General features: G+C 34.0%; 23 protein-coding genes and 2 pseudogenes across 44 annotated transcripts; 14 read left to right on the plus strand and 11 right to left on the minus strand.

Moving 5' to 3' along the window:
• The first annotated feature begins 18,471 nt into the window (after positions 1-18,471).
• On the plus strand, positions 18,472-20,545 carry LOC123910249 (putative pentatricopeptide repeat-containing protein At1g12700, mitochondrial). The gene has a single exon (XM_045961338.1). The coding sequence runs from the start codon at positions 18,576-18,578 to the stop codon at positions 20,211-20,213; it is 1,638 nt and encodes a 545-aa protein (XP_045817294.1). The 5' UTR covers positions 18,472-18,575; the 3' UTR covers positions 20,214-20,545.
• Positions 20,546-32,846: 12,301 nt separating this feature from the next.
• LOC123910195 lies at positions 32,847-35,140 on the plus strand. Its single transcript, XM_045961277.1, has 3 exons — positions 32,847-33,030; positions 34,063-34,311; positions 34,646-35,140. Exons 2-3 carry the CDS (start codon positions 34,093-34,095, stop codon positions 34,757-34,759), a joined length of 333 nt encoding a protein of 110 aa, XP_045817233.1. The 5' UTR covers positions 32,847-33,030; positions 34,063-34,092; the 3' UTR covers positions 34,760-35,140.
• LOC123910194 lies at positions 34,036-38,711 on the minus strand. Of its 2 annotated transcripts, XM_045961276.1 has the most exons (4): positions 38,439-38,711; positions 37,156-37,695; positions 36,992-37,035; positions 36,585-36,881 (listed from the first exon to the last, which is right to left on the minus strand). In XM_045961276.1, exons 1-4 carry the CDS (start codon positions 38,539-38,541, stop codon positions 36,789-36,791), a joined length of 780 nt encoding a protein of 259 aa, XP_045817232.1. In that variant the 5' UTR covers positions 38,542-38,711; the 3' UTR covers positions 36,585-36,788. The 2 variants fall into 2 exon arrangements, with proteins under 2 accessions (XP_045817231.1, XP_045817232.1); XM_045961275.1 differs by having other exon boundaries at positions 34,036-36,881; positions 36,992-37,695; positions 38,439-38,706.
• Positions 38,712-40,969: 2,258 nt separating this feature from the next.
• On the plus strand, positions 40,970-58,359 carry LOC123911248. Of its 6 annotated transcripts, none has more exons than XM_045962624.1 (8): positions 40,970-41,285; positions 41,998-42,088; positions 42,159-42,213; positions 42,644-42,723; positions 42,976-43,172; positions 43,564-43,741; positions 43,857-43,973; positions 57,644-58,359. In XM_045962624.1, coding segments are annotated over exons 2-7 (555 nt in total). In that variant the 5' UTR covers positions 40,970-41,285; positions 41,998-42,045; the 3' UTR covers positions 43,859-43,973; positions 57,644-58,359. The 6 variants fall into 6 exon arrangements, 4 of the variants coding, with proteins under 4 accessions (XP_045818580.1, XP_045818582.1, XP_045818579.1 ...); XM_045962626.1 differs by lacking the exon at positions 57,644-58,359 and adding an exon at positions 57,036-57,116; XM_045962623.1 differs by lacking the exon at positions 57,644-58,359 and adding an exon at positions 55,001-55,622.
• On the plus strand, positions 56,594-58,064 carry LOC123905101 (UPF0415 protein C7orf25 homolog). The gene is made up of 4 exons (XM_045954742.1): positions 56,594-56,615; positions 56,721-57,130; positions 57,644-57,792; positions 57,857-58,064. The coding sequence occupies exons 1-4, from the start codon at positions 56,594-56,596 to the stop codon at positions 58,062-58,064; spliced, it is 789 nt and encodes a 262-aa protein (XP_045810698.1).
• A 4,047-nt stretch (positions 58,360-62,406) lies between the features above and the next one.
• On the plus strand, positions 62,407-67,934 carry LOC123908860. Its single transcript, XM_045959588.1, has 5 exons — positions 62,407-62,762; positions 63,932-64,889; positions 65,404-65,570; positions 66,188-66,448; positions 67,131-67,934. The coding sequence occupies exons 1-4, from the start codon at positions 62,596-62,598 to the stop codon at positions 66,393-66,395; spliced, it is 1,500 nt and encodes a 499-aa protein (XP_045815544.1). The 5' UTR covers positions 62,407-62,595; the 3' UTR covers positions 66,396-66,448; positions 67,131-67,934.
• Positions 67,935-68,527: 593 nt separating this feature from the next.
• On the minus strand, positions 68,528-73,704 carry LOC123908861 (alcohol dehydrogenase-like 6). Its single transcript, XM_045959589.1, has 10 exons — positions 73,487-73,704; positions 73,244-73,380; positions 72,763-72,800; positions 71,155-71,477; positions 70,547-70,629; positions 70,346-70,421; positions 70,181-70,242; positions 69,859-69,954; positions 69,303-69,464; positions 68,528-68,797 (listed from the first exon to the last, which is right to left on the minus strand). The coding sequence occupies exons 1-10, from the start codon at positions 73,521-73,523 to the stop codon at positions 68,681-68,683; spliced, it is 1,131 nt and encodes a 376-aa protein (XP_045815545.1). The 5' UTR covers positions 73,524-73,704; the 3' UTR covers positions 68,528-68,680.
• A 1,792-nt stretch (positions 73,705-75,496) lies between these two features.
• LOC123911251 (protein N-lysine methyltransferase METTL21A-like) lies at positions 75,497-78,853 on the minus strand. Its single transcript, XM_045962628.1, has 5 exons — positions 78,585-78,853; positions 77,710-77,852; positions 76,380-76,564; positions 75,852-75,965; positions 75,497-75,770 (listed from the first exon to the last, which is right to left on the minus strand). Exons 1-5 carry the CDS (start codon positions 78,819-78,821, stop codon positions 75,643-75,645), a joined length of 807 nt encoding a protein of 268 aa, XP_045818584.1. The 5' UTR covers positions 78,822-78,853; the 3' UTR covers positions 75,497-75,642.
• Positions 78,854-83,397: 4,544 nt separating this feature from the next.
• Positions 83,398-88,334, plus strand: LOC123908374 (centromere protein C-like). Its single transcript, XM_045958997.1, has 11 exons — positions 83,398-83,653; positions 84,620-84,831; positions 84,944-85,032; positions 85,119-85,215; positions 85,320-85,525; positions 85,675-86,954; positions 87,043-87,121; positions 87,262-87,350; positions 87,485-87,593; positions 87,680-87,787; positions 87,927-88,334. Exons 1-11 carry the CDS (start codon positions 83,525-83,527, stop codon positions 88,049-88,051), a joined length of 2,523 nt encoding a protein of 840 aa, XP_045814953.1. The 5' UTR covers positions 83,398-83,524; the 3' UTR covers positions 88,052-88,334.
• Positions 88,335-88,856: 522 nt separating this feature from the next.
• Positions 88,857-92,782, minus strand: LOC123908480 (receptor-like protein kinase HSL1). Its single transcript, XM_045959133.1, has 2 exons — positions 89,883-92,782; positions 88,857-89,646 (listed from the first exon to the last, which is right to left on the minus strand). Exons 1-2 carry the CDS (start codon positions 92,527-92,529, stop codon positions 89,237-89,239), a joined length of 3,057 nt encoding a protein of 1,018 aa, XP_045815089.1. The 5' UTR covers positions 92,530-92,782; the 3' UTR covers positions 88,857-89,236.
• Positions 92,783-92,815: 33 nt separating this feature from the next.
• Positions 92,816-92,954, minus strand: LOC123911933 (annotated as a pseudogene).
• A 7,482-nt stretch (positions 92,955-100,436) lies between these two features.
• On the minus strand, positions 100,437-104,616 carry LOC123909476. Of its 2 annotated transcripts, none has more exons than XM_045960317.1 (6): positions 104,434-104,616; positions 104,235-104,305; positions 102,873-102,921; positions 102,636-102,742; positions 101,209-101,291; positions 100,437-101,102 (listed from the first exon to the last, which is right to left on the minus strand). In XM_045960317.1, the coding sequence occupies exons 1-6, from the start codon at positions 104,480-104,482 to the stop codon at positions 100,826-100,828; spliced, it is 636 nt and encodes a 211-aa protein (XP_045816273.1). In that variant the 5' UTR covers positions 104,483-104,616; the 3' UTR covers positions 100,437-100,825. The 2 variants fall into 2 exon arrangements, with proteins under 2 accessions (XP_045816273.1, XP_045816274.1); XM_045960318.1 differs by having other exon boundaries at positions 102,873-102,960; positions 104,434-104,500.
• Positions 104,617-106,194: 1,578 nt separating this feature from the next.
• LOC123909104 (abietadienol/abietadienal oxidase-like) lies at positions 106,195-111,923 on the minus strand. Of its 2 annotated transcripts, XM_045959879.1 has the most exons (10): positions 111,797-111,923; positions 110,771-110,997; positions 109,907-110,231; positions 109,667-109,816; positions 108,945-109,187; positions 108,415-108,498; positions 108,172-108,250; positions 107,508-107,632; positions 107,292-107,419; positions 106,360-106,643 (listed from the first exon to the last, which is right to left on the minus strand). In XM_045959879.1, exons 2-10 carry the CDS (start codon positions 110,992-110,994, stop codon positions 106,535-106,537), a joined length of 1,467 nt encoding a protein of 488 aa, XP_045815835.1. In that variant the 5' UTR covers positions 110,995-110,997; positions 111,797-111,923; the 3' UTR covers positions 106,360-106,534. The 2 variants fall into 2 exon arrangements, with proteins under 2 accessions (XP_045815836.1, XP_045815835.1); XM_045959880.1 differs by lacking the exon at positions 111,797-111,923 and having other exon boundaries at positions 106,195-106,643; positions 107,508-107,629; positions 110,771-111,033.
• A 3,897-nt stretch (positions 111,924-115,820) lies between these two features.
• On the minus strand, positions 115,821-125,414 carry LOC123908698. 2 transcript variants are annotated; one of them, XM_045959412.1, is made up of 5 exons: positions 125,171-125,414; positions 124,919-125,081; positions 118,550-118,832; positions 116,770-117,107; positions 115,821-116,296 (listed from the first exon to the last, which is right to left on the minus strand). In XM_045959412.1, the coding sequence occupies exons 1-5, from the start codon at positions 125,235-125,237 to the stop codon at positions 116,188-116,190; spliced, it is 960 nt and encodes a 319-aa protein (XP_045815368.1). In that variant the 5' UTR covers positions 125,238-125,414; the 3' UTR covers positions 115,821-116,187. The 2 variants fall into 2 exon arrangements, with proteins under 2 accessions (XP_045815368.1, XP_045815367.1); XM_045959411.1 differs by having other exon boundaries at positions 115,821-116,302; positions 125,171-125,400.
• Positions 125,415-128,311: 2,897 nt separating this feature from the next.
• On the plus strand, positions 128,312-131,977 carry LOC123903733 (probable inactive receptor kinase At2g26730). The gene is made up of 3 exons (XM_045953311.1): positions 128,312-129,228; positions 129,857-130,246; positions 131,138-131,977. The coding sequence occupies exons 1-3, from the start codon at positions 128,352-128,354 to the stop codon at positions 131,743-131,745; spliced, it is 1,875 nt and encodes a 624-aa protein (XP_045809267.1). The 5' UTR covers positions 128,312-128,351; the 3' UTR covers positions 131,746-131,977.
• A 1,971-nt stretch (positions 131,978-133,948) lies between these two features.
• On the plus strand, positions 133,949-136,286 carry LOC123909496 (probable aquaporin TIP-type alpha). The gene is made up of 3 exons (XM_045960339.1): positions 133,949-134,197; positions 134,975-135,225; positions 135,833-136,286. The coding sequence occupies exons 1-3, from the start codon at positions 134,065-134,067 to the stop codon at positions 136,214-136,216; spliced, it is 768 nt and encodes a 255-aa protein (XP_045816295.1). The 5' UTR covers positions 133,949-134,064; the 3' UTR covers positions 136,217-136,286.
• Positions 136,287-137,639: 1,353 nt separating this feature from the next.
• On the minus strand, positions 137,640-145,191 carry LOC123909495 (acyl-carrier-protein phosphodiesterase PptH-like). Of its 2 annotated transcripts, none has more exons than XM_045960338.1 (7): positions 145,016-145,191; positions 144,347-144,776; positions 142,588-142,707; positions 142,415-142,468; positions 139,438-139,601; positions 138,312-138,494; positions 137,640-137,970 (listed from the first exon to the last, which is right to left on the minus strand). In XM_045960338.1, the coding sequence occupies exons 2-7, from the start codon at positions 144,749-144,751 to the stop codon at positions 137,745-137,747; spliced, it is 1,152 nt and encodes a 383-aa protein (XP_045816294.1). In that variant the 5' UTR covers positions 144,752-144,776; positions 145,016-145,191; the 3' UTR covers positions 137,640-137,744. The 2 variants fall into 2 exon arrangements, with proteins under 2 accessions (XP_045816294.1, XP_045816293.1); XM_045960337.1 differs by lacking the exon at positions 145,016-145,191 and adding an exon at positions 144,904-144,961 and having other exon boundaries at positions 144,347-144,774.
• Positions 145,192-156,373: 11,182 nt separating this feature from the next.
• On the plus strand, positions 156,374-165,744 carry LOC123908537 (alpha-galactosidase-like). Of its 3 annotated transcripts, none has more exons than XM_045959204.1 (16): positions 156,374-156,583; positions 156,705-158,273; positions 161,569-161,627; positions 161,728-161,784; positions 161,956-161,990; positions 163,136-163,239; positions 163,327-163,402; positions 163,663-163,721; positions 163,803-163,868; positions 164,016-164,099; positions 164,311-164,375; positions 164,541-164,623; positions 164,739-164,829; positions 164,914-164,963; positions 165,278-165,418; positions 165,533-165,744. In XM_045959204.1, exons 2-16 carry the CDS (start codon positions 158,059-158,061, stop codon positions 165,617-165,619), a joined length of 1,272 nt encoding a protein of 423 aa, XP_045815160.1. In that variant the 5' UTR covers positions 156,374-156,583; positions 156,705-158,058; the 3' UTR covers positions 165,620-165,744. The 3 variants fall into 3 exon arrangements, with proteins under 3 accessions (XP_045815160.1, XP_045815162.1, XP_045815161.1); XM_045959206.1 differs by lacking the exon at positions 156,374-156,583 and having other exon boundaries at positions 157,740-157,857; positions 158,090-158,273; XM_045959205.1 differs by lacking the exon at positions 156,374-156,583 and having other exon boundaries at positions 157,836-157,975; positions 158,090-158,273.
• A 101-nt stretch (positions 165,745-165,845) lies between these two features.
• On the minus strand, positions 165,846-168,621 carry LOC123908535 (pentatricopeptide repeat-containing protein At1g12300, mitochondrial-like). 2 transcript variants are annotated; one of them, XM_045959203.1, is made up of 2 exons: positions 166,872-168,621; positions 165,846-165,974 (listed from the first exon to the last, which is right to left on the minus strand). In XM_045959203.1, the coding sequence occupies exon 1, from the start codon at positions 168,534-168,536 to the stop codon at positions 166,884-166,886; it is 1,653 nt and encodes a 550-aa protein (XP_045815159.1). In that variant the 5' UTR covers positions 168,537-168,621; the 3' UTR covers positions 165,846-165,974; positions 166,872-166,883. The 2 variants fall into 2 exon arrangements, with proteins under 2 accessions (XP_045815159.1, XP_045815158.1); XM_045959202.1 differs by having other exon boundaries at positions 165,867-165,974; positions 166,895-168,621.
• A 5,012-nt stretch (positions 168,622-173,633) lies between these two features.
• LOC123905102 lies at positions 173,634-175,537 on the plus strand (annotated as a pseudogene).
• Positions 175,538-182,383: 6,846 nt separating this feature from the next.
• On the minus strand, positions 182,384-192,994 carry LOC123910013. The gene is made up of 12 exons (XM_045961035.1): positions 192,871-192,994; positions 192,415-192,690; positions 192,249-192,323; positions 191,995-192,053; positions 191,748-191,883; positions 190,033-190,129; positions 189,853-189,919; positions 189,319-189,417; positions 189,087-189,176; positions 188,511-188,665; positions 183,193-183,294; positions 182,384-182,825 (listed from the first exon to the last, which is right to left on the minus strand). Exons 2-12 carry the CDS (start codon positions 192,665-192,667, stop codon positions 182,678-182,680), a joined length of 1,281 nt encoding a protein of 426 aa, XP_045816991.1. The 5' UTR covers positions 192,668-192,690; positions 192,871-192,994; the 3' UTR covers positions 182,384-182,677.
• Positions 192,995-195,515: 2,521 nt separating this feature from the next.
• Positions 195,516-199,384, plus strand: LOC123905729 (CDT1-like protein b). The gene is made up of 8 exons (XM_045955440.1): positions 195,516-195,610; positions 195,693-195,897; positions 196,016-196,135; positions 196,524-196,749; positions 197,492-198,196; positions 198,485-198,656; positions 198,740-198,830; positions 199,088-199,384. Exons 2-8 carry the CDS (start codon positions 195,731-195,733, stop codon positions 199,158-199,160), a joined length of 1,554 nt encoding a protein of 517 aa, XP_045811396.1. The 5' UTR covers positions 195,516-195,610; positions 195,693-195,730; the 3' UTR covers positions 199,161-199,384.
• Positions 199,385-212,063: 12,679 nt separating this feature from the next.
• Positions 212,064-229,641, plus strand: LOC123905727 (TMV resistance protein N-like). 4 transcript variants are annotated; one of them, XM_045955435.1, is made up of 9 exons: positions 212,064-212,629; positions 213,184-214,387; positions 214,564-214,839; positions 214,941-216,542; positions 216,630-217,098; positions 226,849-228,182; positions 228,266-228,356; positions 228,657-228,807; positions 229,138-229,641. In XM_045955435.1, the coding sequence occupies exons 1-5, from the start codon at positions 212,154-212,156 to the stop codon at positions 217,095-217,097; spliced, it is 4,026 nt and encodes a 1,341-aa protein (XP_045811391.1). In that variant the 5' UTR covers positions 212,064-212,153; the 3' UTR covers position 217,098; positions 226,849-228,182; positions 228,266-228,356; positions 228,657-228,807; positions 229,138-229,641. The 4 variants fall into 4 exon arrangements, with proteins under 4 accessions (XP_045811391.1, XP_045811392.1, XP_045811390.1 ...); XM_045955436.1 differs by lacking the exon at positions 229,138-229,641 and having other exon boundaries at positions 226,849-227,454; positions 227,981-228,182; positions 228,657-229,070; XM_045955434.1 differs by lacking the exon at positions 229,138-229,641 and having other exon boundaries at positions 228,657-229,070.
• A 501-nt stretch (positions 229,642-230,142) lies between these two features.
• LOC123905728 (disease resistance protein RUN1-like) lies at positions 230,143-242,572 on the plus strand. 6 transcript variants are annotated; one of them, XR_006808459.1, is made up of 8 exons: positions 230,164-230,961; positions 237,668-238,781; positions 239,126-239,328; positions 239,362-239,431; positions 239,564-240,928; positions 241,016-241,484; positions 241,580-241,623; positions 242,206-242,572. XR_006808459.1 is itself a non-coding variant. In XM_045955438.1 (6 exons), exons 1-5 carry the CDS (start codon positions 230,507-230,509, stop codon positions 241,448-241,450), a joined length of 3,675 nt encoding a protein of 1,224 aa, XP_045811394.1. In that variant the 5' UTR covers positions 230,164-230,506; the 3' UTR covers positions 241,451-241,484; positions 242,206-242,572. The 6 variants fall into 6 exon arrangements, 1 of the variants encoding a protein (XP_045811394.1); XR_006808457.1 differs by having other exon boundaries at positions 230,143-230,961; positions 239,126-239,431; XR_006808458.1 differs by having other exon boundaries at positions 230,163-230,961; positions 239,126-239,413.
• Positions 242,573-253,077: 10,505 nt separating this feature from the next.
• LOC123910246 (post-GPI attachment to proteins factor 3-like) lies at positions 253,078-256,320 on the plus strand. The gene is made up of 5 exons (XM_045961334.1): positions 253,078-253,337; positions 253,983-254,244; positions 254,479-254,675; positions 255,211-255,398; positions 255,904-256,320. The coding sequence occupies exons 1-5, from the start codon at positions 253,243-253,245 to the stop codon at positions 256,188-256,190; spliced, it is 1,029 nt and encodes a 342-aa protein (XP_045817290.1). The 5' UTR covers positions 253,078-253,242; the 3' UTR covers positions 256,191-256,320.
• The last annotated feature ends 15,253 nt before the right edge of the window (positions 256,321-271,573 follow it).

The raw sequence follows: 271,573 nt of genomic DNA on the forward strand, positions 1-271,573 counted from the left end.
TCTGCTCGATTTACTTGGCAGCTAGTTTTGTTATTATTTTAGTCTCAGAATCATGTTTTCGTTAATAAAATTGATTGCTTTTTGTTCATATTAGCTAGTAGGGTTCCTTCTTTTAAAGAAGTGTATTATTGGATACCTCCAAAGTAGTTTTCCGTGTTCTGTCAATCTTATTTTTCTTAAGTATATATAAAACTTCGTGTACAAGTACATAATGTTAAAAATTGTGATCCTTGTATATTCACATATTGTGCTGATTAGGCTCTGGTATCGCACACAATTTGTATTCAAATGGAATACTTTATGAGTTTCATTGATTCTATTTTTTTTCTTCCTCACGTGAATTTCATTGATTCTTCTTTTATTGAGTATGTATGTCTCTTTATATTATATAGATTCCTCTGTTGAAATATTCCTTTTCCTTCTACTATTTGACATAAAGATTGCAAGAAAATCTTGGCCTCATCTCCAGCATTTATATAAGTATCACAAACACTTGGGAAGCCTTAAAGCTAGTTATTATGGAGGAGAACCAAACTAGTTATTAAATAATACACCACAAAGAATTTCGTACTATTTGATGTGGGACTTGGACACCCTACAGTACCCAAGCCCCTATTGAAGCCTTGTTCTTGAGAGATGAGAGACAACGTCTCGGCAGCTGCACTCTACGATGCTTTCTTCAATCTTTCTAATTGATCTCTCCATCGGTAGATCTCTTCAAGTAACCACCAATATAAGCTATTATTCCTATTGCCAGAGGGGTCTTTTGGGGTTGTGCGACATGTGCGACGACATAAGGCCCCATAAAAATAGGGGCTCTAAATTTTTTTTATAGGGTAGTAGTATTAGTAAATGAGAGATATAAAACTAGTAATTGCACTCAAATACTTGAGATTCTCTTTATTCTAAAATGATTGATTTATTAGTTACAAAATGTCCTAAAAGAGATTTTTCTATTGTGAATAAATTTTTTAGACGCTTTATAGCTAATTGTTATACTATAGTTTTATTAAATGAAGAGATGTGTAATAGAGATTTTCTTGTTTCTTAGACGCTTCATAGCTAATTTTGCATTGTTTTTTTTATTATGGCCTATTTTTATTAAAGGGCCACTTTTATATTTTGCACAGAGCCTCCAAAAACTCGGAGACGCCCCTGCCTATTGTTGGAATGGAGAAAACAATATTCATAATTTAGTACTTAATATCAACAGAATAGTAGAATTTTCCTTTGAAACAGTGGAAGGAAAGCTTAAATAGAAACAAAAACAGATGAGGAGTTTCTTGGCAAGAGCAATGCAAAATCCTAATTTTGTTGCAACAATTGCTTCAGCAGAAGGGACGGAGAAAATAGTTAGAGGAAGTTTTTTTCCAAGAAGAGGAGAATTATTAGTCAAGGGCCTAGTAATGTTGAAGTAAATGATGATTTAAGAGATGCTGCTGAAGAGTGCTTAAATTTTGTTACCCCCTCCGTCCCAAATCTTTGGTCATTTAATAAATGCTTTTATTCTTGTAAGGTACAAATGGTAAAATATCATTAATTGTACATTGAATTCTTAAAAGAATCAAAGTTTTGGGATAAAAGTAAAAGGCTAAAAGGACAAAAGTTTTACAAGGGAGGGAGTAAGCTTGAACCACATCAAGATGTTGAAGAGGATACTAATCAAATCAATCAAGTTGAAATTAGAGATAAAGAGATTCATATTGAAGTGTTTTGGCAAGATTTGCTTAATGAATGTAAATATCATGCGAAACTAGGAGACGATTCCCCATAGCCAATCAGATCCAACTGAGCCAGCAAACAGAACAACAGGGTGAGGACCACGTGGTAATTTCTCTAAATACACTCCTATGAGCACATCTAGAGAACGAATCTTGTAGGAGTGTATAAACACGAGTTTGTAGAGTCCGGGGTGAGATTCCCTAGAGAGATTAAGAAATCATCAAGGACAGACATAACGAAGTGCTGCAAATTCTATAAAAGTCATGGACATGAAACGGAAGATCGCATTCAGTTGAAGGGTGTTATTATAACATGACCATGTGACATTACCTGAACTCCACAAATGTGGGAAAAAGGGGTTAGGATTAGAGTTTGCAAACAATACAACTTTTATAAAATATTTCAACAAGTTTTCTAACATGATTTTTTATCCCTACTTTTCAGTCAACTCGTGTACATCATTCGAAATTTTAACTTTTTTTTTCTGTCATTTTAATATACATTATAGGAATTTTTCTTTGCAAATTTTAAATTTATTTATTTTAACAAGAGAAAATTAACTATTCTTTTTGGCGCATAAAAATTCAAGGATAAATGTTTACCCAAAAAAATAAATAATTAAGATAGGAGAGTAATTAATTATATGGTCATTAATACTAGTCGTGTGATATTGATGATAACCTATGAAGCAGGGACACAGATACCGGACACGACACAGACACGTCGACACCGATAAAAAATTGGAAAAGTGACATAATTTAGTGTAATCATAAGTGTCAGTGTCGGTGTCGGACACCGACACGTGCGACACAGACACACCTAATCTGAGGAGTGTCGGTGTTTCCTAGACGACAACCATGTGTCGTGCTATTAAGTGTTTTCCTTAAAAAAATCACTTTTATAAGTTGTATCAAAACAAACTAAGGATTATTTTATTTAAAAAAAGTGATTTTTATTATAATAAACAAACACAATGTAAATTCAACTTTTCTAAAAATCTATAAAAACTAATCTCTAAATTATTTTACATCAAAATCACTATTTTTTTAATCTGTAACAAACGCACCCGTCAAAAGTTTGGTAGATAGGGATCCCATAAAAACTTCTTTCAAGCAATGGGCAAAACTTGGTCATTTCTCAAGAACAATAGCTAAGGGACCCGATACTACTACTTGGATCTGGAACCTACATGCTAATGCTCATGATTTCGATAGCCATACTAGTGATTTAGAGTAGGATTCAATGATTATTCGTTCGCCGGAACCAAAACTACCGAAAAAATTAATAAATTTATAATTTAATCAAAATACAAATTTTAATATATAAATATAAATAATAATAATAATAAAATATTTAAAAAAACAGAGCGATGATAGAGAGAGAGAGAGTTAGCGAGAGAGAGAGAGAGAAGAGCTGCTTCTAGGGCAAGCCTAGGACGGCAGTTTCGGTCATCGCCTTCACCGGAAGTAAGGCAGAAACGGGGGGCGATTCCATTGATAGTGGAGAATGGGCTGAGGTGCGACGGAGAGGGTGGAAAGAGCTTAGACAGGATGAACGAAAATAGGACAGATATAGACGAACCTATGATCACCATTCGCGATCGCGCTCGAAACCTGGACGAGATATTTCTCACGATCGGTGTTGTATTCCCAATCACCAGGTCTGCAATCACTATCGATCTGGAAGAAGCAGGTCACGATATAACAGAGGGCGAAGCATGTTTCATCGGTCAAGGAACTGGCGTGTTGCGCGATCCTTCTCCTTCAATTCTAGAACGTGATCGTTTTCAGCCATGGAAGGGCGGCGGAAAGCTTCCAGTGGCCGGCGATGTAGGCAGGAGGAAAGGGAGGACGGTAGAGGTAGAGATTCCGGCAGAAATCACGATGGAAGGAATGCAGATAGACACCGTTTGGGTTTCAATCATGGAAGGGAGGAAGAAATTCATGATTCTAAGTGTGTTGTTTATAATAACCGTGTTATGCAGGAGGAGAAGAATTCCTTGAAGAAGCAAGAGTATGGCAGAAATCATTTTGGCCAAGGCACGGTTAAGGGCAACAACGGCGGTGCGAGTGCAGAGTTAAATTATGTGAATGGCGATGTTGAGCGTTCACATAATAAGATTGGTGATGGTGGTGCTTCGGGTTGTGCTCTAAAACGGTACATATCTTTTTATTTCACAAATTTTCCAGCACAAATGTCGAACTTTTATTTGAGGAAGGGTTTTGAAGTCTGTGGTATGCTGGAGGACGTGTTTGTTGCAAAAAAAAGAAATAGATACGGTAAACCTCACGGTTTCGTTAAATTTTCTAATGTTAAAAACGTGACAAAATTGTTGAATGCTATCAACAATGTTTGGTTTGGATATTTTCGGGTTAAAGTTAGTGTTGCCATGTTTGAACGCAATGTTTCCGGGGTGGGAAGGAACTCGGAGAGGCAAAGGGGTGGATTAAGAAAAGGAGAAGAAGTGCAGTAGCTGAAAGTGGGGCAGCAAGACTCAGCAAGGAATGTAGAGCCTACAGGATGTGCTGGTAATAATAAGTCGCCGAAGAAAATTAATGATTATGCTGTAGTATTGATATTACTGCGGAGAAGGATAGTAGTGCCCCATGGGAAGGAGTGCAGGTGGGGGAGGTGGTTATCAAGCTAGGGGCTCGGCAGGAGGAGATAGTCAAAAAAGGCAGACTCAACAAAAGGGGTAGTAAAGTCTGCGAATAAGGTTGAGCAGCTAAATGATTCAGTCAAGGACTGCAAAGTCTTTATGCAAAGCTATAAATCGAAGCCTAATGATACGGAGTGGGCTTACAAAGGGGTAGTGGCTATAGTCTTCAATGGTGAATCGCTTTCTGTGGTGCATAACAGAATTATGGACGCGGGTTTTAGTGATCTGATTCTCATTCCAATGGGTGCCGATAAGGTTTTTGTCCATAGCACTGAGAATGGAGATGCTATGTCAGTGATCAACAATGCTAAGGAGTTCTTCCAACTAGTTTTTTGGAATTGGATGCGATGGGATAAGGAGACATCACCTTATCAGAGAGGTGCTTGGGTCCGTTTGTATGGAGTTCCTCTTCATGCTTGGAATGAGCAATTCTTCCAGCTGTGCGTTTTTGAAAGTGGACGGTTCCTTCGAACGGATAGTAGTTCTGTTGAAAAGACCATATTAGACTTCGCGCGAGTCTTAATAGCTACATCGAAACTTGACATAATCAAAAAAAGTGTGTCTGTGCTGGTGGACGAAATCATAGTGGAGATTAAGATCGTGGAGGAATGGGGATACGCTATGGGAGAGGATTCTTGTCTTTTTGACGAGGGGAGTGAGTTTGAGGAATCTCAAGCTGATTACAGTGAAGGTCAGGTGGATCCGGAGGTTAACCGCAGTGTGGACATGTTAATCGATAAATTTAAGGAAGGGCTTGATGAGGAGGATCTCGTTGAAGGCCAAGGCATGCGGGATGACGAATTGTTAGACAAGTCTGAAGCTAAACCAGGTCCTGAGAGAGTCGGGATTTCATATGTTTTGGGGAAGGGTTCTAAGTGTTGGTGTAAGCCCTAGAGGCCAATTATTTATAATTGCATGATACTTGTATTGGATAATTTACTTATTAAATAAAGGCTTTTCTTTATTATGTTTATGTGTTAAATAATAATAGAGTCCCTAGAATAGTAAGTTCATTGAATGGAACGTTAAGTGTGACTTAATCGTGAGAATCCATTACACATGAGAACACTATTCTTAAAACATCCGTAGTCGAGCTTTACTGTGAATTGGGATAACATCAAAACATAGAGACTATTATGTTGGTAGACTGATGATCACATCTCACGGATCATAGATAAAGAGTTATCAAGTCTTCACATAGATATAAATATTAAGAGTAATATTTATATCGGATTGACCCACCATGAGAATACTACATAGTATGTTATGAAATGTCATAAGATATTCTCATAGTGATAAGTGGTGTATTCCACCCATTCGACCTGAAACCACTATGTTCCCCAAATGTAGGAGTGTAGTACTTTGTCGCCATTCAAAGTTATCCGTAACAGGATGACTATAAAGTTGGTTGATGGGTATTCCACGAATCATGCTAAGGGACATGAGTGACCTAGATGGAATTTACCCCTCCTACATAACAGGAGATGATATGTCTATGGGCCCAATATTGAACTTAACAAGGGTGACGTACTATGCCTTGTGTTCAATATAGACATAAGGGTAAAATGGTAATTATACACATGAGTTTTATCACGGAAAGGTTTGTCAGATCACGTGACATTCTTGTGACTTGGGTAGCAGTGATGTGTTGCTAGATACTGCTCACTGTTTATAATATTAAGATTAATATTATTGCCAACGTCATAAGAACCTACAGGGTCACACACATAAGGACAGTCGATATGGAAGAAATAAGTAAGACTTATTTTGAGGGTGCGATTAGTGAAAAACTATTTTGGGCTTAAGAAGACCAAACACCGTTTGACCCAACTGACCACACAAGAAACTCTATAAATAGAAGCTTATGTAGTTCAGTTTGTTTTTGCTTTTTCACAATTCGTTTTCAGAGAAACCCTAAAACTCTGAAACCCTAACCGCACTTCCTAAGCCTTCATCTTGTAGCAGCTAGCACTGAAAGTTGAAGACCTGTTCGTGTGGACTAGCTAGAGGTGCTGCCGTCGTGTGGTGCTTGTGATCAATAAGAGAAGCAAAGAGTTTGCTGTTTCAGTTATACAAAGGTATAACGTTTAACCCTGATCATGCCCATTCGCAAGGATTCAGTGAAGGAAATTTTAATTCCGCTGCGTTTTAATCTCTTTTATACACGCTATTCTCCTTCAGTGGTATCAGAGCCACTTGTGAAACCATGAATCGGTTTTGTTGTTATTTACAGTTTTATTATTATGATCAGAATCGGTATTAATAATAATAATAATAACAAAGATTAATAAAATTTGAATGATCAATCTTAACATATATGTGATATATGGTATAATTCTGATACGACATCAGTGTATGTGATATACTGATAGTATCATTCGTTGAAAGTTTTAAGTGATTGTCGTGAGCATGGATGATTGTGAGCGTGATCTTCGGAACCGATAACTGGTGAAGCATCATATATCCAATCGTCTGTGATGAACAAAATCCTGAAACGTTTTGATGAATGGTCGTTGTATTAGGGTTTATAACAATACAAGGGTTGTGTTGTTATATAAACAGAACATATTGTTCATTGAAAGTTTTAAGTGATTGTCGTGAGCATGGATGATTGTGAGTGTGAGCTTCGGAACCGATAACTGGTGAAGCATCATATATCCAATCGTCTGTGATGAACAAAATCCTGAAACGTTTTGATGAATGATTACTGTATTAGGGTTTGTAACAATGCAAGGGTTGTGTTGTTATACTCTGCGTAAGGTGATCAATCATGGTATTTTATTAATTGGACTAATTTAATAATAATATATTATGTGTTTATTGTTATTAAAGTTGCATGATGAATGGTTATGGCCTTAGTTATTCTTTTCATTTTATTTGGGATTTTAAATACGGCCTACGTGTCGTGCCTCTCTTATATTCTCTTGATGTAATTTCTCTTCTCATCTCACTCCCTCGTATGAACACGAGTTTCTTGTAGTGATGTAATATAAGATTAGCAAATAGGACAGGAAGGACATCAATGAAGATCTATCTTGGAGAAGTATAGGTCGTTCTTAGATATAGCATAGGTTCTCTCATTGGCTTGAGGGAACAATCACGCTAGGGGCCATAACCATGTCACTTTATTATATTATGTATGTTGATGCATGTTATGTATGGAGTGACGTCATTGTATGTAAGCCGTGGTAAGATGAGATCAAATTAATTATAAAAGCCCTCAAAGGAATTAATATTAAGTTTTATCGCTTTCCAACGAATAGCGCCCTTCAAGATCAATATCGATCAATGTAGGTTTTGCCAACGCGAAGTGCATTGTCAATATTGATAAGTTGCGGTGAGGTAATTTGTTTATCCGATCGCTATTTAATGGGTCTAACTTAACTAAAGAAAATATAATAAGATTATATGACTTTAGAAGCAAGTATTGGGTTATTCCATGTGATGGATTAGAATAAGCGTTATTCACCCAATAGAAAGGATATGAGAGTTGTATGAGATACAATTGGAAAGGAGTTTCCTACCTAAATAACTAAATTTTGTGTAATCAGCCCAACGCTGACTTAAAACGAAGTGAAATATGGATCTCATTCTCACTAGAAAATCTTCAAACGGGATTTTCCGAATCAAATGTCGAGGGTCATTTGTTTTGAGTAAAATAGTGGGAGCACATGTTTAATTAAAGGCCTAATTAAATGTGTATTAAAATTGTTCAATACTTATATTTTCACTTTTACAATTGTAGATCACCATGTCAAACACCAATACTTCGAACAACATTTTGCGAAGCATTCTTGACAAAGAGAAATTGTCTGGGACAAATTTTCTTGATTGGCATCGTAACTTGAGGATAGTCCTCATGCACGAGAAAAAGCTGTATGCTATTGAGGAACCCCAACCTAACCCTGAGGATGAACCTGCGGCCAATGCTCCTAAGGCTCAAAGGGATGCTTATCATAAGCGTCTTGATGATGCCATGGATGCAAAGTGCCTCATGCTGGCTACCATGACCTCTGAGCTTCAGAAGCAACATGAGGACATGTATGCGTTCGATATGATCGAACACTTGAAGACGCTCTACCAAGAGCAAGCCAGGATTGAGAGGTTTGAGGTTTCCAAAGCCCTCTTTTCAGCCAAGCTATCTGAGGGATCTCTAGTAAGTCCACATGTGCTCAAGATGATTGGGTACGTGGGGAACTTAGAAAAATTGGGATTTCCACTCGGAAATGAGCTTGCAACTGATCTGATCCTGCAATCGTTGCCGGAGAGTTTTAATCAGTTTATTCTGAACTTCACCATGTCCGACATGGAGAAGACTCTACCACAACTGCTAGGCATGTTGAGGCAAGCTGAGCAGAACATGAAAACAAAAGGGAAGTCCAACCATGTTCTTATGATTGGCAATGGAAACAAAGGGAAGGGCAACAAAGGGAAGGGAGGCAAAGGGAAGGGCAAGGAAGTTGCCAAACCCAAACCTACCCCTCAAGCTTTGAAGCCCACTGGGGGAGTTGCAAAGGAGGGTAGGTGCTTCCACTGTAACAGGACTGGACATTGGAAGAGGAACTGCCCAAAATACCTGGAAGATAAAAAGAATGGAGTAGAGAGCTCCAATTCAGCAGGTATCTTTGTTATTGAAATTAATTTATCTACTTCTTCTACATGGGTATTAGATACCGGATGTGGTTCTCACATTTGTACTAATGTGCAGGGGCTGCAAAGGAGTAGAGGATTGGCTAAAGGTGAAGTCGACCTACGAGTGGGAAATGGAGCAAGAGTTGCCGCATTAGCTGTAGGAGTTTATGCTTTAACTTTACCTAGTGGACTAATAATACAGTTAGAGAACTGTTTTTATGTACCTGCCATTAGCAGGAATATTATTTCTGTTTCTTGTTTGGATAAACTTGGTTTTTCATTCATAATAAAGAACAATTGTTGCTTCATTTATATGAATGATATCTTTTATGCCAATGCACAAATGAGTAATGGATTATATATTCTTGACCTTGAAATGCCAATTTATAACATCGATACTAAAAGGATAAAACGAAATGAGTTAAATCCTACTTACCTTTGGCATTGTCGCTTAGGCCATATAAGCGAGAAACGTATTTCCAAGCTCCATAAAGATGGGCTCTTGGATCCATTTGATTATGAATCATTTGAAGAATGCAGATCTTGCTTAATGGGGAAAATGACAAAGGCCCCATTCATTGGTAAAGGTGAAAGGGCAAATGATCTGTTGGTTCTCATACATACTGATGTGTGTGGACCATTTAACACACCTGCCAGAGGAGGTTTTCAGTACTTCATCACATTTACTGATGACTACAGTAGATATGGGTATGTATACCTAATGAAGCATAAGTCGGAATCCTTTGAAAAGTTCAAAGAATTTAAAAATGAAGTACAAAACCAACTAGGAAAGAAAATCAAAACCCTTCGATCAGATCGAGGAGGTGAGTATTTAAGCCTAGAGTTTGATGACCATCTAAAAGAATGTGGGATCTTATCCCAACTCACTCCTCTTGGAACACCACAATGGAATGGTGTGTCTGAGAGAAGAAACCGAACCTTGTTGGACATGGTGCAGTCTATGATGAGTCACGCTGATCTTCCAAACTCCTTTTGGGGACACGCCCTATTAACAGCAGCTTATACACTTAACCGTGTTCCTTCTAAAACGGTTGAAAAGACACCATATGAGATGTGGAGTGGCAAGAAACCACATATGTCTTACTTAAAGATTTGGGGTTGCGAAGTTTATGTAAGACGCCAAATTTCTACTAAACTTGAACCTAAATCTGACAAGTGTTTCTTTGTGGGATATCCTAAAGAGACAAAAGGATATTACTTCTACAATCCTTCCGAGGGCAAAGTGTTTGTCGCTAGGACAGGAGTATTCCTAGAAAAGGATTTTGTTTCCAAAGGAATCAGTGGGAGGAAAGTAGATCTTGAAGAAATTCATGATCCACAAAGCAATGACACACCAATGGAGGAACAAGAGCAGGATGCACAAGAGGTTGTGACAGAGAGTCCTACTCAAGTAACACAAGAACCGCGTAGGTCTAACAGGATACGTCAAGAACCTGAAAGATATGGATATTTCATATCGGAGCAAGGTGATGTATTACTCATGGATCAAGATGAGCCTGTGACTTACCAAGAGGCTATTACTGGCCCTGAATATGAGAAGTGGCTAGAAGCCATGAAATCTGAAATGGATTCCATGTACACAAATCAAGTTTGGAACTTGGTGGAAGCTCCTGATGGGATCAAACCCATAGGATGCAAGTGGGTCTTCAAGAAGAAGACTGACATGGATGGAAAGGTACAGACCTACAAAGCGCGATTGGTTGCTAAAGGTTTCAAACAAATTCATGGGGCAGGCTATGATGAAACATTTTCACCAGTTGCGATGATCAAATCCATTCGGATCTTACTTGCCATCGCTGCATACTATGATTATGAAATTTGGCAGATGGATGTAAAAACTGCCTTCCTTAACGGGAGTCTCCTTGAGGATGTGTACATGACACAACCTGAAGGCTTTTGCATTCCAGAAGAAGCCAAAAAGATATGCAAATTACATCGATCAATCTACGGATTGAAGCAAGCTTCTAGAAGTTGGAATCTTCGTTTTGATGAAACTGTAAAGCAGTACGGATTCATTCAAAATGAAGATGAGCCTTGTGTTTACAAGAAGGTTAGTGGGAGCATAGTCGCATTCCTAGTATTATATGTAGATGACATATTACTAATAGGAAACGACATCCCTACCTTGCAACAAGTTAAAACTTGGTTAGGGAATTGCTTTTCTATGAAAGATCTGGGTGAAGCAGCCTATATATTAGGAATAAGAATCTATAGAGATAGATCACAGAAACTGCTTGGCCTAAGCCAGAGTACATACATAGATAAAGTGTTAAGACGCTTTAATATGCATGATTCCAAGAAAGGATTCATTCCTATGCAACATGGCCTATGTCTTTCAAAGACACAGTCTCCTTCATCTAAGGAAGAAAGGGACCGCATGAGTAAGATCCCTTATGCATCGGCAATAGGATCTATCATGTATGCCATGATATGTACTCGACCAGATGTTTCATATGCCTTAAGCGCAACAAGCCGTTATCAGTCTGATCCTGGTGAGGCTCATTGGGTGGCTGTCAAGAACATCCTTAAATACTTAAGGAGGACTAAAGACTCATTCCTAATATATGGAGGCCAAGAAGAGCTAAATGTAATTGGTTACACTGATGCTAGCTTCCAAACAGATAGGGATGACTTTAGGTCGCAATCAGGCTATGTGTTTTGCATAAATGGTGGCGCTGTGAGCTGGAAGAGTTCAAAGCAAGATACAGTTGTTGATTCTACAACCGAAGCTGAGTACATTGCTGCATCAAATGCAGCAAAGGAAGCTGTTTGGATAAAGAAGTTCATTACTGAACTTGGCATATTCCCTAGCATTGTGGATCACATTGAATTATTTTGTGACAACAATGGTGCAATCGCACAAGCTAAGGAACCTAGATCTCACCAAAAGTCCAAACACATACTCAGGCGCTATCATCTTATTCGAGAAATAATTGATAGAGGAGATGTGAAGATATGCAGAGTACCAACACTTGACAATGCTGCTGATCCACTTACAAAGCCTCTTGCTCAGCCGAAGCATGAGGGCCACACTAGGGGCATAGGTATTAGGAGTATGCCTGATTGGCTCTAGTGCTAGTGGGAGATTGTTGGTGTAAGACATAGAGGCCAATTATTTATAATTGCATGATACTTGTATTGGATAATTTACTTATTAAATAAAGGCTTTTCTTTATTATGTTTATGTGTTAAATAATAATAGAGTCCCTAGAATAGTAAGTTCATTGAATGGAACGTTAAGTGTGACTTAATCGTGAGAATCCATTACACATGAGAACACTATTCTTAAAACATCCGTAGTCGAGCTTTACTGTGAATTGGGATAACATCAAAACATAGAGACTATTATGTTGGTAGACTGATGATCACATCTCACGGATCATAGATAAAGAGTTATTAAGTCTTCACATAGATATAAATATTAAGAGTAATATTTATATCGGATTGACCCACCATGAGAATACTACATAGTATGTTATGAAATGTCATAAGATATTCTCATAGTGATAAGTGGTGTATTCCACCCTTCGACCTGAAACCACTATGTTCCCCAGATGTAGGAGTGTAGTACTTTGTCGCCATTCAAAGTTATCCGTAACAGGATGACTATAAAGTTGGTTGATGGGTATTCAACGAATCATGCTAAGGGACATGAGTGACCTAGATGGAATTTACCCCTCCTACATAACAGGAGATATGTCTATGGGCCCAATATTGAACTTAACAAGGGTGACGTACTATGCCTTGTGTTCAATATAGACATAAGGGTAAAAAGGTAATTATACACATGAGTTTTATCACGGAAAGGTTTGTCAGATCACGTGACATTCTTGTGACTTGGGTAGCAGTGATGTGTTGCTAGATACTGCTCACTGTTTATAATATTAAGATTAATATTATTGCCATCATAAGAACCTACAGGGTCACACACATAAGGACAGTCGATATGGAAGAAATAAGTAAGACTTAATTTGAGGGTGCGATTAGTGAAAAACAGTTTTGGGCTTAAGAAGACCAAACACAGTTTGACCCAACTGACCACACAAGAAACTCTATAAATAGAAGCTTGTGTAGTTCAGTTTGTTTTTGCTTTTTCACAATTCGTTTTCAGAGAAACCCTAAAACTCTTAAACCCTAACCGCACTTCCTAAGCCTTCATCTTGTAGCAGCTAGCACTGAAAGTTGAAGACCTGTTCGTGTGGACTAGCTAGAGGTGCTTCCGTCGTGTGGTGTTTGTGATCAATAAGAGAAGCAAAGAGTTTGCTGTTTTAGTTCTACAAAGGTATAACGTTTAACCCTGATCATGCCCATTCGCAAGGATTCAGTGAAGGAAATTTTAATTCCGCTGCGTTTTAATCTCTTTTATACACGCTATTTTCCTTCACTAAGGAAGCGCCCGGTGATCAGGATGGTCAGGCAGAGGCGCCTTACCCCTTGGTGGAGGCTCAGGTTAGGCCTACTATTCGACCGGTTATTAGCAAGCGCACAAATTCCTGCTCACCGGAGGCGAGACGATCCATTATTTCAGGGCCTTGGAGCTTGGAATGGCTGCAGGATCAGAATCACGGGGATGCGGGAGTGATCTTTTCAGCTAGTAAGAGGAGCAGAAAGGTGTTTCACCAAGGATCGAAACTTAATATGATCGGGGAGCAGGATCCGAAGAGAAAGAAAGCAAGAGGGATGCTTCGTCATCCTCTCCATAGCATTAAAAATGTGGCTAGGATGTCAAGCAAAGATCGTTGTGAGGTGTTAAAGGCTTTAAAGAAGAGCGTTCGTCGGCGAAGGGGTGGGGACGGGGTTAATCCATCTTGCTCTATGAGTTGTTAAGTCTCGTCAGGAGATTTATCCTCGTCGGGTTCTGCCAATAACGATTGGATAAATTGGGTGGCGGTTCAAGGCAATGACAAAATGGCGGTGGATGATGTGTTGGGGATCGGGAAAGCTATCGGGGTCAAGTTTAAGGGAGACAGTGTGAACATGTTCAATATTCTTTCAAGGGCGAGCAAAGGAAAGAAGTAGTTTACAGGGCAGTTGTTTGGGGCAGGGGGGACCCGGAGGGACAACGAGTGCAAGTGTTGTGGTTTTTGGCTGTGGGGGGGGGGGGGGGATATGTGTTTTTTATGAAGATTATTTCTTGGAATATTAGAGGGCTGGGAGACCCTGAAAAGAGGAAGGAAGTGCGTAAGATGGTGGGGGATCTGAAACCCTTTATTTTTTGTATCCAGGAGACGAAATTGCAAATTCTCGATGAATTTCTTTGTAAAATTCTCCGGGGCAGCTCTCCACACGAGTTCTCTTATCGCCCATCGCTTGGGGCGTCAGGAGGGCTTTTGACTCTGTGGGACACTTCTGAGGTGGAGGTTTAGTCGACTGAAAGTCGTGGGCATGTTTTGTGGTGTCATGGTCGGTTTCTTAGGACAGGGGATGAGTTTCATGTGGCAAATGTCTATGCGCCTTGCGACGACGGGGCTAAGCAAGGGCTATGGGATTATTTTTCGGTGCGGCTTGATTCATTGGTAGAAAAGAAGGTGTGTGTGTGGGGATTTTAACGCTGCCAAGCACATTGATGAAAGACGGTCGGTTAGGGACGGGCATCGATCCTTGGATCATATCCCTTTTAATCGATTTATTGAAGATAATTCTCTGATTGATCTTCCCTTAATTGGACGTAAGTTTACTTGGTTCAAAGGGGACAGTGTTTCGATGAGCCGTCTTGATAGGTTCCTTTTATCTGAGTAGTGGTGCTTGTCTTGGCCCAATTGCAAACAAGTAGCTAAGTTACGGGGGTTGTCTGACCATTGCCCTCTGGTCTTGTCTGCGAACGAGGAAGATTGAGGACCTCGTCCGTCGAGGATGCTTAAGTGTTGGAAGGATATTCCCGGTTACAATGCGTTTGTCCGAGAAAAGTGGAATTCGTTTCAGGTTGATGGTCGGGGTATTTATGTGCTCAAGGAAAAACTCAAGATGATCAAGGTGGCTCTGAGAGATTGGCACTTGGCTCATGCTCAAAATATTCCTAGTCGCATTGATTCTTTGAAGTTTAGGTTGTCTGCTCTTGATGGGAAGGGGGAGGAAGATGATCTTTCTGAGGCGGAGTTAACCGAGCTTCATGGGGTTTCGTATGATATCCATTCGCTGTCTAAGCTACATGCAAGCATCAGTTGGAAACAATCTCGGTCGTTGTGCCTCAAGGAAGGGGACGTTAACTCTAAGTACTTTCATTCGATTTTGGCGAGTCGCCGTCGCAGGAATGCTATATCCGTTATTCAGGTTGATGGTGTTACGTTGGAGGGGGTGATTCCGATTAGGCAGGCGGTGTTTTCGCATTTTGAGTCTCACTTTAAGGCACCTAATGTGGAGAGGCCGGGGGTTGAAGACCTTCAATTTAAGCGGTTGAATCAGGTGGAGGTTGGAGGTTTAATCAAACCCTTTACGGAGGCTGAGGTGAAACAAGCTGTGTGAGATTGTGACAGTTATAAAAGTCCGGGTCCCGACGGAATTAATTTTGGTTTTATCAAAGATTTATGGGTCGAGATGAGAGGTGACGTTATGCGTTTCCTTTTTGACTTTCATCGGAACGGCAGGTTGACTAAAGGTATTAATGCTACGTTCATTGCTTTGATCCCCAAAACGGATAATCCTCAACGGTTGAACGACTTTCGGCCTATTTCGCTTGTGGGAAGCCTATATAAAATTCTGGCGAAGGTTTTAGCTAATAGGTTGCGACAAGTGATTGGCAGTGTAATATCTGAGTCCCAGACTGCGTTTGTGAAGAATAGGCAAATTCTTGATGGTATTCTAATTACAAACGAGATAGTGGATGAGGCGCGTAAGTCTAAAAAGGATCTTATGTTATTTAAGGTAGATTTTGAGAAAGCTTATGATTCGGTGGATTGGGGGTATCTTGATGACGTTATGGGGAGAATGTTGTTTCCAACTTTGTGGAGAAAGTGGATTAGAGAATGTGTTTGCACGGCTACAACTTCTGTGTTAGTTAATGGTAGTTCGACTGATGAATTTCCTCTTCGGCGAGGTCTTCGGCAAGGTGACCCGCTTTCAACTTTCCTTTTTCTTTTGGCGGCTGAGGGTCTCAGTGTGCTTATGGAAGCGATGCTAGCGCGTAATTTGTTTACGGGATATAGTATTGGTGGTCAGGAGTCAATCAGGGTGTCACATCTTCAGTTCGCTGATGATACTCTCATGTTGGGGGTTAAAAGTTGGGCAAATGTTCGAGCTCTTCGGGCTGTTTTAGTGATGTTTGAGACTATGTCGGGGTTGAAGGTAAATTTTAATAAGAGCTTATTGGTTGGCGTTAATATTCCAGATTCCTGGTTAGGCGAAGCTGCGTCTGTCTTGTGTTGTAAAGTGGGAAAGATTCTTTTCCTTTACTTGGGTCTTCAAATTGGGGGTGATCTGCGGCGCTTGGTGTTTTGGGAATCGGTGTTGTCTCGTATAAAGAATAGATTGTCTGGGTGGAAAAGTCGCTTCTTGTCGTTTGATGGTCGTCTGGTTTTGTTAAAGTCTGTCTTGACTTCTTTACCTGTCTATGCTCTTTCTTTCTTTCTTTCTTCAAGGTTCCCTCAGGTATCATTTCCTCTATTGAATCTCTTTTTATTAAATTTTTTTTTGGGGGGGGGGGGTTGTGAGGATTTCTAGGAAAATCTCTTGGGTTAGTTGGAAAGACATTTGTTCGCGTAAGGAGTTTGGAGGTTTGGGGGTTAGACGGTTGCGTGAATTCAACCTGGCGTTGTTGGGTAAGTGGTGTTGGAAGATGCTGGTGGACAGAGAGGGCATGTGGTTTAGAGTTTTGGCAGCTCGGTATGGGGTTGAGGATGGTAGACTTTGCGAGGGAGGTCAGCGAGGCTCGGTGTGGTGGAGGGAGATAGTGCGTATTAGAGAGGGTGAGGGTGAGTTAGGTGGTAGGTGGTTTGGGGAGCATGTTATGAGGAGGGTAGGGGATGGTTTAGATACTCTTTTTTGGACCGATCCTTGGTTGGATGAGATCTCGTTGAGGGAGCGGTTTGGTCGCCTTTTTGCGTTGGCTAAGACCAAATCGCACTCGGTCGCAGAGATGTTTGCTTTAGGGTGGGGGGCAGATGAAGAGGCGTGGGTGTGGCGGAGGCGGTTGAGGGCGTGGGAGGAGGAGTTGTTGAGGGAGTGTCAGTTTTTACTTCTTGACATTTCTTTGCTGGATCAGACTTTGGACAGGTGGCAGTGGCACCCAGATCCTGATGCAGGGTATACGATTGCTGGAGGTTATCAAATTCTGACTCATCAGGCTTATGTTGCTTTACATGATGCGGAAAACCTTATTTGACACCCTCAGGTTCCGTTGAAGGTTTCCATCTTTGCGTGGAGCTTATTGCGGGATAGGTTGCCCACGAGAGCCAATCTGGTCACTCGTGGAGTTTTGTCTTCTACCGTTGATTCTTGTGTGTTTGGTTGTGGTGTGGCTGAGTCGGTCCATCATTTATTTTTATCTTGTAGCATTGCTTGCTCTCTTTGGGATTTAGTTTGTGCGTGGGTTGGCATTCCTCCGATGGATTTTACTACTTTGCGTGATCATTTTGTCCAGTTTACAGCTTCCGCAGGTGTATCTCGAGCGCGACGGTCTTTTCTATAGCTTCTTTGGCTAGTTTGTGTTTGGGTGATATGGACAGAGAGAAATCATCGTTTGTTCAAAGGCTCAACGGGCACACCTCATCTTTTGTTGGATATATAAGATCAAACTTTTCTCCTTTAGGTGGTTGAAGTCGACGAGTATTACGTTAGCTTCGAATTACCATAGCTGGTGGTCTAGTCCATTGTTGTGTTTGGTCTTGTATGATTTGATTGTGTTTGCATCTCTATGACTCTATTGTAAACTTTTTTAGTCTACCTCGGTACGTCTTGTGTTGGGGAGGCTGTTTGTGTTAATATATTACATTTTGGCTTCTTCAAAAAAAAAAAAATTATGCATGTAACTTAAATAGACCGATCTAATAGGCTAAAATGTTTTTTTACTGTACCGCAATCTACTCCCTCCGTCCCGAATTATAAGAGAAAATAAAAAAATCACACTTATTAAGAAAAAGTAAAACATGAGAATTTGAAATATGTTTTTGTGGGTTTTCCTTGGAATAAGTTGCATAGGAAGATGTAAAAACAATTTTTATTAATTGTTGTTTATTGAGAAAAAGGTAGAGAGAGAAAATTAAATGCAATTTGCATTTAATTTTATGAGAATAAGGAAAAAATATTCTTGAAAATGACTTTCTCCCTTATAATTTTGGACAAAAAAAAAGATTTTTTTCCCTTATAATTTGGGACGGAGGGAGTAACTTATTTAATTAAATATACTTATAATTTTTTTTTTGGCCAATTCTATGCAGAGAAATACTTTAGGCCGGGCTTCCCACTTCTACACTTGGATAAGCCTCACCGTGAAAACCCCTACACATTGAGATGAAATTATTATCATTCATTCAAGATTTCAATCACATTGTCATAACATTATTCATTTAAGATTAATCGATTTTCATTTTAAACCAAACAAACAACAATGTCGTATGTTGCTTCTTCTCCTAATTTTCAAAAACTCCAAAACCCTAAATTCATTCGCTTCTTCTCCTCTTCACCTAAAAGCCTATACTCTCAATTCCACAACCAAAATAAAGACGAACAAAATCTCGTTTGCTTATTCAATCAATTGCTCCTTCAGAACAATCCATCCATCTTCCGATTTAACAAAATTTTAGGTTCCTTTGTTAAGCTAAATCAATACTCCAATGTTGTTTCACTTCATCGACAGATGGAATTAAATGGAATTTCCTCAGATTTAGTCACTTCCAACATATTGATCAATTGTTTTTCACAATTAGGTCAAATCTCTCTTTCCTTTTCTGTATTTGCCAACATTCTCAAAAAGGGTTTTCATCCAGATGTCATAACATTGACTACACTCATCAAGGGTCTCTGTCTCAAAGGTCAGATCCATAAAGCATTCAACTTTCATGATAAGGTCGTAGCGCAGGGATTCCGGTTAGATCAAGTTAGTTATGGGACCTTGATCAATGGGTTATGTAAACTTGGACAAACAAGAACAGCACTACAACTGTTCCGACGAGTTGATGGGAAACTGGTTCAACCTACTGTGGTAATGTACAATGCAATTATTGATAGTATGTGCAAGGATAAACTTGTTAATCATGCTTTTCATTTATACTCTGAAATGATTGCTAAGAAACTTTCTCCTGATGTAGTCACTTACAGTACTTTAATTAATGGCTTTTGCATCGTAGGTCGGTTAAAAGAAGCAATTCATCTGTTTAATAAAATGGTATCGGAAAACATCAACCATAATATTTATACCTTTAATATATTGGTTGATGCATTTTGTAAAGAAGGAAAAGTGAAAGAAGCTAAAAATATGTTTGCTATGATGATGAGAAAAGGTGTTAAACCTGATGTTGTTACTTATAACTCTTTAATGGATGGATATTGCTTAGTTAAAGAAATTAACAAGGCCAATGGTATATTCAACACTATGGCTCAGATGGGAGTGGCTCCTGATGTTCATAGCTACAATATCATGATTAATGGATTTTGTAAGATTAAAATGGTAGATGAAGCCATCAATCTCTTCAATGAAATGCATTGCAGAAAAATTATACCTAATGTGGTAACTTACAATTCCCTTATTGATGGTTTGTGCAAATCAGGAAGAATCTCTTATGCTATTGAGCTTGTCGATGAGATGCATGGTAGAGGTCAACCACCTAATATATTTACTTATAATTCTATATTGGATGCTTTGTGCAAAAACCATGATGTTAACAAGGCAATTGCATTATTAACCAAAATTATAGAGAACGATATTCAGCCAGATATGTGCACGTACACTATTCTTATTGGTGGATTGTGTAAAGGTGGAAGGCTGGAGGATGCGAGAAAGGTTTTTGAAGATCTTTTGGTCAAAGGCTACAATCTAGATGTTCATATATATACTGTTATGATCAAAGGATTTTGTAACAAGGGTTTGTTTGATGAAGCATTGACCATGCTGTCAAAAATGAAAGACAATAGTTGCATTCCAAATGCTGCAACGTATGAAATTATTATCCATTCTCTATTTGATAAAGATGAAAATGATAAGGCAGAGAAACTTCTTCGTGAAATGATTTCAAGAGGTCTGTTGTAAGACTAAAACTAGGTATTATGATATTTATGTTTCAACATTGTTTCATCATTTCATTTATTTAGTTGCTTCACTCAATGGAAATAAGGCTTTTGTCATTTCTTTTGGATAAGTGTGTTTAGGGAAATTGGTAGGACTTGAAAATTATTGATGTCATAAGAGTGTTGTTGGGTTCAGTTTGTACTAATTGTATTACACTTGCTCTAGCTGAAATTCCTGGCACGCAGTGGACAAATGCTTTGACAGATGCTACACCAGTTGTCTATATAAATCAAACAGCAGACAAGCAAAATAATAAACTGCAGAATAATAAAGAACACAGTAGGTTTGTTAACCCAGTTCAGTGTAAACACACCTACTATGGGGATACCAATCCAGGAGGAATCCACTATAATAGTACTAGTTCTAAGTTATCAGTAAACGCCCCGTTTACAACTTGTCACCTAGCTACTACCCGTGCTATACTCTACCTAGGAACTCCTAGATATGAGACCGTGTCTCACTCCCGTCACTACCACACAACATATAAAACATATCTTTGTAACAAATAAAACAAACCGCCTTAGGTATCTTGCAGTAGAAGCTGCGTTTTAGCTTGCTGGATAAGTATGAACTTATTTGTAAATCAAATCTTCAAAAAGATATAAAACAAAATTTAGGTGCGCTGCTTCAAGAGACACATGTTGTACGGACATGCTACGACATCTTGGTCCAACATTTGGCTATTGTTGTTTTTGCAAAATTGTATCCAATATTTAAAACCCAACACTAGCCAATGGTTTTCTTAATCAACAATAGCTAATATCTAGATGCTTTATATATATTAAAAAAATCATTTCGATACAAAAGTAGAATACACCAGATATCTTGGGTGAGGGAATGGGATCATGGATACAGGTCTATAGAGACTGAAAGCAAACTTGTTATGGTTTGGGAAATATAATATCCTGTTATTCCTTGCATTATTATGACCAAAGAAGTAACTTGTTATGGCGCGTGAAGTGAGTCAAAATTAAAGGTTTATTCGCCTTTTCCTTGTCTTTTTAACTTTAACAAGCTTTGATTTTTCATTCAAAGCTTATTTATCTAATGTAGTTTTCCATGTTCTGTCATTCTTATCTATCTGAAATGTATATGCACTGAATCGTTGCTGTCACCAAAATTTTTGTTTTGTGGGAGTTCTGTTATCTACGATTTTTGTTTCTGATGTACAACAAAGTATGTATCTAGTATCTTTTATAGCAAGTCTCCTATTTCACCGCCGTCATCGCCTCACCATCCCTCTCAGCCTTCTTCACCACATATTCTGTCTCTTTAGTTTTTTTTTGTTTGGTACAAAAACGCCCCTTTAAATATGAACTGTTGATTACTGTTTTTTCCACGTGTCACTCATCTGTGAGAGGAACCGGAAAACTGAAGCATAAGAGTAGTGGAGTGGATCTGAAGACTGTACTAGAGGAGAGAGAAACGTACACTCGGTTCATTTTTCTTTTTCTTCGGAATTTCGTGCAAAAGCCAGTGACTGGAGTCTGGAGGATATACAACCAGACACCAACCTTTTGTTGAACCCTTACGAGTTACTTCCATCGGCATTGCCGTCGGCAACGGGTTTGAATTGAACTGAGGCGTCGGAGAACGGTGGTTGTGATACGGACGGAGGTTTCGATCTCCTTTCAGCCTACGATAGACAGCAGGAAATAACACACAGGAGAGGATCGGGATCCTCGAATGTGGGGCAGTTTTTTTGGAGAAGATACACAGAGTAACGGTTCTCACATGGAGGTTCCCCTTTACGAAACGCGACGTCACGCTTCCAATAATTATCCTCCTCAACACCAATTTCAACAACAATTATAGATTAATTGCACTAGTGTTGCAAAAGCTCTTAATGAAATCAGATTGATACATAAAAATGTCTCAAGAATGTATATTATATTTGAGATGTCTATTGATAGTTGGACAATGGGTCCAGATGTGAAGAATCACAGAAGCAGCATGCGTTTATCGCTATATCAGTAAGTACAACAACTCTGAATTTCAACAGCAGATGCATCATGTGTCCAGCTTTGGCTATTGTAGTCAACTGATTTAGTTGCCTAATGTCAATGTGTTGTTTTGATCATATTTCTACATGAAACTTTTGTTGCAATTGAAAAATAAATTGAACCTGTTGATGAAAGCATGATGGAATATGCAAAGGTGTTGCCTCTGTATTGCTGCCACTTTCCTGCTATCACTATAAAGCTAAGGTGAAGTCTTAGTGGCCGTTACAAAGGTAGTTATTTGATTTGTAGGAAGCATAATTCTATTTTCTCCATAATTATATATGCAGCAGCCTATACTTAAATGTATTGTTCACTTTTTTGTGCTCGTTGTTAAATTAAATTCTTAATAAAGCATAAATATGATTGAATAGTTCAGGATGGCGACACTTGCACACATCAATATGATTCATGAATATGATTCATGATTCCCGTTTTATATAGATGCTATTGATTTGAAATTCGAGCACTGTCTTCCTTGCACTAGACGCTAGTGATTTGACAGGTTGAACAATTATTGTTTGCTCATTTCATTGAAATTTGTTTGTTCATAACCGATCACTAAATCACCGTCCTTTCGGTTCAAGTTGCTATTTTGATTAAAAGAACTCAATAAGTGATTTAAAAGAGCTGCTCAGATGTTAGTGCAATTGTAGTCTGCTATTATGTTTAAGACCTTAAGCAAGCATCTTAAAAAATGTCTGAAATCTGACAGATACAACCTATTATTTTATGGATTTGTTTTTGTTCAATTCATTCAGCTCTAAATTCTGCTCGATTTACTTGGCAGCTAGTTTTGTTATTATTTTAGTCTCAGAATCATGTTTTCGTTAATAAAATGGATTGCTTTTTGTTCATATTAGCTAGTAGGGTTCCTTCTTTTAAAGAAGTGTATTATTGGATACCTCCAAAGTAGTTTTCCGTGTTCTGTCAATCTTATTTGTCTTAAGTATATATAAAACTTTGTGTATAAGTACATAATGTTAAAAATTGTGATCCTTACTTTAGAAATACATAATTCATAGATCTATACTAAATAGAGGTGTATGGAGTTTTTTTCTTTAGTTTAAGGAACATATGAATATATGAAGAAATTGATGAAGATGATGAATGATGTTCATCAAAATCTGAATTTGTTTAATCTTAATAAAAGAAGTATTTTAAAAAAATAAAATTTCAGCATTTTTTTAATAAAAAAAATATGAAAAAGGGTTTATAAGTGTGTATTATAAAAAATAAATGATCAAAATGGAAAAAGAAAAAGATAAAAAACTAAAATGTTATAAATTTTATTGGTTGATGCATCTTGTAAAGAAGGAAAAGTGAAAGAAGCTAAAACTGTGTTAGCTGTGATGATAAAGAAAGACATTAAACATGATGTTGTTACTTATAACTCTTTAATGCATGGATATTGCTTGGTTATACATGCGAACAAAGCCAAGGATATATTCAACACTATGTCTCAGATGGGAGTGGATCCTGGCGTTCAGAGCTACATATCATGATTAATGGATTTTGTAAGATGAAGCCATCAATCTCTTCAATGAAATGCATGGGAGAAAAATTATTCCTGATGTGGTAACGTACAATACTCTTATTGATGGATTGAGTATGCACTAGAGATTTTCAAAGATCTTTTGGTCAAAGGCTACAATCCAAATTTCTATACATATAATGTTTTGCAACAAGGATTTGGTTGACGAAGCATTGACCATTCTATCAAAAATGGAAGATGCTGGTTGCATTCCGGATGCTAAAACAGTAAAACTTATAAAAGAATTATTTCTTCCCTCCTTAGAAAAGACGAAAAGGATAAAGCAGAGAAGCTTCGTCGTGAAATGATTGCAAGAGGCCTATTGTAAGATTAAATTGAATTGAATGAATGTAATGATACATGAGGTTTGCTTATATACATAGAACTAACTCTAACAAACTTGTAACAAACTTGCCAGCTAAGCAAGTGTCACTACTAACCTACAGTATCCTTACTATAGCTACCATACACCATTAGCTTGTTGAGCAAGTAAACTCCAAGCAACTTGTATGTTTAACAATATGATATCATAAGCTTATGTTAGATGATTTGTTGAATATGAAAATGCATTAGATATTAGTTTGGATTCCCCTATTCTAGAACATTCATTTTGTTGCCCTGCTCCTCCATATACAGCTGTGTCATTCCGAGATGAATGCCTATTTCGCACCCCCATGCATAAAATTCATGTTCATATTGCTGTCATGATTGCATGCACAAACTGCGACGGGATTGGTGACGAACTGCAAGTACAATGTGCCGCCAAGATGTCCGTGTGCGACAAATCTGCGGCCAAGATGAAGATACTATGTTCTGAAATCTGAGTTTGATGTTTGATTATGTGTTCTTCCATTTATTCAACTGAGTCCTTGGAGTTGCTTTGTTATTCTTGCTGTGATTTCATGTTCTGAGTAAGATGGGTGGCCCTAAATTTGAAGGAATGCAGTTGGAGAAAAAGTATATGTAATTATTAGCGCAAAACGTTTCTTTTGAGATTTAGTGTGTTCATAAGGCTAAATTGAATTGCTGCATAATGATGTAGTAACTAAGTTCCATTAGAGTTTCATCTACTCAAATACGACTTGGAGAGTACTATTGACTATTGAGTGCTAGAAAGGTTTTGAAATTGTTTGGTCACCAGATATGCAGTTTAGAATTTAGAACTTGCATGCTTGTAGGATGCATAATTCTATATTCTCAACAACTGTGAATTGATTTGGGTTTTGGTGAGGTGAGCAATGTGCATCATGCCATGAACTGTGATTATCAGAGATTATTGAATCTTGCTTAGGCTTGCCTTTTCTTCCTTTCCAAAGGCCACTTTTTATATCATATATTTTGTTCTACTTTCAACATGTACGAAAATGTTTTGCAAAAAGCCATGTTAAGGTTGTGAACATGTGTGTAGAAAGGCTTACTGGTGCATATTGTTGGACAAAGAGATGATAGAAACAAAGCAAACTGAGAAGAGCCGCCGAGAAACAACCACGTGAATCCAATAAACAATGGTTGGGCAGAGACAATGTGCCCGGAAACTAGTACCCGAGAGCTGGAAATGAACTCAACAACTTTGAGACTAAAATAAAAAAGAGTGCAAACAGACCATGATAGGGTAGCCGGCACATGAGACTTATGTTCCATATAAACCTCACGCCTGACCTTTCAAGCTGAAATTGGCTGGACTATGTAGATTAGAAAATGGCAATCCAAATGAGAGTGGTTTCGACAAAACAAAAACTGACCAGACAAATATTCAGGCAGTAGCTCATGACGAAGCCAACTATATTGCTTGACTAGACATTAATGGTTCTTACTACGACCAAAAATACAAACTTCATTGTTTATTGTATGATCTCGGAAACATGAATAGACTTGAATAAAGGGCCATTTCCCAAACAACGTCTCAAAACTCAGCAAACTTTGCATCCTTCTCGATGTTCTCGTAGATTTTAGGAACCGGTCGGGGATCATAGCCAGCTGATGCCATTAGTAGAAGCCCAATATAATCAGCTTCCATTTCACACCTGCAGATTGTGAATAAATTGGGTTGAAAACAAGCACAAAGGATGTTGAATTAGAGCAGATGAAGAACAATATTTTAATTCCATGCTCCAAAGTAAAGTGCAATTGTATATAAACCAAAGAAGTCGTGTCAAATAATATGGTGATATAGTTACAATAGAAATGTTAAAAAATTGACATTGATGCATCCACACAAAAGTTAAGGTGCCATGAAACAATAAGGAAGAGCATGTAGTATAAATAAATAAAAAACGTAAGAGCATATGATATTAATTAATAATTTAAATACGAATGATTACATGGTATCAGTAGTAATTTAATTATGGGTTTATTTCATTAAGCTCTTTTAGCATCCACTGTGATTTTTCCTTCTCAGGCATTTTCCTTCAATGTGCACTAGTGTTATGCCAGCCGATCCTTTACAGGCATTTTTCTTCAAACGAAGGTTAGGATCCAAACAGAACATTAAACTCAAACGAAGTATTTGTATATAGTTCTATTTAGGAATTATTAATATGAGATATAGATATATGAGGTTAATGCTTAACTGTGTCAACTTAGTTGAAATTTCTATTCAATTTTTTTATTCCTAGATGTTCTTAACTTATTAAGAAAAAGAAGCAACAACAACTCAAAACACAATAAGTGATTTGCCTTTCAAGTATAAAGGGGCGTCGTCGCCGTAATCAGATCGTTATGTTAAAGCAAGGAGAGGCCTGGTTAGAAGGAGTGGCAGCTATTAAAAAAGAAGTGAAGAATCACTTTGTTAAGCATCTTTCGGAAGACTGGAATTCTAGACCTTTTTTTCAAGGTGTTGATTTTAATTCTTTATCAGTCGATGACAATGCTTTTCTTTTAGCTCCTTTCGATGAAGCAGAAGTAAAAGAAACAGTGTGGAGTTGTGACGGTAACAAGAGCCCGGGTCCAGATGGTTTTAATGTTCATTTTTTCAAGGTGTGCTGGCCAATTGTGAAAAAAGATTTGATGAACTTTCTAGCTGAATTTCATGAGAAAGCTGCTTTACCAAAGGTTGTGACTGCTTCTTTTTTGACACTTATTCCGAAGAAGGATCATCCACAGGATCTTTTTGATTACCGCCCTATTTGTTTGATCGGGAGCTTGTATAAAATTCTTTCAAAAATTTTGGCGAATCGTTTGAAAAAGGTGTTGGGAAAATTGATCTCCTCTTGTCAATCGGCTTTTCTACCACAGCGTCAGATTCTAGATGGGGTGTTGGTTCTTAATGAAGTCATCGATCTCGCCAAACGTAGGAAAGATAATTGTCTGTTGTTCAAAGTTGATTTTGAACGCGCTTACGATATTGTCAGCTGGGGATTTTTGGATCGCATGATGTCTAAAATGGGTTTCTCGGAAGGTTGGTTAAAATGGATGCGAGCATGTATCTTCGAAAGTTCAATGTCCATATTGGTTAACGGCAGTCCTACTGAAGATTTTAAAGTGGGAAGAGGTTTACGTCAGGGTGATCCATTATCTCCGTTCTTATTTCTTATTGTCGCAGAAGGCTTGGCAAGTATGATGAAGAAAGCTGTTGATGTAGGCAGGTTTAGGGGCTTTAAGGTAAATGTCAATCTTCACTTCCAATTGTTACAATTCGCGGATGATACCATTATAATGGGAGAAGGCAGTTGGGAGAATTTTTGGACTATTAAGTCTATGCTTAGAGGTTTTGAACTGGTGTCCGGTTTAAAAATTAATTTTGTGAAGAGTAAACTCTACGGTATCAATGTGGGTGCAAGAATTCTTGAAGCTGGGGCCTCTTTTTTAGCTTGTAATACGGCGACAATTCCCTTTAAACTTTTGGGAATACCGGTAGGAGCTAATCCACGAAGAAGAGAGACTTGGAAACCTGTTGTGGAGGCTATGACTAAACGTTTGAATTCTTGGCATAGCCGACATTTGTCCTTCGGTGGTCGCATCACTCTGATCAATTCTGTTTTGGCTAGTATACCTCTTTATTTTTTCTCTTTTTTCAGGGCTCCTTGTTGTGTGCTAAAAAGTATCGAGAAAATTCAGCGGAACTTTTTGTGGGGTGGTGGTGCAGAGGAGAGAAAGGTATGCTGGGTTAAATGGGATCAAATTTGTTTACCTAAGGAGAAAGGTGGTTTAGGGGTAAAAAATCTTGAACTCTTTAATTTGGCTTTGCTTAGCAAGTGGAAGTGACGTTTTTTGAATCACGATAATGCAATTTGGGCTGACTTGCTTCGTTACCGTTATGGTCACCTACCTTCTCTATTGCTGAGTGGTATTGATATTACGCCTAGTGCACACTCTTCTTTGTGGTGGCGTGATATTAGCTCGGGCGCGGGATGAGTGATAGTTGGTTTAAATCCAATATTAGTTGTTGCGTTGGTAACGGTAATAACATTGGGTTTTGGCAATTTAAATGGTACGGAAACCAGGCTTTTTGTGATCTTTTTCCTGATTTGTATGCTAAAGAAGCGATCAAGAATGTTAAGGTTTCTGAACGTCTACGAGGAAATGGTTTAGTGCCATTATGGAGGTGGAATAGGTCTGAATCGTTGAGTGTGAACGAAGCTCAGCAGCTTACTGAATTACAAGGTCTGTTCGATGGTTTTTCCCTTCACGACAATAATCACGATCAGTGGCGCTGGATTCCGGATTCGAATGGGTTGTTCACGGTTAAATCATGTTACACGTATTTATTAGACCTGCGGAAGGTAGAGCTTCAAGATGCTCATGTGCTCGAGGCCATTCAGCGTCTTTGGAAGTCGGATGTTCCTTCGAAAGTAAATGTTTTCGGTTGGAGGTTATTATTAAACAGATTACCAACTAGAGCAGCTCTTCATCACCGTGGTATTTTGACAAATCATCATGAATTATCATGTGTCTTTTGTTTTCAACAAGCTGAGGATGAAAATCATCTTTTCTTTTCATGTCCTTTTAGTAAGGGAGTAAGGAACAAAATTTTATCTTGGTTAGGGACATCGTTACAAACCGGAGTCGGAGGTAGAGATCATTTTCTTTTATTTGGTGATTTGTTCAAAATGAAAGACAAAGGTCGTGTCCGGTACTTGGTATGGTTGGCAACCACTTGGAATATTTGGAATCTTCGCAATAAAGTAATTTTTAAGGGCAATATTCCGGATGTTTCGTCGTTATTGGAGACAATCAAACTTCATTTTTGGTTGTGGTTCACTAGTCGGTATGGGCGTAGGTCTTGTACTCCTTTTCCTTTTTGGTGTTTAAATCTTATGTCTTGTATTATGAGCACTTAGTTTAGTGCTCTTTGTTGTAAGGGTTTGAGTACCCATTTGTACTCCCTTATAATAAAATTTTGATTATCAAAAAAAAAAAAAAAAAGTGATTTGCCTTTCAATTAATTTTTTCAATTACAATGAATACAATAAAATATTATAATATTATAGAAATTATCAAAGAACATATATTTAATATTTAAATTTCCGAATTTAAGTGTCAATATTTTTTTTATTTTTTTTATGTGAAGTGTCAATATTTTTCTTATTTTACTAATTAGTAATTTTATCAAAGAAAAATGCTTAAATATACGACAAATTTGTTGTAAAAATTGCACCACCCGAGTTTAAGGATGCATTTTGATTTATTTTTCTTAATATTTTAACTCAAAATGACCAATTTTGTTTCAAGTTGAGGACCTGTTTATATAGAACTTATCAAAAATAGTTTATGCAAATAAATAAGCTTTTAACTTAATTTATAAGTTTTTACTACCGAAAATTATATTTTTATGAGCTGTTTTTTCATAAATTGTCTTGACACGCTTATAAATAATATATAAAAATTTATTTATTTGCATAAATTATTTTGCATAACCTTAAAAAGAAATTAATGCAAATGTTCACTTATATTCAATGAGAAACGTCCACAAACATTTTTTCACTTGTTGTGGTGTTCTCCAAATCACTTTCATGTGTGACTTAGAATCAGAATACGTTTCTTTGGAGTAATTAAAATATTTAGAGATTTAAAATTTTATGTAACTTAAGTTACTAAAGTTGGTATAATAGTAAGAAATTTGAGTAGTACGTATAAGGTACTAGGTTCGATAATTACCGACGCTTTTGTAGACGAAAAAAAATTATAAGTAATTCAAATGATTGTATTTGAATCACCATTATTGTTAAACTAGTGGCCAAACGGGCACGTTCCGTGCCCGTTTGTGTGATTCGTATTTTTTATTCTGCTAATGTGTATATATTTTGCTATTATGTGTGGAAAAAAATCATTTGAAAAATACACACATTGAGTAGAAATAAGACAAAAAAAATTCAGCACCATAAGTAATACAAAAAACTTAAAAAACAAACATGTTAGCAATAGAAATCAAATAAGAAGCTATTAAACCACTTGAAAAATATAAACATTGTAGCATAAATTGAAAGAGAAAAGAAAACAAAAATTTTATTCTTTTTCCCAAATACTCCAATAGAAAGCACTTGCTCCACGTATATGTTTGTTGATCCCATGATCATACATTAATTTGTGAAGACAAACATTCACATTATCCATACTTGAATGAAACTTTGGATAGAAAATTGCATTATACAAAAATAAACGTTCACATTTACTCCTTTTTTTTTTGTCATCGACAATGCTACTTAACATGAAGGTTGAACATAAATTCAATCAAGAGTTAACAAAACATCACTAAAATGTAAGGACTTGATATTCTTATATACAACTTTAATCATGAGGTAATTCAAGAGATGAATACTCTTATATTTTTCATCAAACCATGACATAAAGGAATGATTTAACATGTCATAAAGGCAAAAAATTACAAATAATATACTACTAAGAAAATGCACTTGTTTGACCCTATAAAAAAATGCACATGTTAATTTAAAATATGCATACTCATAACATTTGTTTGTTCACGCCATTATTTTCTTCACCATCTTCATTGTGAGTGATTTGAGACTGCAATTTCCTATTGAACTTATATTTAAAGAAAACAACAACCTATAGTGTTGATTTGATAAATTATTTCAAAGTTGATTGTTAAAATATTTAAAAGGAAATGGGCTAACATTTTATCAAGTAATCAACTTTCACGTACACAACCTAAAAAAATTCCTCCTATGCATGATAAACTTTATGAAATCAAGAAATATTATACTTTTTGAACATTAGATTTACTCAACAAAAAAAAAAATCAAAAAAATATTTATTGAATAGGAAAAGTAACTAAAAATTGAGTAGTACTAAAAGAAAGACAAACAATAAGACAACATAAGAAACTCATTAAACCAATCGAAAAATACAAAGAAAAACATGTACATCTTTCACATCATTATAGAAGACTACTTTTTTATCTCCCACTCTCGCTCTTTGTCTATATCTTTGTATTTGTTGCCTCCACCCGTCGTCTCCATTCCAACCCTTCAATTGTCTCTCCTGAGTCATCTCTTTTATGGTTGTTAATTATTACTTTTCTCTTTAATTACCTTTGTTTTTCATGCACCATTAGTCTCAAAATTTCCTTTTATAATATCAAAAGAAATTAACATTCTGTCAGGTTTGACTAAAGAAAAAAATATACACATGTCAATCAATTCAACATGAAAATTTAAAATGAAAACTTAACCAATAATAATCTAATATAAATTTCAATGTTTGATACCACATACTCAACTCTCAAACTTTAAATTCGGGAGAAAAAAAATTGTTCACACCAAAACATTTAAAGTAAAATAAAAAGGTCATCCCAAATACGGTTTACATCAAGATTCAAATCAAAATTCAATGAAAAGAATTTGAATAAAAAGAACACTACTGATTTTTATTTTTTGCAAAAGAAAGAAAAGTTATGGTAAGAAAAACAAAATAACAACGTTGAGAAAAACAAATGAATAGTTCAATATAATGAGTTCTTTATAATTAAAAGTAAAAAAATGAATGAAATGATTGCATTATAATTGAAATATCTAATTATATTTTAATATAATTTTCAATTTCTCTTCCCACCATTCCAATGTATACCCGATATAAATATAAACATCACTCATAGACATATATAAATATGAAAGTTTAGAAATAGGATGGTGGAAGATTTAAATTTGAAATTTACTCTAATGAAGAAAATGATTGAATTAGAACAACAATATCACAAAGAAAAAGAAATAATGTCATACATCTTTTCTGTCTACAATTATGACATTTTCTATGTCTTTGTGGAAGTAAATATTTCTTTTGTTAGTCATTTAAAGGAATTGAATTAACAAAAAATAAATAAATGAAATGAGAGACAAATATGGAGAAACCAAAGATAGAAGAAGACACAGAGAGAAGAAATGAGAGAGTGAGGAAAAAAAATAATAGTAAAGTCCTTGCAATTAGTCATGATGAGAGTTGAAAGTCATACCTTTCTTCTATCATTGTGAGATTTCTCTCATAGATATGAGAGCATTGCAAAATAACCAATTCCTCTTCCCCTTTATCTTTTTGAATAACCGAATGTGGGTGTGGTGGTTATACTTCATGTAATTTTTTTTAATAATCAAGTTTACACAATTTACAATTGTCGTTGCCATACATATATACATATACATAAGATGAACATTTCACCATTCTTTGCATTAACTTTCATGTGCATATATGTCTTTCATCATTTGCCAACATCGCCCTAACCTCTCCGAATAGTGGGCACGTAGACATATCATTTTTAATAATCTTGAAGAAAAATAGGAAGAATGAAGATGTGTAAATAAAATGAATGGAATAAATGGATGGTTTGGAAGTTAAAAAGAGTTTAAAAAATAAAAAGTTGGTTTTGGAAGTTATGGTGTGAAAAAAAAAATACTAAGGGAAGGGTATTTATGGTATTTTAAAAAAAGGTTACACCAAAAAAAGTGTTTTCCCTTTATTAATGTTATAGATATGTGTGTTTGAATAGAGTAATAGAAGTTTCCATCCTCATTTTAGGCCACATTTATAAATTTTAAAAACATTTGAAACAAATTTAAAATTTAAAAAATAAGGACCAATTTGCAATTGTTTGCTACATCACCGTCTGTTTCCTTGATAATTTGATAAAATTGTTTAGTTTTTGGACGCAAACGCCAAAATCGCAACCCAAAAGCAGTGTGCCACCACAATCGTTTCAGCCCCGAATCGAAGAATTTCCCAACATAGCAAAACCGTTTCAGCAGCAAGGGTCTACTTAATAACTTATTTCACTTTTCCATCTCTTTCATTTCAGGTGACCATTCTCACTCTTTTTTTTAGTTTTATATATTGCACGTAAACTGTTTGACAAAATGTTCTTCATGGTTGTTTCTCACAAAATGAAAAAATATATATATATATATACTGTTTGACTATTGGGTGTGAAAAGCTTTAATGTGTTCATGATTTCTTTTTTGAAGTCTTAATGTTTCACCAAGGCTATGTTTGGCAAATAATAACCGAAAACTGATAAACTAGCTTATAACAGATGAACTTATAGCAAATAACTTATAAACAAGTTTATAGCTTATGGTAGATAAACTAGTTGATTGAACTTGTAGTGTTTGGTAAAATTAGCAGCGGTTAAACTAGCTTATAAATATGAAATCACATGAAAAATATGTGTAATTAATAGTTTTTTTTTTCAATTAAGATGACAAGAGTAAAATTAAGAGAAAAATGATAAGCTAAAAGCGGGGATCCGGCAGATTGGCTGAGTAATCCAGGAAAGAAGAGGAAGATAGAGAAGGAGTGGAGCTCTGGTTTTCAATTGGAGAAATCGGAGAAGGGAATCGTGAAACTTAAAATAGCGGTGATAAACCAGATCTCAATTTGTGGAGTCCTGACCATCCTATGAATTGGATGGAGAATTTTGTTTTCTTAATCATTACAAGAATCAATGATTACAACTAGTACAACTTATGTAATGAGCTGATTGAATTGCAGTAGTAACTGATTCTGAACTAATTCACCGACTAAACTAACTGATATTAATAGTCGTGGAATCAAATATATAAAGGAATTGATGATCCTTATAGTGTGAAAGTTTCTTTGTCTTTTCTTTGCGTCTTTGCTCCTTTTTGGGAGGAAGGCTGTACACTCCTTTTTTTCGTTGGAATCCTTCTTTGTTCTCTCTAATTGAATTTCTTTCATCCTAGTGTGCATATGTGTGAGAAAGAGAGAGAGGAGGGAACACTCGTCTCCCAATTTTTAGGTTCCTAATTTTCTTTCTTTTGTAACAAAGTTCCTAAATTATGTTCTATTTTAAATATGTCATCCCTTGCAGTAATAGATTGTGGATATTCATAGAAAAAGAATGAGAAGCGAAGTCTTCCAAACAGCTAACATCTATCGCCATCTTCTCAAGGCAGTCAAGAAGCATATTGGGAAAGAAGAGAACAAGAGACATTTTTTAGAATATGTAACCTCCGAATTCCACAAGAACCGAAATCTGTCTGATGGTGTGGCTGTCCAACAGAAAATAAAGCTTGCTCGCGATTATACTTTGCTGCTTAACAGTGTGCACCATCACAAGGTATTACTTTGTTTTTATTGTATTTTCCCTTCAAACAGTCACTTGTATTGTATAAGCCTCTGTACATTGTTCTGATTGGTTAAATGACACAAACTCATTCAGTTTAAGACTTAACGAGATGTCAACGGATTTTGTTGTATGTATATTGCAAAATAAAAGTAAGAGGTGTAGAAGAGGATGTAATGTATTTTTTGCTAGTGATGAGCAATTCAGCATAGCCAAGTTGGATCCAAGTTGACTCATTTTATGTTTGTAGTGTAAATCATTACTAGGAAAAAACTACACTTTATTTGGCTGGCTTTCTGACCATGAATCATTGTCAACAATCTTGCAGGATTTACTTTTCTCGTATAACATTGCAATTGATAGATCAGATGAAGTGAAAAGGACACTTGGAAAATCTGCTGCAAGTGTTGGTCTTCAGCTTCCTGAGGTTTATCGATCATAATGATTGGCTGTATTGATTTTTGCATGTATGAAACTTGGCTTTGTACTACCCCAAAGAAGGGTTTTTTCACGCACACTATTGGTAATCACCAAAGCAGTTGGTTTTGGTTGATTGGAAGTTTCTACATAATGAAAATAGTTTTGTAGCTATTTATTAAGATTGAAAATTTCAAATAAAAAGAGGAGTAAGCATCAAGGAGGATGAAAAAACTATAATATTTATGCCTTACTTCATGTTTTTTTGTAATAACAAGAACTATTGTCATTGTGTAATAGACCTTTGTTTCAGGGTTAATGTATTTCCATGTCTCTTCACAGCAACTATTGTCATTGTGTAATAGACCTTTGTTTTAGGGTTAATGGCTTTCTGAGATAGTTTATAGTTTATTTTAGTATTGTGTAATTTTAACCTTCCGATCTAATCGTGGTCCGAATTTTTATTACATGCCTAATTGGAGTGTTGGCGGGCAAAGACTTATTTGTTCAACACTCACCATCAAGTTTAACTTTGATCAGTTGCTTTAGTAGTCCAATTGTGACTTTGGTTTCATATTTGCCTCGAGTATTTCTTTTCTTCCTTTTTCCGGTTGATTTTTTTTTCATCAATTTTTCCTCGAACTTTTTATGGGTTTTAGACTTTTTCTTTTGCATTTGAGTTAGAGGCTGCTTTATTATCAACTTAACCCTATGGAAGTTGCTCAATTGCTAACAAGTATATCCCTTTGAAAAGTGGGGAAAATTAAGCATAATGCATTTTTAAGATTTTTTTTTAAGCAAAAAAAGATTGATTTTAAAAAAAAGTTCAAATTGTAATTTAATTATTTTGCTTTTGAACTACATATGTTCAGGTTGTTTACTAGTAACGCCGAGCTTATGACAATAAGTTGAAAAATATTAGATTTAAGTTTCAAGTCAATTTTATAACAAAATAAAACTTTGATAAACTTAGATGTCTACTTGAGAAATTAGTCTCTACAATTTTATACGGGTATATAGTTTACGCACACAAAAACAAAATAAGTTATTTAAACTTGGTAAAGCTCAACTTATGTGTCAAGATCTGATGTTTGGAATTGATTCAGTTTCATTCCATTAGTGACTTATAAGTTGAGATCCTCGCCTTATATTTGTGCAGTAAAAGCAGAAAACAGATATTATAAACCATAACATGATTTACACGGTCAAAATGTATAAATTATAAACCATACAGTATAATAATATGGCGATAGACTGCACAGATAATCCCAATAAATACATGATCAGAAAGAATATTGCAACTTAAAAATCAATTGATACAAACAACACATAGGACTAAGAAGTAACATCTTAACTAACCATGTGCATTTGAATATAGGATCATCAAAGTGATTCAAGTACTTCGAGGTGTGTTGGATTGAGAACTAATCCAATGGGCAAATTTGTGCCCTTATTGTATGACTATTGACTAGGCAATATGTACTACTTACAACTAGATATCGAAACCGATGAATGATTTTTCCATTTGTCAAAAGTAAACTCATTTTCATTTTTCGAGTGAACCACAGCAGGAACCAGACCACATTTCTCACAGTTTAGAACAATAAATTTATTATAAGTAAGACCAGAAAAACTGAAAACAAAATAAGATGTGCAACAATTCCAAGAGTGGATGAGAGCAATGTTGTTAAAATGGTGATTTAAATCTAAAGATCGTGCAATTCCACAATTTGACACAGGCCTGGCGATCCAGATTGCATGCAGAATTGTATGAAAATGAAATCTCAAAAAATATCGCAAAAATGGTGAAATCACAACATGAAAGAAATACCACCAACAGTCTCTCTAATAATTTATAATTTATAATTAATTAAATGCCAAGAACAAACCAGTTAGAAATCATGTAACAGGGTAAGTAATTAAGACAACCACAAGTCAGTCTATATAAGAGGTGAGCAATGAGCATATACGTCATCAAACACAACCTTTTAAGTTAAAAGAGCCGCAACAAACCGCTTTACAAGGTAGAATAACTTAAGAGGTCAAACCTGAAATTATCTATCTGAACCCGACAGAACTTCAAATATTCCACAGCAACTCCACCATGAAGTCTTTCGCACCAAATTTGGAGCTGAGCTTACTGAAGGCTGGATATCATATCAACAAAGAAAAATATAACTAAAAGGAATTTTAAACAAAAAAAGACAATCCATACTTATGTAATGAAACATGCATACAACAGAAAAAAATGCAAAACCTGATTTTTGGTGCTTTTTGGGGCCTCAGAATCCTTAGTATGCACTGCACCATTAAATGATGAAGTTAACACTTCACTGTTAGATTCCTTTGACTTAGGTTCCTCCAAACTTGATGTAGCATTCTCATTTGTTAAAGGATACACACTATCCTCATTCATCTTACCAGCAAGATCAGTCACTTCAGGAAGAGGGGCAAGTCCAGTATCACACTTTTCTGCCTCAGACAGAGAAGCCACAGTCTTAACTGAATTAACAGAATCTTTGGCCGCTGAATTGCCACCAGTCTCTTCAAGTTGAACAAGTGAATTTATTTTAACCGCAGTCATATCAGAAGCTGAAGAATCATCCGATTTGACCATTTCGTGACATACGGTTTCCTCTTCAAGGAAATTATAAAGCTCGTCCTTTGAGTTCTTCTCAGCCAAGGATTCACCGTTAGAAATGCCACCGCAGTTCTCACTCTCATAACATGATTCGATAGCAGTTTCAATATGCTCAGGCTTTCCATTTTCTTTCTCATAACTATCCTCAGATTTCAAATCTCTCTTTATCGTAACAAAACTGTCCTCCTTCCCTTCTAACACTTTTTCAATCTTAAAATCGCCACAAACTTCTTCCACAGACTTCACATCAGAAGCATTTGGTCGAACAGCTGACAGGCCTCTCTCTTCCACCTCATTTTGGTACTTCAAATCATCATTTCCTAACATTTTTCACATAATCAATCAAACTATTATCAACTAACTAAAACCAGCCCAAAAAAAAATCCGAATCAAAGTAATACAAGGCAAGAACTATTAACAGATACACCTATCTACCCAAATTGACCTAAAAAACACAACAAAATTGAACAAGAATAATTAACAAACACCCAATGTACCCAAATTAACCAAACAGATAAAAAAAAATATAATTTCAAAAACTTGATAAACATCTGATACAATATATAATTGAAAAGAACCCATGTATGATTAATTGACAGTTAGAATTGCACATGCTTTTAAAAATCCCTAAGGTGTGTTTTTTTAATTGGCTTTCACCACCGGTTTAATCTGGTTCAGGAGTCAGTTCTGGAATCAAGCGGTTTCAGACCCCTCCCAATCGTAGGTGCGGGGATCGAACCGTGGTCCTCACTTAACCAACAATTAATGATTGGTAATCCATAAGGTGTGTTTGTTTCAAATGAAAACTGATTTTGAATGAATTGATTTGTAAAACTGATTTTAGTCAAATTGATTTTGATTAAATTGATCTGAATGAAAATATTTATGTTTTAGATAAAAACAAATTTAAGACTCGAAATGACATTTAAAAGCAAAATCAATTATACTCACTAATAAGTAATAATAACCAAACATGTCAGAATCAAATTTATGTATCTACAATCACTTTTACATCCAACAAACGTAAATCCAAACATAAGAATACATTGGACAAAGTACATACCTTGAAGAGGGTTATTGGTTGATGAAAGGTTGATGTTAATGTTGTTGTTTTCCTTTTCCTTCTTTCTCCTAGCAGCTTTTCTCTTCTTAGGACCTGAAGGCATGATTGAGGTACAAAACACAACCCTTTTGTCTCACTCACACTATTGTCTTACGTTGGAGCCTTAAAAACTGTTAATGGGTCAGTGAAATGAAAAATGAAATTTGGTTCAATTGTGTTTTGAATATATGTAGTGGAGGGAGTAGAGTAGCTAGTAGGAGCGTGAAAAAAGGAACAAGATTTTCTGCTATCCTGTTATGGCTTTGAGTCGTCTGATTAAAATAAATTGTTGAGATTGTTTTATTGCGTGAAAATCAAATTGAAATTAAAATTGGTCAATTTAAAATTAATTAAAGGTTGAGGATTACTAAAATAATTATTATATGAATTATATAGAGTCAAACTTTGTGAAAATATTACGGAAGGAAATTTTCAAATTTCAGAATTATTGGAAATTTAGAAATATAAATATGGATATCAAGATTTTTTTGGTACAGATTGTTAAGATATTTTTACTCTTGAGTAAACTAATTAACTCATTTGTAATGACTAATGAGTAGCTATCTCATTCGATGGATGTAAGATTTTTGGGATAATAAAATAAGATGACTATATTGTCAAGAAAAAATAAAAATAAGATGACTATAAAATGATTATTGCTAAAAAAAATCTTATATATATATATATATATATATATATATATATATATATATATATTATTTTTTATACTGAATTTTATATTTATTTTGTCAAATAACTCTATTTCACATTTTCCATGAAATTTTAATGGAAAGTTGAATAGTGTATGTGCTAAACGAGGTTGGAATTTAAAAAAGAATAATACAATTCACTACTTCGATGGAAGAACTTTATGCTAAAATAACACTTAAAAAGGAATAAAACAATCTACTACATGTCTGCGTGAGCTTAGCTCAATTGGTAGGAAAATCGCACTACATGTGCAGGAGTCCGGCTTCGAACCCGGGACACTTCACTTATTCACATTTAAAGTAGATTTTCTAGTCACTAGGCTACTAAAAAAAAAATTCACTACCTTGGTGGAGAGCATTTTCCATACCCACCTTCTTAGTACTTTTTTTTTTCGCTCCATAAAGGTACCGCTTTTACCCTCTCCTTTCCACTCATTTCCACAGTTACAGGGTTTTGTTTTTGTTCATCGAATTATTATTACTTCTCGTTTTACTCTTAAACAAATCACCCTCTTTGATTTTGAGTTGTGTTTATTTTTTTTTGTGCTAAAACCTTTCGGTGTTTGTTATGTGTACATGTCATTTTCAATGTGCTACTAGTTTCCTTATGATTAGGTTATCATTATGAATTCATTCTTGTTGTTAGAGCGTGCCATTTTTTGTCTAAAGATTTGGCTTTTCTTTGATTAGTAAAGTGATACGGTGGTTATGTAAGTTTTAAATAGCGGTTACGATTATAATTGCAATTAAGTATGTTTTAAATAGGGTTTTAAGAGACGAGGGTGCATATCGGTCTTTGATATTGTAGAAAATTGTGACCGAATGTGATATCTGATATTACATAGAATTGTATAGATTTGCGATCAAATGCAACCGATGTAGCCTAATCGCAGTTACATTGTGGTTTCATCTACCAAAAAACCCATATGTCCCTGGCAAGATCGCAATTTAGTGTTTTAAATAAGATTTAAGTGATGATGGTGTTTCGGCTCCAAAAAATCCCTCATAATCAAAACTAAATTTTTTTCAAGTTCTCCAAAAACTAAATTATTGAATTCTTTTGGAATTCATAATGAAAATATAATTGACTTTTCTAAGTTCTTCGGGTATTAAGGGTCTGTTTGGCCTGACTTTTTTTCCTCTTCTTTTTTACTTAAAAGTAAGAAGCTAGGCCAAACAACAATTTCTAAAAGCTATAGTAAAAAAAAAAAAAAACAGTTTCTATATTTTAGAAAAAATAATAATATATTATCAAATATATCTTTTAACCCTATTATAATAAAAAACAATAACTTTTAACTTTTTTTTATAATTTTTTTTTAAGATTTACCAAACAATTTTAACTTTAGTTAAAAAACTATTATTTCTAACTTTATGATTAAAAGAACTTCTACACCTAAAAAAATTAGGCAAAACGAACCCTAAGTTTATTGAATTAAGTTTTTGGTTTTTTTTTGTCCCTTTCGTTTTTTATTTTAAGTTTGTTTTTTTAATTAAAAACAGAAAAATGTTAACATGTGCACCAATAACACAGGTTAAGAAAACAAAAGTAGAAATAATACGTACATTTAATTTTTTAAAAATTAATTTTTTTTTTCTAAAGCAATTTTCCATATTTAGAAAAATATATCAAAATTCTATAACGCAGACGAAAAAAAAACGAAATTTTGATTTTTTTTTTATTTTTTTTATTAACAGATATTTTTTTTTTTGACAAAACGGTACTTTTGATTTGAAATCTTAATTATTCAACGTTCAAATCACAAACTCATAATTCATAGATCATTCTCCAAACTCAAAATCTCTCAATCCCCAAATTCTCTCTTTCTATCTCTCTCACACTCCATTGAAACACAACATTCCTTTCTTGATTAGGGTTCTTTTTTATCGCTATCGCTACTGCAATCTTTCATTATCACTAACTCTGAATTCAATTTCATAATCGATTCATTCTACCCAATTTGTTTTCTCTTTGCGACACTCTTTCCTTCTCCGTCATTCATCATAACGCAACACGTTCGTGTAACTCGCTCACTCCACTCGCTCCGTAACTCGTTCTCGATTTTTTCATCATGCCGAAGGCTAAACTTGATAACAGGTAAATCTTTTCTATCCATTCTTTTTTTTTCTTGCGATTTTCTGATTTTGATTTTTAGGGTTTAGATGAACAATTTGTAATGAATCGTTCCATCTGGTTTTTATTTCTGATTTTGATTTTTAGGGTTTAGATGAACAATTTGTAATGAATCGTTCCATCTGATTTCGATTTGAATCTTGAATTAATTTGATATATGATTTCTTTTTTTACTTTTTGTCGTATGATATATTATTTGAATCTTGAATTAATTTGATGTCCATATATGATATATCTGCTTATCATTGTGTTGTCTCACTTGTTTTTTTTTTACTTAAAAATCACATTTTTATTGCAATATTTTCTTACTATTGATGATAAGATTCAATTCATGTTTCTGAAAAAAAAGTCTTCTGATTCACAATTTGAATCTTGATCTGATTGATAACCATTGCGCTGAGCACTTAAATCCAGCTATTTAAAAGTGTTTTACTCAATTCTAAGTTTTTTCTTTTCATTCACTTTGCTTATGTTCCTATCATCTGATTTTGGGGATGCTTTAACATTGAATTTACTTAGGATTATGAGATATAATTATAGTTGAAATTTTTTGTCGTGTGAAAGAAAGCAAAACAGCCACATTCATTGTTCATCGTAGCAGTGTAAAGTTTAGCATCTGATCTTGCAAATTCTATTGTTGAAATTAATGAGTTTTTTTGGAATTTTATTATTTCAGGGCACCACAATGGGCTAGTGTGAACTTAGGAATTTTCATTTGCATGCAATGTTCAGGGATTCACCGGAGTCTTGGAGTGCATATATCAAAGGTAAATACATTTTTGTTCCTTCTCATTTTAGAAATTTTATAATGGCCGAACCTTCTGATTTTGTTACAAGGTGAGGTCCACAACTTTGGATACATGGTTGCCAGAACAAGTTTCTTTCATGCAATGTAAGAAACTATATATGGAATCTATTTCTTAATTACTTTCTTTGTGAAATGTACTATTGAGCAAATTATGAGATACAATGAGCAACTCTTGCTTTCTCTCTTATAGGACATTAGGTAATATTGATTTGATTAGCTCTTTCTTTACTCATGGAAGATATCCCTGTTGCCAAATAGCGGCTATAGCACTACAGTGTAGCAGAATGTTAACAAACTACTATTGCTCCACGATACACGATTCAGCACAAAGTGTTTTCAAGTAATGGCTATAGCTGAATTATAAGCCTATAACACTAGCATAGCGAAATTTTAACGAACCGCTGTTTTTTGCAATTGACTGTGCTAGAAGATATGATAATTGTTACAAATGTTGTTTGGCTCTTGCAAGTGTAACTTATATGGTGTGGTTTATGCAAATATGGATAATGTGAAGTCAAATAAGCCCTGGGAAGCTAAACTGCCACCAAATTTTGACAGAAATGGATGTGGAATCCAGAAGTTTATCCGTGCCAAGTAAACTGTCAATATATTCTTATACATGACTATATGGTTCTAAATTGTAGTTGCGGTTGTGACTTGTGGTTACATTGTGACCCTTAATACTATGGCATAATATAGTCACAATTGAAATGCTGTTGCAAAGACTTCTAAAATCTTTATATTGTGTCTACAGACTACAATTTAGAACTATGCTAGAAACATAGAGATGATTTTTCATCTACTTTTCCATTTTTTACTATTGCTAACTAGCTTATGTTCCTTCAGATATGTGGAGAAACGATTTACAAGGTGAACTACAAGCTACAAAGTCAGCTGAAATAAAGTTGAACTTGAACTTCAAAATTTCACCACCTACTGGGGCCAAGAATGGTATTCAACAAACTAGGAGATTGTCTCTTGAGGAAAGCATTCTTGTGAATCACATGGCACAAATTCGGCCTCCAATACCAAAATTTAATGAGGTATTCATGTTATATTTGATGTTTAATCCTCCATAAAGATTTTCCTTTCATATTTTAATTCGTCCGAGTGTTCTGAAATAGCAGATACCACGTTATTGAACAACGGAATTATAACAAACTGCTATTGTTCTGTGACACGTGAGTTGGTGCAAATTGTTGTCAAATAGCTGCTATAGCAGTGCCATCTATAACACTGTAGCAGAGTAGAATTTGAACAAACAAATATTTTCCGCGATCCGTGATTTACAACACTAGTCGGATGCATGTTCGATGTATCATTTGATAAACCAGTCACATCCACAATTGTTTGCTCAGTCAAAAATTTTGTTATCTTCAAATATTTACACCACAAAAACCAAAATACTAATTGAGGTTTATCTGTTGAATTCAGGGTCCCTTAGATTTAAAAATGAAGAATTCACCACCAATAAAGAGGCCATCAGCATCACTTGATTTTGATAAACCCATTGGAAATAGCAACGGTACCGTCGATCTTTTTAACTTGCTTTCCTTCGACGATGATAAAAAGAATATATCAACTACACCTTCTAGCTGGACAACATTTGATTGTAAGATTACATTACTTGTAGCATCACATCTTCAGAATCTTTGTTCTATTTTCTTTGATTCGCATGGTTCTTGTTATGTGCTTGGAAATTATTAAATCAGCATTTATGTTTACAGGAGAAGGTGTGCAAATTGTTTATAGATTTGTTGAGCTAGCTTTTTGGATAGATGTCACAAGATTATGGTTAAATCCGTTCGTGCAATGTTGCACGAACATCAAGCTGTGTTGGTCTGGTGAGTATTTCTCATTGCAATTTAGTAATTCTAATTTGTTGTTTATATCCTTATCTCCATATTTTATTGACCCTTGTCTTCTTCACTCTCTCCTATAATCAAAAGATTTGTTGCATGGCTATCAGTATCTTACGATACATACGAGTCGTATCGTATCGCGATTCAATACTAAATTGAACCTAATCAACACAAATCTCTTGTGTGTATATAATTGGACATGAATCTTATCTTAAATTCTATTTCTTAATTACTTTCTTTGTGAAATGTACAGTTCAGCAAATTATTAGATACATGAGCAACTCTTGCTTTCTCTCTTATAGGACATTACGTAATATCAATTTGATTAGCTCTTTCTTTACTCATGGAAAATATCGGTGTTGCCAAATAACTGCTATAGTTGCACTATAAGCCTATAACACTAGCATAGGGAAATTTTAATGAACCGCTATTTTGCAATTGACAGTGCTAGAAGATATGATAATTGTTACAAATGTTGTTAGGCTAAATTGCAGTTTCGGTTGTGACTTGTGGTTACACTGTGACCCTTAATACTATGGCATAATATAGTCGCAATTGAAATGCTGTCGCGAAGACTTTATATTGTGTCTACAGACTACAATTTAGAACTATGCTAGCAACATCGATGTTCTTATATTGAGGTAATGTGCTGGATGTGTCCCTCGGTGTCCCTAAATTGATCATATGCCCCTCGGTGTCCCTAAATTGAGCTTATGTCCCTCGGTGTCCCTAAATTGAGCTTATGTCCCTCGGTGTCCCTAAATTGAGCTTATGTCCCTCGGTGTCCCTAAATTGAGCTTATGTCCCTCGGTGTCCCTAAATTGAGCTTCTTTATGTCCCTCGATGGCCCTAAATTGAACTTATGTCCCTCGGTGTCCCTAAATTGAGCATATGACCCTCGATGTCCCTAAATTGAGCTTATGTCCCTCGGTGTCCCTAAATTGAGCTTATGTCCATCGGTGTCCCTAAATTGAGCTTATGTCCGTCGATGTCCCTAAATTGAGCTTATGTCCCTTGATGTCCCTAAATTGAGCTTATGTCCCTCGATGTCCCTAAATTGAGCTTATGACCCTCGATATCCCTAAAATGAGCTTATGTCCCTCGATGTCCCAAAATAGAGCTTATGTCCCTCGATGTCCCTACTCGGTGTCCCTAAATTAAGCTTATGTCCCTCGGTGTCCCTAAATTGAGCTTGTGTCCCTCGATGTCCTAAATTGAGCTTATGTCCTTCGATGTCCCTAAATTGAGCTTATGTCCCTCGATGTCCCTAAATTGAGCTTATGACCCTCGATATCCCTAAAATGAGCTTATGTCCCTTTATGTCCCAAAATAGAGCTTATGTCCCTCGATGTCCCTACTCGGTGTCCCTAAATTAAGCTTATGTCCCTCGATGTCCCTACTCGGTGTCCCTAAATTGAGCTTATGTCCCTCGGTGTCCCTAAATTGAGCTTATGTCCCTCGGTGTCCCTAAATTGAGCTTGTGTCCCTCGGTGTCCCTAAATTGAGCTTTTGTCCATCGGTGTCCTTAAATTGAGTTTGTGTCCCTCGATGTCCCTAAATTGAACTTATGTCCCTCGATGTCCCTAAACTGAGCTTATGTCCCTCGATGTGCCTAAATTGAGCTTATGTCCCTCGGTGTCCTTAAATTGAGCTTATGTCCCTCGGTGTCCTTAAATTGAGCTTATGTCCCTCGTTGTCCCTAAATTGAGCTTATGTCCCTCGGTGTCCCTAAATTGAGCTTATGTTCCTCGGTGTCCCTAAATTGAGCTTATGTTCCTCGGTGTCCCTAAATTGAGCTTGTGTCTTTCGGTATCCCTAAATTGAGCTTACGATGTCCATAAATTGAGCTGATGTCCCTTGGTGTCCCTAAATTGAGCTTATGTCCCTCAATGTCCCTAAATTGAGCTTATGTCCCTCGGTGTCCCTAAATTGAGCTTATGTCTCTCGGTGTCCCTAAATTGAGCTCATGTCCCTCGGTGTCCCTAAATTGAGCTCATGTCCCTCGGTGTCCCTAAATTGAGCTTGTGTCCATCGGTGTCCCTAAATTGAGCTTATGTCCCTCGGTGTCCCTAAATTGAGCTTGTGTCCCTCGGTTTCCCTAAATTGAGCTCATGTCCTTCGGTATCCCTAAATTGAGCTTACGATGTCCCTAAATTGAGCTTATGTCCATCGGTGTCCCTAAATTGAGCTTATGTCCCTCGGTGTCCCTAAATTGAGCTTATGTCCCTCGGTGTCCCTAAATTGAGCTTATGTCCCTCGGTGTCCCTAAATTGAGCTTTTGTCCCTCGATGTCCTTAAATTGAGTTTATGACCCTCGATATCCCTAAAATGAGCATATGTCCCTCAATGTCCCAAAATAGAGCTTATGTCCCTCGATGTCCCTACTCGGTGTCCCTAAATTGAGCTTATGTCCCTCGGTGTCCCTAAATTGAGCTTGTGTCCCTCGATGTCCCTAAATTGAGCTTATGTCCCTCGATGTCCCTAAATTGAGCTTATGTCCCTCGATGTCCCTAAATTGATTGAGCTTATGTCCCTCGATGTCCCTAAATTGAGCTTATGTCCCTCGATGTCCCTAAATTGAGCTTATGACCCTCGATATCCCTAAAATGAGCTTATGTCCCTCGATGTCCAAAAATAGAGCTTATGTCCCTCGATGTCCTTACTCGGTGTCCCTAAATTAAGCTTATGTCCCTCGATGTCCCTACTCGGTGTCCCTAAATTGAGCTTATGTCCCTCGGTGTCCCTAAATTGAGCTTATGTCCCTCGGTGTCCCTCGGTGTCCCTAAATTGAGCTTGTGTCCCTCGGTGTCCCTAAATTGAGCTTTTGTCCATCGGTGTCCTTAAATTGAGTTTGTGTCCCTCGATGTCCCTAAATTGAACTTATGTCCCTCGATGTCCCTAAATTGAGCTTATGTCCCTCGATGTCCCTAAATTGAGCTTATGTCCCTCGATGTGCCTAAATTGAGCTTATGTCCCTCGGTGTCCCTAAATTGAGCTTATGTCCCTCAATGTCCCTAAATTGAGCTTATGTCCCTCAATGTCCCTAAATTGAGCTTATGTCCCTCGGTGTCCATAAATTGAGCTTATGTCCCTCGTTTTTCCTAAATTGAGCTTATGTCCTTCGGTGTCCCTAAATTGAGCTTACGATGTCCCTAAATTGAACTTATGTCCCTCGGTGTCCCTAAATTGAGCTTATGTCCCTCGGTGTCCCTAAATTGAGCTTATGTCCCTCGGTGTCCCTAAATTGAGCTTATGTTCATCGGTGTCCCTAAATTGAGCTTATGTTCCTCAATGTCCCTAAATTGAGATTATGTCCCTCGATGTCCCTAAATTGAGTTTGTGTCCCTCGGTGTCCCTAAATTGAGCTTGTGTCCCTCGGTGTCCATAAATTGAGCTTATGTCTCTCGTTTTCCCTAAATTGAGCTTATGTCCTTCGGTGTCCCTAAATTGAGCTTATGTCCCTCGGTGTCCCTGAATTGAGCTTATGTCCCTCGGTGTCCCTAAATTGAGCTTATGCCCTTCGGTATCCCTAAATTGAGCTTACGATGTCCCTAAATTGAACTTATGTCCCTCGGTGTCCCTAAATTGAGCTTATGTCCCTCGGTGTCCCTAAATTGAGCTCATGTCCCTCAATGTCCCTGAATTGAGCTTATGTCGCTCGTTGTCCCTATGTTGAGCTTATGTCCCTCGGTGTCCCTAAATTGAGCTTGTGTCCCTCAATGTCCCTAAATTGAACTTATGTCCCTCGATGTCTCTAAATTGAGCTTATGTCCATCGGTGTCCATAAATTGAGCTTATGTCCCTCGTTTTTCCTAAATTGAGCTTATGTCCTTCGGTGTCCCTAAATTGAGCTTATGTCCTTCGGTGTCCCTAAATTGAGCTTACGTTGTCCCTAAATTGAACTTATGTCCCTCGGTGTCCCTAAATTGAGCTTATGTCCCTCGGTGTCCCTAAATTGAGCTTATGTCCCTCGATGTCCCTAAATTGAGCTTATGTCCCTCGATGTCCCTAAATTGAGCTTATGTCCTTCGGTGTCCCTAAATTGAGCTTATGTCCCTCGGTGTCCCTAAATTGAGCTAATTTCCCTCGGTGTCCCTAAATTGAGCTTATTCCCTCGGTGTCCGTAAATTGAACTAATGTCGCTCGATGTCCAAATTCAGCATATAACCCTCGATGTCCCTAAATTGAGCTTATGTCCCTCGGAGTCCCTAAATTGAGCTTATGTCCATCGGAGTCCCTAAATTGAGCTTATGTCCTTCGGTGTCCCTAAATTGAGCTTACGATGTCCCTAAATTGAGCTTATGTCCTTCAGTATCCCTAAATTGAGCTTACGATGTCCCTAAATTGAGCTTATCTCGGTGTTCCTAAATTGAGCTTATGTCCTTCGGTGTCCCTAAATTGAGCTTATGTCCCACGGTGTCTCTAAATTGAGCTTATGTCCTTCGGTATCCCTGAATTGAGCTTACGATGTCCGTAAATTGAACTTATGTCCCTCGGTGTTCCTAATTTAAGCTTATGTCCCTCGGTGTTCCTAATTTGAGCTTATGTCCCTCGGTGTCTCTAATTTGAGCTTATGTCCCTCGGTATCCCTAAATTGAGCTTATTCCCTCGGTATCCCTAAATTGAGCTTATTCCCTCGGTGTCCCTAAATTGAGCTTATTCCCTCGGTGTCCCTAAACTGAACTTATGTCCCTCGATGTCCAAATTCAGCATATGACCCTCGATCTCCCTAAATTGAGCTTATGTCCCTCGGAGTCCCTAAATTGAGCTTATGTCCATCGGAGTCCCTAAATTGAGCTTACGATGTCCCTAAATTGAGCTTATGTCCTTCGGTATCCCTGAATTGAGCTTACGATGTCCGTAAATTGAACTTATGTCCCTCGGTGTCCCTAAATTGAGGTTATGTCTCTCGGTGTCCCTAATTTGAGCTTATGTCTCTCGATGTCCCTAAATTGAGCTTATTCCCTCGGTGTCCCTAAACTGAACTTATGTCCCTCGATGTCCAAATTCAGCATATGACCCTCAATGTCCCTAAATTGAGCTTATGTCCATCAGAGTCCCTAAATTGAGCTTACGATGTCCCTAAATTGAGCTTATGTCCTTCGGTATCCCTGAATTGAGCTTACGATGTCCGTAAATTGAACTTATGTCCCTCGGTGTCCCTAAATTGAGCTTATGTCTCTCGGTGTCCCTAATTTGAGCTTATGTCCCTCGGTGTCCCTAAATTGAGCTTATGTCCTTCGGTGTCCCTAAATTGAGCTTATTCCCTCGGTGTCCCTAAACTGAACTTATGTCCCTCGATGTCCAAATTCAGCATATGACCTTCAATGTCCCTAAATTGAGCTTATGTCCATCGGAGTCCCTAAATTGAGCTTACGATGTCCCTAAATTGAGCTTATGTCCCTCGGTGTCCCTAAATTGAGCTTATGTCCCTCGGTGTCTCTAAATTGAGCTTATGTCCTTCGGTATCCCTGAATTGAGCTTACGATGTCCATAAATTGAGCTGATGTCCCTTGGTGTCCCTAAATTGAGCTTATGTCCCTCAATGTCCCTAAATTGAGCTTATGTCCCTCGGTGTCCCTAAATTGAGCTTATGTCTCTCGGTGTCCCTAAATTGAGCTCATGTCCCTCGGTGTCCCTAAATTGAGCTCATGTCCCTCGGTGTCCCTAAATTGAGCTTGTGTCCATCGGTGTCCCTAAATTGAGCTTATGTCCCTCGGTGTCCCTAAATTGAGCTTGTGTCCCTCGGTTTCCCTAAATTGAGCTCATGTCCTTCGGTATCCCTAAATTGAGCTTACGATGTCCCTAAATTGAGCTTATGTCCCTCGGTGTCCCTAAATTGAGCTTATGTCCCTCGGTGTCCCTAAATTGAGCTTATGTCCCTCGGTGTCCCTAAATTGAGCTTATGTCCCTCGGTGTCCCTAAATTGAGCTTTTGTCCCTCGATGTCCTTAAATTGAGTTTATGACCCTCGATATCCCTAAAATGAGCATATGTCCCTCAATGTCCCAAAATAGAGCTTATGTCCCTCGATGTCCCTACTCGGTGTCCCTAAATTGAGCTTATGTCCCTCGGTGTCCCTAAATTGAGCTTGTGTCCCTCGATGTCCCTAAATTGAGCTTATGTCCCTCGATGTCCCTAAATTGAGCTTATGTCCCTCGATGTCCCTAAATTGATTGAGCTTATGTCCCTCGATGTCCCTAAATTGAGCTTATGTCCCTCGATGTCCCTAAATTGAGCTTATGACCCTCGATATCCCTAAAATGAGCTTATGTCCCTCGATGTCCAAAAATAGAGCTTATGTCCCTCGATGTCCTTACTCGGTGTCCCTAAATTAAGCTTATGTCCCTCGATGTCCCTACTCGGTGTCCCTAAATTGAGCTTATGTCCCTCGGTGTCCCTAAATTGAGCTTATGTCCCTCGGTGTCCCTCGGTGTCCCTAAATTGAGCTTGTGTCCCTCGGTGTCCCTAAATTGAGCTTTTGTCCATCGGTGTCCTTAAATTGAGTTTGTGTCCCTCGATGTCCCTAAATTGAACTTATGTCCCTCGATGTCCCTAAATTGAGCTTATGTCCCTCGATGTCCCTAAATTGAGCTTATGTCCCTCGATGTGCCTAAATTGAGCTTATGTCCCTCGGTGTCCCTAAATTGAGCTTATGTCCCTCAATGTCCCTAAATTGAGCTTATGTCCCTCAATGTCCCTAAATTGAGCTTATGTCCCTCGGTGTCCATAAATTGAGCTTATGTCCCTCGTTTTTCCTAAATTGAGCTTATGTCCTTCGGTGTCCCTAAATTGAGCTTACGATGTCCCTAAATTGAACTTATGTCCCTCGGTGTCCCTAAATTGAGCTTATGTCCCTCGGTGTCCCTAAATTGAGCTTATGTCCCTCGGTGTCCCTAAATTGAGCTTATGTTCATCGGTGTCCCTAAATTGAGCTTATGTTCCTCAATGTCCCTAAATTGAGATTATGTCCCTCGATGTCCCTAAATTGAGTTTGTGTCCCTCGGTGTCCCTAAATTGAGCTTGTGTCCCTCGGTGTCCATAAATTGAGCTTATGTCTCTCGTTTTCCCTAAATTGAGCTTATGTCCTTCGGTGTCCCTAAATTGAGCTTATGTCCCTCGGTGTCCCTGAATTGAGCTTATGTCCCTCGGTGTCCCTAAATTGAGCTTATGCCCTTCGGTATCCCTAAATTGAGCTTACGATGTCCCTAAATTGAACTTATGTCCCTCGGTGTCCCTAAATTGAGCTTATGTCCCTCGGTGTCCCTAAATTGAGCTCATGTCCCTCAATGTCCCTGAATTGAGCTTATGTCGCTCGTTGTCCCTATGTTGAGCTTATGTCCCTCGGTGTCCCTAAATTGAGCTTGTGTCCCTCAATGTCCCTAAATTGAACTTATGTCCCTCGATGTCTCTAAATTGAGCTTATGTCCATCGGTGTCCATAAATTGAGCTTATGTCCCTCGTTTTTCCTAAATTGAGCTTATGTCATTCGGTGTCCCTAAATTGAGCTTATGTCCTTCGGTGTCCCTAAATTGAGCTTACGTTGTCCCTAAATTGAACTTATGTCCCTCGGTGTCCCTAAATTGAGCTTATGTCCCTCGGTGTCCCTAAATTGAGCTTATGTCCCTCGATGTCCCTAAATTGAGCTTATGTCCCTCGATGTCCCTAAATTGAGCTTATGTCCTTCGGTGTCCCTAAATTGAGCTTATGTCCCTCGGTGTCCCTAAATTGAGCTAATTTCCCTCGGTGTCCCTAAATTGAGCTTATTCCCTCGGTGTCCGTAAATTGAACTAATGTCGCTCGATGTCCAAATTCAGCATATAACCCTCGATGTCCCTAAATTGAGCTTATGTCCCTCGGAGTCCCTAAATTGAGCTTATGTCCATCGGAGTCCCTAAATTGAGCTTATGTCCTTCGGTGTCCCTAAATTGAGCTTACGATGTCCCTAAATTGAGCTTATGTCCTTCAGTATCCCTAAATTGAGCTTACGATGTCCCTAAATTGAGCTTATCTCGGTGTTCCTAAATTGAGCTTATGTCCTTCGGTGTCCCTAAATTGAGCTTATGTCCCACGGTGTCTCTAAATTGAGCTTATGTCCTTCGGTATCCCTGAATTGAGCTTACGATGTCCGTAAATTGAACTTATGTCCCTCGGTGTTCCTAATTTAAGCTTATGTCCCTCGGTGTTCCTAATTTGAGCTTATGTCCCTCGGTGTCTCTAATTTGAGCTTATGTCCCTCGGTATCCCTAAATTGAGCTTATTCCCTCGGTATCCCTAAATTGAGCTTATTCCCTCGGTGTCCCTAAATTGAGCTTATTCCCTCGGTGTCCCTAAACTGAACTTATGTCCCTCGATGTCCAAATTCAGCATATGACCCTCGATCTCCCTAAATTGAGCTTATGTCCCTCGGAGTCCCTAAATTGAGCTTATGTCCATCGGAGTCCCTAAATTGAGCTTACGATGTCCCTAAATTGAGCTTATGTCCTTCGGTATCCCTGAATTGAGCTTACGATGTCCGTAAATTGAACTTATGTCCCTCGGTGTCCCTAAATTGAGGTTATGTCTCTCGGTGTCCCTAATTTGAGCTTATGTCTCTCGATGTCCCTAAATTGAGCTTATTCCCTCGGTGTCCCTAAACTGAACTTATGTCCCTCGATGTCCAAATTCAGCATATGACCCTCAATGTCCCTAAATTGAGCTTATGTCCATCAGAGTCCCTAAATTGAGCTTACGATGTCCCTAAATTGAGCTTATGTCCTTCGGTATCCCTGAATTGAGCTTACGATGTCCGTAAATTGAACTTATGTCCCTCGGTATCCCTAAATTGAGCTTATGTCTCTCGGTGTCCCTAATTTGAGCTTATGTCCCTCGGTGTCCCTAAATTGAGCTTATGTCCTTCGGTGTCCCTAAATTGAGCTTATTCCCTCGGTGTCCCTAAACTGAACTTATGTCCCTCGATGTCCAAATTCAGCATATGACCTTCAATGTCCCTAAATTGAGCTTATGTCCATCGGAGTCCCTAAATTGAGCTTACGATGTCCCTAAATTGAACTTATGTCCCTCGGTGTCCCTAAATTGAGCTTATGTCCCTCGGTGTCTCTAAATTGAGCTTATGTCCTTCGGTATCCCTGAATTGAGCTTACGATGTCCGTAAATTGAACTTATGTCCCTCGGTGTCCCTAAATTGAGCTTATGTCTCTCGGTGTTCCTAATTTGAGCTTATGTCCCTCGGTGTCCTTAAATTGAGCTTATGTCCTTCAGTATCCCTAAATTGAGCTTATTCCCTCGGTGTCCCTAAATTGAGCTTATTCCCTCGGTGTCCCTAAACTGAACTTATGTCCCTCGATGTCCAAATTCAGCATATGACCCTCGATGTCCCTAAATTGAGCTTATGTCCCTCGGAGTCCCTAAATTGAGCTTATGTTCATCGGAGTCCCTAAATTGAGCTTATGTCCATCGGAGTCCCTAAATTGAGCTTATGTCTTTCGGTGTCCCTAAATTGAGCTTACGATGTCCCTAAATTGAGCTTATGTCCCTCGGTGTCCCTAAATTGAGCTTATGTCCTTCGGTATCCCTAAATTGAGCTTACGATGTCCCTAAATTGAACTTATGTCCCTCGGTGTCCCTAAATTGAGCTTATGTCCCTCGGTGTCCCTAAATTGAGCTTATGTCCCTCAATGTCCCTAAATGTCCCTAAATTGAGCTTATGTCCCTCGTTGTCCCTAAATTGAGCTTATGTCACTCGGTGTCCCTAAATTGAGCTTGTGTCCCTCGATGTCCCTAAATTGAACTTATGTCCCTCGATGTCTCTAAATTGAGCTTATGTCCCTCGGTGTCCATAAATTGAGCTTATGTCCCTCGTTTTCCCTAAATTGAGCTTATGTCCTTCGGTGTCCCTAAATTGAGCTTACGATGTCCCTAAATTGAGCTTATGACCCTCGATATCCCTAAAATGAGCTTATGTCCCTCGATGTCCCAAAATAGAGCTTATGTCCCTCGATGTCCTTACTCGGTGTCCCTAAATTAAGCTTATGTCCCTCGATGTCCCTACTCGGTGTCCCTAAATTGAGCTTATGTCCCTCGGTGTCCCTAAATTGAGCTTATGTCCCTCGGTGTCCCTAAATTGAGCTTGTGTCCCTCGGTGTCCCTAAATTGAGTTTGTGTCCCTCGGTGTCCATAAATTGAGCTTATGTCTCTCGTTTTCCCTAAATTGAGCTTATGTCCTTCGGTGTCCCTAAATTGAGCTTATGTCCCTCGGTGTCCCTAAATTGAGCTTATGTCCCTCGGTGTTCCTAAATTCAGCTTATGTCCCTCGGTGTCCCTAAATTGAGCTTATGGCCCTAAATTGAGCTTATGACCCTCGACTTGCATAAATTGAGCTTATGTCCCTCGATGTCCCTAAATTGATTCCAAACCCGCTGATAACAGGTAAATCGCTTCTATAACGGGAAATTGGGAAAATGGTTTAGTATATATAACGGGAATTTGGGAAAATGGTTGAGTATATATCCCTTGATTTTTTCATACTTGAAACACAAGTTGAGGTGACCCTTGATAATGATTTTTTCATAACGGTAAATTGGGCAGATGGTTGTGTGCCTTGGTGCCTTTGATGCAAAATTGAGTGCAGGTCACTCGATGTCCCTAAATTGAGTTTATGTCCGTCGATGTCCTGAAAATTGATGGTCTGAATGCAATCTCAATGTAAATGCTTCATAACTTCAAATGTAAGTTGAGAAGACACTTGGCGCCTTAGATGGAAAATTAAATATATGTCCCTCGATGGCCATAAACTGAATATATGTCGCTCGATGTCCCTAAATTGAATATAATGTCCCGAAATTAAATTTTCATAATTCTGCTTTGTATTGTTGTCTATTATTAAGTTTTTGGGAACAATAAATGGGAACAAGTGCTAGACTCAAGCTTTACTGTTGAAAATTGTGTTCATTAGTTACTTTAATGTTGGAATTTAGCGCAGAGCTTGTGTTCTGTTTCAATCTGATGCAGGCAGAACCTGAACTGCTTCGGGTCTGATGCGGCTGGTGATTTGCAGAATGCTACAATGGCTGAGCCTGCTGCTGCGCACTCATATTTGGCTTCTGTTAATTTTAAAATTCGACTCCTGGGTGATTCAAATGTAATATTGATGCATCCTTTGGGTCACATTTAAATAAAGCTGGGTTTGGAATATGTATCCGTGACAAACGTGGTCAATTTGTGATTTCAAAGAGAGAATGGATTGCCCTTCTTTGTGGAGTGGATGTGGGTGTACCTCTTGGTGAGTATATGTTCCCTAATTAATGGTATGTCCCTCGATGTCCCTAAATTGGGTTTATACCCTCGATGTTCCTATATTGAATTAATGTACTGGATGACCCTAAATTGAACTTATGTCCCTTGATGTCCCTAAATTGAACTTATGTCCCTCGATGTCCCTAAGTTGAACTTATGTCCTTCGATGCCCCTAAATTGAACTTATGTCCCTTGGTGTCCTTATAATTGATTGTCTAAATGCAATTTCAATGTGAATGCTTCATAACTTTACATGTAAGTGGAGAAGACCCTTGGAGCCTTAGATGCAAAATTGAATATATGTCCCTATGTCTCTAAATTGAATAATGTACCTCAATGTCCCCAAATTAGATGTTCATTCTGCAAAGTTTTGTTGTTTATTATGAAGTTTATGGGAACAAGTGCTGACCTGAGCTTTATAGTTGAAAATTGTGTCCATTAGTTACTTTAATTTTGGAATATAGCACAGGGATTGTGTTCTGTTTCAAATCTGATGCAGGCAGAACCTGTGATTGCTTCAGGTCTGATACGATCTGAATGAAACACAAGTTGAGATGACCCTTGATAATGATTTTTTCATAACGGTTAATCGGGAAGATGGTTGTGTGTGCCTTGGTGCCTTCGATGCAAAATTGAGTACATGTCACTTGATGTCCCTAAATTGAGTTTATCCCTCGATGTTCCTAAATTGAATTTATGTCCCTCGATGTCCCTAAATTGAGTTTATGTCCCTCGATGTCCCTAAATTGATTTTATGTCCCTCGATGTCCCTAAATTGATTTTATGTCCATTGATGTCCCGAAAACTGATGGTATGAATGCAATTTCAATGTGAATGCTTTATAACTTAAAATGTAAGTGGAGAATTCTTAAGACAAGTATTGCGACGCTGTATTTGGATGACTCTAATGAGATGAATTTTTTATGCAAAATGTGGTTTACAATATGAATTCATTTTATGGTCTAAATGCAATTTGAATTTGAACGTTTTATTCATAACTTGAAATGCATGTCGAGATAACCCTTGATAATGATTTTTTCATAACGGTAAATTGGGAAGATGGTTGAGTATATGTCCCCTAAATTGAGTTTATATCCCTCGATGTCCCTCAATTGAGTTTATATCCCTTGACGGTCTGAATGCAATTGCAGTGTAAATGCATCATAGCTTTAAATGTAACTGTAGAAGATCCTTGGCGCCTTAGATGCAAAGTTGAATATAGGTGGCTCGATGTCCCTATATTTAATATATGTTATTCGATGTCCCTAAATTAGGTGTTCATAATTCTGCTCTGTTTTGTTGTCTATTATGAAATTTATGGGAACATATGGTAACAAGTGCTAGACTCAAGCTTTATATAGAGATGCATGTGTCCTTGAAATCAACCTTGTTGATGACAAGGATGTTGTTCCGAATTCTTGATGTAATGCTAAAGGTTCGACTGTGGATTCTTCTCGAGTAGAGGTTTCAGTAGAAAAGGCTGAAACACAGCTTCATTCTTTAGAAAAAAATGCCATTAATGTGGGTTCGTTTCAACTTGAGCGTTCTATAGATAAAACTGAAACTAGACCACAGATATCACAAGACGATATTGAAACAAAGTTGGGTGATACGTTCTGTTCTGTTATTACAGGAATGAAACTAAGTTCCCTGGACGATAAAAATTCTGTATCCACTGAGTCTAGGAATCTTTTAGCTGGAAGTGATCTGGTAAATTTTGATACAACAGCTTTGATAGCTTTTGTATCAGGAATTAGTAATGGTGGAACAGAGAAACTTTTGGCTACTCCGGAAAGTGATCTGAGACAGCGGTTTAAGGGAAACTTTGACTTTGTGATTGGTCAAGTGAGTTATTGATATTTTTTGCGCTGCTTTCTATTTTTGACCTTTAGCATGTTTCTATTTGATGATGAAACATTCCAATTATTCAATTAACAGTCGTTAGCTTAAACATCAAAACTTTCAAAATATGAAGACCCGATGATCCAGTTTTGACTTTTGAAATGATTCTTAGTTTAGCATTTTGACTTTAGTGAAATGGTCATTGTCTTTGTCAATTCCAATTTTTTATTTATCAAACTCATCACCCCTTCATTCATATTTTGTTACTGAAGTATATTAAATTGGCGATGATCATGAATTTACTCACATCTTACTCACATCTTCATTCATAGTGATTACTTGTCCTTCGTATTACTAACCTAAAGTTATATGGTGTTTTAGTTAACTATGCGAATTAAATATTTGCACTGTATGTAGTTTTTATAAACTTTTCTGGTTTTCATTGGTGTCAATTGAATAATTCAATATTTGTGCAATATTTGAATTGACAAAAGCTTTCTCCAAAATTTGTGCTAGATAATATCTGAACTTCAAAATCCAATCCATGTGGAATTTGGTAAAGTCCTGTGTGGAAAGCATGGCATAATTTGTGAGAGTGTTCTTTCAGAATTTAAGGAGTTGGTACTAATGTGTGGAGGGCCCAATGAGAAACTTAGAGCTAACAAGTTAATTATATTTTTTTCGTAAGTTGTCAACATTTTGAACTGACAATCTGGAGGATCACCACAGGGTTGTTCCTGATACTCCTTCAGAACGCATGATGGGCCTCCCAACAACTAGGAAGCTGGCATTAAAAAACAAGATTCTCTTTGGCACTGGTGACCATTATCATGCCCCAACTTTGGCAGCAAATATGGCATTCGTCAGAGCAGTTTCACAGACGGGGATGTCCCTCTCCAGTATTGAACATAGACCAAGGGCATTAACTGGTGATTAGTTACACGCATTCATGACAACAAATGTTAAAGCATTCACTCACATATTAGAATCTAATTTCAAATTTTCAATTGAATGTGTTACTGAAGTCCATTCATCAAAATTCAATTGCATAGGTTCTGCTTATTTTAATGGAGGTGTAATAACAAATTGTGGCAAGATGAAAGTTATTCTTAGTTGAACAACGCCATGTTTCTGATAAAGTACCAGGATCCTTGTACAAGTTGACTTTTTACTATTTATTTGTTGTTAATAAGTTGCCATAGTCCCAATGCAAGATATAGCTATATTAAAAAATTAGTTTGTCAATAGTTATATTTACTACCATGTAAATATAAGTAGTTGATGCCATCTCTGAGGACAGTTAACCCAGGGCCTCAAATATTCTAGCTTAGTACTTCAAATTTTACATAGCCAGAACAACTGAAACGAGTTTGCAAATTATGAACTTTTCATAATCTGTCAGTTTGCAACTGAAATATAATTTGCACTAATGCAATTGTAAACCCTTCTTCTGTCATGAAAATCAGGTTTTCAGTTTGAATTTACAGCTGGTGCTATCTACCACCAAGAGGCAATCCGTTAAGATTCTAACATTCCTCGGCTTCAACCTCTCATGTTTGATGGATACTGGTGCTGTGATGCATAAGTACCTTCAGATCCAGTTGTGTTTGAACCTCTACTTGACCAATCAAGGACACTTTTTGAACATTGTTTTGTTCTGATGACTTTGGAAGAACTGACATGGCAATGGATGATTGATGATACTGCACCTGCAATTCATGATCATTTCCTGAAGAACCTGGAGCATGGCAGTTGGGTTTGGAATATGTATCTGTGACAAACATGGTCAATTTGTGCTTTCAAAGATAGAATGGATTGCCCTTCTTTGTCGAGTGGATGCCGGCGTACCTCTTGGTGAGTATATGTTCCCTAATTGATGGTATGGTATGTCCTTCATTGTCCCTAAATTCAGTTTATGTCCCTCGATGTCCCTAAAATTGATGTCTGAATGCAATTTCAATGTGAATGCTTATTCATAACTACAAATGTAAGTGGAGAAGACCCTTGGCGCTTTAAATGCAAAATTGAATATATGTCCCTCGATGTCCCTAAATTGAATATATGTACCTTAATGTCCTCAAATTAGATGTTCATAATTCTGCAAAGTTTTGTTGTCTATTATGAAGTTTATGGGAACAACGTATGGGAACAAGTGCTAGACCCGAGCTTTATAGTTGAAAATTGTGTTCATTAGTTACTTTAATGTTGGAATTTAGCACAAAGTTGTGTTCTGTTTTAAATCCGATGCAGGCAGAACCTGCGATTGCTTTAGGTATGATATGGGCTGGTGCTTTGCAGAATGCTACAGCAGCTGAGCCTGGTGCGGCACAGTCATATTCAGCCGCTGTTAATTGGTGAAGTAAACTCACACTGTCTCCAAAATCTTGTGTTAATCTTGATTATCTAACAATCTGCTAAATTGGTGAATCTTTATTATTCAAATCTAATAAGGCTAATCTGTAAAGTAAGAAACTGTATAATTGCTAAAAGAATTCTTAAGACAAGTATTGCGATGATATATTTGGATGACTCTAACTAGATGAATTTTTTCGGAAAAATGTGGTTTACAATATGAAATTTTTATTTTATGGTCTGAATACAATTTGAATATGAATAGTTTATTCATAACTTGATAATGATTTTTTCATAACGGTAAATTGGGAAAATGGTTGTGTGCCTTGGTGCCTTCGATTTAAAAAATGAGTACAGGTCACTCGATGTCCCTAAATTGAGTTTATGTCCGTTGATGTCCGGAAAATTGATGGTTTGAATGCAATTTCAATGTGAATGCTTCATAACTTCAAATGTAATTGGAGAAGACACTTTCCGCCTTAGATGCAACATTAAATATATGTCCCTCGATGGTCGTAAATTGAATATATGTCGCTTGATGTCCCTAAATTGAATATACGTACCTCAATGTCCCTTAATTAAATTTTCCTAATTCTGCTTTGTATTGTTGTCTATTATGAAGTTTATGGGATCAAGTGATGGACTCAAGCTTTACAGTTGAAAATTGTGTTCATCAGTTACTTCAATGTTGGAATTTAGCGCAGAGATTGTGTTCTGTTTATGTCTGATGCAGGTAGAATCTGAATTGCTTCGGGTCTGATGCGGGCTGGTGATTTGCAGAATGCTACAGCAGCTGAGCCTGGTGTTGCGTGGTCATATTCGGCTTTTGTTAATTTTAAAATTCGACTCCTGGGTGATTCAAATGTAATATTGATGCATCCTTTGTGTCGCATTTAAATAAAGTTGGGTTTGGAATATGTATCCGTGACAAACATGGTCAATTTGTGCTATCAAAGACAGAATGGATTGCCCTTCTTTGTGGAGTGGATGCCGGCGTACCTCTTGGTGAGTATATGTTCCCTAATTGATGGTATGTCCTTCGATGTCCCTAAGTTGAGTTTATGTTCCTCCATGTCCCTAAAACGGATGGTCTGAATGCAGTTTCAGTGTGAATGCTTATTCATAACTACAAATGTTCATAACTACAAATGTAAGTGGAGAAGACCCTTGGTGCCTTAGATGCAAAAATTGAATATATGTCCTCCATGTCCGTAAATTGAATATATGTTCCTCGATATCCCTATTGATGATCCGTATTCAATTTAAATGGGAGTGCATAATCTTGAGTATCCAACAATGTGCTAAATTGGTGAATGATGATTATCAAACCTATGAAGGCTAAATTGGAAAGTAATTCATTGTATAATGGCTAAAAGTTATTCTTAAGACAATTATTGAGATCATGTGTTTGGATGACTCTAACGAGATAAATATTTACGGAAAATGTTGTTTACAATATGAATTCTTATTTTATGGTCTAAATGCAATTTGTTTATGAACGTTTTATTCATAACTTGAAATATATGATTTTTTCATAACGGTAAATTGGGAAGGTGTTTGAGTATATGTCCCTCGATGTCCCTAAATTGAGTTTATGTCCCTCAATGTCCCTAAATTGAGTTTATCCCCTCGATGTCCCTATATTGAGTTTATGTACCACGATGTCCCTAAATTGAGTTTATATCCCTTGATGTCTCTAAAATTGATGGTCTAAATGCAATTGCAATGTGCCTCGATGTCCCTATATTTAATATATGTTCTTCGATGTCTGTAAATTAGATGTTCATAATTATGCTCTGTTTTGTTGTCTATTTTGAAGTTTATGGGAACGTATGGTAACAAGTGCTAGACTCAAACTTTATTGTCGAAAATTGTGTTCATCAGTTACTTTAATATTGGAATTTAGCCAAGGGATTGTGTTATGTTTCAGGTCTGATGTAGGCAGAACCTGGGACTGTCTCGGGTCTGTTACGTGCTTATCTTTTGTAGAATGCTATAGCAGCTGAGTCTGGTGAGACACAGACATATTCGGCTGTTGTTAATTGGAAAAGTACGACTTGGAAACCTTAAATATCACAATTTTGCATTCATTATTATATTGTCAATTCATAACTATAAATGCAATTTAAGATTTAAGATGACCCCTACCAGAGACACTGCTCTTGCCTAAAATATTAGAAGGTGTGCAGTGAGACTAAATATTAGAAGGAACAAAAATTAATTAATAAGACCTAAATTATAATGGATAATTTGACCTTTTTTTTCTTTATTATTATTTTTTTAGTATATTGAAAACAAATACTATAATACTCTAAAAATTTTGTTGAATGTTACTCAATCATTTAATAATATGTCAATATAGTTTTTTAGAATTTGTTTTTAGCTCCTAAAGATATTTTCGCACTTTTTAATCCTTCAAGTATTTCTTGCCATAATTTTTTCCCCTACTTTTCATTCAACTCATGCATATCATTCGAAATTTTAAAATTTTTTCTTCGGTCATGTTAAATACATTATATGAATCACTCTTGGAAAAGCTTAATTTTTTTTTAATAAGAGATGAATTAAATATGAGTTTTTTAGTTTTTTTCACATAAAAATTTATAAATAATTCTTTTTATGTTAAAAAATTCTAAATTTTTAATGGAGATGTTTTTATAATACTATAAACATGAATACAAAAAACCATTCAAAAATTTGAAAATATACAAGAGTTTGATTAAAAGTATGGACCAAAAGTTGTGATAGAAAATTTTTCATGGACCAAAAAGTGCGAATAAAAAATCTTTAGGGACTAAAAATAAAATTCTGCAAAAACTATAAAGACGAAAATTATATTTAACCCTTTCAAATGAGATGAAAAGCAATCAGCGGGTGTTGAACCCATGACTGACAGTTTAAAATGCGATGCACAACCACTAGAGCGCGAAATATGATAGGTTTTGGAATCAAATGAAATACTATAAACAATTTAAAATTGTTAGTATATAGTACTATCTACTAGGGTTTTGTGAAATTCCGTTATTGAAACCAGAAATTGGAAATTGAAGAAGATGGGTATGCAATTAAAGAACAAAAGTTGAAAACTTTGAAGCAAAAAGAACCAATAAATAACAATGGAGAAAGTAGAAGTAGCAAAACAAAGATGCAGGTTTGTCATTGATGCCATTCACCAATTGCCATCTTCTTCAAACATCACTCACTCTTGCAAACGAACCCTCCTCAAATTGGCACATTCTGAGCTCACTTTTCTCTCTCGACCCTCTTCTTCTACCCCTCTAAGGTTTTTACTCACTTCACTCTTATCTCAAATTCATATAACCCTCACTTCCTTATTACTCCTATCTTAAGAAAATCATTAGTTGTGTTGTGTTGTGTTGTGTTGTGTTGTGTTGTGTGTGTGTGTGTGTGTGTTTTTTTGTTTTGTTTTGTTTACAATAAGGAATAGAGGAACATTCCTCGGATTAGGCGTGTCCCGTGTCTGACACGCATTATTTTATCAGATTATTATGTGTGACGTGTCAGTATCGTGTCCGATGTTCGTGTCCGTGTCCATGCGTCATAGGAGAGTATACTTGTTTATCCTAATTGTTAAGGTTAAAACTTTTTTACAGATGTATCTGATCACGTCTCATCATATGGATATTTGAGATGTTTTAGGAATTGACATAAGAAAGTGACAAAAGGTGAAATTTGATCGGATGCATATGTAAAAAATGTATATGTTTATACTATCGGTGGTATGTAGAAATTAATTTCTATTTTAAATCATGTTAGGATTGGTGGATATGGTTGTTATAATGATTTTGAGTTTTGGAATTATGGCAAAGTGTGATCAATTCGACTTGTGATTACCAACATTGGTTTTAGCTAACAAATATGTAGCTTAATTTTATGATCATATATAAGTTTGAAGGATCAATTTGATTTGAACTATTCAATTTTGACACTAATTTGAAATATTTGCCTACGTAAGGTAATGTCTAGAATTAAATGGCCACTGATTAACAATTTTAGAGATCTTTTTTGTCAAGTTGAAGGACCAACTTGCCAGGGTTCCACAATTTCAGAGACGAACTCGAGGATTTGCTCATTCTTCTTTGTTGAATTTGAACCCCTTGCTAAGAAATAACATTATCAGTTTAGAATATCATGCCATGTTTATTTTGTATAGTGGACTCCTATAAAGAAATTGCTCTATAATGAAGCATTTCCAAATTCCAAGTTACTATAACACTGTTTTATGACTTGATAGTTTTGTTGGATCTTAACTTTGATGTAGTGTCTTTTATTTTGTTATATTTACTTTTAAAGTGAAAATGGAAAGGTGCAGACATATTTGTCCTAATGTATTTTGAATCATTTTTTCACCTCTAGTTGATTAGAGGTAGGTAACTATTGATGCATTCTTCATTACTTCATAATTTATGAGAGTTTCTGTGATAATAACAGTGTCAACATCGGGCACCTGGAAGCAGTTATACATATTCTACAGCAGCCTTTCATAAGTGGAGTTTCAAGAGTTTGCAAATCAATCCCACTATCCCCTTCAGTTAGTCGTGAAGAGAGACACGGTTCTTCTCTTAAAGACATCCATGTCGATGTGGTATGTATCCTCAACGGGAAGCCTGTGTGGATTATAGTATCCGATAGGAATCCAAAGTACATTTCATGGAATACTTGTCATAAAAGTAAGGGTTTGAAGCTACGCATTCAACAAGTACTTGCTGCTGCCAAATCTAGCTTAACGTTACAACCTTCCTCAGTTATTATTTTCTTTGCTAATGGGATTGCAAGCCATGTTGATGACAAGCTTCGGGATGAGTTTGGGGCATCTGAAATCCACTTGGAGTTTTCGGTTTTCAGTTCTAACATGTTGGAAGAAACAGAAGGTGACTGGATAAATGTTATCTCAAGATCATATAGAAATGCATGTGTCCTTGAAATCAACCTTGTTGATGACAAGGATGTTGTTCCGAATTCTGGATGTAATGTTGAAGGTTCGACTGTAGATTCTTCTCAAGTAGAGGTTTCAGTAGAAAAGGCTGAAACACGACTGCTTTCTTTGGAAGAAAATGCCATTAATGTGGGTTCGTTTCAACTTGAGCGTTCTATAGATAAAGCTGAAACTAGACCACAGCTATCACAAGAGGATATTGAAACAAAGTTGGGTGGTACGTTCTGTTCTGTTATTACAGGAATGAAACTAAGCTCCATGGACGATAAAAATTCTGAGTCGACTGAGTCTAGGAATCTTTTAGCTGGAAGTGATCTGGTAAATTTTGATACAACAGCTTTGATAGCTTTTGTATCAGGAATTAGTAATGGTGGAACAGAGAAACTTTTGGCTACTCCGGAAAGTGAACTGAGACAGCGGTTTAAGGGAAACTTTGACTTTGTGATTGGTCAAGTGAGTTATCGATATTTTTTGCCTCCTGCTTTCTGTTTTTGACCTTTTGCATGCTTCTATGTTGAAACATTCCAATCATTCAATTAACAACCATTAGCTTAAAACTTTCAAAATATGCAGACCCGATGATCCAGTTATGACTTTTGAAATGATTCTTAGTTTAGCATTTTCACTTAGTAAAATGGTACATTATCTTTGTGAATTCCAATTTTTTATTTACCAAACTCATCACCCTCCATTCATACTTTGTTACCAAAGTTTATTAAATTGGTGATGATCTTGAGTTTACTCACATGTTAATCCATAGTGAAAGGTACAAAAATTATATCATATTCGATAAATTCCAGTTACTGTATTGATTACTTGTCCTTCCGAATACTAACCTAAAGTTATATGTTGTTTTAGTTAACTATGTGAATTAAATATTTGCACTGTATTTAGTTTTTTATAAACTATTCTGGTTTTCATTGGTGTAAATTGAATTGACAAAAACCTTCTCCAATATTTGTGCTAGATAATGTCTGAACTTCAAAATCCAATCCACATGGAATTTGGTAAAGTCCTGTGTGGGAAGCATGGCATAATTTGTGAGAGTGTTCTTTCAGAATTTAAGGAGTTGGTTCTAATGTGTGGAGGGCCCAATGAGAAACTTAGAGCTAACAAGTTAATAAATTGTCTCAGGTGAGTTTAATGAGTTATTCTTTCTCAATTTGAACCACTTAAATTTATTCTGCAAAAGAAAAAGGCAATTTTTTTTACAGTGATAGTATGTAAACTTAGCACAAAGAATGATATTTCCTCAAAGATTGTAACTTCCGTAAACTTATAAAAACAATGTATAATAGGAGAATGACATCCAATATGGACACTTTACAGTCCAAGTAGACAATTTATCATGGTAAGGAGAGCAGTGTTGTCAAATAGCAGCTATATAGCGTAGTGGAATTTGAACAAATCACTATTGTTCTGTGATACGCTATTTAGTACAAAGTATTGTCAATAGCGACTGTTGTACTATAGCACAGCGGAATTTGAGCAAACCACTATTTCCCGTGATCCACAATTGACATCATTGTAGAAGAGAGGTCATGATTCATGAATAAACTCTAATTACATTTGCAATAAACAGATGTTTTCTAAACTCTATATTACAACAGCATTTAGGGATTTTCTTAACTTAATCTTGTATGTTCACACATGACATCAAGTTCTGCGATGTTTTTTTTCTTTCCAAAGTTGTCAACGCCTAAAATAATATTTGCAACATTTTGAACTGACAATCTGGAGGATCAACACAGGGTTGTTCCTGATACTCCTTCAGAACGCATGATGGGCCTCCCAACAACTAGGAAGCTGGCATTAAAAAACAAGATTGTCTTTGGCACTGGTGACCATTATCATGCCCCAACTTTGACAGCAAATATGGCATTCGTCAGAGCAGTTTCACAGACAGGGATGTCCCTCTCTAGTATTGAACATAGACCAAGGGCATTAACTGGAGATTAGTTACATGCATTCATGACAACAAGTGTTAAAGCATTCACTCACAAGAAACTCAGGTAATAGAATATTAGAATCTGATTTCAAATTTTCAATTGAATGTGTTACTGAAGTCCATTCATTAAAATTCAATTGCATAAAGATAAGATTGGCAACTGTTGAGGTTCTGCATATTTTAATGGAGGTATAATAACATATTGTGGCGAGATGAAAGTTATTCCTAGTTGAACAATGCCATGTTTCTGATAATGTACCAGGATCCTTGTACAAGTTGACTTTTTAATATTTATTTGCTATTGATAAGTTGCCATAGTCCCAAATCCCAATGCAAGATAGCTATATTAAAAAATTAGTTTGTCAGTAGTTATATTTAATACGATGAAAATATAAGTAGATGTTACCCGAATTCGCGCAAGTGTGTCCACACCCCCCAAACTGACTTGACGAGGAATCCATTCTCGCAAACAAACACAACCGCTACACACACTTGGGTAGTTGATGCCATTTCTGAGACAGTTAACCTAGGGCCTCAAATATTTTGCACTAGAGTCGAAGAGAAAAATATTATTTTAAGTTTCATATTCTACCTTAGTACTTCAAGTTTTACATAGCCAGAACAACATTGTGTCGGGTTTGCAAATGATGAACTTTTCATAATCTAGCAGTTTGCAACTGAAATATAATTTATAATATACACAGCACTAATGCAATTGTAAACCCTTCTTTTGTCATGAAAATCAGGTTTTCAGTTTGAATTTACAGCTGCTAGCCTTGATTATTATCAGATTATTAGATGATAAGCTATCTACCACCAAAGAGGCAATCCGTTAAGATTCTAACATTCCTCAGCTTCAACCTCTCATGTTTGATGGATACTGGTGCTGTGGTGCATGTACCTTCAGTTGTGTTTGAACCTCTACTTGACCAATCAAGGACACTTTGAGCACTATTTAGGACATGGCAATGGATGATTGATGATACCGCACCTGCAATTCATGATCCTTTTCTGAGGAACCTGGAGCCACCATTGAAGTTGCCGGTGGTGACGTGACTGTTCTTCCACCACGACCGGGTGGACCCTTCAGGAAGTTCTACCTTTCATGAGTGCAGAGTGCTTTTACTATCTCATCCTATGTTGTGATTATTACTCCCTTATTAGTTCAAGTGAAAACTGGGTGGAAGTTGTGTAATGTTTCTACTCTATGTAGAGATTCCTTTTTGACTCACAATCTAAATAAACTTTTATGAGGTGGCTATTAATGTTGCACTTGAATAAGATTTTTTAAAAACATTATTTTTAAGCTAAATTTTATAGTGTTCACAAAAAGGACTATATCTGTTTTTTTGTTGGTATTCCTGCATGTTTTAAGAAAATATTATATTTTTTTATGTTTAGGCATGTTTTGTAAATTAGAAAGCACTTTGTTTCTTCATTAACAAAAAAAGAAGAGGGGAATGTGATCAAATTGGAGTTCAAGACATGGGAAACATTAACTCCGAGGCTGGCCTAGTGGTGTAGACTTGAAACCCCGGAGTATGTTGCTAGTGGACAGCAAGATTGGTCTTCTAGATTAGTCGATAATTTGGCCAGCTATTGAGTTTCCATAAAAATAGAAAACATGTGAAACACACAGAAGTAATATATGGAAAACTTGCTTACAAAATTGTGCAAATTGTTGAAATTTAGCATATAAAAAAGGTTTAGTCCAACGAAAACTCAATTGATTTCTGGTTTATTTCTATGGAGAATATAAAAATGGTTTTCAGTCGGAGTTAAACACATCTATATATGTCTCATAAGTGTAGCTCAAATGATAGCTACCAGAGACATTATTGGAGTGGCCGGGATTCGAACCCCGGATTCCACATTTAAATGTGTGAGAGTCTAGCCACTAGGCTACTTGACAAAAAAAAAATCTATATACAAATGAGTAGTTTAGAATAATCAATACACAAAATGAACACACTAAATATGTTAATTTTTTTAGTCAGTATTATAAACAAAAAATCTTTTTTCAAATCCGTTGAATAACGAATATATATGATCTATAATATAGACTAGATGCATCAGTTGTTTCATGTGATTTTTTGTTTATAGACAGGAGAGACTATATGATAATTTCAAAAGAAGCTTGGAATGGAGTGATGAATATTGTACTTTTAGAATTGACAATTCTCATCCATGTACACCGTTAACCAGGCAAAATAGTTAATTTCTTCTACACACTCTAGGATCATAATTTCTTCAATAATTTTTCACTTTTCATGAAAGAAACAAGTAGCCAAAGGAATCATCTTGGCATATGGATAACACAACGAAGACACTTTCCTTCCTTCATGAGATTGAAAGCTTTGTTAATGTCATCAAATTGCAAATTGTGTGTTATGTAATCATCAATCTGGATTTCCTGCATTTTCATTTATCATAACATTAGCACATAATTTTATGCCTAAGGAATATGTCACAACAACTAACAATTTTTTTTTGAAAACTCGATATCTGACCCAAGGACCGACAATTTGAAGAACACCAATCCAGAGCTTTTGTTGCTTTGTATGACTGACCCAACACAAGAAGTGGCATCGAGAGGATTCAAACTTCAGACCTTGAGAGGAGCAAACTCCAAGGACCAAAGTCTTCGCCACCGGGCCAATTATTATATTGAAAAAAATCTGTAATAGACTTTTATATTGAAAAATATGATTAGGTGACAAATGAATGTATGTATTTAAGAGAGATCTGTGTCGAGAAACAGTGGGACACAAAATGTAGCAACCTCTTTCCAGGAATTGGTTAGACAAGTATAAGTTACAATAATTTGGTCAAACAGGCATTGTCATGTGTTAACATAAAGTAAAAGTTTAAATATTCATGCTCAGATAAAGAAGATATTATAAGCATTGTCATTTTACCTTGTTCACATACTTCTCTACTAACGAAGGAAGATCAGTTTTAGGTTTCCATCCTCCGAATAGAGATCCTTTTAATGTTCTTCCCGTCAGGAATAGTCCATAATGAGCTGACATCTCAGGCTTCACCTTCGGTACACCAAGTGTTACAGTCAAACCCCATCCCTATTAGGCACAGGAAAGATAAAATGAAATTCAAGTCAGACTATGTTTGGATAAACAACTTAATTAAGCGCTTATAGCATAAGCCTGCCTTTAATTATCATATTAGTGTTTTTGTATAACTTATAAGCTATTTCTATAACAAAAGACAAAATCAAGTCAAGTGGCTTTTATATATGTTATAAGTTGTTTTCATAAGCTATCCTGGAGAGCTTATGGACATAAGCTAAAAACAGCTTATGGACATGTCAATGGTTGTTTCCTTAAGCTCCCCCAAACAGTATCTTACAAGTGCTTATGACAATAGATAAGTTCACATAAGCCAATCTACATAGGTCCTGAGTATGATTTTAGATTTTCAATATCAAAAAACAACTTTAAGGATATAGAGTATTACATCACAGCATGATTGCAATGCGGTGGTTATCATATCAGTGTCACCTACACATTCAAAACAGAAATCTGCGCCACCATCAGTAATGCGCTTAATAACCTGAAAATTTCAGCACACAAATTGTGGTCATGTTATTTATAACTTATGTGAGTTTGTGTATGTCCTCATAGTTTACATGCTAAGATTAAGAATAAATTAACTTGTTTGGATTACACATATGCTATCTATGATCTAGAAGCATACTTTTGATAGTCATATATTACAACTATATAAGATTATTTGAAAATGTTAAATTGGATATCTTGTAATGAGATGAACAATCCACCTGCACGATAGGTTCTTTGTACGAATTCGGATCAACAACTTCCGTAATCCCAAAAGATTTAGCTGTGTGGTAGCAATCAACAAAACAATAGTAGATCAAGAGATTATGACAGGTTTGAAGGTTTAAAAATAAATTTAGAGTAATTTGAAGAATTTACTTTGTTACCGTTTTCACACTTCCGTGGATTGTTGTCAACACCAATTATTCTAGAAGCACCCCTTAGTTTGGCGCCTTGAGCAACCTATTCAACAGGAAAAGATTATATCATTCATCTGTTGAGAAGATTACGAGGACCTTAAGAGCACGATATGAATTCTCTTCGCGCTCTTGTCGTCCTCGTCAGAAGATTACTTGGATTGGACTTACAGAAAGGCCAACAGTTCCAAGACCAAATATAACCACTGTTGATCCTTTTGTCACATCAGCAACGTTCCATGCTGCACCTAGACCTAATGTTAATAATGTAATGAGTCACATAATCAGCAACAAAGATTTCATCAATGGCATTATAATTTCAACATTCTCCATCGAGAAAAATGCCCCAAAAGAAGTATTGTTTGGATACTTAATAATTTTATTCCAATTCTACTACCAAATTAATAAAATGTGCATCACTCTCAAGTTAATTATACTCTACTATACATTAATAACAGTTAGAACTTAGAATAGCAAATCTGGCTCTAAAGAAACAGATAAATTAACGGATAGGAACACAAATTGTTTGCTGTAGTTTTCTATTATGAATACTGCGGTCTAAATTACAATAACACTGATTAGCACCTAATGTTTAATAAGGATGATACTGAAAAATCGTTATACAATTTTCTTTATTTACAAATTTTCTTAATCTATTTGAAATAACCTACAGTGACGCTCAGCATGAGATTGAACGGAAGGACCGAAGGAGCTATATAGTTTCCTTGAACTTTATGTTTCCACTCCTTATTAAATAAAAAATACTTGTAAAAATATACCTGCAGCAACACCACAGCTAAGAAGGCATATTTTCTCAAGAGGTACATGAGGACCGACTTTCACGGCACATCCAGAATGGACGACGGTATATTCACTAAAACTTGAAACACCACAATAATGATAAACAGGCTTCCCTTTTACTGTAAATCTCGTCTTTTGATCACTATGCATTAAACCCTTTCTTTCCAATCCCAAAACTTGACAAACATTACTTTTTCCTGATTTGCACGGCCTGCATGACATGCATTCTCCAATGAAAACTGTTAACACATGGTCCCCTTCTTTGAATTCAGTCACTCCTTGCCCTACACTCTCAACAACCCTGCAAAATCATTACTCAATATTCAATATCTATCTACTATGAAAAATTACTTTAGTTAAAGTCATGTCCTCGATGCTACAATCATGGTTCTAAATTGCAGTTGCGACTGTTAAGAATCATGGTATCCATAGAAAAGTGGAGAGAAAAGGTAGAAAACTTGTATTGATGATAATGAGTAGAATTACAATTATGAGAAATCTAGGTACAAATGACTTATTTATAGGCTAACCAACTAGACTAACTAACTAGTAACTAGTGCAACTAACTATATCTCTAATAGCCTCCCGCAAGCTGGAACGTGTTCACAACACTTCCGGCTTGGGATAACTAATATAAAAGTACATCAAAAATAAAGGAAAATACAATGAGATTTGCCGGAATACATCGGCTAAAAGGACAACTCAAATATAACTAGTTGTGCTTAACCATCATAAGGAAGAAACACAACCCATCAAAGCCAACTAAGGGCAGATGCTTAACCACCATAGGCAGAAGCAACTCAACAAAGCCAATTAAGGCACAAAGCTTAACCATCAAGAGCGCTCAATCACTCAAGATAGAAGCAAAATAGAATGTCAAAAGAGGTCCGATGTCTATAAAGTGAAGCATCAATACTCAAGTTGTGCTAAAGGTAATTAGCTCATCTATGGACCAACAAATCAAGGAGAAAGCTCAAGTAGCATGGTTGATGGCTAGAGAGTAAAGCATCAATACCAATGTTGTGTTGAAGATGAGATAGCACATCAAAAACCAACTAACCACTCGACAAAGCAAACATATCAACGAGAGAGATCAAGTAGCATGGTTAATGGCTAGAGAGTAAAGCATCAATACCATTGTTAGAATTTGGGAGGCCTATACTCAACCACAAAAGCTAGCTTGAGAGTTAAGGTTTGCACTACCCTTATAAAGGTTATCTTTGTCATATCTCTAGCCAATGTGGGACTTCTAACAGCGACTACGCTATGAACCTTGATATTGTAGCAAAATACAGGCAAATGCAGTCGATGTGGCCGCAATTACGATTACAGACGGCAATTTTAACATGGCTACAATGCATACGCAATGTTATCTAACATCAGTAATAGTCATATTTGTTAGTTAGGTCTCGATATTCGTGACAATATTCTGTTGTGCTGCCACTCTAACTAAACATTGGTGTCTCTATATTTGATCTAATTCTAAATTCATACTATAACTTTAACATGACGTTCTTCTAAGATCGTCAAATAAAATAACAAAAGGATTACTAATGACTCAATGTTTAACATTAGGTGAAGATTACCCAGATGCTTCATGGCCAAATATGCGAGGAAATATGGCCTGCATATAAAAACACCTTATGTTAGATGTTAGTTCCATATAATTTAGTATTTAGAATCAAAACAATGTCAAAAAAATAAATATTCATTAGCCTTTACAAATAGAGTTGAGATCTATCTGATTTATATTAATAAAATGGTAATTAATAATTTGTGAAGCACTAACAGACACGAACACGACAGTAACACTAAAATGTCAACACCAGTAATAATTTGAGAAAATACAATAATTGAATGTAACCATATGTGTAAGTGTTGTATCGGTGTCGGACACACCTCTAAACCTGAAGTGTCGGTGCTACATAGTTAATCAACGATTATGTTAAACAAAATGTTACTGAATTACATCTCACAAAGGACTAATTCTGGTATGAGGATAGGACAATGTCTATAGGCATAACTAATTGGAAATTGATGACATTACAAATAAGAAGACACACTTACATGAGATTCCCAAGCAGAAAGATCACTACGACAGAGAGAGGTGGAGACAACCTTAATCCTAATCTCCAATGGTTGAGGAGGACTAACTTCCACTTCCTCAATTACCAATGCCTCTCCAGCTCCCCATGCCACTGCAGCTGTTTGTTTGTTTCATAAACAAATGTACATAGTCATACATACATATCAAAACAGAAAGTAAAAACAATTTAAAAAAAAAGTCATAATAATGGTAACTGGACTCACCTTTGCAGGTTATGACTTGAGGGGTTGATGATGCCATTTTGGGTGGCTGTTGGCTGTTGCTGTCTCAGAAGATGAAGAAGAACTAGAAAGCAGCTAAAGTCAAGAGACACTTCAATTGTTGTTGTTGGTGGTGGTGGTGATGTTGGTGGTAGGTGGAGGAATATATGACTCTCTTCCTTTTTCCTTTTCAATATAATCAAAAAATGAATTCTAAGTTTGATGTCTGAAATATCAAATCTTATTTAATGATTTTCTTTTTATAAAATTGAGAATCCAATTATATATTTTTTTTTTTTTTGGTGTACGAATCCAATTATATATTATTAAAATTAAAATAAGAAAATTAAATGAGATTATTTACTATATTTTCAACCTTGATCTCACTTATCTCGATTAATTTTTGCAGTTGTGTTTGGAAGATATCTTAGTTTATAAAAATTATTTAAAAGAAGACTAAATATAAATTTAACAACAAACTGCACTGCTAATCATTTTTATCACAAAATTAATCCTCTCAAAAATAACATGCACCAGTAAGAGTAAAAAAAAAAGTTAGGAGAAATTACATGCAATTTTACAACTGCGACTACTTTTTTTATTTGACGATTACTCTCCAACTATATTCCCTTATTTTACTTTGGCTTAAATGCAGTTTTGACCCCTCAAGTTTCACAATTGCTTGATTTTGGCCCCCCACATTTCAATTGCTTGATTTTAACCCTCTAAGTTTCACAATTGCTTGATTTTAGCCCTCCAAGTTTCAATTGCTCGATTTTGGCCCTCCAAGTTTACCCCATTTTGCATTTGCTAGCCCCCCGTTGACTTTTTTTACTATAAATTGCTTATGTGACATTTTAAAAAAATTAAAAATATGTTTTAATTAAAAAATAATAATATTTGCTTTTATAAAAATGTATTAAAAATTGTTTTTTTAATAAAAAGTTTAATAATTATTTTTTATTTAAAAAAAAGTTTACAAAGTTTTTAAAAAATAATTCATAATTTTTTTTTTTACTTTTTTATATAACAAAATTATTTTACAAACTACATATAATACAAAAAAATTATAATTTAGTTTTTAAAAAACAATTTGTAATTTATTTATTTATTTTTAAATACTTATTTAATTTTAAAATGTCACATAACCAATTTTTAATGAAAATATTCAACGGGGGGCTAGCAAATGCAAAATGGGGTAAACTTGGGGGGCCAAAATCGAGCAATTGAAACTTGGAGGGCTAAAATCAAGCAATTGTGAAACTTAGGGGGTTAAAATCAAGCAATTAAAATGTGGGGGACCAAAATCAAGCAATTGTGAAACTTGGGGGGTCAAAACTGCATTTAAGCCTTTTACTTTTGAGTGAAGCTGGTGGTGGTTGGTAGTGTAGTTGATTTTTTGGGTCAATGGAGAAGGGAAGGAAAACAAAATCATATTATTTGGGGTTGGGGGTTATAGCTTTGTCTAACATGCACCACTTGATTAAGTGGTGCATGGTACACAAGTCTTCCATATTTTTATAACGAATACGAATTTTAAAATTCATCGTTGGATAGAAAATTTATATCGTTTAGATCATTCATAAATTTTTTAAATTTTTTTGAAAATCATTTGATATGTTATTGAGACCCATCAAGATTAACGGTATTCAATAAAAATCCATAAAACGTTAATTTTGACGGGTCTCAATAACATATCAAATGATTTTCAATTTTTTTAAATTTTTTTATGGATGATCTATACGATATAAACTTTCAATCCAACGGTGGATTTTGTAAAATTCGTATTCGTTATAGCGTTTTTGATTGCACCATAGACTTTGCCATAAAATACATATTTTACTTCGTCTACAAGTACAATTTTAAATCAATTATGCTGTTGAGAAGTGCATTTTCTGACCCTGAAAAAAAAAGTGCATTTTCTGAGAAATTTTGCCAATGTTTTAAAAATTGCAGACATGATTTCATAGTTCAAAACACATACCAATTACTTTATCTTAATGTATTACAAACTAGCCTAAATCATAAGCATCTCATTCCATTCAAATATATCACAAACTATTGTATTGTAGTATTCATCAAACCAAACTCATTAAATAAAAAAACTTGGAAGCAAATAATAGTGCTATGTTACCATCATTACACAAAATTACTCTTAATCATTTCTTAACTAGTACATAAAGAACAACACGATTGCTGCGAAAATCAGGATGCCATAGTGTTTGATCCACACGGCCAATTGTGAAATCGTTCATTGCAGCTTCTAAGAAGTACTCGAGAATTGCATCTGAAATCAGAAAACATAATTTTTCACAACTATGATAAGGATTGGAGCCTAAAAATGAAGAAAAATGAATGCCCTCCATACCATTTCTAAGTTCTCCAGCCAAAAGAATTGTTGTGTTAGGTCCAGAGAGCTGACTAAGTGTCTCTAGAAGATCCACAACAGCGCCCTCACTATACACCACGTCAGATCCTAGTACTGAAAACAACAAATCGATTAAGTTTTCTGTACAAATCTTTGATAACAGGAAACAAGGTGCAATTTTGTCATTAAATGTGAAAACAGAAAATGGAAGTTCGAAAATGAACATGTCATATACATAACATTAGCAAGAGCCAAAATTCTAGCCAATAGACAACAAATTCATGATCTGGATTAAGATCGGTGTTGTCAAATAGCGGCGCTATAGTGTAACAGAATATAAACAAATTGCTATTGTTACGCAATATGTTATAACAATTGTGTAGCAAAATTTGAACATATTGCTATTTTTCCTGCAATCCATGATTGATAACACTGTCTAAGATGATGAAAAAAACGGCAACACAAATGACTGCAACATGCCACAGTGAGTTCATTACTTGTTAGAAAGGGTTGAGGGAGGGTTATTACTATAATCAGGTTTGGGGTCGATGAGTTCTTGATCAGGATCTTCTCCCCATGTGAGTTCAGTAGCTGTTATTGAACCGCGCAGAGAAATATGTTCCATATTGGTTTCGATGTTCTTTCTGAGTAACCTCAGCCTATCAGGTAGATCGGTAAGAATGACTTCACCGCCCAAAAGAGCTGCAATGCAACTAAGGAAGAAGAAAAAAAAAAGAATAGAGCATTATAGACTGATCGAGAACAAGCTAATAAAATTATTCTTCTCCATTTCTAGACAACTTAACACAACAACAGTTAGGTTTTGTTTGGATAAACTGTGTAACTAAGTGCTTATAGCATAAACACTTATCAAATAATTGCTTACATATAAGCTACTTAAGCTATAAACTATTTTCGTATGTTATCTTTGAGAGTTTAAATAAATAAGCTGAAAACAACTTATAGACGTGTCATAAGCTGTTTTAATAAGATCTCCCAAACAGTCTCACAATGCTCGATAGACAAACTCAAATAAGTCAATCCAAACAGGCCCTTGAAGTAGTTTTCTAATAGGCGAGATGAACTAAACAACTTAATCATAAAAAACATTGCAAAATCTCTATGCTCCACTTTCCATGTTCATTACTCTAGGTAGATAAGATTAAAACCACCACTACAACCAAAGCCTTTTCTTATTTGGTGGAATTGACTAAGTTTATCAAACAACACCATATTTTTTATATTAAAAAACTCTTTTCTCATTAGGTAGAGTTGATTAAATTGATCAAACGACACTAAAATATTATGCCATGAATCAAATCCAATGATAATTTAATTCTAAATCATTCTTACTGTTTTGACCTATATTAGTCCCAATGTTGTCAATGACTCAATCGCAGATCACAAATAAATAGTGGTCTGTTCAATTCCACTATGGTACAGTTCTATAGTACTGCTATAGCTATTTGACAACGCTTCGTACTAAATAGCTTATTACAGAACAATAACGATTTGTTCAAACTCGGTTATGCTAGAACACTGCTAAAACCACTTTTTGAAAATACTGTTATATTATTCCTTGGTCTCCCTCTACCTTCAACTATTTGATTATCCTCCATATGATCTATTGTTCTACTTAATAGTGCTTCAATAAATCTTCTCCACACATGCTCCAAACCACCTAAGACGATCTCATTCCAAATCCTATATTGTTTAGTGTTTACTATGAGAGCTAGTCCAATTTTCTCTCTAATGATTATCTTAGCTAAAAGCAAATTAAGAAAAAGTACCGAAAAGTAATAGCCTTTTAGTACAACAAACTAATCAACAATAACAATGAGATTGTGATTGTAATTACCCAACCAATCCGCAACCAGATCCCAATTCAACGACCTTCTTGCCTTGAAGAATAAGCATTCCTGAGTCAACAGAATGCTCTAGAAACTTCCCCAGTATAACTCCACTGTCCCACATCACTGATCCAGTTACTCCAGGCGTGCCCTTGAATCAAAAGTCCAAAAGGCCATAACTGTGAAGTTTGAACTGAATTTAACAATGGTATGTATGTATGATGGCAATTTAACTAGTAAAACTTAAAATTGCAAATTAAGCTCTAATACGGATTATCCACATGATTAAAATTCAAAACCATTAAAACACACACACACACACACAATCATACTATAACCCTCAACCATCATCACACACACACAAAACACACAAACACAACCCCATAAACAGACACTGGACACGACATTGACACCGGTAATAATTTGTAAAAATAGAAAAGTTTAATATAATCACATGTGTCGGACACTAACACATGTTGGACACCAAAATCACATTCAATCTGAAGTGTCACCACGTACATACTCTAATGTTCAATCATCACACAAACACACAAGCAAACAAATGCATACATACTCTAATCCTCAATCATCATAACACACACTTACAAAATAACATACTCTAAAAACTCAATCATCATTACAAACATAACCAGCAGCAAAACAAAAACAGCAAATCAATGACCACTGCAAGTTTAAAACTTTAAGCAGAAAAAATCAGTTGTATAGTATTTCATGAAATGGGTCATCATATTTGTGCTCAAAAATCAAAAGGGTCATCAAATTAGAACTCAAGCATACCATCATAATCATAAAAATCAAATATTTAACCAATAACTTCAATTCAGCAAGAGAGAGAGAGAGAGAGAGAGAGAGAGAGAGATACCAAGGAAGAAGGGGATTGAAGAATGGAGAGAGAGTGACCACAAGAGTCAAGGCGAAGTTGCAAGGAAGATTGAGAAACAAAAGCGTTGGGTTTGGAAAGTGTAGGTTGCTGAATACCCCAAAGAAGCATGGTCTCTTCCGCAGCTGATTCCTCCCCAGGAACAACCAACATCACCGAACCACCGTAAGAACCCAACTTCACCATTGCTGCCGGTGAAAGCTCGTCTTGTTCCTCCATTCTCTACCTCACTCACTCACTCACACAGTTTCTGCTTCATTCGTCATTTGGGCTTTTAAACCTTTTCTATCAACCAGGGAATTGCTGATCACACCTCCCTTTTTTCTTACAAAGTTTCTTTTTTTACACCCATAAACATAGCAAGAAGCCCATTTCATATTTCGTCTATTTTACAGCGGAAAATATTTTCTTCCACCCCTACGAATAATTTTTTTTTTTTCAATTTTACCCTTTTTATTATTTGACTTCACCCATACAAATTTTTTCAAAACCAAAAAAAAAAATTGGATAGTCAAAATTTCAAACCTAGATACCTTTTAAAAAAAATAAATCCAATCTCTAGAAATTGCTACCAGCCAACTTGGAGAAAGAATTTACCATGGAATTTACAAACAGGAATGCAATTATTCCAGCCGTGGCTAAAATTAAATTTTGCATGGAAAACTTATATTTTGCAATTATTCTTGTAATTATTATTTTCTTTTATTTCAATAATTATTTTTTAAAATATTAAAATAAATAAATCTATATATATAAATCTTAGATAGTTCTCCTACTACTCATCTCAATCCTAATCCACATCACCCACTTAATCCAATTAAATCACTCAATAATGTCACATCACTTCCGTATATTATATCATTCTCATCTCTATTTTTTTTTGTTTTTATATTATATCAATCTCATAATAAAGAATTATGCTTCTCCAATTATCTAAAAATTGATGTCACATGATGTTACAGTTTTCTACATTATTATCGAATGATACCTCTCCAATTATCCAAAAATTGATGTCACAAGATATTACATTTTTCTACATTATTATCACATTCCTTAGTGACAATGAGGATGAGCATAGTTGGATTCTCTTTCAACATTTATCTCATTTAAATGTCAACCGTTTTCATAGAGACAACAAAGATTATTTAATTTAGTCACACAAAAAAATACGAAGAGTGTATACATTATTGACTTAATTACATTATAATTGTAGAGAAGATTGAAGGTTATGCAAAGAGTTATAGGTTATGGGATTGGAATGTATAACCATTATCATTATCATATTTCATTCAATTTCGATGGTCCATACTCATTCTCTATACATATAGGTATATATAAGTAGCATAACAGTTACTTCTTTATCCATGCATACATTTCTATTGAGTTTAGTTTTTAGTTAAAAAAAAAATCACTATTTCAAACCATGACTCCTATCTACACTCCTGTGTCCGCTATAGTAGCTGGAAAATCAAATCTAAAGTTGAAAGTTCGAATAGTACATGTGTGGAATGTAACAGACAAATACAAACCAACTGAGGTTACGTCTATGAATATGTTGTTTGTTGATGAAAAGGTGATGTACTATCTTGATATACTTCTCAAATTTTCACAAAATCTCTATCGATGTTTTTTTGGTTTCAAAGATAAAAAAATTTGGTTGAAGAAGGATCAACATATAAGGTTGAAAATATATTGGTTGAAGGAAGTGATAAGTACATCACCTTTTTTTTATTTTTATTATTATTATTATTTTATTGTTGTTGATGTTATTATTATAATTTTCATTTTCATAATAGTTATTGTTACAATTTATACGAATGATTTTTCAACATTATAATATAAAATATCACATAACACCCGTGCATCGCACGCACGGGTGTGGGACTAGTAATAATATAATTTGAAATAAATAAATAAATAAAATCAAAACCTAAATTCCCATTAAAAAAATCCTAAATTCCCAAAGCAGGATCCATATATGTCACTTAGCATTCAAATCTCTATTCTATAATCTTCCATGTCAAATACTCTTTTAAGTCCAAATAATTCATCATTGACCATTGGCTTTCAAATCTCTATTCTATACTCTCTCATTTTCCATATGATGATTGTGTTGTGTGTATTGTGCAGTAGCAGTGTTAGTGTTTAAGTTTTTTGGGTTTGGGTGTTGTTACTGATAATTCTATTTTGGATACAATTAAAAAAAAAAAAAAATCAAATTCAGCTTCCCCTCTAAATCTCTATCCTCATCCCCATCAAACAACTCCTATAGCAAAACGCACCAGCCATTAGGGTGATCGTATCTCAACCAATCCAAAAGTAAAACCGCAAATCGAACCAATTCAAACCGAAACCGTAAAAACCCGCATTTAGTTTTAACCGCACATATCATTTTTCTTCTAAACCGCACAGTTTGGTTTGGTTTGCGGTTTTCATTTTAGAAAACCAAACCAAACCGCAATACTTAACTTAGCTCTATCAACTATTAACAACCAACCCTAATTGAGTCCATAAAACAGTAGGCTGTCAAACCATATCATTTTACGCGATCAAAACTATATTGTTGGTATTAAAAATAAGTTATTATGTATATGCATATTGTATCATGTAAACAATAAAATAAATTAAAATTGCCTACGTTTATTTTGTAACAAGTTAAAAATATTGTCATATTTTATATATCGTGATAAATTGCACAAACCGAACCAACTCTAACCGCATTGGTTTGGTTTGGATGACTTTTTAAAAACCAACTGAACCAAACCGAACCACATGCATTTTTATCTCGCGGTTAAGATGACTTTTATGCTCAAATCCGAACCAAACCGCACTGCGAACACCCCTACCGGCCATCACAAAACCCCAAAAGAAACAATGGAAGCTATTTTGTAAAATTTACTTTTTTGTGTGCAGTGATTTAGGATTTGGGAATGATGAAGAACCGTAAACCTGGTTATAGTAGAAAATTAAACGAGTTTCTAATTTGAAGTTAATATATATCATTTTATAAAATGATAATTATTGAATTAAATAAATTAGGAATGAGATGGATATTAAATTTAACCACATAGACACAACCACATCATTAGTAATAAGGTCACCTCATCAAAATTGACTTTGAAATAGAGTGGTGGACCAAAACTTGAAAAAGATACTAAGAAGCACGGAATCAAAAAGTTAGTTTTTAAAATAGAGAGATCAAAATTTCATTTTTTTTTAAAAATAAGGGGATAAAAAATGCATTTAACTTTTAAGTTTTTTTTTTTTTTTTATGAAAACCTTTCGGTTTATTCAACTCAAATTTACTGTAATTTTTTAAAGCACATTACCTTTTTGTTATAATCATGATGATACTTGTTGAGAGAGCAAATGAATTTGGAGGAAGGGAGACGATGAATTGTTTTATTTATTTCACAAAAGGAAAATATTATTTATTATTATTATTATTATTATTATTTTGACAATTTAGATATTAAATGAATAAAATTGAGCCATTAGATAAAATAAAAATAAATGGATAGAATTTGGTGTCAATATAAACTTTGGCATATGGTGTCAACGGATCTTAACTCTTATAATATAATGCAAACATGATGTGAATATGTCAACAGAGAAATGAACTTTAACATTATATTACTAATAATTTGTTTTATACTTTTCATGCGTCAATATTAAAAATCTTTGAATTTTTTTTTAATTATATTAAAATAATATTATATTTTATAATTGGTTGATTTATTTTTAGCAAAAATACGAGTAACGAATACGAATACTTAGGTACCCCGGAAGTATAAGCACGAATACAAAAATTATTACCCACACAAGTATGAAAATAGGTACAAGTATTTTTTCAAACTGCAGATATACTCCTTCTAGCCTTATTTATAAGCAAAAGTTAACATTTTTTTGGTCTCAAATATAAACAAAAATTATCGAAAATTGCTTTATTTAATGTTATTCTTCCAAAAGTACCCTTATTAATTATTCTACTTTTGACATAGTTGTAAAGTTCCAATGCAAATTTAATGCATCGTAAAGTTATTTAGGAATCATAATAAAAATTTCACATAAAATCAAGACAAAAAAATGACTTCTTAATAAATGTGTAAATGTGTGTAAAAAAAGTGTGTAAATGAATATGTATTTATTTAAAAAAGAGGCCGAAAACAATATGCATGAGTATTATAATGAGTTTAAAGACTACGCACTGTCTGTAAATTAATTTTATCTTGTCAACCAATAAGAATGAAACATTCTTTCACATCATATTAAGAAAGTGGGGTTTAGTTGGGTGATGTGGCGAAAAACGGGGTTGGTATTAGTTGACAGTGTAAAATTATTAAGAGCTTCTACGGTACATTAGATCAAATAATTAATAAATTAACGATTATTTTATGAATCAAAACATTATTTGTCGATTATTGTATTTCATAAATGTTAATTTCATAAGAAAAAACACGAGTTCAATGTTTTATAAGCATTATGCTAATTTTTTACATTTTTTCATAAAAAAATTCAATAATAACTATTATGAGTGATAAAAAATTCAAAAAAATATAAAATTTTATTTTTTTAGAATTTTGATAAAGTATTTAGTTATTATAATATTTTAAATAATAGAAAAATGATTTATTTCGAAAAAATATTCACCTAGTAATTTATTGATCTATTGTATCGACACATTGAAATTTGATAGATATAGCATATAATTTTCCAAAATTATTTTACATATTCTTTATTCTCTATTGACTATTATCCATATTTAAAATCAAAAGTCCTCACTACTCCCTCCCCCACACAAAAACTAATTACCGTTACATAAATTAAAAAAAAATAAAAAATTGCAACAAAATGTGTGCGATTGTTCACTGAAAAACCCCAACAGCATCATCTTCCTTCCCCGTCGTTTGTTTATTGCTCCGATGCAGAACGAAACTGAACGTTGCTGTAAACTTCAAGATCCTCTCGCAGGCCAATCTCTCTTTCCGTCTACACTTTCGCTTCCATCCTTCGACGATTTTCACAACATCGACAACCATCTCAGATCCATCGTAACTCCTCTCTCTCTCTCTCTCTCTCTCTCTCTCTCTCAGCTCCTTTTTCAATTTCATTCCTCACCTTCACTTACAGTTCACTTTTAGGGTTTCTAGTTACACAAGTTTCTACTTCATTTTGCTTTTATTATTATTAATTGATTATTAGGGTACTGGAAATTGGATTTCATTTTAGTTTGATTATTATTATTGTTAGGGTAATGGAAGTGGTTATTAGTTACAACAACAAATTCGAGTTCATTTTAGTTTTGCTATTAGTATTATTAGGGTGGGTAATGGGAATTTGTTAGTTATTGCAACAAATTGCAGTTCATTTTAGGTTTGCATTTAGTATTAGGGTAATGACAATAATTGTTAGTTATTATTACAAAAAATGGAGTTCATTTTAGTTTTTCAATTTAGTCCCCTATGGTTCAAAATTTGGTCCTTTATGTTGCACTAAGTTAGTTTTTAAGTCAAATTTCCGTTTAAATTGTACATGTGGCTAATAGAATTGCATATGTGGATAACTTAGTAGGGGGTGCCACATGAAAGTTTTAGACGGAATTAACTCAAAATTTGAAGAAAAGGATATACTTATCCTGGCATCAGTAACATAAGAGACCGACTTGAAACTTTTTAAACGTAGAAGGACAACTTGAAACCTAAACTAAAAGTAAGGGACCAAACATGCAATTAAGCCTTAATTTTTTTGTTTTGTTTTTCCATTCCTTCCCTACATGCAATTAACACTAAAAGTGGGTACCTCTCATTTTCGGGTTTTGAACCTTGGTTTGCATTTTGTGGGAGTCTAGCCCCATTCAGCGATACCAAATCCTGATGGTGAAATGGTTGTTAGTTATTACAAGAAAAAATTGGACATCATTTTAGTTTTCAAGCATTAGTATTAAATAATGTAGTATTAATTAAAGTAGTAAACTATAATGTTAATAATTGTGATATGTGTGAGTTATGTTTGTACAGGCCTTGCGAAATCCTACTAAACTTGTAGAGCAGGCCAAGTCCATGTTAGAGGACAATTTATGTTTCCACACAGAAAATTCAACTTCAACACAAGATGTGGAGAATGAAGATGGTTTTCCTGCTGAAGAAGATGAAGAATTACCTCAAAAACGGAGACCAGGTTTAGGCCTCAATCGTGCACGTCCACGTTTCTCGCTTAAGCCGACCAAAAAGTAAAGCTTATTTAATGTTTATGATGATTTTTTACTAGTATGAATGATGATTGTTTTTATTTTTATTTTTTTAAGCTGTGTAAATGTTTCTCACGTGTTCAATAATTGACAGGCCCTCTGTTGAGGATTTGCTACCGATTCTTGACATGAAAAAGCTGAATGATCCTGAGGAATTCTTCGCGGCCCATGAGCAGGTGGCAAGTAAGTGATGGTTTATTTCTTTTCCTGATTGCACCATGTATTCATTTTTTGGGCTTGTTGTTAACTTCTGAATTTTGATTCGATAGATGCAAGAAGAGAAATAGAAAAGCAGATGGGTATTGTGTCATCTCAGTCAAATAAACCGCGGGAACGTCGACCAGGACTTCCTGGGTTTAATAGAAGGTACCAGTCACAAGTACTTATTCGACAATCAGTCTCCATTGTGTTTATGTTGTTTTTCATTCTCTTTTGGTTGTTTGATGTGTTATTGATGTTATATTGGTCAGGCCAGTTAGATACAAACATAGGGTTTCAACAGAAGCTTTGGACAATAATGATGATGTCCTATCCTCCCAAGAGGCATTTGGATCTGACATTGTTGATCCTGTTGGTGATTCCCAAGAGGCATTTGGATCTGACATTGTTGATCCTGTTGGTGATAACACTGACAAAGGCGAAGCTTCTCTTGCATCATTGTATTATGAAGTAAATGGTGAGTGAATTCTACTCTATTAAATATGGCCAGACTGGATTGTCCCTCTGTGGATCTTATTCTTGTACAATTGTTTTTTCTTTTGATATTAGTGCCTTGTTTTTGCCACTCTTATTTTTCATACTGCTAACGATTTTTTATTGTGGCAGGTTCATCAGCTACTGAAATCAATGACATTTTGCAAGGATTGCTTACTTGTGATTCTGAAGAACTAGAGGGGGATGGAGCAATAAATCTTTTGCAGGAGAAGTTACAGGTGAAACCCATTTTTATGGAGAAATTATCTGTTCCAGACTTCCCAGATATCCAACCGGTTGATCTGAAATCTTTGCGAGAGAATTTGCCGAAGCCAAGAAAGGCTTTATCCAACATAGATAATTTGTTGAAAGGAATGAATATTAAGACACCTCTTAGACAGGATGCAGGATACGCTGAGAAGCAGTTAGGTTCACCCACACCACCAAGAAGTCCATTGGCTTCGTTGTCATCATTGCAAAAGTACATTTCACGGTCAAATCCATCTTCAGATCCATTTCCATTTTCAGCTGATGAATTTGATCATATACCTACAAGAAATTATTCCTCAACTAACATGATAAACCAGGAAGACAATATTCTTAGTCCTAGTAAGCCGTCAGATGAGCTGAGTCCACCTATAATCAAAGATGTTATTGCTGCCAGTGAGATAAATACAATTCTGGAGACTACTGACAATTCAAAGGCAGACAATTCTAGGGAGTCATCAGTTAAAGTTAATGCATCCATAGTTGAAGATATTGTTGCAGTTAGCGAGACAAGTTTGAGTGACGATCCTGACAGAAACTGCCCCAGTACTCCTCAAAAGTCCATGATTGATAATTCAATGGAACCTGGGTTTAATGCTGCTGGTGAGACAAATACAATTCTGGAGACTACTGAAAATTCCAAGGAAGACAATTCTAGGAAGTCATTAGATAAAGTCAATGCACCCATAAATGAAGATATTGTTGCAGTTAGCGAGAGAAGTTTGAGTGACGATCCTGACAGAAACTGCACCAGTACTCCTCAAAAGTCCATGATTGATAATTCAATGGAACCTGGGTTTAATGCTGCTGGAGAGACAAATACAATTCTGGAGACTACTGAAAATTCCAAGGAAGACAATTCTAGGAAGTCATTAGATAAAGTCAATGCACCCATAAATGAAGATATTGTTGCAGTTAGCGAGAGAAGTTTGAGTGACGATCCTGACAGAAACTGCACCAGTACTCATCAGAAGTCAATGGTTGATAATTCAAGGGAACCTGGGTTTAATGCTAATGTTGACTCGAATGAACTTCATGTTGATATGGATGTGGATATTGGAGACAGTGATATAGGACAAAGTATGGATGACATGGTAGGAAGTCAAAATGTTGAGCCAAATGAACCTCATCAATTTGAGGACAAAGTATGTTACCTCTGACCATTTTAGTTTAATAATCTTAAGTTGTTGATGGTTTAGCTCTGAAATCTGAATGAAATTTGTATTATGATAGATGCTGGCAGAAAATATGCAGGAATCGACATCTTCTGTACCAACAAATGATGCAAATTTCGACTCAGTGGTTCCACTAGGTATGTATATATGCACAACATTTTATAAGAAAAGACCTTACTCTAAGTTTATTTATCAAAAAGCTCAATGTTATCTTGTCCATGCGGTTGGCCTTTGGTGTTACCTTTGATGGCACTAACTCACTCGTGATATGCATTAGCTGATCAATCAAATCCAGTTGCGAATCAAGCCAATTCTATGGACAAAAGGTCTAGAAGATCAGATGATGGGCCAGAACAGTGTTTACAGGTTCCTAGTTTTTTTTTTTTTTCAAAAAAATCTCAATCTTTAAACTAGATGCTGTAGAATTGAAACTATAATCTATCTTTATGTTATATATCTTAAGAAAAGTCTTCATTCTAATGAGTAATGACATGTAACAGGAAAAGAGAGATGGTTCTGTGGCACCTGCTAATAGGCAAAAGAGAGTTAAATCATGTGCCCAAAAAGAGCCCAATGGTAAGAGACTTCGGCAGAGGAAGAGCCTTGCAGGTTTGTACTTCCCAATTTATCTCATTCATCAATTTTCTGGAATTCCGTTTGTTGTCAAGTAATAAATTCTTACTCTATCTTACTAGATGCTGGTACATCATGGGAGTCTGGTGTAAGGAGAAGCACCAGGTTCAGGACAAAGCCCTTGGAATATTGGAAAGGGGAAAGAATGGTGTATGGCCGTGTACATGAGAGTGAGTACAATCATAGTACTTTGTTATATTTAGAAATTTGGCCTAATCTTTTATTTGTTGATAGGGGATATGTGTCATTACACTAAATCTTTAGCTAAACCATTATTACGTGTAAACAACTACTCTTTTATTTGTGCAGGTTTGTCTACTGTCATCGGGGTGAAGCGCATGTCCCCAGGAACTGATGGGAAACCGAAAATGAAGACGAAATCATTTGTATCTGATGAATACAAAGAACTTTTTGAGATAGCTTCTCAATATTGAAAATGAAAAAAGAGCTTTCAGTTTTCTTTTAACTTGAATTAAGTAACTTGACTAAATTTTCGGTAGTAATTAATGTAGTAAACTGAATTGTGATTATGTGGTTGTCTAGTTATCTCCAAGTTTGTAAAAGTCAAAACAGTTTCGCTAAAAGCGCTGTTGTGCATAAATGAAGACACACATATTGACTAGGAGTGAGCTTGCCATATATGGTTGGACTTTTTTGGCTGAGTTCTCTGATTGTACATGAATTTATCGTAAATTAATGAGGTTGATGATTCTCTTATATTTAATCTTACACAACTTTGTCTCCCTAAGTTAAATATTTTTTTTTATAAAAAAATTAAAAGAAAAGTCACACATATAGTATATAGTATTTATTAATGCATCATATCTACATCATTAGAGAAGATGGAACACCACATATATTTTCAACATAACAAACTGAATTCAGCTGGCGCCACCCATCATTGACCATTGAATTTGAGAAAAAAAATGGCATGTTCTTCTACTCAACTAACCTCCTAACAACACGTTATTTCCCTTTTCATCTACCACACTCAAACCACTGCCTCAAATTGCTGCTGGATTCATTAATTCATCATTCCAATATGTACTAGGATTATCATTAACATAGAATTTGGCAGACATTATCATAAGTATATGTTTTAGTGCATATTAAAACTAGTATAAATATATGTATGATTTGGTTCCACTAATAATATAATATTTGTACTCCAAGAAAAAATAAAAATCATTCCATTATCATGAATATGCTCCATAGTTGCTAGTAAAACATGCCATTCATGGAAGAAAAAGAGAAAAGTGTAGAACTATATTATATTGATGAAGGCAAAATAGTATAAATGATTACATCAAGCTTTTATATAGTATTTGATTTTAAAACTGTTCTTAGAACCGGACAAATTGGGGTCAAGGAACTGGACTAAAACTGAAAGTCTTGTCCTTCACTAAACTACATGACAACTTTTTGTACGAATTACAAGTTGTCTAAAATATCAAAATAACTTTTTGGTATTTTAGTTGCAAATCAAACAGATCCTAGTAACAAACTCACTCCTACTTTATACATTCCTATATCTCTAATAGCACAAATTCTACACTTTTAAACTGGCTTTTAACAATGAGTTATGCCCAAAGCACAAATTCTAAGAACTAGACCAATTGTCACATATCATCAACATCCAACCTAGTGTCACTTTTTGAATTCTTAAGAAGAGGATCAGCATCATAGTTGTGACCAACTTTCTTCTCTCTATAAGCTAATGGTTCTGCAAAGCTAAGTAATATCTGCACAACTTCTTTCATGGAAGGCCTACTAGAAGGCAATGTTGCAGTACACATGACACCAAGTTTGAAAACTGTGCACATTTCATCCAAGTAACTAGCTTCCATCACATCTTTGTCTAGCAATTCTTCTACATTGATTCCTAACAAAGTTTGGCGCCATGCCCATTCTGAAAGAGACGAGTATTGATCTCCATAGTTAGCTTCTTTACCAGTTGTTAGTTCCAGTAGGACAACTCCAAAGCTAAACACATCAATCTTTTCAGTGACTCTAGTTGTTTGAACATATTCTGCAATTCAAGTATGAAACAACCCTTTTAAGTATAAACTTATATGCCTATAGAAAATTAGATACATAATTTAGGCCAGTTTGGTTTCAAAAAATGTGTTTTATTTTCACTTTTTTTTTACAAAAATGTCATCTTATTTTCACTTTGTTTCCTATTTATCAACTTAAGCAAAAACTAAGCAAGTATGAATATCAATCAGATCCAAATTAAGCAAAAAATATTGTTAAGTCATTCACCTGGAGCAATGTAGCCGAATGAGCCAATCACAGATGACATTGTGTTAAGTTCATCTGGCTTGACTAAAATCCTAGCAAGTCCAAAATCAGCAACTTTTGCATTGAATTGAGCATCCAAAAGTATGTTGCTTGTTTTAACATCTCTATGAATAATAGGTGGTGAGCAATCATGATGCATGTAGCTCAAACCTTGAGCAGCTCCAATAGCTATTTTCAACCTCTTTGGCCAATCAAGAACAACATGTGGCTGTACTAAACCCGAGAAAGTTGATGACGATGACTTACTCTTCGTGCGCAGCCACTTATCTAGACTATGTTTTTCAAGATACTCATAGACAAGAAGCATAGAATCGTCATTAGAGATACAACACAACAGTCTCACAATGTTGTTATGACGAATATTGCTCAATATTTTAACTTCAGCGCAAAACGAACTCCTGAGTTTGTCGTCTAACTTTTTGTTATTCCATATCTTTTTCACAGCAACATAGCCTAAACCATTGACATCAACTCGATATACCGTGCCATATCCACCACTTCCAATAATATTTTGTTCTGTCATTGATGAGACAATGCTTGTTTCATCGAAACTGAGCCTCTGAAAGGAAATAAGCTTCCATGAATTATCCAAATCATGCTTTCTTTTCTTGAAAGCTTTGATAATCAAGAAACTGGCCAAAAAAGCCAATAAAATTGCCACTACCACAAGGCCTATAATCAAACCAATTGACCATGATGATCCTTTGTTTTCACTTTGAATACCAGAATTGCACAAAGTGATGTTTAGTATTGGTGTATCAGCACAAAGGCCAGAATTAGCCAAAAAACTTGTAGCAAACACTGAATTTTGAAATTCACCTGGAATCCTTCCTGTCAAATGATTAGATGACAGATTGAGATTGGTGAGCCTAGGAAGTTGAGATGGAACTTTGCCTGAAAATTCATTTTCAGACAAATCAAGTTGACTAAGGACAGGTAATTTTCCAATTGCATCAGGAATTTGACCAGAAAGTTGGTTTTGGCTCAAATCAAGAGTTACTAAGGACTTCCATGATACTATATCTGATGGAAGTGGACCATTGAGCTGATTCTGATCAAGCAAAAGAGTTGTTAATTTTGGAAGAGATGTTAACTCTTGTGGAATACTTCCATTTAAGAAGTTGTTACTTGCATCAAAGACTACCACATTAGTCCATGAAGATACTCCAGATGGAATTCTACCAGAAAATTGATTGTTACTTATCGCGAACCATGAAATGTTCGAAGACAAATTTTCTGGAATCACACCATTGAATTTATTAGTATTTACCATGAAGTATGATAAATTGAATGATGTCCAAAGACCACTAGGAATAATACCAGAGAATTCATTTTTGTAAATTTTCAATTCCAACAAGCTACTACAATTTCCTAGTGATTTTGGTAACTCTCCACTAAGACTATTTTCATAAGCTGTCAGGTTAAGTAACTCGCCATAATAGCATAAATTCTCAGGTAACTTTCCAACAAGACTGTTAGATGAAACATGAAAGGTTTTGAGCTTTGAACTGAGACCGAGTTTAGGAGGAATTGTACCTGATAAATTGTTCGAAAACACACGAAAATCAGTAAGAGACGGAACAAGACCTAAACTTTCTGGTATGACACCTGATAAACTATTCATAGACAAACTCAACCATGTTAAGTTTTGAAGCTTTCCTAAATCTTCTGGTATTTTCCCTACAAGATTGTTGATTGCAAGATCAAGTTTAGTCAAATTCAATGATTCAACCAAACTAGGTATCTCTCCAGAGAGATTGTTCCTGTTAAGAAAAAGTATACTCAAATTCTTCAACAAGAACAAACCACTAGGAATTTCACCAGTTAAGCCATTATCTGACATATCCAATCTCACCAAAGAAACCATATCTCCAATTCTTTCAGGCATTTCACCAAACAAGTTACAGCTATAAACATTAAAAACCTTCAATTTGTTCAACTTGGTCAAACTCAATGGCAATTTCCATGAAGGAAACATAGTATTATAAGACAAATCCAAATACTCAAGATTCAACAATTCACCAATCTCATCAGAAACAGTATCATTCAATAAACAAAATTGAATTCTAAATTCTTTCAATTCCTTCAACTTTCCAATCCCATCAGGAACACCACCATGAAAATTTGTTGAACTAAGGTTAAGATATTGCAAACTAGGACTCAAATTTCCAATATCATTAGGAATTTTACCATCAAAATTGTTCAAAGAAAGGTCTAAAGAAACAAGCTTTGAACAATTATAAAAAAGTGTTGGAAAATCACCAGGGATAAAATTGGAACTGAAATCAACATGTGTTAGGTTTTTGAGTTCATTACAAATAAAGGGTGGTATTGTTTTTGTGATGTTCTTGTGTGAAAGAGTGATTCCAGTAACAAAATCATCATTTGTGCAAATGATTTCATTCCAAAAACAATGATTGGAATTTGATGTCCAATGGTTAAGGAAAGAAGGGTTTTGAAAGTATTGTTTAATATTTAATAGGACTTTATGTTCTTGATTATATTGATTAGAATGAGATTGAGAATTTGTATGGTTTAATAAGATGAACAATAAAGTCAGAACAAAGTGAAATGTATGATGTTTCATGTATGATGATGATGTTGTCATCTATGTGTGTTGGTTTTTTTTGGTTTGATAATGTGTGCTTGTGAATGAGTTCATGTGTGTGCAAAGTTCAATGACAAGATAGGAAGATGATGAGAAATTGTTAGCTTGCTTTGAAACTTAGGATAATATATATATGTTACATATATTTCAGTATTTCTATTGAATAGGTCAAAGATAAACTTTATAGTATAATGAAATGATTAGCTAGTCTTTAGTGTGTTACAAGAGTTTCTTATGTATAAGCAATTGCGCCGTTGACACAACACAAGTGGTTAGATTTAATGTTCACACCGGAGTCCTTTCAGAAATTCTCAAAGGCTGAGAGAAGACCCCAAACCTAAAAGGGATTTTGGAAATACTTTTCAACCATCAATAGATGCGTCTCGGTTAATACCTCATTAGCTGTGTCATTGCCTCGATTAGATGCTAGTCTAAAATTGAATAATTTGTGTGTTATTTGTAAATTCTGTTGTAAATTTGTAGTGAGATTGTTAATTCTAATTTTATACTTAAAAAAATTGAATAATAAGAACTAAAAAGGATGCTCAATCTTTTATAATTCAAAGAAAAATTATAAGACATGGAGTATAGATTAATATACCACTCAAAAATCACAAAAGATGGTAAACAATCAACATAATCTATAAACTAAATGTTAATAGAAGATCTGAATATGTGTTTATAAGTGAGAACAATTCTCAGTTGATAAGTCGGTTTTGTAGGGTTGAGTTAGGTCCGATATTCAATTTTAAGACTAAAACCAAGAATATCAACTAATAAGGACATATTAGCCATCCTCTTCCCTAAATAAAATATGGTTCATGCTAAACAGTGAAACATACCAAAAAAGGAGATAAAAAGACAAAATTAATGATATGAAAGATGACTTTTTACATCTTTAATATGTTGCATGCAAAAATTCTAAAATAAAATTTCTGTACGTTTAACTAGTGCCCCAGATACTATATAGCATTTTCCATAAAATATTATTCCTTAATTTTTCATATGCATCAAGATGTAGCCATCTAGATATCTATAATCTATAATAACTGGACTAGAAAGGTAAATAACAAACTAAGAGCAAGCACATCGGTGGTTTTTGGACTGCAAACTAGAGGTGGGAACAGGCCAGGCCGGCCTACATGGCCTTAAGGCCTAGCCTACATAGGCTCAGGCCAGGCCAGCCTATTTCTTTAAATAGAGCAGGCCAATGCTTTTTTATAAGCCTATTTAGCTAAAAAGGCCAGGCCGCAGGCCATTAAAAAAGCCTTTGAGGCCTACTAGGCCGGCCTATTTAAGTTAACATGAATAATATTTTTATTACGATTATTATTTATATATTAAAATTTATACTTTGATTAAATTATAAATCTATTAACTTTTTAAGTAATTTAAGTTTATTAATCTACATTAGTTTTTAACATATATAAATGTATTATTATAAACTAGAATTGAAATATGATGACATATATAGTCAAATTCTCTAAAATATCAAATGGAACATTATTTTATTAGTTCATAAGTATATTTCAAAATAAATATAATTATTTATTTAAATATGTTCATATGAAATAGGCTTTTAAACAGGCTAACAGGCCACATCAGACTTTCAAAAGGCCAGGCTCAGGCCTAGAATTTAAGCCTATGATAGGCCACAGGCCAGGCTCAGACCTTCGATTTTTTGACAGGCCAGGCTCAGGCTTGGCAAAGCCTAGCTCGGCCTAGCCTATTCCCACCTCTACTGCAAACACACACTCTTTGTCAGAGCACATGGATAATTGTAAGCAATCCAACGTTGCTATAGTGAAAAGGCGATGCTATGTTTACCAACGGATACAAACTGACACATGGGCCATGACTAGTGCAAATGAATTAATTAAATATTGAAGGCTACAATACAACGGCTATCTCCCATTTTATTTTAAAAAAATTTGAATCATGTTTGGTATAAATAGATATCTCACTTCATTATTTTTTTCATTCACATCTAGTCTTAACTATTTATTCTATCTCTTTTAAATTATTTTTTTCACATTTAATTTGACAATGAGCCCCAATCACCATAATTCTTGGTCAAATTATATAGAAAATAGTGGCAATTCTTCTCATATTTCAAATCTACAAAATAGTGGCAATTCTTCTCATATCCCAAATCAACAAAACTCATACTTTGGAAATGCACCTTTTAACCCGAATTTTCAAAACTCTCATTTTATTCCAAATCTACAAATTAACCCACACTTTGGAAATTATCCATATCATTTAACTAACCCCACCATGCTTCATGGGATTCAAATGAGTAGTAGTGGCATGCAATCAAATGATCAAGTGCCTGAAACACCACAGTTTTGTACTCAAGGTGGGTTGGAAACTATTAACCTTGGTGAAGAAGTTGGATACATGCATCATACTACACAAGATGATTGTTGAAGATGAACGCGCCACATACGAGAACATATATGAGAACATTTTGGGCACGACAACAACAATTGAAAAATATTTTAATCTATATTTTTTCATGTATTTTATTTTTATGTTTATGAATTTCTTTTAATGTATTTTTTTATAATTAAGTTATTTGTATCATGTATTATGTTATTTACTATATTTTTATATATTTTTAATTTTACTTTGTTTCAAATTCATCAAAGAATTTTAATTCAAATACATTTTTATATATTATTGTAAAATATAAATAAGTAAAACATGTTGGACCTAATGAGACCAATTTAAGAGTTTTTGATGAGTTGTATGAATATTTAAGAAATGTGATTGAGTTGTTTAAATAATTAAAAAATATAAAATAATATAAAGAATGAAACGGAACCCACTTAAAAAACTCATATTGAGTTTTGGAATAATGGTGCTCTTATTTTAGTGAATTGTGCACAAAAAACCAATCGAAATGATGAATTTGGTCAACTTTGACTATTGAATTCTTAGACTAACAAAATAGTGTAATATACTCATTTTGACGCACAAATTTGATTATAACTTAACAATAATATTTATTGTAAAAAAAATAAAAAAAAATAAAAATAGTTGACACTGTGTGTTTAATTATATTTAAAGAATGATCAATAAATATAATAAAATATCACAATTTATTAGTCATTAATATTTTTTGTGTGCCAATCTTTCGGCTCTGAGGAATGTAACTCTAGTAATTTAGAGTTCGGCCTTAAGATTAATAAAATTTGTTCCATTTAGACATTGTATTTGGGTTTTCTGAACGATCAGTCTTTTGATGAAATTTGTGAAGCTCCGATACTTCAAAATAGCGAAGTATTGTGTCCTATACGTACTCTATACCGATACTCGTCTGATACTTTTCGATACACGTATCAGAGAAGTATCGGCAATTAATATTATTATTTTTAAAAAAAATATAACTGATACGTGTTAGATACTTCTCCGATACACGTATCAAAAAAGTGTTGGGCAATTAATGCTCTTTGATGATGAAAACGTAAGAGAGGAGACTAATAAAATTCCGGTTTCATGTTAAATATTGAATGTTAGAGTATGATGTTCTTTATAGATAACCAACTATGTCTTTTATTTTGGGATATTACTAATTGTCCTTTTTGGGTAGTACTTAACTTAAGATATATAATTGTCACTTGTTTGCTCATTTTGAGTGTTAATTTTTTATAATTATCGATTTTAGTTATGTTTATATATTGTGCATTTATATAACGTATCTCAGCCGTATCGTATCGGAAATTTTGAAAATTTTCCCGTATCGGTAAAGTAGGGATAAAAATGACTTAACTTATCAATATTTATTATTTATTAATTTTTTAATAACGTATCCCAGCCGTATCGTATCGGAAATTTTGAAAATTTTTCCGTATCGATAAAGTAGGGATAAAAATGACTTAACTTATCAATATTTATTATTTATTAATTCTTAATATATGTGCAAAACTCTAATGACGAAAAATTTGGAACGGACGGAGGACATGATATTCGTTAATTATAAAAAATGTTTAAATGCATATGATATTCATTAACCACAATGTGTTCGAAAGCACTACATCTTTACTATGGTAGTGTAGTTCCTTCGGTCACTATTATAAGAAAATTTGACTTTTTTAATACATTGTGCGTTTGATCTGCTAAAAAATAGGGGACTGAACAGGACAAATATTGTTGTACCCTGTTTGATTTGAAACTGGTTATGAGATTGAACAAATTAGGTAGTAAGGGACAGGACAAAAACAAGATTTTTTGTCCGTTACTGAACCACGAGGCAACTTTTTGTCCACGGTACAACTATAAAAAATACAAAAATATCCATTTGATTTTCAAATATAAAAATATTATCGTCATATATCTCTCCGGTACAGTTTTGTCCTGTATTATCTTGTTCTGTCCTGTCCTATTCTGTTCTTGCTTTTTTATGCATTTGTTCATTATACAAAAAAAAAATCAAATTTAACAAAATTAACATTTGTGATTAATCATTTTCATTATTAAATTGTGATACCTCCTTAAATTCATCAATAATGCATTCTTTGAATGTAATTAATCATATCTTTAAACTGCATTAATCAAATTGTAGTCAAATATCCTCACTCAATAGTATTAGAAACTAATCATTTCAAACCTTTGAGATATATTTAATGGTGGATTCTCTCAAATTATAAATTTACATATATGCATATAAACCCGAACCACTACAGACATAAGTGATTCAAATAATTTACCACTCAGTCTTAGACTATATCACCTTCTTGGTTTCTTCAATTTAATATTATGCTTCAAATTATGTCATGTACTTGCGATTAACTTTACTTATTAATTTTTTTTTTACTAACTTTGGTTATTAAATTTGTTTGCTATATTCATACACTAGCAAAATTCGCTGCATCAAGCACAAAATATTGATTCAAAACCACGGGTAGCATGTCACATCAAATATCATAAATATATATATTTTTTTTGGTAAAGATCATAAAATTATTATTACTGTTGTTAATTGTTTTCAGGATAATATGATATTCTAGATGATTTAAAATATATATATTTTTTGTTTTGTTTCCAATTGCCGTTTAGATTGCTTGACGAAATGTTGATTTCTAGAAATAGAATGGGATGTAATCAAAGCTTCAACTAACATGGAAAGAGTAAACTAAATAATGACGTCACACTCATAAATGAGATAAGAGTATAATGTTCTAGATAACCTCAAACCCAATCTAGGATTTTAGATACCAGTTGTAGCTAATCCAAGAAGAAAGTTGACTTGGAATTCTATTGTGGAAAATATGCGAAAAAGGTTTAACGGGTGGAGTAATCCGAAATTATTTGTCGGTGGTAGAGTTATCTTTTAAATTCGGTGTTATCCTGTTTACCTTTATATTTTTTTTCTTTTTTCGAAGTACCTGTTTGCATTTTAGTAAGCACCCAAATGAAATTTTTGTGGGGAAGTGGTTTGGAGAATAGGAAGATTTGTTGGGTTGGTTGGGATACAATATGTCTTTCTAAAGATAAATGAGAGTTGTACAGAAAATCATTACAGCAAAAATTCGGCTAAGTATATAGTTTAAAGGGTGTGGTTATGGTGCATAAGCCCAAACTTATGCACCATGCATAAACTTGCTTCCTACACCCACCATATTTGCTTCCTACACCAAAAGTCAACCAAAGGTCAGCCCAAGCCCAAAATTAGGCAATCCATTACTCGCGCGCCCCCCATATACTACCCCATTACTTGCGCCCCCCTTTTGCTTAGCGCACCCCCCGATTTTTTTTCCTTTTTCTCCTAGTTTTCTTGTGAGCCCCTCAATTTTTTTTCCTCCCCTAGATTTCTAGCGCGCCCCCAATTTTTTTCCCTCCTCCAAACTTCTAGCGCACCCCCCCAAATTTCTAGTGCGCCCCCCGTTTCCAATTAAATAATAACTTTTGTTCATTTGAAGTATATATTATAAAAATCCATTTTTAATTAATTTTCGTCATATACCCCCTCGAAGCCCAACATAATAACGAATGGTTCATGTATATATAAAGCATACTTGTCAAACATACAATTTAATTTTAAGTTTTATCAATCATAATCACAATATAAATAAAATTTCATACATTAATTACATATATATATATATATATATATATATATATATATATATATATATATATATATATATATATATATATATATATATATCGATTTTTCTTTACAATAAAAAATGATCGAATCCAATATCTCATGCATACTATCCAAATTTTTTTCAACTAAACTAACCCTAATTGCTTTATATGATTTTTTGCTTTATGTAGCATGGTTTTGTAAAATGGTTATGTGATGTTTTACTTAATAACAATGGTTTCAATGTATAACATCTTGACACTAATGCCCATATGAAACCATTTAACTAAAATAATGGTTTCAGTGTATAACGCTATGAAACCATTTAACTAGACTAATGGTTTCAGTGTATAACATCTTGAAACCAAATAACAAGACTAATGGTTTCAGTGTATAACGCTATGAAACCATTTAACTAGAATAATGGTTTCAGTGTATAACAGTATGAAACCATTTAACTAGACAAATGGTTTTAGTGTATAACATCTTGAAACCAATTAAAAGGACTAATGGTTTCAATGTATAACATCTTGGCACTAATGCTCATATAAAACCATTTAACTATAATAATGGTTTCAGTGTATAACAGTATCAAACCATTTAACTAGACAAATGGTTTCAATGTATAACATCTTGAAACCAATTAACAAGACTAATGGTTTCAGTGTATAACATCTTGACACTAATGCTCATATAAAACCATTTAACTATAATAATGGTTTCGGTGTATAACGCCATGAAAACATTTAACTAGACTAATGGTTTCAGTGTATAACGGTATGAAACCATTTTTGCTGTGGAATGGTTTCAAAGAGTTGTTCTCCAAAAACATATTTAACCCTTAATAAAAATTGTGAAATAAATTTAAATTTTTAAGACGATATAAAACCGAAGAGAGTGAGGTATCCCCAACCGTTCCAAATAATTCAAAATACCCTAAATAAAATTTTGGGAAAATTTTATTAATATCTTATATTTATAAAAACATATTTACCTCATTTAATTAACTAAAAATAGTTCCAGGTCTCAGAAAAATACCAAACTGGTCCCAAAATTCTCAGAAAATTATTTACTATTTTTATGTAAAAATAATAAAAAAATTTGGAGTATCCTTGGCACCGCACGCGCCCCCACGCGCCGCCAGTGAGAGTGGGCGTGGACGCGCATCACTGTTCATCATCTTCCTCACCATTTTCTGCAGAAACGGGTCACGTCGACCCGGTTCGTCGACCCGGTTCGTTCTCCCTCAATAATCAACGAAACTCGACGTTCTTTATACCGTTTTGATCGTCGTTCAATTTTATGAATATGTCCGGTATTAATTTTCGAAATCGGTGATCGAATCGCATGTAAAATGTGGCCAAAATTGAACAAGCAAAAATATAAAATTCTTTAGTTATGATTATTACATGTGTAAAATCATCTGATGGCTGTGAATGACTTATGCACCATACATAAGAAAAGGCTTATGCATATTAACTATTGCCTAGTTTAAACATAACAGAACCAACTTACAAACTACTACTCCATTTTATAAGCAAAAATACACTTTTTAAATTCATTTTATACCAATCATTTGTCTCTTGTACACAACACAACACAAACTATGCTAAAATACCATTTGTTATCTATATGCTATAACATGTTCCAAAAACATTACATTATAACCTTACAAATTGGTGACTAAACCAACACCATAATATTGGGAAACAAAATATAAGGTGTTAGATAAGTAATATAACCACATCGACAACGTGAGAGCGCATGTTTTCATCCGATTCTCCAACTTTGTAGCTTTGATAAAACACGGACATGCATCCAAACACATACTAAGATGACGAGGTTTTTTCTGGTTATTATGTTAAACCCAGTAAATTTACATTACAACCACTGATAATGGTTTCAAACTACATAATGCCGCTAGGGGCTCCTGAGAAGAGCTGTAGAGAGAAGACAATTTACAAACTACATGCTTCAAAAACATGGCAAAATAAACAAAATTGGCATATTAGGGATTCAATGATCACATACAAAATTATATCTTATAAGTTATATCTAGTTGTATAGTAATGTTCTAATTCTTCATTTTCTTCTCTTTTACAGCCTTCATTACTTTCTCTAAATAAGTCAAGCATTTTGTACTAAAACTACAAAGACAATGACTGAAATATGCGATCTAGCATAAATCACATTTTCGATCAATCATTCATCGTCGTCTGAACTAGCATATGCAAGGCCTAGTAATCCGCCGGCAGAGTTATCAACCTTAGGCTTAGCATCTCCTTCATGCGACCCTGACGTAGGGTGTTCCTCTATTTTCTTTGTTCCAGTCAAAGATTGCTCATTGCCTTTCAAATTACCACCATCAGACTCACGATTCGTAATAGAAGCATCACTAGGAGCATGTGTTGGCCTATTGCTTTCAGATCTTGGTCGCTTTGGTTTAATCTCAACAACTTTTTTCAACAGATCTTGCTGCCTGCATTGCAACAATAATGATACTATGATGAATAAATAGCACTGAAGCCAGGTAACAAGATAAAAATGCATGGAGGTGTAAGTTGAACTGAAAGAAGAAGATCAACCTGATCCCACTCTTTGGCTTTGGCTCAACACGTAACGGTAAGGGTACTGATGCTGGTGAAGAATCTGCTAAACTTGCCGCTCTGTATCCATTGGTAAAGGAAACAAAATAATACATAGGACTAAATATGTTTAATTCCTCACAAAATTTCAAAGTTTAGTCTCTACATAAATTTTGTTTAATTTTATTCATTATTTTGCTTTTATAGGGACTAAAAGGAGAGAGTAAAAGCACTCATTTTTGGTAAAAAATAAAATTAGGGACTAAAATTTACTAAAACTTATGTAGGACTAAACTTAAAAGCTAATAGTGGTGAGGGGTTTGGGTAATACGTTATAGGCCCTGGGTTCGATCCCCAACTCATTGTAAACCAAAAAAAAAAAACTTAAAAGATAATAATTTTATAGGAACTAAAAATTATTTAACACAAATAAATATATATGCACAACTTCCAGCAGAAAGAATTTTATAAGAAAAATAAACTTTAAGTTGGATTCAGACAACCTTATTCTAAACATAAGGCATCAACTTTAAGATTACAAAACAGCACTACAATCATGTGGTGCAAAATATGCATTTCAGTGATTCCAGTTCCTATTTAAGATTTGTCTGCTATCGGAAAAGCTATTCACTCTTAATTTCTTGATAAGTAGCAATTTTAACAGGTAAAACTTCCGGATAGAACCATCAATGGTCTCAAAATAGTAAATTCATAGCATAGTTTCTAAAACCAGACCAAGCAGAATAGCGTAATCGAAATGTATGGTTAACTATAAACCAGACTATTGGCAAGTCCAGAACCGCTGATTGGAGCGAGGATCTTGAAACTGGTCACCTGGGTATATGCTGGCCAAACAACATAAACCAGACATGTTTAAGCATGTGTTCAGTCATTGTATTTATCACGTTTTGTTGGCATGTGAAAATTTAAAAGATGTCCTAGTAAAGGGATCTAACTTAAAGGGATTTAACTTGACCATTAAACAACATACTGCTAAACCACTGCTCCTAAATTTATTGATAGAAATTTGTTTTTTATAGAAGAGTTAAAGTTTTAAATAGAGTATGATTTGTTTATTGTTTTTCTGTATTTAACAACTTTTTTGGGTCTATAGACGAAGTAGCAAATACCACTGAAACTCGCACGCTGCGAGGTCCCGGTTCAAACCCGGGTGAAGGCATCCAACCTAGCAGTATTGGCATTGCTAGTTGAGCTAGGACTAATGGACATCCAGTTTTGGACATGATGATTCAAGGTTTTCAAGCAGTTTTAAGAAAGTAAGATGACTTCAATTAAAACAAAATTAAGAACTTTGCTTGCAGTAGAGAACATATATAGAATTAGGACCATAAAAATATGCCAGACTCCAAGATAAAGGAGAATGAAGCACGGGGTTGTTATCTGTAGAAATGAGCACAAAAGGATATCTTAAAAGCAGCAAAAGCTCGTTTTTCAGTGCGACGCAGGAGGCGTTCTGCATCCTCCTCAGCTTCCATTTGCTCCTTGAGATATAGAAGATCATCACTGTCCAAGGCTGCAAACTTAAAGTTTAAAACAGAACCACAAGACTAACATATATAATATAAAAGCAGCAGATAAAAGCAAGAGGTGAGGGAACACAAACAACACAGAAACACACAAAAGTTAGAGGAAAAGTGTGGTACCGCCCCGCCCATGAAGATAACCTCCACGCTCCCCAGCTACTTCCTGCATCTGCTTGCATCAGCCAGCCAATACAGGAAGCCAGGATCCCTGTCAGGGCACGTTATCAGAAAAATCCCTCATAATGCCAGAAAGATTATTTGAAAGCTTAAACCAACATAGTCAAAGGGAGTATTTCGGTAAATAACTTAACATAACAGTTACTCAATAAACACTCATCATATGAGAACATATATAATCTGAAGGTGTAGCCAAGTGGTATGAGTTGGAACGCTGAAGGTGTATTAAAAAGTAGGTTCGTTGTTCAATCCCTAACAAACTCTTGTCCCCCCTAAAAACTTACCATGCCCACCAAAAAAAATAAATGAGCTACTTACATTTGGAATGTTAATTAAGTTTTCAACATTTGTTCCGCTTCGGAAGTAAAAACAGAACTTTAGATGGATGTTAATCGAAGTCAAGATGATAGGTATGCTTTACATAATTAACGGTTTCGATGAACTGCTCGAAGGGCTTACTAAAGTAAACTGAAAACAACTTATAGACATATCATAAAGGAATTTTCTAAGTTCCTCTGACACTTACACAAGTGCTTCTGTCATAAGATAAACCCAAATAAACAATTCTTCCAAGCACCATCAGGAAACAAAACCCAATAAGAATACTAACAAGGATAAATAAAGCTCCAATTTGGTACATTCTTAGCATGCATGGGGATTCAAGGAGCTACCCTAAAAACTACAAAGCTTATTCTAAACCTGCTATCTCATCGTTGATGCAACAATTAAACAACATTGGACAATCAAAGGACAGCCCTCATAATATCCCAAAAACTAATTTTTCTTCTTCTTTTCCCATAATATCTCCAAGGAGCCATACTATAGCGACACTATATCGGAGCGGAATTTGAAGAAATCGTTATTGTTCTGAGATACACTATTTTTTTTTTTTGCGTTAACTGGGAATCATCTGTGTGCAACTGCAGAGATTATTCCCTCGAGCCTTGTGGGACCCAAATGGGTGGCAAGCTCTCCCTAAGAGTTTTTAACACTGCTGCATGCTCAAGCCAGGGATCGAACCGAGGCCCTATTTAGCACAAAGTATTGTCAGTTGTAGCGAAATTTGAACAAACTGCTATTTTCCACTATCAACAATTGACAAAACTAATATCTCCTCACTCATTAGGTGAAAGACTAATCCCTTAGCATATGGTACCAATGATATATTCTATAAATCAACTATGCATAAAATAAATACCAAACTATGAGAAAAATTAAAAGAATAAAAACAAGAACAATAACGATGTAACTATGAAGATTTCCACCACTAAAGAAAAAGAACAGAGAGTGAATCAATGCGCTAACCTTTGCAACCATGCGTTGGAAAGTAACGTCTTCATCATCAATCTTATCTTTTCCTTTACCCAATTTCTTATCTGTAAAATTAACACATACCCAGTGATTAAAATCCATGAAAAATCAAATCTTTTGAAAATAGAGATCGTATAAACATTAAAAAAAAATTGAAATTTTCTTAAAAAAAATTGAAGAATTATTATTATACCTTTGGGGTCGGTGAGATTGGTGTATTCTCGAACTTCTCTTCCTGCCATAATCAACTACAATTTGTGCAGATTTTTGTTTGATAAGAAGATAGAGAGAGAGAGAGAGATTGAATTTCTGGATTTGTGAGAAGATGAATCGTTATTCTGTGTGAGAAACACTGAAAGGGGAAAGATAGACGCTTCTAGAAGTCTAGAACATTATTGTTAATTGGGTTAAATCATTTTATTTTATTTTTTGTCTAAATAACATCCTTATAATTTTTTTCTTTTTTTTTTACAAGAACAATTCGCCCGAATTCCACGTTTCTCCATATTTCTAGTTCGAAGCATGAGTCTGGCTACAGCCTATCAAATGTTATTTATTTTGGCATAATCTGAGCCTTTTTAAAGTTTGGCCTGACCTTGTAGCCTATTTAAAAGTCTGTGTTACATAAAAGTCTCTATATAGTCTTTTTAAATAGGCTAAACAAACCATAAAAGCCTATTTCACATTTAAATTTTTATAATTTCTTCAACGTTAAGAAAAACCTAATAAAATGATTAACACAATAATTAAAAGTTAATAAAATAATAAATATGATTAAATAATAATATATTTTTTCTTTGACAAAAAAAAGATTATATAAATAATAATTAAATATAAACAGGCTGCCCTATCAAACTTTGTAGACTTTTTTAGAAGCATGAACCTGACTTATTTATGTAAACAAACTTTTTTCAAAGTCTAAGCCTGACATTTTTAATAAACAGGTCAGGCCATACCAGACTTACACAGGCCAGGCCGAAGGTGCCTGTAGGCCGCCCGACCTATTCCCAACCCTAGTCATATTTAAGAACCATTTGCTTTTGTTCTTTAGCATATATTTTGGATCCCGTTAGATAATTTTCTGGATCCATCCTTGTTTGTTATTGATATATGTAAAAGTAGTTTAGATAAATATTTATCATTGATAATTATAAATTTATTATAAAATTATCAAAAATTCTACACCGGACAAATGTTTCAATTTATTGAAATTAACTTAATGAAAATATTAATAGCATATAATTAGTTTTTATAAAACAATAACATAAAAATTAGAATAATTAGAATATATCAATTATAATTTATTTAAAAATATATACTGGACAATAGCTTTAATAAAAAAAAAATTATTCATTTAAAATTTTTTAGATGAAATTCCACAATAATTTCAACTATATTTTTAAAATATTTTATACACTAACATATTTTAAAATACTTTATTCTAAATAAATTTCTACTTTAGTATAATATCAAACTTAAATATCAATAAAAAATCAAATATTTATTCTTGATACATATAAAAATTGGATAAGTATTTGTCTGGATAAATATTTAAGTGATAATTATGATATATTAGAAAATCATACACTTGACATATCTTTATTACAAATCAATAAGTTAAATTTATAAATTTTTTAATATCGTCTAAATAAAAATTTAAATAATTATAATTTATTTAAAAATATACACAGATCAATAACTTCAATAAAACAAATTTATTGATTTAACAAATTTTACGAGAAAAATCACAATACTTTCACTTATATTTTATATTAAATAAATTTTCTATCTTATGAGTAAAAAAAATATATCTTATGACGAACTTAAATATTGAAACAAAGTCAATGAACATTGCACGGGCCTCTAAAACTAGTTGTTCCGAATAATTCCTTTTGAAAAAAATGCTGTTATTGATAATATTGAATCTATAATATAAAAGGAGAGAAAAGCTCCAGAAAAATTAAATTATTTTTACACAAAAATAATTAACATTGGATTGCCAAGGAAAAAACTGAATAAACAAAAAAAAAAAAAACCTTAAGACTTAACTGATGTACTTACTATACTATACTACAATAATACAACCCTTATATTTATATATATATATGAGTAATGAAGATGTTATTATAGTATAGTATAAAAAAATTCTATACATATTTATACTTGCAACATAATATAAACTCTGAAACACATCATTGTTGTGACAACAACTGAGAGAGAGTACTCAGCAAAAACATGTAGCCAGAGAAAACAGTGAATGAAAAAATAGTTGAGATGAACATTTGTGACATGTTTCAGTTTCTTTGATTATAATCATTTCTTCTTGTTAGACAAATTTCAAAGCCATTCACTAACCGAGCTGAGGGAAAAAAGGACATTCTATCTTCCTTCATTTGTGTCCATCTGTTGTATATCATTCAAACACATTAGTTAATAGAAAAGAGAAATCATATTTTTTGATATACAAATTTAGATGATTAATGTCATTAAATATATATATGGTTAATTATGTTCAATTGATGGTTAATGAAGACGGTCGGTCCAAAGGTAGAGCTACTAAATTCTTCGGTATAGGCCTCCAACAAATATTATATTGGCTTAAATGCACTTTTGGTCCCCCTACTAAATTTTTCATGTACCTACCAAAAAGACCTCGTATAGTAAAATTTGTTTTAGGCCTCACTTACTATTGAAAATGATTAGGTCGGCAATGTGTCACAACATATTGACCATCTATCGAACAATTTTGAATGTCATTAACCAGGTTTTTTAGGTGTTCAAAATTAAGTTAGCATATTCAATGAGGGGCTAAAATGATGAAATCTTGACATTATAGAGGGTAATGGAAAAAAATATTACATAAGGTAAACCGAAATTCGCTAAACATTGTAGAGGGTAAACACTATTTTACCCTAGATTCATTTAACCATCATCTAAATGTAATTATGCATGTATTTAAACTGCTTTAACTATCAAAGTTGTTGTCCAATTTTGTGTCAAAATAAGAGATGAAAACGTGGCTACTATGCACAAGAGAGGAAGAGGCATTACCTATAATTTGTTACAAAGTAATGAAGAAAAAGAGCAATTTGAAGACGAGCCAATTCAGCTCCTGGACAAAATCTAGCACCTCCTCCAAAGGGTGCATAAAATGGACTTGTTCTCCAATTTCTCTTTTCCTTCATTAAGAAAATAACAAGTTAGAAAGAAATTAAAGTATAAAATTATATAAAGTATTCACCAAAATGGTATGTGTAATGTATTAACTTCATTTTGAGGTTCCATCCATCTCCAAGGATTGAAGTTTTTAGCTCCATTGAATATTTTCTCATCTAAATGAACTGCTGAAAGAAATGGAACCACAAAGCATCCTTTTGGAATAACAAAATCTGCTAAAAAACAGATAAGCTATTGTCAATAGCCTATTATAAAGCTTTTACATGTATGTATATCATAGTTTCTATAATAGTTTGTAAATATCGAATTTGGTCCCAGTAATTGTAGCGACGTATCAACTTAATCTTCTACATTATCAATATTTCAAAATGACCCTTAGAATTGTAAAATGTTAATCTAGTTCGTCTCTCGGTCAAAATATTATTATTTACCAAATGTATATCTAACATTATTCACTTTCTTAAAAATGCATTTCCAACATTACCAACTTAATGTCATTATTGATAATGATGTGTCAACATATTATGTCAATTTATATTAGTGGATACTGATCTGTGAAGCATAAACACTCCTTAGATCAGGCGTGTCTCGATGTCAGACACACATTGCTATTTTTCATAACAGATTCCATTGAATTCTGTAATTTTCTCAAATTATTTGTCTATGTCGTGTCTGATATTTATATCGTGTCTGATATATATGTCCGTGATTCATAGGTATATATTGAATGTCAACTACTCTCCAAATTATGTACCTTGGTATTGAATGTCTTGTTTTGCTTCTCTCATTAACCAAATTGCAATGCCACCAAGTCTAAGTGTTTCATCAATAACCTGTTAATCAGTGGAAACAAAATGAAACTTTAAAACACTGGTCTCTACTGAATATGTCAACTACAAATGTAATTAGTATCTTTCAAGAATGAGAGGAATTATTTCATCAAAATTGAGTTCAAGAACAATATATTATGAAAAATAGTCAAGTGTTAATCACTTACACATTGAGTAAATGGCATTGCTTTATAGTCCTGCCATGTAAGAATTTCTTCTCCAGAATTAGTCCTTAGAGAATCATGTTCATCCTGTCCAAGATAATTAATTACAGTAATTAATAAAAACTGTGTTTAATTCAATTTCTTAATGTCAATCTCTAGAAATCTAAACTAAAATGGTGTGGTGTTATGCACCAAATAAAACGGACCGTTTGAATTGAATTATTTGAGCTTATCTATTGGCATACAAACTTGTAAGATTGTTTGGGAGAGCTTATAGAAACAACTTATGACAACGTGTCCATAAGCTATTTTCAGCTTATTTTTATAAGTTCTCCATGATAGCTTATGAAAACAACTTATAGCTTGTATGACAACAATTTGACTTTATTCTATCTTTTGTTATAAAAATGACTTATACATAAGCACGTATGCAAACAGGGCCTAAATAAATACCTCAATTAAGTTGTTTATCCAAACATGATCTAAATAAGGGGAAAAAGAAATTCAATAATAGTTGGCTATATTTTGCATACCAGAAGTTGCATCATGGCTTTAGGACATTGAGTAAGGAAATAGGCTGCAAAAAGCATTGTTTTTGTTGTTGTTTCATTGCCAGCAAAAAGCAGATTAATGATAAAGTCTGCAACAGCTTCATCTGGCAAACAATCTTCCTCTATTAGTCTTCCAAGTACACCATTATTACCTTCTGTAGGAGCACCATTTTTTCTATGTACCTCTATGATATTGTTTATCTTGCTTATGATTTTCTCCCTTGCCTGATATCCAAAGAATTTCACTTCAATATTTGGTTAATCTAAAATTACACTTTGCAAATGTATTTTCATTATTATAAGATTAATGACTTAACATTTTGGCCGCCCTCGAAATTGTAACGATCGAGCAATTTAGTCCATCAAATTTACAAAATAGCAAATTTGTCCCTTAAATTAAAGAACGTCAATCAATTTAGTCTCTCTGTCAAGATATATTTTTAGTAAACATCCATCGATACCAATGAAAGACTTACATATCAACTTGAATAGTCTTTTGTTGATTCACGACAAACATACCTTTAAAATTGTGGTAGGAAATTTGAAAAAGGACTAGATTGACTATCATTGTTCAATTTAAGGGAATAATTTTCTATTTCGTAAATTTGAGGGATGATATTGACCGACCGGCCCTTATGATTTCAAAGACTCAAATGTTGATCATGGCTAAACAATAATGACCTCTTATAGTTTACTCGCGGTACCTTCATAGCAGTGTGGTATGAAGAGCCAGGGATGTTGATTGGAATGGATAGACAACCATCAACAAAATCCGAAAACAACTGAGCCATTTCATTGACTTGAGACTCACTTGAAACCCCTAATAGTTGATTAACCATTAAATTTATAGCTACCTGCATTAAATCATGCACACATTACTGTTAATTCATACACAAACACATCATACACTTGAAAATGTTGCTAGAAAGTAAATGAGATTTTACCTTTCTACAAACATCTTGCAGAAGAATGACTTGGTTGTTCTTAAAATTGCTCAAAGTTTGGATCATGACATTTTGTATATCGTTCATGAAATGGAACTTAAGCTTATCTAAGCGCATCATATTGGACGCAATTCCATGTAGTTTCCGTTGTTGTTCTCCTTGAACTGTGATCACACCGTTTTTACCAACCAAATCTCTAAAAGATTTTGGATAACTTGACATGAACAATTTGCCTTCATTTTGCATTACAAAACGGTTGAAACTCGGATCTGATGATACCACTGCCCATTTTCCAAATAGGCTGCAAGAAAATATCTTACCATATCTATGCCAAATGAAAGTTTTACATGTTAGAATCAGTGTTTGACGATTGCAGATAGCAGAAAATAGTAGTTTGTTCAAATTCCAATACACAACAATGTTATAGCTCCAATAAAGATACTATTTGACAATATTTTGTACTAAATAACGTATCATAGAATAACTCGATTTGTTCAAATTTCGATAAGCTATAGAACCATAGCACCTCTATAGCTGATATATAAAAACACTGGTTAGAATGATTTTCACAAGCCATGTAATAGGATTTTGAGCATTTGCAAATTATGGCCTAGCATAAGTGTTTTTTTTAAAAAACTCTTATCCGGCCCAAAGAACGACTAATCTGAGGGCACCAATCCCACCGCCCACTTGTGAGGCCCCCATTTAAAGCCAGTTTTTTTTAGTCAATATGGACTAGCCCACCAAAATGGACACCAGGGGAATCAAACCTGAGACCTTACAAAACTCAACTTAGATAGTTTACTCAAATTATGTTGCTAGAATATATTACATTTTTCAAAGTTGTGACATAGTAATAAATACCTTTGCACCATTTCTTCAACAAACTGAGGAGGGTGAGAACTTGCAACAGCATTGTACCAATTGATACTGTCACCTATCAAAGGCCAACCTCTTCTTCCAGGTGGTAATCTGCAAATGCTTTTCTCTTCTTTTCTTAGCTTGATTTGAATTAGTTTTGCAAATATTGCAGTGACCAATATCACAATGCTCATAACTAACCATGTTTCTGATATATTTTCTCTCATTTTCTGTTTGAAATAAAATAGAGAAAAAAATTTAATCACACCACTACCTTGATGAGAAATTCAATATATATATAGTTAGCTAGACAACATGGCAATCACTTTTTCAATATAAGTGTGAACTTATTATTATAAACAAAAAAATAAATAAAAGAAAAGAAAAGGAATTTACATGTAACTGGTGAACATGCTTAGTTGACCTTATGAAGATCTAGTAGGGCCATGTTAACTTGGTATTTTACATGAATAAATCATTCTCAGAATCTATTTCTTTTTATAAAAAAAAAGTTTGAACACATAAAAATACAAGAACAATTAAATTTTAAAAAAATGTTGGAAAAATTTCACAAGCTAACAGATTTAATTAATTATGAATCCAATTTAATCAAGACATTAGCCTCAAGTGGTTAATGAGCACTCCCCTAAGATGAATTGTTCAGGAGAACCCAAGTTCAATTCCTGATGGGAACAATTCTTGGCCAGACTTTACTTATCCCGCGGCCGAACTCTGGATTACTGGGTTCCTAAGAACTTGAGGGTTTAACACCAAATAAAAATATGAATCCATTTTTTTGGTTTAATGTATGCAATCTAAAGATAATCACATATGGCTAATCTTAAGTCATAATACTACTAGAACAATTTCAACTATATATAAGATTTGCTGACTTTTTCATAATCTCAAACAAAAATCTCAAATCCTAACAACTAAATGATAGATACTATGAATCTTAATGATGTGTGAGACACTACCATAAAAAATAGTACTTAATGAAAATAGAGCAAACAAAAGGTGTCTAGTCACCTTATGGTTCTGCTGATGAAGCTAATAGTTTAGAAAAATTAAGAACTTTGTGTATATATTCCTTAGAAGCTTATAGCTTGATTTGAAGAAAGGTATAGAAAGAAAATTAAGAGAGGGGAGACATTTTTTGTCTATTGATTATGTTGTAATAATCTGAATATATAAGGAAAAGGGTGTCTTAAATTGGTCCAAAATAGCACTTTTTTGGTGTGCATTTTAATATTTTATAAGTTCAAATTCTTGAGCATAAAATAAGGTGTGTGTATAATCATCAAGTAGTATAAACTATAAAGGTTGTTATAAGGAAAAGTTAGCTAGAGTTTGACTTGTCCATTTTACGCTATAGAGTTATGTGGCAATGAATTGAACAACTTGTCTTATTAGAGTGATGGACACACATTTTTTTGTAATATAAAAAGTTTCATATTTGAGAAAATTCTTCAAGCATATTCTAATGTGACTATTTCATCATTTGAGTAGGAAAGACCTATAGGTGATCCTAGTCATCTAGAGGAGACATGATTGATAAACATCAATGAAGATGAAGGTAACAAACATATAATATATACATTATTAAATTAAGATTGGCAAGAAATTACAATATGGTGAATTAATACTATATTTTGTGTCAAAAATATAAATACTATAAATTTTGTTCAATAAATCAAGTCACAATGAAATGATATTCTAAAAATTAATGTATTTTTTTTTTTGTCAAGTTTTTTTTAGATTTCTTTTTTGTTACCACGAAGAAGAAAGGTTTCGTGTAAGGTATTCCTGAGAACAAGTCTAATCTAATCGAGACAGAGTGGGGCTTATAGCTTAGAGGATTAGAACACATAACTATAAACTGTGGTGCCTTTTATTCAGTAGTGTATTTTTCCTATGTAAATAAAACCAGTGGAGAGAAGTACAATCATATATACAATATCTGTATTTTGATATTCAAATAATATATATATTTTTATTTTTATAATGTGTTATTTAACTTTTATGAAGTGAAAAACAGAATTCATTTCAGGAGGAAAAACATTCTGTTTCATTGTTAGGTCACAAATAATGGGTCTAATAGAAACTAGGAGTTATGCTATCATGGAGCCACTAAATGGACAAAGTCAAAAGTAAACAAGCTTTGAACCCCAATTTTAAGGCCTATTTCCTGGAATCAGTACCCTAAAGTAATGCAGTAAATTATTTTAAGCATAGCTCCATACGAATATTGAAGGCTTAGTGGATGATTTGATTTATTATAAATTAGGTGCCAGCAACAACCAGCCAAGCAAACAATGTCACTCATGTCACCATATCAGTGTAGTTTGCTTCATGACCAAATAAAATAATCTTTTGGTTCTTTTACACTACATATATTTAACTCCAATTTAAATTTTTCGTTTATAAATTGCCCCCAAGAAACTTAAACATTACTGTATTTTCCATTTGAATCTTGAAAAATAACCATTATCCACTTTATTAGTATCTATGTGTAATTGACTAATTGTGCTATCTAACTGGTGGTTAGTAGTGAATCAAAAAAAAAAAAAAAAACTGGTGGTTATAGTAGTATTATATCTATGTGTATTTGTCCTATTATATCTGACAAGACTATATAATCCTAATTATAATTAAAATTACATCAATTTTCGTTAACCTACTTTTACTTATAATTAGAAAAGGAGAGAGTATTGTCAACCGCTACCACAACCTTTCACTACAGTCACAATTGCATAGCAAAATAGAAATTTTGACATTTAAATGCAATTTATTTCACCGTGGCCGCCAGCTGCCACCCTGACAATGGTGGCGCTGCATGCGGTTATTAACTACCTAGATCTATTCTACCTTAAACATAGGAAATGATAATAGTCATATTTAGTGAATAAGAGATATGAGGATAGCTGCGTTAAAAAGATAATAAACACAGTTATAAAAGAATGATAGTCGTTTGTCAAAAAAAATAAAAATAGTCGGATCCCGCACTTTTATCATAATATATGTTTGTAAATGAAAACAATCCTCAATTTTATAAACCGATTTTATAGAGTTAAATTAAGCTTAACTCTCAATTCTAATAATGCTAACAATACCGTTTAGAAATATTGTACAGAGTAGTAATAAGGAATGAAGTGATAACAATAGTAATATATATCATTAAAAAAAACTTAGATTTATTCTTTCTCACACACTCGTGCTAATCACCAATGTAATCGCAATTATTCCCTAAGTGCTAATGCTAAGATGTTTTAAGAAATGGAATATACCAAAATCATTTTAGATCCTACTAAACAGAAGGAGTAGACAAAACAAACAGCTTAGTTTTAAAATACTGTAAAAAATTTATCTAGAAGAAGCATATTATGTGAGAACACATGAAAAGCTGCTTAATCAAATAAACTGAGATACGATAATCAGATATTAAATTGACATCGCTTCTACTTAAGAAAAATATAGTTGAGGATTAGTAGGTTTCTTGTATGCAAAAGACATCATATTATTAATTTTATAAAATAAGCATCTTAGAGTTAATTAAAATAAACCAAATACGTGTGTTCTAGTTATCTTGCAAAAAAATCAATCAAGATCTGTCATTTTGAATTTTATACTACCTTGCTGTGCAAATGGTTCATCAACTTGATGTAATCAGTGATGCATATTGTAACAAGCCATACATCTTTGTTTAATTGTTTGCTACGTGATCTAAGCAAATACACAATTCAATATACATTTGGACACAACAATATAAAGTATAAAGTATAAACCTCATTCCCACACATTCAGGTATCATCACATTTACAATTTTGTCTTAACAGATTATCTTGAAACCTAGGTGCCATAGAGCCATGAAAAAATAAAACTCTAGTCAACTTTACCTTTAGTAAATTAAATAACATTTACTTGAAATTAAATTAATAACAACCATACATCATTCATTGCATCATCATTTCACATCAGAGACAAGCTTTCCTTCGGGGAAATGGATTAGGTGCAGTCGCTTTAAAACCGTTCGATCACGGTCGGACGGTTTAAACAAATGCAGTCAATTAATACAGTTTTTAAATCATGACCGTCCGATCTTGATCGGACGGCTACAAATAGTACAACTGCACCAAAAAACGACTGCATGGAATCCGGGTCCCTTCATGACATTGCAATAAACAAAATGAAGCCTTTTCACAAGCTCATTCAACTCAACTATCTGGATATCTATGCAAGAATTTCATCATAAACATTTATACCTGATCTTGGAATATCATATATTTATTGTTATTAAAAAAAAAAATCAATGCTATTATTATTGCATTAAAAAAAACACCATGCATAAAAAAATTAATCCCATTGCTATTAATTGCAATGGGATGGTAGACAACAAACTTAACAATACCCAGCTTGACATGTCATTTATAACCTGAATTGTTGTTCTCTCTTCCAGATACCAGGAATAAAATATATAATACTAGTATTAAATTATTAATTACTATTATTAAAAGGATAAATGAAGGTTAACCAATTCATACAGATCAGTGATCTCCCATTCAGCAGCATGTGAGTAGTATGGTAGGCAGTCCTAACATAAATGTTGGACATCACATTCTAATCTGGCAATGTTTGAAAATATTTAAGAGATTGCAGATTGGGAAGGCCAATTTAATCAAAAGTTTTTAATGTGAATGTACAAAATGGCAAATATAAGCAGCATATCACATCAGCATCAATGTTGAGTTTTGATTTAATCATAAAAGTAACAGTAGTTTCTAACCACATATACTAATGCTTATGCTTTGCAAGTTTGCAAAGGATAATGTATATTAATTACTTAATTAGGATGATGGTAATCATTGTACTTAATGCGGAAGTTAAAAATTTTTTTTTCGAAAAACCAACCATCTTCAATTCTTCGAATGCTCTGCAAAATTATAAGTAGATGTGTCGACTGACCTTGGCTGCTTTGCACACCCTTCACAACTTCCTCATCTGCTTGAACTCATGTGTGAACATTGTAATCCATGAACACAATTTGAGTATGGAATTAAATTGTAACATCATGCATTTCCTTTTCTATTGTTCACAAATCATATACAATGGGAAACTAGTTTACACAATTGGGAATCAAATTGCTTTTGATTTTACCCTAAATGTGGGCAATAGAATAGTAGAAATAAAACTTTTGCAAATGTGTACCATTTGAAAAAGTGCAGCAAGCTGGAGTACAGAAGAAACTTGGCTAGATGTTGAATGATATAGCAAGAAAGATAATAGAATTTACAGGAAGGATGCCAGGTAATGACTTGAAATGAGTTGTGCATCTCGCGAACCATACAAGTACAGCCAGAGGTTGCAAAAAACCAAAAAATTTTGAACTGCTTGCAAGTTGCAGCATATAAGTTCTCAAAGCTTCATAACTTTCTCCAGATATTTAAGATGCCATCTGCAAATGACTTCAGATTTCCCCACAAAGTTGATTTGTCTGGAGCAACTGCAACACTGCTCTCCCTCTTGTTAGAGCTATCACAAAAATTAGGAGAATGAAAGCAACTTCAATATCCTATATCAATATTACTAGAAGTATAGTATAGACATGACCAGAAATCATTTGATCTGTAAATTAATGCGCAACAGAGTTGTATCTTCTTTGCACAAAACCACAAACAACCATCCATTAATGCATTAATGAATGAAGTTTTTATGTTCCCGGTTTTGTTTAAGAAAATTGAGTGTTTGATAAAATTGTGGTATCTTACGATCCTTATTACTATCTTAAAATCTACGCTTTTTCTATACCCCAACGATCTTAAGTGGGATCCCGATTTTGACAACCATGTGCTATACTACATGTATCATCACTAAACCCGATTCATATTGTTCAAATGACATACACAAGTGCTGGTATATTTCAAGAGACAATGAAAATAACAATCATAATACTGTAATAGTCATATAATGAAGCTATAGGAATCTACATATATTAGAGGACTTACATTTTTGACTCATCCGAATTCAAAGACCCTTGAGGTTGCTCCATTTTCTGCTGAGGAATATCCACACCAGGAACATCTGATGCACCATCTTGCACTTTTCTTTCAAATCCTGCTTTCTCAAAACTTTTTATCTCAATTGTTGGATGATTTACTATATCTACAGATTTAGAATCATGGATCTGATCTTTGCTGCAACTACTTCCAGATTTTTCAATTATCGGAGCAGAAACCTGTTCTATTTCTTCTTTCAGCTGGTGTCTTGCAGGTGCAACATAATCAGAACGATAACTAGATACAGTTTCAACAGTTTTGACATCAGATGTGATGGAATGACTATCCTGTCAATAAAAAGGAAGCAAATTATAAGTATTACAAGAAAACCCAAATTATTTCATAAAACAATAAAAGAAAAATAAGCTAATAGCATTAAAAAAAAATGCCTCAATCCGTAACAATGAAAATTATTGAAACTCGGAGCTGTCATAGGAAGCCGAAAACTGCCAATAGGTGTAACTAAAAACATAGAAATGAATGCTCAGCAACTTTACTAGAGTAGACCAATAGGACTATTAGAATTTGAGAGGCCTATACTCAACCACAAAAGCTAGCTTGAGAGTTGAGGTTTGCACTACACTTATAAAGGCTATCTTTACCATATCTCTAACCAATGTGGTACTTCTAACACACCCCCTCACGTCCAGAATTGAACAAGCTGGAACGTGAAATCAACAACAATGGGTGGCCCAAATATGGGAGGTCTCCACAACAAACAACAAATGGATCTAGGATAGACTCTGATACCATATTAGAATTTATATTGGGCCTAACTCATCATCACAAAACCGGCTTGTAAGGTGAGGATTGCCTGTAGTATATAAACACTTATTCAGGCCATCTCACAACCGATGTGGGACTTCTTAACGCACCCCCTCACGCCCAGCACTATTGGGCTTGGTGCGTGGATATAAACGGCGGGCGGCCCGATTCCGGAAACCTGATAACAGGTGACCCAACAGATCGTGGAGAGGCTCTGATACCATCTTAGAATTGGGCCTAACTCATCCTTACAAAACCGGCTTGTAAAGTGAGGATTGCCTCTAGTATATAAACACTTAGTCATGCCATCTCTCAACTGATGTGGGACTCTTAACACACCCCCTCACGCCTAGCACTATTGGGCTTGGTGCGTGGATATAAACGGTGGGTGGCTCTGATACCATATTAGAATTTGAGAGGCCTATACTCAACCACAAAAGCTAGCTTGAGAGTTGAGGTTTGCACTACACTTATAAAGGCTATCTTTACCATATCTCTAGCCAATGTGGTACTTCTAACAAGGACCATTTACTATTTCTCAGCATCTGCTTGTTACAACCTATATTGATGTCAGGTTAAGCATGAAGACAATGTTATGAGGATATGCAGTGAATTTTCAGGGTGAGCATGAAGACAATATTATGAAATTCAATTTTGTTCTAAAGCTTTGCGATTTTAGACACCAAAAGCAGCAGTGTGCAAGTCTCTTCTTGTATCAGTAATGCATATGCATTTGAACAAAGCAGTGCAATTATTAAGTATGAAGTATAATTATTAACTTTTTCCTATTGGTCTTTGGAACTATCATCGTGACCCAAGACATCTACAGACTCTACACCGAAACAAGAATGTCCAGTGTTCAATATCCTTTAAACATAACAAACATACTCATCAGGTGCATTGCTTATGCATAACAACTGTAATATATCCATTACTAAAATTGGTGTTTGTTGTCAATGCTTACCGGTGTAGAGATGGTTTCAACTTCATTAGACAACCTTCCCTCTGACGAGGAAGTCTGTAGGCCTCTCTTTTCTTCAAGAAGCCCAGTGTTAATGGCCTGTTTGTCATCTAAAAGTACCGACTGAGAGTCATCTTGGATAGGCCTATCTTTGGCCGACTGAGATTTCATTTTGGACTTGTACTCTAGTTCCTGAATGATTTCCCGAACAACATAATAACTACCACCAACTTCTTTCTTGGTACCTTTTATTGTTGGGAATTTTCCAGCATTTTCAGATCTATACCTGCAGAGAGAAAGGAAATTAATTCTTTCTACAATAACAGCAGTCCACATAAATCGTTTATGTTAGAATAAAGAAAATATGTAGATATTCTATGAACTTTACATCTTCCTAGATTAGTTATTAATAGTCCTAGTCTCCCCAACTAACTGGGCTTCCTTAGTTATTAATAGTCCTAGTCTCCCCAACTAACTGGGCTTCCTTGTATTTATTGTATCTACATTATAAATACATAGAGTGTGTGATCTGGTTGAAACACACAGAATTCACATAATTTAATATGGTATCAGTAGTAGTGGTTCTTTCTAGGACCTAGGATGTTACAGTAAACATATTATCCTTCCAACTGTGCTATAATAACCAGTTGGCCTTGTTTCAGTGTGACCCACCACTGTCCATCACCACCTACCGCCGCGCAATTCTCCGGCGTCGACCACTGCAGGCCCCTCTCTGTCATATTACGAGGTTTTTTTTTTTTTTTTTTTTTTTCCATCTTTTTGGAATTTTTTCTGCCAATTTTCTTCTCTCACATCACATAGATCATCATGTCTGCATCTGGACCTGCTGCTGCTTCCTCTTCTAGTCTCAGTTTCACTACCCCTCCTCTGATTCCTTGCGAAAAATTGGTAGGTGCTGCCAATTATGCAGGTTGGGCTGCTGCCGTTGAACTTTGGTTTGAAGGACAAGGTCGTCAGGACCATTTGCTCAAACAGTACAAGAATGTCCCTACCAAGGATCAACCAAGTTGGAACTCAATTGATGCCTCCCTCTGTAGTGTCCTTTGGTACTCAATTGATGCAAAACTTCAAGCCCAGTTTCGTTCATTTAAGACATGCTACGATGTTTGGGCAAAGGCAAAGAAGACATATTCCAACGATGTCAATCGTTTATATAAAGTTGTCTCTAATCTTATTTCCATGAAGAAAGATGACATGGATATGCAAAGCTATGTGGGGAAACTTGATAGTCTGATTGCTGATTTTGATGCACTTATGCCTTTTACTGATAATGTCGACAAACATGCTGAACAACGTGGAAAATTCTTTATGGTGTTAGCACTTGCTGGTCTTCCACCAGAACTTGACTCAGTTCGCAATCAAATTTTATCTAGTGCTACTGTCCCGTCATACGACACTGTTTGCGAGCAGCTACTGCGTCTCTCAGCTCATACTCCAGCCGCTATTCCGGTGTCCACTTCTCTCAATGTGCCTGTTGACTCTACTGCACTTGTCTCAAATTACTATCAACGAGGTGGCAGAGGCGGAGGACGTGGAAATAATCGACATCGATCCCGCTGTACCTTTTGCAACCGTATTGGCCACATTGAAGCAGAGTGCCGAACAAAAGCTAATCAATTGCAGCCCAAAGTTGTGAATGTTGCTCAAATTGAAGCCTCTAACACCGGTGGTCAAGTCTCCCTTTCTACCGCAGAGTATAATGAGTATCTCAAACTGAAGGCACAAATGCAAACTACTGCACCGGTTGCCTCTGTTTCTCAGAATGGTAATCCCATTGCTTTTGTTTCACAATCTTCTTCACTTGGACCTTGGATCCTTGACTCAGGCGCCTCTGATCATATGTCCGGTAACAAATTGCTTTTCTCGCATTTGACTTATATAGACACACTTCCTAGTATTACTTTGGCTAATGGATCACAAACTAAATGTAAAGGCATTGGCCAAACTAATCCCATACCCACACTTTCTTTGGACTCTGTGCTCTATGTTCCCGATTGTCCATTTAACTTAATATCCATCAGTAAACTCACTCGCACCCTACCGTACTCTGTTACATTTGCTAATAGTTCTGTTCTTGTGCAGGATCGAAGTACTGGGACGACGATTGGAGTAGGGCATGAGTCTCATGGTTTATATTATCTCTCAACACCTACACTGCCAATTGCTTGTTCAGCCGTCGAGTCTTCACATATTGTTCACCAACGATTGGGTCATCCTAGCCTCCAGAAGTTGCATCTTATGGTTCCAAGTTTATCAAAAGTGTCTAACTTAGAGTGTGAGTCGTGTCAATTTGGGAAACATGCTAGGAGTTTCTTTCCCGACAGAATCAATAAAAGAGCTGCGTCTCCTTTTGCTTTAGTTCATTCTGATATTTGGGGTCCTAGTCGTGTTGCTTCATGTTTAGGCTATCAATATTTTGTTACCTTTATTGATGACTTTTCCAGATGCACTTGGATATTTTTAATGAAAAATCGTTCCGATGTCTTCTCTATATTTAAAACATTTTGCTCCGAAATAACTACACAATTTGGTACCCACATTAAAATCTTGCAAAGTGATAATGCTCGTGAATATTTGTCTACGTCTTTTCAATCCTTTTTGGCTTCACATGGTATCCTCCATCAGACATCATGTGCTCATACACCTCAACAAAATGGTGTCGCTGAGAGAAAGAACCGACACTTAGTTGAAACGGCTCGTACCATGCTCCTTCATAATAATGTTCCTCCTCGTTTTTGGGGAGATGCAATACTCACAGCCTGCTACTTAATCAACCGCATGCCCTCCTCTGTCCTCAAAAACCAGGTGCCACACTCCATCTTGTTCCCCCAACAACACCTTTACTCTCTGCCACTCCGCGTCTTCGGGTGTACATGCTTTGTTCACGACCTTACTCCTGGAAAAGATAAACTTGCTGCAAAATCCCTCAAGTGTCTTTTCCTCGGCTATTCTCGTCTTCAGAAAGGTTATCGATGCTATTCTCCAGATCTTCGGAGGTACATTGTCTCTGCTGATGTTAGCTTCTTTGAGACTCGCCCCTTCTTTCCTTCTACTCCTAAGGAGCCCAATGATTCTAGTCCAGAGATCCTTACTCTTCCCATTGCACCCACCCCTGTCTCTATCCCCACACCTGCCCCTATCCTTACACCTCCCCTTCGCGTCTATCAACGAAGGCCACGTGCACCACCCGCTTCTCAAGACTCATCCTCTACTCCGTCGGACTCTCATACTGCGCATCCGACACAGGAACTACCCATTGCTCTTCGTAAAGGTAACAGATCATCTCGGAATCCTAATCCTATTTATGCTTGCCATTTAGATTATCATCGATTATCTCCATCCTATTCTGCTTTTGTGGTTTCTTTGGATTCTGTGTCTATTCCAAAAACTACAGGTGAAGCTATGTCTGACCCTGGATGGCGACAAGCTATGGTTGATGAGATGGCTGCTTTGCACTCCAATGGTACTTGGGATTTGGTTCCCTTACCCAGTGGGAAAACTACAGTGGGTTGTCGATGGGTCTATACAGTTAAAGTTGGGCCAAATGGAAAGATTGACCGCTTAAAAGCTCGCCTCGTGGCCAAAGGATACACACAAATCTTCGGCCTTGACTATGGAGATACTTTCTCTCCCGTTGCCAAGATTGCATCTGTCCGCCTTTTTCTTGCCATAGCTGCTATGCATCAATGGCCACTCCATCAATTGGACATAAAAAATGCCTTCCTACATGGTGAATTACAAGAGGAGGTGTACATGGCACAACCACCGGGATTCACTGTTAGTGGTGCTTCTCACCTTGTTTGTCGGCTTCGTCGAGCACTTTATGGCTTGAAACAATCTCCCCGAGCTTGGTTTGGAAGGTTTAGTACTGTACTCCAAGAGTATGGCATGACTAGATGTGAAGCTGATTTCTCCGTCTTCTTCTTGCATTCTTCCCCAACTACTTGCCTCTACCTGCTTGTTTATGTCGATGATATCATCATCACTGGTAATGATGAGGCTGAAATCCAACGGTTGAAACAACATTTGTCTTTACACTTTCAGACTAAAGACTTGGGACCATTGAAATATTTTTTGGGGATTGAAGTTGCTCAGTCCAAAACTGGTGTGGCTATTACTCAGCGAAAATATGCTCTTGATATACTTGAGGAAACTGGATTGCTTGATTGTCGTCCTAGCGACACTCCCATGGATCCCAATGTTAAGCTACTACCAGGTCAGGGGGAGCCATTGAAAGACCCTGGTAGATATCGACGTCTAGTTGGGAAACTTAATTACCTCACAGTGACAAGACCGGACATTACTTTTGCTGTCAGTGTGGTTAGCCAGTTTCTAAATGCTCCATGTGATGACCATTGGAACGCTGTGATTCGCATTCTCAAGTATATAAAGAGTGCACCGGGTAAGGGATTACTTTATGAAAACAAGGGCAACACCCAAGTTGTGGGTTATTCTGATGCTGATTGGGCAGGTTCACCAGCAGACAGAAGATCTACTTCAGGGTATTGTGTCCTCATTGGAGGAAATTTGATCTCATGGCGGAGCAAGAAACAAAACATAGTTGCAAGGTCGAGTGCAGAAGCAGAATATCGTGCTATGGCTGCAGCAGCTTGTGAACTTACGTGGCTAAGACAATTACTCCAACAACTCAAACTAGGAGATGTAAAAACAATGAAATTAATTTGTGACAACCAAGCTGCACTACATATTGCCTCCAACCCGGTTTTTCATGAAAGAACTAAACATATAGAGATCGATTGTCACTTTGTACGAGATAAAGTTCTTTCAGGAGAAATTGTAACTGATTTTGTTGGTTCAAATGATCAATTAGCTGACATATTTACTAAGTCCCTTAGAGGACCTCGGGTTGAATCTATTTGTAACAAGCTTGGTGCATACGACATGTATGCTCAGCTTGAGGAGGAGTGTTAGAATAAAGAAAATATGTAGATATTCTATGAACTTTACATCTTCCTAGATTAGTTATTAATAGTCCTAGTCTCCCCAACTAACTGGGCTTCCTTAGTTATTAATAGTCCTAGTCTCCCCAACTAACTGGGCTTCCTTGTATTTATTGTATCTACATTATAAATACATAGAGTGTGTGATCTGGTTGAAACACACAGAATTCACATAATTTAATAGTTTACATGTTAACCAAAATCCAGAAATGATGAGAGCATTCAATACGTTGACATTTTTAAAAAATAAAATAAAATCATGGAGCGTTTAAGAATGTCAAAAAATTTCTCCACGTCTATTGGGAAATTAGTGAGATTCAACTTGTTGTCACAGAACAGGACAGCATAAAAATGAGAACCCAAGAAATAAAGGCAACAGCAAAATGTTAAAATAAGCACGGAGATTGGTTATTCCAGCATGAACTATTCTATTATTGATCATGGACAAAGGTTTAGATACAAGCAGGACATTTCATACAAAAGCATTTTGTTCAAGCATGGCCATAGCAGTTGTAGACCTTGGTTCAACTTTTTGAGGAGGCCGAATATGTGTATATGAATATTTCATTTAAATGTCTATATAGCATTGTAGCTTGGCAGCAAAATATTTCATGGAAACAAACAGAGATCACACTCCAAGAAGACACAATTGTTATTTTGAGCAAATTAATAATTATGAGTGTGTAAATGCAAATAAGTATCATACACCAGAACCTTCCATTTAGGGTCTGTTTAGTTTAACACAAATGAAAGGAGAGGGATTTTAAATATTTTTATACCTTGTAATATTTAATATTGCATTATATAAAATGGTATTTAAGTCAATAATTTAAACAAGTGTCATCTCCCTCAAGACCCCCCATTTTTCAAAGGGGGGGGGGCTAAAATTGACTCATAAGGGATTTTCCACTCTTCCCTTCCTGTTTCCTCCCCTCCAAAAATTTGAACAAAACAACTAAAGTTAAAAATAATCCCTCTAGTTATGTCACCTCCAATCAATCAGACACCTAAAAAATTGAGAACATGAATCAAAGTGAAACATGTCACATTTCTTAAAACTGAAAACATAGAATATTTTTGTTAAACCAAACAAACACTTAAGATGCCAAAACCATGTATTTTTCACCAGAAAATAAATAACCATGCATCTCTATTGCATCAAAAACACATTATGCCACAATAAATCATAAATCTCTGAAGCACGGACTCGGATGTGTCGGATGTCTGACACCAACAACTAACACATTATGATTACATTGTATTATGTCACTCAAATTATTATCGGTGTCAAGGTATCAGTGTCTGTGTTGGTGCTTCATAGAGCATAATACAAGAAACCTCATAAGACATTAAACAAAAGCATCAACTTCAACAGAAAAATAGAAAATACTTATTCACAAAAGACTCCACCATAGCTCTCCGTTCATGTTTGGGAACCTTCTGTCTACTTTTGCGACGGGTATCTGAAGTCTCTTGAGGAACACAAGCAGCACGTGACAATCCACGCCATTGCAACTTCGATGATCCAACAGAATCACATACCTCAGAGGACACTGTCAAACAACACAATAATAAATTATCGTTTTAGTTTTCATTTGAATTTCAACATTGATTTCAAAAGAGGAAAAAGGAAGAAAATTACAGTGATTGGGTTTGAGAGTGAAGTTGTGAATTTGGCTGAAGGAGGAGAGGAGAAGCTTCTTTCTCATATTGACGCATACGCTATTCTTCGACGTGATTTTCTGCAACACTAGCTTTCATGTATGGTTTGGTTCGATGATCTTAGTGAGAGAGAGAGAGAGAGAGAGAGAGAGAGAGGGGTTTAGGGTTTTGCAGCTTAGTTATGTTCAAATCTCAAAACGGCGGAGAAATGGTGATGATGTTTCGTCGTTTCATATTAAAGCGTACCGGTTTAATCTGATTCGGGTCAGTTCTGACATTAAGTGATTTCAGCTCCCTCCCGATCGTAGTTGCGAAATCGAACTGTGGTCCTCCTTACCAAGTTCAGCGCCAATCACCGATTCACCACTGAACCAACTAACGATTTATAAATTTTTATTTTGTTTTTATTAACGCTATGACTTGACCACTCGGCGCCACATTAGTCTAAACAAGAATTATTCTCACTATAAATTAAATTCGGTTTTTTTCTTCAAATAATTCATTTTAATTGAAGCTCATTAATTATTTGAGCACAATATTTTAGTTTTTTTTTTGACACGTCACAATATTTTAGTTTTTCCATCTGAAATTTAATAATGGAGAATGTTAACTTGTGTCCTTAAGGCACATGTTAAGGAAGCAAAAATAGAAATTATTAAATACTAATTTGTGCATTTTGACTTTTGAAGCATTAAATTTCTTATATCATTAAATGTTGAATTTCTATTTTGGTATATCTTAACATGTAGGGCACATGTTAACAAAATCCTTTAATAATTTAGTACGTGAGATTAATTGATTTGGTGGGGACAAACATTACGTAGGAAATAGAGTTGAAATTCTTACCATTCATTTATTCATCTTTATTGACACTCCACTTATTTATAGGGTAAATTGTTAAATTGGTATGTCTTTGTAACTCATTTTAAATAGGTATTTAAGACCATCTTTAATGGTGGTACTTATATTTTTAAGTACTAGTACCTAATAGGTACTCCTATTGGAGCAAAAATAAAATTGTACCTAATAGGTATTAGTTCTACAATAAGACATAGTACCTAAATAATTTTTGTGGGACCCATTTAAAATGATGTTGAGTTATTGGATAGATGTGCTACTTGTGAGACCAATTTAGAACTTTTGAAGATGTTTTGGGTTGGAGGGATTGAGTACTTATTATGTACTATTATTAAAAAAATTATAAATGAATAATGTGTACATGTGGGGACCACTTAAGTACTCAAAAATAAATAGCTCCATTGTGAATGCTCTAAGTCTTTCAATATATCAAATTAGTCTATATATCTGTGAAAATTCTTTTTTCTTATTATAAGAGATTATTTTAGTCCTATTTATAAGACAAAAATTGCAATTTTTAAATAATTTTATTGTTTAAAAGACTTTTTTTTACCCTCATTTAATGTTTTTGTTTTTAATGTTAGACCGGCTTTGGATTGAGAAATATTTTGAGGTAAAGTAACATTTTTAAGGAATTCAAATTCTTTTGTCTAAATTATTTTGTTTGGATGAATAATTTGAAAACTTTTTAAAATGAAAAAAGTTTATGAAGTATTTTGTCCAAATTTAATTTAAGGAATTTTAAATGCCACCCAAAAATCAGGATTTGAAATCTCTTCCAGCATATATTTCAAAATTTTCAAATTGACCCTGTAATTTTTTAAAATTGCAAATCGACCCCTTAAAAAAATTTAAATTAAAAAAATTGTTAATTGGTCCCTATTTTAAATAATTTTAATTTTGACTCAAAACTTTCAAATTTATAAAAGTGACCCAAAAATATTGATTGTAGAATTTTCTATTATTTTATAATAATCTCTTTACCAACTAGCTAAGATCATAGTGACCATAATTGTGTTACTCTATGTCATATACACCACAAAATTTGGGATATATTGGAAAATCGCCAATTTATTTAAATAATCTAGCATAGAATATTACACTTATTAGGAAGTAGAAATAAGTAAAAAAAATAAATAAAATAAGGTCGACAAGGTAAGCAAACATGAAAAGAAAGTGTCCAAATTATAGTCACCATTGACATTCCTTGATTCCCACGATGCCACTACAATTGACACAACACACATTTTTTTATTCATCAACAACAACTCAATTATCAAATAACAATCAAATAATTATATTTATAGAGTACAGACATAAACACAAATATCAGAACAATATAGACATATATATATATATATATATATCGATAATAATTTAAAAAAATGACATAAGTTAATATAATCATTTATATTAATATAATATATATAGAGTCAGGATCCGTTGACACCAACTAGTTTGACACCAAATGTTACACCTCTCAATAACGTTTTAACCGATATAAATTTTATAAAATCCACCGTTGGATTGAAAGTTTACATCATATAGATCATTTGTGTAAAATTTCAGACAAATCCAAAATCATTTGATATGCTATTGAGACACATAAAGATTAACGGCATTTAAAAAAATACAAAAACCGTTAATTTTGATGTATCTCAATAGCATATCAAATGATTTTGAATTTGTCTGAAATTTTACATAAATGATCTATATGATGTAAACTTTTAATCTAACGGTGGATTTTATAAAATTTATATCGGTTAAAACGTTATTGAGAGGTGTAACATTTGGTGTCAAACTAGTTGGTGTCAACGGATCCTGACTCTATTGTCAAATATTGGGATACATCTAATTCAAAGAGTATCAGGAATTTATATAATTATATCATGCAAATCATATATTCTTATATGAAAAGCTGTCATCTTGTACCACTAATTATAATAATAAAATAAATCACATAGAAATTAAACAAAATCTCCTTGTTCATACCATATGTGTCCAACTATGATAAGCATCTTGGTACAATTTTTCCTTGTCAACTTCGTCCAATTCAAAAAATAAATCATTAGATAAAAAAGTGGCCACTAATCTGATCACACTCTAATGGTGGACCTCATCCATGACCTGCTTTAACAAGTTTACAATAATATTAAATTTTCATAATACCAAAAAAAAATTGGATTAACCTGCTATACCAAGTTAATATCAAACATTATAGAAGTTCCATATTAGAAGCACTAGTGAAGAAAAAAAGGTATGATTATGACTCTATTCACATTACTTGTTTGGTTCCAAAACTCATGTCTTCTGAAATTCTATCTAACATCATGAGTTTGATCATTGACATAACATTTTTCTATATTATTTTGTTCTTTCTTTCATTGAGCATAGTCTTGTGTATTGAAATTGAAATCAATGATTTTCATCCACAAGAAAGAGATGGTTTGTTAGTCCTAAGAGATTCTTTAAATTCTTCTATAAATTTGCATGGAAATTGGACAGGACCACCTTGTATAAACAACCTTAGTAGATGGTTTGGTATCACTTGTTCAAATTGGCATGTTGTTCATATTACAATTCAAGGTGTTAATCTTAGTGGCTATTTACCTTCATCATTTCTTCAAAACATAACTTTCTTGAGACAAATTGATTTTAGAAATAATGAACTTTTTGGAACATTGCCAAATTTAACAGGTTTGGTTTTCTTGGAAGAAGTGAAGTTTTCAGTTAATCACTTTTCAGGTGAAATTCCTTTGGAATATGTTGAATTGCATAGTCTTAAAGTTTTGGAGTTACAAGAGAATTACTTAGATGGTGAAATTCCACCTTTTGATCAACCTTCATTGATAAGTTTCAATGTGTCATATAATCATTTGGTAGGGAAAATTCCTGAAACTTCTTTGCTTCAAAGGTTTCCAAAAAGTTCTTTTGATGATAATTCTGATCTTTGTGGATTTCCATTGGATAAGTCATGTTCTGTTGAACCTCCTGCACCACCTCCTTTTGCTATTCCACCTAGTCCTTCAATGGAGGAAAATAAGAAGAGACTTCAAGTTTGGATTATTGCTTTGATTGTTATTGTTGCGGCTGTTTTGTTTCTTTTTCTGGTGATTATTGCTTTCTTGTTTTGTAAAAGACAAGCTAAAGGAAATGAAAGAAGAAGAAATTATTCAACAAGTAAGATATTTTTTATGCATTCCATCATTATATTTATGTTGGATTGCCTTATTTGAACTTATCTATTGGCGTAAGTAGTAGTAGCACTTGTGAGACTATTTAGGAAAAGTTATGTAAGACATGTCCATAAAGTTGTTTTCAGCTTAATTTCATAAGCTCTTTAAGAAGGCTTATGAAAATAACTTATAGGATCCGTTTGATTTAGAAACGGTAAGCAGTGAATAGAACAATACAAGACATAATATTACAGGACAAACTTTTAAGGTATGTACTGGCACAAGTACTTGGGAGACTATTTAGGAGAAGTTATGGACACAACTTGTGACACGTACTTAAAGTTCTTTTCGACTAAATATTTCCATAAGCTCTCCAAGAAGGCTTACAAAAACAACTTATAGCCTGTTTGGATCGGCTTATTTGAGCTTATCTACTTCCATAAGCTCTTATGAAACTGTTTGCAAGAGCTTACCTACTAGCATAAGCACTTTTGCTATAAATGTTTAATTAAGCTGTTTATTCAAACAGTGCCTAATAATGTCCTACCTGTTTTTCATGAAAACTTATTATGAATGTGAAAATCATTAGTCATATATATAATGCAGGAAACATTTTTGTATTTTTCTTATAGGGTATGTTTTTGGAGCATGGGCAAAGAAAATGGTCTATAATGCAGGAAACAGTGAAGATTCTGAAAAATTAGGCCAATTAGAATTTTGCAACAAGAAATTTCAAGTTTTTGATATGGATGATTTATTAAGAGCATCAGCAGAAGTTCTAGGAAGAGGAGATTTTGGTGTTACATATAAAGCAACACTTGAAACAGGTAATATTGTTGCAGTAAAGAGACTTAGCTACATCAATGAATTGAACAAGAGAGAGTTTATTCAGCAAATGCAATTGCTAGGAGAAATAAAGCATGAAAATCTTGTTGAAATTATCTCCTTTTATCATTCAGAAGATCAAAAGCTTGTCATATATGAACTTGTCTCTGATGGCACTTTGTTTGAACTCCTACATGGTAAGTTTCATTACCTTCCTTAGATTCCAAGTCAATTTCCAAAGAAAAAACAAAATAATTAGGGTTTTTATATTTGTTATTTCTAGGTATTTCTTCGAATTTCGTCTACAAATTATAGCAATTGGTCAAATTAGTTCCTAGGTTTTATGAATTAACAATTTTGTCCTTGAAATTGTAACATGTCAATAAAAAATATACCTCGGTTAAGTTCAACTGTCACATATTCATTTAACATGTCATGTTCATCGCTGTCATGTCTCTCCAAGGATGTAATTGTCTATGATAATTTGTTAGATAAAATACTTGGAGTTCCTTTCCCAATTTTTTTTATTCTAACCAAAATCAAATAGAAAATCAGAATAATGGATATGGAGACATGAATTTTCATTCCTAGAGACGTGACATTGATGTGAGGTCCACATTAAGTGTCACATGTTCATTTAACGTGTCAATTGTTAAATCATGCTCACTAATGATTGAATTTACTAAAGGGGTACCTTTTATTGACGTGTTACAATCTCAAGGACAAAATTTCTAATATGTAAAAGTTAAGAATTAATTTAACTGATGATTACAATTTTAGAGACGAAATTGTCCGTTGACTCTATTTAAAAAGGAAAATCCCTAACCAAAGTCCAAATGTCATTTCATCCACCTCATTCAAAGTAAAAATTGAAAATGTTGTTAGATACTTTCTCCGGTTCTTTTTATAAGAAACAACTCTATTTTTAGATTCATTAAGTAATTGATGTATCTGATCTATAATATAAACCTAATACATCAGTTATTCAGTGAACTTAAAAGTCAATCATTTCTTATAAAAAAAGACCAGTTGTAATAGTAAATGACCCTAAAACTATTACACTAACATTCATTATGTATTGGTGCTAGAGGGTAGAGGAATTGGAAGAATACCTCTTGATTGGAGAACAAGACTTGCAATTATCAAAGACATAGCAAAAGGTCTTGATTTCCTTCATCAATATTTGTCTTCTCACAAAGTTCCTCATGCAAACCTCAAATCAACAAATGTTCTAATCCATCAAGATAATCAAGGTTACCATTCAAAGCTCATAGACTATGGTTTCTTACCTTTACTCTCATCATCAAAAGAAAATGAAGAAAAACTAGCAATAAGCAAGTCACCAGAATTTGTTAAAGGGAAAAAGTTGACACACAAAACTGATGTATATTGTTTTGGTATCATAATGTTAGAGATTATAACAGGCAAAATTCCTGGTCATATCCTAGGTGATGAAGTTGAAGAAATAACAACTAATGATCTTTCAGATTGGGTTAGAACTGTTGTGAATAATGATTGGTCTACTGATATATTGGATTTGGAAATATTAGCAGATAGAGAAGGACATGATGCAATGTTGAATCTAACTGAGATAGCTCTTGAGTGTACTGATATGATACCTGAGAATAGGCCTAAAATGAGTGTGGTGTTGAGGAAAATTGAAGAGATGGAGCAAATCATAAAAGAGAATGAATGAAAAAAATTTAAGTTACTATAGAATGATGTAATGTCTTGCATGAACTGCATATTCTAGGAATATTCACATATTTATTTGTAACACATTTTTTATTTATGAAAACGACACATTATCTAAAGTAGAAAAGGATTAACTATTGCAGAAGATGATCCTCTTCTGCTTTAGAGAAAAGGATATGTATGGAGAACATTATTTCAAAAGAGATAAAAATCTCTTTGATGTTGAGAGATTATTGTTTTCACTGTTTTTAAGCTTTTAGTCTTTTTAGTTTAAAAGAAGGGCTAACCTTGGCACAATCGTGAAGGTCACAGACTCACAGGTTCAAATCCTACTAGGTGGGAGCTTCGTGCATGTGGCCGCCCTTTACTTTTTTACTTTAGAAAAATTAGAATATACAATAGTAAGTAACTTAGGATTAGAAAATATTTAGTGTTCGAATGTACCAATGGAGACATTGATCGCGATTTTAAGTGTGTGAGTGCAAGTATACAGTCTTGTCGCGTAGTTTTAAAAGATTATCGAACCCAAAGGACCAATAGTCGACCTACCGTTATCTAATATTACTTTGTAAATCTAAGGCTATAGTTTAAATAAGGGTTTTTATAAAACTAATTTTTTTGGGATTTTTTTTTAATTAATAAAAAGGGTATTACTAGGATGTGATCTTAGTTTGCTTCAGAGGTTTCAGTACTTAATTCGTGCTAGGCAAACTGTTAAGTTTTCGAAACTATATTGATTTAAAAATACTAATCTCAGCTCTCGCAAATCTTGACTAGCATTATATAATATAAAGGTGATGCTTAACTCTCATTCTCACATCCACTAATAAAATATTTTTTGAAAATCAATAATTAACTCTAATCCCAAGTCTCGTTGCTTATTAGAGTTAATGTTCAGTTTTTACTATCTAGTAGAAATCTCATGCTCTCGCTCTATTGATTTTTACTTTAATTAATTCTCACTCTCGTGACAAATTATAATCGTTGAATTAAAAACTGCTTAAGAAAACAATTGAAAAACAGTTGCTAGGTAAAAGAATTAGTTTTCAAGAATTATATTTAATTTAAAAACACTAATATCAGCTCTCGCAAATCATGACTAGTGTTATACTTAGATAAAATAAATGCTCAGCTCTCACGCGCTCACTTACTTATAAAAGTACCTTTGAAAATCAATATAAAACTCATTAATCCTAAATAGCTCTTGCAGACTTTAGAACTAACGCTCAGTTTTAATTATCCGGCCTACACCTCAACTCTCGTCAATGCTGGTTTATGCCTTTGGAACTGTTATCAAGTTTTTTTTTTTTTTTTTTAATAAACGAACTGTTATCAAATGTATTTACGACATTATTCACTTAATTTCAAATTCATCTATGATATTGTTCGATTTGTTTTGGACACCACATCTTTTATTCAAAACCTTAAGAAATTAAGTATACAAGTTCTTTTATTTGTATGTTGTTTAAAATCCACATTTTTATTCAATGTAGAATTTTTTAACTCACAATTTTTCTTCCACGTACTCACAACTACAGGACACACTATCTGACCACCAAGATCATGAAGAAAATAAGATCATTACATTGAACTACGAACAATCATATAAAAAGATTTTGACAAAACATCTTCACCCAAAATTCAGTATGAGTTATCATCTGATCGATTAGTCAACATATTATTTTTCATCCAAAGTAAGACTTCTAACTGACACTTAAAACACTAGCATATATTACCTACCTAATGTCATTCTAATCCTACAAAACACTAAATAGAGGGACAAATTTTATTAAAATTTTGTAATTTCACAAATTTTAATGTAACTATCCTAAATTTCAAGGACAAATTTGAACATTTACATATGAAATAAAATTACACAAATTTCAACACACTGAAATCAAACAGCCCTCTAAAACAGCAAAGCAACCTCCTGGAGAAAATAATGGGTTTTGTCCTTATTTAAAAAATCAGGATCAAGATTAAACCACATAAGGAAAAAAAACTTAAGTGATTGTTGATATAGATGTATATATCTAGGAAACAAACAATAACTCAATTTATGTTGAGAAGCCAACACATATGATTACGTGCCCAAAATTTAGCATCTTACATAGCCATGTGTCTCACATAACTCAAACTCATATTTTCATCACATAAGCATTTTGTCACTATATACTTTTCAACCATGCAAAAGACCCTAAGTTTTAAGTTTCATTTGCATTCAAAGAACAATATCTTTTCTATTGAAATACATTTATCTTAGAAAGAGTAGTTGTGTTGTGTCACAGTTTGGTGAAAAAATAATAAAAAACAGTTTGATATGGCAACTCGTAGGTATGCTTTTGGAAGAGCTGATGAGGCTACACATCCAGATTCTATTAGAGCTACCATAGCTGAATTTGCTTCTACTTTCATCTTTGTCTTTGCTGGAGAAGGCTCTGGCCTTGCTTTGGGTTTGTACATACTCATAACTAATGTATCCTTGTTGCATATACTATAACTAACTAGCATGCCTCATACACTTCAAAAAATGGTTATCGTTAAGTATATTACTAGTTATATGGACTAACATAATTATGAGACATAATCTTCTCATTTTCACCTATAAAACCTTTTTTTAGCTTTATTTTAGTCTCTTTAAAATTATACTAATATGTTGTTAAACTATCAAAATTTCGTCAAAAAAAAAAAGTTTGGTGATCAGACATTGTTGAGTATGTCTTAATAGTCCATATTTGAGGAACTTAAATTAAAAGCGGTCACGAGACCTAAATTGGTAGGGACATCGTATTTGATAGTAGGGTCTAGTATTCAAATTAGAATTTGGCTTAAGAAATTTAAGTTAAAATTCTAGCCACTTGACTACCTGATCAATTTCCTTTTAAATGGTCTATTATATAGATTAATTCTAACACGATATTCAAATTAGAATTTGGATTAGGTCTAATTTCAGTGCTACAAAATTGGTTTATAAGACTGAGATTATGCACCCCTTACAAGAACTAGGATTAGTGTTATTTATTGATGGGATCAAAAGCATATGTAAACTCTTTGATTTTTAAGCTTATGTTAATCTAACTTTATTAATAATTTTATCTAAATCTAATAGTACATGCAAGCTATGACTCTATGGTAGTTAGAATTTGTGCTTCTTTTTGGTGCACGAATGTCTATATTATTAAAGTATGCTACATGGTGATTTTTGTGCATTGTTTCTCTTTGTTACACAGTTAAGATTTACCAAGATTCAGCATTCTCAGCTGGTGAACTGTTGGCAGTTGCACTTGCACATGCATTTGCTCTATTTGCTGCTGTGTCTTCTAGCATGCATGTATCTGGTGGCCATGTCAACCCAGCAGTGACATTTGGTGCTCTCGTAGGTGGCAGGATCTCTGTGCTTCGTGCTGTCTACTATTGGATTGCTCAACTTCTTGGTGCTATTGTGGCTGCTCTCTTGCTTAGGCTTGTCACTAATAATATGGTAAACATTTTCCTTATGTGTATCATGTTTCTATTTGAATTGAGTTATTTAAATTTATATATTCTCATAAGTACTTATAAGACTGTTCAACTTGATCAAAAAGTGGAAAACTGACATGTATTATGGCAGTTTATTGCACCGATACTTCATAATTAAAGGCGTGTTTGATATCTGACACGTGTCAAATGATAACACGGACACCACAAATTGAAGGCGACAGAAGTAGAAGTAGAAGCGTGTTTGATATCTGACATGTGTCAAATGATAACACTGACACTACAGATTAAAGGCATGTCACGTGTCCGACACATGTCAGTGTCTGATAATTGACACATGTCTGATACCTATCTACACCGACACTTTAGATTATACACATGTCATGTTAGTATGCACACAGTTGTCTGACGCATGTCATTATCCAACATTGACACTTTAGATTAAAAGTACGTCACCGTGTTAGTATTTACAAATGTGGTTATTACTTGTGTTGACATGTCAGTGTGGTGTCAATTTCTCATGGTATCGATGCTTTATAGATATCTAGCACTAATTGAAACGGATTTTCACTAAAAAGCTGATATGGTTTTGTGATTGTTGTTGACTATAGAGACCAGCAGGGTTTCATGTGGGACATGGTATAGGAGCAGGGCATGGACTTATACTTGAGATTATCATGACATTTGGGCTAATGTACACAGTATATGCAACAGCAATTGATCCCAAAAGAGGTACTAATGGTGCCCTTGCACCTTTGGCAATTGGACTTATTGTTGGTGCAAATATCCTTGTTGGTGGACCATTTGATGGTGCATGCATGAACCCTGCTCTTGCTTTTGGTCCTTCTTTGGTGGGTTGGAGATGGCATTACCACTGGATCTTCTGGGTTGGTCCATTCATTGGTGCAGCATTGGCAGCACTGATATATGAATATATTGTGATCCCAACTGAGCCACCTCATGCACACCAGCCTCTGGCTCCTGAAGATTACTAGTTAATTACTTTTGTCTGTCAATGTGTGTGTTATTAGTTTCTTTTGTTGTTCATTAATATATAAGGGTATGTTTGTTTTATTGTATCATTTTGTTTGTAACGCTTTTCTGGTTTTGTTTTCATTGAGCTACTGCCTATATGCATTTTTAATTTTCAACTGTTTTTGAGCTTATGTGTAGCTGTGTTGTATTATGTGATGCAAATATTGAATAAAATGAGATAACTGGAAATATATTCAAGAATACTTGTGTGTTTAAACATAGAAGAGAGGGATTAGTCCCCCTCCAACACTGATTTCTTAGTCGAGTAGTTAGAAAGCAAAGATAAGGCAATTTAGTTCTCATCCTCTGCGAGCCTAGGAGCTGCCAAAGAAAAGTCAGCCTAAACCTCTCAACGCCCCCCCCCCCCCCCCAAGTCCGGGGCAAAGGTTACGCTCCCTAGGTTCCCCTTTTCCCCCCTTGATTTCATGTTTTTCTGTCTTCTTTTGTGGATTCCAACTGAATTGTTATCTTTCTCGCCTTCCGCGCGGTTTCTTGGCTCAAGATATCATGATTCCCCCATTAGTCTGACTGCTCTTTCTCTCAAGCGAAATGCTTCTCAGGACAAAGGGCAGAAGGAAAGGTAGCTCGTGATTCTCGTCTCGATCTTCTCAAAAGAAGGATCATATCCTTCATATCCTTCACAGAAGGAAGAGATAGAATCCAGCTTTTGTTCCTTATCAGAAGTGCAAGTTCCCTCCTGGATCTTAGTTATATTATTATATAATATTACCTCTGTCCCTAATTATAAGACCTTGTTTGACCACTGCACGTATGCCAATGCACAATTTTGATCACTAATATCTTTAATTGTCTATTAGTAAAAATTATAAAAATTCAATATCTTGAAAATACTCATAAAAACAAACTGAACAAGATCTTATATGCTAATATTTACATTTATATATTATTAAAAAAATACGGTCAAAACAAGGTAAATGAATAGTATATTTTTGTCAAACATGGTCATATAATTAGGGACGTATAATTAGGGACGGATGTAGTAATAAATATTATTCTCTCCTTCACATTCCTATTGGGAGAAGTTTTATCGCTTCGCACCTTTAGAGCTAAAAAAAGCTCCATACTTTCCCGTTCTGCTTGCTCCTTTAGCTCATCAATGCCTTTATGCGAAAAGCTTTCCCTTCGCTTCGAGTATCCAATTGAACAAAATGTAGCTCAGTAGATAGGAACTGTGTATACGCATACGCCAGGTACGTCAAACATAAGTACCCGTACCTAAGTCTTAAATCATTTCGTTGGTGGTTTTCTGAGTGTATCCTTTATCTAATTATTTTATAATCAAAGTAAACATATTCTAAAACCAAACAATAGAAACATAACAAACATTAACTAATAAGTGTGTAAAACATGACTTTGTTGGAATTTGAAAATTTTAGTATTTGTATTTCACTAAAGTACAACTTTCATCTTAGTAAATATGAATGTTATTTATTACAACAACAATAGAGGGAAACTCTTCAACAAACACTATACATCTATACTTTGTTTTTGCTTGTAAAATCTGGCAACCCAAGGAGCAAGTTTAGTGTCATGAGGTGTCCTAGGATTGACAGAATAATAATCAGACCAAAAACAAGGATTGAGTTTATCAGCAAACTTTTTGTCAGCATAAAGGCAAAATGGTAGCCAATTTTCTCCTCCATTCATTCTTCTCTTCCTTTCCCTTGGATAAGCTAAGGGTGCTTGTACATACCTTCAATTATGTCATCACCATTTAGCAATATAGCAAATGAAAATGAGACGTTCATTCATGTCCTATAGTTCTATAGAGCAGCACTTTAAGACTTAAATACAGTTTTAGTCCCACGATTATGGTCCTCTTATTTTTAAACTTCTAAATTTAGTCCTCTAATTTTTCAAAATGTTCAACATTTTTCTACCTATGCATTCAGTAATCTCCTATTGTCTAAGCAACTTGTTTTTAAGGCGAAAATGGATATAGAGTTGAGGGCAACACAATTTCCATTTCTAGCATGCAAGCTAAAACAAAAAACAATAATAATAAATAAATAAATAAATAAAAATAAAAAATACCTTATGCCATCTACAACTGCATCCCAACAGAAGTGAGTATGACCAAACACATGACAAGAAGATGCATCCCTCCTTCCCTGAGCACCATGTATGGACCTTATTCGATCTTCAAGAAAATCTGAACCAATTATTTTTGGAAGCTTTGGATAGAATAACATCCTCTTTTCTGGACAAAGCTCTTGCCTGTGAAGAACAAACATATTCTTTATCTCTTGAAGTAACACAACCACTAGGGAGTATTCTTTCACTATCCCCGTGGAACTCCACAGTTCCCACGGGGATCAATCAACGTTACAAAAAATTATCAAATATTATTTTAATAAAATGCTCGGAGACGAAGTCTCCGTGGGGCGGGGCATAAAATGTCGTCCCCATCCCCAAACTTCCCTCGGAGTCGGGGGGGACTTTCTCACACATCCCCATTTCCGCGGGGAAAAATTCTCCGCCATCGGATCCCCAAACAGGGCAATCCCCACGGGAATCCCCATTTACAGATACAATTGACATCCCTATACCACACAGAATGGTAAATTGAAAAATAATGCATTTTAGTGTTTATGAGAAGTTATTTATATATATCTTTCAATTGACAGATTTTCATCATATCATGCCTTATGTGGCACTTTTCATTATATATTGGTGTCCGTGAACCATATCTGTCACCAAGTATACTTAGCCTCATTTTAGAAATTAGGAACACCGTTACCTTTTCTCCGAAGAAAAAACATGTACTCCATCCGGCTTTACTTATAAGCAAAAAAAACCAAATCTGGTGCCCTCAAATATAAGCAAAAGCCATCAAATTCAACTCTATTTGATGTTTATTTTCTTTCAATTCTCTTATTTTCCGAGATGAGTATATAGTCTCAATACAAAATGTGATGATTATTTTAGTAGAGGATATTTTAGTGATTGTCACTTTTAAAAAAAAAAACAAAAAAACAAAACAAAACCATTAAACTAACTTCTTAATATGTGTGAAGTTAGGTAATTTTGCTTATAGATAAAGCCAGAGAGAGTAACAAGCAGTTAGCTCCGTACTTTCTAACAAGTTTCTGGCAAATAACCAATAAATTCTGAAGTTGGAACTGACAAATAGCTGCAATTTGAATGACAGTTTAATTACCTGGGAACAAAGTGGGAAAAGGTAATGATGTGATCACATGTCTTCTGAATATCCTTTATCGCATCCATTTGTTTATCATTGAGAGCGTCAAAATATAAAGAGAGGGAGATATCTCCATTTGAAAGTCCATTGGGCCATGTACATGCATAGAAGTCCTTACATGCCTAAGTAAAAAATAAATAAAAATAAGAAAGCATATGTGAGAATCCATGTAACTAAATTACAGATATTACAGATAGAAGATATCTCAGATTTTGGGTTGGACCTAACTCAACCCTATAAAACTGACTTGTAATGTGATGGATGTTTTCCACTAATAAACTCATTTTCAGACCATATTTAATCCAACGTGCGACTCTTAACTCACCGCTCACATCTAGGACTAGAGCACGATCCAAGTGGCCTAATAGTTGATGACCCAATAGATTTTGAATAGGCTTTGATGCCATCTTTGAATTTGAGTTGGACTTAGGCATGGCAATAAAATCCATATCCGCGGGTACCCACCCAAACCATACCCGCTTTGACGGGGAAAATCCGAGTTGACTGGGTTTGGGTTCCGGTTTGGGTTTTTCCCGATTTCAAAAGATGGGTTTGGGGTGGGTAATGGGTTATGGGTACATTGATACCCACCCCGAATCCGTCCCCGAACCCGCCCCGCTTATACTAAAAATTAGATTTTACCTCTTTTAAATTAGAAACGCTTAAACAATCTCTTAAATTACGTTCATATATTTATTTTTTATTTTAATTTGAGTATTAAACAAAACATTTTCTCTTTTTTTTTTCTTTATTTAAAAAAATATTGTTGAGAGAAAATAATTTTGGACATTTAACTTTTTTTTTAATAAAAAAAATACTAAAATATAATCTAAATTCATGTGGAAAGAGGCGTAATGGGGATACCCGATCCCCGTTGGGTATGGGTTTGGGGTTATCATTTTTATCCCTGCTCGAATTTGGGATGGGTTTGGGGAAACTCGAACTTTATGGATTTGGGTTTGGGGAGGGCAAAACCCGTCCCCGCCCCGCCCCATTGCCATGCCTAGTTGGACTTAACTCATTCCTACAAAATCAGCTTGTAAGGTGAGTGATGTCTCCCACAGTCCCACTTATAAATTCATTTTCAGACGATATCTTAATACAGTGTGCGGCTTTGAACAATAATATTATACAGAGCTATAAATTCTAGGATTTACAGTTACCCTAACTATGGTAGTTACATAGAATTTCACATTAACTCTAACAACAGGTAAAGGTAAAGATTTATATGAAGATTGAAATATGCACAGTACATGTCAGTAGTTATACTTCCTTGTGTAATCACAGCTAGTTAGCCAAGTAATTAAAAGTTCTATGAACACTACCAATGTGATATACTATATATATGTTAAAGTTCCTGTTAATTGTAGCAGAACACTTAGCTTACATAGATGCCATTATGGCCTGTTGGGTTTTTGTATATTGGCTACATTTTGCAAAAACATCTTTTAGCCAAGTGTTGAGACATATGTGCATACATCATGTGTTGAGACAGATGTACGTACACATTGGAACAACACCTGCGTGATCTGACTGCGCGCCAACTAGCGTTATTGTTTTATATTCAATCTTTTGAAGATTTGCTGGAAGAATTATTTCGTGGTAACTTATACAACAAGGCGCATGTGGTGTATTAGTCTCTGAAGGCAGCCGAACCCTAGTTCTATTTTCTAAAGGAATAATAACTTTAGAAAATATATTTATGCATTTCAAAAATATAACTATGAATTTCGAAAATATGTCTGTTGCTGCCGCAATTCTAGAAGACCTAATTCTGACTTGAAGCCCAAGCTATTTTACTGCTATAAATACGAAGACAAGCATATGGTTTCAAGTATCTAAAACCGTGTTCTTACAAAGCGTGTGTCTTAGGGTTTTAGAGTGTTAATTGTGAGCCTTTCTTGTATCTCATTGATGCAAGCTTAGGACCTGAGTTTATTGAGTTGTAATCGTGAACTTCTCCTAAGCTTTGAAGTACGGAGTTAGTTCTAGAGTTGTGTGTGATTTGCTCGTAAGCTTTTAAGCAAGAGTAAATCTTAGTTTCATAGGAGAGTGTCTCCACCATTGGTTCTCATTGTATTGATAACAACGCTGTCTGTGTTGTTAAGAGGGAATTGAGACGGGGTCTCATATCTAGGAGTTTCTAGGTAGAAGTTGCATTGGGTAGGGATTAAGTGAGGAGTTGTAAATGGGTGAGTTTAGCTTCGAATTAATACTGCTGATAGTGGACTCCATTCCTGGATTGGTATCCCCAGAGTAGGTGACGTTGCACTAAACTGGGTTAACAACTCTCTTGTGTTATTTATTTTACTGTCTTTGTTATTTGTGTTCTGTGTAAAGACAAGTGTTGATACACCTTGTTCAACACCTGTCTACTGCGTGACAGACAAGTGTTGACACACTTTGCGCAACACCTGTCTACTGTGTGCCAGGAATTTCATGGCCAATCACATATTATTGCATCATTTCTCTAACTATCTCACTTTCTCTAGTATCCCTGACACTTTTAGGGATCAGTCCAACTGGCAGAATTTTATCGCAGCCTAAATAAAAATTAGGCTTGTATGGAAGCATCAATCAGAAGTCAAGGATCAACTGGCGCAAAAGATTATGTTGTTACTTGTTTAAGGAGTTATGTAAGACTGTGATAACTGGTTCAGCATATTGGTGCCCAACAATTGCCAAACCAGCACAAGCATTGTATTTTCATACAATAGTAGGCAACATTTTTAGGATCTTTATATTCTACTTACTGTTACATAATTGACAACACCCTCTATGTTTGAAATCACACATATATATTGCACAACAAAAATTAGCATAAAGTTTGTATGCAGATAGTCCTTAATCAAGCACCATGGGAAATTAAGCGCATAATCAGACCACCAATCAACGTTTTTTGAATGGCTTACTAGGAGTTTAAGAGAATAGTCACCATCTCCAAAGACGGGATGCGATAGCCTGTTATGTCCTTCTCTTTGTCAAAGCTCTGCGAGAAAAGCAGATTGGAGATTTAAATGAAGTGCTTTAAAGAAACAGTTTGGATCCAATCCAACACATGGTATGAAAGATTAAGGAGCTAGAAACTGACACTACAAAAGTAATCACCTCATGGTACCAAGAGAACAAAGGAATGATTCCTAATGCACCCACAACCATCGGGTTTGTCTCGACTCCAATTCTCTTACATGCATCAAGTAACTTGTTAAACTTTTCAAGAGAATCAACCTGGAGAAAAAATAGCAAAATCTTTCTCAGAATACAAGGTACTGCAACAAAAATTATGGGAAAGACGATAGAAGCAAGTCTAGTGTCTAATATCATGTATAGCAAAACAGACAGACATGCACTAAGGGTATGTTTGATTGACTTATTTGAATTTTTCTACTGTCAAAAGCATTTTTTAGACTGTTTGGGAGGGCTTATGGAAACAGATTATGACACGTCCATAAGTTGTTTTAAGCTTATTTACATAAGCTCTCCAGGATAGCAGATAGCTAATGAAAAAGTTTATAAATTATATGAAAATAGTTTGACTTTAAATTATCTTGTTATATAAATAGCTTATTTAAACTATACTATAAATGTATAACTAAGCAGTTTATCCAAACATGACCAAGTTTTTTTTTTTTTTGTGACAACCTAAGTTATATGTAATTTCAGGTTAAATTTTACCCAACAGAAAATCAGGATTCAGTGTAAAATATGAGGAAAATAGACCTAAAATAATGTTCATGGAATTAATGAAATATTATCATACAGCTTAACAAACATTTCCTTATTCATTTAGTTGTTCTGTCGGAAGCTGCTTTGATAGAAACCATGATCTGCCGACACCATTCAGATAAATAAAGTCACTAATCTATAACTCAAGTTGATACCTTGAGTTTGCAGCTTCCCAGTTTAAAAATTAACAAATTATAAGGCGTTAGGTCAAGAGCTAATTTTTTAGAATAAACCACTACACAACCAAAGCCATATTTAATGAACAAGCTAGAATACATAAGCTTTTCAGAACCAAATTAAAAGCATCTATCATAAAACAATGGTTGCATAACTAATTGACATGGCAAATAAGTTTAACGGGATACGGCCGCAATTGTCTACTGATGCAAGTCATATACACTCATTGTGTCTCAAACTATAATACAAATATACAATCATGAACCGTGAGAAGAAGGTTACAGCCATCAACTTATCTATGCATTAGGTGTCAACAAGAATCAGTTATCCTAGAAGTTTTAGTTGTTAGGTGGAGGCACAGTCATAGTTTTTACTTTTTAGAATAAACCCTCAACCCAATCCTCCAAAGATAAAGGTGCTACCAGCAAATTAGTCTTTTTAAAACTGTTGTCACCAAATTAGTACCTCAAAGACTAAAGTAAAAGTATCACATATTTCACCAAATTTGTCTCTCCAAGATACAAAATTGTCACCAAATTAATTCTTTTTTGCATCATTTAAGTCCTCCATATGGATGCATTGGGCAACAATTATGTATCTTTGGGGAACTAGATGAAAATACTATAAAGCACAAGCACTAACACAATGAAACTTTAATCTTTAAGGAACTAATGGTGTTAAGAAGAATAATAAATTGAAAGCTTTTAAATCGCAGCAAAGATTGCAGTCAAATGTAGCTAATGTAGCCTTATTGCGGCCACATTGTGATAGTGGAGACATCAATAACCTTGATGTCAAGGGCCAAATCGCAAACAAATCAATATATTTAAAACCATGGACGATACCGTGATTTTCAATAGACTTAATTGAGGGTTTACTCTAATGTTATGCCTAAAAGCTACGTGTCAAATAATCTACATAAAGCATGAATATGGACATCATGATTAGTGTACAATAACCTTACATAATTTTGTCCCTCGCGTCGACTCCAAAGGTCATGATTACCAGGAACATAGAAAACATGCTCAAATCTTTCTCTCAAAAGAGACATTGTCACAATAAACATGTTATACGTCTCAGCAACATCACCAGCAACAATAAGTACATCATCCTTATAATTCACAGTTGACAAACACTCCACCCACTTCAAATTCTCATCATAATCAGTATGCAAATCCGAAACTACGAAAACACGCAACCCATCAGAGTTTCCTAAAGCCGAAGACAATATTTGTGGCCTACCACCAAGATCAAACCTTTTCATTCCATAACTGCAACTAACACTAACTTGTTTAGAGAAACATGAAGATTGATGATTATGAGGCTGTTGAGACAGTGTTAGAGAAAAAGGGCTAAACCTCACCACCATCAGCACAACCAAAAATCTCTAACCTACAATGATTCAAATTCAAGAAAAAAGTGCAACCAAGTTAAACAAATTGCAAAAGGGTAGTTGAAAATTGGAACTTAACAAACATCATAATTGAAAATTATGTTCAAGATTGGAACTTGAGTGAATACATTGAAAACATCGAAGAATATACTCAGAATCAAAACAAAACTAAATCAGAGTTGAAATAGAATTGTTCAAAAAAAAAAGAGTTGAGATAGAATACAAAAAAAAAAAGGTACCTTTTTGTATATTGAACAATGATTTTGCGATAAATTACTCAAATTAATGATAATTTATCATGGGTCATGAATAAAATATGATTTTGAGAGGAGTAATTTGTATTAATTGCATACAAGATTGAAGAGCAAACCTTGAACCAGACATTATCCGTATATTATTGAAAACCAAGATTAATTGTTGTGTATTTTTATTGAACACTTTTTTTTTCCAAGCCTAATGTTAGAAAATTCATCTTAAATGTGAATAAGTGAAGTGTCTGGATTCGAACTTGGCTCTGCATGTATAGTGCGATGTCCTTATCAATTGAGCTAAATTCACATAAACACAAGATCCATATATTATTAAACAGTTTTATGATATAAAATCTCAATCCAACATTAATACATTATTGAACAATGTAACATTACACCACATGACCAAAAATACTCTACTATTTTATATAGAAAAAATTTGATCAGGAGGGAAGAACATATCTCGTGTATCTCACAAGTTATCCTATAGAATATAGATATCATTCATTATTAAATGATAAATGATGGTGAAAACATCATACCACTTTCAAAAATAATTGCAACACTTTTTAATAAGCTAGTGATATGATGTTTTATTGAATACTTTTTAATCTTGATTAAGAATGAAATGCTATAGCATCTTTTTGTCAAAAACAAAAATGTAATATTTAAATATTCCTAACAAAATATTTTAAAAAAACAACAAATCAAAATTTTGAGGTTTGGTTATTTGAAGCTCTAGGCGAAGGGCTGTGTTACCCTTGTTCAAGGTTGGCCTCGCTGACCGGCCACTATTTATATCCACGAACTAAATTCAATAGTGTTGAAATAGAATAGCGTGTTAAAAGTCTCACATTCTACAAGAGATGATCATAATATATATTTATAAGTGAAGATAATTTTTACCTACAAGTCAATTTTTTAAGATTGCATTATTTTCCACCTAAAATTCTAAATGGATCCATATAAAAGATAAAGAACATAAAAATCTGAAATCGTATATACAACGAGTTATCCTACTTATAGAGCTAATTGTGCTAATTAACATCTTAACTTCTAAACCAACTTATTAACCTAAGTAACACAATATATTGTACTATTATTATGCAACAGAAAACATAAAAATAGCCATGGTTGGTGTGTGCAAGTTTTCTACAATCCTTGGCATGAGTCAAAAAATAAAAATAAATAAACCTCCACATGTCAAATTCCAGCAACTTGCAAGTAGTTATCCTTTGTTTGTCAACCTCGGATTTTCAGTTCTTGATCTGTATACTGACAATGTGTACATTGACATTGTGTTTCCCATCATCATGATAATAAAACTTATAAAAATAAAAATTAAAAAAACTCAATGGCATTGTGTGTACACAATTTTTTTGTCCATGTTATTTTTCATACTTAAATATAGTTTTCGTCTCATAGATTTCATAAATGTTTGATTTTGATCTTTAAGTTTCAATTATTCGATTTTAACTCCCATGAATTTCACAATTGCCCAATTTTCACCCCTTATTCTCCACAATTTCTCAATTTTAACTCACATATTTCAATTGCTCAATTTTGTCCCATAAATTTACCCCTTTTGTATTTTCTGGTCCTGCATTGACTTTTTATTATTTTTTTCACGAAAGTTGACTTTTTGATTAAAAATTGCTTACATGACATTTTCAATATAGAAATGTATTAAATATATAAATGAAAATTTGTTTTTAATGTAAATAGTTTCTAAAATTAGAAAAAATTATATATACTCAAAAATTCATATCACCAAAGAGAACTTAGATAAAAAAAATTGAATTTATTGAAAATCTTCAATTTCAAATAATTTTTTTTTTTATAAATTTAAGGGATTTAGTTGCCTCACTCCTATAATTTAAAATCTCGAGTTTCTAATTGACGATATCCTTATCCATTGTTGGTATAGCTCCATATCATTATTTAAAAGATGTCATATGCTTTTGGTTTGTCCCAAGCTCATTAGTCATCACACAAAATGGTTGATGTAATGCAAAAACTTTTTTTTATTACTTTTTTTTTATAACTTTTAATGCAAAAATTTTATTGCACCGTCAATGGGTATGAAAGTTATCCCCGTAACTGTGATTGGGGGACTGAAATCATTTGATGTTACAACTGACCCCGAATCAGATTAGGTAGTCCAGTGGACCGGATGGTGGTGAAAATAAAATAAAAAAGGGTCATGCTAACCGGTGCCCCCGGGGCACTGGTTAAGGAAACCAAAAAAGGAAATTTTAAAATTAAAAATAACACTTTTTAGACTTTCTTGGCGTTGACTGCACAAACTTCAATAAAAATATGATTTCCTATTTAGCACTGTTTTAAAATTTGATTTCCTATTTTATATTTTTATCTACATATCTTCTAGTTACATTCACAACCAGTCAGATGTATTTTTATACAGTATCTAATACATAAAGATTTGTGAATTTGGAATGTTCAAATAATTCTAGATGGAGAATATTGGTAGGATAGGATAATTATGATTGGTTTATATTTAACCATGAGAGTTTTCTATGATCAAAGACCGATAAAGAATAAAGATGATTTTCAATGTGTTTCAAGTGTGAAACTAAGAATGAAATTTATGGTTCGGGTGATGAAAGTTAAGTGTCAAAATTCTAGAGAATAAAGTTTAATATGTCTCCGGCTTCCAAATAAGACAGTTTTCTTTGTATTGCGTATGCGAGTCCTCAACTTAGCATACTCAATTAAAGTCACTTTATATAGAATGCTACGACATGTCATATGTGCGGATCAAGACCCTAGATTTTCGCACACGTGAATGGAACATGCAAATTGCACGTACGCGGGAGCATAATTCACACACACGAGTGTGAACATGCAAATTGTGCATACACGAGAGCACGCGCGCACGTAACTTGACTAGAAAATATAATTTCTTTAAGAGAAATGTGTCTTTAAGGATATTGCAATGAACAAGAGGGCTAATTTGGGGAAAAAGGTTAAATCATGTTAGCCATTAATCACTACTAAACAATAATACCAAATTCTAATCTTTATCAAGTGAAGCAGAGCAAATAAAGTCAAATCAAGCACCATTAAAAAAATATAATATTCTTCATTAGCCAAATACTTCTTTATAACCAACAACTTTGCCAAATACACTTCATCTTGATGTACCAAAACCCAAGTGTGTAATGTTCAACAAAATATGCTTGAAAAAATAGCCAAGCATAAAATCAACATATATTAACTAGTATCAAAACAAAATTCACAAAAAATATGCTTCACCAAAATATACTTTGCCAAAATATGCTTTGTTATAGAACTTTATTTGTGAATTTTGTTTTGATACTAACTAGTTATTGTTGGAATATTTTATGATATTCCAATAATTTTATGTGGGCAAATATCTTTATATAATTATATTAGCTATTTATCAATTGGGAGCCTTAATTGATTAAGTGATCAAATAAAGTTAAAAGGCTAATTAGATTTCTATTTAGAATTAATTAAGTAATTAATTAATTGGATATGGGCTCAATATGAGTGGATGTCAGGATGGCCCATTTCGGAATAATGGGAACCCTAATTGGCCATCACACTATATATAGGCTATGGTCCCCAATATACAGCAAATAATCTCTTCTCCCCATCTGAAGAGAATTCAAGGCATTAGGGTACCGGTTGAGGAAGAACCACAAGCCAACGGATGCTCGTCGTTCGTCTCTCTCTTTGTGTTTCAGGATTGCTACCGAGAGACTCTGCGGTTAGTTCATCTAATGAATTCATCATCCAGGTATTCCTATTACTATTACTATAATCTTTATAAATCAACATGTCGTAGATCCTGTTTAAAGATACATGCTCCTATGTTTATTTGGCTTCCACACTAAAGTAAGATTATGGTTTTAATCTTTGTTATTGAGAGCATGTTATATGATTAAATTATTAAATTAATTCCAACAAGTGGTATCAGAGCAGGTCTTCATGTTTGTTTTATTGAGATTATTTGCGGTTTGTGTATAAACCTTGTTGATGATGAATTATATTTTCTTTTATTTCGATCGAACTTGTATTTTGGCGTTCAACAAGTTATTCTCTTTCTGGATCGCAAAGTCAAATCATTCTTTGTTGTTATATGAAATCAATTTGTGATTACTATTATATAAAGAATTGATTTTGTATATAAAGAAATTTATTCTGCTTGCTTTCATATGAAAGTTCTTTAAAGGATGGTTTATTTAATTTCCATATTCATGGCCAGCGCTAGATTACTTGGCTAAAGTTCTTTACTTTATTCATAATTTGTGGCAACTTAATTTGCACTATTGTTTGTTACTGTCAATTCATTATTAGATTGAATAAGGCCCGTGACGAATAAAGTTTTTGTTTTAATCTAGTCTGATTTCAAATTTGGTTCGGTATATAAGATGCAGTTATTTGTATATTTGCGGACTATATGTATCTGCAATATTCAGTTTTTTGTCAAATATAAAAGATTTGATCCTTTGGTGTATATATATATATTTGACTTGCAAAGAGTTTTATAATAGTAATTTTTCATTCATTCAATTTGAGTATTCAGTGATTTTAATTTCTTGGTAATGATTAAGATCAATTACGGGACTGTTTGGAAAATATAGTTTTTTTTATGAATTTGGATTAAGTTTTCTAATTTCCAAATCAAATGTTTTAGCTTGACTCAGGTAAAGTTTGTTACATAAAATAAGGATTTATATTTGATTTGAAATTATAAATTGATTCGCATTAGTCTTATACTTAAAGTTGTATTTTGAGAAATAAGGCATATAAAGATTTGATAAATATATATATTTGGTTATTATATATATGTATTTTAATTTTATTTTTTTAAATCAATTACATTTGAATAGCAATTAATAAGGATTCTCAAAATACTTTGATCATATTTGATATGCACAGAAATTAAAGCTTTGATTCTTTAAAATTTTGGGAAAATATAGATTCTATAATTATTTTGTTTATTTATAGAATATAAAGTTTTGGTTTCCTTCTGTTTTGGAAAACACAAGTATAAAATTTTCATTCATTTATTTAAAGAATCATTTAGTATATGTGAATCAATTGTAGCATGAATATTTTTGAAATATATAAGGATTTAATTTTAATTGAAATTAAATATTTGGTTTATAGCATGATTATGATGTTTAAGTTTATTATTATTAAGCTTCCACAATAATTTTTCTTTTATCATGCTTTTCGGATATATTTCATGCTAATTTAATTTGCTTGTGAGTCTGTTCTCACGTTAAGGGATGTCAATTAATCTTATGATTATCAGGTGGCATCATAAAGAAATATGGTCTACATTTTGTGGGTAGTACCTTGTAATTTTAAGACTTTTCCCATTTGATTTAATAAATTGTCAGGTGATTTTGAATGAGTTGGTTGAAACAACAAGTTGCAAAAGTAACCTCTGTTGCGTAGATTTGATTCAGTTAGAATCACATAAGGATGTATAAAATTATTCATGCAAACTATTTTGGTCTACCAAAAGATAGACACAGTTCGGTCGAATAATTACATACATATATATATTCAATTTATTAAATTGTCTAGTAATTTTGATTGAGTTTGTCGAAGCAAAAAAGTTGCCTAAAGCAACCTCCGGTGCGTAGACTAGATTCAATTGAAATTATAAAAGATGTAGTATGAGATTATTCATGCGAGCTGTTACGGTCGGCCAAAAGGAAGACGTGCAGTTTGACCGAATAATTACATACCTGTGATGGTAAATGTGTGGTGATTATAAAGTTATTTACCATGTGGATAATAGGATGCCAAAAGGTGACTATTATTTGACAAGACTTATCACCAATGTTTGATCATTGCAATTGAGAGTACCGTTTGCAGTTAATTCTTACAATCAAAAGATTGAGAATTGATAGTGCGCTTGGTATCTTGTTTGTCTTATAATTTACAAATAAAGAAGTGCACGTCTCTATATTAATTTATTGACGTGCCTAATAAAGTCGTGTTAGTGTAGATCCATACAAGTATTTAGTGGATTACATTCACACTTATAATTGTAAACATGTGACGATTATAAGGATTTATTGTTTGTCAATATTGACCGTCAGTGTTTGATCATTGTCATGAAATACCACTAGCAATTGATGTTATTTTCTAAGGCATTGACATCAATGGTGCACTAGGTATTTTAGTGAGTAATTGTTTGTTCTCTATAAACTGATATAGTTTATGTATCTGCAAAATCATGTTAGAATTTTAATTTTTTGGTTCTCTATAAATTCTAGAGCTTAGGAATAAAGGAAGAACAATGTGTTCTTGGATCTAAACTTATGTAAAGATGGAGAAACTCAAATTCTCTCACTATTCGGTAACTTTAAAGTGAGACTCAAGTATAAAAAGCGAGTATACTCCGAATGAAATAGGTCATAATCATAAAGTTTTGAATTCCAGAGACATTTGAGGTATTATTTAAGATGACATAATTTTTGTCATGTTTTCTTTGCTTAAATTAAAGTGTTTCTAAAGCAATAAAGCGAAAAAAAATAAGCTCTCGTCAGAGAGATAATATTTCATTCAGATTATTAAGCAAAGAAAATCTCAAGAGCACATTAGGTAACTATTTAATCTTGCTAAAGCGATATAATTTTGACAATCAAGTTACTTTGTCGAAAATTTAGCATATAGTGTTCTATTTGCACAATTAGTCTTATAACTATTAAAGTTAGAAATGATTCTTTAATAGAATCATTTTACAAAGTGTGCAATAAAGAAACAGTTGAAGCAAGAGAAAATAAAATAGTGCTCATTATGTAAATACCTCAAAGGATAAAGGCAAATAAAGAATAATAAGAAAATTTGATCTAAACTGACAAATTTCCAATGATGTTGAAAGACACATCAATCTGGCGGGGAAATAAGTCGGTGAAGATTGATGGTTTTTCAACTATTTGTTAGATTGTTGTTACTAAGTTATATTTGTATTTAAAAGACAATTTGGTGAATCATAATGTGAATTAAGTTTTGCTTTAATGTTATAAATTCTTTATTATTATTTTAAACGAGAGATTCAATTTGTCTTTTAAATTCAAATATTATTATAATCAATTCAGTTATGACTTGTGACAATTTATAATTGTTGAAAATCTTGAGAAATATAAACTTTGGTCCCAAGTTAAGGAACATTTTGAGACAAAAACTACAAGTCTCTTGAAGATATTGAGTTTGGGGGAGAGATATGGTAAAAGAACAAAATTGAGTGAGGAAGAATTGGTTCTAAATCAATTCATATAGTTACTATTTATATAGTTTGGGGGAGAGAAACATGTGGGAGTCTCTCATTCGTTATGTTCTAACTTTGTTTTTTTTTTATAAAGATACATGTTTTGTTAAAGTTTTCTGCAGAAATAAAGTTTGAGGTTATTATTATTATAACCGGTTCTGTATCTTTTGTGCAAATATTGAATTTGCAAACTTCAGTTTGATCTCACTAAAGTTTTCAGTTGGACCAGTTGGAAATAGGCACGATATAGAGATCACATTGCATGAAATTTCCATGTCACTCATCCATATCAGATCTATGTCGTCAAGTACATTGATGTGGTGGTCGTCAGGGTTCCGTCACGTTATACATCAGTGACGACAGCCGCGGTGGTCCCATTATTGATGTATGAGATGGACCAGATCGTAAGGTTGAAATCAAAAGATAAATAGCATTCGGATGCGCGCCTAAGGAATAATGATATAATTATTACGATATGTAGCCCAAGTGGGAGATTGTTGGAATATTTTATGATATTCCAATAATTTCAGGCTTAACTACACATTTAGTCCCTTACGTTTATTTTAGGTTTCAATTTGGTCCCTTACGTTTAAAAAGTATCAATTTGGTCCCTTACGTTTATTTTAGGTTTCAAGTTAGTCCTTTCCGTTAGTTTTGTCACTAACACCGTTTGAACAGTACACGTGTCAGCGTGTCCAAGTGCCACGTGTCAGTCCACATATGCAAATTGACTGCCACATGTGACAAAATTAACGGAAAGGACTAACTTAAAACCTAAAATAAACGTAAGGGACCAAATTGATACTTTTTAAACGTAAGGGACCAAATTGAAACCTAAAATAAACGTAAGGGACCAAATGTATAGTTAAACCATAATTTTATGTGGGCAAATATCTTTATATAATTATATTAGCTATTTATCAATTGGGAGCCTTAATTGATTAAGTGATCAAATAAAGTTAACAGGCTAATTAGATTTCTATTTAGAATTAATTAAGTAATTAATTAATTGGATATGGGCTCAATATGAGTGGATGTCAGGATGGTCCATTTCGGAATAATGGGAACCCTAATTGGCCATCACACTATATATAGGCTATGGTCCCCAATATACCGTACATGAGCAAATAATCTCTTCTCCCCATCTGAAGAGAATTCAAGGCATTAGGGTACCGGTTGAGGAAGAACCACAAGCCAACGGATGCTCGTCGTTCGTCTCTCTCTTTGTGTTTCAGGATTGTTACCGAGAGACTCTACGGTTAGTTCATCTAATGGATTCATCATCCAGGTATTCCTATTACTATTACTATAATCTTGATAAATCAACATGTCGTAGATCCTGTTTAAAGATACATGCTCCTATGTTTATTTGCCTTCCGCACTAAAGTAAGATTATGGTTTTAATCTTTGTTATTGAGAGCATGTTATATGATTAAATTATTAAATTAATTCCATCAGTTATTGATTGAAGAAAATAATAAAGGATAAAAAGTATAATAAAGTAATACAGTATATAGTAAATTACTACATTGTTATATCCGTGGAGCAGACAAGCTTGTCCATTATTATGATTCACCAAACCAAACCTAGCTCACTTATTGCTCTATAAATTGTAATTCACTCTTCCAACATTGGTCCATCCATTTTCATCATATATGTACTCTTCTGAGTTAACATTATTGATATCTATATCTTTGCTTTTTATCATTAATAATTATTTGAATTATATTGTAAGCCACCGGCCATGCTTTTTTCTTCTTCTTCTTCCTTTATACTTCTATTTCTTCAATTCTTTGATATAACCTAACCTTCTATGTCTATGGCAATTCAATATTCATATTTAGGTTGGAGCTTCAAGATATCCATGATGAAAGAGCTTGTTTTGTGTCTTCTTGTGTTATTGACTAATGCAAGTTCTTCGTATGCTCGTTTATTATTGAACACAACCCAAGAAGAAGTCGTCGAATTTAGAGAGCAACATAGAAGAGCCATGATTGCTAATGGACTTGGCCGGACACCCCCGATGGGGTAAGCATCTTTTTCTTCCTTTTTTTTCATGAAATTTTCCATCTATTGATTTTTTTTTGTTTTTTTGGTAAATCCTTTTATTGATTCTTTGAATGTACTAATAGAATATTTATGATCACCTATTGAAAAAAAATAGAATACTTATGATCTTCAATTAAATCATATAAGCTCTTTCCCTTGGGGGAACTTACTCTCTGGTCTCAAGTGTTTCGAGACACGAATTAAGTTGCAAATAGGTCGGCAAAGTTTGAAACCTCTATTGATCGTTCTACGCGGGAATTTTTATTTTAATCACAAAGTCGTTTTAGATTTTGTCGTGGTTGACTCTTCAGCTGTCGTTTTCCGTCGCAGTCTTTTGGGTTGCTAGCCCTTTTGTTAAAATAAAAATAATCATATAAGCTCTATAATCTACAATTAGTGATTGCTTGAACATTTTTGAGCTAATGGAGATATTGATATTGCACGAGGAAGAGCGAATTAGATTAAGTGCAGTCACCTGTGAGTATAGTCAGGTGCAGTCAATATTTCAGAATCGTTCAGATCTTAAGACAATATTTTTACTTTTTATTTAATATTAAATTTTAAGATTGAAATCTGGAACGTCAAATTTTGATCAGACAACTACAAACTTGCGATTGCACCAGTTTTTTCACCCCACTCGAACCCAAAATTTAGGGTTTGAGATGAGATAAATTATTCAACAATGTATTAAAACATGAGACATATATTTATAATTGATCAATGATCAATTCTAATAGTGTTGGAAGAAAATTAAATCACTGAGAGATGAATGTGCCTAATCAAATAATTTTGTTATGAACAAAAAAATAGATGAAGAAGATCTGTATCAAATCTTGATATCTTATTCTTTAGCACAAATCTATAAAATATTATCTTCCTATATGTTGGATGACACCATTTGTTATACTACATCCAAATTTCTTGGTCAAAAAATATACTATACATCCAAGTTGACTGCCACATGCAGGTTTGATGGTACCGATGTAGTTATACCGTTAATTAATGCAGGTTTCTTTTGTTCATTAAATGATGGTAGGAATGATCCCCTTTTAGTGATTGTCGTTGTCTTATATAAGTAAATTTGACTTTTTAAACTTATACTCCCTCCGTCCCAAAATATAAGGGAAAATTGGTCAACTAAAGTTGATGTATCTAGTCCAAATTTTTAACCAAATACATCAACTTTCTTTGACCAATTTTCCCTTATATTTTGGGACAGAGTAGTATATTATTCTCTCCGGCTTTAGTTATAAGTAAATTTTCACTTTTCAGATTCATTAAATAGTCAATGTATCTGGTCTATGGATCACATACATATTAGTTATTCAATGAATCTGAAAAGTGAAAATTTTCTTATAATTAAAGTCGGAGGGAGTAGTATATTTTAAGTAAAACGGTTAATCAATGTAATTTGTTTATTTTATATGTTGATCTTTCAAAAATCCTACTCTATATATTAATATGATATTTTAATTTTTCATATTCTAAGATAAATTAGTAGTAATAATGAGGTGTGTTTTAGTCCTAGTAAATTGCATAAGAGTTTATATTTAAGGACAAAAAAATTCTTCAAAAGAAATTTATAATTAGAGATGGGAGTATCATATTTATGACTTGAATTTAATTCTTAAACATTATCAGTATAATTTTTTACACTATCGATCAAAATCATTAAATTATTCAAATATTGAGTTTTAATTATAACTATTTCTAATGTCATACTATATGATGGGTTGTGATTTATAGACACCGAAATTTTTCACATTTAGGTTGTATAAACATTAAACTCTAATACCATGTATGATTTTCAGCTAAATTTAGAAAATGAATTAAATAAGAATTCTAAAACTTTTATGCAATATCATGTATGATTTTTAGTTAAACTTAATTATTATCATTATTATTCTTATTATTACTATTATTATTGGAATTCTAGTTAATTTAAATTACAACTTATGTGTCATATAGTTCATGTGTTTAATTGGTAGAAAACAGCAAAATTAACATGTCTAAATTTAGGTTTTCATAAATTTAACTTAGTTGCTAAAGAGCGAAATAAAGAAGAAGGGCGATGCATTAACTAGCATTGAGAAGAGGTTCAGGGATACTAGCGGCCGCAACCAACTTTCTGATGGTACTAAAACCAGTCCAATCAACAAAAAAACTGCTTCCAGTCCTCAGAATTCAAAAGAAATGGCAAGTATGAGAGAGAAAATAAAAATGCTTGAGGTAATTATTCTAGCATCAATGATATGAAAAGATAGATTGTTTGAGAAAAATTCTTGATCTCTGAATGCTGTTTTCTCTAGTAATATTCTATATGTTCATCATTTTCCGCATTTTATGGCAGGGTCTGGTAAAGTCAAAGGAAACTGCCTTGGAAACTTCTACAACTTCATCTATGAAGAAGGAAAAGGAGCTCCAGAGCAGAATTATGGAGCTGGAGAACAAGGTAGAGGAAGTCAATCGGAATTTTACTTTACACGAGGTAAGCTCATACTGATATAGGTCGACACTAGAGCTATTTGCAAAAGCATTTTTGTTCCATGAAGCTTGCATTACAAACTTTTGCTTTCCATCACTTAATAACCTGGCTTGTTTGAGTCCACATATGCAAATTGACTGCCACATGTGACAAAATTAACGGAAAGGACTAACTTAAAACCTAAAATAAACGTAAGGGACCAAATTGATACTTTTTAAACGTAAGGGACCAAATTGAAACCTAAAATAAACGTAAGGGACCAAATGTATAGTTAAACCATAATTTTATGTGGGCAAATATCTTTATATAATTATATTAGCTATTTATCAATTGGGAGCCTTAATTGATTAAGTGATCAAATAAAGTTAACAGGCTAATTAGATTTCTATTTAGAATTAATTAAGTAATTAATTAATTGGATATGGGCTCAATATGAGTGGATGTCAGGATGGTCCATTTCGGAATAATGGGAACCCTAATTGGCCATCACACTATATATAGGCTATGGTCCCCAATATACCGTACATGAGCAAATAATCTCTTCTCCCCATCTGAAGAGAATTCAAGGCATTAGGGTACCGGTTGAGGAAGAACCACAAGCCAACGGATGCTCGTCGTTCGTCTCTCTCTTTGTGTTTCAGGATTGTTACCGAGAGACTCTACGGTTAGTTCATCTAATGGATTCATCATCCAGGTATTCCTATTACTATTACTATAATCTTGATAAATCAACATGTCGTAGATCCTGTTTAAAGATACATGCTCCTATGTTTATTTGGCTTCCGCACTAAAGTAAGATTATGGTTTTAATCTTTGTTATTGAGAGCATGTTATATGATTAAATTATTAAATTAATTCCATCAGTTATTGATTGAAGAAAATAATAAAGGATAAAAAGTATAATAAAGTAATACAGTATATAGTAAATTACTACATTGTTATATCCGTGGAGCAGACAAGCTTGTCCATTATTATGATTCACCAAACCAAACCTAGCTCACTTATTGCTCTATAAATTGTAATTCACTCTTCCAACATTGGTCCATCCATTTTCATCATATATGTACTCTTCTGAGTTAACATTATTGATATCTATATCTTTGCTTTTTATCATTAATAATTATTTGAATTATATTGTAAGCCACCGGCCATGCTTTTTTCTTCTTCTTCTTCCTTTATACTTCTATTTCTTCAATTCTTTGATATAACCTAACCTTCTATGTCTATGGCAATTCAATATTCATATTTAGGTTGGAGCTTCAAGATATCCATGATGAAAGAGCTTGTTTTGTGTCTTCTTGTGTTATTGACTAATGCAAGTTCTTCGTATGCTCGTTTATTATTGAACACAACCCAAGAAGAAGTCGTCGAATTTAGAGAGCAACATAGAAGAGCCATGATTGCTAATGGACTTGGCCGGACACCCCCGATGGGGTAAGCATCTTTTTCTTCCTTTTTTTTCATGAAATTTTCCATCTATTGATTTTTTTTTGTTTTTTTGGTAAATCCTTTTATTGATTCTTTGAATGTACTAATAGAATATTTATGATCACCTATTGAAAAAAAATAGAATACTTATGATCTTCAATTAAATCATATAAGCTCTTTCCCTTGGGGGAACTTACTCTCTGGTCTCAAGTGTTTCGAGACACGAATTAAGTTGCAAATAGGTCGGCAAAGTTTGAAACCTCTATTGATCGTTCTACGCGGGAATTTTTATTTTAATCACAAAGTCGTTTTAGATTTTGTCGTGGTTGACTCTTCAGCTGTCGTTTTCCGTCGCAGTCTTTTGGGTTGCTAGCCCTTTTGTTAAAATAAAAATAATCATATAAGCTCTATAATCTACAATTAGTGATTGCTTGAACATTTTTGAGCTAATGGAGATATTGATATTGCACGAGGAAGAGCGAATTAGATTAAGTGCAGTCACCTGTGAGTATAGTCAGGTGCAGTCAATATTTCAGAATCGTTCAGATCTTAAGACAATATTTTTACTTTTTATTTAATATTAAATTTTAAGATTGAAATCTGGAACGTCAAATTTTGATCAGACAACTACAAACTTGCGATTGCACCAGTTTTTTCACCCCACTCGAACCCAAAATTTAGGGTTTGAGATGAGATAAATTATTCAACAATGTATTAAAACATGAGACATATATTTATAATTGATCAATGATCAATTCTAATAGTGTTGGAAGAAAATTAAATCACTGAGAGATGAATGTGCCTAATCAAATAATTTTGTTATGAACAAAAAAATAGATGAAGAAGATCTGTATCAAATCTTGATATCTTATTCTTTAGCACAAATCTATAAAATATTATCTTCCTATATGTTGGATGACACCATTTGTTATACTACATCCAAATTTCTTGGTCAAAAAATATACTATACATCCAAGTTGGTGAGTTAACTAGCACATGGTGTTGATGTAAGTGTTATCTTATGATGGTGGCATGTGTCTTGTAATTGATAAAGTTGCAATACATATTTTAGTTTTGTGTTTGAAGATTATTCATTCCTTGTTAAACTTAACCACCGACGGATATGAAAAGGACTTTGAGAACTTTATTCCACAAAATAATATGGTTCATGCTAGGAGTTATATACACCTATATATAGGTGTATTGTTGGATATACATTGATTTCATCTAAACCAAAACTATAAGACATCAAATCAAAATAAAAACAATCTTTAGTTGGTTGGTTGGTTCTTGTTCCATAATTGTTTATTGCACTAACCCACATGTATTAATTCTTCTTTTTGTTTAACATGATTTAATTTATAAAGAAAAGTATATCATGATAATGCAAAGTTCAACTGGGAGATAATATTGATGATTAATATTTTTTTAATAAGATAAGGAAGATAAAAAAAAACTAAGGTCTGACTACAGAGGAACATACTCTCTTTAAGTCTTTATCAAGAAGCAAATTAATATTAGGACTAATAACATCTAACATAGAAGGGTAAAAATTCGCTTGATGACCCTTTAATGCAAGAACATCGGCTAGGTGTTTACTTCACGATGACTAATTATTTTAGTTGGATACTATTAATCGGTTTGACCTACTATATCACTAAAAATACATTTAATATAATAGTAATAATAAGACTTAATTAATTTGTTGGTCCCTTAAAGGCATTTTAGGTTTCACAATGGTCTCTTAAAGGAAAAAAAATCCGGATTGATCCTTTAAAGACATCTCTGTTATTACATTCTTCTCTTTCGTTAATTTATCAACCACAAATGTATTAGGTGGACCAACATTAAAGGTGGTCCACCATATACCACAATATATTTTTTAATCTTAACAATTGAATCTTTTTGAAAGAAAAACAACCATTAGATTTTACATGTCCACCAATTCTAAGAGTGCACGATCACCAACAAATTTTTGTTTCAATTTCTTCATATACTTCCTCCATTCCCAACAAACCCAACCTTGGATTTCATCTTTACTTTCCAAATTCAATCTCATCAAACTCAACCTTATTGTTATTATTGATGATGGTGATGGAGTATGAGTGGTTGTGGCGGTTAGGTCAAAGAGACAAAAAAGGGAATTGAAGAGACAAATTGAGGAAGAAAATGATGATGAAAAATTGAGGAAGAAGATGAATTTTGGGTTTGTTTGAATGTTGATTGAAGATTTGAATATATTTTTTATGATGTTTACGAAAAAGATGAAGAAGAATGGAGGAAGAAGAGGAACAATGTTTTTGTGCATCATTTAACGTTTTTTGTTAAAAATTAACAGAAAAGACCAAAATGACTAACGGAGATGTCTTTAAGGGACCAATCCGAACCTTTTTTTTCTTTAAGGGACCATTGTGAAACCTAAAATGTCTTTAAGAGGTCATTAAACTAATTAAGCCTTGAAATAATATTAAATGCTATTTTTTAAATAAAATGAATAGAGGATCCATAATGAAGCTACTCATTTTCAGTATTTAAGTGGATTTCACGTGTACACATCACTCATTTATAATTTTTTTAATAATAGTATCTAATAAGCACTCAATTCCTCCAACCCAACACCTCTTAAAAAAAATTCTAAATAGGTCCAACGAATAACACATCTCACCAATAACTCTACATCATTATAAATGGATCCCAAAAAAATAATATAAGTATCATTATTTATTGTAGAATCAGTAGGTACTTATTTGTGTTTTGTTCCAATGAGAATATTTATTAGATGCCGGTACTTAAAAAATAAGTACCCACTATTGAAAATCATCTTGTTAATTCTTTTTTTTTTCTTCCCACTCATTTGACTAGAGATAATAGATATTAGAAAAAAAATTCTCTTCCCCCCACATTTCTTTTATTCTCCCTGAAATCCCAAATTTGCTCACGCATAAAAAGTTTGAAAAAAAAATTTCAAATTTTTTTCTAATATAAAATATTATTTTCCCGGCAAATTTTTTTCGAAAAATACATTCCAAACTTTCTTTACATGGACAAAATTGAAATTTCAGTGGGATAAAAGAAATGTAGGGTGGGAAGAGAATTTTTCCAACCTGCGACCCATAAAAGCTTTGCTATATAATTTCATTATATCGGAAAAATATCATTTGAGAGTTTCTTTCTTTTCTGCAGCATTGAAATTTCATATGTAATTAAATATCCCTTTTTAAAAAAGAATATACTTCATTTAGCTGTACCTGTACATTTCTTGCAAATATATGAATGACCAATTATTAATGTAAAAAATTAGGTGGAATAGCTGGAACCATTTTCAATGTGATATTACTGAGGACTTGATCAAAGAAACAGGTAACTTAACTATAAATTCTAAATTCACTAATAAAAGTTTTTTTTTTATTGTAATTGTAGACATTTTTTTCTATGACATATTTAATTTTATTTGTTACAGCTGATGCTATGGTGTCAACAGGCCTTGCTGATCTAGGTTATCAATATATTAACCTAGGTAAGACAATATTTTTTATTTTTTTTACGTATGTATTGTTTTGACAACATTATTGTTAATTTGTTATTATCATTATTTTTGTTATATTTCTATTTATTCTTCTATAAAATTTGTTCATATATTTATTTATAAAGAAATAGTATTGATGTATTTCTTTTTATTAACTTTTAGATGATTGTTGGGGTGAACTTAATCGAGATTCAAAGGTAATTTTTTCTTACTTTTGGATTGACCGGTAATATTAATATTTGAAAATTGCTTTTTAGACCCCCCCTATAATACCCCCAGACCCCATCTTGATCAGTTTGCCCTTAAAACCAATTCGGTAAGTGTAATACGAATTTGCTTACCTTCGTATCCTAGGTACCGAAATCACACAATAGATAATTTAGTGCATTTACTTATAGTTGAATCATGTAGTGCATGCCAGTAGAGTTCAAAACACCTATTCGACTCAATGAGTGCATGTTTAGCCATAAAATGTGGGTTCTTAAGCAACTCGAGAATCCTATTCAATATGTTGTGCAAGAGGCGAAGAGGAGGTTGGTGTGTGTTGTGAATGATGGTGGCAAGACAAAAAGCAGAAATACATTGAACGTGCTTATTATTTTGTTCTCCAACAAGAGCCTCAAAAATTGGACTAGCTAATAACACAAACACCTTATCTTCATTATTATTTTGATTACCCAATTTCAAAGCAAGAACTACAACTCCACACAACAATTCATAATAAGATACACAATAAAACAATACCCTTGAACCTAAAATTATATTTCAAGACATGATTTTCTTTAATTTGATCTCTTCTTTCTGAACCTGAAATTGATATTTCAGGACATGATTTTTTGTTTTAATTTGTGTTCTATTTTCTTCATCTTGTTGTTCTTGAATTTTGGTTTCCCCTGCTCTGTTCTTCTCCTTGTTGTTAACAGAATCGAGGCTTCGAAAGATAAAAATAAATTTTCTTAATATTTTAAGATTACATTAAACTTGAGATATCATCATTCAAGGAGTTGAGATCATTGTAACTTAATTCAAAAGACCTTGGTTCTCGATTAAAATCTAAGAAACAAGTAATGGTGTAATGTAACATCATTCTAGTCTAAAATCTAAGGTGCAAGTTGAGGAATTCTTACCTAGACACAACACTAAATAACACATGTTAGGCGCACACATATAACTTCAACATTAAATGATGTGACTAAATTATTTAAATTTTTTTTTTTTCATTTGTATTTGTGTATTTGGGGTTGTACCCAACTAAGAATTGTTCGGTGCATGTATGCAGTTTAAAGGATATAATAACTAATTTCTATTATAATTACAATTGACAATTTTAAAATGGTAGCAGGGTAATTTGGTTGCCAAATCATCAACATTCCCTTCAGGAATTAAGGCTCTAGCTGATTATGTACATAGCAAAGGTCTAAAGTTAGGGATCTATTCTGATGCAGGGTATTTATCGCATGTTAAACTAAAACTTCAATTTTATTATGTCTATGACTTGCCAACCATTTTGACCTCTTAACAATTTCTCTGCAGAAATCTAACATGCAGTAAAAAAATGCCTGGATCACTAGGGTATGAAGATCAAGATGCAAAAACATTTGCTTCCTGGGTAATATGCATTCATATATATATATATATATATACACACACACACACACACTACCTCTAATCCTTAATATAAGAGAAAATTTACTTTTTAGATACATTGAGTAACTAATATATCTGACCTATTAAATACACCAGATGCATTAGTTACTCAATGTATATAAGTAAATTTTCGCTTATAATAAGAACCAGATGCATTATATTAATGTACATGCATATATACTATATGAATTTAATTAACATCAACTTTCATATTTACTTCAGGGAGTTGATTATTTGAAGTATGATAATTGTGATAATAATAATATAGACCCTAAAGAAAGGTACATATGTGGCTTTCAAATGCATAAAGAGACCAACTAAATGCTTAAAAAATCTATAATTCATGCATTTTGTAAAAATAGGTACCCGCGAATGAGTGAAGCTTTACTAAACTCGGGAAGGCCAATCTTCTTCTCTTTGTGTGAATGGTGAGTCAAATTGGTGATCCTGTTTCTCGTAGATGAAGGAGTTATCTATTTTGATAAACTTCACTTATTCTTTAAGGAATCACTATATTCATATAAAATGCAAGAGACATACAGTTTTTTCATGCTTAATTGCATTCTCAAACATAGGGGATCAGAAGACCCGGCAATATGGGGAAAAAGTGTAGGAAATAGTTGGAGAACAACAGGAGATATTGAAGATAAATGGGAGAGGTCAGAATCAATGATATGATTCACATTTATTTTTCTACAATGCAAATATCACATGAATCTAATTTGAGGAAGTTCATTATCTTGTACTCAATTTAGAACCTGGCAAATGTTTGCATCATATTCATGCTCTAATAAACACTTGACAATTTAGAACTATTCTGTTTCATTTCTTCTTTTTCTATTTGAGAAACATATCATACTTTCTCCGCAGTATGACAACTCGCGCAGATCAAAATAACAAATGGGCTTCTTACGCTGGACCTGGAGGTTGGAATGGTAATCCCACTAACAATATACTACATCTCTAGAACATATTTATCATGATAACACTTTTCAAGTACTCTAAATAACTGATTCTTTCACCAAAATAAGTAAAACAAACAACCTATTTACTGTCATACTGAAGAAATTAAACTTCAGATTCTGTTTTGTGGTGGACAGATCCTGATATGCTTGAAATTGGAAATGGAGGCATGACAACAGAAGAATATCGTGCCCATTTCAGCATATGGGCATTAGCTAAGGTAACTTGAAACAATTTTTTTAATACTTTCTGTTTAGATTACTCCATTTTCAATAATATCCTCGAAGAAATACATGTGCATCGTATAAGAACTACTTCATTTTTTATATATATAGGCTCCTTTATTGATTGGTTGTGACATTCGAGCACTGGATGACACCACAAAGGAACTACTAAGCAACTCAGAAGTAATTGCAGTAAACCAAGGTATGAACAAATTAAAAACCCTCTAATCTCTCTTAACAGTCAATGCTTTTAAGTTTTAATACTAATCACCTTGTGGTATCGCAGACAAACTAGGAGTTCAAGGGAAGAAGGTGAAAAGTAATGATGATTTGGAGGTTAGTGTCTGTTGTTCAATAAAACTAGGGATGAATTTCAGCATTTTTTTTTTATAATACTTTTATATGTTGTCATGTAACTGCAAAACTATGATACAGCCACCAACCTAGTTCTAAAGTGCAATTGTCTTGTCACACAAAAATATATGTTTCCTTGAAGATAAAATCACTTGTGCTAGTAATGTGAAATTTCTTTATAAACTTTTTGAAGCTATGTGTTTTTAGGGAAATCAAGGATACTCTTAGGTAGGAGATAATCTAAGATACTCTAAGACTAGAAACAGATCCTAAGATATATAAAAGAAAATGTGCAGGTTTGGGCAAGTCCTCTCAGTGGTAACAGGCTAGCAGTCGTTTTATGGAATAGGAGTTCATCGAAAGCAATGGTAACTGCAGCTTGGTCTGACCTAGATTTGGAACCAGGAACTTCGGTTGATGTAAGAGATTTATGGCTGGTGAGCGACATAGTTTGACTTATTTGGTTTTTTGAGATACTTGAATGTAGAACATCAAAGAACAAAGATGCCTATATGTTTTGAGTTTTTGACTATTTATATTGAATTTTGCAGCATTCAACACAATCATCAGTTTCAGGAGACATATCTGCTGAATTAGAATCACATGCTTGTAAGATGTATATCCTGACGCCCAGCTAAGTTCTCAATATATTGAGAGGCAATCTACAATATAGAATGTTTAGTGGATATCCACATAGTTGAAATGTTCATCCATTCTTGATAGAGATTCTAATTCACTAATGTACTTATCAGTGTTTCAGTCACTATGTTTTTTTTATGGCTCAAGTAAATCATTCGATCTTTATGAGAGATTTAATTGCTTACCAAAATATTAGAAGCCTTCAGGAAGATAGATGGGACAGCCCCAAAATATGGAGCTCCTGTTCACAAACTTCAAGCTTTGTTTAAATCTCTAATACTGGATTTCCAGAATATTCCAATATTGCTCATTTCTATGCTCATTTCTTTTGGAAGAACCCTCATTCCAATGTTGCTGCAAAAAAAAAAACAGGACAAACCCACATGTAAATGCAAGCATTTTCCAAAGTAATGCCCTGCTCCGTTCACTGACCACATTGAAGAAAAAAACCTGAAAAAAGCCAAGCGGGCTACATGTTTTTCTTGATCTACGGCAATATAGCAGATCGCTAAAGTAAACAAATAAACTCTATAGATGTATTTAAAAGGAATAGCACTTACACATGATTACTATGTTAAGCAAAATAAGTATAGTTCCATCTGCACAAATAAAAAGGTTGCTAAAAGGATATTAATATGAGTTAGCACACTACACATTTTCTTATTTCTACGCGTTAGCACACTACACATTTTCTTATTTCTATATAAGACTCCATATTTCAGGGCTAAAATCTATAAAGCACAAACACTTCTCAAATTAGGAGTGTCCAGGTCCGACACCGACACGACACCAACACATATAATTACATTGAATTACGTCATTTTCTTAAATAATTCATGGTGTTGGCATGTCAGTGTCTCGGCCGTGTCTGTGTCTGTGCTTCATAGGTTAAAATACATTGGTATACGACGACCACAAGACTAGCTGATTCATACTCCTTGTCTCAATCAATATTGAAATGAATTTTCAATTTCATCATAGGAAGCACCGAGATACAAACAAACAATGAAATTCTTAAATCTCGTTTCCAAATTCAATCATTTTCTCAATCAAATTCAGCTAGAGCAAGTGTAATAAAATTAGTACAAACTGAACCCAACAACACTCTTATGACATCAATAATTTTCAAGTCCTACCAATTTCCCTAAACACACTTATCCAAAAGAAATGACAAAAGCCTTATTTCCATTGAGTGAAGCAACTACACAAATGAAATGATGAAACAATGTTGAAACATAAATATCATAATACCTAGTTTTAGTCTTACAACAGACCTCTTGAAATCATTTCACGAAGAAGTTTCTCTGCCTTATCATTTTCATCTTTATCAAATAGAGAACGGATAATAATTTCATACGTTGCGGCATTTGGAATGCAACTATTGTCTTTCATTTTTGATAGTATGGCCAATGCTTCATCAAGCAACCCATCGTTACAAAACCCATGGATCATAGTAGTATATGTATAGACATTAAGATTGTAGCCTTTGACCAGAAGATCCTCAAAAACCTTTTGAGCGTCATTCAATCTTCCACTTTTACACAATCCATCAATAAGAATATTAAATGTGCACAGGTCTGGTTGAATACCCATATCTTTAATTTTGGTTAATAATGCAATTGCCTTGTCAACATGATGGTTTTTGCACAAAGCATCCAATATAGAATTGTAAGTAAACATATCAGGAGGTTGACCTCTATCATACATCTCATCGACAAGCTCCAAAGCATATGAGATTCTTCCCGATTTGCACAAACCATCAATAAGGGAATTGTAAGTTATCGTATCAGGAATAATTTCTCTACAATGCATTTCATTGAAGAGATTGATGGCTTCATCTACCATTTTAATCTTACAAAATCCATTAATCATGATACTGTAGCTATGAACATCAGGAGCCACTCCCATCTGAGCCATAGTGTTGAATATACCATTGGCCTTGTTAATTTCTTTAGCTAAGCAATATCCATCCATTAAAGAGTTATAAGTAACAACATCAGGTTTAACACCTTTTCTCATCATCATAGCAAACACATTTTTAGCTTCTTTCACTCTTCCTTCCTTACTAAATGCATCAACCAACGTAGTAAAGGTATAAATATTATGGTTGATGTTTTCCGATATCATTTTATTAAACAAATGAATTGCTTGTTTTAACCGACCCACGATGCAAAAGCCATTAATTAAAGTATTGTAAGTGAAAACATCAGGAGAAATTCTCTTAGCAATCATTTCAGAATATAAATGAAAAGCATGATTAACAAGTTTATCCTTGCACATACTATCAATAATTGCATTGTACATTACCACAGTAGGTTGAAGCAGTTTCTCATCAACTCGTCTCAGCAGTTGTAGGGCTGTTCTTGTTTGTCCAACTTTACATAACCCATTGATCAAGGTCCCATAACTAACTTGATCTAACCGGAATCCCTGCGCTACGACCTTATCATGAAAGTTGAATGCTTTATGGATCTGACCTTTGAGACAGAGACCCTTGATGAGTGTATTAAAGGTAATGACATTTGGATGAAAACCCTTTTTGAGAATGTTGGCAAATACAGAAAAGGAAAGAGAGATTTGACCTAATTGAGAAAAACAATTGATCAATATACTCAAAGTGACTAAATCTGAGGAAATTCCATTTAATTCCATCTGTCGATGAAGTGAAACAACAGTTGAGTAGTGATTGAGCTTGGCAAGGGAACCTAAAATTTTGTTAAATTGGAAGATGAGTGGTGTAGGATTCTTCTGATGGAGCATTTGATTGAATAAGGAAACGAGATTTCGTTGGTCGTGGAATTGAGAGTATAGTGTTGTTGTAGTTGAAGAGGAGAAGAATCGAATCAAATTAGGGTTTTCGAAATGAGGAGAAGCAGCAACATACTTACTCATACTCAAACTTGAAAACGACGACATTGTTTGTTTGTTTGGTTTAAAATGAGAATAGATTAAGGATCATACTCATAGTCTCATACACGCTGCGTCTGCCACATCAAATGCTTTTCTGCATGTTCAATCACTATGGAATCGATTATACATGGCTAAATTGCTTAAATATTTTAGGTTTCGCATTGCTCAAAAAGGTTCGATATATTCCTTAAAGACATCTTCGTCAGTCAAAAAGGTCCTTTTCGTTAATTTTTTTTTTCAAAAACGTTAGTCTTTATTGACTAAATTGGGAATGTCATACGGTATAACTATAAGTGGTCCATCAAATGTCTTGTTAATTTTTAAAATTTTGAACATTGATTTTTTTTTGTTAGAAAGAAACTCATTGGATCTTGCAACACTATTGTATCTTACGGTGAACCATCAACACCTAGTTTATTTTAGGTTCATTAACCTTCTTTCGTCTCCTTCTCCATCTTCTTCATGAAGATCTTAAACCCAGATCTTAAATCTACAGTTTTTCAAAACTCATATCCCTTTTCACATTGCTTACAAAATAGACACAAAAATTGTTTAGAATCCCAAATCCGGCAGCTTCTACAGTGTTCTCTCTTCTGCCGATCTCTTTCTCTCTCAAAGCTTCAAGCAAACAAATCATAATAGACTATCAAGCTTCAAGCAAACAAACAATAGTTGAAGAATATTGAATCAATAGTGTGTTTCAGAAATTGTAAACAAAAGGAAGCAAAATACAAGGAAAATATAGTAATTTGAAAATGAGTTGAAGAAAAAAATTAAATGGGTATGATAAAAAGTTATCGGTATGAAATCATGGGATGAGAAAAATTTGAAGTTGTGATGAGAATGGAAATGAGGAGTTTTGTTTGTGGGTATGCAACGTGTTGGTGCACCTTACAAATTTGGGGGTTAAAATTAAGATGTGGGCGAAGTTTGGGATTTAGGGATTTTTGTTTTGAGAATTAAAATTTTGATAAAAGCTAAGATTTTTATTATTTTAAAATTTATTTTCTGGATTTTCAATGATGAAGTTATGTAGAGTAGGATGAAGGAATGAAAGAAGAAGATGAAGGATGAAGAGCATGGTGGTGCACGGCTAGATCTGGTGGACATGCAAAATCTAATGGTTTACTTTTTTTCAAAAAATTCAATGGTTAAGATTAAAAAATGTATTGAAGTATATAGTGGACCACCTATAATGTTGGTCCACTTAATACATTTGGGGTTGACAAATTAACGGAATGGACTAATATAACAAACGGTCAACCTTTAAGGGACCAAACCGAAACTTTTTTTCTTTATGGGACCAATATGAAACTAAAAATATCTTTAAGGGACCAATATAGGCACAAGTTAATATGCATAAGGTCAATTTTATGTATGGTGCATAAGTTAATCACAACCATCCGATCATAAACATTTTGATGAAACATGTTATCATCTCAAAATCCCAAACTAAGTAAGTAAGTTTCGAATTAAAAGTCAAACTAAGTAAGTTTCGAATTGATTAATGTTCCAAATCATGTCCTCAAGCTTTTCCAACCGTTTATTTTGCTTATTTCGCTCAAATAAGTGTTTTCAGTTTTTTTAGGTTTTAAAGATTGAATCGTTTTTTAAAATCTATACCTCCACTGTGAAATCTAAGCATGGATTCATGATCAGCGTTAAATTTCGAGTAAAATGGTATACCCACTCGTAATTTTCGGTTGAGATTTAGTGTTGTTGTTGTTGTTATGATCATGAAGGTATTTTGAAGCTTTCATGGCTTCCCTTCATGTTCTTCATGAGGAAGAAGAAGGTGGAGGTTGAAGACGATGACGTGGCGACGCGTCATTGGCTCCCTCCAATTTTAAGTCATGACCGTTAGATTATTATAAAATGATCTAAAGGCTCAGATCTATTTTAATTTGTTAAATCCTAGCCATCGGATGGATCAGAAGGCCGACATCTGAGATCTGTATCACGCGCCATGGACTGGCGCCGCACGGAATCGTTTCTTCCTTTCTACTTTTTTTTTTTTGAAAATGGACTGGGCTTGCAAATGGACTTCTGTATTTGTTTTCTGCACCCTCCTGACTTACGTTCTGCACCCCCTCTACTTGTTTAATTTTTATGTTTTTATTTTTAGCTTAATCAAATAAGTGCTTACTTGAACAAGTGCTTAGTCCAGGGAAACATGGCAAGAATCATCTCTTGTTGCTGAAATTTAAGGATTCAAAAAATCTATTTTACCTTCATAGTCAATATTAATTAATTAACATATTGAAACCATTTAACAAGACTAATGGTTTCGCGTGTGGGTCGGTAAACCGGGTCGCGTGACCCGCGAATTGCAGAAATGGGTGAAGGTGGAGATGAACAGTGCGCGTCATCTACGCCCAGTCGCAGCTGAGGCGCGTGGAGGCGCGTGTGGGTCCTATGAAATCCTTTTTTTTAATTTTGTTTTATATAAAAATAATACATAATTTTATTGAAATTTGGGTATCTCTTTGGGAATTTTTGGACACCTGTAACTATTTTTAATTATTTAAATGAGGAAGAAATGTTATTAAAAATATTAATATTTCTTGAAAAATTCGCAGAATTTTATACAAAATTATTTGAATATTTTGAGACCCTTTGAGGCCAGTCACTCTCTCTGGTTGTATGTTTTCCTCGAGAATATAAATTTTCGTTACAATAGTGAAACCATAAGTAGGAATTTTCGTTACAATTATTCTGGAAACCATTATGCTGGTTAAATGGTTTCAGAGAGTTAAAAAGTGAAACCATTTGTATTATAAAATGGTTTTATGTGTTTATTGAAATCAATATTGTGTTTTTATGGTTTTAAAAATCCTGGAAACCATTATGCTGGTTAAATGGTTTCAGAGAGTTAAAAAGTGAAACCATTTGTATTATAAAATGGTTTTATGTGTTTATTGAAATCAATATTGTGTTTTTATGGTTTTAAAAATTCTGGAAACCATTATGCTGGTTAAATTGTTTCATATAGTTATACACCGAAACAATTTGTATTGTAAAATGGTTTTACACTAAATAGTTTAATGATTTTAAATATTGATTATTACTGAAACCATAAGTATGGTTTAATTGTTTAAATATTGATTATTACTGAAACCATTAGTCTTGTTAATTGGTTTCAAGATATTATACACTGAAACCATTTGTCTAGTTAAATAGTTTCATACTGTTATACACTGAAACCATTGGTCTTGTTATTTGGTTTCAAGATGTTATACACTGAAACCATTAGTCTAGTTAAATGGTTTCATAGCGTTATACACTGAAATCATTATTTTAGTTAAATGGTTTCATATGGGCATTAGTGCCAAGATGTTATACACTAAAACCATTGTTATTAAGTAAAACATCACATAACCATTTTACAAAATCATGCTACATAAAGCAAAAAATCATATAAAGCAATTAGGGTTAGTTTAGTTGAAAAAAATTTGGATAGTATGCATGAGATATTGGATTCGATCATTTCTTTATTGTAAAGAAAAATCGATATATATATATATATATATATATATATATATATATATATATATATGTAATTAATGTATGAGATTTTATTTATATTGTGATTATGATTGATAAAACTTAAAATTAAATTGTATGTTTGACAAGTATGCTTTATATATACATGAACCATTCGTTATTATGTTGGGCTTCGAGGGGGTGTATGACGAAAATTAATTAAAAATGAATTTTTATAATATATACTTCAAAGGAACAAAGGTTATTATTTAATTGGAAACGGGGGGCGCGCTAGAAATTTTGGGGGGGGGCGCTAGAAGTTTGGAGGAGGGAAAAAAATTGGGGACGCGCTAAAAATCTAGGGGAGGAAAAAAAATTGGGGGGCTCACAAGAAATCTAGAGAAAAAAAGTGAAAAAAAACCTGGGGGGTGCGCTAAGCAAATGGGGGACGCGCAAGTAATGAGGTAGTATATGGGGGGCGCGCGAGTAATGGATTGCCTAATTTTGGGCTTGGGCTGACTTTTGGTTGACTTTTGGTGTAGGAAGCAAATATGGTGGGTGTAGGAAACAAGTTTATGCATGGTGCATAAGTTTGGGCTTATGCACCATAACCACACCCACCAATATATACTAATTAAGCCCATTAGTTCGAGGTAGATGAAGGGGAGGGAGTAAGGGTTTTGACAAAGTCAACTCAACTTCGCTTTTCATTTTAAAACGATTTATTTATAAGATTGGACAAGGGATTGGACAAAACTAAAGATTCTTGTCCCCACTGAATTATGGGATATAACTTTTTATTTTCTACACAAGTTGTCTAAAATAATATTTCATCCAATTTTAATTATAAGCAAAATTTACTTTTTAGATTTATATCTAGACTCAATTAAGGCCGTTGATTATTCAATGAATGTAAAAAGTGGAATTTGCTTATAATTAAGGTTGTAAGGAGGAAAGACCATTGATATATCAATAGTCCCTGCAATTACACTCACTTTTGATATTAGTCGCTCTAAATTTATTTTAGACTTTTCATCCTTGCAACTTGGAAACAGATGAATATGTCAAGTCTTTTTGGTGTGGTGGGCTGGTGGCACACCAAAAAGACTCTTTTTTTTTTTTACTTTTACCATTGCTGTATTATTTAATTTGTTATTTATATATTATTGTTTTATTTAACTAAAAAAATTATAATTTGTCAAAAAAAAAAACTAAAAAATTATAAGCTGAGGCTAACAGATGAAGAACGCACAGCAAGAACATAAACCAGATGGACAACTTTAGTTAAAATATGTCCACAACTAGTAGCCTCACTTGAACCCGAATCGTCGTTGGTTTCCATGATCACTAGAATATTGTAACCATCGACGAGACTAACCTCGTAGTAACCGGGGGAGCGCCTTTCGTTGCGGTTGATTTTGCCGGAATCGCAGTCACCGTTTGAGCATCTTCCGTTGTCGGAATCATCGAATTTACGACCGGTTGTTGCCCAGAATTTACCCGAGATTGGGACCAAAAGCAAAACATTTCCAAATTGCAAGGATCAAAAGCCAACAAAAAAAATGTATAGGGACTAGTACCAAAAGTGAGTGTAATTGCTAGTAGGGCAGGGACGGAGACATGAGGGCAAGTATGGGCTGAGGCCCCCCTCTTGACATATTTTTTTTCTTCCATATACTTATATATATATACACATATGATGTATGATATTTGATAATTAACCACCGTCTGGCAAAATAATTGTAGAATCTGCACCCACCCAAACTTTTTGTTTGTTTTTGTTTTAGTAATTATAACAATTAATTCCAAATCTCACAAAATTAGCCTTAATTTTCTCAACGTAATTAAGTTAGTTCTCATTATCTGAACCTAATGTTTTGCAATTGTGAGATTAGCCTACTAATTTGATATTTCCATCTTCTAGTTTTGGTAATCATCGACGATACTTTCAAGCTTCTTGGTTCAAAAAATTTTCCAGTTGGTTAGAATATTCACCTCACAAGGATGCTGTATTTTGTTTACCTTGCTACTTGTTCAATGACAATCATGGTAATAGAAATGATGGAAGAAATGCTTTTGTAGAAGTGGGATTTAGAAATTGGAAAATAGTCAATGATGGAAAGAAATGTGCATTTTTATCTCATGAAGGAGTTGGTCCTAATTCGTTGCATAGAAAGTGTTTGAAATTTTGTGATGATTTACTAGACCAATCTCAGCATATATTGAGAAAGTATTAGATAGACAAAGTGCTGAAATTATTGCAAGCAATCGCTTACAGCTAAAGATTTCTATTATAGCGGTTCGATGGCTCACATTTCAAGCATGTTCTTTTAGGGGTGATAATGAAAGGGTTGACTCATTCAATAGAGGAAATTTTATTGAGCTAATAAAGCTTATGGCTTCTTGTGATCCAAATATTGATAAGGTTGTTCTTGGAAATGCTCCAAAGAATGCTCAATATATCGCACCTAATATTCAGAAACAAACATTGTCAATTTTTGCTAGAAGGGTTCGTGCTACAATATGTGAAGAGATCGGTGATTCCAAATTTGGTCATATAATTGATGAAGCTAGAGATGAATCCAAAAGGGAACAAATGGCTGTAGTTTTGAGATATGTGGATAAAGATGGGTATGTTCAAGAGAGAGTTTTTGATCTCATTCATGTTCCTGACACTTGTTCTTTAACATTGAAGGAAGCAATTTTAGGTGTTCTTTCTCGTCATTGTCTTGATGTTCAAAATCTTCGTGGTCAAGGATATGATGGAGCTAGCAATATGCGTGGTGAGTGGAATGGGTTGCAGGCATTATTCTTAAAAGACTGTCCTTATGCATATTATATTCATTGTCTTGCCCATCGGCTACAACTTGCTCTAAAAGACTGTCCTGATATGAATGTCTTATATGTTCCTAAAAGAGGTCGGGCTCGTCCAAATATTACAGTTGAACATTATTATCGAATTAATTTGTTCATTGCTATTTGCTACACTTGACACTCAATTACAGGAGCTTAATTGTCGATTTTGTGATAATATGGTGGAATTAATTACTTTGAGTACATCTTTGGATCCAAGAGATCATTACAAATCATTCAATGTGGAGAAAATTTGTGAGTTGGCTATGAAATTTTATCCTGGTGATTTTACTGAACAAGAGAAGTTTCATCTTAAAATACAAGTTCAACACTTTGAACTTGATGTTCCTTTACATTCTGAATTAAAAAATCTATCAACAATATCTGAGCTCTGTCAAGGATTGGTGAAAACAAGGAAGAACTTGACTTATCATTTGATTGATCGTTTAATTCGTTTGATATTAACTCTTCCTGTTTCAACTGCTACAAGCGAGAGATCATTTTCTGCTATGAAGATTGTGAAAAATAGGCTGAGAAACAAGATGGAAGATGAATTTCTAGCTAATTCTGTGATTACTTACAGCGAGAGAAAAATTGCTGAAAAGTTTGATACGGATTCAATTATTGATGAATTTTATGATATGGAGGAATGACGTGTACGCTTTAGATAAACAATGTGAGTATATTTAAGTTATATTACAATTATAATTTATTTAATATTTATTATTTAATTATTTCGGCCCCCCGTATTATAAATTCCTGGATCCGTCCCTGAGTAGGGGTGTGAAAAAATTCCAAGTATCTTTAACCACACCATTAACAAAATCATATCCAATATTAATAACCAAATCCATTTTAGAAAACAAAAAAACCACACCAATCCAAGAACTCGGGACTCATTCCATTCATTTTTAAATGTCGTTTTAGCATAAAGATCTTCGATCAAGCGATTTGATCAGTTTGAATTAATTTGACTTAAAAAATATAAATTTTACATCCGGTCCAACTCAATTAACTTTTATCGAGTCGGGTAACGGGCTTGGTTAAAATCGGGCCAATCCGACCCGTGAACACTCCCTTTTAATAATTCACAAAGTTTCTTGTAATAAATGTCTTTTGTAAGATAAATCTTTTGGCAACTATGAGTTTGGTGAGTCGAAAAAATTAGCTTTTAGCTTTTATCTTAGAGCTTATAAGCTAAAAGACCTATTTGGTAACAGTCTTTTCAGAAAGAGCTTTTAGCTTATTTTACTGACTTATAGTTTTTTTTCAGAAGCTATTTCAAGTAACTTCTGAGCTTATAACTTCCAGCTTTTCATTTTTTCTCCCTCTTTTACCCTTATTATTTTAACTAAAATCAACATTTACCATTTATAATTTATTATCATTAGAATTTAAAATAAAACAAGTAAATACATGTTTTAACGTTGCTTCTTTTAACTGTAAAAAAAAAAGACGTTGCTTCTTTTAAAATCACATGTATATAGTATGTTTTAATGTTGTCTTATTATATATTTTCAAATATGAAGCCTAAAGCATATTATTTTTTTTATCAATTCATAGGTACGTACCTTACTATAATTTTTTTTTAAAACAACGTACCTTACTATAATTAACCATTATATTATATTGTGAATATATTTTGTTGTTATTTTTTCATAAAATATATCAGCTGAAATGAAAATATTTTTTTTTAAAAAAAAATTAAGCATATAAAAATTAGTTTAATAATAATATTTGAAAGATATATTTATTGAATTAATAAACTAAAATATTGTACTAAAAAAAATAAAATAAACTTAAAATATTAAATTATAAGTATCTTAAATAGTATTAATTTGATAAAAAAAATTATTTAATTAAAGATGTTCTTTTATGTCATTTTATATTTATCAGTCAGTTGAACTGCTGATTTTACCAAATATGAAATTCTGGTACACAGTAGACAAGTGTTGTCCATGATGTTCAGACACTTATCGTAACACTTGTCTTAACAGAGAGAACAATAAAGCAGAGTATTAAAAACAGATACTGAAAAGCATAAACAACACACATAATTGTTAACACAGTTCAGCCTAACAGCCTAATCTGGGGGATACCAATCCAGGAGGAAATTCACTATCAGCAGTATTAATTCAGAGCTAAACTCCCCCGTTTACAACTCCTCACTTAATCCCTACCCAATGCAACTTATACCTAGGAACTCCTAGATATGAGACCCCGTCTCACTCCCCTCAACCTTACAACCAGCAAGGATTTCATTAACAACAGAATGGAGACACTCTCCTTGACAAAGATGAAGACACACTTCAATGACATTAACACCTAGCCAACAACTAAGTTCACAATTTGGAGTTGCTTTAAAGCTTCCTCCAAGTACAATTCTCAACTCATTACCAACAGGTTTCTGAGTGAGGACATAGTGACCATCTCACAGCCCGAGTGGTTCACGTTATACCAACTCTCCTAGAGAGTGGCTTAAAGACACGAAACCCTTAAAAGACTACATCTTTGCTATTCTATTTTTGCTTCCAGTTTCGGTGTATAAAACAGGGTTAGCAGCACCCTTTAAATAGCAGAGCCTCATGGGCTTTTCACAATGCTTCAGCTCCAAGAAATCTTCTAGATGCAAAATATATATTTTTACCAAATCTTTCTTTGCATCAAATATTCCTCCCATAAATATATTTGTTGTAAATATATTTTAAAATTAAATCTTCTTGAAGCACAAAGATTTATTTGAAATAAATCTTTTATATTTTCTGCAGCAATCTTCACAAGATATATTTTTGAAACAAATATTATATTTTCTAAAAGTTATTTTATTCCTTTAGAAAATAGAACTAGGGTTCGGCTGCCTTCAGAAACAATAGACCACGTGCGCCTTGTTGTGTAAGAAACCACGAAATAATTCTTCAATCAAATCTTCGAAAGATTGAATGTAAAATAATAAAACCAGCTGGCGCACAGTCAGACACACAGGTGTTGTTCCAATGTGTACGTACATCTGTCTCAACACTTGATGTATGCACATATGTCTCAACACTTGGCTAAAAGATGTTTTTGCAAAATATAGCCATCATACAAAAACCCAACAAAATACTTCAATCAGCTTATCAGCAAGAAGCTATCAGCCGTCAACCATAAGCTATCAGCTAGCTTATTGGTCATAAGCTATTTTTGCCAAACAGAGTCTATGAGAATTTATGATATATGCAATGGGTAGGATATGGGTTTTTTTTATAAGCATGAGTAGAATACTATATTACTCATCTCATACCTACTGTTTAAACAAAATTGTACTCATCCCTAATTACATACCCACATTGGTAAGAACCTTTGTGCCCGTATTTATTTTTGGGTCTTGCTAACGAGTGCCCCCGGGGCACTCTTTAAGCATTCCATTTAAAGAAACTTTTTATTCAAAAAGTTAAATACTACAATTTCCAATGCGTTGACTTTACGCATTCCGATAAAAATTCTATAAAAAGCTTACTATTTAAGGGCTTAAAGAGTGCCCCGGGGACACTATTTAGCATTTGCCTTTATTTTTTATGGGTATTAACCATGACCTGCATTTTTTGCTAAAAATAAACTTTCTGTGCATCCATTAGTCTTCCACTTTTACACAATCCATCAATAAGAATATTATATGACATGTCTGGTTGAATACCCATATCTTTAATTTTTGTTAATAAAGCAATTGCCTTGTCAACAGGGTGATTTTTGCATAAAGCATCTAATATAGAACGATAACTAATTATATCAGGTGGTTGACCTCTATCATGCATCTCATTGACAAGCTCCAAACAGGGGCGGATTCAAACGGGGCGGATCCAGACATTAATTTTCGGTGTGGCTAAATTTTTAAGGCATTATTGAAAAAATTCATCGTTATCTTAATAATTCAGTTAAACAACGAATAACATATAACAAACCAACAATTCAGAAAATTTCTATTGAAAAAATAAAATTAACAAACTAACATATTATATCTAGAAAAGCACAAAAATTCTATTCGAAAAAAAGAAACAACTATAAATAATTGAATATATGTGAAATCATACATATTACTATATTGTTTGACACATCTCAAGATTCTACTTGGACCAAAATATATAGACCCAAAATTTTACTAGCTTATAGTTTACTTTTATAAACTAATTCAATTAGCTTATAACTTATTAATTTTTATTCCAAGTTTACCCATAATTAAACCTATTGTTTTATGTCATTTCATATTTATATGCCACAATCGTTAATTTTACTCAATACTACGAATTCAAGTATTTTTCACAAACAAAGTTAAAGTTGATTATTATACAATTAAAGTATATAACTTAAAATAATACACTATGTATAACTAAAGAATTGAAATCATTAATAGTGGACTATAAACTAATATTTGCACTAATATTTAAACTAATATGTATCGAGAGACTTACAATCATTAATAATAAACTCTAAACTAATATTTACATCAATATTTGCATGAATATGTGTACAGAATAATTTAAAATTATTTATAAAATTATTATTATTTTTAAAAAATATTTGGGCTAGGCTGGTGTGGCCACACATGTCAGCCCTGGCTCCAAAGCATATGAGATTCTTCCTGATTTGCAAAAACCATCAATAAGGGAATTGTAAGTTACCACATCAGGTATAATTTTTCTGCAATGCATTTCATTGAAGAGATTCATGGCTTCATCTACCATTTTAATCTTACAAAATCCATTAATCATGATATTGTAGTTATGAACATCAGGAGCCACTGCCATCTGAGCCATACTGTTGAATATACCATTGGCCTTGTTAATTTCTTTAAGTAAGCAATATCCATCCATTAACGGTCCGTTTGGTGCGCATGATAAGATAGAAATGGGATAGGATAAGAAGTTGGATAAGAATATGATAGGATAAACACTTATCATATCATGTGTTTGGTGCACAGATGATAAAAAAAATGATATGATTTTATTTTATTATAAAAGGATATCATTATTTTATCTTATTATATGTTTGGTACACTTGGTTTTTTCAATAATCAAAAAGAATTTAATAATTTTATAGAAAAAAAATATTCATAATTGTTTCATAATCAAGAACTGATGAACATAAACCATTATTTTTCAATGGATACAGAATCACGATTGCTTCAATTTGATCCATAAAGCAAACAATTTATTTCAATCAACAAAGCACATATTTAGGAACTGAAATACAAAATTAGGGGAAATCAGAGATGAGGGAAGCACATCGATGGGAATTATTGGGACAGAAGAAGGTGGAGTCAGTTGCAAAGAATGAAAACAAATTTGGAGTGGTTGCAGCGAAAGGAAAAATAATTGGGAGAGAAGAGGCTATTTATAGAATATGGGAGTCGAAAGAGAGTCTCTTGTGAAATAGAAAATACGCGCACTAAGTTTGTGCTATCAGGTTGCTAACCCACCTAAAACTAAGGATTAAAATAACAAAGAGCCAACAGGATAGGATTAGTGATAGGTTTAACTTATTCTTTCCTATTTGTGCATCAAACAACGGATTTAAACAGAATATGATAGTATTATCATATCATGTCTTCTTATCCTGTGCACCAAACAGGCCCTAAAGAGTTATAAGTAACAACATTAGGTTTAAGACCTTTTCTGATCATCATAGCAAACATATTTTTAGCTTCTTTCACTCTTTCTTCCTTACTAAATGCATCAACCAATATACTAAAGGTATAAATACTATGGTTGATGTTTTCAAATATCATTTTATTAAACAAATGATGCAAAAGCCATTAATTAAAGCATTGTAAGTAAAAACATCGGGAAAAACTTTCTTAGCAGTCATTTCAAAATATAAATCAAAAGCATGACTAATAAGTTTATCCTTGCACATACTATCAATAATCGTGTTGTATATTATCAAATTAGGCGGAACCAGTTTTCCTTCAACTCGTCTCAGCAACTGTAGGGCTGCTCTGGTTTGTCCAACTTTACATAAACCACTGATCAAAGTCCTGTAACTAACTTGATTCAACTGAAAGTAGGGACAAGAACCTGGATTGCATGCATTCGTTTTTTTGATTTAGTCATGCAGTCGGGCTACTTGTAGCCGTCCGATCAAGATCGGACAGTCATAATTTAAAAGCTTATTTATTGACTACATTTATTTAAAATCCGATCATGATTAAACGATTATAAAGTGACTGCACCAAAATTTCAACTGCACCTAATCCATTTTTCTGAAAGTAGTGATGTGTTGGTGATGCAATTGAGAGAGTTTATCATTCTTATTGAGTTTGTTGAAAAGGGGAAGCGACCAATGAAAACAAAAGCAACAGTAGCGTACCTTGAAAACAACGACAGTTAGTGTTGTGTTGCGTTGGAATTGGAATGAAGACTGAAGAGTCCTGAGTTGTTTGTTACTAACATCCAGGATGAGGTTGAGATTAAACTTGAGGGAATAATTTACTGCAGGCAATCTGTTCTAGGATGGATAAAAATATCTTGGATTGTTGGATCTATAAAACTGATTTTTTTTTAATTATAAATAATTTTTTTTTTTTCCTCTAAAAAAAATCTATTATTTTATAAATTATTTTTAGGAGCTTTTTATTTTTAGCTATTTTCTGATTATTTTTAGCTTTTGATTATTTTAAAAATTTATAACAAACAGATGCAAAATAATTAAAAGTGATTATTTTTATTAAAAAAATGATTTTTTTTCTAAATTAAGCTATAACAAACGGCCTCTAATCTCTATAAAATGGGCGAGTTCTATCATGAAATAGTTGACGGTGCATCACTTATCAATAATCCTATAATAAATATGAATTTTATAAAATCCATCGTTGGATTAAAAGTTTATATTATATAGATCATTTATATAAATTTTTTAAAAATTTGAAAATCATCTTATGTATTATTGAAACCTACCAAGATTAACGGTATTCAATAAAAAAATCGTAAACCGTTAATCTTGATAGGTCTCAATAACACATCAAATGATTTAATTTTTTTTTAAAATTTGTATGGATGATCTATATGATATAAATTTTCGATCCAACGGTGAGTTTTCTAACATTTGTATTCGTATCCTAATATAAAAATTCTGCATTTAAAATAATATAAGAAATTTAATGCTTAAAAATAAAAACACACAAATTCCAAGAAATAATTTTTTTTTTTAAACTTGGTATCCGGTCTTAGGACCGACTAATCCAAGGGGACCAATCCCACCGCCCACTTACGGGGGCCATTTTTAAAGCCAGAGTTTTTTTTTTGCTCTGTATGAACTTAGCCCACCGAAATTGGCACCAGTGGGAATCGAACCTGAGACCTTGAGAGGAGCATACTCCAAGGACCCAAGCCAACACCACTCGACCAACCCCAAGTGGGTTCCAAGAAATAATTTCAATACTTGCTTCCTTCGTATTCTCCATAAATTTTTCTAAGAAACAATGCTAATTCAATCTTAAAAGACTATTGTAAAACAAATAATTAGAGGACACAAATATTATTACTCTTTTGCTGAATCCATTGAAACCTAAATATATTGTGTTCCCTGAGGGACAAGTTTTCATTCAAAGCCATTGGAAGCACTATTTGCAATATCTCTTTCAATTATGTGGATTAAGAGAAGAAGAAAAAAATCAATATATTAAAGTATAATAAAAAATAGAAGAAAAGTACAGATAGGAAAAAAAAAAACTAATTTATTTTTCCTATTGACCAAAATGTAAAAAACACCCTTCTTTGAGTTGCACCTTTCAAACAAGATAACAATTCTTTGAGAATTGGCAAATTCTAAGTATTTTATCATTTGTCACCATTAAGATGATTAGAATGAGTTTGTGTCACTTTAATGTTCTCTGTTCTCCAAGAAGAGTCCACTTGTGGAAGTTGATATTCATCTGGTTTCAATGCCAAGGAAAATTCAGGCAATGTTGGAGCTGTCTCCATGATCCTGAAATTAAATTAAATTATAACATTTGTTTTCGTTATTCCTCTCACTTCTTTAATTTTCGAGTAAATAGTCATTTTGAACCCTAAATGAGTAAAATGTTGTCACTATGCATCAAATTTACAAACACATTCTTAAGTGTCTCTTTTGTTTATCGACCAAAGTGACTAGTGGAAGACACATTTGGGGACTAACTATACACACATTTAGGTTTTATTTATTTATTTGGATACATTCAAAAGACTAATGTGACCGTGCCTCAAACAATTGAAGACTAAAATGGTTGTTTACTCTTTTTTCGTTAACTACAAGAATGATTAACCAATTGCTATTTAAGAAACAAGTTACTCATGAACACTGGAGTATTTACCTTTCGTGAGTGTATAGATCGCGATTTATTCGCACCTTGCTTGAAGTATCCTTAGGAATTTTTTCAGAGAGATACTTCATGGTCCCCCAAAGTGGTGGATTTCTGCATGATGATTACAAGTTAGATGGGGCTATAATACAGCACAAGACCAGCATTGGTAGTATATCAAATCATTGAAACAATAATTCTCGATGAATTCTGACTTATAAATTCTTTTCAAAAACTGTTAAGAGCTATTGTAGAAGAGAGGAATAAGGATATTTCCCGATCAAAATTGAACTGATATAATAAGTATTTCTTAAGTCGGTTTAAAATATGACTTAAAAACTTAAAACTTCTTTAAGTCACTAATATTAAGTCAGGTCCAGAATCAACTTAAAAGTCATTTTTAACCGACTTAACAAGTGTTTTTTGCACTAGTCCTAGAATAACTAAGCAAAGTCTAGTCAAAGATTGTTCCAGCCAAATTCGGTCTATAGCTGGAACAAATTTTGGCTAGAGTTTACTTGTCTCCCACTGAGCTCTGGATTATTAAGACCTCATCTCTTCTCTGACAACCGGAAGATTAATAAAGTCATTATGGTATTTAGATATTAATTATTTATGTTTTTATTATATCTTGTATTGGTAAGGGTAGTTTAGTCTTTTTCTAGTATCTAATATTTATACTCTATTGTAACCTTTACTCTTCAAGTTTTGTTCATTGTATTGAAACCCTAAATCAAATTGTCTTTCTCTTATGTATGGTTATCATTCTTAACATGGTATCATAGAGCATGGTTCTTTCCACTCATCAATTTGAAGAAACACAGCAAAGAAAGGGAGAATGATATGGTTAGTTGGTTTTATGAAAAAAGAAAAAAAAAATCGGTTTTGATTTAGTAAAATTTGGGGTTTCTTGAATCAATTTGGCATTTGAGTTTATTCTTTGGTGTTGCAATCTCATCTATTCAATTCTTTCCATTTGTTCAATTTTAAATTCTTTGAATCCTTGAATTGGCATTGATTTTCTACCCACTTTGAATTTGGGAAATCATATACTTATATACTTTGAAGGAATTAATAGGATTGATATTCCTATTTGTGTGCTGCCGCTGCCACGTGAATGGTGTTTATACTTTATAGGATCTTATATCATTGGGTTTATTTCTTGCTTGTTGCAAGCATACAGTTTGTATTTTGGCACATTGTGGTTGTGATTTTTCGGCACATTTTGGCTTGTTATTTTTAACGGCAGTTTGGGGATTATTTGGTACACTTTTGTTTTATTACGAGCTTTGTTGTTGGAGTTCTGTCTATTGATTTGGTGATTGGTGCTTCTGAAATTTGTCTTCCGCTGATAGGCTACCACTTACTTTGTTACTCCGATTGTTTGTTATGGCTAATGTTGTTGCTGCCGCTCCTTCTCCCATTGGCTCTAGTATTGGTCATGTATACCCACATGAGACTACTTCACGAGTGTTTGATCTTGCTGAGCAATTCCAAAAGTTTCTCGCCACTCAGCCTCATGCCACGTCTGTCTCCTCTATTAAAGGTTTGACCCCGTCTAATTTGTCAGGTACATCTTCCATATGGGTTCTTGATTCTGGAGCATCACATCATATGTCATATGATTATAAGTCTTTTTTGTCTTTAAATCCTACATCACCTATGTCAGTCATGACTGCCGATGGCACTCCTATGCCATTAGGAGGAATTGGGTCAGTGTCTACATCTAATTTGTTTCTTTCTGATGTTTATTATATTCTTAATCTCACTTTGAGTCTTGCTTCTGTTAGTCAATTGTGTGATTCTGGTTACTCTGTTATGTTTTCTTCCACTCATTGTCATGTGCAGGATCGGCAATCTGGGAAGTTGATTGGGACAGGACGTAGACATGGGGGACTTTATGTTCTGGATGAGCTGAGAGTTCCTGATACTGCAGCCTCAGTTTCTACTTCTGATATTGATTTATCATCTTTTCGTTTAAATTTATCATCTTCTAACTTTTATTTGTGGCATTCTCGTCTTGGTCATGTTTCTGCATCTAGATTAAAATACTTAGCCTCTACTGGAGCTTTATGAAAGATGCAAATTAGTGATATTTCTGATTGTTGTGGTTGCAAACTTGCCAAATTTTCTGCTTTGCCCTTTAATAAAAGTGTTTCTATATCCAAAGCACCTTTTGACTTAGTTCACTCTGATGTATGGGGTCCATCGCCGGTTCTTACCAAAGGTGGATCTAGATATTATGTTTCTTTTATTGATGATTGTACTCGTTATTGTTGGGTTTATCTTATGAAAAATCGTTCTGAGTTTTTTGAAATTTATCATATGTTTCGTGCTATGGTTAAGACTCAACACAATGCTGTTATAAAGTGCTTTCGTTGTGATTTAGGTGGTGAATATACTTCTAATAAATTCTCCGAGTTACTTGCTTTTGATGGTACTATTCACCAGACTTCATGTACTGATACTCCTCAACAAAACGGTGTTGCTGAAAGAAAACATCGTCATATTGTGGAGACTGCTCGTTCCCTTTTGTTGTCTGCTTCTGTTCCAAAAGAGTTTTGGGGCGAAGCAATTTTAACTGTCGTTCATGCCATTAATAGAATTCCATCATCTGTCACCTCAGGTTTGTCTCCCTTTGAAAAATTGTATGGTTCTTGTCCTGATTATTCTTCTTTGAAGGTATTAATTTGGTTCTACTTGCTTTGTTCTTCGTCCACACGTGGAACGTGATAAATTGTCTCCTCGTTCTACAATATGTGTTTTTCTTGGTTATGGGGCTGGTCAGAAGGGTTATCGTTGTTATGACCCCTCAAGTAAAAAATTGTATGTATCTCGTCATGTTGTGTTTCTTGAGCACATACCATTTTTTTCTCTTTCCTCTGATTCACATGATTCTAGTAGGTCTGAACTGACTAAGATTGATCCTTTTGGTCTTGATAATAATGTTTCTAGTGATTGTAATTTTGAGAGTTGCAGGGATGGTACTACTGCTACTCCAGATATTGATATCCCCCTTGTCCCCACGGCTACCCAACAACCTCCTACGACTGTTGATCCGCCGCCTCCTCCTCGTTATCCCTCTCGTGACCGTAAGTCTACTCAGTTACCTGATTTTGTCTATCCCACTTACTCTGCTTCTTTTGCTTCTTTTCTAACTTCTATCCACAGTTTGTCTGAGCCATCTTCTTATGAAGAGGCTATACTTGATCCACTCTGGCAGCAGGCAATGACAGAAGAACTTTCTGCTTTGCACAAGACAGATACTTGGGAATTAGTACCTCTTCCTCTTGGAAAACATGCTATTGGGTCTCGTTGGGTATACAAAATCAAAACTAAGTCTGATGGGTCAGTTGAGCGCTACAAAGCACGCCTTGTTGCTAAGGGATTTTCTCAACAATATGGTATGGATTATGAAGAAACATTTGCTCCAGTAGCCAAGATGACAACTATTCGTACTCTTATTGCAGTTGCATCTGTTCGTCAGTGGCATATTTCTCAAATGGATGTTAAAAATGCATTTCTTAATGGTGATCTTCACGAGGAAGTTTATATGGTACCTCCACCAGGTGTTTCTCATAATCAGGGGGAAGTGTGTAAGTTGAAGAAGGCCCTATATGGTTTGAAACAAGCTCCACGAGCTTGGTTTGAGAAGTTTAGCACTGTGATTACATCTCTTGGCTTCCGCTCTAGTGATTATGATTCGGCTTTGTTTGTTAGAACCACTTCTCATGGTCGTATTTTACTCTCATTATATGTTGATGATATGGTTATTACAGGTGATGATGTTGATGGGATTGTTGATTTGAAATTACAGTTAGCCAAACAGTTTGAGATGAAAGACTTAGGTTCTCTTCGTTACTTCTTGGGTCTTGAAGTTGCATACTCTCCTAGAGGCTACCTCCTCTCTCAATCCAAGTACATTGCAAACATTCTTGAACAAGCTCATCTTTCGGATACAAGAACAGTAGATAGTCCTCTTGAGTTGAATGTGAAATATGCTCCCTCTGATGGTGTTCCTTTACCAAATCCCACTTTGTATCGTACTTTGGTTGGCAGTCTGGTGTACCTTACAATTACCAGACCTGATATTGCGTATGTTGTTCATGTTGTTAGTCAGTTTGTTGTCTCTCCCACTACAGTTCATTGGGCTGCCGTTCTTCGCATTCTTCGCTATCTTCGAGGGACACAGTTTCAGAGCATTCTATTTCCCTCATCCTCTGCATTGGAGTTACGTGCTTATTCTGACGCTGATTGGGCTGGTGACCCAACTGATCGTAAGTCTACCACCGGTTTTTGTATTTTTCTTGGAGACTCTCTTATTTCTTGGAAGAGTAAGAAACAAGATATTGTCTCTCGCTCCTCTACAGAAGCCGAGTATCGTGCTATGGCATCCACTACTACTGAAATAGTTTGGTTGCGTTGGTTACTTTCTGATATGGGTATTCCTCTTTCTGAACCAACTCCCATGTATTGTGATAATAAGAGTGTCATTCAAATTGCCCACAACTCGGTATTTCATGAACGCACAAAGCATATTGAGATTGATTGCCATTTCACTCGTCATCATCTTCAGCAGAGAACGATTACTCTACCGTTTGTCTCATCCTCCTTGCAGATTGCTGACTTGTTTACGAAAACGCTTTCCACTAAACGTTTTCGTTTATTGATTGACAAACTCTCGATGCTACCTGTTAATGCATCGTGAGTTTGAGGGGAGATGTTAGATATTAATTATTTATGTTTTTATTATATCTTGTATTGGTAAGGGTAGTTTAGTCTTTTCTAGTATCTAATATTTATACTCTATTGTAACCTTTACTCTTCAAGTTTTGTTCATTGTATTGAAACCCTAAATCAAATTGTCTTTCTTTATGTATGGTTATCATTCTTAACAGAATGCACTTCATTTACTATAGGCAAAAGAACTTCATATGCCAATGCCAAATATATGTATTCTCTATACTATGGAGTTATGGACTCAAATTATTGATTATAAATCATTAAGGATCGACATTGGCATAAAATTTGTGCTACTAATCCAAATTAGGCTATTGTTTAAGCCATGCTAGAGTCCAATTTTTCCAATATTGCTTAACTAGAAACTTGATTCATAGTAAACTAAAGTATTACATAATGGAAAAAAATGGTATTATAGTTTAGTATTTTTACATGCACAACACAATCACATAGATTTCATTTGCATTTCAGGTTCATTATTATCCCCTACTTTTGTCATCCACATTCGCGCAGTTAGCAGAAAGTAAAAACCTGTTTTCTGAAGACAAATCATGTCATAGAAGTGTGTAAAGGGGAAGACAATAGATAACCTTGACAATGGAGGAGACGTGTTGAATGCGTCACACAATTTCTTGCTTTCTTTGAAATATTCATCTGCTGCTTGCAAAGCAGCTACTGCCATCCCATGAGACTTCTCTGTATTTCCCTCATCAAGAATCAAACCATGATAATAATATGCTGCAGCCTGGTAACATACCATTACAACAAACATTTTCACAACATCATTCATATAACTTGCTTTTGTTGAATCCCTCTCTTATACTCATTCCTGAATTACGTATGAATATGCTAAATTTACAGTAAGATTCAATCCCCTCAACTTCGCAATTTGACACATAAACTCCGTATTTAAAATCGCAGATGTAGTCCATGAGGTGTCAATTCAGTAGTAAGAGTCTGGCTTTATAACCTTAAGCGGTAGTATTCAAATCCCTTTAGGACGGTTGTAAATGTAGAGGAAAATAGATTATTTATACTTTCATCTGAATTTATTTGCAGTAGAAAATCAATAATTCAGAAAATTTTGTCTGTAATAATACTACTATATGCAGAAGACATAATAACCGAATACCAAGATGTAAATAACGGAGGGGAAAAGCATATACCTTAGCTTCAACATATTTCCATTTGACAAGAAGGTGATGTTTTTCGCCCCAACCATTTGATAGCGGAAGGTTCATAATGTTATCTTGAGCCTATAAAACCAAAAGTGTAATCAAGGAAATGTATGTAACAGAAAATGCACACATGTTAAACACATAAAATCAGCTTATAGAAAAGAAAAAACATGTCTAAGGACATAATAATACAATCCAGGTCCAAGGGGAACCAAGTCACCTGTTGCCAACATTTCAACATCTCGCATGCAAGTCTACGCTTCACTGCAAGAGTTGCTTTAGCACTATCAATCGCCATTCCGAGTTGTATATCTACACCCTAGAAAAGTAATTAAAAGCTAATAAATAAACATCGAAAATGGATGTGAACAAGATTATCAGTATCTAGTATCTAAACATTAAATATATTCATCTTTTCCTAGTGAAAGATTCACCATACAAACTAATTTTTTCGAATCACAGCATTGAGAAAATTTTATGGTGGACAAAGAATGCAATGTCAATATTCAATGTTTTCAGTGTTGAGGTAACAATTTTTTATCTCCATGGAAAACATGCGCATGATATTACGATAGATGCATTATTATACTCCCTAGCAATGCTAAATCAACAGTCGGCGTACTCAAACTAACTCTGTGAGAAGAATAACTAAACAAATTCTGCTCGTTAGAGAAACACGTTAGCTATATCCATCGAGGAGAAATAAGACAAATGACGTACACTTGATGAGTCCGGATAAAAGAAACATCAATACCTGTCCTAACGCTTGTAGAGATTGTGCTCGGAGAACTCCTTCTGCTAGGTCAACTGGTAAGTTTCTCCTAAAATCAAAACCAAAGTAATACACATCAAAGAAATGAAGAAAATTGTTTAGATTCAACAAAACAAAAAATGTGACGATCAATTCGTTGCATAGATTAGATAATGTACAAACCTGAGTTCTGCAGGTAGCTGTGGAAGAACATGTTTGACAGCACAATCAAGATATCCAGAAGCCTTTAAGAAGATATCAATAGAAGTTCGTCTGTTTTCTGTTAGCAGATACCAAAAGCTGAACTTCATATAATTGGATTTGGACAAAAATGGAAGGAAAAAAAAAGACAAAGAACCTATAAACTTTTTTTTTTTTCAGTTTAATTTGACTATTGTGACAAATTAGTAATTACTAGTCATTAAAATGTACGTGCACACATACAGAAGAAACAAGATTATTTCTAGTGTAAAGCAACACAATTTTGAACAAGAGGTTCTCCTAGCTTGATTGTTGCACGTATTCGCACCCATAAAAGCATGAGCATTGCACCAGTTTGTGGATAATGCAATTGCGTTCGATCACTTTATTCAACTTTGCGTTCGATCAAGTTTGTTATGTTGAAATTACAATTCTGTCTGCACCAGTTAAATCTTTGCATATTTCTCAACTTGAATCGATTATTCAACAATCATTGCTGCGATTTCATTTTTCTGCGTCTGTCTTGGTATTGTTTCAGCACCAGATCAGACACCTGCTTTGTATGCATGGTGCATAGTTGCATGTGAAATTCCTTGGTTCTCCTCTGCCGGATTTCACTCCTCAATCTCGATCTTTCTCACAAGCTCTCGCAGATTCTTATGATATTCAGCTCACGCCATAGCCTATGTGAATGGTGATTCCTTGAGCATCGAAATTTCTCAAGATGAATACATTCATGGTATTGAAGGATGCATGGAAGATTGATCACGAGAAAAGATGATAAACCACTCACAGCAAAGGATCTTGAAGCTAAAACTCGTGTCTCTTTGGAAACCTTTAAGTCAATGGAAGTTGATTTCTCTTGGAAGAGGTTTCTTTGATTTTCAATTCTCCTCAACTGAAGACAAGAGGAAGGCTTGGTCTGTTGGTGCATGGAATCTATGCTTATCCAAATGGTCCTCCGGTTTCAATACCGTGTGGCAGCTGCAACCTCATGTTCAGGTTTGGATTCATATCGTGGATTTGCCACAGGAATATTGGCGACTTAAAACATTGTTTGAAATAGGCAGTGCCATTGGTACACCATTATCCTTGGATGATGCAATGCAACCAAGAACAGTTTTTTGGCCATTATGCAAGGATTCCTATTGATATGGATTTATCAGGTAGGACTTTGATGAAATAATGGTGGAAAGAGAGGGATATGCTTTCTATGTTTAAGGTGTTTATGAACGACTACCCTCTTATTGCATTCATTGTGAGACAATTAGGCATTCAGTTGTTAACTGTAAAAAACTGCACCCTCAGATTGGAAAAAATAATAATGATCCTAAGCACACCAAAGAAGATCCAACCGTAAACGAGGCTTGGAGAATGATAACAATGGTAATCATGAGTAGAATGATGACCGTGTGAGATGCAAAATGATAACCATGATAATCATAATATGCAGAATGATGATCGTGAACTCGGGAACTTGAGAAATGAAGCATGAGGAACAACCTCAGCAAGAGGATCATCATGATGAACATTTACACCATGAGATGCAGTTTGAGAATCAAACTCATCAGGATTCACTGATTCAAATGGAGCTTGCTTCAGGTAATAACATTGAAGTTTCAGGTTTTGTGGTCTTTTTCTCCTAGTTTATCTAAAAAAATGTCAACATATATTTCGCGGTATTACTTAGTACTTACCGTCCGATACTTTCTGCTGATGACCATCACTGGATGATCTTGGAAGCAGCAACAAATTAGCCCGTGACAGTAGTAACATTGCCATCAAATGCAAAACCGACAACACCTCATACCAAGCATTAGACATGGTTGTTTCCTGTAAAGAGTGCTCAAAAGTAGTCGGAGAAAATTGATCAGCATTCTTCGATATACAAGGTACCTTCCAAATTAAATCCATAAACATTTATGAAATTAAGAAGTTACCTACCTCTTTATCATCCTCTTGATTCATCCAAACAAATTGTACTTTGTATTGTAAATGGCTTCCTACACCATAAATATAGTTAATAATCAACACTTGTCTTAAAAAGAGCATACATCAACCACAGGAATCTAGCGCAAGTGGTTGGTGTGCAGAGTGTGCAAGTAAATCTCGAGGTACTCAGTTCGATTCTTACTGATAAAAAAATAACATATGCATACATCATGTACTAAATACTCATGGACTAAAACAAACTTTACCGTCTTTAACTAATCCCAGAAGAACCGGCAAGTAATCTTCAAGAGCCTGCAGAAGAGTAGCCAGCGTCGAACCACCTGAAGACGAAATCAAACGACACCAATGCATCAATAAACTGACCAAACTTAATTATCATAAAATAATTTTACTTTTGCTTAAAAAACTAACCATGTTGAGTAACACTTTTTCTTTTTGTTCTTGTAATTGTTGGACCTTCTTGGCTAGCTATTACAACTATACGCGTTCTAAGAGCAGATAGCCGTTCAATTAAATTCTTCGATAAATAATCACCAAGTGATTGAATAAAATCAACAGGTTTCGGAATTCTTAAACCAGGAACATATACTGAAACTTCTCCGATACTCCCTGGCCGCCTTCTATTTCCACAAGAATCCTTTGGAGTTGACCCTATGCATCCCATGTCTGAAAATCTTACTATACCTTCTAAATGCAGATACAAATAAGTTACAATAAATCACTCCAAGAATCTCTATTTCAAATGATATAATGAATCACTATTAACTCTAACATCAAGTTATGTAAACTTAACAATAAAATTAATCTCAATCACTTATACATGTTTATTCATTTTGTTGAAGTATTGTGATTTTAAAGAACACTTACATGGAAACTAAGAGATTAAGACTAAAAGAGCACTAACATGACTAATTAAATGTCAAGTTGCCAACCAACAAAAAGTGGTATTAGGTTACTCACGAGAAGCATTACATTTAACTTGTAATGGCACCCTCCATTCTCCACATCATTACTTTATAATAAAAACAAACAAATATTTTATTCATTAGCATTATTTTTATACCCTTTATTGGGCTCTTGTCATCATCAGCATTAATGATTGTCTCTTGTTCATCCACTCCTTCATAAGCTAAAAAGCTATATAATAATCTGATTCACCAGTGATTGACGCTGGACTTGGTAGGGAGAATCACTGTTCGATCCCCCGCAAATGCGATTGGAAGGGAAGCTGAAACTACTTGATGTCATAACTGACCCCAACCCAATTTATGGAGATGTCAGACGATGTTTTCATAAGCTCTCTCAAGCAGAGTCAGTAGTGTTTATATCAATACATAATAAAACAAATAAGACAATCCAACCATAACCTTAATCTAATATGTAAAATTAAGCACCATTTAACAAACAAACCTTGTCCTTTGCCTTGGTTGTTGACTAGTCAAGTCAAAAGTTATGGATTTTTCTGCACATAAAATTCACAGGTTGGGACTTAAATTTAAAAAAGAAAATTTAAAAAATAGAGATAAAAAGAAATAACATCACAAGAACAGCATGAGATATGACAAGTGATGTCCGTGTCAATGTTTAATTAATTAATTAATTATGCCAACAAGACAAGAAAAAAAAGTTCAATAAATTATTAAACCAATGCTTACACGGTTATAACAACACTTAGTGGCTTCAAGTAATAAGTTTATAGATTTGTCAACAAAAAAAGAAGTAATAAGTTTATAGATTGTATATTTCATGAAGAAAAGAGATGAAATTCAGCAAAGAAGGACAATATTGAGGAAAGGGTATCCAAAAAGAAATCCAAAAGAACTAAACAAGCAACAATTGGAGAAACACAATTTATTTATCTCTTTGGTGTGCCAATTCATGAAACAACTTGCCTTTTGGCAGCTTCACAAACAAAATAAAAAAATTAAGGGTTTAATTACATTTTTAGTCCTTTATTTTACAAGATCCATGATTTTTTTCACTTTTGGTCCCCCACCCCATTTTTTAATCAACGGGTAGGAAAATAGAGGACCAAAATAGAGGGGCAAGAATGTTTAATTTTAAAATAGAGGGACCAAAATCGTGGAACTTGTAAAATAGGAGGACAAAAAATGTAATTAAGTCCACAAATTAAATATATTTTTATTTCTTCAAAATATATTAATTTTTATTTTTTAGTCATTTTAAAAAATTTCGTTTAAATTTTGATCCTCTAAATTTTTTATTTTCAATTTAATTCCTATTTTTTATTTTCAATGTAAGAAAAAGTTCCATACTATGTTCAAAATAATTTTTTGTGATAACATATTATTAAACTTTAAAATATAATTAGTTTAACAATATTATTATTTTTCAAGTAATCTAGTGGCTAAAATTCCCCCTTAAGATGAATAAATAGAGTGTTCGGAGTTCACATAGACGGTGACTTACATGTCACGTCAGCATATGAGGTAAGACATGTGAGTCATTATCCACGTGTGCGTTGACTTGGTCAAGATCAATTGGGGTTTACCCTTTGCAAAATGGTAAAGTTAGGGTGCCAAAAGTGCTATTATGAAAGTTATAAGGGCAAAATCGTAAGTTTGTGAAAGTTAGGGGGTTAAAAGTGCAATTTAGCCTTTTAATTTTTTTTTTGAAAGGTTGAGATCCACACTTCATTCCCTCTAGTGAAATTGTGACCGCTGCGAACATGCAGAACTAGATGGTTCCTCTAGTGGGGGTGATGAGTTTAGGTACAAAGGGGAAGAGTACATCTAAAAAAATTAGCACTCCAACGTTGAATTAGTAACAACTTATGATGAATGTGTATGAAGTGTGTTTACCAACTGATTTGAATAATCGTCTTGTGGGTTCCACTGTATGAGTGAAACGAGAAATACATATCTCATAACAGATGTCATTTATCCTCTAGGGGCAGTGCAACATAAAAATATGATGGACAATGTATCATGAGAGTGATGCGCCAACTCATTGTGTCATGTAAGCAATTTTTAACGTCAAAGACCAAAGTGACCGATATATATTACATACTCCTTCCGGTCTCGAATATAAGCAACAAAACAAAAAAATTGAAAGTCTCGAATATAAGCAAAAGTCTATCACATTTATTATGTTTATTATCAATATTCCATGTTTACCCTTAATGATTACACTGTTTTCACGGTTTTCAACAAAAGATAAAGATAAAAGTGGAAATGTGATAGTTTTTGTTCTTATGATTCAATGCACTTTATCCACTTTCTTAAAGGGTGTGTTTTTTTTTTTTTTTTAATTTTTGCTTATACATAAGACTAGAGAGAGTATATATATGAAAAAAATTGTATTTTTTTTCTTTTGAGTAGTCGAGTAGAGACCACAATAAAAGCTAACCAATTTTTTTTTATTTCCTTTTTCATATCAATTTTGAAATTGCTAGCAACATAAATATCTTATGCCCCCCCAAAAAAAAAAATACTATATCTTACCAAAAAAAAAACATAAATTAAAATTAAATATATAGGAACATATTTTGAATACACATTCTTACCAAAAAAATATTTTGAATACACATTACACACCATTTCCCTCGTCAACAAAGCAACCTCGGCTAGGGTTTCAACTCAGTCAGGTAACCGTTCTTTCTCAAAACCACCGTTTCCTTCAATTTGTTTTCCAATTTCATTTCTTGCACTTATTTCAATTTCCTACAGTTTTCTTGCTGCATTGTTGTTAATTTTGTTGCTGAAGAATGGATCCAAAAGTGTGTAATGAATCAGTGAAGAACGATGCTTCAGATTTCAAGCACGAGAAGATTCTACACACAGTTGATAAATCAATTGCATGTCCCACTCCAGATAAGAAGACTGAACAATTACCCATCAAATTCAAGCATCCCAAAACCCAGCTTCCAGAAAAGTATGAACTGTTGAACCCTAATTAAATTCAACAATTTTCCAATTTTTAAAGAAATTGTTTGATTTTTGAAATTCCATTTTTTATTTTTTTTTTAATTTATGTATTTTTTTTAATACAGGTACAAGACCATTGCTGATTTGTTTAGTCATATGAGTTGTGCACTTAGATTGCTGCATCTGCGGAAAAAGTCTCCAACTTTTCAAAATATTTGCAACAAGGTTGAAATTCTTGCCAAAAGGTGATTGTTTTGTTTTGAAATTCCCCCAAATTAATTAATGGAGTATTTTGATATTTTTCCTCTAGTTAAAATAATCTTTATATGTGTATGAGTGAATGAGTTTGCGTGTAAGTGCATCAGTGTTGTCAAATAGTGAATATAGTGGCACTACAATGTAGAATAATTTTAACAACCACTTTTGTTCTGCGATACACAATTTTATTCTGATGCCTATGGCAGTGCTATACCACTGTAATGTAGCGGAATTTGAACCAAATGCTATTTTTCGCGATGCACGATTGACCACATTAAAATGCACCATATGCAGATAAATTTAAGACTTTAGAGGATCCATTTCTTTTGATTTATGGATTAAGGTAGTGATTGTAGTGTTTTTTTTTTTCTTCAGAAATTTCTCCTATGCTCATCTAGCGCAGATGAAGTATATACTTCCTGAAGGTATAGAAATTGAAAAGGTGGTTGTTGTTGAAAAGAGGAGCTTGTGTATGAAGCCGGATTTGAAGATCACCTTAGTATTTGAAGTTCTAGAGGATCACTCTGAACAGTCTGCTTATATGGCTCTTGGACGATATTTTAATTCCAGGCTGATTAATTTTTTTAATCAGCATCCCGAGGTAACAGTTTTTATTGTAGAGTGTTGCTCTTGTTAGTAATTTTCTGTATTTAAAGGAGTGGTTTACATTATCTTAACAGTGGTGTACGGGATCTTATTCAATTGTTAGCTTTGATTTGGATTGTTAATTTAGATGCTTCGAGTCTGCAGTCTGCAGTCTTGACTCCAATCTGAGGGAGTTATGGAACTTCATTCGTTATGTCTGAGTTATACATCGGACAAGGTTCAACATAATCAATGTAATACTGTCATTTTTTGGTATCATAGTCCCGGTTGTGGAATTCAAGATTATTACTTGTAGTGGTGGCATACAATATATCATTCCCTGCATATAGTACTCTGCTGTAATTTATGATTCCATATGGTAGGTTAGTTGAAAATGTATTATTGATGATAATAGGAAACTATTATTTAAGATTTAGTTGAAAACGGGTTGATGATTATGAGAAAGTATATGGGATTTTGAGGCTACCGGTTAAGCTTACTTTTTTGTAACTCCTTTTCCTTGTGTCAGACTTAGCTATATTTATTTTTGTGCTTAGTTAAGTTGACAAAATTTGAGGGACGTGAGAGTGAGCTAAGGTCTCAGGTTCGATTCTCTCTGGTGCCAATTTGGGTGGGCTAATTTAGCTTAAAAAAAAAAAAGTTGACAAAATTTGAATGTTTGACTTGTGCAAAAGAATGGTTTTGTTTCATTACTTTGATTTTAATTTATTTTTTTGGCTTTTTATTGTGGATATAAGGGTACTGATATTCCAGAAGCCACACTACCAGAGCCCTTTAGCCAGAAAGCTTGTAACTTGATTTTCAAAGATGGACCTGTAAATCTGTCAACGGAACTTTCATCGACTTGCAGTGAAGTTGAACTGTCGCTAAACAACTTACATTTGAGTCCATCTTTTAGAAGACATTTTTCTCAGAAGAATGTTACTGACCAGACTAAGCAAGTTCAGTACTTTTCAACATCTAAAAACTCGCTGTCATCCCATGAATCCGACTGCCTAGACAACCAAGAAAGTGAAAGCACATGGCAGAAAGAACGTACACAATTGTCTGATTGTGTCAGTAATCTTAATGCAGAAAAAGGCAAGCAGAAGGAATCACACTCAATGTGTTTTCAACCAAATGTTATTAATACACCAGTACATAAGATCTCCCCTCCATGTTCTGAAAGCCCTGATTGGAAAATTGTCTCCGGTACTGATAGTTTGTTGACACGGACACCTGCACTGTCAGCACCTGAGAGATTGGTGCTTGGTTCTGATGTTAAGCTTCAAAAAATGACTGGTCAAAACTCTACGTCCTGTTTTAAGCCAGCAAAAAGAGTGCTTGATTTTTCACTCACAGAAGGCAGTGATGATTTGGACAATAGAGTAGACATGTCAAAACCTAGCAGAGGATGTTCCGAGGACTTCAAATCTTTTGAGTCTGCTTCCTTACTTCAGGAGGTATGCCCATCTTGTTTTGGTTTTAATTTGGACTTATTCTTAAAATCATACTTTGATATTCACTCATTATTCTATTTTGTACCTTTCAAAATCTATTCTCTCCTTTTGTCAAAAAAGAAAAAACTATCCTTGCCGGAGAACTCATCCGTATTTCATGTTAAATTCTAACTTATTAGTGGGACACTCGTCAATCATATATTTAAGAGGGTTTCCTTGCAAATGTTTATTGAAAAAGTCATTTTCTCACATGAAAGTAATGGCTTTCTTGTTAATTGTTTCTCAATGCAGGTACAAGAGAACCTATATATTGGTTTGGATGCATCGGATGACAATTCTTCATCATTGGTGGAACTGGTTAATGTGATTGACTCTATATTTAGTTCTGTCAAAAGAACTTCAATCACAAAAGAGGAGCTCCTGCAAAAGATAATGATGAACTGTTTAGATTTTGTCGAGATTAGTATGGTCTAAATCTATTTATTATTATGCACACGATTTCTTACTAATGAACATCATAGCTAACTTATTTTTTCCTCCCAATAGGCGAAGCTGAAGAGCAGATCGAGATTTTGGAAAAGATTGTACCGGATTGGATTTGCAAGAAGTTGGTTTCTTCTGGAGACACTATGTACTGGTGGGTCTCTTTATTTTTATGATTAAACCTTTGTGCTTTTAGATTAGCAGTCTCTTTTAGGGATGTGGAAATTTGAATCAGACTTAACATGAAATTCTGGCCTTCATTGAGAGGAGGGAACACTGAATTCTGAATCTATCACTGATATAATGGAATAGCAGAAATTTTGATGGCATTAGTTAGTGCTGTTGTGAGCCAAAATCCTCTGGCATTTAAGTTCTTATACTTACAGTTTATAAAACCTGTAACTTTTGCAGCGTCAAGAATGCGGTAGATTTGGAGTCAGTTCGATCAAGACTTCTCAGTAATGTGACCAAAGGAGATGAGTGAAAGTTTTTTGTTGAATACTAATGTTATTTATGGTATTGCAAATGATTGTTGGTAATGATGTGCATTGTATGGTTATTGTTGGTTGGATCTTTGCACTCGTTGTTTTGGTTACCATAAGCTATAGTGAGGGGGGATTAAGACATCATATCATATACACAGCCAAGTGTGAAAAGTTCATGTCCCTATATTATTTATATGTTGTTATATGTGTAGGATATTTCATATCTTAATTTATTTTAAAGTTAATTTATATATATTTATCATTAACATTATTATTAGCCGTTGTTATTGCTTAGTCAATTATCCGTTGTTATTGCTATACTACCATACCATCAGTTACAATTCTAATAAATTAAATACGAATAGTTATTTGGCTTCGATAGTTATTTTGAACATGATTTCTACGTCGGGACTGCCAAATCACAAGTTGAGACTTAAAGTTGGAGTTCCAGTTATGCTATTAAGGAATTTGAATAAAAAATTAGGATTATGCAATGGAACAAGACTTATTATTACGAGATTGAGAAAACGTGCTCTTGAAAAAAAAATTATTTCAGGAAGTAATATTGGTGATCAGGTTTTCTTACCTAGATTTTCTCTGACACCATCTGACGTGAAAATTCTTTTTAAATTTTAACGGAGACAATTTCCTATAATGATTTCTTTTGCGATGACTATTAATAAGAGTCAGGGACAATCTTTAAAGCATGTTGGGATATATCTTCCGTCGCCAGTGTTTTCACATGGTCAGGTGTATGTTGCAATTTCAAGAGTTACTTCTAGAAAATGATTAAAAATATTGATCATCGATGACGATGGTGAAGATACGACTAAGACTTCGAATGTGGTCTATAAGGAAATCTTCCGTGATATAACATAATTTTCTTTGTATGAATATTTTTCCAAAATTATTGTTGAACTATCGTTTAATATTACTCAACTTTTTTCATATACTTCACATTATTGGAATTATCATATCTTATTTAATCATTATATATCTTACAACTAATCAGACCCGTGCACCTAGGGTTGGGAACAGGCCAGGCCAGGCCTTGACAGGCCTGAGCCTGGCCTACGATTTTTTTTCAGGCCTGAGCCTGGCCTGTGGCCTATCAAATGTTATTTTTTTTGGCCTGGCCTGAGCCTTTTAAAAGCCTGGCCTGGCCTTGTAGCCTGTTTAAAAGCCTGTGTTAAAATAAAGCTTCTCTTTTAAATAGGCTAAACAGGCCTTAAAAAGTTCACATTTAAATTTTTATAATTTCTACAACATTAAGAAAAAGCTAATAATATGATTAACACAATAATTAAAAACTAATAAAATAACAAATACGATTACGAAAAGTCGCAATAATTAAAAGCTAATAATATTTATATAAATAATATTTTTTTTATAAGATATAAATAATAATATTATATAAATAATAATTATTATAAACAGGCCGGCCTATCAGGCTTCGTAGGCCTTTTTAGAAGCCTAAGCCTGGCCTATTTATGTAAACAGGCCGTTTTCAAAGCCTAAGCCTGGTATTTTTAATAATCAGGCCAGGCCAGGCCAGGCTTATACAGGCCAGGCCGAAGGCCCCTGTAGGCCGCCTGGCCTATTCCCAACCCTACGTGCACCGCACGGGTGGATTTTCTAGTAAATTAAATACGAATAGTTATTTGGCTTGAAGAGGAGTGCAACGTGAACATATGAGAGAGATCCTAGGTATGGCTTATATATAAGGTTACAATGAAGTTCTCTAGAGGTAGAACAAGTAATAGTGAAAAAAAGTAACATAAGAAAATAATAAAATTAAGTTTGCTTGAACATCCAAATATGGTTGTTTGAGACCTTGCTAATTCACGTGCAGTGCTAGCAAAATGTGACTGTTGTATTTTGGAGGATATTAGCTATGAAGCCAACTGTACCGGGTGACTTACCTGTGGTGGCGAAATACTCTTAACTCTAGTGCATTTGCACGTCTCAATCAAATTCGATAAGTTCTTCTTGTTCTCAGTTTTATTTTATTATGCATCTTATTTATTTGTACTAATATTTCTTTGATTTATATTAATGAAATAATTCTATATCTGTTATAAACTATTTCTAACATGAACCATAATATGGAAGAATAGAGAAGAAGAAGAAGAGAGAAGAGAGAAGAGAAATGAATAGACTTTGTATTATTCTATTCACAAGTGTGTATTACATTGTAATAAAGGGGTCCTATTTATAGGACATATTTAGGAGACAAGAAAACCTACACAATAATGGACATTCATTACTATTATTATTCATAACACTCCCCCTTGAATGTCCATCAAGGATATGCCTCGTTAAAACCTTACTAGAAAAAAAATCATTAGGAAAAAAAAAAAAATCCTAGTGAAGGAAAAAGAGTACATATCATCCTTTATATGTAAACTGTCTCGTTAAAAACCTTACCAGAAAAACCCAGTGGGACAAAACCACGGTGAAGGGAAAAAGAGTGCAGAACATATATATTTATGTCTCCCCCTCATAAAAACAGTTATATATGAGATGAAAAAACCAAATAATCTTCGGTGCTAGTTCCTCAAAAGATTTGCTTGAAGTTGATTTTGTTGAAAGATTTGACATATTTTCTTTATTATGTTCTTCTCCAAATTAGCAGTGTGTCCGATATTATCTTCATATTGAATTGTTGCATGAACCATCCTTTTGTAATAAAAACATCAAGTTTCTTGTATGTGTTGAATTACAGACCTCGACAAAAATGTCTTCTTAACTTTGCTTGATGTAGTGCTGAAATCTTCACATGATTGGATGATATTGTTGTTTCTCTAAAGTATAAATAATTGTATGTTTTGCTTTACTTCAATATTTGGGTTGGATGAATAGGCAAAAATAAAATGCTACAAAATTATAGCAAATATATTAGTGTGCTTAATTGAATTAAGATATGGTACTTCAGGACCAATTCAAATTGTTCATCATTTTCTTGAGACATGACATATCAAATGACATTGCAACCATTTTTAGTATACAACAAATTAGATTTGTCAATGTCAAACTGTTTTAACACTTTTGTTATATAATCTTATTTAAATTATAAATTTAAATGAGAATATCTCATAAGCTCTTCAGGAGTCTAGATGATATTTTATCATTAATATAAGCCTCAGATATAAAAAATTTATTGTCAAATATAACTAAATCCTTCAAGGATCATCATTATCAAGTGAGCCAGTCAAATACGTTAAAACACATATTTCACATGAATTGAGTATTTCATATGCTACTCAACTTAATTAATTTTTTAATTCACTTCAGGTGAATATGCTTCTTGAAACTCAATGATAGACATTTATCAATATACTTGAATAACAATTCAAACTCTAAATATTTTGTTTTCATTATTTTTCTCTTGAAAACTTATTCATGTCGATTTATCTCCATCTGCAGATGAAATGGACTACTGGTCCAAAAACATTTCGCTTTGCAAAGCTACTTTAATATTGTATCAATTGCGTCTATCAATAATTTCATTGTCTATAATCTTTAATAGACTTTGATATGTGATCCTCATTGTCTTCTATCACATATAGCGCTTTATTATGTGCAAAAATATTGTCAACGTTGACTTCATCTCGGTTCCATCGTATTCCATTCATGACATAGTTTGTCGAGATCTCTATATTTTCGTAAATTACAAGTACCTGATAAGTTCTTCCGGAACTGGAAAATTAATTATGTCAAATACTATTTTCATATCCTTACTCGGGTCATCTTTGTTTTTAGCTCCTTTTCTTATTTGAGGATTTTTATCTTTGGAACCGATTTGCTTACCATGCTTCAAGCATGGTTAAGAATCATTTGCAATATTAGATGGTCCGACAGGGACATTTATTTTTATTGGAGCATTAGCAGCTGTTGTTTGATTTCATAAACTTTGCAAATGAGTTATCTTTTGAACTTCTGGTTCATATTGATTTCTAAGAGGATCAAAATAACAATTATTAATTTTTTTCAAAACATTTTAATTGAACTTCTAGTTCATATTTTTAGCTGCTTATTATCTCCCCCTAATATTGGGAAAACTAATTCACCAATTGATAATCAGCCTATAGAGCTGTGAAAAATCTCCAATTATTGGCTCACTTTAGAGATTCATATAAAAATTATTTTCCCAATATTCTTTTACTACCCATTTAAATGCATTATATTGGAGCAATTGAGACGTACCCAACACATCCAAAAATGTTTATATGGGAAATTAAGTTTATAAACTAAAATTCAAATAAATTAGGGGAGAGCTTATGTATATAATAATTTGTTGGCATGATGCTATTCAATATCTCAACATACATGTTTGAGTGTTCCCAACTATAACTTAGAAGTTACGATCTCATAAGTATCGGTCGTGTAATTAACTTTAGACCTCTAAAGAATGGATCTTCAAGTCCATTATTTTTGTTTGTATGAACATATTCTACAAAATGTTCAGTATAAATTTCAATTAACATATGATACTTATCAAATACTTTCTAGAATAATATATATAAAATGAGCTCTTAAAAATAATCTCACAAACTTCTGGTTGTGAGTTTATAACAATCATACATGTGACCATTTAGTTGATGCATCAATTAAAATTTTAGGAATCGAATCGGTCCACATGATCGGTGTATTGATTTACAAATATCACCTTATATATATTCTAAAAAATAAAAGATGTTCATTTACTTAATTTATCAACTTCCTTCGGGAACTAGTAACACATAAAATTATTAGATTGAATGAACTTCTGACCATTCAATACATATCCATAGAAATTTTTCGCATCATAATAGACCAGAAATGACCCAACTGATCTTGCCAATGACCAAATTAATATGATTTATTTGTAAACTTCTGGTTTACTTGAACATGTGCTTAAGTTGCACTAATATCATAAGTACACCACAAACTAAAGACAAAAGTTGATAATATGTCTCGTAATATAGAGATAAAATATCTCCGTCGTTTCTTGTTTCAATATGATATTCATTTATGCGAATATCCTTCAAACATAAAAAATTTCTTTAAGACTTAAAAATATACAATACATTGGCAAAGCGTAACTTTATTTCTCGATATAACAATGCATTGACTCTTCTGGAGTCTTCAATAATTTTCGTACTACCAAATATAAAATTTAACTTTTCATGAATAGTAGTATCGATGAATATTTTCAAGCTAAACAAATATGTTTCTACAAAAAAAAAATCTTTTCGGTGGAACACAATAAAAAAATATTAATAATTTATTTGTATGAGAATTAAAAGAGTAAAAATAAAGTATAACAGAATAATGTTTATGTGGATTTCAGCAGAATTATAAATTAGAAGATTGTAACCAAAATAAAATAAATAAATTAGAAGATAGTAACAATTAAAATATTTTTAAAATTAAAATCAATAAATTGATTTAAATAAGTAATCGAATAATTAAAACCAATTTATATTTGAAGAGAATAATCTTTATTATGAGAGGGGAAAAAAAAACGTATGAACCATGCATTCAATCATGAGCTAAATATGTCAATAATATTCATCCAATGTATGTGCAACAATTGATATACAAAATATTCTTGAAATTATCTTTTCAAAGTTGCTACTTCAGGAGCATATTCGAGAAACATAAACAATTCTTCTATTAATTTCCTTTAATTTTGGTCCATCTTATACCGAGATCAAATAGATCATATAGATTGTAATCTGCCATAAGAATTTAGTTCTTCAGGAACTCAATAACAAATCTCTTTTTAGAATGGCCGGAGAAATTCACAATTTTTACAATATTTCATTGAGCGAAACTACAAGAATGCTTTAATATTGGATTTTAAGTTCTTCAAGAACTATACAAATAATTTTTTCATTAACAATAGTTAAGGACATCCATAATCTTTGAGCAATCCATCCATAATGCGTTAATATTAATTCCATATTCTTTGTGATGTAGTTCTTCAAGAATTATATCACAAATGATCTTCATAAGGATGCTCGGTATTAAATTTATAGTTCTCCAAGAGCTATGTCTGAAATTTTCAAACATTGATATCAAACTACTTTCTTTGAGCTATTCTTCAAAGATACTTCAATATTAAGGTTTTTTTTCTTTTTTCTTCTTTAGTTCTTCGGGAACTACTATATCACAAATAATTTTCATAAACAATGATATAGAAAAATCATTATTTGAGCAATCCTTCAGGGATGCTTGAATGTTGAATTCTTCTAGAATTCATAAGACTATATATAATTGTATATGTAAAAATAAAATAAAGAACTATAAAAAAAATAGAACATGATCATCAACACAATGTAATAATAATAATAATAACATTGAAATGTTTAGAAAATAAACTGATACATTCTCAATATAAATTCCATTATAACTTGTATAACGTACGAATAGTTGTTTTAAAAAAAAAACGTAGGAATAGAAAATTTAAAATAAAAATAATAACATATTAGAATGTTTAATGGCATATGAATGACATTAGTAACTTATTGAAATAAAAAATTGGCATATGATTATGTTTGTACCTTTTGATATGTACCAGATTCAACTTATATTTTTCAAGGAGAACATACCATATCGCTATTGCATTAGAATTAGAATAAATATATTGGTTCATTGAAGCAATATAAATAAATCGCAATAAAAAAATAGATTGTCAAAACTATCAAAATTGATAGAGCATATGATACAATGTGATATACATTTTTTATGTTTTGTACAATATAGAAATAAATAAATAAATCCATTGAAAATTGTAAATTGCCAAAATTTTATAAAAATTGGTAAAATTATCCTTTAGGGATGCATATGTATATTGAATTCTTCTGGAATTCTTAAGAAATAATTTGATTTTTCTTTTAAGTTCTTCAGGAACTATATAATATTGTTATAATGTAAGAATAATCCTTTATGCAATCCTCATAAGAATAATCCATATTCTTCGTTATATTATAATATATCTAATTGTACAATCCTTCAAAGATGTATCCGTAATGAATTCTTCAGGAATTCGTGGGTAATACAAATTGATTTTAAAATTGTTTAAGAACTGTATAACGGATCAAATATATATTCAATCAATTATTTATCCAATCCTTCAGGGATTGATGTTCATTTTACTTATATCTATGAATCTTCAGGATTCATATTTTAAAATTTCATCATACTATGAATCTTCAGGATTCATATTTTAAAATTTATCACACCATGAATCTTCAGGATTCATATTTTAAAATTTCATCATAATATGAATCTTCAGGATTCATATTTTTAAAATTTTATCACACTATGAATCTTCGGGATTCATATTTCAAAAATTTCACCACGATACTTCTGGATCGAAGGTTTGTAAATCAATATAAAAAAACAAGAAGACAAAAAATTATCTGAAAGAATAGAATAAAAAAATCATACATAAAATAAAATTGTCACTTCCCTTTGTTGTTATACCTTTCTTGAAAGGGGAGAGACTATCGTGCTGATAACGTGTTATAAACTATTTCTAACATGAACCATAATATGGAAGAATAGAGAAGAAGAAGAAGAGAGAAGAGAGAAGAGAAATGAATAGACTTTGTATTATTCTATTCACAAGTGTGTATTACATTGTAATAAAGGGGTCCTATTTATAGGACATATTTAGGAGACAAGAAAACCTACACAATAATGGACATTCATTACTATTATTATTCATAACAATATCTAATATTTTTCCAACAATATGTGGTGTAATTTTGTACAACACTAATTCGATATTTATTCCAACTTAAATTTTCTTTATTCTTGAACAAACTGGAAGGCCGTTGCTTCCAGCTCTAGGTCATGTTAGCCTAATTGTTTATCATGTTTAGTCAATTCATATAGATATTAAAAGTGATAAAGAAAACATCTAAACTAAGTTAAGTCTACATAGGGTCATGTTAACTTGTGCCCTAAGGGCACATGTTAAGCTATCTAAAAATAGAAATATATAGTATTTAATGATATAAAGAATTTAATGTTTAGAAAATTGAATACAACACAAGTTCAATAAATATTTTCCACATTTATTTTCTTAACATGTGTCTTAAGGGCACAAGTTAACATATTTAATGTAGGAAAAAACTTTACATGGAGCCTATACCTCTTTTATCTATATATATGTAACTTGACAGTTGACATAGAGCCTAAAGGATTGAATTGCTAACCACAATACACCAAATATACCCAAAACCTGGGTCAAAACACATTGCTAACAAGTTTCATACTTCATGTACCTGGTCCAATTTTTTTTCTCAAGTAGGTCATGTTATAGTAATTTTAGCCATTCATTCAATTTTCTTTTCTCCTTTTAATTGTTTTTTTTTTCTTTTTGATTTACCAACCATTAAATTAAGAAAGGGAGAGAACATGCAAGAGAAAAATTAGAGATGATCTAAATCCAAGAATATAACATATCTTTTATCTATTACTTATTAATCTATTTACTACTAATATATTAAAATCGATTACAACCAAATTTACTAATTTATCCTTATTACTTTTAATCACGAGTTTTATATCCTTCATTATAATTTCACTAAAAAAAAAATATAGAAAGAATATAAGATAAATAAAAAAAAATATCTATATAGAAAGAATATAAGATAAATACAAAAAAAAAAAAGATGATATGCTTAAAAATAGAAACAAAACAGATTATAGATGAATCAAAACAGAACAATCTATACTCATCTATAACAATATATAAAGGGGATAGGGGAGTTTGGGCTGACTTTTTGTTTGGTCCATTTTTCCCTTCACTATAATTTGAAATCTATAACAATATATAAAGTGGATATGGGAGTTTGGGCTGACTTTTTGTTTGGTCCATTTTGCCCTTCACTATCATTTGAAATAACACTTAACAATAATACCAACAATACCCTTAATTTTTTTTAGTAGCAACAAAAATCTTTTATTAACAAACTCACAATAACATAAGACATATCTTTTTTTTCCGACATAAGTTAGACACAGGCAGGCGTGGAACGCGCTTGCATGGCCACTAGTAAAAATAGCAACAAAAGAGATGAATATGATGAAATCAACAATTTCACTGAAAAAAATTAATAATATAATAATACAATAAATAAAGAATATAAGATAAATATATATATATATATATAGTGGATTCTAAGGTGAAGGTTCAATTAAGTCCCTCACCGGTGAGGCATTAAAATACTACCATTCGATCTGATCAATGGTTTGTATTAGACAGAAATTAAAATAAGAACTTCTACCCATATTCACACACAACCTTCACTCTATCTCTTCTTCCTATGAATCATCTTCCACTCACAAAATCTGCAGAAAGTTATCCCTGTACATCGACACATCCAGGATACAGCCACACCGTTTTTTATCAGAAGATATATGCTCATACCGATCAAAATTGTTTCCGTATTTTTTTTAATAAAATCCTTATTATTCAGAAAGAAACAACAAACATGTTTGTTCTTTGCAAAGTTTTTTAATAAAACTTACCGAAATAGATTTTCATTTCTTCAATTACATTCTCAGCATTATGTGAGGCTCTGCGTATGTTATTTTATTTCTTATCTCCAATTTATTTGTTATTCGTTGGTCGGCAGCAGGGACGGATGCACTAAGGGACATGGTGTGGCTTTAGCCACACCAGATTTTTTGATTTTTTTTTTTATAAATATATATATAGATATATATTGTGTTAAATATTGTCTTCGGATACTAGTTAAATATATTAATAAGGAAATTTTATCTTGTATTTTGTGTGTTTAATACTTTAAAAATAAACTACTACAAAGTTATCTTTTCAATATTAATTTTATCTTTGATTTCCTCTTTTAATATATGTTTAACAAGTGCTCCCAAGTACTATTTAGCATGACTCATAAAAAAAAAGTTAAATTGGACAATTGGTCCCTTAACTATTTATGGGTTTCATATTGGGGCATTAACTAATTAACGTTACAAATCGTCTCTTAACACGCCTACCAATATTACTTATAAATAACTCATTGTCATTTGGAGCTTTAGATGTGAAAAATTATCATCGTATTTCTTAACATCGCCCACCCTCCCCATAGCCACCACTCACCAAATTTGAGTCCCTCATTGTCATTTGGATCTTTAGATGTGAAAAATTATCGAGAATAGTTGAGCTTAATTTATCCAAGTGATTTTGTAGATGAGCCAAAAATAATGGTGCGACATCAACTTCAAAATTATATTAGAGATGTTTAATTTTAGCCACACCAGTTTTTTATGTCTGGATCCGTCCCTGGTCGGCAGTCTCAAGGAATACCTTATAAAGTATGAGTCATACCTATTAAAACAATTAAAAAAAATCAGTTAAACGCATAAACAATAACACTAATTAAATAGATTCATGCAATTTGTTAAGAAAAGTCATATAAATATTGCTAGTTAGGATGAATTGAGTATGAAATGGCTTTGATATAATTAAGTGAGTGACAGTAAAATGCTAATATTTCAATGACGGTAATTATCTGATGATAAGGATGTGTCATCAATTATCAATTTATCATTGTTCAGTTCAGACTTCAGAATATGATTGCAATTAGTCCATGATCGCGTGGGAGCTGGATGTTACAATTTTTGGGAATTTATCAATTTATCATTGTTCTGCATTTAACAATTTCTGAGTTTTTAATTGCTTTGGTAAGTATGTGACTCATAAATTGAGGTAAAAAAATAAAATAACATACGCAGAGTTAGCATATACTCCATCCGTCCCAAATTATAAGGAAAAAAAGTCCATTTTTTTTGTCCCAAATTATAAGGGAAAAAATCATTTTCAAGAATATTTTTCCCTTGTTTTCATAAAATTAAATGCAAATTGCATTTAATTTTCTCTTTTTCCCCTTTTCTCAATAAATAACAACCAATAAAAATTGGTTTTACATATTTCTATGCAACTTTTTCCAAGAAAAACCCACAAAAACATATTTCAAATTATCATGTTTTACTTTTTCTTAATAAGTGTGATTTTTTTATTTTCCCTTATAATTTGGGACGGAGGGAGTATATATATATATATATGGAGTGTATCCGGTGAAAACTGATAATTATTGTGAGAAATGAGAACTATTAATTATAACCATCAGATTTAATTGACGCATTAAATTAAAATTCTCTCACTTACTTAAAACCTCATGTGATTCTATTTGAGCAATTGAAAAATCTCTCTATATATAATCTTTCCTAATTTATTTCTATAATATTTTCTAATTTATAAATGCGACTCCCTCCAAAACTTACCACTTTTTTGATCACCTCCTCCAAAACCTATCGAATAGGTAATACCTGCTTCTCTTCTTTTATTTTTTTCCCTTTGCTGCTTGCGCCATCTTCTTTTTTTATTCAAAATTTCAATTTCAATTTTTTTATATTTGTAAGGTTATGTCAACAATGACATTTCTTTTTGGGTTGCAAGATATCTTTTTTATATTTCAATTCTTTTATAGTTGACGTACAAGTTTGTTATATTTCAATTTCAAACTCTATGTCAACAATGACATTTCTTTTTGGTTTGTAAAATATTATTAACGATTTATGTGTTTTTATTAAATATCGTTAAGCTTGATCAATCTCAATAACATATCAAATGATTTTAGATTTTTATAGAATTGTATATGAATGATCTATATGATATAAACTTTCAATCCAACGATGAATTTTGTAAAATTTGTATTCGTTGAAGCGTTATTGAGCGGTGTAACATTACTCAAATGTTACACCGGTGTAATTTGATCTCTCCCCATATATATTGGTTTGGTCCGGTTTGTCCAATGAATCTTAAAACTGGAACCGAGAATCGAACCAAACCACATCAGTTTTCAATTGGTTTGGTTCAGTTTTTAATTCGAACCATAAAAATTGTTTTTTTTTTTGGATTGTCGGTTCAATTGGATTTTTTTGATCTGTTTACACCCCTATTACCAATTATGTCTTTGGGTAGTACGTATTTTTTTTATAAGCAAATTGTTGGTATATTATATTGTTATGTTAGTTTTTCTCCTTGTCAAGATTTGAACCCTGAATCTCCAATTCCTTAACTCTTAGCTCAACTAATTAACCAGTTAAAATTATCCATCTCACTCCCTTTTTTGGATAGTACTTAACTTAAAATAGGTAAGTGTTTGCTCAATTTGAGTAATTTAATGTTAATGTTTTATCATTATAGATTTTATTTATGTTTGTATATTGTGCATTTGTATATATTTAATTTTTAAATAACGTATTGAGGCCGTATCGTATCAGAGAGTTTTGAAAATTTTCATATATCGTCGTATCCGTGTCGTATCGGTATCGTGTCGCGTATCGAGACTTGATAGATACTAGTAGATAGATATACTCAAAGAGCAATGCTATGCACACACACTTCAACACTCGCGGAAAAACACACCCATTTATGTTAAGCCACGCCACCTTTTTTTTTTTAAAGTTAGTTACCCGTTAACCGGCTCACTAAGTTGAGTTATTTTTAACAATTTTTTTTTTTTAAAAAATAATAATACTGGTTCATCATCCAAAACCTTCCATTAAAAAAAAAACTCATCTCACCAAAATGAACCATAATTCTCTTCTGAACCACCAAAACCAACCTTTAACAGTCCACCAACACTTGTTCCCCTTCCTTGCAACCATAAGCCATAACCCAGCAAATAGAGAAGGGAGAATCACTTTTGTGGGTTCATCTACTTCTGTTTTATCATTAGTTTCAACAAAAACTCTGTTGTGTGGGTTCTTTTGATTCTGTTGTCGCCGCGGATCTTCATCTCTGTGTACCGGTTACCAGTTGAACTTAAAATATTAAAAGATGATGTGGCTCCAATTGATAGGAGTGTGTTAGAGGGTGTGACCTTGGCACCCCTCTATACTCAAAAGCCCACACATTTCTACAATTGATATTTTCATCAAAGTAAGTTTTAGTTGTTTTATCACTCATGGCTTCCCTCACCGATCGATTCAAATACGATGTTTTTCTTAGCTTTAGAGGCGAAGATACTCGCCACGGTTTCACCGGAAATCTCTGGAAAGCTCTTCAAGACAGAGGAGTCAACACCTTCATTGACGACGAGAAGCTTCGCAAAGGGGAAGAAATCACACTATCACTCGTCAAAGCTATTGAAGACTCCAATATGGCCATCGTTGTGCTTTCCAAGAACTATGCATCTTCTTCCTTTTGCTTACAAGAACTTTCCACGATCCTTGATTGTATAAAAGATAAGGGTAGGTGTGTCTTGCCGGTTTTTTATTTAGTGGATCCTTCTGATGTAAGAAAGTTGAAAAGTTGTTACGGAGAAGCGATGATGGGGCATGAGATGGGGTCCAATAGTAACATAGATCTGTTGAAGAAATGGAAGAATGCTCTTCACCAAGTTTCTAATTTGTCTGGCTTTCATTTCAAAAATAAAGATCGGTATTTATTATTTTCATTTATATTTCATTTTTGTGTTATCATAATAATTTTAGAATTAGTAATTGATAACTTGTTTGGTTCGGCTGTGACAAAATTTGGTTTTGACTATAAATAAGTTGAAGTTCAACAAATTTCCAAGCTAAAAATATTGTAGAGGCAAAAATTCCAAGTTTTGGCTTCAAGTTAGACTCAACTTCAATGAGAAAATCAATTCTACTCAAGGAGATCCAAACAAAATCAATTTTGTTGTCTCCTCCAGAAGTGGAACCTAACATACAACTGATATTTCAGACTGAAGTGTAAATTGTAAACATGTCAGTGTCGACACAACAACAACAACACATACATATAGTTATATTCAATTACTTCCATTTCCTTAAATTTGTTATCGGAGTCTAGGTACTGGTGTTTGTGAGTCATACTTTTCATTTGTCTAATTATTACTATTTAGTAATTATGATTTGTCTGATTATTTCTATTTAGTTATTATGATAAATAAGTACTAAAATGTATGATGCAGTTGAATGACTTCATGCGCTTCTCTTATTGAACAGGGATGAATATGAACATGTTTTTATTCAAAAGATAGTTGAACAAGTCTCAAGAGAGATTATACCTGTTACTTTACATGTTCCTGATTACCTAGTTGGACTCAAGGACCAAAAGCTAATTGTAACATCACTTTTGAGTGTTGGGTCTGTTGATACTGTCCACATGGTAGGGATCCATGGGACTGGCGGAATAGGGAAAACCACTCTTGCTCTAGAAGTTTATAATTCGATTGTCCATCGATTTCAAGGGTCCTGTTTTCTTGAAAAAGTCAGAGAAAATTCAGACAAAAATGGGTTGATATATCTACAAAAGATCCTTCTGTCTGAAATTGTTGGAGAGAAGAGCATTGAGTTACCAAGTGTTAGACAAGGAATTTCAATATTACAACAAAGGCTCCACCAAAAGAAGGTTCTTTTACTTCTAGATGATGTTGACAGTGAGGAGCAATTACAGGCTATTGCTGGAAGATCCGATTGGTTTGGTCCAGGCAGTAGAGTCATCATCACAACTCGGGACAAAAGGTTGCTAACATGTCATGGGGTTGAAAGTACATATGAGGTGAAGGGGTTGAATGACAAAGATGCTTTTGAGTTGGTTAGATGGAAAGCTTTTAAAAATAAGTTTAGTCCAAGCTACAACGATTTTTTATTAGTACAAAAGCATACCGGAAAATTGACTGCAAACAAATTGCTTAGATTGAAAACTTTAAATACTGAAAACAAATTTTCAGGTTATGTGCATGTTTTAGAACGTGCCGTAGCATATGCTTCTGGCCTCCCACTTGCTTTGGAAGTCATCGGTTCTCACTTTTTTAATAAGACAATAGAGCAATGTAAATGTGCACTAGATCGTTATGAAAGGGTTCCTGATAAAAAGATCCAAACGACACTACAACTGAGTTTTGATGCTTTGCAAGAAGAAGAGAAGTCTGTTTTTCTTGACATTGCATGTTGCTTCAAACTATATAAATTGACAAGGGTCGAACAAATACTTCATGCTCATCATGGTGATATCATGAAAGATCACATTAATGTGTTAGTGGAAAAATCTCTCATTAAAATAAATGAGTTTGGTGACGTGACATTACATGATTTAGTAGAGGATATGGGGAAAGAAATTGTTAGACAAGAATCACCGGAAGATCCTGGAAAACGCAGTAGGTTATGGGCCTCTAAAGATATAATTCAAGTTTTAGAAGAAAATACGGTGAGTAATAATGATATGGATGGTTTGCTTTTCATCTTTAACTTTGATTAATGTTACTAATGCCCATGTTACCTTTTTCCCCCTTTTACAAAATGTTAAGTTCTATAAATAGGTGTGTTGAAGTCCCAACATATGTACATGAGTTTTGGTTGATTTGTGCTTTTTCATGTTAAAAGGGAACAAGTAAAATTGAAATCATATGTCCAAACTCCCGGATTGAAGTAGAATGGGATGGAGAGGCATTCAAGAAGATGGAAAACCTCAGAACGCTAATTATTATTGATGGCAAATTTACTGAAAGTCCCAAACATCTTCCGAATAGTCTAAGAGTATTCGCTCATTTTCAAAATCCTTCATGGGATTTACCGTCTGAGTTTTATCCGAAGAAACTTGCCATATGCAATATTCCCTCTGATTCTACATCATTCGAGTGGGGAGACTTTTTCAAGAAGGTAAGTGTGATGTATTTATTTTCCCACTGTATATTAGTGGATCCACTTTCATTTATTTATTTCCTATTTGTTTGATGGATTTTATATTTTTATATCTGCAGAAGTTCAAGAATATACGGGTTTTAAATTTTGATGGCAATAAATTTTTAACACGGACACCTGATGTGTCTGGCCTCGTACATTTGGAAGAATTTTCATTTCAAGATTGTGAGAATTTAATCACAGTCGATGACTCTGTTGGGTTGCTGGGCAAACTTAAAACCTTGAGAGCTATGTGTTGCATCAAGCTCAGGAGAATTCCGCCTCTCAAGTTGGCTTCTCTAGAAGAACTCGATCTTTCAGGGTGTTCTTGTCTTGAAAGTTTTCCACCTGTGGTAGACGGGTTGCTGGGTAAACTTAAAACCATGAGCCTTAGAAGTTGCATCAAGCTAAGGAGTATTCCACCTCTTAAGCTGACTTCGCTTGAAATATTTGATCTTTCACATTGTTTTAGTCTCGAGACTTTTCCACTTGTTGTGGATAGTTTTCTTGGAAAACTTAAAACCCTGCTTGTTCAAAGTTGTCACAGTCTCAGGAGTATTCCACCTCTCAAGTTGGATTCACTAGAAACACTCGACCTTTCACATTGCTATAGTCTTGAGAGTTTTCCACCTGTGGTAGATGGGTTGGTGGATAAGCTTAAAACCATGAGTGTTAGAAATTGCATCAAAATCAAAATTATTCCACCTCTTGTGTTGGCTTCTCTAGAAGAACTCGATCTTTCAAATTGTACTAGTCTAGAGAGTTTTTCACCTGTGGTAGATGGGTTGATGGATAAGCTTAAAATCATGAATTTTAGAAGTTGCATCAACCTAAGGAGTATTCCACCTCTCAAGTTGGATTCTCTAGAAAAACTTGACCTTTCAAATTGTTATAGTCTCGAGAGTTTTCCACCTGTGGTGGATGGGTTTCTTGGAAAACTTAAAACCTTGCTTGTTACAAGTTGTCACAATCTCAGGAGTATTCCACCTCTCAAGTTGGATTCTTTAGAAGAACTTGATCTTTCATGTTGTTATAGCCTCGAGAGTTTTCCAAGTGTGATGGATGGGTTGTTGGATAAACTTAAATTCTTGAATATTGAACATTGCATCATGCTTAGGAGTATCCCACCGCTCAGGTTAACTTCGTTGGAAAAGTTCAATCTTTCATATTGTCTAAGTCTCAAGAGTTTTCCAAAAATATTGGGAGAGATCATAAATATACCAGGACTTCTCTTGTATGAAACTCCCATAAAAGCATTTCCATTTCGGAATCTTACTCCGCCTCCAACATCATATCCATGTAAATGTGGAATTGCACAATTTCCAAATAGAGTTGTTGCGATGTCAATGCTTGCCGAATTTACCATCATGGGTGAAGGGAAAGTGATCCCAATGCAATCTTCACATGTAGAATATATTTGTATCAGGAGCTGTGAACTTTCAGATGAATATCTATCAACAAGTCTCATGTTGTTTGCAAATGTGAAAGAATTACACCTAACTAACAATCATTTCACAGTTCTTCCTAAATCAATCGAAAAATGTCATTTTTTATGGAGACTTGTCTTGGATGATTGTGAGGAACTTCAGGAAATTAAAGGGATTCCTCCATGCTTAAGAATGTTATCCGCACTAAACTGTCAATCCTTGACTTCGTCAAGCAAAAGCAAATTACTAAATCAGGTTATGATTTATTTTGTTTTTATTTGTAATGTATTTTATATTCTTCTTGATATAGTTAAACTTACTTTAATTATTTCTGACTAACAGGATTTACATGAGGATGGAAATACTTGGTTCCGTTTGCCACGAGCAAAGATTCCAGAGTGGTTCGACCACCAATGCTCGGAAGGATTGTCAATTTCTTTCTGGTTTCGTAACAAGTTTCCTGACATACTTCTCTGTGTTGGTTCTCCGTTGACATGGTTCCCTAATCATCAACATCGTGTTAGGGTGATCATCAATGGCAATACATTTTTCTATACCCATGGTTTAAATATAGGTAGCTCACTGAAAAAAATGTATCATTTACATCTTTTTCATATGAAAATGGAAAAGTTCAATGATAATATGGATAAAGCACTTTTCGAAAATAAGTGGAACCACGCAGAGGTTGACTTCGGATTCCCATTCCAGAAAAGTGGAATCCATGTATTGAAAGACAAAAGTAACATGAAGGATATTCGATTCAATGACCCAGAAAATGATGCTAACATCGTGTTACACCCGGGATGTTGAAGTAAGTATATCATTCATGTCAAATAACCGATTATCCCAAAAGCTTAAGCTGTTAGGATAGGGTCACATCAATAGTTTTATATTATTTCTAACACGGCCCCTCACGCAAGAGCCCACTTGGGTTTGAAGCGTGGATATGCATAGGCCCACCTACCATATGCTTAAATTCCACTTTTTAATTAGAAAGTGAGGGGAGCGTAGATCGAACTCTAGACCACTTAGTCATAGAGGCTCTGATACCATGTTAAAATTGAGTATTGGGCCTAAGTCATCCTTACAAAACCGGCTTGTAAGGATGAGTTAGGCTCAATACCAATTCTAACATAATGGAATGGTCTTTATTACTTGGATAACCAAAATCTCCCCCCAAATCCACTCAACAACAATAACTCATTTTTTTCGGAATCAATTAAGACCAACAGGGAGAAGGTCTTTCTATACCACCGTCGCCTTGGTCATCCTTCATTTAGATTCATGAAACAAATATTTCCTTCCTTTTTTAAAAATTTAGATGTTGAGAGTCTTTGTTGTGAGGTGTGTGAACTTGCTAAGCACAAGCATGCCTCTTTTCCAGTCAGTAACAAAGTGAGTACTTCTTCATTTTATTTAATTCATACTGATGTGTGGGGTCCTTCTAATGTTCCAAATATATCTGGTGCTCGATGGTTTGTGACCTTCATTGATGATTGTACTCGGGTTACATGGGTCTACTTACTAAGACAAAAGTTTGAGGTTACCTCTGTGTTTCTACATTTCTTCTCATTGGTAAAAAACCAGTTTGGAGTGAGTATTAAGAGGATCAGGTCTGATAATGCCAAATATTACTTCAATCATGGACTTATTCTTTTTGTCAAAAAGAGGGTATTATTCATGAGTCCTCCCGTGTTAAAACACCCCAACAAAATGGGATTGCTGAGAGAAAAAACAGGCATTTGTTAGATCAAACATGTGCTATATTATTCCAAAATAAGGTTCCCAAGAAGTATTGGGGAGAGGCGGTTTTAACCGCATCGTATCTCATAAATCGTTTACCTTATTGTGTCCTTGCCTCTAAAACTCCTATGGAGGTTTTATCCTCATTTTATCCTGATGTGTCCACCTCTTGTAATCTCATTCCTAGAATATTTAGGTGTAAGTCGTTCGTCCATATCCATAGTGATGGTAGAGGGAAACTTGATCCTAGAGCCTTAAAGTGTCTTTATAGGGTATTCTTCCACCCAAAAGGGTTACAATTTACAAATGTTATCATCCACAGTCTAATAAACAAGACAATTACCTTTCATGAACAAGAAAGTTACTTCGCTCAAACTCATCTTCAGGGGGAGAGCACAAGTAAGGAAGATGAGTCTCTTATACTTACTGACCTTAATCTCGGACCAGAAGTTGAGGCTGAAACTAGAAGTGACACTGTTGAGATTGAAATTGTTCCTGAAAATGTTGAAATTGATCCTAAAAATGTTGAAACTAGAGGTGACAATGTTGAGACTGAAATTGATTCTGAAAAAGATGAAAATGTTGGTGTTGATGTAAGATATGAGAAGAATTTAGTATACACAAGGAAAAAGAAAACAATTCCCGAATCTACTCATATCCATGAATCCGATCCAACATTACATGAAGTAACTTTCCTTGACCCTTCAAAATCTAGTGATTCAGTTTCCGAATTTTCTCGTGTTCAGGTACCAGAATCTAGCTCAACCTTACAAAGGGAACCAGAACCCAACTCAATAAAACATAAAAAAACTAAAATCAAAAGAAGTAACACCAATACACTCTAAAGACTCACATCTCCCAATTGCTCATAGGAAAGAAACTAGAACCTGCACCAACAAGCCACTTTACCCTCTATCCAATTACCTATGCTTTGAACAATTATGAACTACTCATAAAGCCTTCCTCACAAGTATAAACACTACCACAATACCTACCTCCTTATCTGAGGCATTGTCTGACAAGAAATGGAAACAAGCTATGGATTTGGAAATGGAGGCACTTGATAAGAACAATACTTGGGATTTGGTTTCTCTACCAAATGGAAATCAATAACAACGGGTGCCCCAAATATGGGAGGTCTCCACAACAAACAACAAATGGATCTAGGATATGCTCTAATACCATATTAGAATTTGTGAGGCCTATAATCAACCACAAAAGCTCTTTTGTGGTTGAGTATAGGCCTCCCAAATTCTAATATGGTATCAGAGCATCTCCACGATCCGTTGGGCCACCTGTTTTCAGGTTTCCGCTATCGAGCCACCTACCGTTTATATCTGCTGGGCGTGAGAGCGTGTGTTAAGAGTTCCACATCGGTTGAGAGATGACCTGACGAAGTGTTTATATACTAGAGGCAATCCTCACCTTACAAGCCGGTTTTGTAAGGATGACTTAGGCCTAATACTCAATTTTAAGATGATATCAGAGTCTATTCTAGATCCATTTGTTGTTTGTTGTGCAGACCTCCCATATTTGGGACACCCGTTGTTATTGGTTCCACATTCCAGTTTGTTCAGTCCTGGACGTGAGGGTGTGTGTTAGAAGTCCCATATTGGCTAGAGATATGGCATAGAGATAGTCTTTATAAGTGTAGTGCAAACCTCGACTCTCAAGCTAGTTTTTGTGGTTGAGTATAGGCCTCCCAAATTCTAAGATGGTAACAGAGCCTCTCCATGATCCTTTGGGCCACGTGTTATCAGGTTTCCACTATCAGTCCACCTACCGTTTATATCCACGTACCAAGCCCAATAGTGTTGGGCGTGAGAGGGTGCGTTAAGATTCCCACATCGGTTGAGAGATGGCCTGAAGTGTTAATATACTAGAGGCAATCCTCACCTTACAAGCCGGTTTTGTAAGGATGACTTAGGCCCAATACTCAATTTTAAAAATTCATTTTACCTTGTCACTAGGGTTGGGAACAGGCCAGGCCTTGATAGGCCTGAGCCTGGCCTGCGGCCTATCAAATGTTATTTTTTTTGGCCTGGCCTGAGCCTTTTAAAAGTCCGGCATGGCCTTGTAGCCTATTTAAAAGCCTGTGTTACATTAAAGCTTCTCTATATAGTCTTTTTAAATAGGCTAAACAGGCCTTAAAATATTCACATTTAAATTTTTATAATTTCTACAACATTAAGAAAAAACTAATAATATGATTAGCACAATAATTAAAAACTACTAAAATAACAAATACGATTACGACAAAGTCGCCATAATACAAATTGTTTGCTAAGTGTAGTCAGCAACAAGCCAACAACCAAAATATAGGATGAGTTGCTACTTGCTCGAGAGAATGAGAGATGGAATTGAGGTAGGGTTTCTACTTTTAATTTATATGCGTGAAATATATAAACAAATATATTTTCTTTGTTTTGTTAAAAAAAAAATATTTTCTCTGATATTTTGTATTTATTTAAATAATATTTTTTTATAAGATATAAATAATAATTATTATAAACAGGTCGGCCTATCAGGCTTCGTAGGCCTTTTTAGAAGCCTAAGCCTGGCCTATTTATGTAAACAGGCCGTTTTCAAAGCCTAAGCCTGACATTTTTAATAACCAGGCCAGGCTTATACAGGCCAGGTCGAAGGCCCCGTAGGCCGCCTGGCCTATTCTCAACCCTACTTGTCACAAAGCTTTCTATGATTGTGTTAATTTCTTTCTGTTATGAATATATTAGTAGATGTCCATTAGTCTTGACCCATATTCATTGGCCCATATATTGTCCTATAAATAGAGCATATGATACAATGTGATATACACCTTGAATAGAACAATACAAGAGTCTATTCTCTCTTCTCTTTCTCTCCTTCATCTCTTCTTCTCTATTCTTGTTATTCTCTAGGAATAGTTCATAACACGTTATCAGCACGATAGTCTCTCCTCTTTCAAAAAAGGTATAACAACAATGGGAATTGACAATTTTATTTTATGTATGAATTTTTTTTATTCTATTTTTTCAGATCATTTTGTTCTTCTCGTTTTTTTTTATATTAATTCACAAACCTACGATCCAGAAGTATCGTGGTGATATGAATCCTGAAGATTCATAGTGTGATGAAATTTTAAAATATGAATCCTGAAGATTCATAGTATGATGAAATTTTAAAATATAATCCTGAAGATTCATAAGCATACGCTTATAAAAGTAACGTAAAATATCTTTTAAAATATGAATCCCGAAGATTCATAGATATAATATGATGAAATTTTAAAATATGAATCCCGAAGATTCATAGATATAAGTAAAATCAATATCTTGTTAATCTTTTAGAAGAATTCAAAAACATCAATCCCTGACGGATTGGATAAATAATTGATTTGATTTGTTATACAATTCTTGAACAATTTAAGAACCAATTTTTATTCTCCATAATTCTTGAAGAATTCATTACGGATACATCTATGAAGGATCGTACAATTAGATCTATTATATAGTTCTCAAAGAACTTAAAAATTCAAATTTTGTCCTCCATGAAATCTTGATGAATTCAATTGTGACACATCCCTGAAGGATGTACAAAATAATTGATAAGATCTATTATAGAGATTTTGAAGAACTTATGAATGATTCAATATATATGCATCCTAAAGGATTGTACACAAAAAAAAAGAAAGATTATTCTTACATTATATTATATAGTTCTTGAAGAACTTCCTATACATGCATCCCTGAAGGATGACTTTATCAATTTATAATTTTCATTGGATTTATTTATTTACTGTAATAATAATAAAAACTAAACATACATATATCATGCGCCATTTTTTTTAGAATACTTCATGTATGTTGCTCATAATCTATACATATATATCATGTTAGAATTTTTAGTTAAAAAGAAAGAAAAAAAAAGTACAATCATATGCTAATTTACGTTACCTATTCTATGCATATGCCAATTTTTTTTCAATAACTTACTAATTAATATATGTTACATTATAATTATTATTATAGGTTACATTATAATTATTATTAATTTCATTATGTTACTATTTAATTTGCATTATAAACTTTTATGTTACATTATATTAATATTAATAAAGATAATTGGAATTTTTTATTTGACTGTGTTTACTATGTTTATCTAATTATTTGCTTAATTTTATTATTTGATGATAGTATATATCAATGATAAATGAATGAAAAATTATTCCCAGAAGTGAATGAAATCCGATCCACTGATGTTACTCCATTCCCAGAAGTGAATGTAGTAACACAAGATTACCATGAAAAAAACAATTTGTGGTCATGGTCGTGGTAATAGTCATGACTGTGTTAATTTTAAAATTTCGGCTTCTCACTAGAAGTGAAAAAAAAATAATGAAAAAAAAGAGTAAAAAGTGGGCAAATTAGTTCCTGAAGAACTAAAGAAGAAAAAGGGAAAATCCAATTGAATGTACAAGGAATAAATTATTCTTAATCTTTATGAAGATCACTTGTGATATAGTTCTTGAAGAACTAATGCTTTAATAATAATGATCTCCGATGGATTACTCAAAGAATATGAATTTCCCGAACCATTATTAATGAAAAATTATTTGTATAGTTCTTGAAGAACTTAAAATTCAATATTAAAGCATTTCTTGTAGTATCGCTCAAGAACAATTTTTCATAATCAATGTTTATAAATATTGGTGGTATAATTCTTGAAGAACTAATATTTTAATTTCCCTAAAGATATAGTTCTTGAATAAGCAAAAGTTTAATATCAAGTATTCCAGAAGGATTGGAAAATTGTAATTTTCCATAGCCATTGTTGATAGAGATATATTGTTAAGTTCCTGAAGAACTTACAAAATTTTACAACATGATTATAATTAATCTATATGATATATTTGATCTTGGTATAAGGTGAACCAAAATTAAAAGGAAATCAATAGAAGAATTATTTATGTCTCTTGAATATGCTCTTGAAGTAGCAACTTTGAAAAGAAAAAAAAAATAAGTTCAAGAATATTTTGTATATCCATTGTTGTACATACATTGGATGGATATTATTGATATATTAAACTCATGATTGAATGCATGGTTCATACGTTTTTTTTCCTCTCATAATAATGATTATTCTTTGCTCTTAAAAAAAAAAAACAAATTATTCTTTGCAAACATAAACTGACTTTAATTATTCGGTTACATATTTAAATCAATTGATTGATTTGAATTTTAAAATCTTTTAATTGTTACTATATTTTAATTTCTAATTCTACTGAAATCCACATAAGCATTATTTTGTTATACGTTATTTTTACTCTTTTAATTCTCATACAAATAAATTATTACTATTTTTTTTATTGTGTTCCACCGAAAAGATTTTTTTTGTAGAAACATATTTGTTTAGCTTGAAAATATTCATTGATTCTACTATTCATGAAAAATTAAATTTTATATTTGGTAGTACGAAAATTATTGAAGGCTCCAGAAGAATCAATGCATTGTTATATCGAGAAACGAAGTTGCACTTTGCTAATGTATTTTATATTTTAAGTCTTAAAGAAATTTGTTACCGAAGGATATTCACATAAATGAATATCATATTGAAACAAGAAACGACGGAGATATTTTATCTCTATATTACGAGACATATTATCAACTTTTGTCTCTAGTTTGTGGTGTACTTATGATATTGGTGCAACTTAAACACATGTTCAAGTAAACCAGAAGTTTACAAATAAATCATATTATTTTTGTCATTGGCAAGATCAGTTGGGTCATTTCTGGTCTATTATGATGCGAAAAAATTTCTATGGAAATGTATTGAATGGCCAGAAGTTCATTCAATCTAACACTTTTTGTGTATTACTAGTTCCCGAAGAAAATTGATAAATTTAGTAAACGAGCGTCTCTTATTTTATATATATAAGGTGATATTTATAAATCAATACACCGATCATGTGGACCAATTAAATTTCTATAATTTTAATTGATGCATCAACTAAATGGTCACATGTATGTTAGTTATCAACTCACAACCAAAAGTTTGTGAGATTATTTTTGGGAGCTCATTTTATATATATAAAAAAAAAAAAAAAAAAATCTAGAAAGTATTTGATAAGTATCATATGTTAATTGAAATTTATACCAAACATCTTGTAGAATATGTTCATACAAACAAAAATAATAATGGACTTGAAGATCCATTCTTTAGACGTCTAAAGTTAATTACATGGTCGATACTTATGAGATCAATACTTCTAAGTTCTATTTTATATTTTGGGAACATTTAAATATATATATGTTGAGATATTGATTCGCTGAAGCCAATATGTTATTATACAAAAGTCTTCCCCTTAACTTGCAATTAAGTTTAGTTTTATAATCTAATATTTTTTATATAAGCATTTTTGGATGTGTTGGTATGTTCCAATTGCTCCAATATAATGCAATACGATGAATTATTAAAGAATATTGGGAAAATATATTTGATATGACTCTTCGTCCCTTATAAATTATATTGAGCCAATAATTAGGGACTTGTTTATAGCCCAGAAGGAAAATATTCAAGTGATGATGAATTAGTTTTCCCAATATTAGGGGGAGGGAATAAGCAGCTGAAAAATATGAACCAGAAGTTCAAATTAATCACTTGAAATAAATAGTTATTATTATCTCATCTTGATCCTCATATAAAATAGATTGAACCAGATGTTCAAAAGATATATCATTTGCAAAGTTTATGAAATCAACTATCAGCTGCTAATGCTCCAATCAAAATGGATGTCCCTGTTGGACAATCTTATATTGCAAATGAATTTTAACCACCCTGTAGCGTGGTAGGTCGGTCGGTTCCAAAGATAAAAATCCTCAAATAAGAAAAGGAGCTAAAAAGAAAGATGACCCAAGTGAGGATATAAAAAGATTATTTGACATAATTAATTTTCTAGTTCCATAAGAACTTATCAGGTACCTGAAATTTATGAAAATAAAGAGATCTCGACAAATTATGTCATGAATGGAATCCGATGAAACCGAAAGAAAATCAACTTTGACGGTGTTTATTTATATAATATAGCGCTATATATGATAAGAAATAATGAGGATCATAAATCAAAGTCTATTAAGGATTATAGACAATGAAATGATTGACTAAATAGATAGACGTAATTGATACAAAATTAAACTAGCTTTGCAAAGCGGAACGTTTTTGGACCAATAGTCCATTCCATCTGCAGATGGAAATAATTCGATATGAATAAATTTTCAAGAGAAAAATAATGAAAATCAAATATTTAGAGTTTGAATTGTTATTCAAGTATATTGATAAATGTCTATCTTTTATTTTCAATAAGCATATTCACCTAAAGTGAATTTCAAAACTTCTTTGTAATTAATTAAGTTGAGTAGCATATGAAATACTCAATTTATGTGAAATATGTGTTTTAACGTATTTGACTGGCTCACTGGATAATGATGATTATATGAAAATCCCAGAAGGATTTAATTTTCGTAAGACACATATATATTGGAGAGATGACTTAATAAACATGAATAAGTCTCCTTATATACTCGAGCAACATCTATATGCATGTCGTATAATATTCCTGTTGAATATTTCCAAGTGAGAAATATGAAAATGACAATTTGTTCATTTTAAGAAAATATTTGGCAATGAATTTGATATATTTAAGATTTATGTCGATGATAAAAATATGATCAAGAGAATCCTGAAGAGCTTGAGATATTGTCATTTCTTACAAAATAAGTATTTGAAGAATATTTTGTGAATCATGAAGTTTATATACAGAAGGTTCTAAAATGATTCTATATGAAAGATAAAATCAGTTACGTTTTGTAAGATCACCGATGTAAACAAATGTCATTTTAGAGTTCGAGTAAATGATGAAGAACTATAATAACAATCTCATGAAATAAAATGATGCGGAAAGTTTAGCACTATATGAAATAGATCAAGAATGTGATTTGTTTTGAAGTACGCTATTCACCTGATACAAGGGGTTGTGATTTTTCTAATAAAGGGTTTTTGCTACAATTCAACATGAAGATCATATCACAAACACTGCTAATTTGAAGAATATAATAACGAAGATATAAGATTGTCAACATGTCATCACCAATCGTCAAAGCTTTGGAGCAACTAATATTGAAGATTATTTGACATTTTTCTTCTTAGATATATTTGTATTTATCAGGGGGAGATATAAATATGTTATGCACTCTTTTTCCCTTCACCATGGTTTTATCCCACTGGGTTTTCCTGGTACGGTTTTTAATGAGGCAGTTCACACACAAAAGACTATGTACTCTTTTTCCTTCACTAGGATTTTTTCCCAATAGGTTTTTTTTCTAGTAAGGTTTTAATGAGGCATATCCTCAATGGACATCTAAGGGGGAGTGTTATGAATATATTAGTAGATGTCCATTAGTCTTGACCCATATTCATTGGCCCATATATTGTCCTATAAATAGAGCATATGATACAATGTGATATACACCTTGAATAGAACAATACAAGAGTCTATTCTCTCTTCTCTTTCTCTCCTTCATCTCTTCTTCTCTATTCTTGTTATTCTCTAGGAATAGTTCATAACACTTTCATTATTTTAAGACAATGTGACATCTTTTTCCAGAAATCTTTAATTTTCGCTTAGTTTTAATAATTCTTAACATTAAACATAACCTTGTGTACAATATTTTCTTTTCACCTCCGCACTTGAAAAAAAATCATGGAAGAGTTTTAAAATGTTATTGTAGAATTTTTTAACTTGTAAATGATTTCATTCATGTAACTTGGTTTCTCAATGCAGGCAGAAGAGAGCATTAGTCACTGTCAACGGAACTTTCATCGACTTGCAGTGAAGTTGAACTGTCGCTGAACAACTTACATTTGAGTCCATCTTTTAGAAGACATTTTTCTAAAAAAATGTTACTGACTAGACTGAGCAAGTTCACGAGTCCATCTAAAAACTCGCTGTCATCCCATGAACCCGACTGCCTAGACCACCAAGAGAGTGAAAGCACATGGTAGAAAGAACGTACACAATTGTCTGATTGTGTCAGTAATCTTAACGCAGAAAGAGGCAAGCAGAAGGAATTACCCTCAAATTGTACATAAGATCTCCCCACCATGTTCTGAAAGCCCTGATTGGAAAATTGTCTCCGGTACTGATAGTTTGTTGACATGGACACCCCCACTGTCAGCACCTGAGAGATTGGTGCTTGGTTCTGATGTTAAGCTTTAAAAAATGACTGGTCAAAAGTCTACGTCCTGTTTTAAGCCTGCAAAAAGAGTGCTTGACTTTTCACTCACAGAAGGCAGCGATGATTTGGACAATAGAGTAGACATGTCAAAACCTAGCAGAGGATGTTCTGAGAACTTCAAATCTTTTGATTCTTCTTCCCTACTTCAGGAAGTATACCCATCTTGTTTTGGTTTTAATTTGGACTTATTCTTAAAATCATACTTTGATATTCACTCATTGTTCTACATTGTACCTTTCAATTTATTCCTGCCATTTGTTAAAAAGGAAAACAAATCTACCCTTGCCGGAGAACATGCAAAGAAAATAATTGTTCCCTGACATTTTAGTATTTAATGTTAGATTCTAACTAGCTCGTGGGATACTCACCAGTCATATATTCATGAGGGTTTTTAATGTGTTTATGAGTGGAACCGGGTCCCCTTTGAAACATCTGGTATTAGAATACATTGAAAGACTAGTGCTAGGTACCTTTTGTTATTAATGGAGATGGTTTATATTTTAGAGCATACTCCATTTCTTTCTATATTGATGACATAATAGTGATTTGCTAGTATATGGTTGTGCTGTGCCTTTTTTGAGTAGGATTACAGAATCTTTGAATTATTTTTGACCTTTTGCATTTTATCATACTTAGCATGAAAGTAATGGCTTTCTTGTTAATTGTTTCTCAATGCAGGTACCAGAGAACCTTTATTATTCTCTAGAGAAAATCAACCAAAATTACATTGGTTTGGATGCATCGGATGACAATTCTTCATCATTGGTGGAACTGGTTAATGTGATTGACTCTATATTTAGAACTGTCAAAAGAACCCCAATCACAAAAGAGGAGCTCCTGCAAAAGATAATGATGAACTGTTTAGATTTTGTCGAGATTAGTATGTTCTAATTCTATTTATTATAATGTACAGAATTTCTTAGTAATAAACAACATAGCTAACTTATCTTTTCCTCCCAATAGGCGAAGTTGAAGAACAGATCGAGATTTTGGAAAAGATTGTACCAGATTGGATTTGCAAGAAGTTGGTTTCTTCTGGAGACACTGTGTATTGGTGGGTCTCATTGTTTTTATGATTAAACATTGTGCTTTTAGAGTATCAGTCTCTTTTAGGGACGTGGAAATTTGATTCAGATGTAACATGACATTCCTTACAAGAGTATCAGTCTCTTTTAGTGTTGTACAAATTCTGAACATATCACTGATATAAGGGAATAGCAAAACTTTTGATGGCATTAGTTAGTGTTGTTGTGAGCATAAATCCTCTGGCATTTACTTCAAAGTAGTTATTTATTTATAATTCTCTTTATGAAGCTGTTATTCTTATAGTTTATACAACTTGTAACATTTGCAGCATCAAGAATGCGGTAGATTTGGAGTCAATTCGATCAAGACTTCTCAACAATGTGACCAAAGGAGTTGAGTGAAAGATTTTTATTGAATGATTACAAATGTAAATAGCAGTGTTGCAAATGATTGTTGGTAATGTTGTGCATTGTATGGTGGTAAGTGTTGGTTGAATCTTTTGCCCTCATTGTTTTGGTTACAACATGTCAACAACCAGCTATATATGGTGAATATCTTGGCTGGCACGTAAACATAGATTTTGAGGCGGGATTAGAACATCGTATACACAGCCAAGTGTAAAAAGTTCCTGCCCCTGATCATATTATATGTTCGAACTTATGTTTATACCATATATTATTTGTACAACACTAATTTGACTTTTATTCAAAAATTAATATTGCATTGACCTGCATCTTTTACATTTCTGCAAAGGAGAGATCCGTTTCAACCATATATTCTTTTTATTTTTCATTTCTATTATTGTTCAGCTATATCAATCTTGGCTTTGGATACGCAATCAAAAAAATCTTGGCTTTGGATATGAAATTTCTGCAAAGGAGGATATACACACAGATTTTACATAACAAAATCATATGAAATTTTTATGAGGATTCCATTCCCAGACTAAATTGGACGGTTTGTTGGTGTGGTGTTAGGTTGGAGAGAGATTTGAAGAGATGGTTTTGGGAATAGGTCTGTTTGATCCCCTTTCAAAAACAGTTTTTTAGTTTTTAACTTTAAAAATTAAGAAATTTGATTGGTAATCCATTACACCAATTGGAAAAAACATAAGAGGAGCTATTTCCTATACAACCTATAAACCAAGACCAAGAGATAAAAAATATCTGATCCACTAGGGAAGGCACATTAGCCAAGTTGCCTCGAAACATAATGTTACGTGTACTCCACAAACACCAAGTTATTGCTAACCAAATTATATGGCGTCCCTTTGCATGCTTGTTATTTTTCACTAGTGACCCAAACGTGTTAAAATGTTTCCAGCTCTCTTCAAAAGGTATAAAATCAACATTCAACCATTTATAAATTTTACTCTACACTTGACGTGAGAAAGAACAAATAAATGGTTGATGTCTTCGTCTTCTCTAAAACATAAAGCACAACATATTTATTTATCTTGGATTATCAATGATACCTTTACTCTTCAAAGCCTCGGGAGTTTCGCTAATAATTACTTCCGATGGAACTTCGTTCTTCCATATAAGAGTTGCAAGGTTTCCACCACGTTGGTATTTATATTCATAAAGACCAACCTAATTAGATAAGCTTATTACCAAACACGTTAATTTTTATCAAACAAGCTTATATGCTAATCCAATAAACTATAAGCTAGTTTATTGGACTTACCAAACACACCCTTAGTTTAAAAATTGATTCGAGGAAACGCTGATGTACTCCTATTTTGTTTTGCTCTCATGGATGGACGGCAAGGAAGCTTCACCTTTTTACCAAATCTATTTATTTAAACATAATCTGTGCTTAAATTACCCTTTGATGTCGCAACCAGTCAACAACACTGACCAATGTGTTTACTCCTTTTCATTTCCAATCACAATGATTCAACTTTCACACATTAAATCAACATAATTGAGTTCATTTTCCAACATGGATGGACGGCAAGGAAGCTTCACCACCTTCTTATCAAATCTATTTATTTATTGCTCCGGTTCTAAATTGTCAAAAACGCGTTCTAAGTTCTAACTTTCTCACACACTTTGGCTAAACAGTAAACAGATAACAATAATACATAATCTGCCCGTAAATTACCCACTTTGATGTCGCAACTAACACTTGCATATTTCACATAGTTTACCTAACCTTCACTTCTCAGTTGTTCACATGGCTTCCATCATTGATGAATATGTGTACGACGTATTCCTTAGTTTCAGAGGCGAGGATACTCGCTATGGTTTCACTGGTAATCTCAAGAAAGCTCTTGTTGACAAAGGAGTCCGTACTTTCATGGATGACGTGGAGCTTCAAAAAGGGGATGAAATCACACCATCACTTCTTAATGCAATTGAAAGCTCCAAAATTGCCATTGTTGTCCTCTCTAAAAATTATGCTGCTTCCTCCTTTTGTTTACAAGAACTTTCTAAGATCCTTGATTCGATGAAAGTTAAGTGTGTTTTGCCGGTTTTTTATAAGGTAGAACCTTCTGATGTACGAAAGTTAGAAAAGACTTATGGAGAAGCAATTGCTAAACATAAGGTCAGTTCCAATCCCAACACGGATAAATGGAAGGCGTCTCTTCACCAAGTTGCTGATTTGTCCGGCTTTCATTACAAGAAAGGGTACATTCCTATCTTTTGTTTTTCATTTGTTAGTTTTGTAGTTAACCTATACTCTCTCCGGTCAATATTATAGGGAAAAAAAAAATCACTTTTTAGGTTTATCGGAAAATAAAAGTTTTTAGTCTATATTATAGTTTAGATACATTAGTTTTGCAATGAACCTAAAAAATTATTTTTTGCTTATAATAGTGACATCCGGTCACTATTATAATAAAAACTATTCACGAGTTGACTCGGGTCATTGTAAGCCCTATGTTAAACAAATTCAAAATTAGAAATTGAATTTGTATTATAAAAAAGTAATAATTTATAAAAATTTTAAGAAATTGAATGTATGATTATTGCTAATGAATTGACCCTTATGTTTTTCCTCTATTGTTTTTTTTTTTTCAATAATAAAGAGTGATGAAACCGATACTTGAGTCTCTTAACCATTTGGTCATGGATTCGATCCCTGACGGTGCGTATGGAGAAATATTTGTTGGGAGAGGTCAACCCCTTAAATGGATTTCAGTTACCGTAAGGGGATTAATCTCTGCAATTACGTGCGGAGGATACCTTTGGTTTAAAAAAGAAAAAAGAGTGATGAAACCGAAAGAAAACGGTTTACATAGGAATGAAATGAGGGGTCGTTATCCCCAAACATTACTGAGAATCAAATGACTATATTCAATTGGACAAGACTCAAAACAGAGTATATCAGAATCAAACGTGCAACCAATGTTGGCGAGAGCATATTGATTAGCTTCATGATAAGAATGTTAAACCATCACTTCCCACTCCAACTCTTGCATCCGACAAATTCTCCCGATTAAGGAACTTTCTAGAGAACTCCCCTCCACTCTTGTCCTAAGCACTTGAGCCATCACCATAGAATCCACATTGAATTCAATCTTTGTAAATCCCAATCTTCTAGCATTTGTCAAAACTTCTAAACACCCTTCACAACTCTGCAACATATCTGCTACACACTCCTAAGAATTGTGTTTTGGTAGTCTTCCTCCCAATTTTCCTCCAAATGTACACGCATTATATATTGATGTGACACTCAACTCTTAACTTCTTCTTTTTCTAATACACATGTCTATATAAAAAATTAAAACTTCAAAAAATGCCAAAATGTTTGATAGTTGACACCCTAATTAAAAGTTGAGGCTTGCTATATAGTGATAGAGATTGATTAAGGCCCAAAAGCACAAACCATATATTTTGATCCAAGCCCATGATCCCTTCCATTACATTTTCAAGTAATATATTTGTCATGTTGATCTTAACACTTGTCTTGTTGCATATTTGCATGTAGTGCACTTGTCATGTTGATTGTAACACTTGTCTCCATGTAGTAGGCCATGATAGTTACTCTTCTCCTATAAATAGGAGCTTCACAATGTACTTTAAATATTCAAGCATTATTAATCAAATTGTGTTTCTCTTTTTGAGATATTGAGAATGAATTCTCTCTTGGCTCCTAAGCCATTTTAGTATCAGAGTAAAGTTTCAAATCCGGAGCTGAGTTTTAGTGAGAAAATCAACAGAAAGTTTGAGTTGTCTTGAGGTTCTCTTAGTGCAAAAGAGCAGCCTCCTTTAAAACTTTACTTTGCGGCCATTTTTTCGCAAAACCAACACTGCCATCGTGTTCAGGAGGTTTGAAAACCTCCGAATACGAAATTTCACGGCCAACGACTAGTTCACGCGCCCACACGCGCCACCACCGAAAGTCACGCACCTGCGATGGAAGAAAACGTGACACGCCCTTCCACATCAGCCACATGTATCTTTCTGCCACATTAGCCGTTGCCTAGTAAGCTCACCACATCATTTTTCCAGCCCGATCACATCTTACCACGTGTCACCCTGCCATCTCAACAATGCCATGTCAGCAAAAACTGCAAAAATACAGTTTCGCCCAAAACTTCCTTTATTTACAATTTCATCCCATACTTTCAAAATTTGTGTTTTGACCCCTGAACTTTCAGAAAATTCAAATTGGCCCCAAAACCTTTTAGAATTCCAAATTTGCCCTTGATTTTTCTGGAATTCACAATTCTGCCTCAATAATTTCTGAAATTACGATTTTACCCTGACCTTAAAAAAAAACCTCAAAATGCCTCCAAGAAGACAAAACGAGAAAACTCTATGAGACATTCAAATGGAAGAAATGAGAAGACAAATCCAACAATTACAAGAGATTGTGGATGGTTAACAAGTTCTATTGGGTGAGTACCAACTAGAAGTCGACACATCCAGTAGCGACTCTTCCTCAACTAGATGTCGACGACCACCTCGAAGATCATCCAGAAGTGACGACATAAGGGTAGAAATTCTTGATTTTGAATGAAAACTTCAACCCGATGAGTTTGTGGATTGACTTCAAACTGTTGAGCGAGTGTTCGAGTACAAAGAAGTACTTGAAGAGAAGAAAGTAAAGATCATTGCAGTCAAATTAAAGAAGCATGTCTCCATATGGTGGGATAATCTTAAAAAGAAGCATGAACGTGAAGGAAAAAGAAAGATCTAAGACTTAAAAAAACTGCGGCGAGAACTAACAAGTTCTAGAAAAGTTGAGGACTAGCAAGTACTAAAAAATGCACCAACAAATTCATGAATATCACATTTCATCAACTAACAAGTTTTTACCTGCCCATTACTACCAAGATAACTTCATTCAACTACAAAATCTTCGCCAAAAGAATTTGTCGGTGGAAGAATATACTAGAGAGTTTGAAAAGTTGATGATGAAGTGTGATATTCATGAAAATGAGTAACAAACACTGACATTGCTCATCATGTCCAACTCCAACAATATTGGTCAGTTGATGATGTTATCGGCCCTGCAATACGAGTTGAGGAACAGTTACCAAAAGGGTCGTCCTACAAGAATTTTTCCTTTATTGAAACAAGCCACCAATTGAACAACCTAGTTCCTCAAATAAGCCTTTACCTAATCCCTCCGTTCAAAATGAAACCAAGGTTGTCCAATGTTTCAAATGTCAAGGCTTTGGACATATAGCCTCTGATTGTCCTAACCGAAGAACAATCACCATTATCAAAGGAGAAACTTATGAAGAGTCCGAAGAAGCTCGAGACGAACTTGAAAATGAAGAGTTGGAACCAGTTTATGATGAAGAATTCGTTGTTGCCGATCATGGTGAGTCATTGATGATTAGATAGAGCTATCATAAAACTATCATATCCTACTTCAATCCATTGTTTGGTGCGCCAATAGGAAAGGATAAAGTAAACCTATTTCAAATCCTATCATATTGCTCCTTTGTTATTTTAATCCTTAATTTTTGGTGGGTTACCAACCTGATAGCATAAAACTATCAGGCGTGTATTTCTCTTCTCACGGAACCCTTCTTCGATTCCCAACAAATCCTTTGTTTCAATAATTTTCCTAATTTTTTTCTTTCAATAATTTCCCTAAATTTTATACTCTGTTCCTATTTCAATCGCCGCTAGTTATATATTGGGTTTATTTCATTCTCCTTCTTTCAATAATTTTCCTAATTCTTAAATCTCTGTTTTATTTCAATCGTTACAAAAAATTGCTACTACCATAATCATTTTCTTTACGCATCTATTTGTTCCTTCTACAATTGCTATGGTGTTGTTTGTATTCCTAATCGCTACGGTACAGCTCGTTCGTCTTTTTGTTTCTTTGATATTTAAAATAATAAGTGTGTACCAAACACATGATAAGATAAAATAATACTATCCCCTTTCTTATCATATATACACCAAACATATGACAGGATAAGTGTCTATCCTGCCACTATCCTATCATATCACTATCCAGCTCCTTATCATATCTTGTCTCTATTTTATCCTGCGCACCAAACGAGCCCTAATGCTCCTCTAGAAGCATCCTCTTTGAAGGAAAAGAAAAAGCCTCCCATCTTGAAAAGGTTTCACCACCCAATTTCTTCACGTGGCAACAGGGAGATTTTCCACCTCCATGATTTCTTTATGTTGCAAGAATCATTACTTGATTCCCATCAATTGCTATTTTTCCCAGTCCCTAATTTGTTTCAGATTCATCTCGTTAGATTCTTCCTTTCTATTAAGTTCGGTTGCAAATTTGAAGAGTGAAAATGGCAGAAGTTCGCTAAGTATGTATGATGTTTCTTATGGGTTCATGTGTAATTTTTGGAAGACTGAAATTTGAGTGTGTTGGTCACGAGGGAGCAGCCGGCATCATCCACATTGGGTTTAAAGTGAGTTGGACACCACACTCTTACCCAAAACCTTAAAGTGTTAGGTTTATGGGTCATTTCATTTATAAAGTGTTAAACCTCCACTTTTCTAAGTAATGTGAGACTTAACCACTCACACTTGTCACAACAGAGTGAAATAAAGACAAGGATTAAAGAGGTTTGGAGAAATTGAAGAAGCTCAAATTTTTCACTATTTTCATCAAATGTTTTGTTTGGTGATCAAATTAACCAGGTGAGTCTTTTAAACTAGGTTACAAATCTTTTAGTAGAAGTAAAAATTTAGAAATTTAAAATTAATACTCTAATCACGCATGATAACTAGGAATTCCCATTGTGATCCTCATAATTAGTAGTTCAACTCTTAGATTAGAAGAGTAAGAATCAATATAGTGTGAATTTTATAGGTTATGATGATCTATGTATTGTTGTTAGTCTTCATGCTTTAGTTTGATTGGTGTTTCTTGAGGTCATTACTAGGAAGTTCCTGCTGGTTTTGTTGCTCTAATAAAGAGAGCAACCTATGAGTTTAGTACTCGTAGTAAGTTGATGTATTTCTTATCCTTTCACCACAACGAAGAGATAATGTGGTCTTTGTAAAATGATGAAATGAGATAGTTTTTATATATTTTGTTGGTAGCTAACCAACACTTAGAGAACTACGTGGCTCTGATTCCCAAATCATATAGGGATACGTAGGATCAGGGATCTTCCCAGTCGAGCTATAATTTCAGTAACTCTATATTTTAACCAAGTATATTTGTTATACGGTATTAGGCTTGCCGGACTAGTATATTAGTTCGTGCACCGGTCACGATGTGAGTTTGGGTCGTGACACTGTTGCTGGAAAAGTTTGTGATGTTATTATTGATAGTGGAAGTTGTAAAAATGTAGTGTCTATAAAAAATAAAAAAATAAAAACTACATGGTGGATAAGTTGAAATTGCCGACAGAAATTCATCCTCATTCATACAAGTTGCAATGGCTCAACGATGAAAGTGAAGTAAAAGTTACGAAGCGATGTCTCGTAACCTTTTCCATTGGCAAGAAGTATCACAATGAAGTTTGGTGTGATGTTGTCCCAATGGATGCATGCCACATTCTCCTTGGAAGACCTTGGCAATATGATCGTCGCATCCATCAAGATTGATATGCCAACACCTATTCCTTCATCAAAGATGGAATTAAAATCAAGTTAACTCCATTACCACCAATTAGTGAACTCGATAAAAACTAGAAGAAATCCAAGTCATTAGTGTCTTTAATGACTAAAGCGCAAGTCAAGGAAGTTGTCCTGCCAGTGAAAATTGAACAACCACTTGCTAAATATATGGATGTTATAGCAGAGGAAGTTCAACATGGATTTCCATCGATGCGAGATATTCAGCATGTCATTGACTTTGTCCCTGGAGCAGTCATTCCCAACAGATCAGCTTATAGAATGAGCCATTCGGACCATGCCAAGAGTTAGAATATGGGGTTATACATGCCACTACAAGTTCCTAAGCAACCTTGGAAAAATAAGATTAATGGTGTTGCCTCAAAAAAGATAAAGACAATCTTGACTCGAGGACGAGTCTCCTCCAATCCCGGGAGAATGATAGAGATTGATTAAGGCCCAAAAGCACAAACCATACATTTTGATCCAAGCCCATGATCCCTTCCATCACATTTTCATGTAGTACATTTGCCATGTTGATCTTAACACTTGTCTTCTTGCATATTTGCATGTAGTGCACTTGTCATGTTGATTTTAGCACTTATCTTATTGCATCATGTTGATTACAACACTTGTCTCCATGTAGTAGGCCATGGTGGTTACTCTTCTCCTATAAATAGGAGCTTCACAATGTACTTGAAGCATTCAAGCTGCTTCAAGCATTATTAATCAAATTGTGTTTCTCTTTTTGAGATGTTGAGAGTGGATTCTCTCTTGGCTGCCGAGCCATATGGTGTGAAGAATAAAAAGGCGAACTGATAACAAAACATGGGCATGCGTAATGGTTTTCTTTGCCTTTGAAAAATAAAAAATAAAGAAGATCAAAACCATCCAAGCCATGATCTAATAGTTGAAAACATTCTTTGAATTCAACCAAACCATTCACACGATTTAGCTTTTTACTTAAAAATTTCTTCTTTCTTTTTTTTTTGAAAAATGGATTTTAGGATGACCAGATGGTGCCCCATCCAAGGCAGGGAAGACCTTAGGACTCTAAGTTTCATTCTCTCTCAAGTGTATTTTAGATTATTTTTTTTCAAAATTAAACTTGTGTATTAAAAACATGGGTCATGCTAACTAGTGTCTCCGGAACACAAGTTAAGTGAGTCAAAAGAAGTAAATTTTAAATTGAAATAAGCATTTTTATATTTTTAAAATATAAAATATACAAATTTCAAGATGTGCTCACTGTATTTAATTGCTTAACTGATTAGCATTTTCTTAAAAACATAGACATATGCACTTGAATGACCTCTTTTCTCTTATTGGACAGGGAGTTGTACGAGTATGAGTTTATTGGGACGATTGTTGAAGAGGTCTTACGAAAGATAAAACTTGTTGCCTTACCTGTTGGTGATTTCTTAGTTGGACTAGAGCCCCAAAAGGAACATGTGACTTCGCTTTTGAATATTGGGTCTGATGATGAAGTCAACATGCTAGGGATCCATGGAATTGGTGGAATAGGAAAAACGACTCTTGCTTTAGCAGTTTATAATTTGATTAGCCATCAATTTCAAGTTTCTTGTTTTCTTGAAAAAGTCAGAGAAAATTCAGACAAAAATGGATTGATTTATCTCCAAAAGATCCTTCTGTCTCAAATTGTTGGAGATAAGAATATTGAGATAACAAGTGTTAGACAAGGAATTTCAGTATTTCAACAGAGGCTCAACCAAAAGAAAGTTCTTTTACTTCTAGATGATGTCGACAATGAGGAGCAATTACAGGCTATTGTTGGAAAATCTGATTGGTTTGGTCTTGGAAGTAGAGTCATCATCACAACTCGGGACAAACGATTACTAACATGTCATGGGGTTGAACGTACATATGAGGTGAAGGGTTTGAATAACAAAGATGCGTTTGAGTTGCTTAGATGGAAAGCTTTTAAAAGTGAAAAGACTAACAAAGATTTGTCAGGTTATGTTCAAGTTTTAGAACGTGCTGTAGCATATGCTTCAGGTCTTCCACTTGCTTTGGAAGTCATAGGTTCTCACTTTTTTAAAAGGACAATAGAGGAATGTAAATGTTCACTAGATCAATGTGAAAGAGTTCTTGATAAAAAGATCCAAGTGACACTGCAGTTGAGCTTTGATGCTTTGGAGAAAGAAGAGAAGTCTGTTTTTCTTGACATTGCCTGTTGCTTGAAAGGATATAAATTGACAACCGTCGAACGAATACTTCATTCTCATCATGGTTATAGCATTAAAAATCATATTAATGTGTTAGTGGAAAAATCTCTCATAAAAATAAGTGAGTCTGGTAATGTGACATTACATGATTTGATAGAGGATATGGGAAAAGATATTGTTAGACAAGAATCTCCGGATCCTGGGGAACGCAGTAGGTTATGGGCCTCTAAAGATATAAATGAGGTTTTAAAAGAAAATAAGGTGAGTTACAATGATATGGATGGTTTGGTTTTTCATCTTTGACTTTAATTAATGTTTACTAATGCTCATGTTAACCTTTTGGCTTTCTACATTATTTTAATTTTAAAAATTTCAAGTTGAATTCTTTTAATATCAACTTTTGTGTTGGGTCGGTCCATACAAAATTATGCTCTGGCTTTGATTTAAGATAATGTTATTAATTGTCACATTATTACAATTTTTTAACTATATGATTTTTAAAATCTTTAGATCCTTGGGATAAAGTTCTACAATGCTTCTACCAAAAAAAAAAAAAGTTCTACCATGTATTCGGTTGATTCATCCTCTTTTTTTGTTGTTCATAGGGAACAAGTAAAATTGAAATCATATATTTGGACGGTTGGATTAAAATAGAAAGGGATGGAGAAGCTTTCAAAAAGATGGAAAATCTCAAAACACTGATTATTAACGGGGGTTTTGATGGAAATTTCAAACATCTTCCAAATAGTCTAAGAGTAGTGGATTGGCATTGTCGTTCACCATTTCAATCTTACCCCCGTACATCTAATCAATTTGAGAACGTGGACTTTCTCAAAAATAGTCGAAGCCCACGGGATTGGTATCGCACTGGAACATTTAATCCATTTGCGAAGGTGGACTTTCTCAATAAGGCAAGTGTAACATATTATTTACATCTCTAATCTCATCTCATATCTTATATTAGTAAATCCAGTTTAATATTATTCATACAATTTTCTTATATCTTATTTATTTGCATGTTTTTCTATTTCCATTTTTTGCAGAAGTTCCAGAATATGAGAATTTTAAATTTAGATTACGATAGATTACAAATACCTGACCTATCTAATCTCCCAAATTTAGAAGAACTGTCAATTCAAAATTGTTGGAACATCTTTACAATTGATATATCAGTTGGTTTTTTGAGTAATCTTAAAATCTTGAGAATTATAAATTGCAAATATGTCAAAAGTGTTCCACCACTCGATTGCCCTTCCCTGGTAGAACTGGATCTTTCATATTGTTTTAGTCTAGAAAGTTTTCCTCTCACGGTGAATGGATTTGTTGGAAATCTTAAAATCTTGAGGCTTGAAAAGTGCAGCAATATCAGAATTATTCCACTTCACATGTTACATTCTCTAGAAGAACTCAACCTTAATGATTGTACTAGCCTCGAGAGTTTTTCACATGTGGTAGGGTTGGGGGAAAAACTTAAAACAATGAGTTTTAGAAGTTGCATCAACCTAATCAGTATTCCACCTCTCAAGTTGACTTCTCTTGAAAAACTTGATCTTTCGGATTGTACCAGTCTTCATAATTTTCCACTTGTGGTTGACGGGTTTCTTGGAAAACTTAAAACCATGCGTCTTGAAAATTGTCACAATATCAAGAGTATTCCACCTCTGAAGTTGGATTCACTAGAAACACTTGACCTTGCATATTGTTACAGGCTCGAGAGTTTTTTAGTTGGAGTGGACGAATATCTTCTAAATCTTAAAAACTTGTTTGCTACAAATTGTCAAAATTTGAGGTGTATCCCACGTCTCAAGTTGGATTCACTAAAAACACTTGACCTTTCACATTGTTATAGCCTCGAGAGTTTTCCAGGTGCGGTGGATGGGTTGTTGGAAAATATTGAATACTTGAATATTGAACGGTGCATCATGCTTAAAAGTATCCCATCGCTCAGGGTGACTTCGTTGAAAGAGTTCAATCTTTCACATTGTCTAAGTCTACAAAGTTTTCCAGAAATATTGGGAGAAATGACAAATACAACAGAAATTCACTTGGATAATACTCCCATAAAAGAATTGCCTTTTCCATTTCAAAGTCTTATTCCGCCTCAAACATTACGCCCAATGAAATCTTCACATGTAGAATATCTCAGTCTCTGTGACAGCAAACTTTCAGATGAATATTGGGCAATAAGTTTCATGTTGTTTGCTAATTTGAAAGAATTACACCTAGCTAATAATCAATTCACAGTTCTTCCTAAATCCATGGAAAAATGTCATTTTTTACGGAGGCTTGTCTTGGATGATTGTGTGGAACTTCAAGAAATTAAAGGGATTCCTCCTTGCTTAAAAGTGTTATCTGCACTAAACTGCCAATCGTTGACTTTGTCAAGCAAAAGCAAATTACTGAATCAGGTTATGATATATTTAGTTTTTATTTGTAATGTAATTGATATTCTTCTTGATATTGTTAAACTTACGTTAATTATTTATGACGAACAGAAATTACATGAGGCTGGAAACACTTGCTTCCTCTTACCACGAGCAAAGATTCCAGAGTGGTTCGATCACCAATTCTCAGCGGGATTGTCCATTTCTTTCTGGTTTCGTAACAAGTTCCCTGCCATGGTTCTCTGTGTTGTTTCTCCATTGACATGGTGTTTTCACATTACAGTTTTAAGAGTGATCATCAACGGTGATACATTTTTCTATACACCTGATTTGAATGCAAGGAGACCACGGCCGGATACATATCATTTGCATCTTTTTCATATGAAAATGGAAAATTTCAAGGATACTATGGACAAAGCACTTTTAGAAAATAAGTGGAACCATGCAGAGGTTGACTTTGGATTTCCTTTCATGTATAGTGGAATCCATGTATTGAAAGACAAAAGTAGCATCGAGGATTTTCAATTGACCAACCCAGAGATTTAATTGTACTAATATTGAGTTCACTTGGGATGTTGAAGTAAGTATATCATTCATTTTATCCAAATTGTCATTAAACTTTTTTAATTTGTTTCTTAATTTTATGATAGATTCTTCACCAAATCACAATTGTAGGTTGGAATTGCGAGGGCAAAATCATAAAGTGCGCATTTAGAGAGGTAGTCTCAAATTAGTAGTTAAATTAGACGTGTTTTTTAAATTTACAATTCTACCAGCTACATGCATCACAAAATATATCTTATTGAGCATATAGACTTTTAAGGTAACATGATCTAGTGTTTGTCTTGGGTGTCACAAAAAGAAAATGGAAGAAAGGTAAACAAATATGTGAGGGGAAAATTATAGAAGGAATGGTTATTGAAGAGATCATTTATGCACAAACTTTGTTGGCTTGCTTAATTTCAATCTCAATTCTGTACACTATGGAGAGCTCACTTTATTTCTCTTTCATATTTTTTTTTGTTGGAAACTTGATTCCCCTTTCAAAATGGAGGTGATGAAATTTTAACAGAACAAATTATTGCGGAAATATTGTGTTCGTCAATTTTCTTTTTCGATTATGCTTGGTCGTTGATCAATGAATTTTAATACACAGTTTATAGTATTTCCGTTTGTCTTTGTAAAAGTGTGTTATGTCTAATAATTATTTTTGGTCACATTTGTGGTAAAAATCTCCTCATAAACGAAGATTAAAGCCAACAAAATTGATTTCTATCTTGTATCTCGATTTCACAATGCAGGTAGCAGAGAACCTTGGCCGAAAAAACTTTTTAAACCCCATGATTTCCGAGATGCAAAATATTCATGTGCGGAGATGGAAAATGAGCTGCATGAAAGGTTAGCCTTGGTGGAGAAAAGTTATGAGCTAGAAGAACAGATCAAATGCATTGAAGCTCACACATTTTCTTTTGAATCAGAAGAGAACATAGTTATCAGAAAAGAGATATATCTTTTAGGAACCTTAAGCTAAGGGAAAAAGCACCTCATGTGCATCATTTGGCAAGCATAGTGGAAGAAGGGTATACAGATCTGAGTGGGGTAAAAGTGGAGAAGGAATTGTTATTGAGGAGATTATTTAACATGCAAAAAATTTAATGGCTTGCCTAATATGAACTTTGTACACTTTTAGAGAGAGCTAACTCTATTTCCCTTTCTTCCCAAGGTAAGGACTGCAGAATTAGGAGGGGCTATTGTTTCTCGTCTTTAAATTATGTTAATAATTTGTAATAACCACATCCAAACTTACGCCCCTCGCCCTAAATTTTACGTGTCAAGAAATTATGATGGTCAATTAAGTTTTGATATGTATGCAGGGCCGGTTCCGAGATTTTGGAGGCCCAGGACAAATAATAAAAATAGATCCCTAATAAAATAAAAAATTAAAAAGAATATCATTTATTTAAATTGTAAATAGTATCAACAACATAAAAAATAGTCATTTATCCATGTAAGTAATATAAAGGAAATGTTATTCCACAACATTGAAATTGAGCCGATAAATAAAAAATTAAGTGATATATCATTAAAAATGAACCGATAATTTTTAAAAATAAGTAATCTTTTATTTAAAGAAATAAAATGTAGTTGTTTTTGGAACAATTGCGAAGTTTTTTTTTGGTCAAGGGAACAATAACGAAGTTATTTACAAGCTAATAAAGATATTCTTTTTTATAGAAAATTCATCACTTCTTAAAAAAATTGAAATAATTTGTGTAATGTTTGGACCGACATAGTTGGTTGTAAATGGTTTCGATTCTCTCCTACAATATTTCTTTAAATTTTTAGATTTCTTAAAATGAAATGAAATAATACACAAAAATAGACAAAATGGCACCAAATAGGATTTGAACTAGCTACCATAAGATGTTGCCAACTTAGGGACAAGGCGTGCACCACTATAACAACTAATATTACAGGTTAAAACATCTCTAGACAAATACTTAACCCAATCTTTTAGTTGTGGGCTTCCAAAAAAAAATTGAGGGCCCAAAAAATTGAGGCCCTAGGCTGTGGGCCTGCTTGCCTACCCTCAAAACCAGGCCTGTATGTACGGTTTTAAATTGTCGTTGCTATCGCGGATTGGGTGGTGACTGTGGTCTATGCAATTGCAGTTGCTGTCACGAACTATATAAAATTATATTATTATGTCACTATACTATTTACCAACCATTGCATAGTCTCAGTTTGTTGAATGTGTTTAAAGTACACGCGGTTGAGAGATTGTTAAAAGTAAATTTTTTTATTAGATTTGAAGCAAATTAAGATTTGAGGTTCGTAAATTTTACTTTTTAGTGAAAATTTTGAAAGAACATATGTTCAAAATTGTCTGATGCGGTCGTATATATGAATGAAATCACACCGCAATTGCGGTGTGATGCGATTGCGTTGCGGAGGCTACCATATCAGTACCACATCAGCAATATTACATGCACAATTGCCAATCTGAACTACAATTTATAACCTGTATATCTATTAACCAAAGTAATTTGAACTACAATTTATAACCTGTGTATCAATAAGACCCTGCAGTATTTGCGTTTACCAAAGTAATAAAGAGGAAGTTTTAAAATCCACGCACACAATTTAAAGTCTGTATTGCGCATTATACTAAAAATTTACATTAAAATTCAACTGCCTAGTTAATACGTAGTACACATTTTATTAGCAATTATAAACATATACACTTACACTCTTTTCGTTCACAATATTCACAATTTATAAATAAATTTAATATTTTTGACACAAAAATAAATTTGACATTTTATATATTTAATTTGATTTAACAAATTCAAACATAATACATACTCCCTCCGTCTCAAAATATAAACAACAATGGGTCAACAAAATTTAATGTATTTGGTCCAAATTTTACACCAAATACATCAACTTTTATTGACCAATTTTTGCTTATATTATGAGACGGAGAGAGTACTTCTTTTATGATAAAATATAAATAAAATTCACTTTTTTAGATTCATTGCATAACTAATATATTTAGTTTATATATATATAAACAAAATTCATGAAAGAAATAACACGCAATATAAAATTGTTTATTGGCTTGTTAAAAAAAACGTGATATAAACATATAGGCATGGTCATAATTTTAAATAAATTTTAATTTATTTAAATTAATTAAGTAATTTTTTACTACTTATAATTTATAAATACAATAAGTAGTATTTTATTTTTTTATTTTTTTTAAAAAGTAATATTTTTATTTTAAGTAAATATAATATTTTAAAATAAAAAATAAAATATATAGTTATGATCATAGATAAGGGTGAGAATTGATTTTATAAAAGAGAGTAATAGTCCATAATTTTTTTTTTATATATAAGGCGAAGAGCATCCAGACATCAAAGGATAAAACATATTTCACCTCAATCCTTTATATATATCTCTTTATTATATTAAAAAAAGAAAAAAGAAATATATACAAATTTGGATGAAATAAACATAACCCAGTGAGTCACACAAAAAGCGTGTAGGACAAAAAATACATCAACTTCTAATTAATCCTAAGACGAAATAGAAGTCCCTAAAACATGAGACGAATGAACCGACCGTAAACACGCAACGGTCCACGTACCCTGATCTTACCTGATCAGAATGGGCGACCGCGCCGGCGTTTGCTCTTGAAGGCCCCTGTTGAAACGGAGGGGGTTATGTACCTGCAGGCACTCCGACGCTCAATTCAGTCAAGTGTGGAGTAAGATTTTCTGTGCTAATAATACGTACCTTGAGAAATGGCAGGGAGTTGGGTATATATAGCCCCCAACGTTGGGTCAAGGCCCTTGATGGCATTAATGACCATCAAGTGGCTGCCGGAAAACGGCTGGAAAGCCTTGATGAGCAGTTAATGCTCATCATTCCGGTGAACGACAGTTACAATACGCGTAGGTATTATGATCGTTGGTATGTCGAACATAGCATGCGAGCAGTCTTGCATTTGGGCATGCTCGTCAGTGTTTACTCGCGATCCCTTAGTATTTGAGCTTCTCGGCCTAGTCTAGAACAGGAGCCCCCCAAGTCATTATGCTCGAAAGTGAGTATAATGACTTGAAGTTTTCACCGCTACTGATTCACCGAGCATTTATGTGATTCTGCGAGGGTCTTTCAATCTGTAGAGCAGGGTCTTAAGGAAGCAACGGGGAAATACTTTCGGGTGTTGTGCGTGAGGAGTACATGTCGATGTTCTATAGGTTTCGAAGTCAAAACTTACGCGCAATAGGATCACCCTACTGGCGAGATTATTCGGGCATTTATGTCGGATCTTTCCATTTTTGCTGGGAATCTCGACTTGCCTTTTCTGTTGCGACTTTCTCGAGGTAATCGTGCATTGGATTTCGCGAATATGGAATAGCTCTAAATATTTTTTGAATGAATAATAGTGAAGGAGGATGACTCTGTTTATAGTTTTTCAGCTGGATTTGAGCTTTTTCTGCGCATCCATCATGGCCACGATGGATCATATCGTGGTACGATGGAAGATTTACTTCAGATTTTCTGTTTTTCTTCAACCGCCTTTATCGTGCCACAATGACAAGAGTTAGGAGAACTCGAGAGCCACCATAACTTATCATTTTATTACTTGATTGTGATTTTGTGCACTTGCAAAGCCACCATCAAGAGACTAAAAATCTATTTAATCTTAAGAAACATTTATATTCTATTATATTTTTATTTTTAACTCTATATTCTACGATATCTATATCATATTTGACAATTAAGCAGAACTAAGTGGTCAAATAGAAAAATTAAAAATCACATGACAAAATAAGAATCCAGAATAGGTGCAATTGCAAAAGTCTTTGTCAATGTTGTAAAAGAAAAATCACAAATTTTTACTTTGTAGCCAAACGTCTACCATTAATTAAAAATAGAACGGTCTAAATTTAAAACTCAGTTTTATATTATAAAATAATATGAACCGCCGATTAAAAATTAAATGGTTGAGATACATTTCATTGTGCTGCTAATGTGACACAGAAAATTGGATTGAGTAAGAAAAGTCCAATTTTATAGATTTGCATTATTCTAAAAAATAGTAATTGATTAATATTTGATGTGTAACTGTTCATCACACTAAAGATTATATTTCCTCTATGTTGTTTACAAAGCTTTTGAAACTTTTTAATTTCCTTTATGTATTGTAAGGATTGAGTACTCCTTGTATTTCTTATTAATATAATTTTTTGCTTATAAAACAAAAAAAACACTAAAGATTATATTTCCTCTCTCTAAAATTTAAACAAATTAAAGTTCACTAATTCAAAAAATAAAATAAAACAAAGCCTGTACGTTGTTACTGGAAAAGTGGAAATTATATAGGGATGGCAATTTGACCCATACCCAGAGGGTACCCACAAAAATTACCCACAACGGGTAGGGTAAAAACCCGCATTTTGGGTACGGGCACGGGTATGGGTAATTACCCGCAAAAATGAACGGGTGTGGGTGCGGGTACGGGTACCTTAGTACCCAACCCGCCCCATACCCGCATAATATATATTTATTTATTTTATTTATATTATTATATTATAATATATGTAAATCAATTTAAAACAATACAACTCTACTAAACTATTACATATTTTTAATAAAAATGTTTATTTATAACATAATATAAAAATAATGTGAATATTTAACATAAATATGAACTTTAACATAAAGTTAGTAATAATTTTGTTTATAATTTTCATTAGTCAATATTAAAATCTTTGAAATTTTTTTAATTCTATTAAAATTATATGATATTTTATAATTGATCAATTTAATTTTAGTAAAAATGCGGGTAACGGGTACGGGTATGGGTACATAGGTACCCATAGGGTATGGGGACGGGGGCAAAAGTTGTTACCCACGCGGGTATGGGGATGGGTACGAGTATTTTTTTAATCCGCGGGTATGGGGATGGGTACTATAGTACGCTACCCATTGCCATCCCTAAAATTATATCAAATGTTTTTTTTTTTTTTTATAAAAAAAAGCAACGATATATTAAAATGTAGAAAATGTTTATTTGAAAAAATAAGTGTTGCCTTGGTGGTGCTCCTTGGATGTTCATCATTATCATCGTAATACAAATGGAGTAGAGCTTTATGGAGTCCGACGAAGAGCTAACAAAATTGATTCCCACATATCAAAATTGAATTGGAAATGAAAAATTACAATTAATTATTTGGGGTTAATATGCAATTATCAAAAAGTGGCATCTAATAATGATAATAACAAACAAAGACTCATAAATATTTCTATGCTGACAAGTAGGATGGGTCAAATAATTCTTATGAATGGGTACTTAAGAATACCTTATTTCTTTTCTATTTCTCTCTTCTTTATTTGTCTTTCATAAATCTATACAAACATAGTGTAAAGTCTCTCAACCTTTGTGCAATTAATGAAACCGGTCGTCAACCTTTGTGTCTAAAGTATTTTGCATTTCGTGGGCGTGGTAATGATGGCCGTGCCGAGCCCTTTTCGTCATTTAACAACTTGAATACTTTGATCATTTACTTTTTTGAAATTCTTGATGAAGAAAAGCTCTTAATATCAAATGCCACAGTTGTTAATTTAACAATAAAAACATTTGCTCAAGACTATTGCAGTAAAGGCTGGAAGGAGGATACTATGGACCCGTTTGGAAAAACTTGTTTTTGAGTTTATGCAAAACAACTTATGTAAATAAATAAGTTTTTATGCATTATTACAAGTTTGTCAAGTTAGTTTATGAAAAAATAGTTTATAAAAATACAATTTTCGTTAGTGGGAACTTATAAATTAACATAATTAGAAGAAAGTTATTTGTTGTTCACGTAAGCATAACACCCGTAACAATTGTGATCACCAACTGATTTGAATTCAATATGTCGTTTTTGTTTCTGTTGCATATGATGAGCTATCTGTTTGCAACTTGCAAGATCATTTGCATTCACCAAATTCATAAAGTCTTGTCTTCAGGGTTTTAAGAAATGTGTTTTGTTAACTCCATTGATGAGGCTACCTTTATTTATTTATAGTGTTGGTTCAATAGGTGATGTTTGTCAATATTTCTGTCACATCGCAATGTTGGAATCATCTAAATTCAAATAGTGACTGCACTGACAAAAACAATGACGATTCTTTGAATCATGGTAACCATTTTCTGCACAGTGAAGATAATAGCATCACTATGTACCAGACAGTCACATTCTTGAGTTTTGCTTCCAATGACATTACACACAAACAATAGCAGTCAGTTCTCTTAGCATTCTTCAGATACACTTAATTGTATAGATGAAAAATGGAAACTAGAAAAGTCAAACATAAGAAGTGAAAATAGAGTATGATAGAGAAATTTTGACATCCATTCATTTTTTTATCTTTATTGCAAATAAATTTCAGTTCACTTTCAACACCAGTTTTGGCATCGCACAGTTCTTCTATCTCGTGAATAGTTGTTTGGCCCTGTTTTGCTGTTGGCTACTGGGTAAGTTTAGCAGGAACTGGTTGTATATTTTGAATTGTTGGGGTTGATTGCAATGTAAGTCCCACATTGCTAATGAAGAAAAAAAAAGGTCAAAGAAATTATATTGAAGAAGTCCCACATCGCTTAGAATTGTGAAGCAAGGAGAAAATCAAAGCTATATAATGGACCTAAGTTCTTTGTTTATAATTACACCAAGCAGTAACACTTGTAAACACTTTAAGTTTATATTTGTGTCTTTTTGCTTTTCTCTTATGCTCTTGTTTAAAAGTATTTGAGATGTAGTTCAAATATTTACTTTGGAGAGTGTGGGTATATTGGGGCATGAGGTGATTGAGAGTGAAGTCTATGTGTTGTAACAATTTTCACATAATGTTTATTCTCTGGCTGTCGGTTTTGACAACGACCGCGGTTTTTTCTCCGGTTTGGAGTTTCCACGTTATATTCTTGTGTTGTTGATTGCTTTCATTTATTTTCTCTATGCCGGTTTTTTCCCAACAACTGGTATCAGAGCTCTTGGTTTGATTCAGGGAGAGGGAGATCCGTTGTGAAGTTTAGGCTAGAGAAAATTGATGGAAGAATCATGTTTGGCTTGTGGAAAATAAAGTCAAGGATGTGCTGATGCAATCAGGGTTACACAAGGTCAGCCTGGAGAGGCGGTGGTAATAATACTCAACTACAGTCTGGAGAGGCGGTGCTAAGAATACTCAGGTTACATCTGAAACAACAACTTATTATGAGGATGCAGAGGTGCTAGTGGAAGTTGAGAATCGGTGGAGTGTTGAGTCATATGGACTTTGGAAGCTCCTTTCACATGTGGTTGAAGAAGAAATACTTTTGAATCCCTATAGCTAGTTGAAGGTGGATTTGTTCATCTTGGTGATGGAAAGCTTGTAAGGTTCAAGGTATGTGTGAGTTTCTTTTAACACAATGCGAGGTATTTTCTTGAACTTTGATGCATAGATAGTAGGTAGATACTTGTTAGATAGCTCTACTATTATTGGTTATGCATCTGTTACTAGTGGTGATTCTCATGTTTTGGTTAAGTTGTGGATCTTCGGGTGGGTACTTGTTAGTGACATGAGTTTAGTTGGACTAGTGAAACAAGGTTTACTAGGTGATGTAACTAAACTGGAATTGTTGGAGCCTAACAATGGCCTGAAGGTGGTTTCAGAGCAGTTTGAAGTTGTTCAAGTGGCACATGGGCATCGGTTGACATGGATGCAAGGTGTGTGATGATAGCGTGCGGGCATTGGTTGGCATTGATGCAAGGTATGCGGTTATCTCGATGGCTGATGAACTTCCGGAGAAAGCCAACATGGAAGTTGCACCATAAATTTTCAGCGAGGTTTCGAGATGAAATTCTTGGGATGACTTGGTTCCAAGTGAAGCAAAATCTTGGGATGGTTTAGTTCCAAGTGGAGTGTACTTTTTATGGTGGAGTATGATAATTTAATTTGTCGGTATAGACAAATAGACAATGAGAATTATGATTGTCGGTGAAGACAATGATTGTCAGTATAGACAATGGAAGCATAAGATAATGATTGTCGGTATAGACAATGAAGATTGAAGACCATTACAATCAAGGTGGAGATTGTTGGGGTTGATTGCAATGTAAGTCCCACATTGCTAATGAAGAAAAAAAAAGGTCAAAGAAATTATATTGAAGAAGTCCCACATCGCTTAGAATTGTGAAGCAAGGAGGAAATCAAAGCTATATAATGGACCTAAGTTCTTTGTTTATAATTACACCAAGCAGTAACACTTGTAAACACTTTAAGTTTATATTTGTGTCTGTTTGCTTTTCTTGCTCTTGTTTAAAAGTATTTGAGATGTAGTTCAAATATTTACTTTGGAGAGTGTGGGTGTATTGGGGCATGGGGTGATTGAGAGTGAAGTCTATGTGTTGTAACAATTTTCACATAGTGTTTATTCTCTGGTTGTCGGTTTTGACAACGACCGCGGTTTTTTCTCCGGTTTGGAGTTTCCACGTTATATTCTTGTGTTGTTGATTGCTTTCATTTATTTTCTCTATGCCGGTTTTTTCCCAACAATTTTGAGATCGGTTCTGTCACAACTCACAAGTAGTGGTATCATTCACCGTAATCTTTAGACACAGGGGTTAACATGTGTGATAAGGTGCACCCTCGTTAATCATACCAAAATAGAAATAAAACATAAAGTTAATGTTGATAGACAACTTTTTACACTTGAATGCACGAATTTCAAGATAAAATTTTCTTATTTATGTGCTTAACCAGTACACCGGGTGCACTATTTAACATTTTTTATATAAAAATACTACATTTAATAATGTAAAAAATTTAATGCTTAAAAGTAAAAATGCACAAGTTTCAAAAAATAATTTATATATTTACTTCCTTAATATGTGTCCTATTAATAATTTCTATATTTACATGTACCAAAAAAAATTCTATATTTACTTCCTAAGGGCAGGTGTGGACAGTGAGCGGATATGGACGGGTTGTCAGGCGGTTTGAGCTGTTAGACATAAAAAAATTAAAATAAAATAAAAACAATAATAAACCCAAAATTTGGAGTTTAGATCTAGAAAATATGCAACCAGGTATGAGAGAATTATGAAACAAACACAAAAGAAAAGTCTTAAAAACCCTAAATCGACATAAAAATTAAGAAAAAAAATTAAAATCTCAAATAAAATTAAAATATAACTTTTGATTTCAACGAATTTAATCAAACAAGATGAAGAATGATCAAGTTTTGAGTTTCAAAATGTTTGAGGTGAAGTGAGAAAGTGTGAAGAGGAGACGTGAGAAGAGCTTAGATTCGGCGTTTTGATTTACTCATGCGGGCGGGTTTCGGGCACCGTCGATCCAGTTTTCTCTACCCGAACTCACCCGTACCAACCTAGTCTAAGCCGAATTTTTCAACCCGCTAACTCGCGGTCCATTATAAACCGCCCAAATCTCTAATTTTTGGGCGGGCTTTGTTAGGTTGGGATGGACCTCGATTTTTTACCCAGCCCTAGGCACATATTAACATTTTTTTTTTTTTCTTCTTGTTTTGTTACTGCTATGCAGGATTTGTAATCCATTTTTTTGTCTATAGTTACTTCTTGTGTCCGTGGATGAGTATTATTAATAAATTTGCTGACTAGAACAAAGAAAAAGGTACTCATCTAAATAACAATTGTTGTATAAAGATGTTCATCGAACTTAATAGGATCGACGAGTTGTATGATATAGAACTTTGCATTTGTTGAAGGTTTTTGTTTTCCATTGATGTTATTGTTTATTTTTCTTTGGGCAGAACAAATTATGTTACCTTCATTGCCTTGCCTACAAGCATGAAACAAATTTAAATTCCAAATTGTAAAAGAAAAGATTGTTCATGGACATAAAAGTTTAGGATCAAATTAGGGTGTTCAAAAAATGAGTTAATTGAACCAAACCGTAGTTCGAACCACATATTTTAAACTGAATCATTTAATTCATTTTTGAACTGGCTCAGAACCGGTTTGAATTTATGAACTGATTTTTATTTTAAAAAAATATATTTTAGAATACATCAATATTTTTCGGAAAAAAAAAGTTTCCGACTTTTTTCGGAAAAAAGTTTCGATTTTAGATAACAACAACCATTAAGATGCAATTTTTATTTTTTTTTGCTTCTCTCCCTCTCTCAATTTCATATATTATTTGCTTTGTTATTTTTATCCATCTTTGATAGAGAAGAAAAATGTTATATTTTACAAACTTATAATATGTTGACAAAGAAGCGGTGAAAGATATTCTAATATATTTTAGATGTATATTAATTTCTAATTTTCTTCTACTAGATCTACATATTTGAAACAAAGTAAACACATCCAAATTTTTTGGTTTTTCATTTAGTTCGAAAAGTGAACATTTTTAGATAATAGAATTTTGGAAGTAAATAAAGATTCAATATAACCCGTAATAACTGACCTGGTCTACCCGTCATCCCAACGACCCTACACCCGAACAAATCGAACATGTAAATAGTTGGAATTGATTCCAAATTAAATAATTATAATTTTTATCGGTTTTATAATTTTCGGTTCGAACCCGACTGATGCTGAGGCCTACCTACATACAGTGAGCTGGATTTTTTAGATTAACTTGAATTTAGTGAGCTATATAGAGAGTCCGGTTGACGGTCTAACTGTCTGGTTCATATCCGGTTTTAATAAATTGGTGAACTCTGAAACACATCTCCCCTTTCCCGGATTCTCCTCCTCGATTGTCTCCCTCTCCAGAAAGCGGAGATCTAATCTATCTGTCCTTCTTCTTTTCTTCATGAGATGTTAGATAGATATGTGTTTGCTTTTCTTTTGCTTCTCTCTTCTAGTCTTACCATAATTCATGCAAGTCCCGGTGATGCTGATCCGCGCTATAGGTAAACAAAAACCCTTCCCTTTTCGTATCATACATCTTATAAGTATTGTTGTTGTTGTTGGGGATGAATGGAAGTGTCTTTGGTTTGATACAAACATAATTTAAGGTTTTAAGATTTTGATTTGAGAATTTGGGGTTTTGCTGAACTCATGATAGGTAGGTAGGTTGAAGCTGAATATTTTAACTTAAGGTCATGTTTGTATAAACAGTTTAATTAAGTGTTTATCACATAAGTGCTTATGTATATACTATGAGCCCGTTTTGATTAGCTTATTTTTTAGCATAACAACTTATGCAAATAAATAAGGTTTTATGTTAATTTATAAGTTTCTACTGACCAAAATTGTATTTTTATAAGCTATTTTATCATAAGCTACCTTGACAAACTTATAATAATGCATAAAAATTTGTTTACTTGCATAAATTGTTTTGCATAAACACAACAATAAACTAATCCAAACGGGCCTATTTCTATAATGAGAGATAAAATAAAATCAAAGGTTTTTAAATAAGTTGTAAACACACATCAAAAACTGTTTCTAATCGAATAACTCTCCCAAAAAGTCTCATAGGTACTATGTGAGTAGATAATATAAGCCGATTAAAACATGTCCTTATTTTATTTCTTGTTTGCTTTGAATATCAGGGATTGTATAAGACAATGCCAGGAAACTGGATGCGTTGGTCCAAAATGCTTTCCGCACTGTACTTTTTCGTCAGATGGAGAACTTGTTGGGCGTCCATGGTACATGCAAGAACCCCTATATTTACAATGGAAAAAGTGGGGTTGTCAAAGTGACTGCCGATACCATTGCATGCTTGATAGAGAGAAAGAAAACAAATTACTTAACCTTGGTCCGGTCAAGTATCATGGTAAATGGCCATTCAAGCGTATTTATGGGATACAGGTTTGTAGCCATAGAAGCTATTCACTTTATGCTTTCATTTGATGTCTGTTTTATGTGTCCACAGAACTTATACAGTGTTGTTCAAATTTTGCTACACTATCACAAAACAATATCGGTTTGTTCAAATTCCACTATGCGGTAGAGCTATAGTCTCTATTTAACAACACTGGTTCAGTGACTACAAAACCTTTTGTTTAAACTACCAGAACTAATGTGCTGTATCCTTTTATCTAGGAGCCTGCCTCGGTGGCTTTCTCTGTTCTCAATCTTGCAATGCATTTTCACGGGTGGGTCTCCTTTTTCATTCTCGTGTACTATAAATTGCCTCTTAAAGATGAGAAGAAGGCATATTATGAGTATGCTAGTTTGTGGCATATCTACGCGTTCTTATCACTCAACTCTTGGTTCTGGAGTGCTGTTTTCCACAGTAGGTAAGTTACATATGCATATATTTTCAGTATTTTGTACTCGGTCTAAATATCATTGTGTGTTTAGCATGTCATTTTGATTTGGTTATTCTAAGGCACTGATTTTAAGGCATGCCTATGTTGATTATTGTTGAGGTCATACTTTATAGTTCCTTAGTGGGTATTTGAAGTCAGATGATGTGGCTCAAATTGAATCACAGTGTATATATGCACTATGCAGTATTAATACAGAAACTATTTCTTATGTGAATTTTTTTCACATTAAAATTTATGAATGATTGTTTTTGCTTTGAAAATTAAGGGCCTCACTTAAAATTAGTTTTGTGCGGACAATAATATATGGTTAAGTTTAGCTAAAGCAAATGTTGACAGTGTTCCCAACTACATTAATGCTCCTAGCATGTTAAAGAAATTATCTATTTTTTAATAATTCAATCTGAATCATGAAAAAGGAATGAAACATGTGCCATTATCTGTTGAATATAGCAATACTTGAAGCATAAACTTTTGTTGTCTCTTCCGCCTATTTTCCCTGCAGAGATGTCGATCTAACAGAAAAACTAGACTACTCATCTGTAGTGGTTCTCCTTGGATACTCCCTCATTTTAGCGATCTTACGATCCTTCAATGTTAGGGATGAGGCTACCAGAGTTATGGTTTCTGCTCCGTTGATTGCATTTGTGATCACCCATGTTATGTACATCAACTTCTACAAACTAGATTATGGTATGTCCTTTCATATAATCTTTTTATCCTTGTTGGTGAGGCTGAGAAATATATGTAGGGTCAATGTAATCCTTGAGTAAAACTTACCTTAAGCTTTGTGAAAGTTATCTATAATTAACTTCTGTGATTTGTGCTTCTGTAGTGAGATTATTAACAAGACTTTTAACATATCTTAATGTCCTGTTTTGATAGACTTCTTAATTGAGCACTTATATTATAAGTGCTTATGTACGAGCTATTTATATAACTAACGATATAATTAAGTCAAGCTCTTTTCAGATAAGCTATGCTGGAGAGCTTATGAAAATAAGTAGAAACAGCTTATGGACATGTCATAAGCTATTTCTATAAGCTCTCCCACTCAATCTCACAACAAGTGCTTTATGACAGTAGATAGGTTCAAATAAATCAATCTAAATTGACCCTGTTGTCATGTATCTATTTATTTCCATTTATTTTCTCATGTTGTGATGATTTTGATGGCATTCTCGATTGAATTGTACAGGGTGGAATATGACAGTTTGTGTAGTGATAGCCGTGGCACAACTTACCATCTGGGCAGTTTGGGCAGGTGTTAGTCGCCATCCTTCATGTTGGAAGTTATGGCTGGTTGTTATTGCTGGGGGACTCGCAATGCTCCTAGAAATATATGATTTCCCTCCGTATGAAGGACTTTTCGATGCACATGCTATTTGGCATGCCATCACTATTCCTTTAACTTACATTTGGTGGAGTTTTATCAGGGATGATGCCAAGTTTAGAACAGCTAAATTTCTTAAGAAGGACAAGTAACTTACTTGTAAGTGCTTATTTATGTGTCATCATTGTAGATTGTAGTTGCTCGGTTTTGTATTCTATTTTAGTGAATGCTGGTTTTGACATTTTTGACTGATTCAAAAGATCATTTCAAGATTTCCTATAATATTTTCTGTTTTATTTTCATCTTTATTAAATGTATGCAAAATCTTAGTACTAGTATTGATCATGTTCTAATGATCCCATTTTGATTTCAATTGTGTTTACCTTGCAACTGTGTTGTTTTAAAACTTCATATTGATAAAACTTGTGTGATAACCAAACTAAACGAGTTTAAATTTTAAAAGCTTAGCTCGGCTATTGGGCAGATTCTAGGGTTCACAAGGAAATAGGAAGGATTTTAAAATTAAATTATTATTTTATCCTTATAATCTTATAAGAGTATCATAATTTTAAAATTATTCACTTCATAAATAATTAAATATGAAAACTCCAATAGGCACAAAAATTTCACAAATCAAGTCATCTGGTGATAGCAAATTTTGATGATCTATCTAACCTAAATAATATATTTATACAACTAAGCTCTACACAAATATTTAAAATAATTTTTTAATATATATATAATTCAATGTAAGAAAAAACATTAAAGAAAATAAAATAGAATACACAAACAAAAATTGTAACAAAATGAATTAATAACAAAACGAAATTTCCAGAGTATTACTTATAAAAATTGCAAGCATGAGAGTATTACGGTAACAACATAAAGGAAAAACAAAATTTGGGGAAGTAAAAAATGAGTTTAGAGACTTTATGCCTTCTCTTAAAATTATAAGTAATTTAAATATTTCCTCACCTTCTCTACTCTTCTCTCCACAACCCATGAACCAAACTGACTTTGTTACATCCAATCTTTGAAACTCGTGCGTCGAATGAATTGTTGTCGAAGATTGAACCACTCTGCTTCAATATTATCTTGTGTTTGATTTGCCAATTCCTGCTCAGCTTTCACCTCTGGCGCATGAATCATCATATCATCCCAATCAGCTTTCAACATTCTTCCTTTGTTAAACAATTCTGTCTTTTTCTTAGCAACCTCGTCTTCCCTTTCTTTATACCTCTCAATCTCAGCATTTGTAAATTCGATTTCTTCTTCGAGCTTTCTCTTCCTATTCTGCCAGGACTCCGAGTTATAGAACACAATATTCCCCTCCTTGTCCATTTTCTTGAACTCTTTAGCATTAGCTTGAAGATCATTCTTCACTTCACTTGCTTTTGAAAGTTTTGCTTCTGCAGTTGCTGAAAGGCTTGATGCATAATTATACTCCAAACTTCATTGTTCAAGATTTTGTTGGAGTTTCTATATTTCTGATTTTGCTGCCATTGGAAGTCCTTCATTTTCTGGCAATGTGTATTAGAATTTGGGAGGCCTATACTCAACCACAAAAGCTAGCTTGAGAGTTGAGGTTTGCACTACACTTATAAAGGCTATCTTTGCCATATCTCTAGCCAATGTGGGACTTCTAACACACCCCCTCACGTTCAGAACTGAACAAGCTGGAACGTGGGATCAACAACAACGGGTGGCCCAAATATGAGAGGTCTCCACAACAAACAACAAGTGGATCTAGGATAGACTCTGATACCATATTAAAATTTGGGAGGCTTATACTTAACCACAAAAGCTAGCTTGAGAGTTGAGGTTTGCACTACACTTATAAAGGCTATCTTTGTCATATCTCTAGCCAATGTGAGACTTCTAACAATGTGAGTAGGTATTCGAGATAATAGTTGTAGAATGTATTGGCTGCTACACGAACTTTACCAAACATTCCTACTTGAAAACCCATGATATTTTCAAGTGTTTCAGTAGACTTAACAAAACTTGTTATACCATTGTCGATCTTATTAATTCTCAATCTAAAACTAATTTATATATAGTGCATATCTTTTAATTTTTAAACTCTAATACGTGGAATGGTCAGATAGGATGTTTACTGCTCCCCAATATAGGCACGTTGAAATAGGATTTTTTTTTTTCTTATTAAACTTTATAAATCTTTTACATAAGAATGTAGATCTTCTAAGTGAATAAATATATAGTGAGAAAATTGACAATGTGATCGTAACAAACATCATGATTTAGTATGATATTTTGTATGGCTTTTGATTTATTAATTTTTTTTTGTAGTAAAAGAGGGCTAACGCCCAAAAAGAAAAGAACTATAGAGTTACATGAAAATTTCTAGGCATGCAAGCCCCAAAAAAGTCATTAAAAAGAAGATTCGAAACCTCATTTGGAGGAGTCTTCATAACATGAATATTAAAAGAATTCAGTGAAAAGCTGAAATTAGCCAGCCAATCAGCACTTCTATTTCCCTCTCGCCAAGTATGATTGAATTGCACCTGCCAATCCAACTTTAAAAGCTCTTGTATACGACGCACCAAGGTAGGCGGATTACCATTGAATTTAACTTTCCCCGTGATCATATCAACCAGACTTTTTGAGTCACTTTCCACCTGAAGATGGCAGAAACCTTGTCTCTTACCAAGTTGCATTCCCAAGTACATTCCCCACATTTCAGCGGAGAGAGCGTCACAAGTTCCTATTTTGCGCGAGTATCCTTTAATCCATCTGCCATCTGAATTTTGAAAGAGTCCACCACAACCAGCTAAACCCAAAGAATCCTTGTAGGCTCCATCACAGTTAAGCTTAATCCACCCTTCTCGAGGTTTTTTCCATCCAATGAAAATAGTGTCACATTGGCGAATATTCAGAGGATGGTGGATGCACTTGTCTATGTCTTCAGCCATCTTGATAATAATGTAAGTTGGGTCAATCGGACGTTGAAAGTCATCTTCAAAAATCGTTTGGTTTCTCCACTTCCACATGTGCCAGCACGCCACCATAAAAATTGTTTTCCACTTCCTATTCTGGATATCTTGCAGTTGAAGGTTGATGTTTTTGAAGATCCATTCACTGCAATTAGAAGAAGAAAAAAAATTAGTGATTTGATTTGAAGGGACTAACCTTATCCAGGTTTGGGTTGCAACAGGGCAATCCCTCAAAACATGAATAAGTGTTTCATTGACTCTGTCACATCTAGAGCATGTGGGAGAAGCTTCAACATCCCATTTGCTCCTACGAAAATTAGTGAGCAACCGATCATGAGCCGCCATCCACATAAAAGTTTGAATTCTATGAGGTCCTTTCCAAATCCACACGGCCTTCCAATCTCCCTCAATAGGTTGAGCTCTAATGTTTTGATTCTCATAAGCACTTTTAACTGTGAAATTCCTAGTGTTGGTCCCTCCCCAACCAATTGTGTCTTTCCCGTCTATGTCCATAGGTGCTGGGATAGCAAGAACCTGAAAAGAAAAATTAGATGGTAAATTAGAAGTAAGGAAATCAAAATCCCACTCTCCTGAGGGGGTAAGCACATCCCTCACAGAAAGAGTCGTGTCAATAATAATTTGATTAGTAACAGAGAGCAAAGAAGTTCCAGTCGGGGTCCATTTATCCAGCCAAAAGTTGATATTGTTTCCATCTCCCAACTGCCACACAATATTCTGCTGGAATTTTTCCCAAATACCTGTCAAAGCTTTCCACAAAGAAGAGTCATAGGGTTGAGAGCTTATTGTTACCCTCAAGTCCTTATTTCTTCCATACTTACTATAAAGAACCTTACACCAAAGCTCGTCTGGTTTATTGATCAGATTCCAAAGCATTTTCATAAGAAAAGCGTCATTCATATGTTGAGGTCTCTTAATGCCTAGACCACCCTCATTCTTTGGGAGACAATGTAACACCCAAACCCATTTTTTATATATTTCTACCTTTAGTAAAATCTTTGTCAAAATACGCAACGGAAAATAATGTTTGATATTATAAAAGTTGTGGTTCGAGTATTACATTCTTCAATCAAAATAATACTAATGTAGTTAATTAGTAAAAATACTTGTTTATACAAATCTTAAATCAACTAATGTATTTATTAGCTATACAAAACAACCTAGATAAGGAGACTCTATATACATATAAAACCCCTTTTTCCCGTGTCACAATCAGAGCGGAGCTTCACCGACGACTCAACATCGAATACCACAAAAACCTGTCAATCTGGACCCCCAACGGTCCAGCACATAACACATAAAAGAGAGTTAGATAACATACTCAAAATATACAAGTGTAAGTAAATGGTACTTAAACACTTCTTCATAAAAACATGCATAATCATACATTATACATATACATCACCATCATTCATGCATATTCATATATCATGCATATACTTCATTTATCACCTAATCAATCATCCACAAAATACACCAGACATATAGTTTCACGTCGTCTCGGACAATACCAAAACATCAACAAATACATTGTTCAGATTATGGTCATGACGGACCCTGCGTTGTTCATTTTATAGTCATGACGGACTCTGCTCCTCACATACGGATTAACAATCAACATTTACCAAGTATGTGTCAAACATCATTTATTATAAAATGCACACATAATCCCTAATGCAATCTAATGCTTCACATTCATGTTATGTCCTCTAGACACCTCTAATGCATGTGGTACCATCGTCTTTATCAGAGTATTTCACCTCCGATATCCGTCTTTATCAAACAAATATAGTTCGATATCCTTCTTTATTGGACAAGCCAATATCCCTAAATATTCATGATGCATGCACTCAAAACTCATGAATATATCCATCAACAATTTTGGCATATAGCCCATCAACAATAACGTGGAACACTATCCAACGTCCGTCTTTATTAAGATAATCAATACCTTAATATCCGTCTTTATCGAATAACATAATTCGATATACTTCTTTATTAGAATAACATAATCCTAATATCCTTCTTTATTAAGTTAATTAACACCTTAATATACTTCTTTGACATTTAAATAAACATCATCAACACAATCATATTCCACAAATATAATCAACAATTCATTAACACATCATTATTCATCAACAAGCAATCAATCATGGTTACAAACACTTAATTGCATGTTAGGATACCTTAAATACATGTTACAAGTGCCTAATTGCACTTTAAAACATCAACAAAACATGTTCTGCACAGTACTGGTCGCTTAGCGACGGCCTAGCGAGGGATGGCGAGCAAAAGTCAGTGCATGGACAGCTTCTGGCGAGCGACAGCGAACTGGTCGCTCAGCGAGGGCCTATGGTCGCTCAGCGAGGGCCTCAGGATAGCAGCAGTCGCCACCTGTTCGCTAAGCGAAGGCTTAGCGACAGCCTTCTGACAGCAATGTTCAAACTTCGTGATTTCACACCAAATCACCCAAAAATCTCATTTTTCATGTTATAAATCCCAAATAAGTTTATTTTCATGTACATAACATATATATAAACATAAAAGGACGGATTGATTCTCAGATCTACATCAAATACATCGAAAAAGTAAGGATTTAATACTTTTACTCAAAACTCACAAAAACACAATGTTCTTGAGTTTAATCATCTATAATTCCGTTTTTAACCATTAAATTCGTTCATACATCATGTTAAAAGCATATTAAGCATGTTATGAACCTTAGAATCGATTTCCATTAAGAAAATCCATTCAAAACTAAAACGAAAATGGGGTGGAGGAAGTTCGGGTGAGGAGAAATCGACATTCTCCCCTTCCTCGAGTCACCCACGAATATGAAATCTACTCTCTTACCTGGATTCGAAGAAAACACGACGAAGATCTCGAATCTCTAGCTCTCCCCTTGCCCTAGCTCCTCAAGCTCTCTCTCTTCCTCTCTCAAGAACACAAAAGAATCATGAGAAATGAATTCTCTTCCTCACTATGCCCTTATGGGCGCCCCTCACACACACAAGGCCCATTGGGCCTCAAGCCCAATTGGCTTGGCCCAACAACACGTTAACTCACTCTACTCGCTTAATAACTAAAGTACTCGATAAATAACTCAAGTTATTAACTTAATTAAAATGCCACGTTAAATAAAATATTTTAACACACGAAAACTAATAATATGAAAATTGGGTCGTTACAACTCTCCCCCACTTAAAAGATTTTCGCCCTCGAAAATTACGCTACTAAAACAACTCCGGATAACTCCTGTATCCGACCCTCAAACGAAACGTTCAAAACACTGCACATTACCAAGTTTGACAAAATTAGTTTATCCCATCTGAAATTCTGGTACACAGTAGACAAGTGTTGTCCACGATGTGCAGACACTTGTCGCAACACTTGTCTTAGCAGTAAGAACAATAAAACAGAGCATTAAAAACATATACTGAAAAGCATAAACGACACACATAATTGTTAACCCAGTTCAGCCTAACAGCCTAATCTGGGGGATACCAATCCAGGAGGAAATTCACTATCAGCAGTATTAATTCGGAGCTAAACTCCCCCGTTTACAACTCCTCACTTAATCCCTACCCAATGCAACTTCTACCTAGGAACTCCTAGATATGAGACCCCGTCTCACTCCCCTCAACCTTACAACCAGTAAGGATTTCAATAACAACAGAATGGAGACACTCTCCTTGACAAAGATGAAGTCGACACACTTCAATAACATCACCACCTAGCCAACGACTAAGTTCACAATTTGGAGTTGCTTAAAAGCTTCCTCCAAGACAATACTCAACTCATTACCTATAGGTTTTTGAGTGAGGACATAGTGACCATCTCACAACCCGAGTGGTTCACTTTACACCAACTCTCCTAGAGAGTGGCTTAAAGACTCGAAACCCTTAAAAGACTACATCTTTGATATTCTATTTTAGCTTCAAGTTTCGGTGAATAAAATAGGGTTAGCAGCACCCTTTAAATAGCATAGCCTCGTGGGCTTTTCATAATGCTTCAGCTCCAAGAAATCTTCTAGTTGCAAAATATATATTTTTACCAAATCTTTATTTGCATCAAATATTCCTCCCATAAATATATTTGTTGTAAATATATTTTAAAATTAAATCTTCTAATCTTCTGGAAGCACAAAGATTTATTTGAAATAAATCTTTTATATTTTCTGCAGCAATCTTCACAAGATATATTTTTGAAACAAATATTATATTTTCTAAAAGTTATTTTATTCCTTTAGAAAATAGAACTAGGGTTCAGCTGCCTTCTGAAACACATTGATCACGTGCGCCTTGTTGAGTAAGAAACCACGAAACAATTCTTCAATCAAATCTTCGAAAGATTGAGTAGAAAATAAAAACGCTAGCTGGCGCGAACAATCAGACATACAAGTGTTGTTACATCTGTCGCAACACTTGGCGTAAGCACATATGTCGCAACACTTGGCTAAAAGATGTTTTTGCAAAATGTAGCCAACATACAAAAAACCCAACAATCTCCCCCTTTGGCAAATTTTGGCTAAAACAATATTAGACCAGTATATAGAGAGATACAGTATTACCTTTCCTTCGAGTCAACATGATCACACAACTAGGAAAGAAAGTAACACATAGTAAGACTACTTCCAAGAGAGGTAAGTAGCATCAGAGGCATGCAATAGCAGGAATAAACACATATAGCCTCACAGAGTAGATAGAGAGAAATAAACTCTCATAGTGGTTTCAAAGATAGAAGAAATAAACTCCTATAATCAGAGTACATCCATTCAACAAAAGATCACCAGGGAAAAATAAATTCCCACAAACATAGAACTAGGAAAAATAAATTCCCAGCCACCAGAGAATAAAGCCAAGATGTCTCATCATCTGGCATCACACTTGTCACTTATTCATACTACCACTCCCCCTGAATTTGTGCATGATAGAGCACAAGCATACAATGTAGTCAACCATAGGAACTACAACATCCTTGTAATAGCAGAAGCATTCAATCAGAGTGATCAACACTTAATGGTTGTTGTAGACACACATGTGTGCATTCATAAATAAGCATGTACAAGTTACCCATATTTCTATGACTGTAACTAACTAAGTCACCCATATTGCTATGACTGTGACCCAGATCACCCGTATTTCTATGATTGTGATCCTAAGCATAAAAGTCATCCATATTTCTATGATTATGACTAAGCACGATGAATCATCCATCTTTCTATGACTATGATTATGATCATGCCCTATGCTACAAATTTAAATGCTTTTTGGAATTCTTGCAACACATCACACAGAGGTGAAGGTAACATTTACTCCACTCAGACATAGGCCTAGAAGATTAACACATCGCAGAAAGAACCACAATAACATACACACCAGATGTCAGCACATCTGTCCACACATCACGCAGATAGATCTTACATATCACAGATCACTACTCCCCCTTTTTAGCCACAAATTCTGACAAATAAAGTCAGTGTGCATTAAACAACAGAACAGAGGCATAGAGGTACCATAGCAGTATCAGAAGTGCAAGTTACATAACAGAGAGAACTAAACTCTCACAAAAGAACCACATAGGGAGAAATAAACTCCCACATACTGAGAAAAATAAATTCTCACACATCAGATCAGGACGTCTAGATATCAGGCATGACATCACACATCAGGAACATAGCACTCCCACAACCATCAAGCACACTATCAGAGCATAAGCTATCAGAACACATTATCATGCTAGTCACACACTACTACTCCTCCTGAATAGCATTACTCCCCCTCAACACATGCATATATAGATAACTCACACTCCCCCTCAATACGAGCATAGAAGCATAAGAACATCAATATGAGCATAGAAGCATAAGAACAACAACTTCACCAAATGTAAGAACATCGGTCCACACATTTGTCCACACACACACTACTCCCCCTTTTTAGTCATAATTTTGACAAACATCATACATATCAGAACATAGAGTAGCAGACAAACGCTTCAGAGTGCACACAATACAGACCATAATGCACACAGAGGTGCTAGAAATCCATGGCCTAGCCCACAAACGATACGGAGAACAAAAGTAGTGGAAAGAGAACATGCGCGCTTTCATCCACAATACCATGACCAAACTCCAACAGTATAGCATGAAGATCATAAGTAACAAGGCATAATCCTATACTATCTTCATTACATCAACCACATAGTGCACAAAGCTACTACAACCAAACATAACACCATGGGATACATAGTTCATCATATATAAATCAGAAATGGAGGAACCATATCATATCCACCACATCAAACTCCATAGTCAACACTCATAAAATAGACATTTTCCCCTTGTTTCCACAACATGACAAGAGCATGAGAAACCATTGTTCTTGGAAACAACATGTACCAACCGGCAGAGAAAACAATGTTAGGAACATGTGGTCCGACAAAAGAAATCTATAGTCAGAAGTCAAAGACACTCCCTTTTTGGCTTTGGAGTGCTTCTGATCTTTCAATCTCAAAGAGTTGTCTCATAATACTCTTAGAGATTACACCCATAAAGGTTATTGGTAGCTTCACCATAAACGTTGTAGCTTGCTTCATAGTTAAAAATATACTTACCAAAAATCCAGCTTCTCATAGCATTATCTCTTTTAAAACACAAGTTTCTATTTCTAGACATTTTCTTCAAAATGAATAAAACATTCTCTAAGAGGACAGAAGAGATGTCAACTTTCTTCCTGTCAAGTGACATGATGCCCAGAACATCATCCTCAATATTTGGCTCATAGTCAACCACATTCTGGCATTTGGGTGACAGATGTTGTACACAATGTTGGAACGCTTGAGATAACACGATGTTGAGACAGATGTTACAACATCTCGTACCAGAACAGACAAGTTATTCAACACAGATGAGTATTATTCAATTTCAATCTCAAGAGACATATACCAAAAGCATCTTCAACAATAGATATATTGTCATCACATAAGAACATCAAACTAGAGGTTTCAGAAACAGGTCTGAAACAGTCACTTACCATAGTAGTAATCACCTTTGATCATCACATATCTGAGCAACAGTCACTTACCATAGTAGTAATCACCTTTGATCATCACATATCTGAGCATTATCGCATCTGATCATAACACATCTGAACACATATAATACTTCTCAGCATAATGCACATCCACACAAACAATCGTACCATGCTGGTTCTCTTTTAGTCACACTTTGAGCAACAACTTTGGTCAAGTGGAAGATCATCAAGATCAGTTTCTTCTACCACATTCAAAACCTCAATACTCCAAACCACCATTAGTTGATCCTCATTAGATTGAGGACTCTCAGAATCATATTAGCATCAGTTTGGGGAATTGCAGAACAGGTTTCAACAATACTAACGGGTTGGTCCAGGATGTTTCAACATCCGATATGACATTAGACTTATGTGAGGTTCCTTTGGGAGACTCAACCACAACTTTAGTGAGGGATGGCAAAGTGTCAGAACCAACAACCTTGGAAGATGACACATGCACAATTTCAACAACAGTGTCATCAACAACAGCAACATTCATACTAGATTGAAAGTTTCAGTGGTACATCTGACAGATGTTCCAACACTACCCACAACATTTGAACTGACAAAACCTTTAACATGGGTAACAACATTTGATTCGATATTAGGGGTTTTGATAGGTTCAAGATACAAGCATGTCATAGTATGAGATTTATTGACAACAACAAAAGGATCACTCACTTTTAAGATTCATCTTTTCGTCTTTGTTCTCTATTAGCCAAGATGTAGCATTTACTCCCAAAGACATAGAAATAATTAACATTTGGTTTTCTCCCCTTCCAAAGCTCAGAGAGGGTAGATGAGAACTCATGACTAATTCCTTCAGAGGAGCAGAAGTTAGAGAATTTAGCATTTTCAAATTCCTTCCGATGGTCACTTCTGATCCTGACAATTACACCCTCATTCTCTCTTTGGAGGCGTTGACAACGGTCTTTGAAGACATGAAAAGTATTTGATTTTTCTTTAATAAAATTTACCCAAGTAAATCTGAAGGAATCATCAACAACTAAAAAGACATACTTCTTTCGACCAAGGTTTTCAACTTGCATAGGTCTCATCAAATCAACAATCATCTCTTTTCTGATCATGAAGCCAGAAGTTTTCTTGCCAGATGTTGCAACATTATGTGGAACATTTGTCCCTTCAACTAGTCTATAGTGCAATGTGAGAGGAGATTCCCTCTTACAGACAACATCAGAGCTGATCAAAATATTTGGATGCTGATCAAGAATAATACTACAAAGCACAGTGGGAAATGTTGTTGGCATCTTCATAGCCAAAGACTTAGCATGCTTAGTAGTTTAAAAAAAAATATAAGAGTTAAAATCACATTTGGTCTTGATACCAACAATGTAGATAAAGTTACTCAAACCTGTAGCTCTGTCAGATAACTCTACCTCAGCTTCAGGTTCTTCACTCCTGCCCAAAAACTTATTAATCACAGCAGGTGAAAATTCAACACATCAAAAAAGTCTTCATGAATTCTTTGCTCAAAGGATCATCACAGTCTTCAGTTTCATGGCTTCAAGAGCTGTACTAGACTTAATCAAGTTAGTTATCATTTGCTGCCTAGTGAGAGCACCAACCTTTTGCTGGACAGATGTACCTACACCAGCATCTACATGTGTCCCAGATAGTAAATTCTTATCACTAACAGTCAGCTCACTTGATCTTCTGGTCTCTGTTCCCACAACATATATGAACCTAGCCAATTCTTTGGCTACATTACTAGAATGAGTGGTAGGAACCCGATTAACAACAACAATCTTATTCAGAACTGCATATAAAGGAGATAGTTGAGATGTAGAAAGTTTCATTTGACAAAGCTATTGCTTCAGCCTATTCCCAGTGACTGTTCTACAAATTTCATTATCTGTGACTTCCAGCTCAGCTACTTCCTCATTACTTCTTCAAAAATTTGTTGATTATAGAGGGTGAGAAGTGAACACACCTTCCTCTCACAAAAACCTGCCTATACTCAGGGTTTTTAGGGTCATCACAATTGTCAGCAACATTCACTACAAATTCCCTTACCAGCTTATCAAAACAGTCACCTAGATCAGACACTTTTCTCATCAAACCTTTCACACTTCTTCAAGATGTGCCACCAGATGTAGCTACATTTGTCTCCCTTTCAAAGTCTGAATCACTAGAATGAGGTTCTTTTCTCTTTAAGCTCTTCTTCTTGACCTAAGAAGTTGGAATCACCTTGCTCCTGGTTCTAGGGGGACCAGTCACAATTTTCTTCCCAGCCATTTTAGCAGACTTCTCTGCCTCAGAGTGATGGACAGGTGTACTAATAGTTGTCACACCTTTACCTGTCCTACTTCTAGTCCTTTTACCAACACCAGTATCAGACACTTCTGTCACAAGTTTGTCACATGTAACGTTTTCATGCATGAAGACAACATCAGAATCACTCACTCCCTTACCTTTAGATAGGGACTTACTGCTTTCATCTGATTCAGAGTAATCCACAAGATTATTACTAGATTTTGCTACCACAGGGATTCCTTCTTTTTCAGTAGCATCATTATGAGCAGTGTCACTTGTGACAATTTCAAGTATCCCAAATGTACCTACACTGGGTACAACATTTGTCTCCAGTTCCATAGATGTGTCAACATCTGACACAACATCCGTCTCAAGTGCCACAGATGTGTCAATATTTGACACAACATTAGTCTCAAGGCCAGTTCCCTTGAGAAAATCAGCAACACATTCACTTGTGGTCTTAGTAGAAGTACCAACATCATAATTAACAACAGCAGGGGTCACAAGAGAATCAACCATCAGTAGTTGATCAACTTTCAATACCAAAGAGCAATAATCCTTTGCTCCCAAAAATAATAACTTCTCCTTGCTAGAAACAACTGAAATGCCTATCCTAGGTGATTTGGATGACACTCCAAAGTGCAGATAACAATTCAACCATTGGACATAGGTTGAAGCAGCTCCAATGTTCATAATCCCATGAAGCTCTTTTCACTACAACAGAACAAGAGTTCTATGCTCTCATAGACTTGATAATATCAAGTTAGAGTAAACAACCTCCATCCTGACATGTCTTCAAGATCTCACAGCTTCAGAATAAGGATTCCTCATTAATAACTTCTCATAGCACTCTAGAGAATTATACATTCCCCCCTTCAATAGCTGCACATCTAGTGGTTGGTATACACAAGTTACTCTCCTCCAAACAGAATCTGTTTCATGGCCATAAACAAGATTCCATAAATCTGGCTCCTTTGATCAGAAGGATTCTCCAGAAGTCAGAGAAAATGTCCTTGACATTTAAGCTTGACCTCCACATAAAGAATTTGAATGAGATACCTTTATCAAGCTTACACAGGAAAAGCAAAACACACATCTGCACTACCACTTACTTGGATCAGAAATAAACTCACCCAAGAAGTCAACCATAAGTTTCTAGTGTCAAAATAAATCCAACAAGATTCTGCATACTGCTGGTCAGATGTAGCAACATCTGGGAGGACATCAGTCCCCTTCTCAAGGAACACACCAAGAGATCCTTTATCAAAGCCACTGGAGGTTGGCTTTTAGGGTTAGAAGCAAAAATAAATTGCTCACAACTTCCTTCAGATCTCTCTTCAACAACCTCATATATGAGTGCCTTTATGAGTGGACTTGAGATCACCCTCAAGTATCGTTGGCATCTCCAACAAGTTAGTTGAACCTCTTCAGAGGAGAACAGAGTGTTGCACACTCAAAACCACCAGGAGTTTTCCATTATATATATGCAGCGGAATTCAAAGCAAAAAAAACTCCTCAACAAACTTCAGGCACACCATAATGACCTTTGCAAAAATTCCACACTCCAGGTGCAACAGGTTAACATAGGTTTGAAAATAAATCAAACCATACAGAAGCTCAAACATCAAAGCTATACACCGTGCCATGAATAGTCCATCCTCCACTTCTAGGGACCATTCAAACAAATATGAACTTCTTCAAGTCCAAACAACTTTTCAGTATTCCTTACTTGTTCATAACCAGAAAGTATCTTCCCTACGATCTCACCCAGATACAGAACAGGATGCCTGCTCTGATACCAATTGAAATTCTGGTACACAGTAGACAAGTGTTGTCCACGATGTGCAGACACTTGTCGCAACACTTGTCTTAGCAGTAAGAACAATAAAACAGAGCATTAAAAACATATACTGAAAAGCATAAACGACACACATAATTGTTAACCCAGTTCAGCCTAACAGCCTAATCTGGGGGATACCAATCCAGGAGGAAATTCACTATCAGCAGTATTAATTCGGAGCTAAACTCCCCCGTTTACAACTCCTCACTTAATCCCTACCCAATGCAACTTCTACCTAGGAACTCCTAGATATGAGACCCCGTCTCACTCCCCTCAACCTTACAACCAGTAAGGATTTCAATAACAACAGAATGGAGACACTCTCCTTGACAAAGATGAAGTCGACACACTTCAATAACATCACCACCTAGCCAACGACTAAGTTCACAATTTGGAGTTGCTTAAAAGCTTCCTCCAAGACAATACTCAACTCATTACCTATAGGTTTTTGAGTGAGGACATAGTGACCATCTCACAACCCGAGTGGTTCACTTTACACCAACTCTCCTAGAGAGTGGCTTAAAGACTCGAAACCCTTAAAAGACTACATCTTTGATATTCTATTTTAGCTTCAAGTTTCGGTGAATAAAATAGGGTTAGCAGCACCCTTTAAATAGCATAGCCTCGTGGGCTTTTCATAATGCTTCAGCTCCAAGAAATCTTCTAGTTGCAAAATATATATTTTTACCAAATCTTTATTTGCATCAAATATTCCTCCCATAAATATATTTGTTGTAAATATATTTTAAAATTAAATCTTCTAATCTTCTGGAAGCACAAAGATTTATTTGAAATAAATCTTTTATATTTTCTGCAGCAATCTTCACAAGATATATTTTTGAAACAAATATTATATTTTCTAAAAGTTATTTTATTCCTTTAGAAAATAGAACTAGGGTTCAGCTGCCTTCTGAAACACATTGATCACGTGCGCCTTGTTGAGTAAGAAACCACAAAACAATTCTTCAATCAAATCTTCGAAAGATTGAGTAGAAAATAAAAACGCTAGCTGGCGCGAACAATCAGACATACAAGTGTTGTTACATCTGTCGCAACACTTGGCGTAAGCACATATGTCTCAACACTTGGCTAAAAGATGTTTTTGCAAAATGTAGCCAACATACAAAAACCCAACACCATCCAACACAATTTTTGTCTATTTATCAACAAGAGATCAAGGACGGCCAGTTCCTCAATTTGTCGATAAATATTCAACAATCATGATATCGGCACAAAACATTCTTATCAAACCGCTAAAACATCCACTTCGCACAAAACATCCACAGACTCACATTCTACGGTACTCATAATGCTACCCACAACAAGTACAACAAATCGAACACTCTTCGAAAGATACTTCCGTGGAATACTCC

Source organism: Trifolium pratense, linkage group LG2, assembly GCF_020283565.1.
Source record: "Trifolium pratense cultivar HEN17-A07 linkage group LG2, ARS_RC_1.1, whole genome shotgun sequence".
Taxonomy (NCBI): Eukaryota; Viridiplantae; Streptophyta; class Magnoliopsida; order Fabales; family Fabaceae; genus Trifolium; species Trifolium pratense.

Excerpts from the sequence above, each read along its gene's own strand:
- LOC123910249 (XM_045961338.1), top strand. The coding sequence starts at position 18,576 with ATGTCGTATGTTGCTTCTTCTCCTAATTTTCAAAAACTCCAAAACCCT.
- LOC123910195 (XM_045961277.1), top strand. The coding sequence starts at position 34,093 with ATGAGAAGCGAAGTCTTCCAAACAGCTAACATCTATCGCCATCTTCTC. Across the intron at positions 34,312-34,645 it reads ACAGTGTGCACCATCACAAG|GATTTACTTTTCTCGTATAA; the intron begins GTATTACTTTGT and ends ACAATCTTGCAG.
- LOC123910194 (XM_045961275.1), bottom strand. The coding sequence starts at position 38,541 with ATGCCTTCAGGTCCTAAGAAGAGAAAAGCTGCTAGGAGAAAGAAGGAA. Across the intron at positions 37,696-38,438 it reads AACCAATAACCCTCTTCAAG|GAAATGATGATTTGAAGTAC; the intron begins GTATGTACTTTG and ends GAAAAATGTTAG. Across the intron at positions 36,882-36,991 it reads CAAAAAGCACCAAAAATCAG|CCTTCAGTAAGCTCAGCTCC; the intron begins GTTTTGCATTTT and ends TATGATATCCAG.
- LOC123911248 (XM_045962624.1), top strand. The coding sequence starts at position 42,046 with ATGTTCAGGGATTCACCGGAGTCTTGGAGTGCATATATCAAAG. Across the intron at positions 42,214-42,643 it reads ACAAGTTTCTTTCATGCAAT|TCAAATAAGCCCTGGGAAGC; the intron begins GTAAGAAACTAT and ends GATAATGTGAAG. Across the intron at positions 43,173-43,563 it reads CAATACCAAAATTTAATGAG|GGTCCCTTAGATTTAAAAAT; the intron begins GTATTCATGTTA and ends TGTTGAATTCAG.
- LOC123905101 (XM_045954742.1), top strand. The coding sequence starts at position 56,594 with ATGAAATTTATGGGAACATATG. Across the intron at positions 56,616-56,720 it reads GAAATTTATGGGAACATATG|GTTCGACTGTGGATTCTTCT; the intron begins GTAACAAGTGCT and ends GTAATGCTAAAG. Across the intron at positions 57,131-57,643 it reads TTGACTTTGTGATTGGTCAA|ATAATATCTGAACTTCAAAA; the intron begins GTGAGTTATTGA and ends AATTTGTGCTAG.
- LOC123908860 (XM_045959588.1), top strand. The coding sequence starts at position 62,596 with ATGGAGAAAGTAGAAGTAGCAAAACAAAGATGCAGGTTTGTCATTGAT. Across the intron at positions 64,890-65,403 it reads TTGACTTTGTGATTGGTCAA|ATAATGTCTGAACTTCAAAA; the intron begins GTGAGTTATCGA and ends TATTTGTGCTAG. Across the intron at positions 65,571-66,187 it reads AAGTTAATAAATTGTCTCAG|GGTTGTTCCTGATACTCCTT; the intron begins GTGAGTTTAATG and ends GGATCAACACAG.
- LOC123908861 (XM_045959589.1), bottom strand. The coding sequence starts at position 73,523 with ATGGCATCATCAACCCCTCAAGTCATAACCTGCAAAG. Across the intron at positions 71,478-72,762 it reads TTTGGCCATGAAGCATCTGG|GGTTGTTGAGAGTGTAGGGC; the intron begins GTAATCTTCACC and ends ATGATTTTGCAG. Across the intron at positions 70,243-70,345 it reads TCCACGGAAGTGTGAAAACG|CTAAATCTTTTGGGATTACG; the intron begins GTAACAAAGTAA and ends GCTACCACACAG.
- LOC123911251 (XM_045962628.1), bottom strand. The coding sequence starts at position 78,821 with ATGGAGGAACAAGACGAGCTTTCACCGGCAGCAATGGTGAAGTTGGGT. Across the intron at positions 77,853-78,584 it reads TTCAATCCCCTTCTTCCTTG|GGCACGCCTGGAGTAACTGG; the intron begins GTATCTCTCTCT and ends TTTTGATTCAAG. Across the intron at positions 75,966-76,379 it reads CGACCCCAAACCTGATTATA|TACTAGGATCTGACGTGGTG; the intron begins GTAATAACCCTC and ends TGTTGTTTTCAG.
- LOC123908374 (XM_045958997.1), top strand. The coding sequence starts at position 83,525 with ATGCAGAACGAAACTGAACGTTGCTGTAAACTTCAAGATCCTCTCGCA. Across the intron at positions 86,955-87,042 it reads CTCATCAATTTGAGGACAAA|ATGCTGGCAGAAAATATGCA; the intron begins GTATGTTACCTC and ends GTATTATGATAG. Across the intron at positions 87,122-87,261 it reads CGACTCAGTGGTTCCACTAG|CTGATCAATCAAATCCAGTT; the intron begins GTATGTATATAT and ends GATATGCATTAG.
- LOC123908480 (XM_045959133.1), bottom strand. The coding sequence starts at position 92,529 with ATGACAACATCATCATCATACATGAAACATCATACATTTCACTTTGTT. Across the intron at positions 89,647-89,882 it reads ATTCGGCTACATTGCTCCAG|AATATGTTCAAACAACTAGA; the intron begins GTGAATGACTTA and ends CTTGAATTGCAG.
- LOC123909476 (XM_045960317.1), bottom strand. The coding sequence starts at position 104,482 with ATGGCAGGAAGAGAAGTTCGAGAATACACCAATCTCACCGACCCCAAA. Across the intron at positions 102,922-104,234 it reads TCCAACGCATGGTTGCAAAG|ATGCAGGAAGTAGCTGGGGA; the intron begins GTTAGCGCATTG and ends TGATGCAAGCAG. Across the intron at positions 101,292-102,635 it reads GAGCTTTTGCTGCTTTTAAG|AGAGCGGCAAGTTTAGCAGA; the intron begins ATATCCTTTTGT and ends ACCAATGGATAC.
- LOC123909104 (XM_045959879.1), bottom strand. The coding sequence starts at position 110,994 with ATGAGAGAAAATATATCAGAAACATGGTTAGTTATGAGCATTGTGATA. Across the intron at positions 110,232-110,770 it reads GTTGAAGAAATGGTGCAAAG|ATATGGTAAGATATTTTCTT; the intron begins GTATTTATTACT and ends CATTTGGCATAG. Across the intron at positions 107,633-108,171 it reads ACAAGACATTCAATACCAAG|CAGATTTTGTTATTCCAAAA; the intron begins GTACATAATTTG and ends TCTGTTTTTTAG.
- LOC123908698 (XM_045959411.1), bottom strand. The coding sequence starts at position 125,237 with ATGAGAAAGAAGCTTCTCCTCTCCTCCTTCAGCCAAATTCACAACTTC. Across the intron at positions 125,082-125,170 it reads CACTCTCAAACCCAATCACT|TGTCCTCTGAGGTATGTGAT; the intron begins GTAATTTTCTTC and ends GTTGTTTGACAG. Across the intron at positions 118,833-124,918 it reads GTGGAGTCTTTTGTGAATAA|GTATAGATCTGAAAATGCTG; the intron begins GTATTTTCTATT and ends TTCTCTCTGCAG.
- LOC123903733 (XM_045953311.1), top strand. The coding sequence starts at position 128,352 with ATGTCTTCTGAAATTCTATCTAACATCATGAGTTTGATCATTGACATA. Across the intron at positions 129,229-129,856 it reads AAGAAGAAATTATTCAACAA|GGTATGTTTTTGGAGCATGG; the intron begins GTAAGATATTTT and ends TTTTTCTTATAG. Across the intron at positions 130,247-131,137 it reads TTTGTTTGAACTCCTACATG|AGGGTAGAGGAATTGGAAGA; the intron begins GTAAGTTTCATT and ends TATTGGTGCTAG.
- LOC123909496 (XM_045960339.1), top strand. The coding sequence starts at position 134,065 with ATGGCAACTCGTAGGTATGCTTTTGGAAGAGCTGATGAGGCTACACAT. Across the intron at positions 134,198-134,974 it reads AGGCTCTGGCCTTGCTTTGG|TTAAGATTTACCAAGATTCA; the intron begins GTTTGTACATAC and ends TTTGTTACACAG. Across the intron at positions 135,226-135,832 it reads GGCTTGTCACTAATAATATG|AGACCAGCAGGGTTTCATGT; the intron begins GTAAACATTTTC and ends TGTTGACTATAG.
- LOC123909495 (XM_045960338.1), bottom strand. The coding sequence starts at position 144,751 with ATGGTGGTGAGGTTTAGCCCTTTTTCTCTAACACTGTCTCAACAGCCT. Across the intron at positions 138,495-139,437 it reads TTTTCCCACTTTGTTCCCAG|GCAAGAGCTTTGTCCAGAAA; the intron begins GTAATTAAACTG and ends TGTTCTTCACAG. Across the intron at positions 137,971-138,311 it reads GCAGTTGTAGATGGCATAAG|GTATGTACAAGCACCCTTAG; the intron begins GTATTTTTTATT and ends ACATAATTGAAG.
- LOC123908537 (XM_045959204.1), top strand. The coding sequence starts at position 158,059 with ATGTCTATGGCAATTCAATATTCATATTTAGGTTGGAGCTTCAAGATA. Across the intron at positions 164,100-164,310 it reads ATTGAAGATAAATGGGAGAG|TATGACAACTCGCGCAGATC; the intron begins GTCAGAATCAAT and ends CTTTCTCCGCAG. Across the intron at positions 165,419-165,532 it reads ATGTAAGAGATTTATGGCTG|CATTCAACACAATCATCAGT; the intron begins GTGAGCGACATA and ends TGAATTTTGCAG.
- LOC123908535 (XM_045959202.1), bottom strand. The coding sequence starts at position 168,536 with ATGTCGTCGTTTTCAAGTTTGAGTATGAGTAAGTATGTTGCTGCTTCT.
- LOC123910013 (XM_045961035.1), bottom strand. The coding sequence starts at position 192,667 with ATGGGATGCATAGGGTCAACTCCAAAGGATTCTTGTGGAAATAGAAGG. Across the intron at positions 189,920-190,032 it reads CAGCTACCTGCAGAACTCAG|GAGAAACTTACCAGTTGACC; the intron begins GTTTGTACATTA and ends TTTTGATTTTAG. Across the intron at positions 188,666-189,086 it reads GGAAATATGTTGAAGCTAAG|GCTGCAGCATATTATTATCA; the intron begins GTATATGCTTTT and ends GTATGTTACCAG.
- LOC123905729 (XM_045955440.1), top strand. The coding sequence starts at position 195,731 with ATGGATCCAAAAGTGTGTAATGAATCAGTGAAGAACGATGCTTCAGAT. Across the intron at positions 196,750-197,491 it reads TTTTTAATCAGCATCCCGAG|GGTACTGATATTCCAGAAGC; the intron begins GTAACAGTTTTT and ends TGTGGATATAAG. Across the intron at positions 198,831-199,087 it reads TCTGGAGACACTATGTACTG|CGTCAAGAATGCGGTAGATT; the intron begins GTGGGTCTCTTT and ends TAACTTTTGCAG.
- LOC123905727 (XM_045955435.1), top strand. The coding sequence starts at position 212,154 with ATGGCTTCCCTCACCGATCGATTCAAATACGATGTTTTTCTTAGCTTT. Across the intron at positions 214,388-214,563 it reads AAGTTTTAGAAGAAAATACG|GGAACAAGTAAAATTGAAAT; the intron begins GTGAGTAATAAT and ends TCATGTTAAAAG. Across the intron at positions 214,840-214,940 it reads GGGGAGACTTTTTCAAGAAG|AAGTTCAAGAATATACGGGT; the intron begins GTAAGTGTGATG and ends TTATATCTGCAG.
- LOC123905728 (XM_045955438.1), top strand. The coding sequence starts at position 230,507 with ATGGCTTCCATCATTGATGAATATGTGTACGACGTATTCCTTAGTTTC. Across the intron at positions 230,962-237,667 it reads GGCTTTCATTACAAGAAAGG|GGAGTTGTACGAGTATGAGT; the intron begins GTACATTCCTAT and ends CTTATTGGACAG. Across the intron at positions 240,929-241,015 it reads AAAGCAAATTACTGAATCAG|AAATTACATGAGGCTGGAAA; the intron begins GTTATGATATAT and ends TATGACGAACAG.
- LOC123910246 (XM_045961334.1), top strand. The coding sequence starts at position 253,243 with ATGTTAGATAGATATGTGTTTGCTTTTCTTTTGCTTCTCTCTTCTAGT. Across the intron at positions 253,338-253,982 it reads GATGCTGATCCGCGCTATAG|GGATTGTATAAGACAATGCC; the intron begins GTAAACAAAAAC and ends TTTGAATATCAG. Across the intron at positions 255,399-255,903 it reads CTTCTACAAACTAGATTATG|GGTGGAATATGACAGTTTGT; the intron begins GTATGTCCTTTC and ends TGAATTGTACAG.